Source organism: Carassius auratus, unplaced genomic scaffold (genome assembly GCF_003368295.1).
Source record: "Carassius auratus strain Wakin unplaced genomic scaffold, ASM336829v1 scaf_tig00021055, whole genome shotgun sequence".
Classification (NCBI taxonomy): domain Eukaryota; kingdom Metazoa; phylum Chordata; class Actinopteri; order Cypriniformes; family Cyprinidae; genus Carassius; species Carassius auratus.
In genome coordinates this window covers 51,327-339,684 of record NW_020525080.1, presented here as the reverse complement: position 1 = coordinate 339,684, position 288,358 = coordinate 51,327, and the positions used below count along the sequence as shown (strand labels likewise).

General features: G+C 37.1%; 3 protein-coding genes across 9 annotated transcripts; all 3 read left to right on the top strand.

Moving 5' to 3' along the window:
- Positions 1-60,405: 60,405 nt before the first annotated feature.
- On the top strand, positions 60,406-241,521 carry LOC113076735 (thrombospondin type-1 domain-containing protein 7B-like). Of its 2 annotated transcripts, XM_026249425.1 has the most exons (30): positions 60,406-61,094; positions 97,596-97,925; positions 104,917-105,093; positions 146,024-146,864; positions 151,632-151,880; positions 152,322-152,491; positions 155,703-155,858; positions 159,323-159,520; positions 176,430-176,621; positions 178,410-178,638; positions 184,720-184,835; positions 186,625-186,757; positions 188,551-188,654; positions 198,053-198,244; positions 203,804-204,070; positions 204,321-204,499; positions 214,622-214,627; positions 216,702-216,835; positions 216,961-217,114; positions 220,458-220,599; positions 222,331-222,446; positions 222,720-222,837; positions 228,392-228,537; positions 229,853-230,027; positions 231,575-231,748; positions 234,074-234,169; positions 237,758-237,840; positions 238,620-238,812; positions 240,597-240,684; positions 240,954-241,521. In XM_026249425.1, exons 3-30 carry the CDS (start codon positions 104,940-104,942, stop codon positions 241,033-241,035), a joined length of 4,887 nt encoding a protein of 1,628 aa, XP_026105210.1. In that variant the 5' UTR covers positions 60,406-61,094; positions 97,596-97,925; positions 104,917-104,939; the 3' UTR covers positions 241,036-241,521. The 2 variants fall into 2 exon arrangements, with proteins under 2 accessions (XP_026105210.1, XP_026105211.1); XM_026249426.1 differs by lacking the exon at positions 214,622-214,627 and having other exon boundaries at positions 60,407-61,094.
- On the top strand, positions 110,547-115,432 carry LOC113076736 (uncharacterized). 6 transcript variants are annotated; one of them, XM_026249432.1, is made up of 7 exons: positions 110,547-111,013; positions 111,477-111,526; positions 112,032-112,093; positions 112,267-112,508; positions 112,967-113,134; positions 113,608-113,703; positions 114,756-115,432. In XM_026249432.1, the coding sequence occupies exons 4-7, from the start codon at positions 112,335-112,337 to the stop codon at positions 115,071-115,073; spliced, it is 756 nt and encodes a 251-aa protein (XP_026105217.1). In that variant the 5' UTR covers positions 110,547-111,013; positions 111,477-111,526; positions 112,032-112,093; positions 112,267-112,334; the 3' UTR covers positions 115,074-115,432. The 6 variants fall into 6 exon arrangements, with proteins under 6 accessions (XP_026105217.1, XP_026105213.1, XP_026105216.1 ...); XM_026249428.1 differs by having other exon boundaries at positions 112,263-112,508; XM_026249431.1 differs by lacking the exon at positions 110,547-111,013 and adding an exon at positions 111,190-111,311.
- Positions 241,522-247,448: 5,927 nt separating the features above from the next.
- On the top strand, positions 247,449-251,734 carry hnmt (histamine N-methyltransferase). The gene is made up of 7 exons (XM_026249424.1): positions 247,449-247,549; positions 248,267-248,415; positions 248,573-248,625; positions 248,744-248,851; positions 248,955-249,085; positions 249,441-249,534; positions 249,813-251,734. The coding sequence occupies exons 2-7, from the start codon at positions 248,279-248,281 to the stop codon at positions 250,166-250,168; spliced, it is 879 nt and encodes a 292-aa protein (XP_026105209.1). The 5' UTR covers positions 247,449-247,549; positions 248,267-248,278; the 3' UTR covers positions 250,169-251,734.
- Positions 251,735-288,358: the final 36,624 nt, after the last annotated feature.

Below are 288,358 nucleotides of genomic sequence, written 5' to 3'. Positions count from 1 at the left end.
AATTAAAAATCTCCTGTTTACACCAAGTGTGTCCACACCAATGGACGATATTGTTCTGTTTATTATAGTGCCAGCTGTCTGTTGTTTTACATGCTCAAACGATTTAAAGTCTTTTGAAATCTGATTGGCTTTCCATGTTTTTATCATTCAGCTGAAAAAAAAAAGAAAAAAAAAAAAGAAACTTCCCTTTTTTTAACAGATACTGTATTTTAATGATAAGTTTGTAAAATCCAAATCAGCTTTTCAAGTCTTTATTAGAAAGGGGTGTTTCCCATGCTTATTCAATGAATCACAAACAATTATTGGACATGTACCTGTAGGACAGTCCTTAAGGCACTTACAGTTTACAGGTGGTAGGCTATGAATGTCACAGTTACAGTAGCTTAGGACATAAAAGAGACCTTTCTACTGACTCGAGAGAAGAAAGATGTCCAGGGTTCCTGATCATCTGCGTGAACATGCCATAGTCCTGCTGCAGGGAGGCATGACTGCAGATGTGGCCTCAGCAGTAATCTGCAATGTCTGTTAAGACGCCTAAGACAGTGCTATTGGGAGGAAGGATAGACAGCTGATTGTCTTTGCAGTGACAAACCACATGTAATGTGTCCCTCCAGTAATGTCTAGGAATTCCATGGTGGTGGAGTGGAGTTACATCTCACAGCAAGAACTCTGATTCAGCCAATGAGGATGAGATGCAATGCAGTACTTAAAGCAGCTGCTGGCCGCATCACACATTCTGACTGCTACTTTTGATATTGACCCCACCTTTGTTCGTGGACTATTTTTGTTTGTCAAAAGTCTGTGGAACTTATTCAGTTTATGTCTCAACTGTTACACCTTTTTATGCTCATAATGATATTTACACATATTTGCTGCAAATAAATGAAATTGAGAGAATGCTTTTTTTTATTGCTGAATTTAGTCCTGAAAGTGATTCAGATGATTCAGTCATTATAATTATAGTTGTTGCATCAAGTCAAGTCTCCTTTATTTATAAAGTGCTTTATACAAAACTGTTTGTGTCAGAGCAGCTTTACAGTGTCAAACAGGAAAATAGTTTGACAATAATGCAAGAGGACAACAACAAAGAGTCATTTTTTTGTCAGTTCATTGATGATTCGGTGATGTCATCATCTAATTCAGCTCTCTTACAATAATGTCTGTGCAATCAGTCAAGTGTCCCTAACTAAGCAAGGCAAAGGCAACAGTGGCAAGAAACCAAAACTCCACTGGTGACAGAAATGGAGAAAAATACCTTGTGAGAAACCAGGGTCAGTTTGGGGACCAGTTCTCTTCAGGCCAGACAAAACCAGCATGGCATGGTTTAATTCCAGGCTGCAACACACATTAGATTGTTTAGAGGACTTGTCTGGTTGCCGTGGTCTTGTGCCGATGGTCGTCAAGGTGATGAGGACAACCAGGTGATGTGGACTTTCTATTCTCATAGAATTAAAATGATCATTAAAGGTGCTGTAGGGAACTTTTGTAAAAAAATATTTTTTACATATTTATTAAACCTGTCATTATGTCCTGACAGTAGAATATGAGACAGATAATCTGTGAAAAAAAATCAAGCTCCTCCCAGTGGTCCTATTGCCATTTGCAGAAAGTCATGCGCTCCCGGTAAAAAACAACCAGTCAGAGCTGCGGTCCGTAACTTTGTTTGTGTTCAAAATGTAGAAAAATGAACATAATAAGCGAGTACACCATGAATACATTTTCCAAACCGTGTTTTTAGCCTGTCCTGAATCACTAGGGTGCACCCATAATAAGTGTTTATATTCGGACTATTTTAGATTGCTTCGGGGGTACCGCGGCGGAGTAACCCAGTGCCTTTGTGATTCTTCATAGACATAAACAGAGAGAAGTAGTTCCGGCTACGATGTTCGTCCGCAAGACGCAAGCAGTTCTGTTTATTAACCGCTAGAGCGTCAAAAGTTCCTTACTGCAGCTTTAAGACTTTAAAGTTATAGTTAACGTCTTTGTGAACAGGAAATTATTGAATGAGGCACAGTTACATCACTTTTACATTTGTAAATGGGGTTGCACACTGGATGAGAATTGCAGCACAACATATGCTACATCTTTAAAATTCGAACACATTGTTTTTTATGAGTGTGCACCACTCTTTGTCTGTCAACGGCTACAGCTCAGGAGGCTGTTCAAAATCTTGCCGAACCACACAGCCCCACTCATTTAGTTTTCCATTAAATCACAAATCATTAAATAAAAATAGAAAAATAAATTTAAAAACCCCACAAACTTCAAACCCATCAGCACTACTTTTGAACTTTTGCCTGTTTGTTAATTAGATTAAAGGTTTTGGACTGCTGTCTTGAACTAAACGTGATGCTCCAGTGTGTGATACCTGTGAGTTGTCCATGATGCTGCTGCCATTCTCATCTGGAGTACAACCGCCTTAAATGTATAGAATCTGATTAAACCTAATTTTGGGGACATCCTAATTTGTAAAACTAGATAAAATATATAAACCTATAAAAAAAAAAAGAAAAAAAAAAAGAAAGGCAATTTAATTAAAAAAATGTAGAAAGTTTTGCCAAGGTAAGAGTGTGGGTATTTATTACTAGCTGAATGCTATGTAAAAGCAAAAGATGTCTATTGAAATATCCCCATTTAGAAAGCTAAGTAAATGTGTGTGTCTGTGTGTGTGGGCGTGCGAGTGTGAGTGGAAGAGAGTGTAGCTTTGGTGTGTCACCACCTTCCAAGTGTTAAATCAGTGAATCAGCCCCTCCTTATGTGGCGCTGAACCTCACACAATTCACAAGATAAATGAGGTTACAAAGTTAAATGTTGGCATTGTGTCTGAGTGAATAATTATTTTTATTTTTTTTAACCTGTCCCCTTTTTTTCCTCTCTAAGCATTGCTAGGCAAGTAGAAATACACTTAGCAGAGAATATATTTGTTATTTAGAGTGTATGCTCCATTAGGCCTACTGGATTGTTGTCAAGGTCCATAGTACATTTTTGCCTCTACTTTGCCTTGCCTGTGGGGAATTTAAAAGACTGCTGAAGCATTGTCTTTTATTGTAACTTTTTTAGATTGTAAAGTGTCTGTCTCTAATGAACAACCAAGTTTAGTGCAGTGATCATATCCTAAACCGCTCTGATTCTCCATTCACGAGAAGCCTACAGCTTTCATGTGTCTGTGGATCACTATAATGTGCCTGTATAATTTTTACAGAGTGGAATGTTGATGATACCTGCTAGTTTGTCTGTTTGAGTGATTTCCAATAACTGCCCTTGGAATGAAGCTTGTTCTCTTGTTCTCTGCAAGTCCATTATCGCTGTAACTATTGATAGAGATAAATGGAGACAGCACTGGTCTGTGCTATATGCAGCAGGAGCATTTTCTCTGAGGTGTCAAGGGAAGCAGTGACTCCAAAAATGTTTAAAGAGAAAAAATTGACAGGACAAACACAAAACAAATATTGTGAGATATGAGAAAAGTTAGTGTGTAAAGACACAGTTCAGAAGCTAGAATGTTTCTGCATAAGACTGGTTGTTCTGTCTTTTGACCAGTTTCCCTTTGGCCATTATGATCCCTTTTGTCTTTTTAAATTTATATTTGTAGTATAGACAATTTATGATTTATGCCTAAAGGAAACTCGCAATCTTTCTGAAGTGTTCAGAATCTTGACTTTGACTGTTTTTAGAGAAGTGTTTCTCAATTTATTTATTTATTATTCTAGAAACCACCTAGCGAGGTAGAATCAATCTTGAGATCGACCAAAAGTTTATATATATATATATATATATATATATATATATATATATATATATATATATATATATATATATATATATATATATATATATTTTTTTTTTTTTTTTATTGTGAAATATGAGTGTGAAAACAAACTTTGTTTTCTTTTATTTATTTAATTTATTTTATTTTTATTGTCATATTGTTACATTGGGTAGGCCATTGTGGATTCAGTTAGTTTCGAGTTAATTCAAAAGGATTCATCAGGCTGATTTAAACCAATGACTCTTGAATTTGAGTTTTTTTTATTTTAATTTTTTTACTTCTAATAGTACTAATAGAGTTGGTGTTGACAGGCCATTTTGTTTGTTTTAGTATGTAGTATCACCAGTATAGGGATGCCATGGTGAGGAAATGTTCCCACTGATTAATAAACAGTGTTATCACACATTTTACAATATATTTGTAAATAACACTCAGGATCTGTAGTGCTTACTTTGGTCTGTGAAGTGCCCCTATTATGGACTTTTGAAAATTACATTTCATGCAGTGTATGATGTAGCTGTATGTGAATGTAAACAGTCTGCAAAGTTGTAAAGCTGAAAGTGCAACATAAATAAAGTTGTAAATGCTGTAACTCATTCATTTGGATAACTTAATCTTGAGAAGACACTGTGCTCTTCACTGTGGAAGTAAATTTGGTTTATTTTCACTACCAAAGGATGAGTCTGTGAAGAATCAGTGGTTAAAATTAATCTTTACTAAGATACTACAGCTGTATAATGACAACATTTTGCTGTGTCTTTCTCATCATTTCATTGACAACGGCTTATCCAATCTCTGAGAGTTCAATGCACCATGCAGGATTCATAATGGTACATTCACACGGGGCGTCTTCATCAACGCTTGATGAAGGGCGTGTCTGAAGCTTGGCGTTGACGCGATCATCATAGTGACAACCATAGATATGTATAGGTAGATGCCCCATTCGTCTGCACCAATCATGTAGACACATCTGCCATCTTTAACGGTCAACTTGACTTCATATGGTGAATAATCAATGAAGATTCAAAGATTCTGCTGCAATCCTTTGCAGCCGATGGTTGTAAAAACAAAAAAACGGGATAACCTTTCACAGGTGAGAATGTGTTGGTTTGTGTTTTAAAATTTATTATCTCAGTATTACAAGTTTTGAAACATTGGTATCTGTACTAACATTAGTAAGTCAGAACAGCTCTCCGGTGTAGCAGCCGATTCAGTTTCCCTCAGAATGTCTGTTTCTCTGTATGCAATCATACAACATGTCTTGTGTAGTTGCTGAGTTACCATATGTAATATTAGAACTAATATATTCATGAAGCACAACTGGATGTACGGGAAGCAAAATGGTTAAAAATGTATCATCTTTTCTCCGAAACATGAAAATGGATCTGAGCAGCGAGGTTTCCCCAACTTACAACTGATAACAGCACAATATTTGAGGCTTTGGTTTCTATGCATAAGTCTCTAGCCCAGGCCTATTTGAAATACAATGTCTATCATGATGTTTTTAAATGTCACTTAATTTTATGAGTGCAATAAACCTAACACTTGTTTTCAGAGACACATTATCCAGCAGTTATAATAATTTACAAAAAAAAAAATAAATAAAAATAAATAAGACTACAAAGACAATGGCTTCAAAATTCAATTTGACTTATTGCAAGAAAAACATTTGTATTATTTTTCTGTGGATGGATTATTAACACAACCCACATGGAATCACTGCCAACAGTCGTCACAGGAAATCTGTAAAAATAATAATAATGAGAAAATAAACTAATCAATAAATTATATATATATATATATATATATATATATATATATATATATATATATATATATATATATACACACATACACACTGTATTAGCAACATTATCAACAGTTATGCGATTCTACACAAGTTTGAATAAATATATAAATAAATAAAGTTTACTATACAGGGATAGGGTATTATTTTTATTTTTTAAGGTCAAATCTTCTAAACACTAATGAATGTGATGCACAGCAAAAAGCATGTCAGTAACATTCATGGTTTTAAAATGTCTTGTGGCGCACTGGAGAAGTCAATGTTGGTATTTTGCAGAATATGTTCTGCAAACTGTAAATCGTTTAAAGAAAATCAAATTAAACCCAAATGCTCCTATTTCAATGGACATTTCATATGCGCTATGCTAATCACCTTCAAAGCGAACACACCACATGGTGTAGTATCCATCTGAAGTGTGTGAGGCTGACTTTCACACACCCAGTGTGAAACTGGAATTTCCTTTCTAAACCATCATACACAACGATCATACACAACTTCCCAAAAACACTACATCAGATTGTGGTGAATTAAATACCTTGCTGTTTCCAAACACTTTTTCTTCTTGATCTCAGACTCTCCAAGTGGGTCAAGCTGAATATTTTTATTTTTATTTTTTATTTGGGGCGTATAAAGTCTAGGTCCTAATGTGGTTCTCAATTCCATAAGGACTGCAATTGAGAACCGCTGGTTTAGGTAATATGCAAAAATTCCCAGAAATCACAACAAGGGAATATAAGTGCAAAAAAAATCTACAGTTTAAGGGGATAAGGGAAAGCTCAAAGGAAACTGCTCTCCATCAAATGCACTTACAACTAAAAAACAATGGTGACACTAAATAACAGTACCATGACCTCATAATTTGCTAGCAAAGATGTTTTAAATTCCCAATGCAAGAAATAAGCCCATTTAAAATGACTTGAACTGGTAATTTTTACCATTTTAATTTCTGAAATGAATATCACTTAAAGCCCCATTCAAACTGGCAGCGACTTTTGTGTGAATCCGGTTTCTTGCTGCCAAGTACAATAATTTTGAATGCAAAAGACAAAATATAATATAAATCTAAATTAAATGCATACAAACAAATATGAATGAGAAACAGAGCCTTTTTTCTTCCATTGCATATGTTTATCCACGGTGCTGAAAGGAGAATGATCAAATGAGCTCTACCATCTTCTTTCCTATTAGTTGTCGCTCCAGAAAGTTGCTCCTCGTTTGCTCTTCATTTGCATATTCTGAACTTTGTTGTGTTGCTGGACACACCATAACATCCGGTCACCAACGACAGCTGTCGCTAACTATTGCTGGCTGTCGCCAGAAATTGTCAGCTCTCCATTGAAATAAATGAAATACATTTCAATGGAGAGCTGGCAATTTCTGACTAACAGTGCGACAGTAGCCGTTGGTGATGGATGGGGCATGTCCAGCAATGCGACAAAGTTCAGAAACCTTCAATTTATGCAAATGAATAACAAAGCAGAGACTTTGCAAAAACAACGTCGCTGCAAGTGTAAAAGCAGCTTAAGAGTAGTTTGCTTACCATCAACTTTGAAGTTGGAAGAACATCTGCCAATGACATATTAATGCTCTATTTTTAAAAAGTTGAACGGGTAAATGCCTCGAGTTTTATAATTAAATTATTCCTCATTTCAAAATTTTTGGATCCATTGTTCAGACTGCATGAAAATGTCAGCAAGAATAGAAATTCAAGTGACAATGTGGTATGGTCATGTCCCCAATTCATGGCTCTATTGATTAACTTGAATTATTTGTTTTATAGTGCCCTCTGAAATTAGGCTATGTGTAACAGCTGTATGTTTACTCTTGCATCTTGCATTGAGACCTTCTTGTGAAAACAATAATGTTTTGTAAAGTGTTTCAGTATATGCCATGAAAATTTACAGTTAGAGGATTGATAGGATTGATAATTTAGAAGCATTAAGTGCTCTAAAACTTCCTGGTATACGGCTGTGTTGACCTTGGACCTCAGAAAACACAGTGAACCAACACCCCCTTACGAAACAAAAATATATTGCAGTATATTGGAAAATATCATGTAATATATTAGGCATATATTCTTATATATATATTTATTTTTTCCAATATATTTCAATATATTGAAAGCGGCAATCATTTGCATATTTTACAATATATTATATAATATATTTGTCATCAGTATATTATTAAATGACGCTGTCTGACGCTGTCTGATGCTGTCTGACGCTGTCTGACGCTGTCTGTTGTTCAAGAGTGGCTTGACACAAGGATTTTGACAGCTGAAACCCATGTCTTGCATTCGTCTGTGTGTAGTGGTTCTTGAAGCACTGACTCCAGCTGCAGTCCACTCTTTGTGGATCTCCCCCACATTTTTAACCCTCTCAGACTCAAATTAAGTTTTAGTAACTTAGTAACTTTAGTAACCTTTAGTAAAGTTTTTAGTAATAAGGTTTTCAGTTACTTTACTGTTGCAAATCTGCAACGCCTGCCTTGAGAGGGTTAAAAGGGTATTATTTCACAATCATCTCCTGGGTGCAATTACCCCTATTGCTTGTAAACATTTTTCTACCACATCTTTTCCTTTCCCTTCGCCTCTCTATTAATGTGCTTGGACACAGAGCTCTGTGAACAGCCAGCCTATTTTTGGACAACTGTCAAGTCAGCAATCTTCCCCATGATTGTGTAGCCTACAGAACTAGACAGAGAGACCATTTAAAGCTCTTTGCAGGTGTTTTGAATTTGTTATCTAATTAGAGTGTGGCACCAGGTGTCTTCACTTGTGAACCTTTTCACAATATTCTAATTTTCTGAGATACTGAATTTGGGATTATCCTTAGTTGTCAGTTATAATCATCAAAATGAAAAGAAATAAACATTTGAAATATATCAGTATGTTTGTAATGAATGAATATAATATACAAGTTTCACTTTTTGAATGGACTTTGAATCAACATTTTGATGATATTCTAATTATATGACCAGCACCTGTATAGAATGTCTGTTGTATTTGAAGTCATGATAAAGGATGGATTGACTGATCAAATTATCTGTGTTTTCTCTGCATTAGTGCTGGTTTGAACATATTACTACGCATTCACTTAATGGATCCTTGAACTTTCCAGAAGTATACCAGTTTAAAATGATCTAATTTCTTTCTTTTATTTATTGTCTTTTATTTATTTATTATCATTTATTTATTTTATTTACTTTCATGACTTTGTATTAAAGAACATTTAATTATGTGAAAAGAGCATTAAACTATGTGGAAAAGCTGCTGTGCACTGAAATAGACACTGAATTATATTTATTTAATATGTCAGATGCTTCTAAAGTCATGTAGCCTACACTCATGAACCTTTTGTGCTAAAAGCTTTACCTTGATTGAATTATGTTTTTATACTTTATGTTTAGCTGCTTTTTTCTTTTGCCTGTAGGATACCATGAAAATTAATAGTACTTCAATAATTTACCATTCTGCCACTTTTTATCTTTGATATTATAACATTGATTTAGAATTAAAGTTAAATATTGACTCTGAAGTATGCAGAAGTATTTTTGTCGGGTGCTGTTACCATGGTGAATCATAATTTCAGGGCTCCATTGATCATAATGTTTGAGACGATTGAACTAACTCAGTTCAGCTCTTCTGAAACTGGAATTTCCCATTTCAGGGTTAGTCAACTCAGATTTTGTTGAACCTTCTTATTGAAACTGGTCCTGGTACTGTCTGTCTCTGTTCGGCAAAATTATGAACATTTCAAATAGCATAATAAGGCCACTTTAATGTTAGATATTTACACACACACACACACACACACACACACACACACACATATATATATATATATTAGGGGTGTAACGGTTCACAAAATTCACGGTTCGGTTCGATACGATACACTGATGTCACGGTTAGGTTCGGTACGTTTTAGATACAGCAAAATTTAAAAACATCTCAACTTTTCAGAATGCTGCAAGCGCACCGCGGGTCATGTGACAAGAACTAACCAATCAGCTTCATCCTTTCCCGTAACAACGTTGAAAGCTCAGCCAAGATGAAGGAACAGCTGATCATAGTTGTATATGGATTGCAATTTTGAAATAAATTTAGTAGCAGAGCAACTGCAAGCGATTTTTAGAGCTGCAAATCCGTTTATCCTTTGCTGAAATTTCCGCGTCTCATGGAGAGAGCATGTCATTGTTGCTTAGCAAAGACAGACACCTCATGAGCACTTTGGAAAGGAGGAGAAAGCGGCGTGACTAGCGTTTTCCACACGTTTTTAGGCACGATATGTGAACGGCCCCTAAGGCGCTCGCTCATTCAGTATACGATGAAGGCTCGTTGCAAAATGTCTAATGCATTTAACAGACCAGAAATAGAAGATCCTCCAATAACCAACAGGTCTGGTATTTGAGTGCACTTTGGATTCCCTGTAGGCTATAATGGCGATGACAGAATGAATGGTAAATAGTAAGGTCTCATATCCGCGGCTATAACGTAAATGAAGCCTACCGATCGCCGCGGTGATGTCTTTTACCCTGTTTGAATCAGTTGGAAATGTCGGTCTAAATGCTGCGGGGATAGTTTGTTGCGTGTATGTTTCTCCTTTTTTTCGTCTTTTCCCAGATACTGACACACTAAGGTGATGTCGGCGTAAATGAGTTGAATGAATTTCAAGTATTCCCGCTGGTGTTTTTTTTTTTTTTTTTTTGTATTCCCGCTGGTGTACCCTATTGTCATGTAGCGGATGCGACATACCGATGTTTTTTTATCCACCACTCTCTTGCCATCACCATTATAGCTTACAGGGAATCCAAAGTGCACCCAAACACCAGACCTGTTGGTTATTGGAGGATCTTCTATTTCTGGTTTGTTAAACGCATTGGCCATTTTGCAACGAGCCTTCAGCGCGTACTGAGTGAGCGAGCGCCTGACTGAGTAGCCTAACATAAACATAAGTTGGTGTTTTTTCTTCTTCGGGGGTGTCAGGGGTGTTGCCTGTTACGTCGTTTGGGTTATTGGACTACCTTGTTGAACGCATATCATTATATTTATCTTTTTTTTTCAAATTTAATTAATTAGTTCAACGAACCGTTTGGTATACATAATGCGTACCGCGTACCAAACCGAAAGCCTCGTACCAAACGGTTCAATACGAATACGCGTTTCGTTACACCCCTAATATATATATATATATATATATATATATATATATATATATATATATATATATATATATATATATATATATATTCAGTGACATTAAAAATGACATATTTCACTTTCTTTGAATTAAATGAATGCTTAAAAATAATTGTGGGATGATTATTATTCTCAATGAAAAACAATAAAGTAGGGCTATTACAAACTTGCTTATGTTAAACATAGCAATATTGCCAAATAGGCACTGATACGCTTCGCTTTGACACAAACCCAACCCCCCCCTCCCCCCCTATTGTCGACTTGTCAGCCATCTTTCACACATCATATCACACTTCTGTTTTCCAAATTAAATTTGAAGTGTTAAGAAAAAAAACGTCTCAGCAAATAAAGTTTCTCAAAACAACAGGACTGCCAATACAATACATAATTGAATTGAAGAGACGACCCTTTCCAATTTTAGTGGGAGATTTTATACCATGAGATATAAGAACAACCTGAACTATGTTAATATTTTAAAATAGCACAGAGAATTACCTCCTCATGAGAGGTGAGAACACATCTCTGATGCCTGTTGTTCCAGTTTATTTCTAGTCATTCTTATAGTCAGCGTAATGTGTGGCAGGTGTTAAATAAATCACTGTTCAGTGTCTAATTAACAGGGCTCTTGCGACCTTGTGATAACATGCATTATATTCTGATTATATAGACAGATAGAGGTGTGTGAAAAACATTTCACATTTCATATGTGTGAACAGTTTTAGTTCAGTTATGTGACTTTAAGATGTTGTGAAAATAAAAATAAAATTAGTATGTTTAAGTTGGCTGAATTGCTAATTTTATCACCCCCCCCCCCCCCCCCCCCCACACACACACACAAAAAAGGTTCATGTATATCAAATTAATCAAAATGTAAAGTGGCTCAACAGGGTTTTTCTCAGTAGTGCCTTTATGTTTCTCCTACAGGAGAACCGTCGGTGGGGCCCTTCCAGTCCCTGCACGCAGAGTAAAGAGGGTAAGTAATTCTGATGAATTGGGTAAGGTGTGTACCTGACGCCGTTCGCCACGAGATTCTGGGTCCGCGGTTGGAAACGCCTGAAAGGTCCACAGGTAAGTATGCAGGTGAATATATTGGGGTCTTGGCCTTCGGTGTATAGGTAAGTATGCAAGAAAGATACACAATCCTTAACTTAACTTCTTAACCCTACGGATGGAGTTTGCAGGTGAGTATGCAAGGGCGATACAATGGTATTTCACTCGGGGCGTACAGGTAGGTATGCAGATGGACAACTGGGTCTTTACTTTGGACGTACAGGTGAGTATACAAGGGCAACTAGAGCTTGACTCTGGGCATACAGGTAAGTATACAAGGGCAATACGCTGGCTCTTAGCTTTAGGCATACAGAGGGGTATACAGGGGCAACTGGAGCTTTGCTCTGGGCATGCAGGTGGGTATACAATGACAATACTGAATGGATACAACTCACAGACCCTCGAAGAGGTGGACGTCAGGCTTTAGCCCTTTTCAGCTCTGGAGTCTAGAGAAGGTGTATAGGTCACGACAACTGTGGTCTTATTCACAGGGGCAGACTTCCCAGACCAACACTCAACACGGTCACCTCCAACCGTGGAAACTCTCCCACGACGACTCAGAGCCTCAAGCTCAGACCTGTAGGACTGGTAACAGACAGACAGAGTTCCTTCACGAATTTACTTAGCTTCAGTGAATATATGGAGAAAGACACACCACCTCTCGAATTTGACCAAGAGTGGATAGAAGTACAGATTGAAGTTGCTGCACGTTGGGCCTTCCACGGCCTCAGCTGGTGCCACCACACTGGGTGACTTCAGGTAGATTTGTGCCACCGGGTATGTACCTCAGGAATGACTCGAACGCTTCCCTCTCCTCTCTTCCAGACAACGGACCAGAGATCTAGACAGGGGCGAACCTCTGAAAGCGCTCCACAAACAGGTATTCATACACAAGGGCTACACAGCTGGATGTTCATATAGCAGCCAACACTTCTCTCAGTCATCGTCCCCCACAATATGCACACTGTTCCTTACTTGCTATTGTTGACACGTCACCACTCGGCGGAGTAGGAGTCCAAAGCCACGAGCGGGCATGTATATAAAAGACGGTCGCCCCACAACACCGGTGCACGTTCTTCTCCACAGGGTTTTCTCTCCCAGCCTAGAGGGTGATTACTGACGACATGACACAGCACGACACTGCAGACTTCAAGTGTACACACAGCAAAGAAAATGACTCACCCACTGCACTCCACACACTCACAGTGAATTAGGGTCAAAACCACATAGGACCGGGGATTAGTTCCTGGACGTTGGGGGCACCGATACAGCAGACGGCCAGAGGAAACGTCACAGCCACGACAAGGCACCAGACTCCTTTTTCGCTAGTTCCGGCTCACCCACCAATCCTATTACGGTGGGGCCGCTCACACTGGTCGCAACTCACAAGAGGTATATGGATATTCCACACTTGCAAAATTACTGTTGACTCAATGAATATTTCAGTGTACTCACACTTTCATTAACACTGGATCTTTCCACTTCTCTTCCAGATAACCGACATCCGACACAACTGGCAGCACGATCTGCTTCCTGCAATCCTAGCAGATCTTCAATGTGTGTTAACTTCACATCACACAATGCATCTGAAAACAATGCTCCAATAAAGATATTCGTATACTCAGCCCTGTGTGTGTATCTCTCTTTGCCCAAGCTCAACAGTACACATACACTCTCTCTCTCCCTCCAACTCTCTCCTCCGCTCCGTTGCACCCACAATAACTACTGGGAATCACCAACACTTCCTGTGTTTCTGATGCCCTATTTATGTGTCTCCTCTTCCCCGAATTGCCCAATCAGTGATCGTCACGCTCACAAGACACCTGTTCCCAATAACTCGCCGATTTGGGTTCGTCGGCGTTCCCGGAAGCGGCAGTGTTTGCGACATATGGTTTGCGGAACTAATCTTCCTCATTTTTGGTTCCGCCCCGTCACAGTCACTCCGTCACATCATGTCACTTTCACATGGAATGGCTTGGTATTGCTAGGGGAGGGATATGTGCAGAACAATACTCGCAGTGTGTTAAAGGAAGTCCAATGCTTATAAAGCATATCTGATGATTGTGTTGTGTGTGTGCGTTTGTGATTGTTTTCAGGTGAATGTGATTGGTGCAATGGAGCATGGGAAATATAGTCCAGGGTGTACTGTGAGAGTCTGTGTTGTGGATGATGACCTCTGGTGGTGAATTAACAGAAGTTCAGTGACTGGATCATGCCAGTGACAATGATACATCGTAGTTTAATGTTATTATTGATAAGTTTGTATTCAGAGACACACAAAATATTCTATTCAATTTTAAATGGAAAACACACAAAATGCATTTTCATTGATAACTGCTTTACACACATGTAGATATGTTCCTTCAAAATATTGCATTATAGTTGATCAGTCGAACAAACAAATGAACAGCAACAGAAATCAATGTAATGTTTAATCAGTTAATTTTGTTTGACATTACGGTCGTTATTCATTTTGAAGTCATTGGTTTTGAAAAATGCTGTGTTCTATGCCTATGCTTCACATTAGCCAAATAAAACCAAATGCTAATATCATCCAGATTTGGGTTTGCACCAAAAACATCTTTAGTTTAATATTGTAAAAGAGTTTTCTATTGAAGAACTTCCATTGAAGATCAGTGCTGTGGCAGAGCTCAGAGCCTTTGCTTTGTGATTTTCAAATGACTCTGGAGTAGAATAATCCTGAGCCATGCTGTGGTAGGTGACAAGGTAGGATTTGCTCCAGCAGAGGTATTTGTCTTCATTGCCTAACCCTCGTGAAGTGTCCCAGTGTCTCGGGCATCATGCTCCACCTCAAGCTCATCTTGAGCTCTGTCCGGCCATGTGTTCTGACAGCTCCCTGTCTCATCTTTCGCCTGTAGCGACTTCACTGCTTTCTAGGGGCATACCGTCACACCACTCACTAAATATTTACCTCATACTGGTTAAATATAGACAGTTTGCAAAACAGCCCATCCAAGACAGGTTTCTTCAACGTGCTGCTGAGAAGAATGATGGATGGCCCTGCCTGAGAATTTATGACTGTCGAAACACGAAACGAAACACGGAGGAATCGAGGAAATGACTCCTGACAGAAACAGTGTGAAATGCTACAATTTTACCACAAATGTCTGATGTGGTCCTGAATGCCTCTTTAGTGTCATATAAATGCCAAAATGATGAGACAGGACCATGGGGTGTTTTTCACAGCAGGTGGCCTTCCAAACAAAACTAATTTAACTTTGGGCGACGTTTTGTTTATGCACTCTTATGGCAAGGGTAAAAACATACAGAACTAGAGGAATTACAAATTTATGACAAATGTATTACATCATTCTAATATGCTGATTTGCTGCTCAAGAAACATCAACAACATACAAGACAATATAATTGTAAATACAGTATTGTTCAAAATAATAGCAGTACAATGTGACTAACCAGAATAATCAAGGTTTTTCGTATATTTTTTTATTGCTACGTGGCAAACAAGTTACCAGTAGGTTCAGTAGATTCTCAGAAAACAAATGAGACCCAGCATTCATGATATGCACGCTCTTAAGGCTGTGCAATTGGGCAATTAGTTGAATTAGTTGAAAGGGGTGTGTTCAAAAAAATAGCAGTGTGGCATTCAATCACTGAGGTCATCAATTTTGTGAAGAAACAGGTGTGAATCAGGTGGCCCCTATTTAAGGATGAAGCCAACACTTGTTGAACATGCATTTGAAAGCTGAGGAAAATGGGTCGTTCAAGACATTGTTCAGAAGAACAGCGTACTTTGATTAAAAAGTTGATTAGAGAGGGGAAAACCTATAAAGAGGTGCAAAAAATGATAGGCTGTTCAGCTAAAATGATCTCCAATGCCTTAAAATGGAGAGCAAAACCAGAGAGACGTGGAAGAAAACGGAAGACAACCATCAAAATGGATAGAAGAATAACCAGAATGGCAAAGGCTCAGCCAATGATCACCTCCAGGATGATCAAAGACAGTCTGGAGTTACCTGTAAGTACTGTGACAGTTAGAAGACGTCTGTGTGAAGCTAATCTATTTTCAAGAATCCCCCGCAAAGTCCCTCTGTTAAAAAAAAGGCATGTGCAGAAGAGGTTACAATTTGCCAAAGAACACATCAACTGGCCTAAAGAGAAATGGAGGAACATTTTGTGGACTGATGAGAGTAAAATTGTTCTTTTTGGGTCCAAGGGCCACAGGCAGTTTGTGAGACGACCCCCAAACTCTGAATTCAAGCCACAGTACACAGTGAAGACAGTGAAGCATGGAGGTGCAAGCATCATGATATGGGCATGTTTCTCCTACTATGGTGTTGGGCCTATTTATCGCATACCAGGGATCATGGATCAGTTTGCATATGTTAAAATACTTGAAGAGGTCATGTTGCCCTATGCTGAAGAGGACATGCCCTTGAAATGGTTGTTTCAACAAGACAATGACCCAAAACACACTAGTAAACGGGCAAAGTCTTGGTTCCAAACCAACAAAATTAATGTTATGGAGTGGCCAGCCCAATCTCCAGACCTTAATCCAATTGAGAACTTGTGGGGTGATATCAAAAATGCTTTTCTGAAGCAAAACCAAGAAATGTGAATGAATTGTGGCATGTTGTTAAAGAATCATGGAGTGGAATAACAGCTGAGAGGTGCCACAAGTTGGTTGACTCCATGCCACACAGATGTCAAGCAGTTTTAAAAAACTGTGGTCATACAACTAAATATTAGTTTAGTGATTCACAGGATTGCTAAATCCCAGAAAAAAAAACATGTTTGTACAAAATAGTTTTGAGTTTGTACAGTCAAAGGTAGACACTGCTATTTTTTTGAACACACCCCTTTCAACTAATTGCCCAATTGCACAGCCTTAAGAGCGTGCATATCATGAATGCTGGGTCTCATTTGTTTTCTGACAATCTACTGAACCTACTGGTAACTTGTTTGCCATGTAGCAATAAAAAATATACTAAAAACCTTGATTATTCTGGTTAGTCACATTGTACTGCTATTATTTTGAACAATACTGTACTTTTTACAAAGTGCTATGAATTTTTTTTTTTTAACAATTAAGAATCACATATATTTAAGATGTAAGGATTATTATTATTATTATTATTATTATTATTACTGTTTTCTTCAGATAAGTTGGGACATTTTGTACAAGAATCAATGATTTGCCATCAAATCAGCATGTTTATATTTACAAAATACAATTACATTGGTCAATGAAAATATAATAAATATTAATTTTCAATTTAATTAGATAAAGGTTAAAGATAATTAAAATTCTAGTTTATAAATTGCATTTTAGAAAATATTGTTGTTGTACATGGCTGCATGTACACCTGGTTGTTGTACACCAGTTGTTGGTTTAATGTACACCACTTTGCATTTTTAGAGTCACTAAATTTAAACTTTTATTGACAGTAGCTAAAAGTCTTTTGAAACCATATGAATACAGAGAGCAGATTTCTGAGAACTAGCCTTGTGTTCTTTATTAGTGGACACTTCTATGTCATTGACCTGTTAATTTAAACTGTTTTTGCAAGTTTCTATTCACCCAGCTTTGAAATGCATAATGTTCCGATGGAAAATATAACCACTTTCTTTGTTCTTTTCAGTTGATCTTAGTCAAAAACACAAGCTTTGAAGAGCCAGCTGTCAGTGTGTTGTTCAATTTCTGACCTTTAGATTAAACTGTGTCCCTGTGCTGGCCTTCAGTAAAGTAATTCTTACAAGTGATATTATAGAACTGTTCTCGAAATATCCACAAAGCATAAAGCCATTTAGTTTGTTTAGATGCATCCTTTTTCACCCGAGATTTTGAGATCCACCTATCAGGAGACTCTACATTTTAAAGGTTGCATTAAAGGGCAGAGAATACTGTTACTGGCCAGTCTTTGTGTGTTTGGGGGAGATGGGGGTTGGTATCGACAGATCCTCAATGAATAATTAATTTTGTGTGCAGGGGACAAGATCCCTCGGCTGAGCCTTCATCTCCAAGACTCCAGAGTGACCTATGTCACACTCCTGTAGAGTTCATTTCTCCTGTGTACCCAAAGTTATCGGTGTCACCTCCACACTAAAATGTTCAGATATGACTCATCTGAAATATTCATGCCATCCAACTAACGCTGCTCCATTTTTTGATGAGACAATGAGTTATTGATGTTTTAAGCAGTGTAAACAGCACGCTTTGTAATGTAATAAGATTGATTCCACATTAAATGTGATGTGACAACATCACAGCTCTTCATACGCAGCTCACTAATTTTCAGCTAATTCAGCTCATTTTAAATAATAATGTTTTTGCTCCTGGCTGACTCTTGTTAATTTATTCTAAAAGCTCTGTTTTGGATATCATTTTCTTTATTGAGAGATAAGAGGTGTGGGCTTCACTGCAGGGACTTACAGCATGTGAACATGGCCTGTCTAAGGTCATGTTTTATTTCCCTTGTAGTTTTTAGTCTGTGCTCATTTTCGACCTTTCACGGTTGGTACAATTGTTTATTTATCTTAACAACAAGAGAGACTGATGTGTTTGACCTTTTGCTTTGATGAAATGGTATTTGTGCGGCTACAACTAAAAGCCCCTTTGGAGGTTATCGTGTTTGTATATTGCTGGATAATTGACAGCTTCTCTTTGGCTAGCTAACGGATACATTTGACTTCTGCCTCTGGATTTCACCTCTGGTTTATCGTGATAAATGATGCATTTTGTGTATGCGTGAAATGTGGAAGGATGCCACCTGTGTGTGTTTGAACAAGTCGTTGCTAATGCTAGGCAAATGATGCAGAGGGTTCGACATTAACGATTGTTCACTTGCCAGTGTGACACACAAAAAAGGCAGCTATGTTCCCAATCACGTTAAATGCGGATTAAAAACTGAATTGTTTGTCATGTTATGTGACCAGACATCTTACTTTTTGAGGTTTGTGTCACCATATTTGATGTTGTCTGTGTGCATTGATCGATGTTTTGATTTAATTTATGAGTGAATAAAGTGTTTGATTTAGATATACTTATAATACAAAGTTAGCATAATTTCAGAACACCTAGACCACACCTGTTGAGTAGTAAAGTGGCATTTAGTGATTTTTTGGCTAGCATTAGTATTGCTGTTCTTTGTGTATTTTCAGTACTTATACCACAATGATGTTAGACGTTGCACTGGCATTTATGCCAGTTTTCCACTACATGGTACAGTACGACATGGCTCACTTTTAGGGTGTTTTCTACTATGTACAGTACCTGATTCCTGGTACTTTTTTTCAGTACCACCTCAGCTGAGGTTCCAAGTAAGCCATACTATTACCAAAATGTGTAAACCTGCTGATCACTGATTGGCCGGAGAGAATTTTTACTACCTGCATCATTGAACTTGCGACACGAGACACTAGACCTGCTGGATTAAATCAGCACAGAAAGATCGGACAAAAAGGATCGAACACAACTATTTTTTGAACAAATCCAACAGTTTTGAACGAGCACACCTTTTTTTGTAAAAAACAAAATAATGGGTTTCATGGTTTGTTGAGAAAGTACAGATGTTCCTCTCGTTGATAGACAAGATACTATTCCATCGATAGGTTCCATTGTTGTGTGTTTGTTTATGTTGTGTTTACGATGATGTCATGGCAGTAGAGGTGGCGCAATTATAACAGCACGTCTCTAATCTAATCTACAGGTACTGGTTCTCCCCTTTTCTCTGCTGGCAAAGCATGCTAATATGTTCCAGTGTCTGATTTACACTCTTCAAATGTCCAAACTAAAGTTTCGCCATTAGAGTTTCTACAGAAGTGATAGCCAATGAGCATACGGATTCACTTAAAATCTTAGTGAAGCACTGCAGGTTATGTCATTTCAACATGGAGAAATACATTTTTATCAGTGCAGTATACATCTCTTGTGAGCGAAGACTGTTCAGTCAACACTTCACAAAAACATATACAATTTTGAACATAAATTTGATTTCACCCTATACACTTAAACCTAAAACTTAGAGGTTTGAGTCAAATGGACTTTTCAGAACATTTAAGGTTGAAATATATTACATGACTTTTGCCCTGATTTTCCACAGATTAGAGCTGACAGCTTCCATAGAAAATCCCATAGTGTATTTTTAGTAGTGTATGTGGTGTGTTTTTTAGCATCAGACTATGATTCCATCTAGTCGGGGGCTATCAAAAATGTTTGATATTTTCAACCAGTTTTATAAAACATTGTTCATTTGTCATGTATCTCCAAGCAACAAGGCACACGTTTCTGCGTGAGTTTGTTGTGATCAGAATGACTTTAAAGTCTGGTAGTGTGTGATCCTCAGTCATGTAGTGTATTCCTGCCTTTAGTACACACTTTGTTTCTTACTTTGTTGTGCTGAAGTTATAAAGTAAGCCATATAGATTTGGAACGACATGACGACATGACAGTACATAACATAAGTTTTATTTTCAGGTGAACTATACCTTTAATTCAAATCTATTGCTGAAAAAACCTTAATGTTGAGCCTTGGTTATACAATATATCCTCTACTTTGAATGCAAATGAAATCACTGATATGCTATCAAATTTTATTCAGAAATGCATTAAAGGCAGTGATATTAAAACACATCCCAGATTCAAGACATGACAGAGTCTCTTAACACGGGGCCATTAGCTGTATTGTGTCATGTAGATCTTCGGTTATAAGATTAACTATTATTATTTTTTTAATGATATTCTGCAGGAGAGCAATGGATCACCTCTGTTCGTGTATCACTGTGGTTATGCTTGAGTGCTTTGCTCATTCCATGCTTGAGGAGCTCCATGCAGCTGTGAGTAACAGAGACTCACACGTTTACTGCTAGCCGGTGTCTCATCTGGGATTCGATTCATGCGTCTTTGTGATAATCTCATTATATCTCCTCTGGAGTATCTGGGGTAATGTAATGTGGCAGACACAATCACAGACAGGGGGCGTACATTGAGGCCTAATCCTCCCTGCCCCACCGGCACCACTTTCCGCTTCATTGGGAAATTGTAATCCAACTTTTGCCGCTCCCTGATTTTACTGCAAAATTGCACAGCTGTGCAATATATTTCCTTCTTTTGAACCAACAGCATAAATACTAATCATTGTTGTCACTTTCCTAATTGCTATTCATCGAGAAACATGGGGAGCTGAACTGAACGTGGCAAGGAGGCAATCATCAAACAGGATGGCGTCTGAAGGGGCAGTGAAACATTCATAATATAAAGGTCAATTTTGTGTGTTGTCGAGGCCGCTGCACAATAACTCATAAATATGTCTCTAGGGGAGGATTGTCATGCTTCAGTCAGACCCCAGGTCACTTCTCAGTCTGACAGAGTCTCTCCATGTGCCCTCTTGGAGGTGAGGGTGTGATGAATGCGGGGTGTTGGGACTGTAAAGTTTTTTGTGGCAACTCTGATAATGTGATAATGGAGTGGCTGTCACTTATGAGGGTAACAGTGAAACAGTGCTTAGTGTAGCACGATGTCTGACAGTCATGAGATGTCAGTTATAGTGTGAAGGTAAGAGACCTTCATAAGATCCTTGATGGATTTTGGTGTGTATGTGTGCGTTTATTGTTTCAACAGTAGAGGATATGCTATTTGCATGGAGTAAAACATATTTAAAGCGCTTTTCAATACACATTTGTAAGACGGTAATTAGTATTAGACTGAATTATTATTATTATTATTTTTTTTTTTTTGATGGACAATATAATGCCGATATATATGATAGATACATGCATACGAAATGCTGAAATTAAGTATCATTTTATGTATTTACTACATTACAAACAAAATTATTGATATAACTTGAAGATAGAAAAAAAATAGTTTAATATATTTATTTAGAGGGCAACTACTTGACTTTCATCCTATATAGAATTTTCTGGAATAAATAAATAAATAAATAAATACAAATAACAATGTGAATTTTAATTAAAAGGATGTTGTAAACACTTTAACCAAATGTGCATTACAAGTGCATTTTGAAATCCTGAACATTTCTGTTTCTTGAGTTTGGGACAAACATTTAGGGCAATAATATGTTTGCATTAAATAATCCTCAAAAGGCCACAGTTTCAGTTAACAGCACCCAATTACAGGGTAAAATGTACCTTTTGCTTTTTGGAACAGAGCATGGGCTTTTGGAGGGGTTGAGGATATAAGACATTAGAGATATTAAACCATGATAAAGCTCCTAAATCTGCCATTTTCATCAGCAGCACATAAGAGAATGGGAGGTGTGAGCAGCATCTGTTCTTAATCAAAAGCTTGCCGGTCTCGCCTGAATGAAATGGTATTACGTAGACTGCATGATAATGCCCCCTCTTGGCATGGACCAGCTCTCAATCAATAACCGCTGCTGCAGTGAGGCATAAACCCGTATTCTCTATGCATTGATTCTTAATGGATTATCATTGCTGATAGTTTACTGCTGGGGATTTAGTGTTTACCTCAGTAACATGTCCTGTTCCCCTACCATTTTTTTTTTTCTTTTCCCATACTCTTTTCTTCTCTCGTACAGGGTCTGTCGGTTTTAGTCTCTGCTGCTCAGCTGTTTGTGTTTAAAATGTTGCCATCCTCCAGGGACGACTATTCCTGTGCATTAGATTTCTCTTCTAAACTGTCTTTCTTTAGCGATCACTGGGGAACCTGGAATTTATCTCTCAGAGATAGAGACGAAAAGAGAATGAGGAACTTGGCACAAGAGAGAAAAAGAGATGCAAGCAGTCTCAAACCCTATTGAGCTGCTTTGCTGCATGCTGCCTATATAGGTAGCTGTCTTCTAAGGAAGTGTATTGTAACAGTCATGAAACCTTATCAATTGACGATTTGGAATTATTTACTTGGGTAGCTCCTAAACAGCACATTTCTGATGAGAAAGATAGTAGCATGTGCTCTAAATAAGCCTAAAAAATAAACATCACGCATGCAAGACACATGTAAGAAAAGCAATATATTTTATAGCTATATTTGTTCTTCTTGATATTTTTTCAGTAGTGAATAAACCTATAAATGACATTCCCTTGTCAGCCATCTTGGATTTATTATTCTTATTCTTATTCTTATTCTTCTTATTCTTCTTATTCGTATTATTATTGTTATTATTATTATTATTATTATTATTATTATTATTATTATTATTATTAATCTCCACTTGGCACAATCCAGTCTGGGTTGCTTTTGCTGCAATACAAAGAATTTGGCAAAAATGAAATCTCTATCATCCTGCTAAATTAATAGCACTTAACTGTAAGCATTAAAAGCACAACAAAGAAATATCGAGTAAAACGACCCATTTTAATTACTATGAGCTTTTTATTTATATTTTCAGCACTGGAAAAAAATGACATTCTATTGTCAACATGATTATACTTGGTACTAGGGCTGTCAACATGTTCACTACATTATTATCGCGGTCAACAACTTCACAATAATTACTGTGATATCTATAAAAAATAGTTTAGGGGAAAAATCGGGAGGGATTAGTGGTCTTTAAATGTACATTTTCACAATTGTTGATCACGCCACTCAGTTCTTACCCCATGAAAGTAGTAGACCACTGATTTGATTAAACACATAAAAATAAAAAGATGTCTCACACTTCAGGCAATACTTTAAGATGTTCAAAATATGTCACAAAGGGCTACCATTTTAAGCAAAATTTCTGGACTGACTCTTTCAACGTGAACTTAACTTTTTCTAGTTTAAGAAAAAATAAAACATCCCTTTACCTTTTGGCCACCGCTGATGGAGTAGCGGATGTCCAAACTAATAAGAGGTAACACTTTAGTATAGGGTCCAATTCACACTAATAACAAGTTGCTTATTAGCATGTCTATTATTAACATATTGTCTGTTTATTAGTGCTTATAAAGTACATATAATGCATAACATTCATAATCCTACCCAATACCCTAAACTTAACAACTACCTTATAAACTATTAAAAAGCAGCAAATAAGGAGTTAATTGAGGCAAAAGTCATAGTTAATGGTTAGTTAATAGTGTGAATTGGACCCTAAAATAAAGTGTGACCCTCATTTCGAATACCAAATATTGCAATCAGTTCATTTGAATTTTTATGACTTCAGATAAAGTTTGAAAATCAGATGACCAGTATTGATTTAGACGGGGGCACAACCAAAAAGTGTGTGTTAAATCAGCTGGAGAGAGGGAGCATCTATTACAACTCCCGTACGTTCCTGGATATATATCTGCTAACCTTGCCCTACTGAAATGAGCCCTATGCACTACTTTAAACTGAATGAGCCCCAAGCGTGCACAGGATGAGGATGTGTTAATCCTTTGTGGTGCATAATCCCAGTGTCTCTCTGACAACTCAACCATCAACTAGCCTTAACAACCGTTCTTAATTTTTGAAAGGTCATGATTTTCAAGGGACATTAGTTGAGAATATAACCGTGACATCAGTACTTTTTTCGGACAGAGGACGGACATTTCCTCCCATGCTGCCTGAATAGGGAGCACCGGGAAAGAGGGAACAGTGCTTTAACACAGTGGCATATTTGGAGATATCTAAAAAAGTTACTGTGTGAAAGATCATATTTCTTGCATGTCAGATCATATCAAACCTTTCTTTACAGTACAAGATTTTAAAACAGGAAAGCTGCTTCCTGTCTCACTGAGTGAATGTTAAGTCCAGAGAGGAGGCTGAAAAAAAAAAAAATGATTCTTACAAATATGGCCTAGGGGGGAGGAAGAGGTGAATTTGTAATGATTTCGGAACTGGGCCCAGATTTTAAGGGTGGACCGTACTACGGGATTAGAGGTAAACCTGGACCACTTTGTGAGCAGGGAGGAGTACACTAAAGCGGGGAGGGATGACGAGTGGCAGGAATGCGCCTTAAGCATATACCAGTCAGTGTCTGGGACATGGAGCCAGAATAAATATAAGCCCAATAGTAGTGAATAAAACTGGGGAGAGCTAGTCCCCCCACATCGCGACCCCTCTGAAGTAAGCCTTTGTTAACTTTTGGAACTTTATTCTTCCAGATGAAAGAGGTAATGGATGTATTAACTGATTGTAAAAATTATTTTGTCAGGAATAACGGTAGACATTGAAACAAATACAGATACTTTGGGAGTACGTTCATCTTCACTGATTGTACCCTCCCTGCAATAGCCAGAGGCAGACTGCTCCACCTTTGAAAGTCAGCTTTCATTTGGTTAACTAGAGATGTAAAATTAGCCCCCAGAAGAGTGGTGAAGGAATGCATAATGTTTATACCAAGATATTTAAACCAGAGTGTGTTAAGTGTAAGGGGACTGCATCTTGTTTCATTTGTCAGCAGCCATATCACCCTGGAGCCCAAGACCGGTTTCCCACTGAAGCTAAGCAGGGCTGAGCCTGGTCAATACATGGATGGGAGACCTCCTGAGAAAACTAGGTTGCTGCTGGAAGAGGTGCTAGTGAGGCCAGCAGGGGGTGAATTATTATTATTATTATTATAATTTGCATTGCAAAATCATTAATGGGGAAGCATTCACTTTTCTGATAATTAAGTTTGTAGCCAGAAAAAGACCCAAAATTGTTCAATAGTGATACAATTACGTGGACGCTGGTTTTTAGATTGTTTAAATAGATCAAGAGATCATATGCATACCGAGAGACGCGATGTTCCTCACTCCCACGCCTAACCCCCCGTAACCCCAATGACGAATTCAATGCAAGTGAAAGAGGCTCAATTGCCATTGCAAATAGGAGCAGGTATAAAGGACATCCACATGGTCAAAGGCCTTCTCCTCGTCCAGAGAAATTACAGCTTCTGCAGTCGAAGAGGGACCGGGGGAGTAGATCATGTTAGCAAGCCGGCAAATATTTTAAAAAGAGTGACGACTCTTTATAAAACCAGTCTGGTCCTCAAAGATTACTTTAGGGAGAACGGATTCTTAGCGATGTGCCATCACCTTGGCTAAAATTTTTATATCAGGATTTAGGAGGGAAATAGGCTGGTAAGAGCCACAGTTGGTAGTGTCCTTATCCTTTTTGAGAAGTAGTGTAATCTTAGCTTTTGTGAGGGTTGGGGGCAAGTAACCATTTCCCAAGGATTGTTAACTTGGGGTTAACAATCCTTCCTTCTTGTTTACTTACAGATAAGTATCTATATTAGTAGACACATGTTCGCAAAATTGCTATTTCAAAATGCTATTTCATGCATACTGAGTTTTTTACACTGTTAAAGAGTTGGATTCCCATGCTAAACATGGACAAAGTTTCAAAAATTAATTTGTACGTTTGAAGGAGTATTTCTGTTCCAAAAATACTCCTTCCGGTTTGTCACAAGTTTCGGAAAGTTTTTTTTTCGAGTATGGCTCTGTGTGACGTTAGATGGAGCGGAATTTCCTTATATGGGTCCTAAGGCACTTCTGCCGGAAGAGCGCGCGCTCCCGTATAGCAGAGCACTGAGAGCACAACAGACATTCACTGATCAGAGCGAGATCGTCGCAAAATGTTTTTGGTTGCCAGGGCAAGACAACCCTGCACAGATTACCAAAAAAAAAAAAAAAAAACAGCATTAAGGGACCAGTGGGTGGAGTTTATTTTTACAGAGCATCAACGGAGTTGTGCAAGTGTTTTTGTTTGTTCCCTGCATTTCGAAGATGCTTGTTTTACAAACAAGGCCCAGTTTGACGCTGGATTTGCCCATCGTTTATTTCTTAAGGATAATGCAGTCCCAACGGAAAAGGGTCACGATCGTGTGTTGAAACCGCATGCGGTGAGTAAAACGGCTTCAAATATTTCTGTGTTGTTAACCTAGCTATCGGCGTGTAAGCACATCAAGTAAACAACATGCGATGTTGTCATCAAACTGCACTTTCCACATGTACAGCTTAAAAAAAAAAAAAAAAAAAATATAAAAATAAACGACATAAAGTGGACCTTAGTCATTTTCCAAGACCGCTAAGGAAATATATACAGTTCTAGTACATACCACATAGAGACGTCATTTGCTGATGCTGCTCTTGTTAAATTTCAGCCTCTGGATCTGTGTCACAGCTTCCAGACGCTCGCAACGCAAAAGCCTATTCGCGCTCGTGATTCTTTAGCTCCGCCCACACGTCACACCTCCAGCGTGTCGTGTTTTTCCGAGAAAAATCGGTACAGACTGTCTTTCTCTTATGAATATAATAAAACTAAAGACTTTTTGGAGTTATGAAGGATGCAGTACTACTCTATAGGTACTCAAGATTAACAGGATATTGAGTGAAAACGAGCATTTCACCCCCCCTTTAAAGGAAGGTCTAAGATGAGTGGTGCATGATCTGAAATGATTATGGCCAAGTATTCAACCGATTTCACTGCAGGGATGATTTTATGTCATGATTTTCAAGGGACATTAGTTGAGAATATAACCGTGACATCAGTACTTTTTTCGGACAGAGGACGGACATTTCCTCCCATGCTGCCTGAATAGGGAGCACCGGGAAAGAGGGAACAGTGCTTTAACACAGTGGCATATTTGGAGATATCTAAAAAAGTTACTGTGTGAAAGATCATATTTCTTAGAGCATCAACGGAGTTGTGCAAGTGTTTTTGTTTGTTCCCTGCATTTCGAAGATGCTTGTTTTACAAACAAGGCCCAGTTTGACGCTGGATTTGCCCATCGTTTATTTCTTAAGGATAATGCAGTCCCAACGGAAAAGGGTCACGATCGTGTGTTGAAACCGCATGCGGTGAGTAAAACGGCTTCAAATATTTCTGTGTTGTTAACCTAGCTATCGGCGTGTAAGCACATCAAGTAAACAACATGCGATGTTGTCATCAAACTGCACTTTCCACATGTACAGCTTAAAAAAAAAAAAAAAAAAAATATAAAAATAAACGACATAAAGTGGACCTTAGTCATTTTCCAAGACCGCTAAGGAAATATATACAGTTCTAGTACATACCACATAGAGACGTCATTTGCTGATGCTGCTCTTGTTAAATTTCAGCCTCTGGATCTGTGTCACAGCTTCCAGACGCTCGCAACGCAAAAGCCTATTCGCGCTCGTGATTCTTTAGCTCCGCCCACACGTCACACCTCCAGCGTGTCGTGTTTTTCCGAGAAAAATCGGTACAGACTGTCTTTCTCTTATGAATATAATAAAACTAAAGACTTTTTGGAGTTATGAAGGATGCAGTACTACTCTATAGGTACTCAAGATTAACAGGATATTGAGTGAAAACGAGCATTTCACCCCCCCTTTAAAGGAAGGTCTAAGATGAGTGGTGCATGATCTGAAATGATTATGGCCAAGTATTCAACCGATTTCACTGCAGGGATGAAAGAGCTACAGTATCTATAAAAAAGTCATTTATTCTTGAAAAAGAATGGGGACATGAGAAAATAAAGATAATTGTTTGGATTTTGAAAACTCCATGGGTCTAGGCAGCCATTTCATCTCATAAATCTGAGAAGACCCTTGACATTACAGATGGTGAGGTAGATTTAGGGCTAGATTTATCAAGCCAATTGTCAATTGTACAATAAAGATCCCCTGCAAGGATCAATCTATGTGTATCTAAATTAGGGAGAGATGACAGAAGCTTATTGGCAAATTCAATGTCGTCCCAGTTAGGGGCATACACATTTACCAAAAGAACTGGTGTTTGAAATAGGAGGCCCGAGACAATGACATATCGACCATTGGGGTCTGAAATTATTGCATTTAGAGAACTGAATTTGTTTATTAATCAAAATGCCACCCCTCGTGATCTATAATTAAATTTGGAATGGAAGATATGATTAACCCATGCTTTACGGAGTCTGGTGTGATCTTCTAACCGTAAATATGTCTCCTGCAAAAACAAAACATCAGTCTTCAATTGTTTAAGATGCGAAAAAATCCTAGTACGTTTTCCCCATTTCCCCTGACCTTAACATAGCTGTGTGCATCCTTAAAAGATATAAATAGATAAAAAGATATGAATAAAATATAAATGAATAAGATATAAATTAAATATTTTAAGATATAAATAAAATGTTCTCCAATTCTCATTAAACTTAAGTTAAAAACAAACAAACAAACAAACCCTGAACACCCCAAAGATTTTCTTCCCCAAACGAAGAAAACCGCAGGAATTCCCAAACAAATAAAATAATCTTCCAAGACATCCAGCGTTATCTATAACTCATATTCTAACCTGAGGGTGGCTCCTCTCCAGGAAGTGATTTGTGTTATACGTATATACGATTATCTATTTGGCCCGCCTTGAGAAAACAGAAAACAGGGATCAAACTAAGTCGACAAATAAAATTGAAAGTATAAACTATCACTGATTTGAATCTGAAAACCACATTAACACAAGTATTACCTGGTAGGCTTGACATTTACTTGGAAAAAGAAAAAAAAATGTTCTTGTTATTTTCCTTTATATATTAGTCAAGCAAACAAAAAGTCCAAATATCAAAGTGTCTAAGCCGAAGGCTAGGCTTACTTTCACCTTCTCGGGATAGATAAGATCAAACCTGACGTTCTTCTTGTACAGGAGGGATTTCACTTTAAAGGTGGCTTGTTTCTTGCCAAGTTCCGCGCTACCATCTTCATGGAAAAATACCTTATGTCCCCTAAAGAAGAGCTGTTCTCATTTCCTCATTATTATGCAGTGTTTGTTTTGGAAGGCCTCGCTGAGGTTTTTTTTTTTGTTTTGTTTTTTTTTAAGGAGGGAGTCCGTTTGCTGTGCGAGGTTGGACAGAAGCACCGCGTGTAACTTAGCAAGATCAGCAGGTAACTCAGAGCTAGCTTGTGTAACATTAACGTTAGCCATGTTGTCTTCACTTGTGGTATCTTCGTCCATTACAGTCGTTTTTTTTTTGCCCTTGGTCATATCTCTTTGGTCTCATTTAGTTGTACAAAGTAAAGTCTTAATGTACATGTAATAAACTCAAGGTGTGCCAAACTTTATGCCGAAAAAATGAGGTAGAAAATAAAAAGTAATTTGGGTGCCACTTCTCACATGTCTGCTCGCTACATGCTCAAACCAGAAAGTCCTCCCAGCACTTATTTTTTGAGTATCAACCAAATAAGTACCACCATTAGATTATTTACAATATATATTTTTTTTTCAATAGCCAAGTGCACTATTTAAAACATAATGATTAGTCAATTTTGGGTCACACCTGTGTCCTGTCCTGTGTACCTTTTGAAACATTCTTAGCATCTTGTACCTTAAAATGCCAAACAATCTTGTTAGATTTCATAACAAGTATAAACTATCACTGATTTGAATCTGAAAACCACATTAACACAAGTATTACCTGGTAGGCTTGACATTTACTTGGAAAAAGAAAAAAAAATGTTCTTGTTATTTTCCTTTATATATTAGTCAAGCAAACAAAAAGTCCAAATATCAAAGTGTCTAAGCCGAAGGCTAGGCTTACTTTCACCTTCTCGGGATAGATAAGATCAAACCTGACGTTCTTCTTGTACAGGAGGGATTTCACTTTAAAGGTGGCTTGTTTCTTGCCAAGTTCCGCGCTACCATCTTCATGGAAAAATACCTTATGTCCCCTAAAGAAGAGCTGTTCTCATTTCCTCATTATTATGCAGTGTTTGTTTTGGAAGGCCTCGCTGAGGTTTTTTTTTTTGTTTTGTTTTTTTTTAAGGAGGGAGTCCGTTTGCTGTGCGAGGTTGGACAGAAGCACCGCGTGTAACTTAGCAAGATCAGCAGGTAACTCAGAGCTAGCTTGTGTAACATTAACGTTAGCCATGTTGTCTTCACTTGTGGTATCTTCGTCCATTACAGTCGTTTTTTTTTTGCCCTTGGTCATATCTCTTTGGTCTCATTTAGTTGTACAAAGTAAAGTCTTAATGTACATGTAATAAACTCAAGGTGTGCCAAACTTTATGCCGAAAAAATGAGGTAGAAAATAAAAAGTAATTTGGGTGCCACTTCTCACATGTCTGCTCGCTACATGCTCAAACCAGAAAGTCCTCCCAGCACTTATTTTTTGAGTATCAACCAAATAAGTACCACCATTAGATTATTTACAATATATATTTTTTTTTCAATAGCCAAGTGCACTATTTAAAACATAATGATTAGTCAATTTTGGGTCACACCTGTGTCCTGTCCTGTGTACCTTTTGAAACATTCTTAGCATCTTGTACCTTAAAATGCCAAACAATCTTGTTAGATTTCATAACAGAGAAGCAAAGATAGAGGGGCATAGACTGAATAAGAGTTAAGGAGAATGTGATGCTGTTGACTGAATGTTAGCCAATGGGGTGTGTTTTCTCTGGGCTTTTCAGCCTCCCTGTTGCCCTTTTCTGCCCATCACTTCTTGCTAACATTCTCTCATTTGTCTCAGCCCTTGTCCCTCAGTCAGCTATTACAATAGTTATTATGGCCGACAGCTATTTTTTAGTTCCTTTTGTTGATGTGCAAGAACGTTGGTTTGCCCTTTGCTGTGAGAACATTAAATGGTGAGGAAAGTGCAGAGCAAGCAGTAATGGGCCGTACATTTTTTTTTTTTTTCCCACTATCTTTCATAAGGGGTTTGAGAAAAGCATATTATTTCCAGGCCATTAGTAGATACTTGTAGATGTTCTTTGCTCTATAAAGTATTAATGCAGGTAAAGCTGCAAGCTGATGGAGCAGAGAGCGCGGATTTGCAGCACAAGTTACAATTTATCGTAGATGTTATCGTAGAAGTGCTCCTTTGAGCACCTTTTTATTTTTAATTCTCTGATTCTGCTGGTGGGAAAATACAGTACAGAACTTGCCTACCCCTGACCTATACATTAGGGACACTGATGTCAACAAAAGCTTTAGCTGGGATGAATGTGTCATGGTCCATGAGGTGAGGACTCAAAGATGCAGTAAATGGGCTCTTTATTAATAATAATAATAATAATAATAATAAAACTACCTTGAGGGGAAAAAAATGCAGGAAGGCCATATCCAACATACAACAAATAACGTAACATAACAGGACTGCAAACACATGGAGACTAAAGCCATGTCCACACTAATACTTTTTCGTTTGTAAACACATCTTTTTCTCTTCATTTTGGCTTTCCATGAAAATTGAGCTTTTTGTAAATTCTCTCCAAAGTGGATAAATTTTATAACGCAGTCTTTCGCGTTGTAGTGTGGACTGTGAAAATGAAGGCTTTTGAAAACAATGAAGCAGGTTTAGTCATGTGACACATATTATACCAATAGATATCCATGTTTATACTGGTATTGTGTACGTTAACTTACGTGCTATGCACTTTCATACAATTGCTAATAGATGTGTTACTTTGTACACTCTTCATATCATAGTCCTGCAAAGATGAAAGCAAATTTACTCGCGATCGCCATTTGTGGCAAAACATGAGGGCAGTTGTGTTATAGATCAGACATACAATTGTAAGTGTGTGCGACCTGGATGCATCAGTGAATGGGGTGCGTAAATAAATAAAAATAAATTTTTAAATTTTAAATTTTTTTTGACTAGTCATTTGACTAGACATTTTGACTAGTCGACTAGAATTTCGAATGTTGAATAGTAGCTGCAGTTCTTTTTAGTTGACTAGTCTATCACATCGCTATTATATATGCAATTCACTACAGTTTTAATGTACAACAACATATATAACAGAATTGAAGTTAAATCTGAACACACTTACAGTATAGCACTGCTCACTTGACATTTCACTTTGAAAATGTTGCAAAATGTACAAGTTTTGGCTTACAGAAATGCAAGTTTAATACCACTCAGAAATCATTTTGTCTGGTGAAAAAAAGTGAATGGCTATTTCCTCCAGGCTAATTGCTGTAATGCTTCTTCATTGAGCCCATAACAAGCAGGGGTTTTTTTTGTCAACATTGAGATCATGGGATGTTGCTTCCTCTAAATTTCTGATTGCAAAATCAATCTCAAGTCTCAGATAACTAAAAACCGTTGATTGGTGTAATTATTTACTTGGTGAAATAAAAAAAAATGCCAAAGTGACAGAAATCCTTTTTGCATGTTTCGAGAAATAATCTTAATTGTGTTTGTTTCCATGTATGGCAAGTGATTTGAAACTCACTCAAAGACATGTTATTTTCTTTCTCTCGCTAACTCAAGCAACCTAAGGAACAGGTAAAGAATCTATTTACTGAATAAAATTGATACGCATGTTTAAGTGGAATGTGAATCAGAGCCAAATAGCCCTGATGATGAATTTCCTGTCAATATGTCCTCCTAATTCCTTATGTTTATGGTGTGTAGTGTGTGAGAAGGCAACCTACAGCTGGAATAAGAATCAATATTTGTGTGCACCGAAAGGTTTATTTGATCATGTACTCTATTCTAGTGCAGTTGTGTCCCATTCTTCTCCATTATTGCATTATCACTGTTTTGGATGTCATAATTGTGTGCAGCCATGTTTAGGATCAAGTGTTATTTATGACTGAATGAAGGATAATTGACGATAGAGCTTAGTGCTGAAGTGGTACAGTTCATTGATTCCACATCATGGTCGACCTGTGTCTGCCACCATCTACCAGCCAATGAATGATGAGCAGGTCAGCTATTGTAATTCTCATTCACTGAGGCTTGTCATTCCCATCATGCTTGGAGGCTTGATTGAAGTTCAGGCTTCTTATACTAATTAACACCACTTTGTCATATAAACAACATTGTCATACCGACAACTCATTCTGTTAATTATTTTTATGTATTTCATTGCTTAAGGAATACCTCTATGTCAATACCTTTTTCACTACGATAAAATAAATAATAATAATAATAATAATAATAATAATAATAATTAAGTCAAAACGTCAACCTAATATGTATTTTAAATAATTTTCTAATGAAAATACATTTCATTAAAATTAGTTTTAACCATAGGAAGTCTATAATATTTAATACCCATTTAGCATTCTAGTTATATCTATAAGTTGTATGATATTTAGTTAGAGACCCTTCTGTTTTGCATCATGATCCATATCTTGAATTCCTTCTGTGAGGGATGCTCCTGGTTAGTTTGTCCCTTCAGGGCAATTGTACATCATTCTACAATCTAGTTTACGACGAAGGGATTCATATCTCAGTTTTCACAAGAATCATACAGACAACTCATGTCAGCCTTCCTCAGCTCTCCGTGTAAGCGAAGTGCAGACACAGCACATTAACCATATTTACTGCTGACAATTTCCAAAGGGAATTGCCTCTGCAAAGGGAAAATGGCATTTAGAAAATCCAAACTCTAGATTTCAGTCAAGATACGTCAGTTTAAAATATGTTTTCCCTGTGTACATTCTGTTGTTTTTGATTCTGTCTATGAACTGTGACACTTTACAGAATGTTTTTTTTTTTATGTGGACAAAGGTGCAAATTGCTCAACGTCGGATTTAGGAAGAATAATATGTTTTTAATGTGAAAAGCAAATGGAAAACCCTTTTTTCTACATGCAGGGCATCTGTCACCACGGAGAAAACAATCTTTGCCAGAGAATGTCAGATTAAATAAGATCACATTAAATAAGAAATAAAGATGTTACATCATGAAATACGTTTTGTTCTGATGTGAGAAAAAAATTGCAGGACTAATTAGAGTCCCTTTAAAGAAACGGATTAGAACAGTGTTGTAGTCGAGACCAGCTCATTCGAGTGCGAGTCCAGATCGAGTCCAGACAGGGTTGAGTCCGAGTCAAGACCGAGTTCAGAAAGGGTCGAGTCCGAGTCAAGACCGAGTTCAGAAAGGGTCGAGTCCGAGTCAAGACCGAGTTCAGAAAGGATCGAGTCTGAGTCAAGACCGAGACCAGAGAGATTGGGTCTGAGACAAGACCTAAAGAAATCTTCAAGAATATGTAAAATGTTTGGTGGAAACAATAAAGGGTAAAAGGGCCACACAGTATGTGGTGTAAAGGTAATTTTATTAGAATTATGAATTGTTACTTGTCAGTATTAAGTGCTCGTTTTCACATAACACGGCCCGCTCTACACACTTTAGGCTTCAAAAACACACTTCAGGAGTCTATGGGTGACGTCACGGACACTACGTCCATGTTTTTATACAGTCTATGGTCTCACATCACAAGAAAATCACCAGTCATTGGATGTGTCAATCATACATCAATTTAAAGAAACATTAACCCCCTGGAGTCTAAGGCTATTTTTGGGGCCTGGAGAAGTTTTGTCATGCCCTGACATTTGTGCTTTTTTCAGTTTCTTATAAATATCTAATTGTCTAAATTCTAATCTCACTGTAATCAGCACAAACTGGGCTATAATAATATGTGAAATGCATGTATGTACATGATTGTATTTTTGAGAAAAAAATATTATGCGTGCTTAGTGAAAAACTAAAAATGTTAAATCACTTGAATAAGGCAAAAAAAAAAAAAACACATACATAACATTGGTTCCCGGGACTGTTGAGAACTGGAGCTTGTAGCCTAGAATTATTCTTTCTAAATTATGTGAAAATCATCTTGTTTACTCACTCACAGAAAACAATATATTTATTTAAATTTTCTAAGACACTTTTTGTTGGTAAAAGTCATATGCGAGTAGGCATCAACTACCATGAATATCATTGTGATTTACACCTGAAAAGACAAAGGCCCGCATAATGAGCTGCATAATGAGCTGCATAATGAGCCGTTCAGTCAGCTTGTGTCACTGAAAGGGAGGAGTTACAAGAAAGAATGTGAGGACAAAATAAATCTATATAATTTTATGTTTGTAGTTTATTTAGAATATATTTAATTATCTCACAACATAATTTAATATCCACTTGGGGGAGCAGTTAAACAGTTTATTAGGGAAAATCAAAGCTGACTTTCAAACTATTTTTTGCATCATTACTCCAGTCACACAATCCTTAAGAAATTATTTTAAAAATCATATATTTTCTACAAAAAACATTCATTATTTTTATTATCATTATTATTATTATTAATGTTGAAAAGAGCTGAGAATAATTTTTCGGGTTTTTTAGGGGGGATAAATTGAAAGAACAGCATTGTGTTACATTTGTTACAGTTACATTTATTTGTTACATTTATATTATTTACATCAAGCTTTTGAATGGTATAGTATTGTGTATTGTTATTGAAACTTCATAATATTTCACTTGATTATACATTTAGTCAGGAATTTTGTTTGGAAAAAGTATTTGGAAAAAGTCTAACTAGTAAAATGTTTACACGTTATTTGAAAACTAGTACAAGTATAATAAATAAATAAATAAAAAGAGACTTACTCATGTTTATGATCTCTGCTGAATAAAGCTTCATTCTTTTTTTTTCGGAGGAAATCCAAATCTCAAATCCTCAACCACATCACATCTTTTCGGGGTGAATTATGTCTTATTCCTCTCATCGCGAAGCAAACAGTAAAATAAAAGAACATTAAGAACAGTCTCTGCTTTTTCTTCTGTGTGGGTGTATTCAAGCCGCGCGCTTCAGTTTGAATCTGACTAGCGCGTTCAGCGCGGGGGCGTGGTCACATTAGATATAATGGGTTGTGAAGGGAGACGTGAAAAACAGACATCACGTTGTTTTCATATGGATTACTTTATCACAGAATACTTGTTTTCGGTGGCACTTTTTAGTTTAAAAGCAGACATGTCAAGCTTTCTATAGATATCTCTCTCATGTCTTTTCGTTGAATATTCACTGAGATACAGTTCATTTTAATGACGTGTTTGTAAATGAAGAAGTGCACAAAGTTTTGTTGTTATTATGTCTGTATCCAAAAAAAAGACCCTTTACAGATACGATTGATTTATTGCTCTTATCTGTACGATTAAAACTGAAAGTGTAATTTAAGTTCTTTTCGGGGTTATCAGGAGAAAATGACTCATAACGCGTATCCTGGGTTAAACGACTCCAGAGGGTTTTAACATTCAGTAATAATCATGAAATATTTTGATTGGGACTCGAGTGGACTCGGGCATAAGTCCGATTCCTAATATGTTCGAGTCCGAGTCAATACCGAGTCAAAATGCACACGAGTCCATGACAAGACCGAGACCATTAAAATACGGTTCTCGAGACCGAGTCCAAGACCGAGTCCGAGTCTCGAGTACTCAACACTGGATTAGAACCTAATTTGTTTCAGCGCCTAGTGACACTTTCCATGTGTTTTTTGACCATCCAGTCTAAAATCCTCTAAGCACTGATTACATTTTGAGTGTTCGTCTCCATCAGGCACCATTCCTTCCTTGTGTAGATGTCCTCATTCTTCAGATCTTTTGCCAGTTTTCATCTTAAAGATAAGCCTTTTTAACAGTCTGACTTTTAGCTTCATTCCTCAGTTTCATTAAAAAAAAATTATATATATGTTTTCCTTCTGCCGCAGCTTGGTGTCGTTCACACCTGCATGCAGCACGATTGCTCTGGGGCTCTCATCGCCCTTCAGGATTGTGTGTATGTGCACAGAAACATCAAGAACCCAAACACAAGGGAAACAGTGAAGGTACACATTACCTTCAGCTAACGTAACACAGACGTGCCGGACAGTGGAGTCTCTGACAATCACAGCACCACGTTCCATCTCGCGGAGGGGAGCGGAGCAGTTCTAGATTGAGAACTTGAAGACCGGAAGGGGAGAAGGCTCACGTCTTCTGCTGCTGGTGCACCCAGGGCTCGTGGTGTCCTGGTTCCAGAGTGAAGGATATCTGGGAAGATTGTGTCCTGGGTGCATGAGGCCTGTGCAGAGAAAGAGTAGAGGTGGTGGGAGTGTTAGTTTTCCACTTTATACTTACCCTGGACTTGTGAGTGTCAGCTTGGGATATTTCCAGTGCGGCTATCCACTCTCTCAGCTGGGCCTGCTTCTCCCATGGCCTCCAGCTAGAGCTGCACCGAATGGGCCGAGAGACATGGAAACAGGAGCGAGGCCTGGGTTTTAGTTGTGCTTGGTTTTTATTTGTGCTCGTCAGTCGTCCGCCGCGCTGTTTTGTCTTTATTTTGCCATTATTACATATCATTTGATTGTACGCCGGTTACCACCTCCTTCTTCCCGTAATTAGGAAGTTTTAATTTGTTACAGTAGTCCCGACGCCCGGGAGAAGGAGGGACGTGCTGCTGAAGTTCTCTCGCCACTGAGGTGAATCCGCGGTGCCATCGGGCAGGCGAGGAAGTGTGCCGCCATGGACGCTCGAGGCGGTGGGCTGGAGCGAGTTGCCGGGGATGGACGAGCTCGCTGCTGGCCGCTCGTGATGTGGAGGGACGGCTGCTATCCGTGAGGGAGCGGAGGAGTCGGCGTCGTTCACCAGGGGGCCGGAGCCGGCTGCCATCCGCCTGAACGGGGAGGTGCAGGGAACGGGGGACTCCTGCCGGCTGCCCAAAACCGGAGGAGCCGTCGCCGTCCACTGGGCAGCTGAGGAGTGTCGTACTATCCGCTGAAGCCGTCCAGTGCCACCACCAGGCACCGCAGAGGAGATCACCCAGCTGGTGGAGGGCCAAGCGGCCGTGCATCTGGGAACCCTTTCTCGTCTCTGTCACTCCTCATCCTTCCATCTCCTCTTCTCTCGCTTCGTCTGTAATACCCCCAAGTTCCTGCAGGTCCCCGTGAGCGGTGGAGCAGAGAAGCAATTACTGTTCAGGATTTCAAGTGCAGGTCAGTTTCATCTGTAAATATATTATTGTGGTTTTGTCTTTATTTATAAATTAATTTACTTAAAAATAAACAGAAATGGTAATCCATTTGCCAAAATAAATAAATAAATAAACCTTGATTACTGTGCTTCTATATATTAAAAGCATGGTTAATTTTTGCAAGGGAAAAACATGACTCATGTTCAGTATTGGTATTTTTCTATAAAAGTATTGTCGTGATGTACACATTTTGACATTTAGGCAACTCATAAGGTACAGTTTTGTTAAATTTTAAGCATTAAAGTCATGAGAGAGATGCATAACAGGGCAAAATAAAGAGAGACTGAAAAGAAAAATGGAAGTGAAGGTGCAGTTCAGGAGAGAACTTATAAATAATTTGCATGTCACCAACCTAAAGATTTAAACCTTTTTTTATGTGTGGTCCATACAAAAAATAGGATTGTCCATTTTTCAGAATTTGTTTGTGTGAGTGTGAGATTTCCCTTCTGATTTTTTTTTGCAGTCAAGCTTCTCATATTAAAACATCTAATTGCATATAAGACATTTGTATGTCTCTCATGATTGGATAGTCTAGTCAGGCAAAATAATGATTTTGCTTTCTGTTTTGTTTTATTTTATTTATTTATTTTTCCTGGAGAGAAACTTCTCTGAGATTAAAAATCTCTTTTACAGTAGTGTCTTGCTTAACAGAGATGGAAAAACACCACCACTAACAAAGCACTGACAAAGCAGCATACAAATTAATGGCAAAGACATGCAGTTTGATTACTACACACAGGCCTACTGAAGCCTGCAGTGTTTAAAAGTACATTTTTTTTTTTTTTTACCATTTTGTTTTCCAAATCACTGTTCAAAATTAATTAATCAAAAAGTAATCAAAATAATCAGTTACATTACTTTAATAAAGTCATTGAAATTCAGACTAATATTTTACATTTTAAGAAGGGTAACCTATAATCTGTAACCTATTATATTTCCAAAGTAACCTTCCCAACACTGGCTATAAGATAATAGCGGATTCCAGAAATCCAAATAAAACTAGTGATAACAAGGCGCTCTGATTGTTTTCATATATTCACACATTATAGAAACAAAAATGATGGTGTATAAAATTGATTTTAAGATTAAAATAGACTATAAACACAGTTTTATTAGCATTCATATCATAAATTCATTCGTCTCATTCAGAGGTCCAGCATGTATTTACTCGCTAGCATTGTGCTGAAGCAGTAACAGACATCAGGTTTGCACTGACACTTTCCACACTGCTTCTCATATTAAAACATATAATTGCATACAAGACATTTGTATGTCTCTCATGATAGGATAGTCTAGTCAGGCCAAATAATGATTTTGCTTTCTGTTTTGTTTTATTTTATTTATTTATTTTTCCTGGAGAGAAACCTCTCTGAGATTAAAAATCTCTTTTACAGTAATGTCTTGCTTAACAGAGACGGAAAAACAACACCACTAACAAAGCACTGACAAAGCAGCATACTTACTAACAGAGCAACATACATAATTAAACAACTTTTTCTGTTCGATAATTCATCCTCTGGTTGTTTTTGATGACATATCCTTTCTAAAGGCCTCTGATTGGTTTGGACAGCAGAGGAAGTGACTCTTGACTGATTCTTGACCGCTGACCTACACCAAGACATCAGAGATGGAGTGAGGGGATAAACGCCAACCATGCTCTGTTAAAAGTGGCTGGTGGAACTCTGCTGAGGTGGCTGAAGCTCTTGGTGCAATTGATTAAACTATATTTCTCCCTGCTTGATGTGAAGGAAAGGAATATATATTTGCTCTTTCAGTGAGATCTGAACGTGCCCTTGCTTCACTTGAGGTTTAAAATGATGTGTTATTTTAATTTACCAGACCAAGTTCATTTTTCTCTCTCATTTTCTTAAGCATCACCGATGCTTGTGGAAATCCTAGAATTAAAATGAGATGCAATTAGATGGATTTCAAGTTCATTTATTTGTCATGTATAATTTCCTTAATTAGTCTGTGAGAGACTGGTGCTCACTAGACAGTACAGGAGCTGATGTGAAGAAAAGCACAATATGAAAGTAAATTGCTCATTGTGCATTCTGATCTTTCTTTTGCACATGCAAGCAATCAAGAAAGGATTCCTTTCAGCACTCAAAGGGAGAAATGGGAGGGAAAAATGTCAGATGCACAGTGCTGTCTCAGACCCTCTCACATTCCTGAAAAAAATTGCTATGAATGACACAATGCTGAATCTCTCTCTCATCTGTTTCTCTGCATAGAATACTGAAATTTAATAAGTCCATAATAGTAAAGCTCTGGTGCTTGGGATATATTTTACTATTTTAATCAAGTACACTTTTATTTGGTTGTGAAATGCATTGAGTTGTGGCACTAGACTGGCTCACTCCTGCACAACCTATTGAGCTATTGGTTTTCATGCAGTTATGAATCGCAGAGAGGTGTGGAGAACATGGGTCTCAAACTCAGTGAGCTATTGCATCTTGAGATTTAATAAATATAAATAATATCTGGTATACCATAATATCAGGTAAGAATCTAACTCCTTCATATATGAAAACCAATGCTATGGTATATTACGCTACTCAAGCTGAAAGAAAAAAGCTTGTTTTGTCTTATTTTAAATCATTGTTTTAAGTCATCTTGTGGTCCCCTTGAAAGAATGCTGAGGCTCCCTGGTGGTCCCCGGACCCCTGGATAAGAAGCACTACTCTAAAATCAGCGAAGGCTGGCCACACACTAGACGTTTTTAAGGCCAGATTTAAGCCTGATTCACGGCTTATCACACGCAGTTTTTTGTCAAAAATAATCCTCTACTGAGTGGTTTCATTCCAATAACTGTCTTTATCTGCTCCCGATCAAGACTCAGTATTTTGTTCTTGATATTAATACGACTTATTATTACGACTCTTGATCGGGCTGCCTCTGATGTGATACCCACGATTACCAATAAGAGCCTACTGGACGTTGCAAGCTCTTATAGCTGAAACTTGGCAGCCACAAACATGCCATGAAAGCAGAGAAAATCACCCATATTCTTTATACTTTGTTTTTCACTGTGAAACCGAACGCATGCCAGGAGAGTCATCTAAAAATGTAGATTGTCTTCTATTTGTTTTTCTTCTCTGTCCGTGAGGTCATGTGTCACTGTGAAATCATTCCTACTGTGTGGTCTCGTGGTCTGGTGGAATCATCTAGTGTGTGCATTCAGAGGAGTGCAAGGCTAAAAATTTGTTGAACTGTCTTTATGTCTGTGTTCTCCCATGCTTTTAACATTGTTTAAGATTTGAAAATCTTCTAGTGTGTGGCCAGCCTAACAGACCATTTTGGTCTGGCTGGAGACTAGGGTTGCAACAGACAATTATTTTGATAATCAATAAATATAACGATTATTAGAATGATTAATCGACTAATCGTTTGATTGGTTTATGAAGTGTTGTTTAATATAGTAATTACAATAACTATGTAATAACTAGGTACTAACCCTGAAGCTACCCCTAAACCTAACCCTACCCCATGTAGTTACTGTGTATTACCAGAACCTTTCTTAGATAAATACACTGTAAGTACACTATAAGTACTTTTTAATTTTTGTCAGTGTTGTCAATAATTTCTACTAATTGTTTCAGCACTACTGGAGACCAGCAGGGACTAGTAGCATATAGCTTTTTCAATAACAATATTTTTATTTTTTAAGCACGTTTTAAATAGTCTATGCAGTATGTGTGTGCTGTAATCCTAATGTGTTCAGTGTATGACTCTACATAATACTTTGTTTTAAGTGTACTCATAGGGATTTGCAGGGCTCTATCGTACCACCCACACACAGATCTTTAAAAGCCTGCCCCATATTACACTCCTGCTGACCCACTTAAGGTGTTTCACAAACTATGGGCCTCATTGCTAGTGCTGTTTACAGCCATCTTGACAATCCATCTGGACCTCTAAAAGAAAAGTCAGTTTACAATTTGATTGCAGGGGACTCTGATGTCCCTTCCACAAAAGATGTGTGAATGACAGAACAAGATCCTGCCCCGTGATTACTACCATCTTGAAATATCCATGCCTGAGGCGCATCTGTTTGGCTAGCAAACACATCTGTGAAAAGCACTTGGTAAAATATAATATATTTAAATCAAAGGAATATTAAACAGGCTGTATCCTTTGGAGTGTTTTCTTTAAATATGTATTTTTCGTTCATGCCCCATAATGAAAACAATTCAGCGTGATTTGGTCAAATATATTTGGATTAAAGATGGAAAATCCTTTTCTGTTCAAAGGAAAGACTCATTCTACACTATTTTTGCATTAAGTCTTAAAAATATTGGTATCTTGCATTTGAAGTAGCCCGTCTTCTCTCTTACAGGCAGGTTTCATTCTCTGCTTAATCTAAGAAATTGATTTCAAAGCAAAGCTATGAAAATTCTAATGCTGTGAAACCTAAAGGAGATGAATCCTTAAAATCATTCCAATAATACAACCAACCTCTTGTTCTGTTCAGAACTATTGATGCTGTTTTGAATACTCCCCAATCTACCTGCCTTCAGTTCTCAGTCGAAATGTGTGAAAACTTTCTAAAAAAAAAAATATTGACAAGATTGAGGCTGTTAGAGCAAACATTTATTTTCTTCCAGCTGATCCATCTATTTCTACTGTCCTGCTGTCTTTGATCAGTTTGAGTTTGTATCTCTTGCATCTTTGTGAGAGATTATTGGTAAGATGAAACTATCTTCTTGTAGCCTGGACATTATTCCTCCTCAAATTGAAATTATTGGATCCAAAATTCAATCTATTTTAAATAGCACTCTTGCCTCGGGAGTGGTACCTTAGTTGTTTAAACATGCAGCTCTGGAACCAGTGATCAAAAAACATAATTTGGATTCATCTGTCCATGTAAATTTTAGTCCCATTTCAAAACCCCTGTTTCTTTCCAAGATACTGGAGAAACTTGTATTCATCTGTACTCATTTTTAAATTTGCAAGGTCTCCATGAGGTATTTCATTCTGGTTTTAAATCTTTGCACAGCACAGAGACAGGCCTATTGAAAGTTTTAATGATCTGCTTCTTGCCACTGATTCAGGTGACTATGTGGTTCTTAGATCTCACGGCTGCATTTGACACTGTAGACCATAACATCTTGATCTCTCATATGGAGCACTGTGTCAGCATTAAGGGTACTGTGTTGGAGTGGTTTCTATCATATTTGTCTGGCAGAAGCTTTTCTGTTCGCCTTGGGGATTTTACGTCCTCCTCATTTGTGAAGCCCTCTGTAAAATATATTGGGGGTTTTAATTGATCGTGATTTTAAACTGGATAAACAGATTATTTTGGTAATTAAATCGATTTTTTTTTTTTCTAGCTGAGGCAACTTTCTAAGATTACATTTTTTCTGAATTTCAAAGATTTTGAAAGAATTATACATATTTTTATTACATCCCATCTCGACTACTATAACAGAGTTTATGTAGGCATTTATCAGGCCTCTCTCACCAGACTGCAGATGGTTCAGAATGCTGCATGGAAACAAGAAAGCGGTAACCTATTTCTCCCATTTTGGTCTCTATTCATTAGCTTCCTCTCTGTTTAAGAATTGATTTTAAAATCATTGAATGCTCTGGCATATCACTCATATCGTGTAAGGCTAAAGAGGAGGTGACTGTGCGTTTGCCCAAGACTTTGGAATAATTTGCCTTTACATGTTGGAAATGTCCAAACACCTTCTGTTTTTAAGTCTAGCTTAAAAACCTATTTTTATAGTATGACGTTTAACACCGTGTGAGAGCTACTATTTTATTTTACATTAAATATGTCATTGTATTTTTTACTTTGTTATTCTATTTGTCATAATCTCTGAGAGCAGGTTGTGAATTTGAGCACCCATGCTGCTGAAATTGCGTATCCCATGAATGTGTCATCTTTGCAGGAGCTTTCGTCATCACTGTTGTGTAAATTAAATGCATTATTTTCCTGGAATTGGGATGTTTAGGGCTGACTGTAGTATATTTAAAAATGGCAAAAAAAAGACAAAAAATGTTCTATTTTATCAGTGAACGCTGATTTACATGACGGTGAAAGTGTGTGCAATCTAGAAATGACATTTTTAATTAAATTAATTATATAATATTACAATTAATTACTCCATTTAGTCACATACATCAATATTTACTGTAAGACGACCCCTCCTGAAGATAATTCAAAGGTATTAAACTATTGTGGCAAAAGAAAAACTGAAGACAAAATACAAATACTTTAGAATAATCTTTTTATTGTTGTTATTATTATTTTATTAATAATCACTGAATTGTGTTTTATTGCCAGCCCTAGTGATGGGGATAACAAACTGCTCCCCTGCTTTGCTCATGTAGAAAAATACTTCAAAAGGGAAATGTATAAATAATTTCAATTAATTATAATTAATTACAATTATTTATATCAGCTGCCAGTAGAAACTGTAGCAGAATTAATATTTCAAATAAACTAATCTGTTTGTCCAGCGAACATTCAGTGGAATTGTATATAAACTCTAAGAAAACACATTTTCATGGCCACAGAAAATACTTTCTTACAGTACTAGTGTATTAGAGCATGTAACAAGATTAGATCATAAAAGGACATTATATGCAAGCCGGTACAGAATCAGAAACTCACGTACTTTGTGCACAAAAGCTTTCGAAATTAATCACTAACTCAAAACTATTCTAACAAACATACACACACATACATACAAAGAGGAGTTAAAGTTGATGTATGAAATCAGAGAATGCAGCTATGGAAAATTAGTCAGTTAACCACCTGAGTGAAACCTTCAGTACCGTTTTACAATGGGATCCACAGCTTATACTTAACCTCTGTTTTGTTTAGTATATGTACGATACTTGCATTGCGTTTGCCGCTGAACGAGCATCCGGATGCATTCTCAGATGAAAGTCTTGATGGTTTGAAGGTTTGGTGGTGTTGGAATTGTGATCACGTTCTTCCGGGTTTTGAAGTGTGACGGTCGGTAGAGTTCTCGCCCGAGTGAAATGTTGCAACATGGCTTGCTGCAACTTTGAAATCCTACAAGCGGGGAGGTCACGTGGGTCAGAGTTGGACTGGATGTCCGAGAGGCAAGGAGGTGAGAGAGCCAAAGAAGAGAAAAGCGAGAGGTGGGTCACTGATGTGGGCCATCTAACTTCTATGGAGGTCACACCTCCAGGGAGTCAGTGAGCCAGGAAAAGTTTACGACTCTCTCTCTTCGAACATGGATTTTGCATACATAACTGGATTGGGTGCTGATGCAAAAACTATTAAAGATGCTTAGAATGCTTATGTTGCATAAGTATCAACATGTAAGATACACTCTCATTTAGATAATCAAAATATTAATACATAGATACAAAACATGGTATAGGTAAGGTTTTATTCTATCATGGTTCCATCATAAGCATGCATGAAACACTATACAATACAAAAGACAGTATACAACGAAGTAATAATCATACACACAATGTTCTAGAGGTGTTCATTCATAGAAGGTTTTCCATGAATGAATAGGGAAGAGTCCATTTTTATGGGCATTATGTGGCTTTCATAATGATAAATGGAGTGAGAGTTGATCTCCCCACATTCCTTTGAGCAATAAAACAGTATTATCAGATGATTTGTCATTGATTGCCAGGGTGTTAGTTGCTCTTTGGTGGTTGTCCAAATAAAGAATTGTTTGCTGTTTTTGGATGAGGGGGTTTGCTGGATTATTCATTAAATATAATTAATAATTGTGTATCTCATTGGTCCAAATGCTAAACTCATCAGGGAAGAGGATTTCTCCATTTTAGTGATCAAACTAAATCTGTGTCACAAAATGTTTAGCTTTCTCCCCCAAGTGTACATTCAGAGAGAGCGAGAGAAAAATAAATAAAGGAGAGCTGGGGTTCTGATGAGAGGAGAGAGAGGTTTGTCATCACGTTTTCTAAGACAATTCAGATTTCAAATAGTCTTTTCAACGACTCTTCAAAACAATCAAACAATGGAGCCCATCTGTCTTGCGTATTTCACCCGGGCTCTGCCGTACTCTGCACACCATCTCATCCAGTGGGAAATGAAAGCCCATGCTGCTCTGTGTTGTAATCATCCGACAAACGTTCGCAGAAATACATAAAGTGTGTGTACGGAATTGTGAAAATTCCTGAAGAGAATATAAAACACCTTCATTTCTCATTAAACTGCAGTTTAATGAGAAGCATACTTGAAAACTTTATGACACACTGACATGAAGAGGTACATTTACTGAGGTGAATATATTCATCGTCATTTACTAAATTATTTCTTATGTGGAAAACCAGAGAGCCGATAAATGATTTCAGCCTTGTTTTGATACTGAGTTCATGGACTAGTGATGTATAGAAATGTGTTTTCTTAAAAAAAAAAAGACAAAATGACTGCAGTACTGCTGCTGATCATTCTCACGTCTCTTCTTTATTGATGAATTTATTGTTTAGCAAGAGTTAAGAAGCAAACAGTATGGCAAATGTGCAGTGGATTTGAAGCGTAAGAGTTTAAAAAATGGAGCTTTTGTGGTTCATGCTTAAATTGTGGTGCTAATACGGGTAAAGCGGGTTTGAATCTTGTCTGTTTCCTCAGGAATTTTATTTTATTTTGCCACTATAACTATAGAACAAAGATGCAATAAGCTGCCAACAAGCAGTCTGTTTTTAGATAGACTTGAAAGAAAAGCACTTCATCTAGCTTTAAACCTCGATATGTCTGCTTGCACCATCTTCTGATTAATGAACCTGTCGTCAAATTACAGTCTGTTTTCAACTGTGTTGTACTAAAACAAGTACCTGTTGACCTCTGTCTACACAGGTGGTAGTATGTTAGTGAACATCATGTTAACCAAGATGACCAACTTCACCACAGACAAAACTACCTTCACCAAACATCTCTAGTGGTGGCAAGGTGATTTTAAGGATTGTCTAACTGTAAATAAGTGAAGCGTCTCAGAACAGGTTTCCCTGAAGCTCAGCTGTAATGAATAACTGAACCTGGTCAGTAATTACTCACTGTCTCTCCTCCATGGTGTTTCCATTACTCCCCTTATTATCTGTCAGTGCTGACATGAAGAGTCTTTGGATAACTAGTTTTTTTTTTGTTCTCGACAGAGCAGCCTTGTAAATTTCCGCAAACTTTACAACACCTCATTCTGTTCCCTCAGTGACTGGCCCAGTAACTGATTGAAGTTCAGGAAATCGTTTTATAATTTGAATGAATGAGCTGGTGTAACGCTCCTATCTGTCCTCTTTGCACATAACACTCTGCCAAATTCAGCCATGAATGTCTTTGCCATTCATCAAATTTACATTTTATTACAAAATGATTTTATTTATTTATGGATTTATTTGATTGCACATTTTTCCCTCAATATTCCTATGTTCCTGCACATTCTTAAAATCAGCTAGATGTATTTGTTTGAGTTGTCATGGAAGTACAATTATTGAGATTTTTTGACGTATTTGTTTCATTGACAGTTGTATTGAGAGTCTTAGGTGTTTTCAAGATTTGCTGGTCAACAACAGCTAGCAGCATCAAACCATCATAAACCAGCCTGGATCAGCAATCAATTCATATTGCTCTTAGATGGTGTTTGTGGTGGCATTCTAATAATTGATGTGTGCAGTTAAATACAGATATGACTGTTGATATAATTGTATGCTGTCAATGGTACAGTATTTATGAGACAAATCACTTAACAATGAGCGAATCAGGTAAACATTTGCATTAGCCTTGAAGCATTTGTTAGCCCTGACGTATAATCCAAATAATTTCTCTATCTTTGTTACAACTCAGGCCTCCGTGGCACTCTCTGACGTCCACCGGAGGGCACCTTCACTGGAATAATAGACTCTTTCACGAACTACATTACCCAGCAGTCCCGTACCTTGGACTAGTCACCAGCTGGTGTTCCTACAGGGCTTGAGCGCCGAGTTGCATTCTGGGGTGTGGCGGCCCTGTTGCTAGCCTCGCGAATGTAAACATACATCAAGTTGAACGAGAAGATATGAGTAGAGAGAAAGAAAAAAAGATGTTAAAATCGCGAAAATGTTGTGGGATTTATAGGGATACGCTAAATATGGATGCCAGGGACCGGTATGTGGACAAAATCAGCACTATTAACGGTTTGGATCCATATGAAATTCCCAACAAATAGTGGAGTACCGACGGAGACTTGCTGCCGCACTTTTGCATATACAGATATTACAGAGCGCCTACACTTCAGGATAGTACCGAAGCTACAAGTCATTGAAGTCTCATGTACAGTTCACAAATGGATGGGTATTTTCCTGTAAAATATCCCGTTAGCTCTTCAATCGGACCTGTCAAGTCTCTGTGTTGTTGTCCTGTTTCTACTCCTTGCCCTTCCAGCGAAACAGCTGTTTTCGAAACATCGTTTTGCTTACTTGAAAGCAACCTTAGCGTGATGTTGGGCTTTTTAAGATAGCGTGGTTGTTGTGAGAGCACGATTTCACGCCAATCTGTAAATAAAGTCACGTTAGACCTAGCTTCACAAATCGCTTAATGTTAGTTAATGCAGCAGTTTTGTAGTTCGAATTTTTTATGTCAGCAGACGGATAGCAACAAAAAGATGAATGTTGAAATTTCCCGTATTTTGGATGAGTAACCCAAGAAATTGCCCTTATTTTCAATGTTGACTTAAGCTATAATGAATATTCAGATGTTATGGTCTCCATGGTTGCGCCTTCAAGCAGGAAAGCGGTGTAAAGTTAATCCATTCTCATTTTATTTTTGTGGCGATTATATGTTGCACTATTACACCCCACAATACAGCAACGGTTTACCATGGTTGAAATAGATTTTTAATTAATCAAATTAAGACACACGGATGAGAGGGAGTATGTCTAAACACTGCGCAGTAGCACGAGTAGCAGTAAAGGAGTCTACCAACGTGGCGGCCACGCCAAGTAATGACATCACGATGCCCAAGCCCTATTACCTGCCCTACAGCCAAACTCACACTCATTGTGAAGTCTTGTTTGGCCTGTCTGGCAATTCTGAGCGTTATTTACTGCCTGCCTTTCTTTGTATTGTTCTGACATGTTCTGATTCTGCCGATCCTCTGCCACCTGCCTTACTGACCCCTTGCTTTGTCCACGACTCTTCAACTGTCTGCCGCCTGCCCTGATTCAAGCCTGGTAATCGACCTTGTTTATGTCTCTCTCAGATATTCCTGACGCTGTTGTTCGAACCCAGCCTGTTAACAGTTCTTATTAAACATTGCACATGGATCCGAATGTCTCTGACTCCTTGTTACAGACTTCTGTGTACAGGAGTTAAACTTTGTCATAAATGTTCAGAATTAATTACAAAGATGGACTTCTTTAAGCTGTGCTTCATTCATCACTCCATCATGTACTGTTATTGAAAAGTAGGCAAGAAGAAAACCGAGCGAATCACACATGTAAACAGCAGTGAAATGTGTTTAAATACAAATCTCTGTGGAGTCAGATTTACATATGACAAATACCAATGAGGTCTTATTTCCTAGTACTCACCCCACCCCACCGCTCTTCACTTTCTCCACTATGCGAGAGTGCCGTTAAGTGTTTGGTTTGCGTGCAGGTGCTAAAATCCCACAAAATCCCACTCCCTGTTTTCTTGGAGACCAATTAATGGTACTTTGAGAGCTGCATCTAATAATTCAAGGTTAGCAAATGACCAAGGATAATGATTTAATGAGAACGTCTTGGGTACAACAATGATTTGCCACCACTGTGTGTGGAAGCCACCGATGAATTAACGAAGTTGTCATACTTTACAGGAACTTTGGGAATTAATAGTTGCTATCTCACCATCAACTGGCATCTATTTATGTGTTGAATATTTCCATTTAATTATATTTTCACAGATTTGTGTTTACACAGATTAGAATTGTTTGTATTCTGGGTCTTTCTTTTAGATTAATTCGTTTATTTAAATGCCTGTTGGGCATTATGTGCATTTAATTTCTGACGGTTTTTTTTTTTTTTATCACGGGTGAAGCTTCCATGATTTACAGTCTCATTACATGATGCCACATAAAATGAGACAGGATGCTCAGTCATATGTATGAAGCAAATTAATGGCCAAATTAAATAGTGTCCTGTAACTTGCATTTCAATTTTTTATTAGAAGCAACTGCCTTTCTCAGCCCTAATCCTAAACTGGACTTTCTTTTTATCCTGTAAAATACACCCCCCGTCCATGGTAAAATGAATTTATGGCTATTATATATCCTTCAATTTTTAGCCCCTTGGGCTCCCTCCATAAAATATCATGGGGTGGAAATGTGTGAATAGCACCAGAAGGAGCCATTTAACCATAGATTCTATGGAAATTAAGCCATAAAGTCATACATATTGTTAATTAAAACCTGAGAAATTGAGAAGTGTAAATGTTAAAATATGGCATGCTACAAGCCGCTGCAGATGCGGTGTTAGTGTATTTTTAGGCACATTTCTGCATGCAAACATACTTCAGCAAAACATTATAAATATATTATTTTAAAAATAATGCATTTATTAAATGTAAAAAAAAAATCTTTGTTGAATAATATAAACTAACATTCAAAAGTTTGGGGTCAGTCAGTTTTTAATTTTTAATAGTGAAAACAGTTATTTTTATTAAGCAACTGTCAGACTCTGTTCCATATTTTGTGTGTGTTTCTGTCCCCATTGTGTTCTTTCCAGGCGTTTAATTTGATTTCAGGTGTGTCTCGTCTTCCCATTGTCTTTATCCTGTTTATAAATAGTGTTCCAGTTAAGAGTTCTTTTGTTGGCTGTAATGTCTTCATGAGATCCTGTGTTTCTCTGTTGTAATTGAAATAAAATTCCATGTTCAAGAAATCTCCAGCGTCTCCTTGCTCCCCGTATAGAGTGGCAGATACATTACATTCATTGTGACAATTTTTAACATTAAGTCTTTACTCTTTCAAATAAATGCCTTTTTTCTCTAATCATTATGGTTTTACATGTATCAAATAATCTTAAACAATGTATAACATCACAATATTTCTTGAGCACCAAATCAGAATATTCAAATTATCTCCGGAGGATCATATTACACCGAAGGCTGGAGTTAAAAAAGGCTGACATTTCAACTTTGCTGTCACATGAATAAATTACATAAAACATATTTTCAGATAGAAAACAGTTATTTCACAATATTGATTTATTTTAATGTATTTAGGTAATATGAATGCAGTTTTGGTACGTGTGGTAACCACATGTACTTAAGCTGGTCACAGCGGTACTTAGAAATATTTTGATTTGCTTTGGTAGCCTGCAAGTCTTGTAAATTAACATTAAATTTGTACAAATGATGGTGTAATCAATCTTGGGTAATATTTTGAAACTTGTTGAGCTTCAGTGCTTTTTAAATTCCACCCTACAGAGACTACAAATGACTTCACTTCTGTTAAATGTCCCATCTGGATCTGTTTTATGAATAAATTAACTCATAATTCTTTCTCAGAGAGTGTTTCTCTTATAGACAAAACAGCTACATGAGCTCAGATGTTTTATCAAAGGGACTTGCAAAGTCTATTTCTTACCCACAGTGTATTTTTTCATTGTGATGGTGGCCAGTTTAATTATATAACATTTAATTAAATTATATAATGATAAATAATTGTATGTCTTTAAAAGGAGCACATTTCAGGCTTGGCATCAATGTAGAATACTTTTAAATATTTTTTTACACTTCACAACTTTTTCCAGCCTTTGCTGTCTTACCAGCTTGCATCCTCTGTTTAAATGTCTTCATCTTCATGTAGGTGTGTCAAACCCAGAAGCAGGGAGTCGTTATGACTCACAAATGGAGGAAGGAGCAATATGAGGCACAGCCAGAGGTCTATGGATTGCTGCATCTGCTTAAAACACAGAGACGTGAAGAAACAGACGCTATTAAGTGTTTGCAGGGAAGAGGTGTCTTTAGTCAGCATTACAGAAAAATGGTTTCCCTGGCCATTGTGCTGTTATTACAAATGCTTTTACTCTCAGAAAACGTGAGGCTGACTATAAAGTGAGTGCAGAGGTGAACATTACTGTGGTTAATGTCACACATTAACTGGATTAATTGAGTGTGATTAGTTCTCTTTATTGGTTGGTCAAAGTTTAATCAGGTTTTTGTGTTAATCTTGATGTATTTAAGCTAAATCATGTGAAATCTGCACCTCTGCTCCTGCCCCAATGATTATTAAAATAGTGATCCACGAGAGTCTTCCTGATCTTTAAAGTGAGTGACATTCATAAACTCTTTAAGATGAAGTTATACAGTACATATGTGTTAACTGACTGCATACGAAGTTTGCACTACCAATGGTTTGATTATATGAGGTGTTTGAATATTGCTTCCTTGTTCACAATGCAGTGCTAATTTGTTAATGAATAATTGTAAAACATTTTCACCAAATGAAAATTAAAACAAATTAAAATTCAACTCGGAATGACAAAAAACATGATGATCATCTCCAGGTTACTTATGCAACCATGGTTCAAAAAAAGGAATGAGGTGCTGCATGGGAGAACACTTTGGGAATGTTTCCAGTGTGACCACACTCTGAATCACGTGTGTAATCAGTCCAATGGAAGGGCGAGGCATTATAGCTGGGTGATGCAGCAACCAGGAAGCCATAAAAGCACATGAGGTGGAAATGGCATCAGCTTCTAGAAATGAAGCAAGCGCTTACAGGAATGCTAGAAGTATGGCCCTGAGATGCAGCATCTCGTTCCCTTCAGGGAAACATGGTTACATACATAACCTGGAGGCGTTCCCCTTTAGGAGCTTAAGCTGCATCTCAGAACACTTTGGGAATGAGAATGCCCACACCACCAGACTTGCAAATCCCTATCTAGTTTGGAAGAGCACAGCTAGGACGAGAGAACAGAAGAGCTAGAAGTGGCTCGCATATCTAGGCCATAGAACCTGACAAAAATGAGGGGAGAGGACCATCCCGCTGCATTGCAGATGTCTAGCATGGACACACCTGCCTGGAGGTTGCCATACCTTGGGTTGAGAGAGCTTTTACCCCAATGAGGTGAAGGGAGATCAAATAATTTGTAGGCAATAGTAATGGCATCAACAATCCACTGACCGGTGGTCTGCTCCATAGCAGGAAGACCCCTATTCGGGGGACCATAACACACAAGCAATTGGTCCACCCTTTTCCACAGGGCAGTTCTGTGGATGTACATGCAGTTAAGATTCTGCTTGTCAGACTCCCTGAAGGGAGGATGACAGAAGGCCTGTAGCATGATAAGCTGCGGTATAACATTCTTGAGCCACCACTGTAGGGGTCTCATGTACAGCAGTTAAAAAGGTATCACGTTGGACGCAGCTGCCATTAAATCTAATAGTTTCTGAAACTGGTTGACAGTGAGTGACTGGCCTTCTCTGACTCTCGTGACTGCAGTGAAGATCGACTTGATCCGAGCAGGGAATAATCGTGCCTGCATCTTGGTCGAATCCCACACCACACCCAGATAAGTGTTCCTCTTTAATGGAGAAAGCACACTTTTCTTATTGTTTAGTGTTAACACCAAATTTTTCACATGGGCAAGAATGACATCTCAATGTTGAACCACTGTCTGCTCTGACATACCCAAAATCAACCAATCATTATAATTTAGTATGCTGATGCCCTGGAGTTGCAGTGGAGCTAGAGCTGCATTCACACACTTCGTAAAAGTGTGGAATGAGAGTGCTAGTACAAAAGGAAGAACTCGATAGTGGTAAACTTTGGTCTTGAAAGCAAACCTCAGGAATGCCCTGTGAGTGGGAAGGATGGAGAAGGGGTGGCGAGCATCTCAGCTCCACTACGTTTCCGGGTGTAAGACACCGAGATCTGTGCTCTCTGGAGATTGCTGCACCCTGGAACTATGGCAGGGTTAGCAAACTGATCTCCTGAGGGGTCTGAGGACAGACGGACAATTTGTATTGCTGTGCACCCGACTCTTCCCAAGTTGGGGCCGCCCTCAGCGGTCCTGGGCCATGACTGTCAGGACTGCTTTGTCAAGGGCTTCCTCACCTAAGACATGGCCCTCAGATTGGACCTTGACTTGGAAGCCCTGGCTTAGAGCACTGCCTACCTCGGTCATATTGCAGGGGAGAGCGCGAGGAGATGCTCAACTTTTGAACCTCCTGTGTGAGGAGCTGGTACACGGTTGGGGCTGCTCCCGCCCAGCAGCCCCAGAAGTAGAGAACGGCGAGTGAGAAACTGCTTGAATGCCGCCGCCTGTTTATGAGCCACCTGGTATCTGTTGACAACAAAATTGACAGCGTAGCCAAACAGACCAGAAGGGACAAGCGGGGAGTCCATGAGGAAGACCCTGTCTTTCTCCTTTATGTCTGACATGGTCAACCACATATGTCTCTCCACTGCCACCAGATCTGCCATGGACCGCCCAATGGCAGGTCTTCTTGGTGGTGCGGAGATAAATCAATGATTCTCCTCAGTTCTGAAATATCATCTGTTTTAACTTCTTCACTTTCATGTAGCTCTTTAAACAAGTTGGCTCGGTATGCCTGCAAAACAGCTATTGTGTGCATACATGCTGCTGCTGTGTACCCCTTGCCTGCCAGCACTGAAGTGGTTTGCAGCAGATTGGAAGGCAGGACTGGAGACTGTAGAGATGATGCTATGTTGGAAGACGGATAGTATGAGAGCATCTGTTCTATCCAGTGCATCGATCTATAGCTGTGTTTATCCAACTCCGCCACATTTCTGTAATAAGAAGAATAGGATGAATAAGCGGGCCAAGAATAGTTTCAACCGCGACCTCGAAACCTCGATATGAAGGTCGGGGAAATAAGGCAGGCTCTGGCATTGAGGTGGTGGCTTAGTTCACAGAAACCGCTCATATAATTTAATCTTTTGCCATTCAGCCTGTTTCTTGCCGTATCCTCAATGCTCTCCACATCAACCTCCTTGGAGGAAGATAGGCGGAGCGCAGAGCCCACTCCCCAGGTGGAAGAAACTGCAGAAAAATGGTTTCCGAGAGCAGGCAGAATCTGGAGGGTGATGAAGAAGATAGGTACTCGCCAGTCTCCATTCCCTCCACTAGATCAATCTATGAACTCCACGAGTGCAGCTGCCACTCCGCCTCCTTGAAGAGAGCCTTCTGGGAGTGAAGCCTATGCAGGGAAAGCTGCCCACAGTGCGAGCAGTTAGCTCCCTCAAGGGCAGTCTCGGCGTGCTTCTCTCCCGAGCAGACAACGCACAGTCTGTGTGTATACCCATGATGTAGCATGGGCAGGGAGAAAAACACAGTCTATAACATGATCTGCTTTCACCCAGATGCTTAGTTTTACCCTTAGCTTTTGACATATTGTAGCTTATATGTGCTGATTTGTGCTACTTTGACAAACAAGAGTAAATTAGATTTACAGAACATATGGGACTGACACACACAGAGCTTCGCTGAATGACAGAAAGCTGATGCTGGTTCCACCTAACATGCAGTTTCCTGGTCGCTACGTCACCCGCCTATGAAATCTTCCCCTTCCATTGGACTGATTATATATGTGATTCATGTGTAGACACAAAACTGTCCCAAAGCATTATCTGAAGCAGCTTGAATACCGGAATGAGAACTATTGACATTTTCTTTAACTAATAAAAGCAATTTGGGATGAGATCCAGTCAGAACTAACCTGAGTTGTATGGAGGGTAGATGAGATAATTTGTGCAGTAATGCTGTGATCTACCCGGCGAGATATAAGTTTGCATACACTTTTTTCACATCTCACACTCAAAAATGTCAAAGTCTGGGAGTAAGAAAAGAGCAGACATATGATAAATTATAAAAAGTGAGATGCGAAAGAAAACACCTGTCAGTGCACAAGTAATGAATTCAGTTCTCTTCTGCATCTTATTGCACTTGAACTGACATATGTCCATACATATGTCAAATTGTCTGTTTTGGTGAGTATTCATGTATACACACTTGGGAAAATATTGCATATTTATTCAGTAAGTTTATTGGATCCATCCTTTTGGTTGTAAAGGGAAAGCAGCCTATTTATTTAGTTGTCTGTGACATTAATGTTAATCAAACAGAAAAAAAGACAAAGAGAAAATCACTCACTGCTCTCGACTGAATCACTTAAGTAGCCCTAATAAGGATTAATCTAAATTTTATTTATATAGATATATATGTCTGCTAAATCTATAATTTTTTTTATTTATTTTTTTTTATTTTATTTTTTTATACATAACACATGAAGTTTGAGAGTTTGGTAAATGTATAAACAGCTGAGTGTTGTTTACCCATTACCCCATTTTTAATCCAGTCCCATTTTGTTTACTATAGTATTACTTTTGTTTTTTGTTTTTTCTGTCATGCCAGAAAGACTGGAATTTTGTTCTCCCTCTTGAAAGTGATTGCTCATACTTATTAATAAATGTGATTTCATATGTACATATAAGTATGTACATTTTATATTTTATTGTTGCACAATAAAATGTATCATTTATATTGTTTTCCCTGCTATGTACAGCCAACCAGTTGAGGTTAATTTATCTAAATTTTAGTTTCCTTAAAGAGAGAGAAAGATATTATAAGTTATTTGAAGAACTTAAATAGGTTCTGAGTGAATAAATTTATAATGTTACAAAAGATTTATATTTCAAATAAATTTTGTTCTTTTGAACTTTCTATTCATCAAATAATCCTGTAAAAATGTATAATGGTTTCCACATAAATAGCACAACTGCTTTCAATATGGATGATAATAATAAAATGTCTTTTGAGGGGTTATAATTTTTTTACACTGTTCATTACAGTATGTGAGGTTAAGAGGTCACTGTAGTTTCTGTGCTAAAACTTAGTTTCTTATTGCACATAACACAACACGCTCTGGTAATGGAGCATGTTTTATGTGGTCTTGTTAATTTGCTGAGTCGGAGTCTAAACCAAGGCTGAGCAATACCCAGCATGTCTGTTCGCCTCTGCGTTTTATCTCTTGGCTTTTGTCAAATAGGCACCAGGACATGTCCTACTTGCAAATGGCAATGTTGAAAGCATGTGAGAAGGTTCCCAATTATAGTACAGCATATTTTTCTTTGGCAATAAAGGCTGAAAGAGCAGATGGGTATCAAAAAACAGTGACAGGAGTTCAAGGCGGTAATCACAAACCTTGCCAATTACCGCGTTACCCAAGAAACAAGAAACAATGGGCAGATCAAAGGGCCTCTTATGACTCATAGCAGTTGTTGTTTGAACGGCAAAACTCTGAACTGGAAACTACTGCTGCTTTAATGTACATTACTTTTCTTCCGGACTAGATGCATCATGGGTAAACTGAAAAGATTTGACCACAAAGAGACGTCAAATGCTTTGTCTTCTGAACCCTTTTCCTCTTTCAATGGCTCACTTTAAATTGTCCAAAATATTTCCTGTAGAGGTCATTAATGCATGCAGTGTTTGTGTGTTATGGAGCAGTTTTGGACTCTTCAGAGACATTGTGCTTTTCTCTCTGCTGGTGCTCTGCTAAATTTAGAAGCCTTTAGTTTTCTTTACTAGCACAGATGGCCTTTGTCCCACTCGGCATTATGCTTGAAATTAGTCTGCCAGGAAATACTATTGTAAAGATATTTCCAAATTATATTAGGAAGCCCTTAAGTGGTTGTGATGCCAGTGATGCATTCTCATTTTTTTAGGTATCCGGTATCTCTTTAATTCTCTCCAATAAGATGGCACAGTGACCCCAAACGTTATAATTCTATCATCATTTACTTGTTCTCATGCCATTTCAGACTTGTTTGGTGAACGGAAACGATCCTAGGATAAACGGATGGTGAGTTGCACTATTGCTATAAAATCTTTGAGCATCTGGTTTCAGTTGGAGGCTTTTGAAACTGTTTTTTTGAATGATATATTCAAATATTCCGTGATTTCTGCCGAGGGTAGGATATAAAATGTTTTGATTGTAGATGATAAAATGTCTCCATGATCTGCTTTTGAAGAAATGTTGTATTGTTCTACAGCACACATTCTAAAAGCAGCAGTTCTGGCGCCGCAGAATTAATATACTGCGACATACGTTAACATCAGTGTTAAATCAGTGGTAGAGTTACTCTCACTGAACACTGCACTTATTCAGATCTGCTTTAAAGCATTTCTGGTTACTTAAACATTTCATTCGTGTGCTTTTCTGACATGCAGTTTTTTTGAGGACAAAGTGCGGCATGAAAACGAAAAAGTCCGTCAAACTGTACCTGATTGCTGAACTAAGTTATGTTTTGTGTTAATACTTTCAAAACACACAAGGTTTATGTATAGACTCAGTTGGATATGTCTAAAATGGATATGTCTAAAAGTGATCAACTGAAAGAAACGGATGCATATCTTTATATTAGATGCGTGCAGTTCCTAAAGGGACAGTAGGATACATGCTTCCGACTGTAATTAAAGGGATAGTTCTTCCTAAAATTTTATTTCTGTCATTGTTTATTCATTCACATGTTGTCCCAAACCTATATTAACTTATTTCTTTTGCTGAACACAAAATAGTGTATTTTGAAGAATCTGTGGATGTCACTGTGGACCAGCAACTGTTGGGTTTTCCACCTTCTTTAAAAATAGAGTTTATGTTTAGCAGAAAAAGGAAACTCATTAAGGTCTAAAACTACTTTTGAGTGAATACATTAAGTTATAAAAAAATAAAACACAATTTAAATTTTGGGAAAATTATTAATTTAATGTTAATAAAACACAAAGAGAGAAAAATCACTCAATACTCTTGACTGAAAATCTGTAATACAGTTGCTTTAATAGGAATCAATGTATATAGTGTTTCATTTTTGTATTTGTTCATAAAAAAAATCATTTTTTTTTTTTTTTTTTTTTGGCTAAATACACCTATTGTACCTGAAAATAAAACACATTATTTTATTTGTATAATATCTGTATTTAGAATGTGTATCTTTTTTCTAATTTTTTAATAACAAAGATAAAATAATGACAAAGATGTTTTTTATCTTCACCCATGGACCTTGGCTTAAATATCTGCCATACTTTTTCATATTGTGCATAAGGCTTTGTATTTATAGCCTAATAGGGAAATTAGTTTGGCTATGATGCTCAGCTAGCAAAATAGAAAAACCAACATGACAAAAAATCGTGATAAACTCATGATATTTCATATTGCCCACACCTATCCGAGGGGGAACAAACCGATACAGACTGCAAACCCCTGCCCCCAGTCGATGATTGTGCCCTCATAACACCATTTCGCCCCTGCCCCTCGGGATGTCTGTTCATGCAACTGCTTTCCACGTTTAATCACCAGATGAATGTGGAAGCAACATAAAGAACTTCATAGGCTATTTTAAATGTTTGTAAAATGCCATCTTTTTACTAATGTATTTTTATTTAATTTTTTTACATTTCTATTATTAAATAATTCATTATAACAGCTCATTATACATTCAGCTTTACAGTATAATTAAAAGCCAGGCATAAAATGCTAATTGTTTTTATTTTATTTTATTATTATAAATTATTTTATCTTTAGTATTTAGTATAGTATTTATTTATTTTATTTTTTAATGTGAAGATCGATCCTCTAGATAAAACAACAGTATCACAAATATTGATATTTATTGCAAGTATAGCTGCAGAAATTAACACATTTTTCCAAACTCTGGTAGTAACTCAATTCGTTTTTAATGCATTAAGTCAGAATTAATCATCAATCGAATCAATCTGCAGCACCGAAACTGAAAATGCTTCTCAGTGGCTTATACAGTTTATAGAGCTTATTGCACATCTAATGTACAATGAATTAAATGCACGTCCTGTTGAGCTAATGGACTACAGTGCTGCTCATCGAAAAATCTTTTGTTGTGTCAGTTCCATGAAAAATAATATGGTCTACCTCATATGCAAATGTAACCCTTTGCGCAATTGCAACTTTATAAACATTCCAGTAAGTTGTGTAATTTATGTAACAAAAATACATCAGAGTGCTTAAAAAAGACACCTGAAAGATGTTTCCAGTGCACTAAAATTGGACATTTTGAAACCATTAAATCCAGATTCGTTTTGTCATTTCCACTTTTTGAAAAGACAGAGCTGATTCCCTAACAATCAAAAATGAAGAAAACAAACCTCCGTTCTGAAGTCAGTGTTGAAAGCATCTCAACGCATTGTGGAGGAACTGTCTAGAAGCATAAAAAGAGATTGTGACAGCGAAAAGACACTTATGGATGCAGACAGGCAGTGAAAAGGGACCTAAACAATAGTGTTGCACTTCAATGAATGGCTACAGAGCGTGTGCCACGGCTTCTGACAGCAGCGAGGAACCAGGATTGAGATGAAAATGAGGAAAAGAACATGAAGGAAAAAGAAAAGATGCATGCGTGCGTGCGTGCAGAGAAAGAGAGAGAGCGATTGACTGGAAGGAGGGGGTTACTTGAGGGGAGCAGGGCTGGCTAAATAGGAATCATCTCTCTTAGCCAATGAGTTTAAAGAGAGAAGCAGATGTCACAGGAGTGAGAGGGACCACCTCCGCAAGCTCAAGCACCCTCAGTGAAAAGAGCGCAATGAGCAGTGCACTGTCACACCGGCAGTTGCTATCTCCTTTCTCTCTACAGAACGCACACATTCTCACGCTCCTGCTTGATTTTGCAGGCTGTCAGCTGGAAGCCTCAGCGTAGGTAAGACTTGCATGTTAAGTCTATGCATGCACATTAGCAAAGGATGGTCATTAAAGTATGTCTGGTCTGCCTTTTTTGGGGGAGTTATATGTGAGTTTCTCCTGATAGAGGTGCAGTCAGAGAAACTGGGGAGGTTCTTATGTAAGTGTCGTGGCTCAGAACTGATTTTACGAAAACTTTGAAATGAGACGAGAGGAGAGAGTCACAGCGGAAGCTATGAGATCGGCTGTTCCTGAGTGCAGGAATTCTTAATAAAGGAGAGCTTTAAATGATTGGAGTCACTTTGTGTGGTCTCCCAAACATTCCAGTTCATGTGGTCCGATCCACAGGCAGGTAAATTGCCATTCAGATGCTGCAAACCTTAAGTTAAAACAATGGCTGTGTTTGTTTTCCTTTTTTTTTCTGGCTTTCACTGCATTCAGCATGTTTTATTTTTCTCCTGACTATAATAAATGATGTTTAGCACCCATCAGCTCTCGCTCAATCCAGGGTGCCAACACCAAATCTTTTTGTTCGAGGGGGGTATGCTCCATAAAGTGTTAAGCAGACAACAATGTGGGAATGTGTATGTCTGCAGGGTTATTAAAGCTGACTGTGGTTGTCAATAGTTGTTACTATCAGTGCCAGAAGTATTCATGCTGAATATGTGGGGGATCAGCAGATATTTTGTTGGCTGTTGTTATTGATATTTTTATCCCAGGAGTTGGATGTTGAAGCATGTCTTTGAACTTCCATGACTCATTGACGCTCACCTGCCCTACTTTGAGAAAAGGATGATAAAGTATTTTCCATACTTCATGTAGGAATTCAGATGAAAGCCTCACAATCTATTACCTGCATTGCTTTTGCCCCATTTTCTCAAGAGTACAACACTTGAAAGTTTTATCAAAATATCAGAAGGGAAAAATGCTTTGTGTTATTTAGTCAAAGCGACACATGGAGACAGCTGTGTGCGGCCCACATTTTGGTCCATTTTGAGAGAGTTTGATTCCCTTTAGAAAATATGAAAGATCCTGCAAACTTCTGGATTTGTTATTTCGTTTTATTTTTCATATGCAAATGAGTTTTGTGGTGGAATAACTGCAAGTCTGATGCAAATTTGCAGCTCTGACAACGAATACATGCTAAAGTCGATAATTTTGTCATCTTTTTCACATCGTCTCCTTCGCTGATGAATAAGTAAATTCAACTCGCCGCTGAAAATAGTTTGGTCCACATACTCCATAAGTAATGTACCTGTGTCTTATATTTCATTTATACTCTTGATGCCATGTGGAGAAAGAGCACTGTTCTGCGGCAGCATTTCATCAGCATCAACCATCAGACATTTGATCATCGTCTCTATCTCAATGACTTTCACCCAACCAGGACATAGACATACCTCCCCTCTTCAGAGTCACCTCTACCTGTGATCAACCAAGCACAGCTGTGCCCTCCCGTCTCTTAGAGTTAGTGTATATACATCCTCTCGAGCCATTTGTTTTCTGTTGCAGGTCAGAGCTGTGAATTAAAGCTGAAAATGAGAAACTGTAGCTTATGCTTGTGCTCATTGCCGCTTGCTCTGTTTGTGCAGTCGTTTCTGGAGGCGTCTCAAGTGTGACGATCAGGCAGAGTAATGGCAGGTGTGGACTGATGCGTATACGCAGGCTTGAATCATTCATATAAATAAGATGGAGAGCTCAGGGGCCGACTGTGCCGAGGCACAGAGGCTGGCTGTGAATCACTCTAACACCCCGTCAACTCCAAGAGCCAGCATCAGTATAAAACTAGAGCGCTTCCCTTATAGTCAACAGAGTTGTCTACTATGCTAGAGTGTGATTTGCAGTGTAGAACGCTTCGGTGATTATATTGAGAATGGTCTAGTGGCATTGTGTCATGTATCTTGCTTACAGTGTAAAGAGTTTATTGAGAACAGTCTGTATAAAAGGAAATTAATCATCTTTCATTTCAATGATGTCTTCTTATATTCTCAAGATTTTCTCTTCTATAGTTTCAGATTTATGGACACGTACTGCACTCAAATTTGTCAAGTTAATAAAGTCTGCTATTACAAGCCAGATATTTCAATACAAGCCTGGTTTGAATTAAATTAAAGATTGGTAAATAAAGTTCCCTTTTTTTAATGATTTAATTGATTCATTCAGCAAAGATGCATTGATCAAAAGTGACAACAAATACATTTATAAATTACAAAAAAAAAATCTAAATCTTTTGAACTTTATATTTTTTAAAGAATCCTGAAAAGATGTGTTACAGTTTTCACAAAAAATAAGGAGCAGTGGTTTTCAATACAGGTGTTAGTGAGAAATATGTTTTAAGCAGCAAATCAGCATACTAGAATGATTTCTGAAGGATTATGTAACAATGACGACTCGAGTAATGATGCTGAAAATTCAGCTTTGCAATTCAAAAATGACATTTTAATTTACAGTGTATTTATATATATATATATATATATATATATATATATATATATATATATATATATATATATATATATATATATATATACAATATGTATTGTATGATTTTGACTTATGGAATTTTTTGAGAAGCATCAGAAAATGTATTTCTTTTGTCTTTGACTGTTTAATGAATGTCACTTCTTCAGTTAAATGTGCAACTTTAACTTTTGGAGCAAATAGGAGTTTTTTTTAAGCTTATTGACCCATATCAAGTTGATTTCCACCTTTTGAGGCAGCACAAACAGTTTGATTGAAGTTACAACAAAGCATGAAACAATGAAACAAGACAGTGTTCAGTCAAGCGTTCTCTGTTAATACAAAACAATGCTGTAATTTCATTGAAATACATCTCACGTGGAAACCAGTTGTTGGCATTTTTCTGCCATTGCTTGTTCATGACACCCAAAGACTCATTCATCTGTTGATGAAAGCGATTGATTAATACTTGAATTAAGTACTGAAAACATCTCAGCACGCATATTCGCTGAGATGTATTGGAGCGTTTAAGGTCTTGGCAGACAGGTTCTTCTGTGAGTCGGTAATGTACTTGAAATGCCAGGAATGCCCATGCAGATAAAAATGATGTCCCTGGTGGCCTGGAACATGATTTCAGCCTGTATGAGGTTTCAACAGCTTTCTCCATCTTGCTTCTGTGCAAACAGTGTTGCACCCCTTCTCCAGTGTTTATCGATTGAACCATTCACTCTATCAGTCATCTGATCAAGCTCTCCTTTCTTAGTTGCTTCTCTTAAACATCCCAATTCTGCTTCTGAAAATCACTGCATTCAGCTGAGGACCAAGAGAGAAACATAGAAAGAACTACAGCAATTATCTGTAAATATGTCCTTTAGCAGAACTACTGTCAAATCCATCAATGTCTTTCTGAAGTTCCTCCTCCTGGAACCGTCCTTGAAAAAGCATGCAATATTATTAAAATTACGGTGATTTACATGGCTCACTTAGTTTGAGTATTTCTACTCCTTGCATATCTGCCTAACTTCATATGACCTTTAAAATCTGAGCATGCTAAAATATAAGTACCCATAAGTGCGCCCTCATCAGAAACCAGGAAATTACACTTGTGTCATCCTCCTGCTGTTTCTTGATGCAGTTCGAGTGCACTGTAGGTCTTCAGGGAGCATGTTTATGGCTCTGAAGTAACATTCGAAACTGAAATACAGCAACCAAAATGAATATGGTGATTAATTGTGTCTCTGAAGGATGATGTTGACCAGTAGAGGACATTTGAATGTCTCTTTGAACTGAAAGGCTTGATTTTTTTTTTTTAAACCAAACTAAAAAGGCAGCTCATAAGGTCTTTTTTATCTTGTGTGTGTGTGTCTGTATCTGTGAATCATCAGAGCTTTGCTTGTTACCCTATGAGGATGAAAGGAAGACGAAGCTTTCATACATAAATATTCAGGTCTCTCTGTAATGGATCTGTGCATGGATGCTTTAGCTGACACAAAAGCAAGAAATAGGCACGTGAAAAGCTATTTGTCAACGACAGCTGAACTGACCAGCATGATTCCTGTGCATTTTAATAGCCTCCTCTCCACGTGCTGCTGCCTCTGTAGTGCGTACAAGGTACAGATTGCTTTATCATTTTAAATGAAACCTACTGATGTGAAGATATATTGCCCACAGCTGTCTCATAAATCTGAGATGGGATAATTTCTCTGAGGCTTGAAGAGTTTTATGAAGAAAATCTGAATGGCATATTCTTGTGCAGAAATCAATGGCATAATACCTAGGGTGTTTTTTTTTTTTTTTTCTTTTCTTCTTCTTTTTAAAGTACATGATCTAAGTTTCAATAAACTTTTAACATTTAATCTTTAGCAACTCTAGAAATGATTGTCAATTTTTAATGTAACGTACATTATAATGTGACATTCACTGTCAGCATTTAAACTATTTTTTTCCTTTCTTTTTTTTTTTACTTTGTTTATTTATCACTCAATCAATCAAACACTCAATCATGGATATTTTACATATTAAGCTAATCTCAAAATTAATTTCCATTTTCATGCTGTACATTCTAATATTGTTGTGCCTAAATTCACTTTTAGGATTGATTTATTTTGATTTGCTGTTGTCTAAAAATCATTTGACATTAATCTTAACCTTAAGATGAATAAGTTAATAAGTTAAATGTAATCTTTAACAAATATATGAAAAATGTTGTATAACTTTTAATACATTACAATATTATGCCCAATTTCTATTGTAGCATTTGAAACAATATCACTGATTAATTTGTTTTATGAATTTGAGATGAACTAGTATAGCATTATAATGTTGGCCATACATTTTTTAAACCGTCTTTCTGGAACAGTGTAAAGTCCCAGTGCTCTGCAACCGTACATCAGCAATTTTGGGATGCTGCTCAACCAATCAAATTTAAGGACTGGAACTAATTGTTATATTGAATGCTGCCATTGAATACTGGTTCTGCCCATACATCAACAATTCCCTATTTTATTTGTTTATCAAAGACAATTACACAGGACAGCAGAATCTCCCTCTCTTTATAGTAAATGCATGAGGTTGCATTTGAATGCAGTTCCACTCTGTCCTTTTGGAGGTGTCACTTTTGCCCGATATATAGATCATGTTTGTCCAGCGTGCTGTCGGCCAGTTGGTGGCACGCTGTCGCCAGCTCTGGATAATTAATAGCAGAGGGAGCTTGAGGCATTGGGTGATTTCACTCAGGCTGTATTGTAGGTGTGTGTCAATCTAGGCTGATGTGTGCTGCCTGCAGCAACATTAAGATTGCAGGCATGGGGACCAGAGATACCCATTTACCATCATGCCCTCTGACAAACAGATCAGAAGAGTCCCAGACACACAAAACGAAGGTCAGCCTCTTTTAAATGATAGATTTGTGACACACAGCCTCCAGGCACTGTCTGTGTGTATGGCCTTGTTTATGCATGCACATAACAGTTCAGCTTTAAAACCTAGTAAGCAGCCTACAGCGGCAGCGTTTTAAGGTATCAGAATTATATATATCTCTATATATCTATATATATATATATATATATATATATATATATAGATATATAGATATATATATATATCTATATCTATATATATATATATATATATATATATATATATATATATATATATATATATATATATATATATATAAATCCAAACTATAGGCCAGCATCACAGAAGTCCTAAAATGAGAATTCAGCCCTAGAAAAAAAGTCAGTTCCAAACAGACTGTTATTTGATATTTGATTCATACAAAGAGACACTAAAACATATTAATGTCTAATAAAAAATGTGCTTGTTTGGAAAAATATGTTTTACTGATCAGGTTTTTAATACCAGTAATCCCCTTTATAAAATGTAAAGGCTGTTATGTATGTTCATGTAGAAAGAAGTCATTATACTTTGTACAGAAAAATTTAGAATATTTCAGAAAAAATGTTATTTTTGTATTAAATATATTCATGTATAATATAAATAATATAAATATAGATGATGTGTACAATTATATTTATTTATTATTGATATTTTACAATAATTATTAATTCTGTAAAAAAAAAAAATGTTTAATAAATATTGTAAATTAACATTCCTATTCTCTTTAATAATCTCTGTTTCTGCCTATGTAGTGTTTCCAAATTGGCCATTTTAGGTTATTAGGTTCCATTTAGGTTAGCATGCTGCCTTAGAAGGTAGTTGCCTGTATAGGCAGTAGTCAACAAGGTGGCACACTAGACTTTGGAACAGAACTGTAGTGTGTGTTTGCATTTGTGCAGGTCTATGTCTGTTCTAGGAGTCTTGGTAGCAATTACCCTGGAGAGCAGAGACTTCATGGCTGGATCTGCAGTCTGCTCCACATTTTTCATTTACATCACTCCCCCCACCACCACCACTAGACGTCGACATGCTAATTACTGTGGCGGGTGGTGACGTGATCTCATGGGGTCTTGTGTAGTTGCTGTCTTATTGGTTCAGGGATATCCTGGCCAGAGCAACAGGCCCTACAGTCCATCCACTGACACTAAATTCAGCAGGCAAGTCACTGGGAGAAGTCACCTTTATGCACTCAGCACTGCGTAAAGCCCTGCGTGTCCATAACCTCTATTAGTTCAGGATCATAGACACTCAACTGAGCTCCCTGATGCTCAGAGAATAATCATTTTGAGTGACTGCATTCTACCACATTCTCATTTATTGTCTAATTGCTTTTCATCCCTGAGCACTTGATCTCATTGGGTGCAGCAAGTGATGTTAGTGTCAAAATGCTTTCAGCAGGATGAAAACATTTTCAAGCTTGTCAGTATTGCAAGTATGTGTCTGTTCAAACGTTATTGCATAAGATTTCTGGAGACTAAATTGTCTTTTGCACAGGTGATACAACAAATTTGCATTTTTTTCTACTATGATATTCAGAATAAAATTAGTTTGTATAACTTAGACATATTATTATTGGAAGATTCATGCAGCTGACAAGATAAATGAACCAAAATTGATATCTGAAGGTCCTGTTGGAATAATACTAATTTGCAAATTACTTTGAATAGATATATTACATTTGATTTATGTAACTTTTGATCAATTTAATGCATGCTTGCTGAATAAAAGTATGAATGTTCCAAAAAGAAATCTTGCAGACCCCAAACTTTTGAAAGTTAGTTAGTTTGCTCATTCATTATATTTTTCTTTCTTTTTAGAACTACTAGATCATTTTAATATGAGCCATTTATCAGTTTTTACTTAACATTTCATGTTTTGTTTCTTTGAAGCAGGCTTTGGTGATGTTTTTGTGGATTCAGAAATGAAACTGTAATCTTTGTATTCAGGCAATAGCTAAAGCAGTTAGTCTTTTTAATGTCTGTCCGCCTGCTGTATATCTTAGCATCTGTTAATTACCCTTATTATTAACTGCCAGTTTTGGCACTCCATAATTATGTGTAAACAGAAGAACACCCACATGCAGATGCATATATTACCATTTTCAACAACCAGTTTCCATTTTTTCCCATCATGTAATCACGATGTTATGTGTGATTTTGGCCAATTTCTTTTTGCCTTTTCCACAACAGTTAATATGTGTATACTGTAATGTGCATGTATAGGTGTATACCGGATGCTTTGTGTGAAGAAAATTTGGTTCGAAATGGCTAAATTACAAACAAATACAAAGAAACAGCAAGTAACACATTGAATTAAACATGAAACTTTAAAATCTGAAATAATATTCTCTTGTAAAATGTCCTGCGATAATATTTTCACGTACAACTTCAAATTTAAAGAATTAAAAGTATTTCCTGTATGTAGGTGTTTTTTTTTTTTTTTTTTTTGCACAAGCCTGTCAGCTAAATGATTAGTGTTTTCAACAAGATTTATTGCCATTCTTCATCAATACTACACAAATTATTTGCAAAATAAATTGGCAAGTCAGCATTCACAGCGTACCCTTACGAAACAAAAATATATTGCAATATATTGGAAAATATCATGTTATATATAGGCATATATTCTTATATATATTTATATTTTTCCAATATATTGCAATATATTAAAAGCTGCAATCATTTGTATATTTTGCAATATATTATATAATATATGTATCATCAATATATTATTAAATGTATTCAAATATATTAAATATTAGAAAATAAAAAGGGAAAATAATATATTACAATATATCACAATATATTTTAAGAAATATATTGGTAAATATATTTTCCTTTCGTAAGGGATACAACATATTATGATCAATAACATTTGCTTCTGACTTTATTCTTTACTGACACAGCCCAAAGTTTTTCCACTGGTAATATCATGTATATTCAAGCATTCTAACAGTACATGATGGTGATTTTTTTTTCCCCCACTCCTATTGTTTCTTAATGTTGATCTAATGACATTTTCTGTGTCCTAAAACTAAAACTCACAGAAACAGTTTTGCAATTTTACTAGGACATTATTTAGTTTAGTTTTTAAACTGGTCGTAGAGAGTACTGGTCTGGCTAATTTCAGATTTTAATGTTCTTGTGAGGACATTTAGTCCCCACAAAGTAGTCAAAACCTGACACACACACACACACACACACAATTAGTGCTCCGTTCTTTGTCTCCATCATGGTTCCTCCATTAGCCCCATTCCTCTGAAGTTCCTAATCCCTGTCAGGTTTGGAGGGGTTTGTGTTCTCCTTCACATCTTCACCCCTCCTCCCTCAGTGCAGAAATGACAGACAACCATTCACTTTAAGAACTTAAAGAGATAAGTCCTATGGGAATAAGAGGACGCCTTTGTGCCCAATGTGAATTTTTCCTTGCAGTGAACTGAATCCTTAGGGAGCAGTGCTGACCAGAAACACATCAGGCATGACAACTATCTTTATAGTGACCAAATCTCACCACTCCACCGTTCATATCCTCACCTACGTAGACAAATACAGGCACTATTTGTATTTGATTTGAAGCACAGTATGTTTAAGATACTCGTTTCAGTTTAGCGGATGGCTTTGAAGCCCTTGTCAAATCCAGATAGCAGTCTGTCCGCTGAGGGTCTCGAGTTATATTTGCAAAACGAGAAAATGACTGCCAATTTTTTTAGGCTTGCGGGCATAAAGCTACTTCTCCAGAGATGCGTGGCCTCTTGTACGCTTTCTGGCGTTGGGACTGTTGCTCATACCTTCGCTATGTGCCTTTTTAAGATACTGTTTTTCCCACTTTACCCTGGAAATTCTCCCATGGCAGATCAATACTTCTGGCAGCTTGTTCCCAATGATGGCTCTTAACATATTCTCCATAACATTTGCTGTGCCTTGCATCTAATTAACACATAGCCTACCCACAAATAATGAAATAATGACGAGAGCTGCCTGCACTCTCTCATTTCCCAGCCAAATACCTTGTGCCAAAAAAATCCAGGAACTTGTGTCATTTCCAAGATCTTGGGTGTGTATGAAAAAAAAAAAAAAAAAAACTTTTAAATGTGTGACACTGTGGCCATTAGCAACTACACATTGAACTATGCATCCCAAATTTTATACTTCCAGGGATAGTGCTAAAAGTGAGAGGCTATCATAAAACCACCTGGGAATACTGGCAGTGTTGCTCTGTATAAATAGCAACAGACTGGAATAGTAAAATATTGGTAGCTACAGAACAGAGCAAAGACTGTTTTTGCAAGTGTAAAGCCCTTGGCATTAGTTCTAGAGATCAAAGGCAGCCTCTTCATAATATTGCAAAAGCAGGATCCATTGCTAGAACATGTTTCCACGGCTAATAGAACCATCCCTCTGCATCTGCCTGATTTGTTGTTTATGAGGGAGACTTAGAAGCTAGTGGACAACATGCAAACGCTTTGACACGTCCCCTCCGTTTTTGAGAAAATTGCATCTTTGGAACAATGCACAAATCAATAGCTAGCTATGTTATATTGATTGTTTTCTCTTTGGAGTGGCGGGATGCATTTTGACTGCAAGCATGGGGAGATGCATTACAAACTATTTCTGTATGAAATGGCTCCGTGGTCCCCAGCCGTTCACAGGTTCCTCTCTATGTGCTCAGATTAGGTGGGAATAGAGAGAATTTAGCTTTCTGAGTGAATAATGGCGATCTGGTCTTGGCTTAACTGCTGAGCCAACAATTTAAGGTGTAATTTTGTATGGGGTTTTTAATACAGGAGGGAATATAACCAGCTGCCTGCAAGTCCAAACTCTATTCATTCTCTCATAGTTAAGTAGTTTGCTCTGCGGTCCAGAGTATTATATGATATTGGAAAATTACCAGATTGGATTTCATTATGTAACTGAGATGTTTACTGTCGGAAGACATGAGTGCATAGGGATTTTTTCCAGTTGTTATAACCTCAAAAAATCCAGGCATTCTTTGACTCATGCTGTTTTAATTTACCTTCTTTTAGTTTATCAGTGATTTGCAAGTACAAGAGTACAAGAGCAAATCCAGCTCTTTTATTCTCTCATAATTAAATGTGACTTTTTCTTGTTCCTATCAAATATACTATCATTTCAGAGAAAAATACAGCAATACTGTCAAATTTATATATATATATATATATATATATATATATATATATATATATATAATCAACACTAATTTAGTCCAAATTTGGTCATGATTCAGTTATTACACGATTAACTAGAGGAGCAGAGGAAACTACTGGTGTAATTATTCTCAGACACAAAGCATCATAAGCTTCAAATTACCGGTATAATGTATTTTATTATGTAATCAAGAAACTTACAGCTAGAAGATACATTGTGTTTTTTTTAGGTTAAACAAATGTTGGGCTACATCAAAAATTTGTGATTGATATACTACATGGTTTTCCAAGATGTGCTCGTGTTTCATTGAATCGATGATTGAGAGAGAAGAGGACAGCAGGCCGGCTTCACAGGTTCATGTCAAGCTGCGCTGTGCTGTTAAAAGTTCTGCTTGAGTTGTTTTCACTTGTGCTGTAATTGAATGAGTTACTTCTGAAATCTCCCATGATGCTGCAGATCCATGTATAAGCAGCTTAGATGAAATAAAACAGCCTTTAAATAAATAATTGAATGAAAATACCTGGTTTAATTTGAAGGTTGTAAATGACAGAACAGAAACGCGTCTTGACCTGTGCTTTCTAATTTATTTAATGATAGCTTGCCTTTGAGCTTAAATGAAAAACACAGAATCTGCAAGATAAAGAGCACACAAAGCAAATCAGCGGAGCCCATTTGAACATGGTTATGCTTATACTACTTGCTTATTCTTCCTGCACACACCTGCATGTGAAATGGGCCTTGACTTGGTTTCATTTGTTGGTCAACATATAATGACTCAGCATAAGCAAAAACTACTGGATCTGTATTATTTTAATTTTGCTTATTTAAGCAGTTACTTTCTGGAGTCATCTGACTGAAAATAAATATGATGTCTACTGATGTTTGAGGTAGATAGGAATGATCTTGGCTTTATGGTGGATATTTGGTATCTCCTAATTCACACTGAGCCAACATGTCTGGTTGTGGTTGTCTGGTCAGTGTTTTTAAATATATTTTTCTTCAAGTTAAAAGTTTAATAATCCCCTATGGAGCATACTAACAGTGACCGTCCATTTTTCCAGCTGCCTTGATTTTCTTTTCTTTTTTCTTTTTTCTTTTTTTTCAGATTTATTTCCTGCACTGAAGTATCCAAATATATTTTAATGAAGAGGTTGTGAACCAAAAAAGAAAAGAAGGAGAAGTGCTAGTATTAGGTTAAATAGGACAGCTAGGCACAGTCTAGGAAAAGGTCTGTGAGAGTGATTTTGAATTTCTTTGAGATGGCACTACAAGGCATCGTTCACTTGCAGAGCGCAAACTTCTGGAGGGCACATAAGATTTAACCAATGAGTTTAGGTATGTTGGTGCTGTGTCAGTGGTTGTCTTGTAGGCAAGCATCAGTACCTTGAATTTGATGTGAGCGGCTACTGGTAGCCAGTGTAACCTGATGAGGAGAGGAGTAACGTGAGCTTTTTTTGGCTCATTGAAGACAACCCTCGCTGCTGCATTCTGGAACAATTGCAGAGGCTTGACAGTACATGCAGGAAGGCCCACCAGGAGAGCATTACAGTAGTCCAGTCTGGAGAGAACAAGAGCTTGGACAAGAAGTTGGGTTGCTTGCTCTGACAGGAAGGGTCTAATCTTCCTAATGTTGTATAAGGCAAACCTGCAGGACCGGGTCGTTGTAGCAGTGTGGTCTGAGAACCTTAACTGATGATCAATCACAACTCCTAGGTTTCTGGCTGTCCTCGAAGGAGTAATGGTTGACGAACTCAGCTGTATAGAGAAGTTGTGATGAAGCAATGGGTTAGCTGGAATCACCAGGAGTTCTGAAGTTGTGATGAAGCAATGGGTTAGCTGGAATCACCAGGAGTTCTATCTTCGTAAGGTTAAGCTGAAGGTGATGGTCATTCATTCAGCTAGAAATGTCACTCAGACAGGCTGAAATGCGAGCAGCTACCGTCGGGTCATCTGGTTGGAATGAGAAGTAGAGTTGGGTGTCATCAGCGTAGCAGTGATGCTTCTAGATGACAGATCCTAATGACGTAATGTAGATGGAGAAGAGAAGTGGTCCAAGTACTGGGCCTTGAAGAACCCCAGTAGCAAGGTGTTGTGACTTAGAAACATCACCCCTCCAAGACACACTGAAGGATCTGTCAGAGAGGTAGGAAGAATCTGGTGAGAAATCTGAGAAATGAGAAATATGTTTCTACAGTAAAGACAACTGATTGGTCTATGAATAGTGTTAACTGTGAATGTGGCTGCTATGTAGTTAAAAAAAAAAGATTTATTTTTAAAGAAATGGCTTGTACAGAAGCATATATCATTGCTTAACAATCGTGGAGCTCATGGTAGGTCTCTCTTGAAAGATTTATACAGAATCGTTACAACTCAATTTCTCTGGAAAAGATCAATGTGATGTTTCCAAAACCAGACTGTTGTGCTCTATTAGGAGGATTCTCATTAGAAGCACCTTAAAATGATTTGTGAAATGAAATAATATGTGACATTTTGATTTATTGATACAAATTTCATAACCAAATAAGCAAATTATATCAAATATGAAGCTAATTGTCTAACCATCCTTGTAATGCCAGTGTGTTGTATGTGTCTTCCCTTCCAGTCCTGACAGCGAGTTCACTGTTTTATAGTGGTATCTTCTGAACTGTCAGTTGCAGTGTTCCGGGTAACAGTGTGTTTATGCTATATATTTTAGATCTCTGAAAAGGGAACACACAATTCCTATCTATCATACTTCCTCTATCTTAACATGCATCACACAGACTGAAGCATATTTTGTGTAATCCTGTCAGTTGCCTTGTGGTTTCATTCATCAAAGCCATTGATGGTCATTCTTAAGGAGTATTATTTCTTTATAAAACGTCAATACCCTGTGAACTCCCAGTTGCGGCATAAAACCAGTAGATTCACATTAGAAATAAAAGAGCTTAAATCTATATAGCTGAATTGGATATAAAGATTTCCACAATGCACCTGGCAGTGATGAACCAGAGATGAATTGCACAATCGTATGGATTTTGTGAAACCACCTCCATCAAATCTGCTTTAAAGTGGAGTTGTTTGAAGCTAGAGTGCTTTGGTAAAGTAGATTAACTCTGACAGATCAACAATGAGGATGGTTAGTATTTATCTCAAAGGCAGAAAGAAATGTTGATTCATAAATTTGAACTGCTCAAGAAGAAAAATAAATAAATAAATGACGCAGTGTAAGCAATCATTCAGTGGAAATATTTCTTTTTATTTGCTATTGGGCTTTCGAGAAATTGCCACTTGGAGTTTTAGAGACCTAACAGCAATGCTTCAGAAACAAATTACTGTGTTATTTTTCATCTCACCTCCAGACCTCAATCTAAGAAAAGGCACAATCAGGTGACTGATTGAACCTGTCACCTAACCCTCCTCCGATTGAATTTACCCCACGGTTACTTCGCTGCACCGCTACAGGGTCGTTGGCAGCAGGCGACCCAAAGAATTAAAGGAAGCTTGATAATGTCTCCTCCTGTCTCGTCTAGGTGGCTGTCCACAGCAATCACATAAAAGAGTCACTCATGGTAGAAGGATGACACCATGTTGTGTCTGGTGTCTGTCATAAACGCAGCCACACTGAGTCATCTGCGTGACATGTTTGTGACTGTGTCACGTTCACTTTTAGGGGGTTATTTTTAAAATGTTCTATTCTGGTCAAAAATGAGTCAGTCAATATTTTGCATTTAGTTAAGATGAGTGTTGATTCGATTTTGCGCTGTGAGTGGAATCAGAGCCTAATTAGAACATTGGTGGATACTAGGATGAATATAAATCGGCATCTATTATAAAACTTGAGTTGAACATTACATTGTTTCCTGATCTTCAGTACTCTAGCAGTTGTCCTGCTTTTTAGATATACTGTTATACTCTCATGCCATATTTCTACTCTTTATATGAAAATTTTCATTCTCTCTTTTCAAGTATTATTTATTTATTAAGGATTTAAAGTATTTCTTTAGGTTATTTTCAGTCTTGTCAACAGTTCTTTGAGTTTGTCTTACTGACACAATATTTTTTTATTATCATTTTATTGGGGTATTAATTGTATTCCATTTTCTTTTTAAATTTAGTTGACAAAGACTTTTTAAAGAGTAAGACTAAATTTAATCCCGACAACTAACTATTACCGCAGATAATACATATTGCACATATATACTACTGTTCAAACGATTTGGTCTCCAAATATTTTAATGTTATTGAAAACAGTCTCTTATGCTCATCAAAGCTGCATATTTTCCATTTTAATATAGTTTTGAATGTAATTTAATTATGTGATGGCAAAGTTGAATATTCAGCAACCATTATTCTTCAGTCTGCAGTCTCACATGATCCTTCAAAAATCATTCTAACATGCTCATTTGCTTCTTAAGAAACATTTCTTATTATTATCAATGTTGAAAACCATTGTGCTGCCTAATATTTTTGTGGATTCTTTAGAATTTATTTTCAGCAATCAAAAAAACAGCATTTATTTGAAAGCGAAATCTTTTGTAGCCATATGTCTTAGTGCAATTTTTAATCAATACAATACATCCTTGATGAATAAAAGTGTGTAAAGTGTGTACAATTTCTTACATAGTAAAATCCTATTATCTGGCTCGTCTGTTCATCTTCAGCTTTCTCTTCACAGCAGTTCAGTCAGTGTACTGTTTGAGTAAATGAATTACTCCGGGATATTGGTTTGTTTTAACTCAGAGGGAGTGTCAGCCACATTAAAAAAGTGAACAGCTTAAGTCATTTGTGGATTAATGGTTATTGGAGACGCGAAACATTTCAAATGATTCAGTTCGATTTGGTGAACTGGTTCAAGAAGATCCGGTTACATCGAATGATTCGTTCGCGAACCGGATTATACACTGCAGTGAACGCGCTCACAACAGTCCTGGAAAAGATGACAATTCTGAATAAAGTCACAGTTTTTGCTATTTTTGGACCAAAATGTATTTTTGATGCTTCAAAATATTCTAACTGACCCTCTGATGTCACATGGACTACTTTGATGATGTTTTTATTAACTTTCTGGACATGGACAGTATACCGTATGCACAGTTTCATTGGAGGGACTGAGAGGTCTCGGACTAAATCTAAAATATCTTAAACTGTGTTCCGAGGATGAACGGAGGTCTCACGGGTTTGAAACGACATAAGGGTGAGTTATTAATGACATAATTTAGATTTTTGGGTGAACTAACTCTTTAAGTCCGGTTGAACAGCATTAGAAATGGTTGCTTCAGGTCTGAATAAAGTATATATGTATAAATTAAATGTTCTGACCCTGCTTCTTGCATTTTATCTTTTAGGTCTTTACAGGTCAATAGGCTGGAGGAGAGCAGGGGTTGTGTGTTATGTGAAAAAGTTCAACTGTTTAAGCGGTCTAAAGTGCTCTTTTATTCAAGTGTAAGCATTCAGCGTGAGTCATTTAATCCAGAGCAGCTTGTAGTCAACATACAGCAAAATAACTAAAGAGCAGATTAAACTAGCCCTTTCTGTTCCTCTTGCTCTTCATTATGGCATCACTTGTTGGCTTTTCAATTACTATTCCGATCCCAGCGTCCTGTATATTCCCTCAGTACATTAAGCACTGATTGCATTATTTATTAACAACAGCCATCAGTTCATTGCTGTTGATCCAAGTTCGCCTCATTTCTGACGTTATCCTCAATTACTAAGAGATAATGCCAGACGAGATGATATCTAACAGTGAAAGAAGCAGGTATGTACATCTTGCTGCCTTGCTGTGGTGCTTTTCAACACTTACACATAGTTGCTGTGCCGTAACAAATACGAAATGATCAGACAATAGGGTTAGATGTCGTTCTGGTAAAGGAGATAGCACTACTGTTGTTCCTATCATTAAATTTAGCATTCATGCTCATTAAAATGGTCTCCCAGAGGTCAAAAGTATGGACAACACTCACCTGTGTTTATTTGTCTTGTGTTACATCTAAAGCTATTTGTGAGACTATCAAAAAATGCCCGTAATAACACTAGTGCTCCCACTCTCGTTGTCCAAATGTGCTGACACATCTAACAGAAGACCTCATTAAGTGCTCAGTCCCTCCCTTCTAGACCCTGCAAATATATCTCCGCTAACTCAAAGATACAAACAAGAACTTGGAGAGTTATTTTGGTCCCTAATAGAATTGGGACCTTATCTAGCTTTGTTATCAGTTGATTAAGTGATGTACTGCTGCTGTGGAGATGCTTGGTGTCTGAGTTTATCTAAGTTCCTTAGGTGAAGTCAAGGTTAGATGTAATCCAAACTCCCGAATACTTTTAGCCTGACGAGCTTCTCTAAGTTATGCTTACTGGCCAAATGTAATTAGAATTTTTTTTTTTTTTTTTTTTTTTTAAGACAAATCAAAATATAAATGTTGAGTGCACTAAAGCTGGTGTATGCTTTTAGAAATGTAAATATTTGTTTCCTTTTATTGAAAACTTCATTCTAAAAGTTTATTTCTAAATAATAGTAGTGTGGGTGGTAAAACTTTTATTACTTTGTTTTAGTAAATATTTGTCTTTTTCCCCCTCCATACAGTGGATACCAGTGGCCATTATTTTTTCACATAATTTACCTTTATTCCACACCAATCTGTCCCTTCTCTGAGAAACGCGCTGATCATTTCCTGCTTTTATGAAGCCCCTCCCTCAGAAATAGACGATGGGCTCTGATTGGTTAGCTAGACCAGTGTGTTGTGGTTAGCTAAACCGCCTCTAGTGCGCATCTAAACTAGGGGTTAAATTACTTCAGATTTTTTTCAAGTCAACTTTTATGTGATGAAAGTGAAGTCAACGTCTACTAGTCACTGATGATGTCATTAACAAACAAATAAGCCTGTAAAGTAAAGTAAAGTAAAGATTATAGTGAGAGAGAGTTTGTGTGTGTGTGTGAATGAATTCTACCTGGCAGCGTCTCTCTACTAGTAGTGAAGCTGTGGGATTTAGTTAAGAAATAAATACTATAACTTTTCAGTTTCTAAGCTATTTTATGGAGAATTCACAGAAGAGTGCTGGCAATACAAAATGCGACATCGTACATGGAATCTTATTGGTTGATATTGAACCGCACATGGAACACATGGAATAAGTTCACTGAAGTTCAATCAAGATGATACATTTGACATATTTAACATCAAAATAAAATAAAACTGGTTACCTGAGATCGTCGATTCGGTTGATCCATCTCAACTCGTCTTGATTGAACTTCAGTGAACTTATTCCACGTGTCCCACGTGCAGTTCAATATCAACCAACAAGATTCCATGTACAATGTCAAGTTTTCACTGGTCAGTCATTGAAGCCTATTTCTGATTGGTTGTTGCGGTTTTGACCGTGTTTATGCCAAGAGCAAATAGAAAGAAATCGAAGAGAAGAGTTCGCAGGCAATGCGCAAATGCACAGGACACAGTCTAAGCACATACACGTTTACTTTAAGCGAAGAGGAGAGATTTGTGATTGCACTGAACACGTTTTAAGAGCAGGCATACTCTCTGAGCGAGCCAAGAGAATATTCTTACAAGAGCAACGTGTATCTGAAAGCGCGCGAGCAGAGAGATTCGCGCTCCGCACATTATATTCCGAGCGCGAGCAGAGAGATTCACGCTCACTCATTATATAAATGTGTTTTCGCGCTACAATAATGCGCTCTCGACATTTGACCGGGAAATAATGCCATAATTAATATACAGTTTTATTCTGATTAAAGCTTTAATACAGTACGGCAACTGCATGCGCATCCATGTTCAACGCTTCTCATAGCTATGTGAAAATAATTGTATAATGGGAACAGTTCATTGTTGGAGCTGAGTTGAATGAGAGAAGGAGAGAGACAGAGAGAGAGAGAGAGAAAGAGATATGCAGAGTGTGTACAGAGCAGGGGTACATGAGGAACAGTATTAAGAACCGCAGCTTTAGAACATTAATTTTGAAACCTGTGAATCCATTAGTATAACTAGAAGACAGAATCCTGATTCATACTGTATATGAATATATTTGTATGTGCACCTCTAGTTTTCTCTTTCTCTACTCCAAAGCAGCTCAGTTTTACTTTGCCCCCTTTACTGCATTTCCAGAGTGTGGGATTTATCTGCGTTTGTTACGTCACAAACTCAGGAATATCTTGTTTTAGTTCCTATCAGCCGATTTTGTAGGCATTAAACTGCCAGAATTTTAAAAGACCAAAGGATAGCTCCGTTTGCTTGAACTTTCAGCTTCGTAACTTTGCAGATATTGTTTATGCTCAAACAGCAAAATTACACACTAACTAACATTAAAAATGTGAAATCGAAATCAACCAACCCTTTAACATATTTGAACCACTGGGGCAAATATATATTATGTAACAAATAACATAATTAAATGTGCGGTGTTACTATATGTAAACTATTTCTTTCCTCTTTTTTTCTGTTGCCTGAAATTAAGAGATTCATTGTAGGTCCCTCAAATTTGTTGACAACTCTTGCACATTGTGCACTACATGGCCAGAAGTATGTTGACCCATAAACAAAACACATACTAAGTATGTTGTATTTTAATATTTAATTTCTATACCTTAGGTATTTTATGGAGTATTGGTCAACCCTTTTCTCTGAGGTTTTCCATTAGATGTTTGAACATGGATGCATTGATTTCCGCCCATTCAAACCAGTAACTGAATGTAACTGAAATTGGTAGTCCTGTTAATTATCATGTTCACATACTTTTCAGTCATGTGGTGCGTCTATTAGCATTATGATTTTAGAACATCAGTCATTCCCATGACTTGAGAAAAAAAAAAGATTAATTTACATCCATTGTGCAGCGTAAATATTCAAATACTTTTTATACTCCTCTTTAAGAGGTCAAAGCATATTTTTGCATTTATTGAAGTGATCTATTTTCATACATTACCCCATCCCTGATTCATCAATCAAACAGAGATAAATATTCTTGATTCATCAATCAAACAGAGATAAAAGTTTTGCCTATCTGTTTTCCACATGCTTGATTTGCAGTTTATTATTTTTTTCTTTCCCTTTCACATTCACATTCACTCTGCACACTTGATCCTTCACATGCATGCACACAAACACAAACACACACACGCATACACACACACACAGAGAGACAGAGACAGATGCACACACACACACATTCGCACACACACAGAGAGAAAGACACTGCATAGGTAAAACCAAGCTCAAGGCTTGCATGTCATCACTTCATGTATCATGCAGAAGACAAAAAGATTTTATGCTCGTCTCCTGCATTTTTTAACATTTACATTGAAAGTGAGCCATCAAATGGAAGTTGTCGGAGTGTTGTGAGGAGTTCTGTGTTTGATGGAGATACTCCTCACTGAAGGAGCCCTCATATTTACTGATGAAAAGGCTGCCGAGATGACACATCATAAGCTTTGCCTCCAGCTCTGAAGGAGGGAGGTGATTTATTGAGCAATTTCTTGAGTTTGTTTACCCAGATGCACTATTGCCGGGGTTGCTCTAGTGTTTCAGTTTCTTTTGTTTTGCTTTTTCATTGCACAAGTGCTATTAGTAGTCATTAATGCATTTTTTCGTCAATAATCACCCTGGATTACGGTTGAAGCTCCCAGTGGAATAATTACAATCTTTTAAAGAGGATTTTAGAGCCCATTTATGACACGAGATGTGTCTTATCAGCACTCGTTGAAAACGCTCAAATCCTTTTACATCTGTTTATATTATGTAGATGCTCAGAACATTGTCACCTATTATTTTGCCAATAATCCTTCTCCTTGGAAACCATTCCTGCACTGATCTTACACTGCCAAATGACAAAAAGGTGTCTCGTGTAACCGTAAATTTGTGTGCTACAGCCTTCATCACCATAATGAACTTGTGAATAATGCAATTATGACAGAACTCCTCTCCCCCGATTGATGGTCATCATCATACTAAAGAGTTTGCATAATTTCTGACGAGCCTTTAATTCAATTCACCCAAAACTAAATCCAATTAGCCATATGGCAAAGCTCAGCAATATTTCCTGCTGCCTCCACATATCTGAGAGATCTCCCTCTAGAAGGTGTGAGAGAGAGAGGTGCACTCATGTTTCCTCACGCCCTGCAGGGAGCTCTTATCGAATTACTGCCATGTGGGTGCAGCAGCTGTCCTCCCAGCCACAGCGGGGCCACAACTGCTAATTGGTGCATAATAGGCCCAGCAGCAGGGAAGTTCAGAGGGGCATCCAGCAGCCATGCCCGTCACCTTTGATAAGGGACTGAAGCATTGTTTAGATCATCATATCCTGCGGCGGTATGAAAACAAACAGCAGCCTTCTAAAATCAGCTCACCCCGGGAGAGATGACTGGAAGTCTCTGAGTATATAGCCTCATCTGATGGTAGTGCAAAATTCTCTTGGTTCTTACATGATGGTTTGTATTCACTTGCAACCCTTGCAAGTCTCATACAGTATTAGTAAGTCATTGTTAGCAGAGGTCCTCATCTTGGGTGTCTTGTCAACAAATCGCTCTAGAGCCATTTGTTTAAAGGAATAGTTCAACCAAAAAAGAAAATTTGCTGATCAATTTACAATTTACAGTGAATTAGTGCCGTCAGAATGAGAAGAGTCCAAATAGCTGATAAAAACATAATAATAATACACAAATAATCCACGACACATTTTGTGAAGCGAAAAACTATATGTTTTTAATAAGCCTTGTTAAGGCATTTCTTAACTTCAAACCATTTCTTCCTTTTTCTAAACAGCAGCTTTTCACTTCAAAATATGTTTTGATTTAATTAATCAACATAAGTCGTTTGCATTACTTATGTGATGTTTTTATCTGCTGTGTGAACTCTCATTCTAACGGCACCCATTTAAATCAAATCCAGATATGAAATCACTTTGAGCAAGATGATGATGACAAAATCAATAGATGTTTCCTCTGCATAGAGTTTCAGAGTGTGAAATGGCATATGAAGTGTAAAACTAGAGAATCTAGAAATTGCCATTTTCGATTCTACACCTCTGAAAGTTGCAAATTATAAGCATGGCTGTGTGAGTACATGGTCTCTGACTCCTCTGACTTCCTTCCAGGGTCACTGCTCAGTGAACAGCCCAGTAAAATTATAATCAGACCATCAGAGAATACACAAGGCATAGTCAGAACCCACCCAGAGGACAAAAGTAATCAACGCTATGACTTGGCCTTTCAGGAAACTGCATAACACTTGGCTTGTATTGATCATTCTGATTGCTGTGTATCATCTTGTTCCTAAGACTTGAGTGAATGGGGTATCAACCCGAGTTTCCTCAGAGATCTTCTTTTTCCTTTTCCATTTGTCTTTACATGTTTTTTTTTTTTTTTCATTCTGCGTTCTGCATCTAAAATGCAGATACAATGTTTTTTTCAGACATCTTGTCACTTATATTTTTAATTCCAATGTCATAAATCAGTTCATAATGCTCTAAAATAACACGTGATGTGATATACAAGTATTTTAAGTTTCATATTGACATGATAAATTTTCCCCCTTATTTCTCTCCCTCTGGTGTCACAAAGGAGGGGAAACACATTTCAATAGGGCTTTCATTTTTTTAAAGCGGCCGTGCTAGTGCGTGCCAGGGCCAGTCGCGTTTCCACTGTCACTTCCGGTGCCTCGTTGGGGCTTCCTCGGGGCAAATAGCCAGGGTTTTTTAGCCCGACGAAAACCTAGGGCCAAAGCGGCCAGCTGGGGCTAGAGGAGGGGTTATGAACAAAGGCGGAGTTTATCCGCGTCTGGAGAGCATCAGTGCCGTGGATCATTTCAGAAAGGAAACAGCTTTAACACCAGTATTAAAGACTTTTTAAAAATAAGTTTAGCTCAAAACTCACTCTTAGTCAGCAGCGAGTGTTTGAAATAACTTGATCCGATGTGGATTATGATCACCTTACAAGGCAGAAATATTTAAAAGCAATGTAAAAGACTATGCACGATAAACATTAACATTACCATAGTAAACATGGTAAATGCAACCACTTGGAGAAATCAGACATCAGCTTCTTATTCTCTATCAGAATAGTGTTTTTATTTAGTAACATATCTGTCATAAGTCTCAAGAGTTTAGCTCCGCGTAAAATATGTCATCAAAATAAAATAATGATTTTTGCTCGGGTGCTTTTATAAAAATAGAGAGTCAGCGCTGCGGATCATAACAAAAAGAAGCTATAACACCAGCATTAAAAACTTTTTTTAATAAGTTGAGCTCAAAACTCACTTTCAGTCAGCAGGTTGTGTTTGAAATAATTTGATCCGATGTGGATTATAATCATTCAAGGCAGAAATATTTATAACATTACCACAGTAAATATGACCGCTTGAAGAAATCAGACGTCAGCTTCTTTTTCTCTATCACAATCGTGCATTCATTTACTAACTTATATAATGTGTCATAAGTCTCGTTTCGAGAGTTTAGCTCCACGTTGCCTATCATAAAAATATAATAATGTTTTGGTTGTTGTTGTTGTTGTTCGGGAGTTTTATAAAAATAGAGAGATTATCATTCATTCTAAATGTGACGTATAGGCTACTGTGGCTACAAATAAACAGAAACGGACTTGACTGAATAAGCAGGCTATTTTTATAAGTTTTATTTATAGCAAAACATCGATGCTTTTGAATTTGAATATTTAACAAAGCATGCAAACAAATGGCCACTTTATCATGTTCGTTTTGTGATCGCGCTAATTACATTAGTTTTCTGATAACTTCTCTTTGTTGGTGAAATTATGGGGTTGCGTGACGTTGTTCATGAGAGGCGTGTACAGGGCGTGTTTTAGTGACGCGCAGCGGTGCTTCAGGCCGTGACTGTGGAAACCCTGCACTATTCTGGCCTCGGTGCTACTGGCCCGGGGCAATGAGCCCCGCCCGGCCCGTTTTAAGCCCTGGCTCGCACTGGCCCGACAGTGGAAATGCGGCTAATAACTAAAACAAAATGACTTTTTGACCTGAAGCAATCAATGCAAGTCCACAAGGAAACAAAAGAGTTGTTTTTGTTTTTTTGTTTTTGTTTTTTTAGACTAAACTCCTTATTTAGATTTAGCTATTTGGTTTTGTGGCTGTTGAATAGGGCTGTGAAAAATCCATAATGTTAGATAAATAAATTACATTTTGGTTGTGTACTCTATCCTCAATTTATCCTGTCGTGAAAAACTCTCCAAAAAGGATTAGGAAATGTGGATAAAGGGTTAATCCCCCATTCACTAATAAAGAAGTCAGATCAATGGGTGAAGTCATCCATTAAGAAACAGTATGTCTCCAGACACAGGCCGTATGCCAGCTGCTGTGAACTCTCTCGAGGTGCTGGATTCTCACCTGCTGCCCCTGCGGACCACTCTTATAGCTAACTTCCCGCACAGCAGCCAGGCATTGCCACTTTTATAGCTGCTAATTGGGCAGTTTGCATTTAAAATTACAATTTTGCCCAAAATAACTGAGAAGCAAGACAGAACTAGAGATATGGAGTTAAAACAAAAGTGTTGCAGTTTTGCAAAAGAAAATAAAGTTTTGAAAATATTTGAAAAATTAAATATTTCAAGAAGATTGCTCAATGACAAACAGCATCACAAGCTCAAACTTAACCGAAACGCAAAATAAAACCAGTGTTGCAAATAAATTAGTAAATATGGCCATGGAAAATATGTATTGCAATTTAATTAGTTTCTTTTATATTTCACAATTCTTTATTTTTGTTTTTCAAAACTTATTTTCTCACAATACTTCACTTTCTTTTGTCTCTTTGTTTTTGTTTGCAAAAAGAACATTTCTTTTTCTCAATACTTTCATTTTTGTTTGAAAACCGTTATTTTTGTCTTATTTGGTCCAGAAAAGCCATCTCACATCATATAAAGGTTAACTAAAATGATTAAAAATGCATATCAAAGTTTTATTCCAGAACAGAGGGAAAATGTACTCAGCATATGATGATATTCTCAAACTGTGTAATCAGCTCAGTCCCATAATGCCATAGTGTAAAGGTCACACATGCTCCTCTTAACATACTGATTATAAATAGAATGAAAATGAAGATTTAATTTTGACATATTAACACAAAATAAAACACATTCAGTGTTCCAGCGAGAAAAAAATATTTCTTTATAAATGTAATTCATCAAAAGTTGCATGCTAAACATTCAGCTTCAAAATATACTTTAAATTGTGCTTTTGAAAATATACTCTGAATATGAAAATGATACTCTGATGATTTTGAAACTATACATTTAAAACTTGTGTTTGTTTCATGTAGAGACAAACTATTGTTTAGATATCAGGATCTAAGAGCCTTTTCTTTTACTGTATATATATGAGTGTGAATATTTGGGTAGGAAGAGCTTAAATTCACAATTCATAGGTATTCAATCCGATTCAAGAACGATTTTGCAAATTTAGAATGATTCAATTCACAATCAAATTAGATTTGATTCGATTATAACGATTCGATTCTGCATTCTTTAAGTGCATTCACAGTATTATTTGAATTCTTCCCCTAAATTATTTAAATGTAGGAGAAAATTACACAGCAGCCTTTATGGTTAGGGAACCATAGGTTAGAAAAAAAAAAAAAAAAAAAAAAAACCTTTTGTCCATTGTTAGATGCTAGTTTAGCATAACATGGCATACGTAAAAATGTATGTTAGCCAAGATTTTAAAACAGAGCTTTAAAAGTATTATGTATAAGCTAACATTTTGTCACACCAGATGCATAGCCATCATTTCAGAAGTGACAGAGATGTCAACTACAATCATTTTGTTGTATTATGTATTATCATAATAACAATTATTTTTATTTTAGTTTTTTACAAGTTTATTATATTATAGAACTTATGAATAAAATGAGAAATAAAACTGAATTTGTGTTAATATCGTATATTACTAAATAACCCATATTTAAATTGTAATGCACACTTAACTAATATTTTGAAGCCAATGATGGCATTAAAAAACAACAACAACAACAACCACAAAATACACTATCTTTCCAGAAAAAGAAATGACCTCAGAAATGCCTCAGTATGTAAGAAATTTGCAATTGAGTCTTGGACAGTTTAAACTCAGTACACTAAAAGCTGTTTATTAGCTGAATCCGAGTGAAGTTTGTTGGACACAGATCCTTTAGGCTTTAATTGTCACATTTAATCTATAAAAACTAAATGAGAACTTCATTTTGACAGTTTAATTTCATACTTTAAAATGTGCTCAGAAAGCAAATATTCCACTGTGCCCTCATTCTAAGAACATTTAACGGGATTTAACTGAGAATACGTTGCGGCTGCTGATAGCATAATTTATTCACAGCCAGTGTCTGTGTTGTTTTAAGGCCCAAAATAATTATGCAAATTATTAATGGTGCAAACACGCAAATTTGAGCACGTTTGTGCAGTCTGAGCGAGATTTGCATGGGCCAGTTTGTTACGAGGCAAACATATAAGTGGGCAGAAGGCCACTTATACATAGACCTGCACATGTGTGTGCATATGTGGGAAATTAAAAAAAAAAAAAAAAAAACTAAAAGGGTGTAGTAAATTTTTCTGATAAAAGTGAATTTCATTGCATGCCAGGTGTAAACAGAGCCATGTACACACCGACTGGTTATGTAGTATCTGAATAAGATGCAATAAATACCACAATCTAATGTGATGCAACTGTTCACCTCTTAGTGGCTAATTTGCCAGGCCTTATTTTGATGATTTTTCAGGTGTATATAAGATTATCCTTTCACACAGACAGGCCGTCTGTCACCTCAAGAGCCAGGCTTTAATTTCACTCATGGCTCACCTCTCCTAGAACTCGTTCCTGACATAATTGACTCTTAACAGGTTTGAGCTCAGCTGTGGCCTTATTTGGGACTCAATTCTTACTGGCTATATCACTCCCTCTCTCTTTCTCGCTCTCTATAGCGCCTAATTAGTGGTCTGCTCTGGAGGAAAGGGCTGCTGGGATTTTTTGCAACCAGGTGTCTGTTCAGCCAGGGGGCCCAGTGTTATCAGGCAGCCATATGAAACAGACCCGCTTAAGAATAATCCTGCTCTCCCCCTGGACACACGATGGACAGCCATCAGCTTGTAGTCTTCTGTAAAACAAAGAGGGTGGGGTGAATGTTTTTGCCTGCGCTGTGGTAATTATAAATTGCTTAACAAGGCAAGGCAGTTAGGTGGAACAGCAGTGAGGAGGGCTTAATTACAATTTTCACTTCTTTCTCTCTGCTGTTAACTCAAACCTGTGATTTTTTTTTTCCTTTCACTTTTTTAAGAGGGGTTTCACACAAACACAAATTTAAATTCTCTTTCACACACTCTGTCTCTCTTGTCACACACCGACTCTCTCTTTTCCTCTCTACCTTCCTCTCACCAGATATCAGCATTCCGAGTCAACGGATCATTTATTTTTGGTTTCTGCTTCCTGTCTAGATGTTCTCTGCTCTCCCTCGCATGCACACAACCTTCACTGGCATTTGAAGGCAGGTGCTTTCTTCTTCCCCGATAAAACCAGCCCCCTCAAAAGCGGCCAATTAAAATCAGTGCTGACAATTATTATTATTATTTTTTTTTTTTATGTGCTGACAGGATAACTGTCCCTTCACCTGAGGGGGCTCCATGTGTTTGTTCTCACACGTCATACCTCTCTTTTTTATTTAAACTAGTTCTTTAAAAGACATCACACTTCTCTTTCCCTGCACCTGCTCCCAGACACTCATTATTTCAATCTGTTTTTGACTTTCACAGTTTAAAGCTTTTAATGGCAGCTAATGAAGACCACACATCACGTTAACTTCATAGCTGACGTATTCAACACCCTTATCAGTAGTTGTTACACTTGGCTACTTCTTGTCATCACACTGAGAATCCTTCATAGAAGTGTTAATAGAACGAGGAGAATATCAAATGAGGTGGAAGGGTTGTATTGTGATCCCAGAGGGATATTTAATGCCCTGGAGTTTCTGTTTCATAGTTTGGCAGATTTAATGGAGTCCTCAGTTATGATTTATTCAAGCAGCAACTGTGTTTTAGATGGTTCTCATAGAACTATTCTTATTATTATGAGGAATAAAAGCAGATTTAAATTGTTTTGTGTGCCACAAAGGAAAGTTGTATAGTTTTGAAACTAGTAAACAACAAAAATCAGTGTTATTGTTAAACTAAAATTATTAACAAACATATTTGTTAACTGAAATTAAGCTGAAATAATATTCATATTAGATGAAAAACTAATATATATATATATATATATATATATATATATATATATATATATATATATATATATATATATATATATATATATATAATTTAAAAATACTAGTCATTTTTGGTTAAACTATTCCTTGTAAATTGACAGATTATTTTTATCTAAAATGAGTTTAAAATGCTGTTACATATATATGGAACAGGTTGTATGTGTGAAAAAAAACAAAAACAAAACAGGATTATAAAGATTTAAAATGAATGTTCTTTGATGTGTACAGTGTAGCTCAGGAGTCTTGATAATTGTATGAGATCCTAGATGATATTAGATCTTGCTAAATATGTAGAGCACAGTTTGTTATAGTGCTACGGTCTTGTCTAATACTATACTGGAGACACTAGCATCTTTTAGGGTGTAGTATGAAAGATAAATTTTTCTACCCCTAATATGCAGATACAACTATAAGTAAGCGATTCAAGATTGATTCCCCTAAAATGTTAAAACTGTGACTTTCTTGTGCTATCAGGGCATTGCTTGGTTTGTGTAAGAAACAGATTAAATTTAAATTGTGTGTCCTTCCAGTGAACTGTTAATGGCTGCAGTGAGTTGAGTCTGTGAGTTGGCCCAATACATGAACAAATCGGTAGGAGTAACAAAACATTTTTAAACTTTGGGAAACAAAGAGACCAACAGTCTCTGTTTACCCTCAATGTAATCTCACTATTGTCTAGGAGAAAGATATGGTATTAAAGAGATCTCATTTGTGATTTTTCAACCCTCTATAGGAAATTGCACAGCTATATGCAGACAACGTGGAAAACAGACAATGTGTAATCAATGGCTTGCACCAGCTATTCTCTGTCCACTGAAATGAGTGAATGCATTTATTGGGATTAGCAGGCCTGCTTCAACCCAAATGACATTCTGAGATAAGCACACAGATTCGGGAATGCTTCTTTAAGCTGATGGAGATAAAGATCGACCTATAGATCTCATTGAAAATTTAATTGAAAGGCAAAGTGGTTTATTGTGGCTCTATCACTTCAGTACTGAATTCCAGCTGGTTTCTTAAGCACTGGGAACGTGCTGTCTGAAATCATTAAAGCCATTGTCCCTCTTTATCCTCAGACAAAATTGTACAATCTTCTGCTAAAAGAAAGGAGTTTAGTCAGGGGTGAAAAAATACAGAAGGACAGAGACAGAGGGAAGACCTTCAATTATAGCTGCATCTCAATAAATTGGAATGTTGTAGAGAAGTTCATTTCAGTAATTCAACTCAAATTGTGAAATCGTGTGTATTAAATCAATTCAGTGCACACAGACTGAAGTAGTTAAAGTTTTTGGTTCTTTTAATATTTCTATTCTTCAGAATAGAAATATCGATTGAATTTAAAACATTGGCCAATTTCAGACAGACTGTGGCACTTAAATGTCATCTTTGACTCTTATTTGAGTAGCCTAGTTAGAGTAAATGATTAAGCTTTCCATCTTCGCCGGTCTGTTGAACATAATTGCAGTCCAGGGGCTACTTGTTTATACCCTTGCATGTAATTGTTAGTGGTAGCTAGTTCACAAAGAGATTTTATCAAATTGATTGAAATAGCAGGCTATTTGGTTAAACTGTCTTAAAATTAATCTCCTTATCATATTTGGGTGAAACTGATTTCATGCAGTAAAGCTTCAAGTTTGCCTGTGTTTAATCTCTCTACTCCTGCTTTGTCTCTTTAAAGCTTTCCTGTCTGCACACATTTGCTTCACAATTAATCACTCCAATTTAAATTCTCGGAGCAGAGCATATGCTAGAAGACAAGCTAATTGTATCCATCAATTTTCGCAGCTTGTGTCAGATTTACATTTCAGACAACTTTAGCATGATGCTTCCATTGATACCAGGATAGCAACACGCGCTAAACACACGCTAAACTCCCGCTAAATGCTAAACCACAAGTCCACGGATGTGAAGGAATAAGATAATAATTGTTCATGTCATATTGATATTTAGGTTAATTTTAAGGAAAGATCTGCTTGAGTATAAATGATGATTTTGATCTCCATGTTGTGTAATGTGCTCTCCGCTACAAACACAGTGTTGGAGGAGTATTATTTTAAAGTGAAAGTGACGTGACATTCAGCCAAGTATGGTGACCTGTTTAACCCATAGCTGTCTGAGAATGAACATCTTCAAAATTTGTTTACTAATAGCTGAAATAACTGTTAACTACTCTGATTATTTAACTGTTCATCATCAGGATGTATGTAATCCTGCATGTTTTTTTAGACTATTATTAAATTATTACACTCTTTTTTGGTTGTTCTTATCATAAAATCAGATCTTTAATGTACTCAAAATGTATTTAAATAGTTTTAAATTACAAGTTTTAAAATGTTTTAAATGACTTAATTTGTAATCTTTTACTTGGTTTGCAAGTACAACTAAAGAAGGAGAATGAAAGCTTATTAAGATTACAGTTGTAACATGCTGGGGTTTGATGGGGTTATTTAGGTCTACTATTATGGGTGCCATTAGTGGTGTCCAGAAACCTGGTTGTAGGATTAATAGATGATGAACAATAAACGTCATAATTTCCCAATGCCTCAGAAGTGGGTATCCTGTCTGAGCTTAGGTGCAGGCCTGTAGTACTGTCCTCATATGAATTCCCTCCATGTTCCCTAGACCATCAATGTGCAACGTGACCTGTTGTACCTGCACTTGTTTAACCATCCATGTCTAAGCACCTGCAGCAGAGCCAGTTATGGCGACAGGATGACAGTGGCCCCTGGTTTTGAGGGTCTCACAATAACGAGCGAGTTGATTGAGTTCACAACCCTGACCCCTCCACTACTCTTCTCTCTTCCTCTCTTCTCCTGTGCAGACTTCACAGCAAACTCATGATCAAGTGTCATGGCCTTCTCCAATGACTGCTGGCCATTTAATTGATCTTTACACATGGGCGCAGGAGATTTGAATTATCTGAGAGATTTACAAGGATAGATTAACACGACTGAATGGTGAGTCTCACTGAGAGGGATTTGTTTGTATTATTGAAGGGCTGTGGAAGGGAAAAATAAATATTAATTTGTCCAAATATTATAGATTATAGATATGTTTTAGAGTTTTTTTTTTTTTGTTTTTTGGATCTACTATATATATATATATATTATACTGCATAAAAATGTGTATTCCTGTGAAGTAATGGCTGCTGAAAGTTAGCTTTGACATCATTCTTCAGTTTCACATGCTAAATTTTTACTCAGGAAACATTTCTTATTTCAATGTTCTCTTGATTCTAGTAATTTTAATAATTTTTGACTTATCTCAAATCTTCCGTTTATTACTAAAGCACTGGAGAAAACTGTGTTTATTCAGCTACAGCCTTTCCTTAGTTCAAACCATATTTTTGAAACTTTCCAGTATGGTTTTAAACCTCTGTATAGCACAGAGTCTGCTTAATTACTGGCGACTGACTCTGGTGACTCTGTTATCCTAATTCTATTAGACTTAACCTCGGCTTTTGATACAGTTGATCATAAAATTATTTTATCTTGACTAGAATATTTTGTGGGCATCCTGGGAACTGTTCTTAGCTGGTTCAAATTATATTTAACAAATAGAAGTTTCTCTGTCAGATTAGGTGATTTTTCTTCGTTGCCTGCTAAACTTTCCTGTGGAGTGCCGCAGGGTTCTATTCTTGCACTCATTCTTTTTTCTTTGTATTCACTTCCTTTGGGCTCTATTTTCAGAAAGCGTGGTGTATCATTTCACTGCTATGCAGATGATACCCAAATGTATCTACCTTTGAAAATAAATAAACATGCTGCTCTGGAATCTCTTTTTGCATACCTGGATGAAGTTAAAACATGGTTCTCTCAATTATTATTATTATAATTTTTTTTTTTTATTTCTGAATGAATCAAAAACTAAGGTTATAGTCTTTGGCCCTAGTGAAAATTAAGGGAGCAGAATTATCAACCTGGACTACCTTGCTCCTTTTACTTCTTCCTGTATTAAGAACCTAGGTGATTTCTGGGATCAGATTTTCTCAAATTTGATAAAGAAATGAAAATCAGTTGTAAGTTCGGGGTTTTTTTTTTTTTTTTTTTTTTTTTTTTTCTCAGCCACGCCTTCTCTCCAAAATCAAATATTTTCTCTTTATGAAAACTTTAGAGATTGCTATCCATGCGCTCATTACATCTCGCTTGGACTAGTGCAACTCTCTTTATCTTGGCATTTCAAAATACTCTATCGCTCGTCTCCAATTAGTACAAAACATTGCTGCTAAATTCCTCAAAGGACAACGTAACTTTTATCACGTTACTCCAATTTTGAAATTGTTGCATTGGTTACCTGTGCATCTTAGAATTGAGTTCAAAATTTTTCTATATGTTATTTAATCTATAAATAATCTGTCACCGAGCTATCAATCTTATCAACTTTATCCATACAATCCTACATGAAATCTGAGGTCTGGTGATCAAAGACTTCTCTCTGTCTGTAGATCACGGTTAAAGCATAGGGGGGATAGAGCCTTTGCAGTTGCCGGCCCTTAGCTGTGCAACAGCCTTTCAGCCTATATTAGCTCTTAAAACCTATTTCTTTTCTTTGGCTTTTAATTTATTGTGAGTTTATTATATAAATCTGTGGGTTGCCATGTATTCTATGTCTTTGTTTTTTCAGCACTTAGGTCAGCTGTGCTTGCTGTTTTTAAACGTGCTATATAAATAAATAAAAAAAACTTGACTTGAAACTTAAAACTCAATGTTAAAGTTGTTCTATAAGTTCAGAAGGACAGCATTTATTTGAAACATAATTTTGTAACAATGTAAAAGTCTTTACTGTCACATTTGATCAATTTAATGTGCATCTCATCTCCAACCCCAACCTTTTCATTTAGCGTGAATATATTTATTGCCACAGCATATCCATAATAGAGCAGTAATCAGTTTTAAATCTTCTGAATTAAGGACACTGTAATATCTTAAAATGACATTTTAACACTAAATCCACCAGTTACTAAAGCAGTATTGGCAGCAAAGGTTAAATACTTGAAATTATAGGCTGTTAGTCTGCATTTTTTTGCTTCACATTTCTGTAAAGTTCAACATTTTGCAACTTTTTGACACTCTTGCTCAGATCCACTGTTAATCTCACAATCTCCCACCCAAACCTGGCATTCAGCTCCATTAGGAAAGGATTTTGAAACCCCCATTCTCCTCTGCACAACTGTGCTTGTGCTTGAATATTGTAAAATATTATTTTCTTAAGATTGCAGAGTTCTCTCCACAGTTACTTTACACTTATGACATGAACAGTCTGCTTAGAATGACCCATCAGAGGAACAGTGGTTCATTCCTTGATGCTTGCAGGCTTGCTCTTGCTACTACTCCTCCTTATCCAACAGAGGAACTTTGTTTCATAGCAACCACTTTCATCATCAAATCAGTCATTCTATTTTTTTGTTGCATATAATACATCTCATATGTTTGCATTTAATAATGGCATGGAGTAAAATTAGAAATGATGGTACCTGCAAAATGGCCAAGATATTCCCATTGAAGAAAAAAAAAAAAAAAAAAAAAAAAAAAAAACTACCAGAACATTCTTATCCCAAATAAAAGATAAAATTGAGGATTGGGGAGCTTGTTGAAAATACATTTGTCAGCATATTAATAATCCAAGATGTAGTCAACAGAAAGTTGAACCTGCCACTCTCCTTTGAGAGTTTTATGGGAAGCAATATTCCTATCCCAATCACTTTATCCTCCCCACTGGAGTGTGACTGAAATCATATGAATCAATCAATCAATCAAGACTTTACTTCTTTATTTATTTTTAACACGTTTGAAGTTTGGAAATGCCATTTTGGACACAATGGTGGGCACTTAAAAGCCCTGGGAAATAAGACAGAGGTCAGAGTTGGTGGAGGGAGGTAGAGCGTAGCATTAGAAGTCAATATATGGCAGTGGGTTAGAGAGAAGGGAGATGGAAGGAGGGCAGGGGCTGTTAATAGAATGAAAGAATCAGCAGGATGAGTTAGCCAGTCCATGCAGTGTTGACAGATACTCGTTGAATGTCAACCATGAGAAGGGAACAGAAGCAGCAGAACTCAGTCTCTTTACTGTTTTTAGTGTCTCTGATGGTGGATGACAGCCAGAAAAGTGCCACAGTATTCCCAACGTGCTGACTGAAACTTGTGAAATGAGACAATGATATAAGATGTTATCATCTATAGACCCTTAGCATCTAAAAACCCATATGATATCATAAGAAGTTGGTCAGAGCTAATATACTCCAAAAAACATAAGACTTTTCCTCAGTTAGACTTGATGTTCTTGTGCAGTACTATAGAAAATGTTTGTCTTTTTGAGTAAAAAATATTTACATTTCTTTGAAAATAGGGGAAATTGTGTAAATAAGACTTGTTTTCATTTAGGGAAGTCGTGGCCTAATGGTTAGAGGGTTGGACTCCCAATCGAAGGGTTGTGGGTTCTAGTCTCGGGCCGGACGGAATTGTGGGTGGGGGGAGTGCATGTACAGTTCTCTCTCCACCTTCAATACCACGACTTAGGTGCCCTTGAGCAAGGCATCGAACCCCCAACTGCTCCCCGGGCGCCGCAGCATAAATGGCTGCCCACTGCTCCGGGTGTGTGCTCACAGTGTGTGTGTGTGTTCACTGCTCTGTGTGTGTGCATTTCGGATGGGTTAAATGCAGAGCACAAATTCTGAGTATGGGTCACCATACTTGGCTGAATGTCACTTCACTCACTTCACTCACTCACTCACTCACTTCACTTCACTCACTCACTCACTAATACCATTTTACCAAAAGTGTAGGTATGATAATATATAATAATAATAATAATAATAATAATAATAATAATAATAATAATAATAATTATTATTATTATTATTATTATTATTATTTATTTATTTATTTATTTATTTATTAAGGTCTCGTGATAACCGAGGCCTGCATTATTTTTGTCAAAAATACACTGTAAAATTGTCAGATATTACAACTGCAAAGTAACTGTTTTCTATTTTAATCTATTTTTAAAAATGTAATTTATTTCTGTAATGGCAAAGCTAAATTTTCAGCATTATTACTCCAGTCTTGGTGTCACATGATCCTTTAGAAATCATTCTAAAATGCTGATCTGATGCTCAAGAAAAAAATATTATTATTATTGTTATTATTATTATTATTACATATAATGCTAAAAACAATTGTGCTACTTGATATTTTTGTGGAAACTGTGATATTATTCTAATACACTAAACAAAAGTGGTGCTAAATAGCACTAAAAGTGGATTGTAATCATAGGGCAATCACTTTAAGTGCTAAACAGCTCCTTTGTCAGATGGTGCTATGTAGAACCATTAGAGATGCAATATAGCACTTTATTCCTTCAACAAAAATGGTGCTCAACAAGAAGGCCTAGGCAGCCACAAAACATTAAGACGTAACCTAATCATTTGACTACATAAATAGAACAAAGCAGTTTACATATGAATATATCCTTTTTTGTTTGTTTGTTTGTGACAGAATTTTTGTATATAACTGACTTCACAAACACCTTCTATTGTCAAGCCTCTGATCAGTTTACTTTCATTTAAAGACTACAGCCAATCAATATATCTTAGCTTTCTCTCATCCTCCAGTTCTATTCCTCTTTGCATAATTTAAACTGCAACTGACAGCTCTCAGCATCCGAACTATCTTGTTGTATCCTGCCACCACTCCATTCTCCTCCATAGATTTTATTATGCCAATCCACTCCCATATGTTTGATATGAATGGGAATTTACTACAATGGCAAAAGCTGTTTCAAATCACTTTTATGCTTTTCTGAGGTCAAAAAGTCTTGTGTGGGGGCCTCAGAATATTTCATTATGGGGGGCCTTGGGGGCAAAAAGGTTGAGAACCACATTTCCTCCAGGAAATACACCATATTTAATCTAATTTTTTTTTTTTTTTTTTTTTTTTTTTTTTACATCCAGGGTCTTAACGGTTCTTTGTATGGCAGTGGCGCTACAGTATACTGTATAGCACCTCAACCACCCCAAAGAAGTGCTGAAGAACCACTTTTTTTATATATACTTTGGTAAATAGAAAGTTATGGAAACAGAAATATAAAAAGTTATGGAAATATAAATCTTAAATGCTTTCTTTATTATCACTTTTAATCATTATAATGTATCCTTGCCGAATATTCATTTAATTTAAGAAAATATATATTACTAACCTCAAACATCTGAACGGTAGTGTACAGTATCTTTAATTACCCAGTCTAAATTGTTAAGTACAGTATGTACGTGTATTATATACACATACATACTGTTATATATATATATATATATATATATATATATATATATATATATATATATATATATATATATATGTATGTTTTATTTACCCTATTGTTTGTTTTATACCTGTTGCTTATTTTCATGCTTGACTATTCAACTTGTGTTAGCTATATGTTAACGCTATAGGGTCTGAAATAGTGAAGTTGATTCCCCTGTGCTGAATGCTGTTTCTGTGATGTCTGAGAGTTTTATCTGCTGTAAAGTGTTCCTGATTGATTGTTCATGAGTTTTTATGATATTTGGGTGAGACAGCAAGGCAGCTCACAAGGTTTCACAGCGAAACTAAAGCACATTTCATCTGACCACTCCAGGTCTCATCCATAAAGAATGTGCTAATTGTCTCGGGGCAGGTTTTCAACTGTTTCAGTTTTGTTTGTCCAACCCAAAACTCTCTCTTTCTCTCATCCCTTTTGCAGCCCTGCTGGCTTTAGGATACTTCCTGGGAGGAATTCCTGGCAGTGGATACTTCATCCAGCAATCGCCAAAGGGTTATCTGTTCTCACGGTCGGTGATGGTGTGACAGACGCATCTCTCATGCTCTGATCTTCCCGAGGGGGAGCCACTGAGGATTAGCTGGCGGATGATGCATCAGGGGGAGGAGGAAAGGCCGTGTTTATCTGCTGTCCCTGTGTCACAGAGAGCTTCTGAGGAGCATTCAGCTGCCAACGGCATCAGCGGGCCTCAGTCATCCAGCTGTTCACCTCACTGCCACAGCTAAAGTGATGAGTCCCAGCCTTCCTTTTCAGGTAGATAGCACAGTTTCCTCGCTCTAATTGCCCGCTAGCCCAATTCCCTAGTTTGGGCTAAACCTTCTTGGAGTCTGTAATAGGTGGAAGTACAGTGTTACGTGAGAGGTCTCTGCCAAGCTGCATTTCATCCTTTCCCTGTGCAGCTAGAACTAATGAAGAGAAATAGCTGCCATTGTTGGTCCCCGTGCTCACTGCATGTCACTTAGAGGAGAAATCTATTCATTCAATTATAAGAGCTGTCTGACAATGTGGCTCAGCAGAGGTTTCTCATTGTGTAAAGTATGATCAGTATTTTAAAAAGCATTTTACAAGTACAACTGAGGGTTTTACCAGTATAATATAGCTTCTTACCCATGTGCTGTAGTGCAATGTAGAGAGTCAGGGTTTGGCAGGGTAGCCTGGCTTTTTTTTTTTTTTTGGTGCCATCCACTGATCAGTCATAGTGTCATTTTAGTTTGGGACATATACCGTAATTAGGTGAAGAACCAAGCGCCTTCAAGCTGACATGACAGCTAGCCTTATTATTATTATTATTATTATTATTATTATTATTTACCAAAGCTATTTTCAGTGGTCAGTCATGAGTTCATTATTCTGTGAAGGAAATTGGAGGTCAATAAGATAAACTGTGTAGCATTCAGCTGGTTCTGAGATCTCAATAAACCCCCCATAGAAATGTTTTAATTAGGAAAAAAGGTACTGGGTTGTTTTTGGTTTTGTTTTGTTTAGTTTTTCTTCATTTTTTGATGCCAGCTTGCTAATACAGTTCAGGTAGAGACTTATTATCAAGTTGTATGCTTCTGTGATTTTATGGACAAATAAAGCAGGCAGAAATGACAGCTGGTGTTCAAAGGTTTGCTTGGCTTGTCAAATACAAGCCAATTGGACGCATTACTTTATGGAAATTCAAGCAAGGGGAAGGTGCCTGCGATACCATAAACAGGATTAGGAGCTTTTGTTTCCTTTGCTGTCAGAGCCAGTGGTGTCCTGTAGAGAGAGATCTAATTGAACGTGTCCGGCTGAGGCTGCATTAGACCTGTTACAGACTGTTCTTTAGTGTCTGTTGTGGGAGTTGTAATCAAACATTAATTAGTAGGCCCACCTGTTTACAGACAGATCAGCTAAGATGCCCTTTTACCATGTGAAGATTTGGGGATGATCAGTATTCCTTGCTGTGTTCAAGCTTTTCAGGCACAGTGGTCACTATTCTGTTCAAACATGAGCCAAATGTACCAAAGACAAAAATGTGACTGTGATACAACTGATGTTATATTAATAATAATAATAATAATAATAATAATAATAATAATAATAATAATAATAATAATAGCTTGAATAGAAAACCTTAAATAATTATGTGTAATCATATTAAAATGTTACTGTAAATATGTGAAATAAATAAATGTATAAACTTACGTATAAATGCAGAAAGCAACTTAAAACAGGAAATCACCGAAGGGGACTCATATGTTTCTTAATATCAGATGCCATTCTATTAAAGAAATTCTATTAAAAATTATTTTAAAAACATATTATGCAGAACAGTTCAATTATTATTAATAATTAAATATTATATAATTTGAAAATATTTAGCAGATATTGTTCATGAATTCCCATTTTGAGGTCAGTTAGTACTAGGTTTATACAGGTCCTTCTAAAAAAATTAGCGTATTGTGATAAAGTTCATTATTTTCCATAATGTAATGCTAAAAATTAAACTTTCATATATTTTAGATTCATTGCACCCAAACTAAAATATTTCAGGTCTTTTATTGTTTTAATACTGATGATTTTGGCATACAGTGTCACGTGGGGGGGGGGGGGGTGTAAGGGATGAACTCAATCGCAGACAGGATGCACAACACACAGGATTTATTATCAACAAAAAGGGGAAAACAATGACTAGGGCAAGGACAGATAATCTAACAAGACTAGGTAGACATGATAAACAAAAAGACTCTTAACACAAGAACTCTAACTACAAGTAAACAATCACAAGACTCACAACGTATCTTCAAACTGTCACAATAAGTAGCAAAGTGTAACAATAACAATGAACCGCCCAGGATAGTGAACACAAGGGGATATAAGTAGGGAGACTAATCATAACACAACAGGTGACACAGGTAAAGCAATAATGACCAAGATTAAGATAACAAGGGGGCTGGGCAAGGGAAACGAGACAACACAAGCACATGGCCCAAAGACAAGGCCATGTGCTTGTACACAAAACACGGGCCTGTCATGATCCTGCCTCAAGACTAGAGGAAAATCAGGACATGAAGGCAAAATCATGACATACAGCTCATGAAAACCCAAAAATCCTATCTCAAAAAATTTGCATATCATGAAAAGGTTCTCTAAACGAGCTATTAACCTAATCATCTGAATCAACTAATTAACTCTAAACACCTGCAAAAGATTCCTGAGGCTTTTAAAAACTCCCAGCCTGGTTCATTACTCAAAACCGGAATCATGCTTAAGACTGCCGACCTGACTGCTGTCCAGAAGGCCATCATTGACACCCTCAAGCGAGAGGGTAAGACACAGAAAGAAATTTCTGAACGAATAGGCTGTTCCCAGAGTGCTGTATCAAGGCACCTCAGTGGGAAGTCTGTGGGAAGGAAAAAGTGTGGCAAAAAAACGCTGCACAACGAGAAGAGGTGACTGGACCCTTAAGGAAGATTGTGGAGAAGGACCGATTCCAGACCTTGGGGGACCTGCGGAGGCAGTGGACTGAGTCTGGAGTAGAAACATCCAGAGCAACCGTGCACAGGCGTGTGCAGGAAAGGGGCTACAGAGAAGCAGCACTGGACTGTTGCTCAGTGGTCCAAAGTACTTTTTTCGGATTAAATCAAATTTTGCATGTCATTTGGGAATCAAGGTGCCAGAGTCTGGAGGAAGACTGGGGAGAAGGAAATGCCAAAATGCCTGAAGTCCAGTGTCAAGTACCCACAGTCAGTGATGGTCTGGGGTGCCATGTCAGCTGCTGGTGTTGGTCCACTGTGTTTTATCAAGGGCAGGGTCAATGCAGCTAGTTATCAGGAGATTTTGGAGCACTTCATGCTTCCATCTGCTGAAAAGCTTTATGGAGATGAAGATTTCGTTTTTCAGCACGACCTGGCACCTGCTCACAGTGCCAAAACCACTGGTAAATGGTTTACTGACCATGGTATTACTGTGCTCAATTGTTCTGCCAACTCTCCTGACCTGAACCCCATAGAGAATCTGTGGGATATTGTGAAGAGAAAGTTGAGAGACGCAAGACCCAACACTCTGGATGACCTTAAGGCTGCTATCGAAGCATCCTGGGCCTCCATAACACCTCAGCAGTGCCACAGGCTGATTCCCTCCATGCCACGCCGCACTGAAGCAGTCATTTCTGCAAAAGGATTCCCGACCAAGTATTGAGTGCATAACTGAACATAATTATTTGAAGGTTGACTTTTTTTTTTTGTATTAAAAACACTTTTCTTTTATTGGTCGGATGAAATATGCTAATTTTTTGAGATAGGAATTTTGGGTTTTCATCAGCTGTATGCCAAAATCATCAGTATTCAAACAATAAAAGACCTGAAATATTTCAGTTGGTGTGCAATGAATCTAAAATATATGAAAGTTAAATTTTTATCATTACATTATGGAAAATAATGAACTTTATCACAATATGCTAATTTTTTGAGAAGGACCTGTATAATATAATATGATATAATATAATATAATATAATATAATATAATATAATATAATATAATATAAGCATTTAAACTGATAGAATAGAATAGAATAGAATAGAATAGAATAGAATAGAATAGAATAGAATAGAATACCATCGGCAATGAACATAAATTAGCACTATATTCATTATAGTTTTATAAGTTTTATATATAGCTCTATGTAAAATTCTTATAGTTATCTAAAAATCCTTTTCCAGTAGAATATGCACACAACCACAATCCTGTGTGAGTGTAAATGTCTCAGAGTTTTGTTACCGTTCTGTGCCCATCCACTGCTATTTCCACCACTTAATCAAGTCACTCTTCTTTGACACATGATGTTGTCTTATTTCACATATCATTGCATTTGTGTTAGCTCTTGTGTTGAGGTATTTTGTCCGCAACCAATAAAATATTAGATTTCCGCATTCACCGTTCTACGTGACACCAACTCAATTTTTTTTTTATTGACTAGGATTCGATCAAATGGCTTGCCAGCTTATTTTTGCATGTGTCCTGTCAATATTATTTCTTCTGTGCAGTTGCAATGTAACAAGATAGATGGAACATTGTCAGTAACCACTATGCCTAAAAAGTGGCCAGTAACCACTATGCATAGACTTAAAAAAGGAGGTGTCAAACAAAGAAATTATACCGCATATAAACAAAACACTAGATCACATGGCAAGAATGAAATGTTGATGATGTGAAATTCACTGCTTACTCATAAATACTTAATACATACATAGGTTAATTCCCATGTGCTTCTTTGAAGATATATCTGAGCATGTGACTTTTCACACCAATCTAATTTGTAATCCACCCAAGCTGGAAAGATGTTATGCCTGCTGACAATATGTGTTTTTAACCAGTTCAGCCGAACTCTTGCATAGTAGTAACTAGGTGATATCTGCATGACCTTTGACCCAAAGCCTATGGAATTTAATCCAGTGCAGATTTAAATATAATGGTTTTCATTGTAGTATAAAAGAATATCTGAATGAGAGTCAGTTCCTCTGTCTGAAAGAGTCAACTTGTGTGCTGTTTGAGAAAATCTCGACTGAAGTGGATCCTGATGAATCCTGAAGCGCAGAAGCTCACTCAGGTTCTTAAGGCTGCACACTGTGTTCCAGTCTGAGCCCACAAGCTTTGTTTGACCTAGTTATTCTAAAAAGCAGCACAGGACTTTGACGGATTCGATTTCCAGGATGGCTGTGGCTTGTACGGCAGGTGACAGGCACATTGCAGGAACGCGTGTCAGTATTCACATCCTCCCTTTGGCTGACATGTCACTGGGATTTTTTTTTTTTTTCTTTTTTTTTTTTTTTTTTTTTTTTTAGCACAGTTTCCACAAAAAAATATTTAGCAGCACAGTTGTTTACATCATTAGTAATTATGCATAAGGAATGTTTCTTGAGCACCAAATCAGCATATTTAAATGATTTCTGAAGGATCGTATGACATTGAAGACTGTAGTAATGGCTGCTGAACTTCATTTATTTATTTATTTTATAATTATTGTAATAGCATTTTAAAATTGTACTGCTTTTACTGTGATTCGATCAAGTAAATGCAGCCTTTGTTAACTTTAAGAGACTTCTTTCACAAAAATGTTAACATTTACAGAGCCCAAACTTTTGAACAGTAGTGTACATAATTATGCAAAATGTTTCCACAAGTGAGCACTAAACATATTCATTTAAAGATCATAGTTCACATTTTTGTTAATCGGTTTCAATAACTGGTCATTTGACAATCTATTCAGAATTTATCCATGCATGTTTCTTCCATATTCTGTTATTCAGTATTGCAGTGCTTTGCTGAAGTACTACTCATCTAATTAATATTAAGTTCAGACATTATTTTGAAACAAGTGCTACTTGGCCTCTGAGGGAATTTTTGGCATGTTTTGAGAGACAGGTGTTGAATGTTGATTCTGAATGAGAGCTGACCTACAGTTCAACATCATTTATTTATTCACTTAGAAAGTTAAACTGAAATATGCTATAAAAAATTGAATGGACCAAGCTCCAGTGTCCCAAGCAACCAGCTAGCCTCTTTAAAAAGGTATCCGTGTATACCATTTTGAAAAGACCTAATTCTATAAAGACATTTACTTGTGGGAGCATTTAAAGGATAAGAGATCTTTTTTTCACTCAATCAAGGCCTCTCACCATATTTCCTCTCAAATCAGATTTCCCTGCAACACTGCTGAAGCAATGAAATAAGAATCTAATTTCCCCAAATGAAATCAACCAAAAACCAATTGGGAGCTGCAGGCTTTCCCTGAGAAATTCCATCAGAATAATTCCACATTCCAGACACATATTTTAGTCTGATAGCAATTCATCCATCAATACACCAATTCTGTCTAGCCACCTCGAACAGATCGTCCACAGGTAATGCATTGAATGCCACCTCCAGAAGAGGAAAATCAATCAAAAGTTTAATTCAGATAATACTGTAATACACTGGTCTATGCAGAGCTGTGTCCTGTATATGGAACAATGATGCTATAAAATATAGAGATCACCATTTCTCGCCGCAGGACTGGCGCAAATGAATAACCTTGGTTTGTGCTGCCGATGAGTTTAAATGAGTTACTTTCCCATTTCGGTTGTCAATGGAGAAGTTTATTACATGTGAGAGGCATAATGTGGATCCGGTCCATTGCATATTTGCCATTTGAATGGTGGTGCAGATTTCCATCAGACAGTGCGTGACATAAAACAAAGCTTGTGTGCGCACAGATACAGTAAAGGATGTTCATAGTTCAAGATCAGCTGTTTTAAAACGTGAATAGTGCAAATACAATAGCATACAACTGCTATCTCAAAATGTTTGCCAAAAAGTTTCTTGTAAATCAGATATGCATTGAAATTACCCCTCACCTATACACATGCTTAGAGAGTCAGTAATTTCAGAACTAATCCTTCACCCCAGTGATATGAATTACAGTAGCGGTGGACGTAATTAAATGAGTTGCAATAAAAAGGTGTTAATACCCTCAATTACTTCAGGGCTGAAAAACCCAGGGCTCTGCCTGTGTTGACCATGGTAGTTACCGCATCCTGATTATTCATTGATCATGAATAGTGCGTGTGCTCGATTTCATGTCCTTGAGGATTTAATGACTAGTCAAACGTATGCCCGTGATTAATGTAACAATTCCCTAGAGTTGTTTATCACACTTAGCTGTTGTATTCACTCCATAACAAGTGAGAGAGAGCATAATCACCATTGTATTTATTTATTTATTTTTATTTTTTTGCAGGATTAAAAGTGGACAAGACGTCAATGGGCTGGACTATGATTCTAAAAGATGACTCTGGTGTAACAGGCTGGACATGGCGTGTTGGGAACTACCTGCTGCTCTCTATGTCTCTAATTGGAATGCAAGTGAGATCAGACTTAGAGTTTCCGAAGGACAGAAACTATATGTGGAAAACCGGTAAGCAAGTTGTCTGTGATGTCTATTCCTGTGATATGGAGATTTATACGATAGATCTCTTTGTAATGGCTTTACTTTGATGTTTCTCCCTCCTGTTAGCATTACACACCATCCATCCATCCTTCCATTCGGGATTTTATCTCACTCTAGCCAAGTGATGCAGTGTTTATCAGGAGCTAGCGTAACAAATTCCTCAGTGCCATTTTAACGTTCCATCATGCTGCTTTCTTCCTTCTCATGCTTAATTATTACGTAATGTTTACTGTCTGAGGTGTTATTCTAATCCCATGTAGCACAAAAGGAACTGTTTCACAGAATGTTCAGGTTGTTTTTATTTTATTTTATTTTTTCAAACTAGGCTTATTGTAAAAAAAAATAACCCTTGACTGTACCAACATTTTGACAAACCTCATTGCAATTCATTGCAGTTTGCAGCTGCAATGATCACTACTGCAGTAAAACACCAACAACTTTTATTCATTTTCATACAAATGATAACTTTTTTACCTGCAGTTCTTTACATAATACTATGTTATGACCATAGTGCATGATTTGTAAAGTATTACATTCTGACATTTGGATCACATAACCAACTAGGTGTGTATTGCTTTTCAGACAGTAAACTTGCTCTGTAGCTCACCTGGGACAGCATTGAACTTGTGATGTGGAGCACTTGTGTAGAAATCCTGTGAAACACGCATTACAATAAAAAACTCAAATTTGACTTGTGTCAAAGCAAGCTGAAATGGCGTGGTTGCTTCAACAAATTGTCCCCTTGGAATTATAAGGTTCTATCTGACATTTTTGTCAAAATTGAGTTATTCAAATATTCATATTCTGTGACAATTTATTTACATTATGTGATGTTTTATTTTAAGTTGTGTACATTTTGGGATTTTTTATTGCATAAACAAAAAGGTTCTATCTAAAGAAGTCTATGGAGCACAAAAACTTTAAAGCTCAATATCTCAAAACTACTCAGAACGCAGATAGAACCTTATAATTCCAAGGGGACGAAATGTGTTTTCCCTTATGTTTGTTTTTGTAAACACTATTGGTTAGGTTTAGAGTAGTATTTAGTATAGGAGATACAAATTTAAATGATAAAATAAACACAAATTTTAAAATAGCGTGACAGCCCCTCACGGGAACTGCCATGCACAAATACAAACAAAACAAAAATAAAGTCCAGGTCTGGTCATTCCTCCTTTTATCCTTTCCGGAGCTCCTCCGAGGGACTCAAGACCAGTGAGTGGCACATTTGTCGCACATTATCATTTACTCCACTGGCCTTGTTCTGTTCGCACGGCTCTCGGCCCTGCCCCACTCTTCACATTCACCACAGGCTTGTTTTTCCAGTGTATTTTCTGTCTTTTCAGTCAAAGTGAAATCACAGCTGTCATTGTTTGCCTCCACCTTCATTGTAAGCAAGTTTGGTAATTCTTCTAATTTTCTTCTTTTGTTTCACACTGATGAATGGAAGTTAGACTGATTTATATCAACATTGGGTTGAATAGATAATGACAGAATTTTCACTTTTGGGTGAAATATTCCTTTAATTGGATTGCGCTCTGTTTGCTTGTGTCTTCGTGGAAAACGAAGTCTTTCATCTGTTTCTTTTTTTCCCCACTGAGAATCCCTCATTCAAACAGCTCCCAACATCACAACGACACTGACATCTTATGCTGGAATGAAAAACTTTGCTGAGTTTGATCAGGGGATCCTGTGTGGATGTGGGTCTGTTAGCATAATATATGCTCTGAGAAAGATTATCCATCTCTTGCTGAACAATGACAGGTCCTACTGCAGAGAACGTAATCACATATAATGATATATATAGTAATCTATTCCTGGTCCTCAAAGCTGGAGTAATTACCTACCATTATGCCTAGCTTGAGATTCATGGGCTTTGCCAATTCATTCTGAAGTAAGGCAGGATTTTCTACATGGTGTGCTCAGTTTCACAAACAAGAAAATCTGATTCTGACCCTTAATCTCAGATTTTTTTCCCTCGCTGCGAAGATTGATTCCATTTAAGGACTTTTACCCTTGGAGCGCATGACTTTCTGCACCTATTTACTTCAAAATATTTGATGAATGAAACGCAAAACCATTCGCATGCTGTGAATGATTTAAAACACCCAAAGGTGATTCAATTTGAGCCTGATTGTTGTCCTAGCTTTGCCTCCAAGAAGCAGACCTGCAGAATGAAGCAAAAAGCCCTTGGAGTAACACACAGTGCATCACTCTCAGATAAGCAGTGTGGGAATGAAGTAATGAATTTAAAATCACTGCCTTAGATGTTTTCTCTGTCCCTGTGAGTGCAGTTTCAACCTTTTTTTTTTTTTTTTTTGTATACAAAGGCCTCATTGGCTTTATGATCAGCATTTTCATGGTCTTTCCTTCAGTGTGACGATGACACTGCTCAAAAGATAGAGATTGATGAACTACACTAGGAAAAGCCCTTACGCAGAAAGAATCTAATCAGATCATCACGAGAGAAGCTCTGACATCTCTACCGAGCACTAACGGCTGATTTATATCACTTGGAAAAATTAGAAATAATATCACTGAATACAAACTAATGCTTTCTTGTGTAAGTATGATTGATGTCATGAATTGTACATGCATCTGATACATCTATGGCTGATAGGATTAACATAACTTTTTTATGGAAATGATTATCATATGGTTGAATCAATTAGCAATGCCTTACAGGGCATGAGAGATTGCTGGTGTAAATGATTAATGACTTGATTATAAAGTCATCTCAGTTCCACTTGGAATTTTTAGGTTTAGTGATGGTTACTTTCTGAGGTGCTGGATGTTATCATGTGGTTGGTGACTACTTTTCTAGCGCAAATCCTCAGCTAGTCAGCATCTATTTAAATGTGTCTGGGAAAGTCTGGGAAACATGTCATTGCCTCTTTGATGGTTCTGAATGGCTTTATACTTGTTAGGGTTATGTGGTCTCCTATAATTCTTCTAGGCATTTAACCACAGGCAGAGCTGAGTTCAAATGAGTGTTCAACTGCTACAGGTGAAACCATTTCCTCGGAGTTGGCAGAACAGTGTGACTCTTCACGTTATGGAGAGCTGATGTGTGCTGTAGGCTTGACCTTCATCACTGTCTGAGAGACAGGGGCTACCCAAGGCTCTGGGTAATGGGATGATCATTTAACTCTTTAAACAAAGCACTCTCAGTAGGGGCTGTGAGGAACAATCCCTTCTGCTCTAATTTGCAACACTGAGGGAGAATGAGAGTGATCTGTGTTCTGACTGTATGTAGGGTTTCTACATGTGATTTTCACCTAAAACCAAAGGAGCCTGCTGAACATGTGAGCATTACGTATATTATATATATATATATATATATATATATATATATATATATTATTGTTGTCCTCTTGGTGAAATGAATGCTCACTTTATGTGTGGATTTTTACGTTAAAATATTTTACCAGACAATAGAATTGTGCCCTTTGCAAATCAGTGAATGCAACTACATTTAAAATTATGCATTTGCAGATGATTTTATCTTAAGTGACTAGCATTGCATTCAGTGTACATGTATCATTTGTTGTCTTTGATACCCCACAATCCTGGCCATTTATTTCCGTGGCAGTGGAGCTAAAAGCAGAACTGTCTTCTGAGTTGCAGTTGGTGGATAGTTTGTGTATAAATGTTTGTTTTGACCAGCTTTTTAGTATTGTAGTTATTAAATATTTGCTTAGTTATTACCGAAGCACTCTTTGTTTTGTTCAGTGAAATGTTCTGTTACATAAGAAGTCTGTCCAAAGTCAGTTTGATCAGGTATTTTTGAGCGCAGCTGCTGTCTGTGAAGTCAAGGCATAAATTCAGCTAGCTTACATTTACAGTATTTGGTAGTCAAAAAAGTCAACGGATGACCATTACTTGCGAAGCAAAGTTCTGTGAACATTTTACTATCCCGTGAGGTCATGGGAGACGGTTTATAAATGTTACTCTGGAGCACAAAACCAGTCATAAGGGTAAATTTCTTGAAATTGAGATCTGAAAGCTGAATTAATAAGATGTTTTATCATTTTATGATAATACTTTATAACAAATATTTTTTTTAATAGTCACCAAGTAATTACTTAACTACTTAAGCGCAATACTGTATATACAGTATAAAGGTGCATCTCAGTTAATTAGAATGTTGTGGAAAAGTTCATTTATTTCAGTAATTCAACTCAAATTGTAAAATTGTGATGATTTTGGCTCACATTTAACTAAAACCCCAAGATCTCAACATGCCAATCTCAACAAATTAGAATATGGTGACACTCTTCACAAGGAGGGTAAACCACAAACATTCATTTCCAAAGAAGCTGGCTGTTCCCAGAGTGCTCTATCCAAGGATGTTAACAGAAAGTTGAGTGGAAGAAAAAAAACATGTGGAAGGATATGATGCACAACCTACCGAGAACACCGCAGCCTTATGAGGATTGTCATGCAAAATCGATTCAAGAATTTGTATTTGAACTTCACAAGGAATGGACTGAGGCTGGGTTCAAGGCATACAGACTTGTCAAGGAATTTGGCTACAGTTGTCGTATATCTCTTGTTAAGCCACTCCTGAACCACAGACAACATCAGAGGTGTCTTAACTGGGCTAAGGATAAGAACTGGATCTGTTGTCCAGTCCTGTTTTCAGATGAGAGCAAGTTTTTTTATTTCATTTGGAAACCAAGGTCCTAGAGTCTGGAGGAAGGGCGGAGAAGCTCATAGCCTAAGTTGCTTGAAGTCCAGTGTTAAGTTTCCACAGTCTGTGATGCTTTGGGGTGCAATGTCATATGGTGGTGTTGGTCCATTGTGAGTATGGCTCTGTGTGACGTTAGATGGAGCAGAATTTCCTTATATGGGTCCTAAGGCACTTCTGCCGGAAGAGCGCGCGCTCCCGTATAGCAGAGCACTGAGAGCACAACAGACATTCATTCACTGATCAGAGCGAGAGCGTCGCGAAATGTCACAAAAGGAGTGTGTTTTTGGTTGCCAGGGCAAGACAACCCTGCACAGATTACAAAAAAAAAAAAAAAAACAGCATTAACACTAGAAGCGCCAGAATTCCAAAACTACTAGAACAGCCGTGAGCGGTCATTTTGACCGCTATATTATAAACGCTATAATCTCTAAATAAATTGCCCAAATGAGAGATTAATGTATTAACTGTGTTAGGATATCTTTTAAAAAAACAAATAACACCAACATTTACATTTTTTATTTAGTTAAAAATGATAATTATAAATTTAGAAATATTCGCATCATTTCATAGTAAAATGTAATTATTGCATATTCAGTATTTCTCTGTATTTATTTTACATAACTCAGAACAACAAAATAACATTTAAAATGATCTATTTGATTATGAAAAAAAAATGTTACAACATTTATGATACATTATAACACAGAACATAAGCTGGAAACAAGCACACTGTAATCCCAAACAGTTGTACTAGCTCATAACTAATAAGGTCATAACAGTCAAATGTCGTTATGCAGTTGACCAAACTATAAAGTTTTGAGCTCTGTTGAGATTTGTGTCACTTTAATTGAATAGGGCTCAGTATTTTAGAGTTAATTTGTGTGGAACGCTCAAAAAGTTTAGGAACCATGTATTAGCGTCATGACGTTATCGACGTCATGACGTATTGGTGGGTGGGTCTTATCGCTCCCTCAGGAAAGCTGAGTCAGCCATCTTGAATTTGCCTTGATGCGGGTGAAGTTTTGGCAAGCTCATGTGGATGTGGAACACAGTTTAATTTGTTTTTAATTGTTTATATCTGTTTGGAATGCGTACTTTTATACCCCCGCTTCAAACCACCACCACCTCAGTTATTTTCATTAGTCTTATTGCTCTCATTTTCTTAAGCGCTGTCTTATCATCAGCCCTGATTTGGTAAGTAACTCTAACATTTTTTTATATATATATTATATATAAAATAATTACAAATCCAAGTAATGGTAATTTAGAAGTTGTTGAATGTGACAAATGCGTTAACGTTAAGTTACCTTACTTAGTTCATCTTACAGCAGTGTAACGTTATCAGCGGGTTTCCTGGATGAACTACATTACCCATAATGCATATTTGCCTGGGACATTGACGGTTGAGGAGAGTTTTGAATTCTCTGGCGGAGTCCGAAAGCATAACGTTATCCCTGATTCCCGCCGTTTTCGCTGTTCGTCGTTAATGCATGTGCGTACTTTGAGTATAACGTTACATATTTAAATAAATGTCTGCGTTATGCAGTAAATATTTTACTTTGGGTTAGGTCGAGCTGTGTGTGATCGCGTGTAACTAAACAACATAATGTGAGTGTGTTATCATGATGCTAACCAGCCCTGTGTTTGTATTTCGTAGGCTCAAGTGTGTGGTTGTGAGATCTTCTCGAAATAATTTTAACAGTTCAGGTAGGATGCATTATGAAAGAGTGTTATTAACAATTGGTTTATTTTGTGTTTCCACAGTTATTATTTTGCTATTTATTTCAATCTTTTTATTTCAATTGATCACTTGAACCCTTTATCAATACTTTGTTAAAAACAACAACATAAATAGCATATCTATAAGCACACAACTTTATTTTTTTAATTTTTTTTTGTTAATAACTAACTTGCTCATCTTTTAACATTTTCATTTTTACTATAATGAGTGAGTGAGTGAAGTGACATTCAGCCAAGTATGGTGACCCATACTCAGAATTTGTGCTCTGCATTTAACCCATCCAAAACGCACACACACACACACACACACACTGTGAGCACACACCCGGAGCAGTGTACAATAAATGTATTTGATAGATTTGGAGACTTTTTTATCTGTGTATTCCCTTTTTCAAATTTCATTTATCTATGTATTATTTAAAAAATTTTTTTGAACATTAACAAATCATCTTTGTGCGCATGTTGTGTACAGATATCGGACTACAAAGAGTGCTACAGAGAGTCAGTGTTTCACTATCAGACAGGTGCCAATAGGTGAGTTTTGTAAATTGTGTACTAATTTGAATTTTAAATGATTCGCAAGGTTTAGATTTTTTTCAGAAGAACAGAATTTAATTACTGATGTGTTGTCGGCTGGTTGGCATAATCATTTCCCCCCTTGTTCACAATTGTTCACAATGATCACCCCCATCAAAATATAAAGAAAGCTCGAAAAGCTGAGGTCAACTACATCATCAACCTATCAAAGGATCAAACCCCAGCCACTCTGGAAACAATGAGAGAAGAAATCATACATGAAGTCGAAAAGACTGAGAGAAACCATTTAGTCATAGGCAAGCTAATGACCGCAACCTATGCCCTTCGTCGCCAAGAAATCGTTGGAGCTCTTGTAGCTCCACGGGTGAGAGACGTCGTGGATAGATGGCCAGCCCTACTTATGGAGTCACAGGTAAAAAAAAAAAAAAAGAATCTTTCTACATCATTTTACGGTTCTCCCTGTTGAGAGCAATTAATCAACATGACTCTTTAGCATGTCCACTTTGAACATGATTGATTTTTCCAATATTTAAATGACTGTTTTTAAAAATCTAAATTTTCAATAAATTCCCCGAAAAGCAAATGGCAGATGTAAAAGTTGACAACACATCACGCTGTGACAAATTTTTGCCATTCACAGTAAACCAAGTATACAGAGGTTAATTAGATTAATTTCCTTTAGATAACATTGTACTGCCTGTTTTAAATGAAGGACAATTAACTTTCTATTTTGACCTTGGTTCTGACTCATCTCTAATAGAATTGCCCTTGGTTTTGCTACCTGTCAACAGAAAACTTCTTTAAAATACATTCACAATTCTGTTCCTAATTTATCTTTGTGCATTTCTGTGTAATTCTGTCCGTGTACAGGTGTTTGCAGAGTTCCACCGAATCAACAATGTTAACCTGCGCAATCAATTCTACAAGGAGCTGGACAGACACACGCCTAAACTCATTACCTTGTTCAGAGACAAGGCCACCAAGACTGGCAAGATAGCGGAGGAGCTAGCCAGGCTCATGATGATTTATGACCTTCAGGTGAATTTTTAACTTTGCATGATTCAGAAACAGATTATTAACAGATTGTTTGCAGACAACTGTAAGAAGCCATCGTGTTAATTGCCCCGACTCAAATTGTGAGGTTAAGTGATTATGCCATGAACACAACATTGTCATCTCATAGGAGATAGATGTCTTGACAAGATGTTTTCTATCAGAAAGAGGAACCTTAAAAAGATACCTTTTCAGCTTCAATTTGAAGAAGTCCAAATAACTACTGTTTATGTGAAATTTGATTTACAATTTGACGGTTTTTCCTTTGAGTTAAATTATTTACAATAGAAAGTTTTAATTTTAAAAATGTTTAACTGAAGAAATGATGACTCAAATACTCAATCTACCATCTATAACAATGACCACCACCAGAATATGGAGCTATTTAACACTTTGATAAAGTGTTTGCTCTGTATTTGTGTAATTACTATTGTAATGGATATTTTTTGTACATCTAGGAACAACGTAATGTAAATATAAGACGGGCACTCGTCCTTCGTGCTCTTCCTGTGTACCTGCGTGAAGATGCCTTCAAGTTCTTCAGGACCTGTAATGTAAGTGTACTGGCCTAACTATCGATCCCTTTGCTTAGCTATTCAATCAGCTTGAACTGAAGCACTAAAGATATATACATATTGAAGCTTAAACACATGACATCACTCAAAGAACTCTAGGAGAACCAGGGGGGTATTCCAGAAAGCAAGTGAAAACTCAGAGTGAACTCTGATATGAGGGAAACCCTAACCCAGGAACAGCTGCTCTGCCTCTGTTGCATGTGGTGGAGGTGAGCACCACTTCATGTTCATCTACTCAGGAGGATGTTAGGACACAGATGTGTTAAACAGCATCTGTTGGTGGTAAAAGCTACAAGTTAAATTATCCACTAAATAAACTTTTACTTTAATATGTGAAATAAAAACAAAGTGAGGAGCCATTGTGAGACTGTTTTTATATTTCATTTTCAACTGATTTGAATGAAATAAAATAGCCTTAAATAAAACATTGAACAACATTCAACCACTTCCTCAAAGGCTAATATAAAATAAAGTGATGTTAAATTCAAAATATAAAGACGAGCGCATCTAAAACTCTGTCAGTGATTTTTATTATGGCCGCAGTCAGAAAATGTCACCGTATGGGAGCTCCATTGATGATGAGTTTTTACTAGTCGTCAGGCACGAGCTCAACTCTGAGTTAACATACTCCGAGTCGACTTACCTAACTCAGATCAGCTGTTCTGGAACTGAAAACTCAGTTTCACTTCACAGGGTAAGTTAACTCAAGAGTTCAAGGTTAGGCTCAGTTTGTTGAACGTCCTTTCTGGAATATCCCCCAGGACCTGTTTTACTTGAGTTGTTATCCTGCAAACTGATGTGTAGAAATTACATAAATGAAAAGGTAAGTGTAAATCATTCCACTAAACAAAAAGTATGCTAACAGATAGGTGTGAAACTAACATAAGATATAAGCCTATGTAAAGAAAATAGTTTAAACATGTAGCTTAGTTGCAGTCTAAGTGCAAAGTGACAGTAATGTCTAGACATCATTACCATGATTTGTATCCTTGAGGAGCTGAACTCATTCATGTATTATTTGTGTTTTATAGTCAGCAGATTGTCCAGACCTCACTGACACTCCGGTGGCTCTCCTGACAGTCGTCACGGATGACACTATTAATGCGGCCCTCTTCAGCCCTGAGAGCATCTGTATCGTCGTGGAGGATGAAATACTTGTGAGTGGTCCCACGACTCTGGCTGACTCATTTCTCCTGCTCTTTGGGTATGTCTATGCACTAGACCTACAGTACCCAAAGAATCTTGAACTTACATTCACATTTATCCAAAAAGTTGTGATGTGTCTTGAGGACAACAAACCACTGAAAGGGCGTCTACTGATGCTGAAGAATGATTTGTTTAATGAGTGAATCACTCAGGATGGATTATTTGAGTTGAGTTGAGTATTGAGAAAGTCCCTCCCTTTTTACAAATGTAATAATTTGCCTGTTCTACCTCAGATTTAAGATCTGACACTGTTTGCCTCTTCTACCTCAGATTTAATACATTGATTAGGACATTGAACTTGATGTTGCCAGTTGAAGTACAACCAGTACTTTATTTGAATGTTTTATTATTGACACATATTGTACTTTAAAAAACATTTTGTTTTTATGCGGTCATTTTCTTTTTTTTTTTAATTTCACAAGCACTTTTTGACTCCTGCTCCTTTGATTTATGCCTTTTAAAAAGTGCATTGTATTAAATAAAAAAAGTTGTTAAATTGCCACTGTGGTGTCACTTTCATGGTTTCTAACATTATTAGCTGATTGTGTAGTGGGCCGACATCAGTATTTCAGTTTAGAATTAATTTTGAGTGCATCACCCACATTAAGAGTTAAAATTTATTGAAAATTTTGAATGTATTTCCCAAATTATATGAGTTGGAAAATATTGAAAATTGAGTGTATTTCCCACATTATATGAGTCGGAAAATTTAAGTGTATTTCACACATTATATGAGTTGAAAAATAGTGAAAAATTTGAGTGTATTTCCCACATTATATGAGTTGAAAAATATTGAAAAATTTGAGTGTATTTCCCACATTATATGAGTTGAAAAATATTGAAAAATTTGAGTGTATTTCCCACATTATATGAGTTGAAAAATATTGAAAAATTTGAGTGTATTTCCCACATTATATGAGTTGAAAAATAGTGAAAAATTTGAGTGTATTTCCCACATTATATGAGTTGAAAAATAGTGAAATTTTTTAGTGAATTACTCCCTAATTATAAGTTGAGAAATATCAATATTTATAAGATAACATTGAGATAATTTAAGGCAACTGGAAATGTAATTTTTATTTTATGTAAACTTAAAACATTTAAAAACATCACTTAAATGTTTTTGTGTAATCTGTTACAAAATAATTTTTGAGTTCTGTGAACTTATTAGGGTTTACAGTGCAGTTCTAAAGTTAAAAAGAGTCACGAACGAAGTTTGGAACCATAAAACAATTATGCTACAAATTCTATATTAAATAAATCTATATCGTGCTCGGCTATTTAAGATTCACAGTCAACACAAGTTACTTCTGTTCTTCTCGCACAATTTCCACACACGGGTTTGTGGCATTTGCAGCAGGTGTCGTGCGTTTTATTTTGTTTGCAGATTCTCCGCACCTGGCACTGTCTCCGTTTTGGTGTCAGTTGCGGGGGTTGATTTTTTTTGGTTGGGACCTTGTGTCAACTGCGATGCTGCCCTTTTTCCCTCCATGAACTCCGCTCTCAGCTCCTCTGGCAGTCGCAGCAGGAACTTCCTCCGGGCAATTTTGCTGCTGGTGCAGTCCTTGAAGAGGATGTGGGCATTGATTCCAGCAAGGTCGAGGATGTTGTAAAATACAGCCACTGGCCATCTACGCGTACCGCCTTTCACAGAGTATGCCCGTGCCATCTGATCTAGGACATCCACCCCATACTTGTAATAGGTCACAGACTCCGGCTTTGCTTTCGGCCCATCGGTGATGCCCACGCTTGTGTGCACGGAGCTCAAAATGCACACATTCTTCCTCGGCTTTCCCTGGTATATCGTGAGCGTCGCATCCGCACATTTTAGCACTTTTGTGTTATACAACTCCGCTTGCTCTTTTGCGGAGGGGGGCAACTCGCGCTTACTTTTTCCCATCTGGTTCCCTAATCTCCGAGGAAGGTAACCGCCTCTTTTTCCTTTTTACGGACTCTGACTCACTCTCTGATGAGGATGAACTGTTGTCTTGCACCCAGGAAAGGTCGCTGTCACTTTCCACCTCAGACAGCGCCCCTGCATCAGAGTCATCACTGTCCAGATTGTGAAGCATTTCCAAGGCCATGGCAAAAGTCATATTTCTCTTCATTCTATTATTTGTATAAGACATTTTCTAAACGCTCCCTATAAACTCTTTATAAATTTATTTTTTAAAAGGCAATAATAATTTGTAGTCCAAGAATTTGTATTTATAATCAAATGAGCATATGCTAATAGTACTGGTGAAGCTGACAGAGACAATAAACCGCGGGGAAGAACAATAGAATCGTGCGAGATTTAGAGCGGTCAATATGACCGTTATGGCTTTAATAGGTAGAAATGCTCATATTTTTTTTGCCTTTTATGTAATTTATATAAAATCTATTGTAAGTAAAAATAGAAACACTTTTAGGAAAAGTCACAAACCAGCAAGATTGTATTTTTTTATTCAACAAAGTTATTGTACATATACATTTCAAAACGGTCATTTAGACCGTCATGGCAGTTCTAGTGTTAAGGGACCTGTGGATGGAGTTTATTTTTACAGAGCATCAACGGAGTTGTGCAAGTGTTTTTGTTTGTTCCCTGCATTTCGAAAGATGCTTGTTTTACAAACAAGGCCCAGTTTGACGACGGATTTGCGTATCGTTTATTTCTTAAGGATGATGCAATCCCAACGAAAAAGGGTCATGATCGTGAGTTGGAACCGCAGGCAGTGAGTAAAACTGCTTAAAATATCACTGCCTCCTTGTTAGTGCGTCCCCTCCCATGCCGGAGTTATGAAGGATGCAGTGCTACTCTATAGGTACTCAAGATTAACAGGATATTGAGTGAAAACGAGCATTTCACCCCCCATTTAACATACTTTCCAGAAGGTCAACAATTTACTTTTTTTTTTTTTTTTTTTTTATTGGTCATATGAAATATTCTAATTTTAAATTACTTCAGTCTGTGTGCACTGAATTGGTTTAATACACGAGTTTAACAATTTGAGTTGAATTACTGAAATAAATTAACTTTTCCATGACATTCTAATTTATTGAGAAGCACCTGTAGATAGATGCTTTAGAATTTACACTTAATAAATAACTGACTCATCTTACCAAGATTTATTTGTCCAAAAATGCCTGGTTTTATTTGTTACACCATTATAATCTTCCAGTTTCTGATTTAGGTAGAATATGGAATCAGCCATAAAGGGCTGTTAGAAAGTGGATACACATTTTCATATTAATATGGAAGTCTAATATGGAAGAAATGTGTTCAAGGTTCATTGAATCATTCAATGCTGAGTTTCCCAAAAGCTTCGTAAGACTAAGAAGTTTGTAAAAACGATTGTACAACTGATTTTAATATTACGGTCTGTTTCTAAAAAGCATCGTAACTTAAGTAGCACTTAAAAATCATCGTAGATCTACAGGTGCTCTGGAGTAGTCGTAAAGCCCTAAGTGCATCGTAAGAAGAAAGATTTATGAAGTTACCTGCAGGACAATCGGATTACACTTTTAACTTGATTCAAGTGCAATGTGATTATAATATAAGGATTTTACTGTGCTTTATTGTACATTTTATGACTTGTTTTCTTTATTTTTTTATTAATTAAATTATTATTTTTAAAATAATAAATATAGAAATACACATCTAAATTAAACGAAAGCACAAAAAAAATAAATAAATAAATAAACGGGTGAAATAAATAATGTTGGAAATTCTTCAAAGCCTGGGGGAAAAAAAATGTAAATTACTTACTGAAGTGCAAAAACACTATATATTGGACCCGGAAATAATGTCTCTCTCTCTCTCTATACTTTATACAAAGTATATTATATATTACCATGTAAAGTATAATATTATACAATTTAATATAATATAATATTGTATTTTATTATAGTTATTATATCCAAGTTGTCTGTCTGGAACACAGCATTAGGTTAATGTCAATAAACAATTGTATACTAGAATTAAAAGCCATTCTATAAGGTGACATTTCAGCACTTGCAAACTTCTAAGTAGCACTTAAAGCACAGCTTTTTGGGAAACATACGTGAAACAATAACGAACGATCGTAAAATTACTAGAAAACATTCTTAAGTGCTAAGATGAATTGTTATCAGGGAACCCGGCCAAGGTTAGTATCAAGTTAACAAGATGACATAAAAAATGTAAAGCTGCTTTTTATGTATCTGGTTGGTGGTAAGGTTCACGACCCTCAATGTGGGAGACGGTACTTTAAAATCCAATCCTATTTGCAAATATCTCCACATCGCCAGATCTTGTCCATTTTTTTTTTTTTTTTTTTTAAGTCTTATCTTCAAAAACAGAGCATCCTGTTGGGCTAACGAGAATAAGCAATTAAACACACGTGGCAGTTCACTGTCTATTAGCATATCAGTTATATCCTCCTCATGGATGTTAACGGATTTCCCTGAGGTCTGGATTTACATTATTAGGAAATGTCTCATCTCATTCCCACTTGCTTATCTCAAAGATGGGGGCTCAAATTTGTTCTAGATTTTATTTATTTATATATTTATTTATTTATTTATTTTGCAAAGAAAAAATATTTCTCCATGCTTTAGTCATAACTTAGTAGGCGCAAATTAAAGCTCTGCTTCAAAGCATTTTATTTTCATAAAGACTTTTATAGCTATTTTTGAAACAATTTTCTTATACATTAGGTCATTTCATTCCAATTTTTACATGGCAGATTGACATTTTGAATATTTCCCTCTGACGAATACCAGGAACAGCACAGAAAGGCATTGTGTTATTTTTCTTTGAGAAATGGACTGGCATTTGAACAGGCTGAATAATGCTGTGGGTCTCTTTCTTTGTGGCCAGCAGCTTTATTCCCTCCTCTCAGAACACAACTACAGTCAGCTCTAGTGTAAATCACTGCAAGTCACACTCACACTCACATCAGTTACCACTTCCTTTCTTTTTAGCACGTTTATCCAAACGATTCTCAAATCTAGACATTGTTTTGAACATGCTAATCTAATTATATTTGTCTATCTCTAACCCCTAAACACATCTATACAGTATGTGTGGGATTTAAATATAAAAATTATTATTTAGTAATAATAATAAAAATAAGAAGTATCTTATGTTCATCAAGGCTGCATTTATTTGATTAAAATACAGTAAAAGAGCAATGTTGTGAAATATTATTACAATTTAAATTATTTGTTGTTTGTAAATATATTTTAAAATGTAGTTTATTCCTGTGATTGTACAGCTCAATTCATAGCATCATTAACCCAGTCTTCAGTGTCACATGATCCTTCAGAAACCTTTGTAATTTTCTGGTTTGTGGCTTAATATTTTGGAGGAAAAAATAAGACATTTTTAATAAACTGATATGAAAATTTATAGAAAGTTCAAAAGAACATCAAACATCAAAACTTTTGTAACATATCTTTACTGTCACTTTTGATCTATTTAATAATGATCAACCTTGATGAATAAAAGTGTTAAATCTTACTAGCCATACATTTTTCAGCTGTACTGTATTTAATTAAATATTCAGTGGATTTTTATGCATATATATATTCCATATGGGATGAATGGAAATTCATAGACGCATTTCCACCCAGGAACTAGGGAATTTGGGCTGGTACTCGGTGGGTTTCCACCGCAGGAACCAGGAACTAAATAAAGTTCCGGGGAAAACAAATGCCCCTTAGAAAGTCCCTGCTGGCGAGGTTGTACTTTTCCAAACTTCCGTAACTATCAGGGACAGGACTTGGGCGCTTAACATGCTGATTGGTTGAGTTCACGCAGCATTGTGATTTCAACCACCATTTATCTGGATCATTTTCAAAATATTACTGTAATTGTGTCATGAAATGTAATTTTAAAAGTATTTCAGGCAAGAATGTAGTTGTTTAAAACTCAAATCGGCGGTTTATTTATAAAGACAGTGCCTTTTAAAAAAATGTGTATCGATTTATGAGACAATCAGCTCCACGTGATTAGCTGGAACTCAGTACTCATGTATTCGCCGAGAGCAGTCTCGACTTGTCCTTCTGACATTTGTCGCTGACTCTGATATCTCTTTAGTGGTTAAACATAAAATATATTTCGTTTTGGGACAATCTAACCGGTAATCTTTGGTCTGTATTCAATTTATCTATATGTTAAAATTAAAATAAAAAGAGGCAATTGATATAATATTTAGTTTCATTGTAATGGCTGTATATATACACATATCCCTGAACTAAGTACATTTCTGTGGCTATTATTATGTTTAAATGAAAACTAAAGGAGGCAGTGGTGTTTGATATCTATCCTATTTCATTTTATTGCAAATATAAAGAGAGGAAAATTGCAGTAGCCAAGGCGAGCTGACTGATGTCATCAAGTACGCTGCTGTTTTCAGAATTACCAGATTTGTCCAATCTACCAAGGAAGCTAATCCAAAATTTGCTTAGTTTATATTGAGAAACTTACACAGTCCTATGTTTTTTTTTTTTTACATGCCAACTTCTGTCTGTCAGTGGATTAACAGCTTCCTGACAGACAGGCAGCAGCTAGTGAGGCTGCTAATACTCCCATGCAGCACCTGTACGATCAGCACTGGAGCCCCCCAGGGTTGAGTCCTCTCCCCACTGCTCTTCTCCATCTACACCAACGACTGCACATCTAAAGACTGCTCTGTCAAGCCTTTCTCTTTTTTTTTTTCTTTTTTTTGAAGTTGTTCACTGATTTTCTACCTATTTAACACCGTACAAGTTTACAATTAAAATTTGCACACATCATACCTATGCATCATAATTGTCTATATTATATTTAGTTTTGTTAATTTTTATATTATTCTTATTATCAGTGTCCTGTCTTGTCAGTGTCATTCTGTTGCACTGTGGAGCTTCTGTCACTGAAACAAATTCCTTGTATGTGTAAACATACCTGGCAATAAAGCTCATTCTGATTCTGATTCTTATAAGAGCAGAGACAATGATTCCCTGCAATGAGAAACCAATAGGGTTTCATTAAGGAGGGGAGGGTTCATCTCTGCCTTTTGTTATGTATCATTCAGCATTTAATGGCTGCTGTCGATCACAAAGATAAATAAATTAAAATGAAAGAAAAGGGGAGAGGTGTTACAGTATTACGAGCAGACTCACGGAAATGTCATGCAACTCACTCTTAATGAGCACCTTAAGTATATGAACTGGATGTGAGAAGTCTCTTGGCTTTAATAGCCAAAGCTGAAATTAATACATTTATATTTTCAACTATAAAGACAGATTACTTTTCCTTTATTCCAACAATCTTAGTTTTTGAATGTCTCTTAAATTTCAATGGTTTCATGCTCAGGGCAGCCAGTAATTGACTGCACATAATAAATTGTGGTTGGCACAGATTTATCCTCACTGCTAGTGAACCCATATTTAATGCAGTCTGGGTTGTATTTTACCATGCAGTGGATTGTTCATGGCTTTTGAGGATGAGTAAAAAAAAAAGGGGGGGGGGGGGGTAGGAGCAAAAGTAGAATGCTTAAGAACGTGTTTACCCTTTTCATGCAGTTGGCCTAAAAAAATATATTTTGGCTAAGAGATGACAAACACACGTTTTTAACAGACACTTTCTTACCAAAACAACTTCAGCAAATCACATTACTTGCATTATTTTTTGCTGTAACTGTCAAGTGTTGTTTATTAAACTGACCTTGGAACACAGTGTAAATGCATTGTTCACAGCTCATTATGTTGTAGCCGGTGTGTACTATCTTCATGAGCAGGGGGAGCTGATTGAGGTTGTCTTAAAAGCTTTACATTCAGCTTCCCCGGACCCATAAGACAGGAATTTTCCAAGCCATTTTCATTCCCAACAGAACATTCCTTGCCAAGATACAGATTTCAGAAAGTCTTCTGCCTCTGATGTTCTTTAACGCTGTGAAAGTTATTTCATCAACCTCATGCAAAGTTCCTTTTTCCCATTTTATTTTATTTTTTTACTTTTCTAAGATATTTATTAATATATATATATATATATATATATATATATATATATATATATATATATATATATATATATATAATATTTAATTATTTATTTGTGTTTGTATATTTAATTGTATGTAGATGCATAATCTTAATGCATGTAATCTATCATAAATATACAGTACTGTATGTTAAATGTTTTATTTTACTTTTTTGTTTAAATATATTACATAGTTTGTGTAACTACAGACTATATTATAAACAAAGTGTTAATAAAAACAGAATGTAATGATGTGGAAGTTTCCTATTTCAATATTTTATTCAGAATACAACATATCAAATGTTTAAACTGAGAAAATGTTTCATTTAAAGGGAAAAATAAGTTGATTTTAAATTTCATGGCATCAACACATCTTAAAAAAAGTTAGGACAAGGCAATGCTTACCACTGTGTGGCATCCCCTCTTCTTTTAATAACAGTCTACAAATGTCTGGGGACTGAGGAGACAAGCTGCTCAAGTTTAGGAATAGGAACGTTGTCCCGTTTTTGTCTAATACAGGCTATAGTTGATCAACTGCCTTAGGTCTTCTTTGTCACATGTTCCTCTTTATGATGCGCCAAATGTTTTCTATGGGTGAAAGAACTGGACTGCAGGCTGGCCATTTCAGTACCCGGATCCTTCTTCTATGCAGCCATGATGTTGTAATTGATGCAGAATGTGGTCTGGCATTGTCATGTTGGAAAATGCAAGGTCTTGCCTGAAAGAGATGATGTCTGGACTGGGGCATATGTTGTTCTAGAGATGCAGGCTTCTGAACTAAGCACTGATAACAACTTGGGTTGTCCTTGTCCTTTTTAGTCTGGATGACATGGCGTCCCAGTACCTCAGAACAATATTCTACTTTGCCACAGTCCATTTTAAATGAGCCTTGGCCCAGAGAAAATGCCTGCACTTCTGGATCATGTTTAGATGTGGCTTCTCTTTTTACCTATAGAGTTTTAGCCGGCAACAGTGAATGGCATGATGAATTGTGTTCACCAACAATGTTTTCTGGAAGTATTCCTGAGCCCATATTGTGATTTTTCACTGCGATGCAGTGCCGTCTAATGGCCCGAAGATCACGGGCATCCAGTATGGTTTTCCGGCCTTGACCCTTACGCACATTCACACTGGAGATTGTTCCAGATTCTCTGAATCTTTTGATGATATTATGCACTGTAGATGATGATAATTTCAAACTCTTTGCAATTTTTCTCTGAGAAACTCCTTTCTGATATCGCTCCACTATTTTTCTCCGCAGCATTGGGGGAATTGGTGATCCTCTGCCCATCTTGACTTCTGAGAAACACTGCCACTTTGAAAGGCTCTTTTTATACCCAATAATGTTGCCAATTGACCTAAAAGTTGCAAGTCCTCCAGCTGTTCTTTATATGTACATTTAACTTTTCCGGCCTCTTAATGCTACCTGTCCCAACTTTTTTGGAATGTGTAGCTCTCATGAAATCCGAAATGAGCCAATATTTGGTATGACATTTCAAAATGTCTCACTTTCAACATTTGATATTTTATCTATATTATATTGTGAATAAAATATAAGTTTATGAGATTTGTAAATTATTCAGTTACTTTTTTACTCACAATTTGTACAGTGTCCCAACTTTTTTGGAATCAGGTCTGTATGTGTGTGTGGCAAAATTAGAAATTGTGGCCCTGTGGAGCTCATATTCTCACATATGATAAATCACCATTTGTTGTCTGTGACAAAAAGCCATTATACTCATAATGCTGGTATATCCAAGTAGGAAAACATTTGCATAAACTGTACACACTGCACAAATAGCTTGTTTTGATAACAACAACAACAAAAAAATAATAAGAAGAAAAATAATAATTTAACTATAATAATAATAAGTAGAACATTTCTACTTTGCAGAGAAAATCCATCCACCTCACAGGTGTGGCATATCAAGATGCTGATTAGACAGCATGATTATTGCACACGTGTGACTTAGGCTGTAAAGTTTTATCACACAGCACAATGCCACAGATGTCGGACGTTTTGAGGGAGTGTGCATTTTGAATGCTGACTCCAGGAATGTCCACCAGAAATGTTTTCTGTGAATTGAATGTTCATTTCTCTACCATAAGCCATCTCCAAAGGCGTTTCAGAGAATTTGGCAGTACATCCAACTGGCCACACTACCACAGACCACCAGCCCAGGATATCCACATCCAGCATCTTCACCTCGAAAGATCGTCTGAGACCAACCACCGTACAGCTGCTGCAACAATCGGTTTGCATAACCAAAGAATTTCTGCACAAACTGTCAGAAACCATCTCAGGGAAGCTCATCTGCATACTCGTCGTCCTCACCGGGGTCTCGACCTGACTGCAGTTTATCATCATAACCGACTTGAGTGAGCAAATGCTCACATCCGATGGCATCTGGCACTTTGGAGAGGTGTTCTCTTCATAGATGAATCCTGGTTTTCACTGTACAGGGCAGATGGCAGGCAGCGTGTATGGCATTGTTTGGGTGAGCGGTTTGCTGATGTCAGCGTTGTGGATCAAGTGGCCCTTGGTGGGGGTGGGGTTATAGTATGGGCAGGCGTATGTTATGAACAATGAACACAGGTGCATTTTATTGATGGCATTTTGAATGCACAGAGAGACCGTGACGAGATCCTGAGGCCCATTGTTGTGCCATTCATTCACAACCATCACCTCATGTTGCAGCATAGTAATGCACGTCCCCATGTTGCAAGGATCTGTAAACAATTCCTGGAAGCTGAAAACTTCCCAGTTCTTGCATGGCCAACATACTCACTGGACATGTCACCCATTGAGCATGTTTGGGATGCTCTGGATCAGTTTATACGACATCGTGGTCCAGTTCCTGCCAATATCCAGCAGATTTGCACAGCCATTGAAGAATAGTGGACCAACATTCCACAGGCCACAATCAACAACCTGATCAACTCTATGTGAAGGAGCTGTGTTGCACTGCGTGAGACAAATTGTGGTCTCACCAAATACTGACTGGTTTTCAGACCCCAATACAGTAAAATTGCATTTTAGAGTGGGCTTTTATTGAGGCCAGCCTAAGACACATTGGTGTAATAATATATATATATATATATATATATATATATATATATATATATATATATATATATATATATATATATATATATATATATATATATATAGCTGTGTGCTGGAAGGAACAGGAGGATGTGCCTATATGCTATTAGTGGAAACAGTATGTTATATTTGTATACAGCACAGCAGTCATTCTCAACTTTCACTTCAGGACCCAGATTGTATTGTACACCTTTCTAAAATCATTCCTGTAATTATTTCAGTAATCATTTTTATAGTAGTATCATTAAAGATTTTTGATCACAAACACATTATGAAATATTTATATAATTTATCTAATAAATTAATATTTATATAATCTTACTCTTCAGTCTTCACGGTCACACGATCCTTTAGAAATCATTCTAATATGCTGATTTGTTGCTGAAGAAACATGTTTTATTTTACAGTTGAAAATAGTTGAAAATGGCAATGAATTGTGAAATTCGCAATACAAAGTTTGAAGAACAGCCTTTGTTAGGAGCACTAATCTTTTGTATCATTAAAAGTAATATATTCACTTTATAATGAAAAGTGTTGACCTTCATGAAAAATTTTATGATGGTCCTTGCTTTAAAATGTAATGATATAAAAAAAAATAATAATAAATAAACATATCCTTAAAATCACACATGGAAAGGTGCTAATATTAAAGAGGTCATATGATGCGATTTCAATTTTTCCTTTCTCTTTTGAGTGTTACAAGCTCTTGATGCATGAAGGAGATCCGTAAAGTTGCAAAGACTAAAGTATCAAATCAAAGAGATATTCTTTATCAAAGTTAAAGGAGTCCTATGGTGCTTTTTTAAAGTTCATTATATTGTGTATTTTTTGTAACATAATTAAAAAAAAATAATAATAATAATAAAATATATATATATATATATATATATATATATATATATATATATATATATATATAAATACTGTACATCATTAAAGGTTCTCTATGCCCCGCCTCTCTTAAACACTTGGGCCCGGTTTCCCGATAACGCTCACTCTTAGCGCGCTAAGAAGACCTCAAAAGATATATCTTACCAAAGTTGTTTATGTTTCTACGTGTGTTCCCCGAAATGTCCCTTAGGAAATTTCTTAGCACGCTGCCTCTTGCGTCCGACGTAACAAGAGCGCTGTCCAAAGTGAGGGTGCTGAATTAGTTGGCATCGATTGCTCATGAATCAATTTTCCACTTCACGCGATGGTGCAATACAGCGTTAAGAAAGACAACACGTTCTATGCAAATGAAATATTTCTCAAATTATTATAGTAACATTTATTTGAACATATTTTAAGTTATCAGTAGAATATAGACTATAAATTTAATTATCAAATGGTCAGTAATATGTTCACACCATATGTTGTGACGGTTAGACGAACGGGGTATCCCTCGCTAATCATCCACCCTCATTATCCCGTTGTGCCACTTGTGCCGCCTCTTCACATGGGTTTAATGACTTATAAAAATGATATAATACACTTTTATATTAATGGTAAGGTACTTTACAATCAGAATTGATTGGCAAGCAGCTGCAGTTACTTCTGTTTAATGCGGTATTGATTGCAATTGGTTTATGTTTTTAATAAAAAGCAACCTATCTACAATGAACAGAGAGAGAGAGTTGGATACAAAATATGCTGGGGAAGCAGCGTAAAAAAGGGCACCAAGCCTCTCGTCAGAGGAAGTTGAAGTTTTGCTGGACCTTGCCATGAGGTCAGATATCACACCCCTATGGTCCACTATAACCTGCACATTTATGGCCGCGTATCTCTTTCACGATATGTACGCCTGATCAATCACTGATGGATTGGCAATAGGGACGAGTGTGCCATCCACCAGGATGCAATCCCCGGCATGGCGCAGAAGGGCGTTGGTGACAGTGTGGACGCACCTCCACACAAAGGTCTTGATTAGGCCGTAGCCCTCTCCCACGACCTCGATGAATCTCTCTGTAGCAAAAAAAAAAAAAAAAAGAAAGAAAGAAGAAAAAAAATAAAGTAGCGCTAGGCTTCAGGGCTTAAAGCAAAATTCCGCCACGTTTGCCTGGCAAGTGCAGGTCTGAGAAGGTCCAGCAGCTCCATAATGAGCTGTCTTGGGAGGCGATTTTTTTTTTTAATATAGCCACGTCAGGAAAAATGTCAAAAGGGCTTCAGTTTTGCCGAATAAAAAAATTGACATGGACTAAACGGCTCCACGTCCGGCTCCGTCTTTGATTCAATACAAGGACACGTTGGATCGCTGCTATAGTTGGTCGCTTACTGGACACCACCATGCTTACCCATTTATAGATCTTAGCCATTTAGAGCCAAATTGTTTGCCAGATTTTAATTATCAAAAAATTGATTGCCAATTCGCTTTAATTAGTACATTACGAAAAAGCCTAGGCTAATTACCACCATATTAGTTCTGATACCACATAAAGTCACCTTCATAAATAGGCCTGTATCCATTGCGAACATAATTTATTATGAGTCTTAAAAAATAACATAAAATCATTGTTGAGCCTCAACATTGTCAACATACCATAGTTTGACTTGTACTTCGCTGCGCTGATTTCTACAGACTGCTGTACAGTAGCGTCTTGAGCTCAAACAACGCTAAGAGAGAGCTTACGAATGGTCCAGACCAACCTTGCGAAAGTGTGACTTACAGAAGATATACTTAGCGTACGAATGTGTCGGGAATCGTGCCATGAGGTTAAGAGAGAGGTTAAGGAATAGGTCAAGAACTACTTAGCGATAAGAAAGTTTTGGGGAACCGGGCCCAGTTTTCTACAAAGTCCCTCCTTCCAACAAGCACAGTCTGCTCTGATTGGCCAACTGACCCAGTGCATTTTGATTGGCCTAACACCACAAGAACTTGTTGGAAATATAACACCCTTTCCATAATTACGAGCTTCATCTTTCAAAATAAATGTAAAGAAAGTTATTATTGTCCTTAGTTTTACCATCAGTTCAAGCCCGGAAAGGGAACAGAGTCGCGTGACAGACAGTGTTGAAGCTCGTATGCGTTTTTATAGTAGATGCGCAAAACTCTGCATCTGAACATTCAATAGCAAATACTTAAACTAATAACAAAACACACTTACAGTAGCTGATTCAGAAGTGTCAGACTGTTTGTAGCAAATTCAGAATTACATCCTCTCCTAGGTTCACGAAATGGTCATCCATAGAATGCGTTGCTGTTCTGTTGTAAGCAATCTTAAAGATTCCTAAATGCATCTACTTTCAGAAGGCCAAAAAAGTGCTTTCACCGATATACACACAGCATCTCCCTGAAATGGCTGCTTCAATACAAATTGCGGCAACTGAAACAACGCCTTCTTTCTTTGGGTGGCATTACGCAAATATTTCCACATAGTGATGTAGACATGTGGGGCGTGTTTGAACAAGCCGTGTTTTATTTTTTTTGGGGGGGGGGGGGGGGCATAGCAGAGTCTTAAAATAATATTATTCTAAACCACCAATAAAAAAACCACACACACACACACATTGTAGCTAGCACATTTTTTTTTCTTTTTTTTCTATTCTTTGTTGAACATGTATGTAGTTTTGTCAGTGTTGTATATCGCACTTTGCCCAATTTTGTTAATGGTTTTGGTTATTAGGCTGCTCTACCAAGTGACCAATTGACCATAATACATTTGAAATTGATTGGACTGTTTTTTTCTTGTCTTTTTAAAATTCTCTTTTTAAAAGACCCTTTGGTATTACAAATGGCACTGATAAAGTGAATGTGATGATAATAACCAGCAATGACATACTGATGGTTTAAGGAACTTGACAACATTTGCTGGAAATTAATATGACAGTCAATGTAACTGTGACAGCATAGGAAAAAAACCTGCCTAAGTTAGGGGACTGACACAAAAACATTGTCAAAAACCCATCACTTTGGAATTTACAGCTCAGCAACTGTTGTGGCAGTAATGTTTCCTCTGTGTCATCACAAATTACCCAACCATCCAGTTCAGCGACAGATTCAGTGAAATTGGTTCCCATGTGATTAGATTTTCTCATCTCCCACACACAGTCCTGTTTAAAACTCTGCTCTTTGTGTGAGGTAATTAACATGGTATTACATGGCCTCAGGGCCACTCCAGGGGCCCTTGCGAGAGCCGTAGCTAAGCTGCAGTGGATGTCATTGTCCACCTGTCACACTGCTGTCTGAGGCTCGAGACTATGATGTTCATTGTTCTGTATTTTACTCCACATTTAACAGTGTACTTATATGGAATTCTGTCAGAAGGGCTGTAGCAGATTCGCTGCCCTAGATATATGGCATATTTTCCTAGTAACTAGGGATTTTACGTCACTTGTAAATGTCATTTGCATTAATTAAGACTTGATAGTGACTGTGCATGAGGAGGCTTGAGTCATCATACTAGTAGTACAGAGTCATTTGTGTAAAGGGACAGGCAATTCATTAGAAGGAAAGACAAAGTTATTGTGTGAAATCAAAGGGTTCTCACACTGCAGAGTAAGATAATGTGAAGTTGTTGTTTTAAAATATTAGATAGTGTAAAAATTATATCACTACTTTTCCTCATGTTGATCCAAATCCTGTATGACTTTTTATTCTTCTGCTGAACACAAAATAAGGTATTTTTTTTTATACAATGAAAAATACTTGAATTTAATTTTGTTGTATAATATGTATATATATAAGGTGTAATTATGCCTGTCTACACCTGATATGTAGGGCAACAAAACTAGATTCCTCTCACATTACAATCAACAGAGCTGTCTATACTGGAAGCACCCCTTTTTGCCTTCAGCTCATTGACATCTTTCTATTTTAACGTACTGCACAGCTGGTCTAGCCACTTATTCTTTACTGCAATAAAATGTCTTTATTTGCACATCTCAAATGTGTTATTTGATGGCTGTGTATTTTAGTCTTTATTAAATAACTTCACAGTTTGTGATGTTTCTGGCCTCTTAATGAGACTGCTAACTGCCTGATGTGCAGTTGCTCTTTTTCAAGAAACAGAATTTCAGGCATCATTAGTTCACTGAACATGTAGAGTAGTGTGCTGCTGTAGATAATAACTAAACTAAACTAGAAAACTAAACTAACAAATGTGCACTGTGATTCATTCTACATGTTAAATCGTTCTATCAGTAGGTGGCGCCAATTGACTGTCTTTATGAGTGAGTCAAAGAATCATTCACTGTACTGATTTGTTTAAATACACTGGTTTATTCAGCATCAATTCAAGTGTCTTCTTTATTTGTGAGTCATTGAATCATGCATTCAAATGATTCATTTGAATACACAGATTCATTCAGGAGCAAAAAATTACTGCCGTGTGTTGTTCGTCATACAGAACATATTTTTTGGATGAGAAACATGGACTGTGGAATGGGAAAAGATCCCAGGAAGACTGTAACAGAAACGCAGCTGTAACAGACTACAGGCCTGTGGCTCTAATGTCTGTGGTCATGAAGTCTTTTGAAAAAAGGATACTGGACCCTTCAGTTTACCTAAAAAGCAAAAAGGTATGTGGATGATGCAGTAAACATGGGACTGCATTATGTTCTGTAACATCTAGACAGACCAGGGACTTACGTGAGGATCCTGTTTGTGGACTTCAGCTCGGCCTTCAATACTATCATACCAAATCCTCCTCCTGCCCAAACTAACTCAGCTCTCCGTGCCCACCTCCATCTGTCAGTGGACCAACAGCTTCCTGACAGACAGGCAGCAGCTAGTGAGGCTGGGAAAATACATATCCAACACCCGTACAATCAGCACTGGAGCTCCTCAGGGCTTTGTTCTCTCCCCACTGCTCTTCTCCATCTACACCAATGACTTCAAATGTAAAAACCCCTCTGTCAAGCTCCTGAAGTTTGCAGACGACACCACACTCATTGGCCTCATTCAGGATGGTGACGAGTCTGCTTACAGACAGGAGGTTAAAGAGATGGCTGTCTGGTGCAGTCTTAACCACCTGGAGCTCAACACACTCAAAACAGTGGAAATGATAGTGGACTTCAGGAGAAACCCCCCTGCTCTCCCCACACTCACCGTCAAGGAGAGCACTTTGACTGAAGTGGAGTCATTCAGGTCCCTGGCCACCACCATCTCCTGGGACCTAAAGTGGGACACTCACATTGACTCCATTTTTAAAAAGGCCCAACAGAGATTTTTAGTTCCTTCTCCAGATGAGGAAGTTCAACCTGCCACAGGAGCTGCTGAACAGACTCTGCCATCACTGAATCCATCCTCTGCACTTCAAAAACTGTCTGGTTCAGCTCAGCTACCAAATCTGACCTCAGAAGACTACAGAGGGAAGTCCGGACTGCTGAGCGAATCATCGGTACAACCCTCCCTTATATACAAGAACTTTACTTATCCAGAGTGAGCAAAAGGACCCCAAAGACCCAGCACACTTCCTCTTTGAACTGTTGCCATCTGGTTGACCCTACAGAGCTCTGAGCACCAGAATGACCACCGGAACAGTTTCTTCCCTCGGGCAATCCATCTCATGAACTCGTGACAATAACTGTGGAACACACAACACTATTTATACACTCATACACTTATGTATCTAACACAAACACTTAGTCTACACTTCAAATTTGCACATAATATACATGTATACAAAACTGTCTCTTGTAATGTACCTGCACATACAATTGTCAATTTATATATTGTTAATCCTTATTTACTTGTTCTATTTATTTTTTTATTTTTTATTTTTTTATTATTATCTGTGTTTTTGTTCTGTCACTGTCATTCTGATGTACTGTGGAAGCTTCTGTCATGAAAACAAATTCCTGTGAAAACATACCTGTCAATAAAGCTCATTCTAAATCTGATTCTGATGAATATTGGACCCCGCTGACTTACATTGTTTGGACAAATATACATATTTTCAAAGCATTATTTTTGTTGTCTACAGTAGTCAGTGACATGAGAGTGAGTAGATGGCCTGCATTTGTGCCTAAAATGTAGAAAAAAAAAGTTACTAAATATCTAAGGGGGCATGAAGTGGACATTCAAATAGTCTTTATTATTTACACAGATAAGAGTTAACTCCAATAAACACATACTTGAAGTTTCATTACTCAAAGTAACTCCCCAGTTTAATATATGAGTTTTTAGTTGCTATCCTTCTAAAACGGCAGGATATGAAATTGCTCCAGTCACGATGACACGATTTTACACTACACATCTCTTAACATGAATTTCAGGATGGTGTGCTCTTAACCATTTATGTCAGCCCATCAATCATAAAAGCACTACTGCCGTGAGGGTACGATTTCGAGTCAGACCATCCGTCATCGTTCTGTCCCTGAATGTAGACAAACTGCATGGTGCAGCACAGCTGTGATTACCTGAGGCAAGGTGGATTTAGACATATTTAACAATATCTTTGTCTTCAATTAAACTATTGTAGTTAAAGCTGCAGTAGGGAACTTTTATAAAAATATTTGTTAAACCTGTCATTATGTCCTGGCAGTAGAATATGAGACAGAAAATCTGTGAAAAAAATCAAGCTCCTCTGGCTCCTCCCAGTGGTCCTATTGCCATTTGCAGAAAGCCATCCGCTCCCGGTAAAAAATAACCAATCAGAGGTCCGGTAACTTTGTTTGTGTTCAAAATTTAGAAAAATGTATATAATAAGCGGGTACACCATGAATCCGTTTTCCAAACCGTGGTTTTAGCTTGTCCTGAATCACTAGGGTACATCTATAAAAAGTGTTTATATTCGGACTATTTTAGATTGCTTCGGGGGTACCTCGCCAGAGTAACCCAGTACCTTTGTGATTCTTCATAGACATAAACAGAGAGAAGTAGTTCCGGCTACAATGTTCTTCCGCAAGACGCAAGCAGTTCTGTTTATTAACCACTAGAGCGTCAAAAGTTCCCTACCGCAGCTTTAATTCAGATGTTACAGCATAAAGGACATTTTTAGCTTACCTGACAAAACTGTTTGTGCTGTATCAGTTGCCAGCATTTCTTAAATTTCACTCGCCAATTCTGTTCAAACCATCTGAAATAGAATACACATTTCCGCCTTTATCTTAACCAGTCGCAGATCCATAAAATTGCATGTTTCTTTCAGCTGTGTGTGCTGTTCTGCTGGGAATGCAGATCTCAGGTGGAGGCGAGGGGCGCCTAAACGAGACGCTCCTGAGGTTGCATCTCAATGAGCTGAGAGAGAGCACACAGCTGTAATGATAAACAGAGCCGAACCTGCTGCAGGGCTTTTGCTTTTATACTTAGGGAATTTCTCTTTCAACCAGAACTGGTTTGTTTTCAGAAATGGAAGGGTCATGTTCTCGGTGTGTTTAGATATTGAAGGAAGTGCCTCGTGCTGAGGGAGTGGTGTGGAAAGATACATGCAGATATAAAATTCGGTTGTTTTCTCACTAGCAAGTTGTTTATATACTGTATTTTTTTTTTTTTTTTACTGGTTATTACTGTATTTTGCCTTTGGAATCTGAAGATGTAAAAAGACAGAAACAAATTTCTGAGTTTGTATATGCATGCATGCACACTCACACACATCTCTGGAGAAATACTGATATCTGTACACATTTACTTGATATTTCTTTAGACATAATCATAATTTCTATTCATTTTCCACTGAATAACTTAATCTGATGAGCATTTGAAGCATCTAGTGCTGTCTGCCTGTGTTTTCTCTTCTGTGAACCCTGTTCTGACTCAGAGGAAGGACTCCAATGATGTGCTCCCCTTACACTTCCATGTTCTGTTCCATTCATAAGAAACCCAGCAAAATGTTTCTATAAACAAGAAGCTAATAAACATGATAGCATATGATTTGTATGTGGTTTTCATGAGATTTGGGGTTATAAGTTATTACGACTGTGAAAAAGCATATATATATATATATATATATATATATATATATATATATATATATATATATATATATGTGTGTGTGTGTGTGTGTGTGTGTGTGTGTGTAGGACATAGGACTGCTGGGCTACAGTCATGTAAGTCATTTCACAAGTTTTAGAACGGATTCCATGTGGGTCTGAATATATCATGTCTGACACATGACGTGAAATAATTCACACCGTGTTTTTCTCACTCAATATGTAAGTGTAACACATCTGTGGAAGTTACTCTCTCTATCTGTCTCTCACACACACAACCACTCTCTCTCTCAGATGTTAGTCCAGGGAGACTCGTCCTCTAAAACTGCCTCATTAGTACCCAATACCCAATCATAGTAGCTGCACAGATTTGTTTGCTTGGTTTACACATTTTTACATGTAGGTTTTGATCACAAGCAGATGGCAACTGTAGAGAAACACTTTGTGTGAAGCTATATCTGAAAGACATTTCTTTTGCTGCTCAGTTTGCCGTTAGTTTGCTTTATTTGCTAAAATGACTTTGGTTTTCACAGTGTGAACAATCAGATAATCTTAGTTCGTGAAAATCCATTGCATTTGCAAGATATGTATTTTTTTTTTTTAGAATATTTTCAGCATTATTCATAGTTAGTTTTTTATTAAATTAGGAAAAGACATGAAGTATCCAGCTGAAAATGTATTGTTAAGCATTTTTAGCTGCAATATCACTGGGGTCTTTCAGTCCCTTTACAAAACATGAGGGTTAAAGCGTATGAACCTCCCACCTTAATGTTTTTTTTTTCTGCACTTTTGTTTACATTCTAACATTATGCATTTGCCAGACACATTTATTCAAAGCAACTTGTTTATTTTGTGTCATACAAATCAGACCCACAGTCTTGATGCTGAACAGTTGAGCTTCAGGAAGTCTAGAAAAGATATATCATAAGAAAGGATATGTAGTAAACAATCCCAATCTGTAGAAAGCATGAACAATCTACTGAGCTAATTTAGATTATAAGTAGTAGTAGTAGTAGTTAGTATTGTTAATATAAAAAAAATTGTCAAGGGTTTCCTTTAGAATACAAGGATATTTGAAATATTTTTTATAACGTTGTCAGCTGTGGTAAAGAAAAGGGACAGATACTCTTGCAGATACAAGGGACACTGCAACATAAACGGCAGAATAATTTATTCCTCCCTTTTGCTTTCGATTCCCCGAGATGGCATGAAGAAAGATAGCAGCTCCTTTTTTATCGCTCTAATGACCTTAAAGTGCCATCATACGTGGCTCCATTACTAGTGACAAGTGTAAATTACACTGTCAGTCTTCTCATTGTTAAAGATCATGTTATCCATTTTAAAGGCATCACCTACCAGCCATTTCAGAAGCAACTGAAAACATTAGCATTTTGATGTCTTCACATCTGTCCAACTCTGCAAGTACTGCACGCTCTTTTTCAAATACTAAAGTTCAGGAACCACAAGCACAAGACATTTTTTGCTCCCATAATAACCCATGATTCTTACTATTTTCTGCTGCTTCTATTTTGTTTGTCTTTTGTTTATTTTGCTCCTTCGTGTTCTGAGAATACAGAGAATCTTTGAATGCGGTGTCATAAATGTTTTACATCAAGAGTTGACCCTGTCTCCCACTGCGTAATTGTATTTGTCTCAAGCTTCAAATCCAAGTAGATGAGGAATGAGTGATGAAAGATCTCAGAGCTTTCAGGGCTCTGGATCTTGTCTCGAGTTGTCAGATGATTCTGTGCTGACAAGAGTTTGCTGTAAATAAACAGGTTTGTCTGTGTGATTCTTATAGACTTGCTGCATCCGCACTATTAAGAATGCAGCACATTTCCCTCGGCGCGCAGCTGGTGCCACCGAGGCGCCATCTGTCCCAAATTATGGAGTATATTTCTGAATGTCTTGTCTCAGCTTTTGTCATGTATCTGAGGTTGACTTCATAGAGTCGAGGCTCTTTCTCCTCAAAACAGGCTTCAGCTTAACACATGCACATCTTTCAAATACAAATGTCATATAAGATGCTCTAATATGCACGGCTCCATAAATAACACCATTTCCCAGAGCTATGGTTTAGTCATATATAAACTGTAAATATATATTTACAGCTTACAGAGCTTTTCTACTTTATCTGACACTCCAGAATGACTCTCATTTGTGAATCCAGGGGTTAAATTGGGCCACAGAGATCTGGAACGGCCTTGTGGCACTTTTCTTGGAATAAGAGAATAAAAACTTTATTTTATTTTATGTTTTTCAGTAAGAAAAGCATTGAATAGACATTACAGAAAGTAGCTTTTGAAAGAACTATTTTGATTTATCTTAGACTTTATTACAAAAACTTTAAAGGCTACAACATAGCAAGAACATTGTTTTTCAGAAGCTGATCTGGCATTTAGGTATATTTGCAGACTGTTTGATGGAGCTTAGAGGTGGTGTGAATACATTTGCACTGTCGTTTGAATTGCATAAATTATAATAAATGGGTCTATTTAAAAATAAATATTGTAATATGACAAAAAAAAAGATAATTGATAATTATGACTTTTTGGCAGCAAGTCTTAATGAGTGAGTTGTTCAGTCATTCATTCAACCGATTCGCACCAACAGTTGATTGTTTGATTCATTTATTCAAGTTTTTATGAATGGGTCACTGATTCATTAAAAACCATGGGCTCATTCAGCGAAAGAAATGACACTTTTTTTAGAACGGTATGTGAAAACTATCATGTTCAACTTTTAAATCAAGGCCTTGCCTTTTTCCCCCCACTCCCCTGCTTACATGTGTCTTAAGCAAATACATATTCTGTATGAACAGTCTCTAATGCAGTCAGACATTGTCCTCTATCATGTTTGTTAACTGCATGCAGCGTATGGGCTTTGGGCTCTGGGTGCAATAAATGTGCAATTTCTCCACATTACAAATAGAATCACTGAAATGTATATCTCAAATAGCAGAGAAAGGCATGACTTTATGCATTTGTTATGATTGGATTGTGTGATCTGTTTATGAACAAATCAATTGCAAAATCCCTCCAAGGCAATTGTGGGATTTGAGCAATGTGACCAACTCAAGAGATGCTTTAAGGGAATTTTCTTCACTCTGTCTGTGTGTAGTTTTTGTTCTTTCCATGACATAACATTCTCTCTTGCTTTCCTTAAGACGTACCGTTTTATCTCCTCTGGACTATATATGTCTCCTGCTGCACTTTTGTTGTTGTGGTGCCACAAATCTTATTTAGAGTAATATGAAGGTGCACGTCCTACCTGATACATGGTATCTGTGAAGAACTCTGTTTATCTTCTTCCCCGGACCACTGAAGAGCACCAGTGCAGAGTCTGTCTCTGTCTAATGCCTCTGGAGATAATGCCTGGCTCCAGCAGTGGCTGACACTTCTGCTTTTCCTCACAAGAAAGATGAAATGGGAAAGATTCAATCAGAGTGATTATCACATGCTGTTGTTGTAGGTAGCACTATTGACGGTTCAATCATCATATTTATCAGTCTGTGTGATCACCTGGAAACCATTCAGTTCTGCATTCAGCATGGAATTGTGTGAGTTTGTAATTTTTATAAATAGAAAAAAGGACAGATTTAAGAGTGAATTCAATAAACTGTTTTTCAGCACAAATAACCACTTAGCTCCCACAATCCAGCACGACTGAGTGTGTTTAAATGAAAGTGTTGTTCATGCAACTTGAGCTGATTTTATTCAATTACTAATTTATTTATTTTTCTTTTATATTTATTTATTTTTCTTTTCTTCTCATTATTATGGTTTTCTTCCAAATCTGCTTTGTTTACAGTTTAAAAAAATAAATAAAAAAAAATGTGATGAATCATTCTGCACTGTCATTGAAAATGCTAATAAAAAGATTTGAAATAATAAGGAAACGAGCTGTATTTCTGTTTAAAAATTTACACTAATATTCAGAGGTCTGTGGTGGGAGATTTTTTTTTATTATTTTATTCAGCAAGGATGCATTAAATTTAACTGACAGTAAATACCTTTACAACTCTCTATTTATCAAGGAATTCTAAAAAAAAAAGAAAAAAAAAAGTTTCTTCAGCATAGTGACGCTTAAGACTGGAGTAATGATGATGCTGAAAATTCTTTGCAATCACAGGAATAAATATTTCTGATCAAATAAAGGCAGGCAGTGCATATAAAATATTTTTCCCTTAGTGTTGAAATGCAGTAAAAGTCTGGTCCTTGCAGTGTCAGTTTAAACAAGGTCACTGTAGGATCTCTTGAATTCACAGTGTTGTCACAGTTACTTCTCGCTGTCTGACAGATATTTAGATTGTGAGTATTTAGAGGAACACATCAGCGTGACAGACGGTCTTCATCTTAATCTCACTGCTGTCATGGAAAATTTGCCCTCTTACATTTCTGTCTGATGAAGTTCTTTCTTTCGTACAAAACACACTTGCAGTTTTTCACATTTAGCAGCTGACAGATGCTCACCATCTCTGGATGCACTGTCTGAACTGAAGAGGCTCAGGGGCAGTTAATTCGTTTGTATCTGTTTCTTTATTGTTGTCTTTTCATTGCTTTTTTTTTTTTACATTTGTTTTATTGCATTGCCTCTTCATCCTTCAGTAGCATGTGATACTGGTATTTCTGATAGCCTTAGAGAGGTGAGAGTGTATCCACACTCAATTAGCCCTTAGCTCTCTTGTGTCAAGAGTCGTTTACACTACAGAAGACATGCAATTATTCCTGAGGGATAATATGAGTTTGACTGAGCCTGTCAGTCCCTACAGCAGCAAGCACGTATCTCTCTGTTCTCAGTGCGAATGCAAAACTTAAGAATTGTATTTATTTTTGTTTGTTTTAATGCAAGATTAGTGAATGCACACAAAATGACAGAAAATAAGTTCATGAGTATATATATATATATATATATATATATATATATATATATATATATATATATATATATATATATATATATATATATATATGCGCAAGTTAATGTGTTTTTATCGCAGTTTTATTTTATTATTATGAAAGTCCATTGCTCACTGGCTCTCTGAAAACACATACAGACAAACCATGGGTCACAGGAGGGAATGCTCCCAATCAAATTATTTAGGCTAAGCATCAGCATTAACAAACCACTGTCCATTGTTATTTTTAACAGAAAAGTATGCAGCGGGCTCATAATCACAATATAATTTATGGGAAATAGGAAGATTCCGATAGCATGTGAAGACAGCAGAGAGTGCATTGTTTTGTTAACTTTGTGGTTTATTATTCTGAGTTGTATGCTCAAAATATATTGCTTTACACATCTATCACTTTTGCCGCTCAGAAATATTCACACAATCATGCACCACATATCAGAAGATCTGCGCTCTGGTGTTGTTAGCGATCACACTCACAATGTATAACTGAACCGCGCTCTCTGGCCCACCTCTTCCAACCGAACCAGGGTCTGCTAAACAGAGCGATCACACTAGTCAAACAAACCAGGCTTTGGGGGTTAAAATTGCATAGTGTGAGCACACCCTAATTGTTCTCCCGCATCCTGCACACACGATTCTCTACCCGTGCCACACTCTGCTGCGATGGAAGGTGCCTGTTATAATGTTATGATCGAGGCTTATTATGTTATTGCACTTGTGTTCATATAGTAATACTTTTAAATGAACAAAGTGCACAATACACTACTTTTGAATGTATTTTTAGTTTTGTGCATAACAATGTGCTTAATTGCAAATAATCACAGACAATAATGCGATTAATCACGATTAAAAATTGTTTAGTGTTACCCAGTGTGTATACACACACACACACACACACACACGCAGACACACGCACACACACACACACACACACACACGCACACACGCACAAACACGCACACACACACACACACACATGCACACACTATATACACACAGAAGCACAAAAAATAAAAATAATTATATTATATTATAACTAATGATTATATCCAAATGTCCACTGATTGGAGAAAATAAACAGTAACTCTCCAGGGGCTCTGGGGAGGAATAAGTAGGAAGCTTTATCGTTTGACTGCATATCAAAAAGGGTCTGATGCAACAGCTGGTATCGCTCTCCATTTCAAAAGAAACAACTCTGTCAATACTGAGATTAATATTCATCATCCATGCAAACTGTCCAATCTTTTTAGCAGCGTGGCAGACTGAAATGAAACAGACATTCAAAAATGCTTTCATATTTGCATCGAATCTTAAAGTTTTCTGAGAGTGGATACAGAATTTGACTCCCTCAAGATTATGAAGACTGAAAAGAAACATATTAAATGGGTCAGCAATAACTGTTCGAGGTCAACCTGATTTTCATTCACCTCGTGAACTGGCGGTGTTCAAGTTGTTTTATGAGATTACTCATTAAATAGTGTAAATATGCCCAAATGCTGAAAATACTGAATAATCAAAAGAAACATTTGGCTTCATGTGCTAATTGTTGCAAACATGGCTTTAATAATGGATATATTTCAGAAAAACCAACCTGTCCTATAATCAATACGCTCATATAGGTCATTTGTCCAAATCCCTGAAATACGACCCATCAGAGTGTATGTTACAATTGCACGCCTATCGGCAATAGGTCGTTTTCAGAGTAATGTTTTGTACTCTTTTATTTGCACTCTGATTTGCGTTTCGTGTAGCTCAGTTGGTAGGTTATTGCGTTATATCTTGATATGTAGTCATGCTATCATGGGTTCGATCCCAAAGAAGCGACATGCACGTAAAAAGTATATATGCTCAATAAACCATAATTTAGCTTGATTTCTGTGAGGGTTAGGTTTAGGGGTGGGGTTAGATGCGTTTATTCGAATGAATAAGCCACTTAGTTAAATATATGCAAATTACTGTGAGATCGGTGTAAATAGTCCAGACATTGCGTTTAAATAAACGTGTGTTTTGATTGGTAATGACATTATACATCATTTCATGACGACAGATGCAACGCGATACTGTCATTATTTTTAACTTTAAAACGTAAATATATCATAATAAGGTGCTTGCACAAACGACCTATATGGTCGTTTTTTGTTGGAGGACAGGCTCCTGTAAAAACAGGATTCAAGCAATGGCCAGCTATAAATGTAACTGCATAGTGGCACAGAGAATATCTACTTATTTTAATGTATTTTTTTAATTGAATTATATTATTAATAATTAAGATATGTTATGTACTTAAGTCTGTTTCCGTTAAAAAGAAATGGTCTAAAATCCGATCTTATTTTAATGCTGTCATAAAATTTTAATTTATTATTGTATATGGTTTATTCATGCCTCAGATACTGTGAATGAAATCTTGTAAACCACCTGTGTGATTGTAATACAATGCCTAAATCGTTTGAATATCATGATTCTGGATGTGACCTTTCCTTAGATTTGATTTTAGCATTGCAGTTTTGTGTGATATTCACAAGCTGGCACTCAGATGGGAGCCTGCTGACTTTGTGAACAAACATTTACACCAGAGCTACTTTTTGACACTTTATACTTTAACTTACTGACAGGCCTGTCGGGTGGGGGGTGGGGGGTGAAGTGCAATTTAAGAGTTGTTACTGTTAACAATTCTTATGTGCACCTAACCTCCAACATCTGGAGTGTTAACTGTAGCTCCATCTGGCTGGATGAGCCTGAGATGTTTGTGTTCAGCAGATGAGAGCATCCCTGAGTGCAGCTGACTGAACTCCACTCAATAATTAAGTAATTAAACATCAGTCATCAATACTTCTCATCAGTCCAAACAGACACCTGGATGAAATTAAGAGCACTAAAAGATGGATGGACTACAAATTTATAACCACATGAAGTGCCGTATATACAAATTCAATAATTAAGCACTCGCTAGACTGAATAAATTAAATGTGACATGATTCAGCATGGAGATATAGTTATAAATAATTTAGTACCTTGCATAACAGTTAATTTCAAGCTTCAAAATCATTTGCATATTGATGGAATTTTTTCAAACTTTTCTGTTTATTTTAGCCATACGAGAATAGTGGGGGGAATCGTTCTAAACAGCTGGTAATAAAAATCAAGGCATAGTGAACACATTTAAATAAACATAGAATAAAGTCCTTATCAAATGCAATGTTCCTGCAGCTCTACTGGTAGAGCATGGTGTTAGCAACACTAGGGTCATAGGTTTAATTCCCAGAGAATGCATGCATGTTTATCTCAACGAACATCGTGTCCCTCAAATGCATAAATGTAAATGCAACAAACAAGGTGATAAACTGACAATCCAAAAGCCAACACATTTAGAACAGTGCTAAAAAACACTGAATATCTTATGCAATAATATCTGTTAAATTTATTTTATTTACTCACCCTCATGTCATTTTTAAGGTCTTTATTTTGTTTAGAGGGACCTTTTTAAAATGTATTTTAAATATTATTTAATGATTAAAATTAGCTAACAAAATACATATGTTTGAAAGATAAAAAAAAAAAAAAGAAGAAGAAATTAAATCTTTTTCGGGTTAGTTATTATTTGTAAATGGAATATTAGTTTATATTAGTTAATTATATTAATATTAGTTTAGTAATACATTTTCAAAAACGATCATCACACTTGTCTTCAATCAGGCTGTGAGTGATAGGAATATGCCGCGCTCTTGATGTTGTGACAAAAGCTGTAATGAATGGGGCCAGGCCACAAGCTGTACGTGTGACCAAAAGAGGGGCAGTGAGGGACAGTGTGATTATTCAGCCCTGCAGGTGTTAGATCTCTGGAAAGGAAAGGTTTGTTGTGTTTGCTGCTGCTCTGTCAGTGTAATCTCTCTGAATCACGCTGCTATAAATCACCCACACGGCACAGCTGGTGCTAGAATGGCCGCAGTGGATGGGATGAGTAGTGCAGAAACACCTTGTGCTGACCAGGTGAAGTGGATTGAGAGGAGAGAGTGACTTGTTAGAGGTCAGTGATTCACTGATTTTATGAGCTGACTGGATCATCAACGATCAGCAGCTGTGTGTGTATGTGTGTGTTCAGGTGTGTACACATGTTGTGGATATTTCATGTCAGTTCTGCAAACTGAATTCTTTAACCAAAAGAAGGTGCATTAGTTTGGCATAGCCAGATATTTGATCCACACAGTGTCTGATCCATTTTGATCCTTATTCTGGCTATGAACAGACAAATGCTTACGTATATACTGTGCATATTCAAAATTCAAGACATGTGGCCAATAGATAGGATAGATAGGCCATATATAGGATATATTCACTTCTCACCACATTGAGTGGGTTTATAGTGTCTTTATTGTAGATATTTGCTCCGCTCTTGATCCTTTACTTTAAAATAGGTGCTCAGCATTTCAAACAACCGTACTGAGTCTCATTTCTGTACAGCCCCACAAACTGTAGTTCACATTCTAATATCTAAGAATATGAATTTGAGGTTGAGAGTAACTATACTGAGTGGGTTATTAATTTGTGGTCTGTGCAATATAATACTTGCCTTCTGAATTTGTGGTAATATTTGGCCTCTAATTATTTAATGTACAAAAGGGGTTTATTGCCTTGCTGTGAGAAAACTAGACAAGGTTTTTTTTTTTTTTTTTTTTTTTTTATACATCTTGACTAGTTTAATAGAGCAACATTGACTTAACCAGCAGCATGTCTTGGGGGCGAAACTATCACTTGTAAATATTTTTTTGAGGCTACCGACCCAGAAATTACACACTTCAGCTTCAAGTGTGAATTTAAAAGAACACAACAGCTGCATTCACTAACTGAATCTTGTGGGGTTTTAGCTCAAAGCTTTATATACAGGTACAATAACAGAGGAAAAATCAATCTTGGCCCATTGTGCATGTGTAGTCAGACTGTAGACTCAGGGGAAGGGTTCTGTGGGAGGCATTGAAATGCCTTTAAATGTTAATATTAGCTTGGGTTCTTTAGGGGAATGAACGTGAAATTATGGTGTTTACATGTTATTAGCTATTTTGCACATTTTGGCATAGGTGAGTGTGTGTGAGACGTGTAATTCCTTCAGTTAAATAAATAAACATGGTGATGTGTTAAACCTCTGGCAGTGTTGCATTCTCATGAAAAAAAAAAACTTAATGATGTGCTCCAGTGAGTTACATTACTGTTCAGCATTGTAGGATGTTGTAGCTGATTATGCTGGTTTCAGGCTAGCATGGATTAAAAAAAAAAAAAAAAAAAAAAAAAAAATTACTATTTACCTTTCATTTCATTCATTCACCTGTTTGTATAGATGAGCTTTTAATGAGGCAATCAATTTAGTAATAAAGAAAAAAGTAAAAGTAATAAAATATTTATAATGCGTAGTCCCTGATAACGCACATGCAGTACAGTACATTGCCAAAATGTCTGTTCAGTGTGTTTGTTCATTATTGGATATTACATTAAACATCTACTGTGCAATATGTTAATAAAATATGTCCTGTTTGGTGTTGAAATAACACTCAATAAATGTATAAATGCTTATGCTAACAATACATGCTTTAGCAATGTATTTTTAATGCACTATTTATTTATTTATTTATTTATTCAGATATTTGTGGCATTTAAATTGATGCTTCGCCTAAAAATGTAAATTTTGTCATTATTTACTCACCCACATGTCAGTCTAACCTTTGTGACTTTTTATTCTGTGAAACACAAAAGGAAAAGTTTAGCAGAATGTTGACACTGCTTTTTCCATACATTGTGGATGTAGTCCAGTGTCTGGTTGGCTCCACAATTTTTTTTTTATTATTATTATTATTTTTTTAAATCAAATAAATACAGCTTTTATGAGCATAATAGACTTATTTTAAAAAATCTCAGTCCAGGGTGTGTCAGGCTTCAAAAATTATGAAAGTCTAAAGCTTTATAAAAGCATTGTGATAAACCAAGTTTATAGTGTTATTGTCTGAAATTGTTGGGATTTCTTTAAAGAAAGCAACATGGGTTTGGAAAGTAATGATGACAAAAAAATATTTTTTATGTGAACTAATCCTTTGAAATGTAACACTTTCCAGACAATGCACTCTATCACAGATATCCTGCTGATTTATGTGTGCTCTCTGGGTAAAGCTCATGGTCATGAGTGCTGAGAAGTTACTTAATTACCCTTAAATTTAAAGAGCTAATGTTTATTCTTACATCTCCCATTTTCCAGGTCAGTGGGGCAGGTGCATGGGAGAAGAATGTGGAACTGATGGGTTTCAATCCAGGACGGTGTGGTGCATCCACTCAGAAGGCTGGACCACGCACCACTCAAACTGCCGGCACTCAGATAAACCTGAGAGCAAGAGGCCTTGCTTTAAAGTGTGCGAGTGGCACCAGGACCTCTTCGAATGGGAGGTTTCAGAATGGGGGCCATGCGTTTTAACACCATTCCAGTCCAACGTGCTCAAACCAAGGACAATTAAGTGCGTCACGGCCCAGCACGGCATCCAGAGACGGAAGGTCCATTGTGTGCGCACCTCAAACCACACAGCCGTTACGGAGAGGATATGTGAGTTCTTTTCCCCACGGCCGGTGCTTGAACAGGCCTGCCTGATCCCCTGCCCTCACAACTGCATCATATCCGATTTCTCCTCCTGGTCCAGCTGCAGTCGAACATGCGGCACGGGTCTCCAGCATCAGACCCGACACGTTTTAGCGGCACCGATGTATGGAGGAGCTAATTGCCCCAATCTCACCCAAACAAGGACATGTACAAACCTTCTGCCCTGTCCGGTTGGAGAAAGCGAGCATCGCTACAGCCTTAAAGTCGGCCCCTGGAGCGAGTGCAGGCAGTCGCAACACAAGGGGCTCTGGATGAGTGGAAGGACCATGCTGGACTTCACCATGGGAGATACAGAGAGGAACACCGTAAAACGACATATCCAGAGCTCCCGGCACCAGCATCACCACCTCCACCACCACCATAGCCTCAAGGGCTTGGATGTGGAGATTGGCTACCAGACACGCCAAGTACGTTGTGTGCGCAGCGACGGCAAGAACGCCATGCTGAGGTAAGAACCCCTGAAGGTATGCAGACACATCTGACGTGTCTATTCAATTGGCAATAATCTGTGTACAAGCAATGCATGCCTGAGAACATAAACCCTTTTAAGGTCTAAATCTCAGATTATGCTCTTGGAAGCAAGGTACTGCTTTCTGCTTGTGTGAAAGGAATTGCTGTGCAGCTGGATTTTTGAAGTGGCTCTGTGAAGTGGGCCTAGCTAAATCGGTTAGTCCACCATTAATCTCCTTCCCCCTGCAGTACTATACAAGGTGAGCAGAGAGACATGCCTCTGGCAGCTGCAAAGGCAGCATGGGAGAGCCGGGCCCCTGAGCAGAACACGCTATGGCGTGATGGAAAGTATTACATTTACTCTTTAGCTGCAATCTCGGCATCCATAGCATGAGTTTGGAAAGACGGTCAATCACTGTTACGCTGTAGTCTGAGCTTTATTCTCATTTTGCTCTCGCTCATGGTAGAATTAAAAGTCACTGAGATGTAGCTCATCTTCCTCTCAAAAAGAGTATGGATTTCATGAAAACTGAGGATAATGAATACTGAAGAACTAAGGCAGGCTTTGAACATGACTTTAAAGATGCCTCCTTTGCAAAATATTGATTTGTAGGCAGGTACTCATGATAAAGGTTTTAAGTCTCAAATGTAGACTCCATTTTACCTGTGTCATGGTGCTGCCTTCTGCCGCTTGCTATCCAAGGTAGTTTATGTCCACTAATATGAAATTCAAAGGCTTCATTAATATCTACAAGCACAGTGAAGTCTATTATTAAGAAGTAGAAGGTATTTGGTTCAATACAGAGCCAGGACGTCACTCCAAACTGGAAGAAAGAGCCAGGAGGAAACTGGTGACCAAGAGGCTCTGAAGTAGTTGCAATTTATGACAAAGAGTGTCCATTGTGTGCATGTCCATGGACAACAATATCACAAATTCTCCACATACAGTGTGTGGCTTGTATGGGAGAATTGCAAAAAAGCCACTCCACAAGAAAGGCCACATGCAGTCATGACTGAGCTTTGCTAAAATGCACCTTGAAGATTCTGTGGCAGATAATACTAAAATGTAATTATTTGGCCTCAACACCAAACAATATGTCTGGCAGAAATCCAATACAGCTCACCATTGAAATAACAGCATTCCTCCAGTAAAGCATGGAGGTGATAGTATCCTGCTATGTTAACAGTCTGACTTATAACTCAAAGGTAGCAGGTTTGAGTCTCAGGTCCGGCAGGGATTGTAGGTGGGGGGTGGGGGGTGGGGGGGTGGATGTCCCGTGATCTCTCCACCCTTAATACCAAGACGGCGGTGAGATCCTTGAGCAAGGCATTGAACCACCAACTGTTCCCCTGGGCGCTGCAGCATTGGCTGCCCATTGCTCCAGGTGTGTGTTCAGGGTGTGTATGTGTGTATGTGTGAATATTAGTTCACTACTCACTGCTGTGTGTGTGCACTTGGATAGGTTAAATGCAGAGCACAAAGTACTAAGTATAAATTCCACCATGTCCTTTCCTTATGTGGTATTTATCTGCAGCAGAGACTGGAGCACTTGTCAGGATAGAGGGAAAAAAGTTGCCCTCTGCCTGAAAGTTGTCAATTGAAAGAAAGTTTACCTTTCAACATGACAATGACCCAAAGCACACGGCAAAACTGAGCACACAGTCATTTGAAGGAGAAAAGTTGAATATCCTTGCATGGCCTATATTCAGTGCTCAGACTTAAACACAGTTGAAGGTCTATGCAATGACTTGGAGACTGCAGTCCACAAGCGTTCAAAATCAAATTTAACCAAACCTGAGCAGTTCTGCAAAGAAGAGTGGGCAAGGTCTAGATGTGCAAAGTTAGTAGAGACAGAGAGATATCCCAAAAGACTAAAGGTTGAAATTGAAGCAAAAGGTGGTTCAACAAAATACTGATATAAATAAATAAATAATACTGGGGGTGGTCCTTTTTCCAACTCAGAGATTCTGTTTTTTATTTTTATTTTATTTTTCTGAAATGTTGGAGTTATAACTTTCACTTGGATGTCATAAATAAGTAATAGTTAATACAGCTGGATAAAACAAAAACTGTGTCCATCATTATTTCAGACTGCATGCAACAAAATGTGATTAATGTTAAAAGAGCTGCACAATTAATCAAATTTCTAAAAGCAAATACAGTTAAGGTAACCTTAAAAAATTTTTTTTAAAGTAGAAATTAATCGTTCCACTTATGTTATTGTTTTACTTATGTTTAGTCCACTTACTGTAAGCTATCTTAAGGGGTTCTCCATTGTTTTAATCAAAATGATAGTATAACATTATAATACCATGCATTTTTTTACTTTATTTATTATAATGGTCATGTGATTTTGCTAAAAAGAACATTATTTTATGTATTTGGTGTAATGAAATGTGTTGGTTCAGTTTAAGGTTCAAGAAGCAGATTATTTTCCACATAATGTACATTATTGTTTCTCCTCTATGTCCCGCCTTTCTGAAACGAGTCGTTTTTTACAAAGCTCATCGGTCTGAAAAGCGAGGTGTGCTCTGATTGGCCAGCTATCCAATGTGTTGTGATTGGCTGAATGCCTCAACCATGTGACGGAAATGCTACGTCCCTTACCCTACTATGATGCTTGTCCCAGTCAGAACTCTGCTCTGCACATTTTATATGTCTTTCTATGTTAAAACACCTGATTTATATAATCAGCTCATTAGAATTGAGCTCTGTGCATGAACTGTGTTCAGACTGAAATGGTCCCTACACAGTGCTCATTGCTTCCTACTCCCTGAGCAGGGGAAATCTGTTGAAGTTTACTTCATTTGAGACTTTAGTCTTTGCAACTTTAACGATCTTACAGTATCTATTCACAAACAGCTTGTAACACTCCAAAGAGAAAGGAAAACTTGAAACTGCATCGTATGACCCTTTAAAAGAAGAAACCAGTCCAATGTATAGTTTGAGGCTTAACTTAATACTATAGAAAATCAAAGTTTTTCAGTTAGTGTTTTCATCTTGTTCATTTTCATATAAAAATATTCCATGCAGTTGCTTCAAACTGGTATAAACATCATTCAGTGTAAATTGTGATAATTGTAATTAAAAATCGCAATTAAAATTTTCAAGGGAATAATCAACAATTATTTTTTTTCACAACCGTGCAGCCCTAATTGTAAAGGGGGGTGATTATTTTCTGTACCCACTGCATGTCTGACAACAAGAGCTGACTGTATTCTGTCAGTAAATGTATCTTTTATAGATGAATCTTAGTTTGTTCAGTGACTGAAATGTCTATGGAAAAAGGTGTTCTTGCAGTTTTTTGTTCTCCTGTCTGGGTTTTCTCATTTCATATTTGTTTAATATGAATTTACAAGCATCCTCATTCTCAGTTCAAAGTGGAGGAGTGTGTCGTGGTGGTATGTAGAGCAGAATGGGGTCTGACAGGTTTACTACAGGTGTAGCATAACAAGAGAGAGGCCGGGTTGTTATTTTACAGTGAGACGAGCATTCGCTCTAATTAACATATTTATTTATGAATCCTATGTGCATGCTTAATGAAATGTAGTGATTTGCATATTTCCCTCCTGAGTTCAGTTTCTGCAGTTTTTCCAATTATAGTTTAATTATCATTTAAAATGAAGTGAAAATGAATACTACACAAATGGATTATGATATACACAAGTAAATTAATCAGATGACTTAAATGGATGAATCGCTAATTAGATATGCAATTTGCTGTGCATTTATTCATATTTCATATTGCAGTCATTGCTTCATAGGACACAGAGGTGAATAAATCATTTAAATATCATTCACTTTACATTCATTACACTGTCTGGAGTCTGCTATGCAAAAACCATTTGCTGTACCATCACTCAAGCATTGCAGTATATTAAGAAAATTTTAACATCTCTGACAAATTATAAATCTAGTCGTCTCTTGCCACGGATACTCTACTCATATTATTAAATATGCAAATTATGCACTGAAAAGTTGGCTAAGGATTCAGAATCTTATGTTTTGTAGGGGTTTTGTAAGTTTGTTTTAAAGCTGCAGTAGGTAACTTTTGGAAAATTGTATTTTTTTATATATTTTTTAAATCTGTCATTATGCCCTGACAGTAGAATCAAGCTCCTCTGGCTCCTCCCATTGGTCCTATTGCCATTTGCAGAAATACACTGCTCCCGATAAGAAACATCCAATCAGAGCTGCTGTCAGTAACTTTTTTTGTGTTCAAAATTTACAAAATGTATATAATAAGCGAGTACACCATTTTCCAAACCGTGTTTTTAGCCTGTCCTGAATCACTAGGGTGCACCTATAATAAGTGTTTATACTCTGACTATTTTAAATTGCTTCAGGGGTACCACGGCGGAGTAACCCAGTACCTTTGTGATTCTTCATAGACATAAACAGAGAGAAGTAGCTCCAGCTACAGTGTTCTTCCGCAAGACGCAAGCAGTTCTGTTTATTAACCGCTAGAGCGTCAAAAGTTACCGACTGCAGCTTTAACTGAATCACAAATTTGTCACAACAAAACGTGCACACACACGCGCACACACAATCACACACACACACAAAAGGTTCTTCATTACACCCTATTAAATACTAACAATAGAGGAACAACTGATGGCATTTATCTCATAAAACATATTGTCACTATGTGCTTTCAACTCTAAATCACAGTGACTTCCTTCATCTCTTTTTGGCAGCATTAAAATGTTTGAATATGTTTTTGTGTGCATGTCATCCCTAATTTATTTGTTTTCTTGTTCTCAGTCTTTGTACCCTTGACAAAGGTCCTGGAACATTCCAGTCATGCATTATGCCCAGAGACTGTGAGACCTCTGACTGGTCCGTTTGGAGTCCATGTTCAAAGACATGTAGGGCATCAGATATGTCACCTGGTTTTCGGGTCAGGACTCGAAGCATAACGCAGACTCCTATTGGACTAGGCAAAGAATGCGCCACTCTTGAAGAAAAGGAAGCCTGCAACATCATTGGAGATTTACTTCCTAACTGCCCTAGGTTTGTATTTCAGCCTCCCAATAATAATTAAATTCATACTGTACATGAAAGTGGAAAAATAAAATTGACTAAATGGTTTTTCGAGAGTTTTTGTTTAAGTACTGTATCTATTTACTGAACCCCTGTTGCATCCGTGCATAGCAAAGATTAGAGGAAGCTAATTAGTGAGATTAGGTATTTGATCAATAGCAGCAGACACTTATTTCATTAAAACCACTGCTTTATGCATCATAACACTTTGCTTAGTCAATGCATTTTCATTAGTAGATGGTTTCCTGCCGGAAAACAGGAAGCTAAGCCTATTAGTATCTTTCAGCAGCAGCTCACTGTGCCCATTTATCTAGTGCAACCTTTGAGAGGAACCCCGCATGATATTATGAGAAATGGCCAAAACAAAAGAAGTGTGTTTCACCACAGCGGGTGTGTGCTTTTGTTCTCCAGGTATGTGTGGAAGAGCACGGACTGGGGGGACTGTCAAGTGGCATCTCTTCTCAGCCAGCAGGACAGAAGGCTTAACAATATAAGCGTTCTCTGTGGTGGAGGGATTCAGACCAGGCAGCTGTACTGCATCCAGGTCCTTGACAACTCCACCCCTCATCACAGAAAAGAGGGTACGGAACCATGTCTAAATGACAATGAACAGTAGTATGGCTTAACTATGTTCTGTGCATTCAGTGCGTCTCTTCAGCTGCAGATGTGTTGGTTTTCACATTGCAAAGGCTAATTCAATTGAATTTGAATTTCAAAGTTCCTCTTTAGGAACTCGAGCTGTGTCAGATGATGCTTTGAGAACACCCTTCAGCGTGACTGGCTCTGAACCATGTGTGTAATCCGTCCAATGGATGGACGAGACATCATAGGCGGGTGGTTTCAGAGACCAGGAAGCTTAAAAGCACGAGGGGCGAAGCCGGCATTTGGCCTTCTGTCATTCAGCAGTGCTCTGTGTGTGTGTCAGTCATGTTTCCCCCTGCCAGCAAAAGAAAAAGGTATTGGGGTAGGGAAACACCCAGTAGTTTTGTCTGCTTGAGAGTGAAGCACAGAATCAGTTCTCGAGGGAGTTGACGGGCCGCGATGCGAGTGTTTTCTTTCGCGGGCAGGGGAAACACACAGCCTGAACGCGGCCTGCTTTCACCCAAAACTTCTCTTGACTGAAGCTTTGACTTAATGGAGCTTATCAGTGGACAAACAACACTAAATAAGACTCACAAACAGATAGTGACTGACACACACACACACACACACACACAGAGAGCACTGCTGAATGACAGAAGGCTAATTGCCGGCTTCGCCGCACATGCTTTTAAGCTTCCTGGCCTCTGACGTCACCCGCCTGTGATGTCTCGCCCATCCACTAAACCTAGACCCGGTCACGCTGAAGGGTGTTCCCAAAGCGTCCTCCGACGCAGCTCGAGGTCCCTTTAGGAATCATGGTTACATGTGTAACCTGAGACGTTTTTGCATTCCCTTTGACTGTGTAGATAGAACTTTTTTTTTTTTTTTATAAAAAATCCCAAGGTGTACACAACATAAAAAAAGCTATCACATACTGTAAAAAAGTTGTCACAGAATAAGAATATGTGAATAACTCAATTTTGACAATAATGTCAGACAGAACCTTATAATTCCAAAGGGACATAATGTTAACAGAACACAGTCAAAGTAAGAAACTTTAAAGACGTTTGCATAAACCTTTGAACACTTGTTTGATAAAGGTCACATTGAGAATCAATGTGAGTCGAAATCAGTGCAAAATCATTTTACTTTCTTACTGCATGTTCCTGGCTATATTGGGAACTATTCATCCAGTACATGCTACTCTATAATAGGAACAGATTTGATTAATTTTCCTGTCCTCTGAAACTACTTTCCTTTTTTGATGATGTCTCGTAGGCCATGTCTCGTAGGCTATTGGCTAAAGTTAATCAATAGCCAAAATATAGTATTATTAATTATATAGTAATTATATAATAAGTATTATTACCAAATTCACATTTCAGTTTGCCTCCATTCTGGTATGTAATACTTTCAATTCACAATCTAACTAATTTCTGATTGATAAAATTATGTCCCACAATCAAAGTTTTCACCTTGAATATTGTGTTTCACTTGAAGATACATGAAATTTCAGAATTAAAATGTTTGGAAACCACAATTCATGTTATTTCTTTAAGTTGACATGCTACGCAAATTTGCCCTCTCTATTTCCTGAATGAATACTATCAATTTTATTGTGAACATTATATCCATGCATGTTTCTTTCTTTCTTTCTTTTTTTTTTTTTTTTACTTTGTAATGTTCAATCAAAAACTCTGTTCTCCCTGTCAAAGATAGACTTCTCTCTAGTGATGTATGTCAGATTTCAGTCATTTAGACTGTTTAAGTCTGTCACTTAGAATGAACTTTAGAAAGTTTGCATTTAGAAAGTTTGCATTAAGATCTGCCTCCATCCAATCAACAACCGATGGAGAAAACGGTGGGTTACTTAAATTAAACCTGGGTTCTTTGGTAACAGAGTGAGCTGTTTGAATATGGGAATCGCTTTGGGCATGACCAACTGCGGGAGCTCTTATGACACCACATCTGTCTTTGACAGACAGGCTGACCTGTGACCAGGCTCCGCCCCACCTATATTAACCAGCCACCTATATTATGCCATTAGCCCAAGTCATTATAGAGAAATTACTTCCCGTACCTGTGCAAGGAGGCAAGTGCAGATGAAACACCTAACTCTGTTTTTAAAGAACCTGGGTTTATGTTAAGTAACCCTCGTTCTAACCGCCGTTTTCTAAAAAAAAAACCTTTTCCTAACTTTGCTCTGTTTCACTATGGGAGATATAGCCCACTCCCAGAGTGTTCCGATATCACTGCTATCATAACAATTAAATGGGCAATTAATTAACAATTCATTATTTTTATTTTTTTATTATTCTTTTATTTTTTTTTATTTTTTTATTAAACCTACCTGCTCCCAGCACTGCATGTGCTGAGGATGTCTCAGACACATCCAGTCTATGGAACTGCACAAAGGTATATGGCATAGCCCAACTTGCTGCTAAACAAATATCTTGAACAGAAACTCCCCTGATTGAGGCCCACAAAGTAGCCATACCCCGTGTGGAGTGGGCTCTCAAGCCCTTAAGGAGTTGAAGATCCTTGCAAGCATATGCTAAAGATATAACCTTTATGATCCAATGAGACAACGAAATGAGACAATGGCTTTCCAAGGAGGAGCAGCCCAAGGTACAAACAGCTTGTCATGAGTCCTGAAACCTGTTATTACTTTACATACAAGAGCCTGCACCAGACATAATGAATTCAACTTTTGCTGCTCTTGAGAAAAGAACAGAGGAGGGTGAAAAGCTGCCAGTTCAATAGATGGGCACCATATACGCTGAGTCAACTACCTTAGGCACAAAAGCTGGGTTAGGGCTAGCTGTCTGGTGTCTTTGGCATGGGTCGTACTAGCTGATATAGGTCACAGGTCAACCTGTCCATCATAGTGTCATAAGAGCTTCCAAAATTGGTCACGCCCAATTCCCATAGCGAAACACTGAGTAAAATTAGAAAAAGAACCAAGTCCTGTCCCTATATTTTTTTCTTATCATATAATCTGTTTCACTTGAATGTATGTCACAATCCAGAAACAGAGATATGTCAAGACTTTAAGCTAAATGCTTGAAATTCGTTTTATTCTGTGTGGGAGTTAGTGCTCAGCAGGAAAGATCAGAAAATTATACTTATTAAACTGAATTATATTTTGCCAAGAAAAGTTCTGGCTAAATTTCCCTGACATATGTATTCTTCCTTCCTATACTTCTGTAGTGTCTAGGCCAGTAAGTCGGCATCTGTGTGCAGGAGAATTGCCTTCTGCAGTGCAGCCCTGCTCCATACCATGCCCACAGCTATGCCTGCTCTCCTCCTGGTCCTCCTGGGGGGCCTGTCTCCACGACAACTGCATGGAAACACATGGACGAAAAGGTGGGACAACATGGGAATGAAATGTTATTAGTGGGAAAAAAAATCAGCTCTATTATTAATAGAAGCAATAAAATCCACTTTTAAATATGTTTTTTAAATTGATGATTGGTACACCTCTCCACTGAGCTGAACCCAGAGGTAACAGAGTATCTAAAACTGACATCATTTCTGCTGAGAGGTGATACCATCTGTCACTGAAGCGAGCTGCCAGAGTACTGCCCTATAATGAAAGAATATAGCAGAGGGCAGACTGATGTCACACAAATCAGTCATACATAAGTGGGGCTTTCAGTCAGAAATGACTCATTCTGGATAAGAATGATAAGAATAATCCCAGCTTTAAAACAGTGCTGCACTTTTATCATTCACCTGCCTTACTGAAACAAGATGAATATTCTAGAGCTATGAAAATCTAAATTATGATGTTAAATGTGAAAATAATATGATATAATATGTTGCATTTATTTGATCAAGTGGCATTTATAATAGTACAAAAGGTTTCTATTTCAAATAAATGTGGTCCTTTTGAACTTTATATTCATAATATAATCCTGAAAAAAAAAAATATTTCAGTTTCAACATATTAGAATCCACATGTTAGAATGATATCTGAAGGATAATTTGACACTGAGGACTGGAGTAATGATGCTAAAAGTTCAGCCTTACCACCAGAGGAATAAATGACATTTTAAAATATATTGCAAAATCAGAACACAGTTATTTTGAATTGTAATGATTTTTCACACTGTTTTTGTGTGTGTGTGTGTTTGTGTGTGTGTGTGTGTGTGTGTGTGTGTGTGTGTTTGAAATTATTTATTTATTAAGTAATAAACATAATTCAGACTATAGAACTACAAAAAAGTAAAAAGTATCAAGATCATTAAGAAAAAAAAAAAACAATGTTCATGTTGAAATCTCTAACTTTGCACACTTGCTGATATTTTGGCAAAACAGTTTGAGACATTAAGCTTTCTTCTGAAATTATTGAGGAGAAATATCAGAAGAAACTCATCTGAGAAGGATTTGCTTTATGACTGATTGCTGTCTAGAAGATTTTGTGATGTGTTTTCCCAGTGGGAATGTCTAATAGGTAGGGTGTCTAGATTCGCTTTTATTCATTATTTAGACTGCACCTTGTTAGACAATAGTCTGTTTACTCTTTTCAAGCATTTCACCTCACTGCTGTTTCAGAGTATCGTTTGATCTTTGATACTGGATGAACTACGCAGAACTCCCAAGCCTAGAGCTTTCATAAAGAGAAAAATTAACTTCTTTCCTACACATTCAAACACAGATTTAGAGGAGTCTTGTGGATTGATTATTTTGTTGTTTTATTAAGATTTCTAGTGCATTACAAATCTACAATTGCCCACAGTCATTTTTTTTATCCTCTTTGTGTGATCTTGGGTGAATGTAAGCATGTGGGGGAATGAATTGAACACTGGTTTGGTAATGATTGTAAACAAATTCTACCCAGCATTAATATGAGTAGGGAGCATTGAAGTGGGACTGATAAGGTTCTGAATTATTGGAAGTGAAACTCTGCCTGCAGCCCACCAATCTTTCCAATGAATAAGTCCAACAGCTCCTGTGAACCTTTCAATTATTAATATCCGCAGGGATGTGTCTCCACCAAATTGTTTTGCACAGTTTGGAGGAGGGCATCGCCCATCCATGCATTCCTTTTGGGCCAGAAACAAGGCTTTTGGTGTGTAAACCGTGTCTGCATGCATGTTCTCCAAGGGAGTATGTCCTCCACTATGCTGCTCAGGTGTAGTTTCAGAATGATGTGTGGTTGTAATTTGTTCATTTATTTTCCTGGAGTCGGGCTGTTGTCACCTACAGAAGAATAATGCTGCTTCTGGGGCTCAGATGTGCAGGAAGTTGTTTGTTACACTTTCAGTCTGTCATGTTGCTTCTTCAATGAACAAAACTTGCATTTTTGTGCATGTACTAAAGTATATATTGAAATATAGTTAAATATTGTGTGTTTGTGTGTGTGTGTGTGTGTGTGTGTGTGTGTAAAATCTAATATTTTGTATTTTAGTGGAAATATAAGTATCTATATAACACATATGGCAATTTGTTTTGAACAAATTAATTTAATTCAGTTCTACCAGTGGGAAGGTTTTAACAAAAGTGCTTTTTGTACTTGACAGTAATTTATACAATTTAGAGATAAATTGTACATTTTTGCATCTGGGAATATTATGTCAATGTTGGAAATGGATATCTAAAAAATAAATTGGCCTATTATCTATGGAAACAAATGTAAGTTTCCAAAAAGTTATAAGACAGATTCATATAGACTGTCCCCAGAGTGAAATGGACAAGTTTTTGCAGAAGATGCCACTGTTGTGAATATGCATGAATATAAACCAGTTTTATAGAATCGTCATATAATGAATTCTGAAAAAAGAACAAATTATTCATAATGCAGTCTACAGAATATACATCTGTTCTAAGAAATAGAGTGTTAATCATGTCTTCTCAATTTGTGTGTGATAAGTGAAGCAAACTGGTAATACGCCAAAGTTTGAAATATATAGACAACATATTCAGAGCTCTTGTCACACAATATACTCATGACTTATAGGGTTTACCATTTTTTGTGTCAAAGCAGTGTTAAGAGCTGTAGGCTATTTTGATTATTTCAAAGGCTTGGCTGACACTATGATTTTCCAAGGACTGCCAAGTCAGGCCCCCTGCAGGGGTGTGTGACGAACCAAATCTCACTACTGGCATGCACATAGTCAAGGAGCAAAGATATGAGGAGATGGTATCTACTCATCACAGACCATAAACAGGATCAGATGGTATCCAGACAGCTAGCATCCTACCCTCATGTTAGTCATCAGATAATCTTGTTTGATAAATTATGCTTGGAGTAAAGCCTGATACATCTTTTTTTCTCTCGCATATGGACTGCACTGTAATGCAGCTGATATCGACGGGGGTTGGCTTTGAGAACGTTTGCCAATTTATGGAATATTAATTACAGTTGGCCTAAGGTTTTTTATTTATTTATTTATTTATTTTATTTTTTGCTCAAGAACTTGAATTAAAAGACATTGACAATCTTTCTAACAGCACAATGCATAGATTTAATTCATTTATTTTATTATAAAAAAGTGTTTTGCCTTCATGTTTAAACAGTATTTTTAGGTCTTAAATGTTCATATTCCAGTGCTATTTAATTTATGACTGGCTTCTCAGTTCGCAGTCATATCTCATAGTTTTACAAATGAGTAAATTAAAAGAAGGTATTCAGGCAAATTACAGCAGAGCAGGAGTAGGAATTTATTCTGCTAACAAAAGATGGCAGAAAGCCTTTTCAAATGAGTTTCTATTGCAAGCTTATTTAGCCACCACTTGAATTTCAGTTCCGAGCTCACTGGCCAGAAACTGGCACTCATTTTGCCTCAAAATAACCCTAATCCACCTGTCTCTCGCTTTATTCTCAGGCTACAGGCAGAGGAGGAGAGAGATGCTGGAGGAAGGATCAGGATCAGAAAGCTGTTCCCATCTCCTGGAGTCAATGCCCTGTGAGGATCCAGCATGCTTTCTGTGGCAGGTGCAATCTGAGGGTCCTTGTTTGACCAGTGAAGGGAACTGTGGAAATGGAACCAGGACTCAAACTGTCACTTGCGTCAACTCAAAAGGTATACAATCAAAATAATTGTAGTAAAACGTCTGTATGTGCATGTAGGTTATACACTAGTTTAAGGGTGTTGAATAAAGCATAAGAAACAAATATAGTGTTGTTTTAGCCAGCACCACAAATAAAGGGTCATATCTAAAGGATTCTAATATCCACCTGGATCCAAAAGGTCACATTATATTTACAAAAAAAAAAAAAAAAAAAAAAAAAAAATTGTAATAGTAATGGAAAGTTGTTTGGCTGAAGAGTACGGTGTTTGCGTATTCCATTAGAATTCTGGATGATTTGTATATCTATAAAGCATTCTGCTATTGAGAGTGATCCAATCAAGAAAAGGCTTTTAAGAGCAGCTGGTCACATTGGTCAGCGTCATGTCAGCGTCACAGTGTTTCAACAGTGCATTACACTAGCTGATAGCATTGCTTTGGAGATCAGTTAGTGTGACCCATTTTAATCTAGCTGTGTTATTTATGAGAGATGCCATGAAGATGAGGAATCCACCAACGTGAACTTGAGGAAGCCTTAGTGAGACCATAATAGCCCATCTTTACAACCCCAGAAACTAATTGGAGCCTTTTTGCATGTTTTATTATTGTGTCATAATAGATTATGGATGGATATATTAAGGAGGCAGGAAAGAATCCAGTGGAATTAACTAATTAATGTTCATGAGGAGAATTGACACACGGGTCTGAGAGGTGTGGGTGTTTAAAACGGGTGTAATTAGAACTAGAGATTTTTCTCATTATTCTTAATTCCAGTTCAAAAGACATCAGATGTGTGATCGTAAGTAACACCAGTGTCAAATACTCTATTTGATCTTCCCTGTACCTCGGTTGATTGATGCAATTTGACTCATTCAGGTGTTTTGGGGGATGAGAAAGGGTGTCTTATTATTTATTTTTATTTGTGAATTCATTATTTCAGACTTTGTTGAATATAAAGGGCATCTGTGTTACTATACAAATTACAATGCTGCTATGTAAAATTTAATTACCCGGTATTTATAGTTAAATTAATTTGTGTAGCAAAGAAGTGAGTAATCATATCTAACAGCATCAAAATAGCTCTCATGATTTTGATAATTATGTTGATGAGAAGTCTGGTTAAATTAAGCATGAAGTGTTTCCATTGCTCTATTGTTTAACCTTTCAGCCCAAACCTAAGAGACAAAATATTGAAGGATTTTTGGGCATGTGTTGTTTTCAATGCAGCTTTCTTAACTTCCTTTTGCCGGAGTTAATTGGGCTCTGGAGGGACAGGCATTTGCTCTGTTTCTGCTTTATTTCCCAAGAATGAGCATATTGAAGCATGTATGTCGGGGTTTGTTCGGATCTGACCGTGAGATGGAGCATTTTTCCTTGCACTGATGTTCAGACTGCTCCAGTTTACTGGCCAGTTAAAGCTCATTGCATAGTGATATATCCCTCTATTCTGTATTCAAGGGCAGGACTGAACTCTTATTACAGGCTGGTAGCACTCTTAAGAGACACCCGTCATGCCGTTTACAGTCTGATTGAAATCCTGATACAGCCTTGAGTGTCTTAGCACAATTCTAGAGTATGAACACTCTGGACTACTGGACTTTGACTATCTGCATAAAGTCTGGTCCACATTGCAGATCATTTTGCCCAAGAAATCCCTGCTTAGAAACAAAAAGACACCATATAATTGACATGTCAGTTTCATGCTTTATGTATGTGATGTTTAGGGGTGTTGGTGGTGCTTATAGATACTTAAAAAAAATAAATAAAATAAATAAAAACACTAAGAGCAAAACAGAATGTGCAGCTACTCAATGGTATCTTAATTTTTACATATTTTTTTTTAATTAGTTTTAGTCTTAGTCATAGTTTCAATAGTTTCGTAGTTCAGTTACATTGCTATATGTAGATCCTTTAGAGAGGTTTAATTAGCCCGCTGTAAACAGTGTTTGTTCCCTGTTCTGCTTTTAGCTCATGCAGCTGAAATGTCTGATTATTATTGATTTTGACTGGAAATCTGTATTTTATATATATATAGATTTGTCTTAAAAAAAAAAAAAAAAAAAAAAAATTATTGCATTATTTATAACTTACAGTGTTATTTGTCACATCATTTTCACTTTGTTTAATTATCATTATGAATTTTTTTTTTTTTTTTTTTTGTATTATTGACATAAAAAATTTTTTTGGCAGTAATTTCATTGATTACAATAAAGGCAGGGTAGGTGATTTGATTCAAAAAACTTATTCAAAGTGCACACATACAAACACACCGTGAACAGACACACCAAGAGCAGTGGGCAGCCATTTATGCTGCAGCGCCCGGGGAGCAGTTGGGGGTTCAGTGTCTTGCTCAAGGGCAGCTATGTCGTGTTATTGCTGCCCCGATACGCGAACCCACAGCCCTAGGGTTAGGAATCAAACTCTCTAACCACTAGGCCAAAACTTCCCCTTGTCCAATCATATTCCTCAGTCTGAGGGCTACGATAGGCTGTGTTACCTGCCTTTCAACATATGTATTTGCATACCTCCGTTCACCCTGTATGTGCAATGTTTCTCACCGGTGAATGAGAGATGAGGTAATCTGACTGTGTTGCATTCAACCCTCCTCCAGCACTGTCTCTCATCATGTCGCTGGTCAGCCTCTGGCCTGCCTCTGTGCGTTCATGTTTTTTGGAGGAAGCGTGGCTTTGGAGATTGATTTGCAGTGAGGGTGGGATCTATCTATCTATCTATCTATCTATCTCTCTTTCTCTCTCTCTCTCTATATATATATTTTTTTTTTTCTTTTTTTTTTTCCAAGTGAGTTTTATTTTGTGTGTATGCATGTATTTATGTATGTGTGTGTGTGTGTGTGTGTGTGTCTATCTATATACACACACATCGTGTGTGTGTACACAAACAAATATACTGATTAAGAAAATGATTTTCAGCAGTGTTTGTGCAAGCTTATACAGAAAATTGTGTTTACCGACATGGGGTTTTCAATTTGATGAGTGAACAGGTTGGATTGTCCAGGATGTCGATCTCCTAGATGCACAGTTGCATGGAATTACTCCAGGGAACAGAAGCATTCTATCAAAGTCAAAGAATGCCCTGTTTCGGTGTAATTAAATAATGTTTCTGATCCTGGTGTTTGAGTAACCTCCCAGTGTGAACCCCATATGGCCAGACCCTTAGTTCTCCAGCAGCTAACCCACACTGTGGGCAGTCTAATAAGGGCTCTTGTCAGTGAAGATCTCTGAATATCAACTCCAGGTGTTTCTGCTTGCCAGTTTCTCTTAAGTGTTCGACTCCGTTGGCCAAACGCGGATTGTCAGTTTCCATCTCTGGACTCTGTAGCAATTCCGCATTTCTTTAAAGGAATTCAAATAAACTAGCGAACTCCTCCAAGAAACAGAATTTGTTCTTTGTTTTCACAGCACTTCAGGTTCATTGTGAAGCCCTCATGTTCATTTACTCTGATAACAGAGGCTCTATTACACCTGGATGTGAAGTGAAAAAAGTCATAAATAAAGCAATTCCTCCGGCAGCTGGGAATGTTTTACCGTATCCTATTATAAATGCATTTTTCTTAATGTTTTCATACCTCCAAGCTTTGCAGTGCTTTGTCACTTAGCGGCGGTGCAGCTACATAACATCTTAAGTTCTGCAGCTTTATAGCTCATGTGTAAGTCAACACATTCTTCAGGCGAGGCCTATCTCTAAAGCAACATATTGAGGAAGTCAGTCATTTAACTTTTTGTCAGCAGCACATTACTCAAATTCATTGAATCCTGTAGTCGCAGTTGTAATTTTCTGCTGGTTTATGACCTCGTCGTTTTAGTTCTCCAGCACTGCCAGAAATTCACAGAACACACGAGAGGCAATATAATATGAGGACCAAGGTCACCTTTTTTTATATTTTTTCTTTCTTCTCCTCCCACCACCCCCCACTTAAATTTACAGCAGGCTAAAATCGTTGTGACCTCTAGCTAATCAACAGCAGAATCTCAGTGTAATTATAGCTAATGTCAAACCTGACACAGCTTTGATCGATACATATAGAGCTAGACTGGCGATTGGTAGATAGATGTGAGAAAATCAATTACAAAATGCATGCAAAATGTACAAGAAGTTGCCATTATCTTGCAGTTTTTCATTTGTGAAGCTTTCTAGCTGAGTTCTTAGTATTAATGAAATCTTTCATCTTTTCACCTGTTTGCTGATATCTTGACTGTACAGAGCAATGCCCATCCAAGGTTACATTTTAAGTCTACATAAGTTATTACTAGTGCTGTCGAAGTTAATATTGAATTGTCATAGGTTTGCATTTCTGTATTGGGGTTTAATGCTGAGAATTTTAATCTGTTTGTTGTGCAGTTGAGATAAGGAAAGAGCTGTTTTATAGTGTCATTATATATAGACATACTTCAATTTTTTTTTTACAAACTTAATTATTCAGATTATTTTGCTTTCCGTGAAAGGAACTGAATGTGTTAACTAAAAAAAAAAAAGTAATGAAAGAAAATATGTAATTTATTCCTGTGACGTCCAAGCTATATTTTACTCCAGTCTTCAGTGTCACATTATCCTTCAGAAATCATTTTAATATGCTGATTTGATGCTCAAGAAATATTTCATATCATCAATGTAGAAAACAGTTGTGCTGCTGAAGTGTAGAAATTGCGATACATCTTTTTCAGGATACTTTGATGAATGAAAGTTAAAACGAATAAGATTTATTTGAAATATAAATCTTGTTTTAATAGTATATATATATATATATATATATATATATATATATATATATATATATATATATATATATATATATATATATATATATATATATATATATATATATATATATATTTATAATGTTATTGACCCCAAATCTAATATTTTTAATTAAATTTAATTAATTTTAATTAAAATATATATTGATATTACATATTTTATTTGACAACACACATAGTATAGAACTAGTAGTGTTTTATTGGAGCCCACGGGATTGGTTCTTATTCTCTATCTGGCCCATCACACTGATGTGCGGATCAATGAGAACTGTAATCTATGCAGCAGATTAGAGGTTTGGCGCTGTGTGGTCTGTCCCAATAAGGCCATTTATCTCCCCTGAATGTGGTGGAATCAGGGATGCATTTGATGGATCTCACAACATCTTGCTCTTCTCTGTTCATAGCTGGAGGATAACATACATCACTTCATGGATGAGTGCCTCTTTCAGATAACTCTGCACTTAAGACCAGTTTAGACACATGCTGGTTTTGTGCTGGTCTGTTCACAAAACTTGCTTGGTGAAGGAATGTGTCATACATGGCCTTTCTGGTAAAATTGGCTAGCCCTCTTTGGACAGAGTTAGTTTTACTTGATACTGAGTCCTGATTATAATTTTGTGCTAATCGGCTTTGTCTGTAATATTTCAGACTGCACATTTCTATGCAGGTAAAAATTACAGCTTCTTTTATGTTCTATAAATCGACTGGAAAAAGTAAACAAAAATAATAGCAGTTGAAATGGTGAGCTAATAGGATCCTGTAAATCTGCTCTCAGCAGCCCATGTTTAGCATTTATGCACATCAAGTAGACAATGATCAGTGAAAAGTCATGTTCACTACTTTAGAGTTAACATTGTTCCAAATGGACTTAAGGATGCAAAGCATATAGTATTTTTTTTTTTGTCTGAGCTTTTATTGAAAAGATTGTAGACCATACAACTTGAGACTTTCATTTGTTATCCATGTAGAGAAATACGAAAGGATCCTGATTTCTTTTGTTTTGAAAAATTTGAAACGTAGCCTACAGTACATAAGTATGATTTTTGTTATTATGTGATCTGTGTGCAAAATGATGGTGAAAGTTGTAAGTGTTTTAGGTTTCTGTGTGTGTGTGTTTGTTCAGACTGTGCTACCTGCCTTGCTTTTCAGAACACATTTTGCAGAATAGTATAAAGCAAGAAAGGTGCATGGTACAACTCTGCTCGGCATGGCTCAGTAAGGTACGGCACGGCTCGGTTCAGCACGGTTTGCATTTCCACTGCAGTTAAGTATCGATTTAGAGTGGGCAGGATTATTCACATATCGTTATAGTTGCACCACCTCTACTGCCGGTGTTCTGTCGATTTGTCCTACGCTGTCAGATTTTCCTACCTCCCACTAAAACAGTGGGTAGTACAATTCCACAACGAAAAATGCTACTGTAAAGTTATGGTTTATTAACGTCTACACCTACCACAACCCTAATCATACCCTTACAGTACTGCAAATACAGTAATTATCTGTTATATTCGCGGTTGTAGCTAGAAGGGATACAGCTACAGGAAACCAACAATAAATATTATTTTCTACCAATTAGATTGCTTTTTTATTCAAGTCTACACCTACCCCAACCCTAAACCTACCCTTACAGTAATGCAGATGAGATACATTAAATATCGTTGTTTAGCATGAGACAAAGGATGCGATATTGATGTGCGCATGCGCAGTAAACCCGGGTAGGAAAATCTGACAGGGTAGGATAAAATGTCAGGATACAGGACTCTTAAAAAAACTTTTTCATTCCGCGTTGCACCATCAAGCTCTCACTGGATCCGTTCCTCAGCTATCAACAAGAGGAATATCTGTACAGTACTTCAGCAACAGATAACAAAACTTTTTGGTTGTTAAAAATAGGTGTTGCATTTGATCCTTGGCTGGCTGTGCTGATTTAAATCTAGCGGTCCACAGAGTTTACACGTCATGTTTTGGTACTAAAAAAGTACCAGGTACCAGATACTGTACGTACACAGTGGAAAAAAAACAAAAGTGAACCAAACCGAGTCATACCATGCAGTGGAAAAGAGCCAAAAGACTTACTGCATACAACATACATCCTGTTGTTTAGTTTGTTTTTTTTTTGTTTTTTTTTTTAATTAAAGGAAATTAATACAAAATCTTTACTAAACTTTATTTAGCAAGGAATCATTAAATTGATCAAAAATGACAGTTAAGACATTTCTAATTTTTATAATAGTTATAACTTCCTACTTATCAGACAATTCAGAAAAATCCATAATATTTTCCACAGAAATATTAAATAGCACAAATGATTTTGTCAAGAAACTCATTAAACGTTGATGATGAGAAATGTTTCTTGAGCAGCAAACCAAAATGACTTTTTAAGGATCATGTGACAATGATGACTTGAGTAATGATGCTGATTCAGCTTTGCATCATATAAATTACATTTTAAAATACAATAAAACAAAAAACAATTATTGTATTACTATTTACAATTAAAATAATTGTAATATTTACAATATTGTTGTGTTTTGATCAAATGAATGTGGCCTTGGTGAGCATAAGTCACTTATATAAAAATAATAATGACTTGAAAAACATTTTGAACAAAATTGAATATTTCCTCTCTGAAAAAAAGGAGGTACCAAAAAGGGAAAAAATTTAAAATATAAACATTTATACGTTATTCACACCTAAAGGGTGCAAAAAAGCACCTAAAGTTAGTGCCTTAATGACGTATTAATACTTTAATGGTACATGTCTGTACCTTTCAAAAAAGGTGCCGCACGAGTGACAGTGCTGCAGTGTAGATTGCATCACAGCTAAATGCATTTTCTCAAAGAGTACGGTAGTTATGTGTGGCTGTAACATACAAATGCTCACGAGTGCCATTCTGGGTGCTTTTTGCAGACATGGCTTATCCTGTGTGAAAACATTACAGACATCCAGGGTAAATTGCTTTACAGACATATCCTAAAAACAAATCCTACTTAAATTTGGATTAAGGATGTATTGTGAGTTGAAACACTTGATGGCGGACACCATCACCCAAAACACAACCCATTCCAGCGACTAGCCACAGTACGCTTTTCTTTTCAGCAGTAAACGCATTAGTTCGAATAATAGCTCAGTTTGACTTACTAGAGCACTGACCCTTGCAGCATCAGTAAGAGTCATCTGCATCACAGATTTCGACATGTGCCCGTGGGCAAGCCGCACTGATTTTTCTTTTAGCAGGGAAGACGGTGCACACAGTTTTACTTTGTACATCTTCTTGGCCGTCACTTAGTAAGTGATGTGTCAGGCCAGCATTGCACGACTCTAAATTATGAGTGTTATGAGTTAGTTGACATGATTGAGTGCATCAATGCAATTTCACTGCGGGTGACCAAAAAACACTGTATCACACCGACGGTTTTTGAGCTCTGACCTTAATTCCATCTCTAAACTGAACGTTCAAGCTTTCAAATAAAGGTTAAACTTAAAATATCAACTCTGAAAGGGCAATCCACACCCTATGATAACATCGGGCCGTCTAGAGGAGCAAGTTAGAAGGGAAACACAATGCTGTTTGGGCTCACATGCTATTGTGATGTTATTACTGAATATATTTGAGAGTGAGTTTCTAGCGATAAACACCCATATATTAATAATTCAAGAAGGACTTGGAGCTGGGATCCATTTACAGTTTCCCCACACATACTGTAGAAGGTGCTTTCTGCTTTTCAGGCATTCTTCACTCAGACTCTTCTAATGCAGGGTAGATGCACACGCCACATTTTTCCACTTTTTATGATACGAGTGTGACTGGCAGCTGTGTTTTGGGGGTTGAGCTGAGGAAATTACGGCTGCTGAAAGCAAAAATGTATAAGATCTTAAGACTTAAGACTACACACACACACACATATTTCTATGTGTGTCTTTATTATGTTAGAACGAGGCTGACAGCCGCCCAACTGTTCCGGTGTTGTTTCACGTCATGGACCGCAGACAGCCTTTAGGCAGTACAAGAGCTGGTCCCACACTAATGAAGAATGTTGTCAAGACTTACATTTCTTTCTGGAAATTCATGTTGCTGTCTCCAAGCATTTGAAGAAGTCTTTAAGAAATGAACCGTGGATCTTTGTGCTTAAAATAGTTGAATGACTTAACCTCACCTTAAAGGAGTCTTATGAAAGAATTATGATTTGAGAGATAATTGTCTTTAAATCCATATGAGACGACACGCCTGGATGACTCCAGACAGAGCATGTGCTGCTATTCAAAATGGATCAGGGAAGAGAGTTGGAGGGTTGGCTATCAGTTTTGTCTCTGATTGTGTGATCAGTCAAAGTGCCAGTTATCAGTGTGTCTGATCAATGCAGGTGACACTAATCTGGTAAATAACCTGTCAGAGTGTCAGGGCTGTCAATATCTGGACTGAGTTGAACTAATTCTGATCAATTCTCAAAATCACCTCTTGCCAACAGGTGAAGTCTTGGTTCTGACTTTGAACTTTAAGTAGTTTGATGGTTATAGAAATTGCAAATTGAGGTGTAGTGCCATTGGTATAAGAAGCACAGAACAATTTAGTGAATACTCCATTTTTCCATGTTCTAAGTGCATTTACTACTTATATCATCAAATATAAATGTTTTGAGAAGAAGGACTTGAGTAAGAGTTTATTGTACTGCCGATTTAACTTACTGTTACATTCATAACTCTTCTTCCAAAGCAGTTGAAAACAAAACACTGTTACCCATTTCATTTTCATGGGAGTTTTAAAAGCAGTAAAATATGGCACGTTTACTTCCATAGGTCAGAGAGAGACAGAGAGAGAGAGTGTGTAAAACATTATATTATATTATATTATATTATATTATATTATATTATATTATATTATATTATATTATATTATATTATATTATATTAAATAATGTTATATTATATTATATTATATTATATTATATTATATTATATTATATTATATTATATTATATTATATTATATTATATTATATTATTAATGAGATAAAAAAGTATTTGTTTTGTGTTACAGCTATGTGTATATATGAATATATTCACTCTAAAAAAAAAAAAGGTATAAAAGCTGTCACTGTGGCACTATTTATTTAAAAGGCATACCTTTGTACCTAAAGAGTCCATATTGCTACCTTAAATACACATAGAAGTACCTAGTGTACATTTTAATACGTAAAAGCCACAAAAGTGTACGTTTTGAAAAGGGACCGCCCCAGTGACAGGTTTAGTACAATGTTTTTTTTTTTTTTTCATTATTATTATTTTTGAGAGAGAGAGAGAGAGAGAGAGAGAGAGAGAGAGAGAGAGAGAGAGAGAGAGAGAGAGAGAGTTTAGTGGAGATCAAAATTACAGAAAAATTTAGAAACTTTTTTTTTTTTTTTTTTTCTGAAACAGTGTTAATCTTCATTGCTGAAATTTTTTTAAGGAATAATAGAGGGTATACAGTATACTATATGGGTATACCACTGTTCCGCTAGCATGTTTTACAAAGTAACCAAAGCACATGAGAAAAACCTTTATTTTGTGGAAAACATCAAAATAAGAGAACAGAAACCACTATACTTCCACAGTTTAGTAACTGTTTAGTAACTCCGGCCCCAATAATTTATCAGAGATTTTTCAATCGTTTTTATGTCAGGACTACTTTGTGTGACAGGGGGCATTGTCTTACATGAAAATTGTGAGCCGATTGGGGGATCCTCACAGGGAAGGTTGCAGAAGGAGGTTCTGATAAATTTGCATTCACCCTGCCATGTAGCTGCATGAATGGCCCAACTCCTGCTGCAGAAAACCTCCCTCAAACCATGAGACTTCTTCCTCCAGCATTCACTGGCTTATTTACACACTTTGGGTTCAGTATTTTCCCAGTTTGATGCTGAACTTAATGTTTCCCATCGGACCCAAATAAATTAAACTTGCTTGGTCACTGCATAGTGCACATTCAGTTTGAAATCTACAGCAAGACAGTAGGTGCGTTTCCATTACAGATTTGTGCAAAACTTTGGCAATATTTTATAAATGTTGATTAAAAAAAATATCGCGAAATGACATTTTAAATAACCATTAACCAATGTTATGCGACAAAAACGTAACCTTTTGCCTATCTTTTACATTTTTAGAAGTCATGGCAATGGATTTTAGTGGGATTTTGGCTATATTTATTTAAAGGAGTACATGTCTATCTTCACAGAAGCAACACAGAGAGCTGCTTCAGAAACGTGTGTGGCATGGCTGGAATAAACTCAAGCATTGACAAGAGTGGCCACAATCAGCTTCAGTGGCCATATCAGAGCCACATTGCACCGTGTGCAGACATGTGCAGTGTAAAATGTCTAAGCATTTATGGCAGGGAAAGCCCCTTATACCAGAGAGCGGCCACGTATGAAGTGTTTCTTGGATGTTATAGTACATTGAAGAATGGTCTTATGACATTTTACATATGCCATGTGACCTGTAAATGCGGAAAAAAATTCCATTGCAGTATTCCGAATAATTCCTTTTTCGCATTGACTGAAAAACCACCTCATTCGAACATAAAAACTTTTTGCGACATATGGGTGTTTTTGCGTAACTGACTCGATTCCATTAGGCGTATTTGAAATTGGACTTAGCACTGACCTTGAAATTTAGGAAATTGTAGATTGTTCTGTAATTTTCCTCCTTGGCCCTCATCATATTCAAGTGTTGAGGAAAAACTGACATGTGTCAATTTTCATTTCAGCCGTAGGTTGTTGAATGTATTTTAATGACAGCCGTCCTCTGTCTCCCTGACCTTTGTGCGGTGACTTTACTCAAAAGAAGGTTGTGTGAGGTGACACGTTCCACCAGTCTGATGTCTTCCAGGGTTGTTTTTTATTCCCATTCTCTAAAGGTCATAGTTGTGATTTCGCTAAAGGTAACATTTAATCTTCAGTCTGTTCTAGGGTGATGATCACATTTGACATTTCCTTGCTGCATGTCTGAACATTATTTCCTCTTTTTGTTTTTGTTTACTTCATTGATTTGCATTACACTGTCAATACACCATTCCTTTGTGAGTATCATTAGCTGTTGCAGATATCAATATTAATATAATGTGACAGATAGGATTCAGAGTAAGGTCTGTCCCATACGGAGGTCTGACAGGTGGGTTTCCCGTTCATTCCCGTTCTGAATCGATGATTCTCTCTGGTATGCTACACTGCATAAGCAGCCGCTGTTTGTACACACCTCTGTTGATAATGAGGATCCAGTGTTTACATGGACCCTTCAGCATTAATATTTGTGTTGTCTTGATGTGTCAATGAATACTAAGTGGTGAATACTGAATAGCTGCGCTGGGACAGAAAAGAAAATTGCTCATTTTTAACAGCATGGTCAGATCTTGTCACTTAATTTAAACAGCATAGGAACATAATGCCCTAAATCCCTCCACAAATGTGTTTAATCTTTGAAGGTAAGGTCATTTCTTTGATATTATAAAATTTCTGTGCAGAAGGGAACATTTCTTTATATTAGGATCCAGCAATAATTACAACAATAGCACAGAGACAGAGGAACTTCAAATTCCAACGCTTGCAGCTCATCAAGCTAAAACGCTTTAATGAAATGAAAACTGCTACTCAACAATTCCTTTGTATTCGATACATCTCTGCTGGAAGGATTTTTATTATTATTATTATTATTATTAACAGAAGAAAGACTCTGATTAAGTGGTGGTGACAAAATTGGCCATGACAAAAAAAGTGTTGTCCTCACCTTAAATGTGTTTGTCTCTTTATCTGTTTTTTTAACGGTAAGATTTCATTCAGTGAGAATAGGTATGCAAGCTATATTGCTAGTTGTTAAAACAACTGGCACAGACTGGCTCATTTGTCTGAAATTGCTCCGAGCCATGTTATGCTGCTCTGATTATTAAAGTTTCATTTCAGTAGCCAATTAGAGCCAATTTCTAATCTAAACTAAAAAAAATAATTATATTCATCTTCTATTATGTGGACAGCTTTAGCCACACCGCTGTTGGTGCCGCTAATTTAGAAATTACAGCACATTTCAGCCTCACTTTTGTTAGAGTTTAAATGTTTTAAAATTGTATTATTGTTACTCGATTCATAATTGTAGTAATTAATTTCAGCTCTTTTAGACTTTAAAAATAATATACAGCAATCCCCTATGAGCTGTTAAATGAACAAGTTTGTCCTTGAGTCTTGAATTAATGATGAATTAGTCTAACTTTAATCCAATTGGAGGAGGTGTTGACTGAGAACTGATCTGAGAACAGGTCTTGTGTTACTCTTGTTATCAGCTCCAGTTATGACTCAGTTCTGTTCAGAATTTTTCACAAACTAGTTTTGTGTCTGTGTTTGCAGGGAAATCAAGGGTTACTCTCTTGATCTTTCTCTCCCTCCTACTGTTTAATATTTGAATAGAGGATTTTGTATTTTGTGAACGGTGTTGCGTGAAATAATGCACAGATTAAGGGGTGCTCACAAGCAGTCTTATTTTATTTATTATTCTCTCCTTCTCAAAGAGATTTCAGCCAGGAAGATGTGGCTCTTCCAGTGCCTTTTGCTCTCTGTGTGGGCTGTTAAGGTTGATTTCCCCCATCTGTATGCACATTTTCATCCAGCTCTCCTGGGGCAAAGTGTTCCTTTCAAACTTTCACAATTATTTTTGATATATTGTATTACAAAGTGGAGTGATTTAGGGAGTTGGGAAGCTGGAATCATTTGATGCCTGCGATATGACCCTTAAGTCAGAGCTGTTATTTGGAACTCCGGCATTATTCTTTCTGCAATTTAACATATTATAGTTAGGTGTTCAAATTGCCAAGCAGCTGTTATGGTATTAGAGTTAGTGCATTATTCAGAAGAGGAGAGTAACAGCCCTGTGCAGTTGGTTAAAATGAAAACATTCGCTGCTTAGTTTTTATTTTTGACTCTTGTACTGTAATTTTTTGCAGTATGATTCCTGTTATTTTCTTTCTCTGGAGCTTTTTGTGAATTTACTGTAGCACATCATCATTTATTACTTCTGTGTGTGTTGGTGTACGAAACTCTGCAGTAAATATTATGGCTATCTTTATGGGAATATGACATCTGTAGCTGGTCATCACCATATTTTGTTTTGAATGCTGGTATGATTTGAATGACCATAACAGCATTGGTCAGCCGGCACCTGGTCCAGCATGGACTTTACAGTGGTGCATGATATGCACTAACAGCAGAATAATTGCACTTGACGCTTCATTGGACTTTTTCATAATATGTGATTCTTCAATTAGGGGCAGCTTTAACTGCTGTGATGAAAAATGATGCATCCTAAAACTGTAGGCCATTTCATTTGCCACGAGTGCCTCAGTAAAAATCTTGAATTTGGTGTATAAATATGCAAAATTTCATAATATATTGGTGCTATCGACTTTAGTTGAAAAGGTTCTTAAGCCTCAGATTTGGCATTTAGTAAGCTTTGAAACTCTAAAAAAATTGTGAATTATATTTATTTTATTTTAATGTTAATTTTAATTAACAGTTCAAAAGAAGGCCGATCGGGGCAATTTTACATTTCAAAACGACTAAAAATAAAGAAAAGTTCATTGCAAAGACCAAATGCTTGAACTATTGCAAATCTACTGTATTTATTTATTTATTTATTTATTTATTTTGTTGCCCAATTAGCTTATGCTTATGTCTGCTAATACTGTCAGTAAGGTTTTTTGTATTATTATTTTCTTCTTGGTAAGAAATTGATGCTGTTATTTAGTATGGATGTGATATATTGATTAAAAGTGGCGGTTAAGATATCTATAATGTAAAAAAATTATAATAATATTTATATTATTTATAAATAATAATATTTAAATTAAATGCTGTTCTTTTAAAAATATTCATCAAATAATCTTGAAAGAAAAGTATAATGGTTTCTACAAATGTGTAAATCGTTACAACTGTTTTCAACATGGATTAAAATAAACAAAATGTATCTTGAGCACCAAATCAGCATATTAGAATGATTTTTGAAAGATCATGTGACAATTCAGTTGTGCCATCACAGGAATAAATTACATTTTAAAATATATTCATATAGACTGGTTTTATAGAATTTTTATCAAATAAATGCACTCTCAAAAAACATTAGCAACCCCAAACTTTTGAAAGGTAGTTTATATAATGTCTCACAGTTGAATGCAGGTAGTCTGTCTTTCTTTTGATGATATTTCTCTGCATTGCAAGAGTCAGTAGAATTACTAATGCACTCATTTTAGGTGGTCAATAAATCTCCTTAATATCTTGGATCCCTGATGTCAGTGTCAAGAATAGAGCCAATACCTTCTTTTCAAAACCATCTTTTCATAATGTAGAGATCTCGATGTGGATGAATGGAGGTTTCTGGTTGAATTGCACTCAGGGGTCCTCCATCTCATGCACACAACAGTTCTCCTCAAACTCATTGATGTCCGGGTCACGTGGCCACCAGCAGTAGCAATTTGATTGCCAAGAACATGCCTACAGCCCCTCCTCACCATCCCCTTTGCTTTGATGACTCAAGAAGCCCGGTGCTAAAAGTTGGAGGCGGAGGCCTGGAGACTTGCCTCGGGGGATATCTTCCATCTCTGCCTTATTGGATCAAGATCATCACCCATCTCACATTCTTAGCCTCTTGACATGGATACAGTTACAGCAAGGGGAAAAATATGTAACAAATATGCCCCTGGGTTGTTATTGCTTAACTGTGTCTTTGAAAGTGAATGACAGGGTACAACCGAAATAATGATGCATCGTCATGAGCGCTGACGTTCTTTACTCATTCAGTTTTTAAACTTTTTCAGAAATTGATCCGTTGTGGTGGTGCATAAGAAGGGTGTGCGCCTGTTTGTTGGGGTTGTTTTTTAAGGGTTTAATCATTACAGGAGAGTTTTGTGTAATCCTAGAGAAGTGAATGGAAGGATTAATGTCTCTCTTTCATGCATGAAATGAGAGTTTCCCTCTCTCCAACCTCAGTAGACAGCCCAGCTCTCTTTCTCTTCTGTCTTTTGATAGCTCGCTGGCATCCAATAAATAAAATGTCCTTTGGTTCATCATCTCAAATACCATTTCCTGTTCAAATCTCCCTTCCTGTAGGCGAAAGTGTATCCATCTTATCGTGCAGTCATTAGTACAATCAGTGGCAGCACACAAAGCAAATATTTCCGTTGGTTAATTTGTTTGAAGATTGAAGAGCAGATCCTTTTTTCAGGGAAATTGATGGCATTATCGCTACAATGCGATGTGCAGCTGTAGCTTTGACAGACTTAATCTTAAGGCTTTGGAGCGTCTTTTGAATATTAGTGTTCAGGGCTTGGTTGTGTTCATCATAATGAAATCTAAATTGCCCCCTCTATTGTTGTTTCCCATTATACTGATTGAACACAAACCGGCTAATTAATCACAACTGTTGATCTCTTATTTGGAGATAAAAACCACTTTGTCTTCATCTGAGTTGCATTGAAAAGATGAAAGCACTGAATATGAGCACATTTATAATGGGGGCCTCACAATACGCATGATTTACTCTTGTAACGCTGAATTATGTGACTATTTCATTGAATGGCTAATTCCACCTCAATGCAAAAGCACATAGATTTTCTGTTTGTAAAGGTACCATGAGTTTGTGGTTGAATAATATGAGTTTTTCAAGGCCAGTGGCAATATCTAGCGAACATTCAGGCCATAAAAAGTGTGTGTGTGTGTGTGAACTCAGCTCTATGTTTTTTGTATTATTATATATTGTTTTTCATGTATACACTACTGTACAAAAATTTGGGTTTAGCAAAAAAATAAATATATGTTCTTTAAAAAAATATGATTACTAATGCTGTATTTATTTGCTAAAAATATATTGTTAAACATTATCAGAATTTATAACAACTGGATTTCTTATTTTAATAGATTTTAACATGTAAAATCTATAAACGTTGTATATTGTAATATTGAATGTAATATTGATAATGGCCAGTATAACTCTTTTTTTAGTTTATTTATTCTTATTCTTTTCAGTAAAGAAATAGGCAGATAAAAAAATGCTTTGAAGCAACATTAATGACCTCTTCTATCTATGAACCCCGAGTAAAGATGGTGACATTACAACTCGTGTCATGCTCCACTGAACAGGGCAGCTTGTTCCTGAGGAGCTGTGTGAAGATGAGCCGCCCCCTAAAGAGGTGTCCTGTGTGATGGCGTGTTCAGGTGACTGTGTGCTCAGCTCCTGGTCTGATTGGTCCTCCTGCTCCCACAGCTGCTCCAGTAAAAACTCAGAGGGCAGACAAAGCCGCACACGGACCATATTAGGCTTGCCGGGAGAAGGTCAGTTGACTTTCATCTTCCACAGAAATTGGATAATAATGTTTTTACAAATGTCCGGCCAATTCATTTTTAATTAAAGCGTGTGACATGGTGCTGATACAGCTTGCAGTCTGGCCTGCATGTGTCACTTCTTTTTACTGTCAGGAATTTGTCTTATCGTGCCACACCACATCCAGTGTTGACTCAATCACTGATTATAATGAGTTCAATAGTATTTTGTTGCGCCGCTTGCGCCCACTGTAGACACTGTGTTTTAGTGTGGAGACTGCTTCGGGCCACTTTGCTGCTGCACACACACACACACTCGAGTAACAGCACTGTGCATGCTCTTGCATTCATTTCTTTCCATGCATCTGGAAAATGGAAATGGAAGCCCCAGCCTCTACGCACCATCTACCAAGTGTCACAAGCACTTATTAATATTCAGTCTGTGTTACACTCATAATGAGTCCCTGTGTTATGGAGAAAGGCTGAATGTCAATACAATGTCATTAGCTTCAAGGGCAGATGGTGTAGGAATTACTTTTAATTATGAAAAGTGCAGAAGTAATTTTGGAGGCTGATCCCACAGAACTTGTCACAGGTGTTCCTGCTTCACGTGTGGAATACATATTCAGTTTCCTGATTCAGGTGTAGTATGTTGAGCTGATTTCAAGCACGAAGACGTTTTGATTATGACATTACATTTCTGACTGATAGAGATGAGCTGTTATTTATTTAGATTGTATGATTGATGGCAGACCCTATACTGTGCTGTGTGGTTAAATTATATAAAGGTATAGAAATTTTGTCATCATGCACTTTCCAAACTTTTATGAATTTTCTTCTGCAGAACACACAAAACCAAATCATTTTGGAGATAACTGACTTGCATTGTGCAGACAACCAAAAAAAAAGAAAAAAAAAAGAACTTATAATATAAACGTTTATGCTCTACAAAAGAAAGTCATACCTGTTTGTAACAACTTGTGGGTGAATAAATGATGACAGCATTTTCTCAGACAGTTCTTTATTGTTTGGAAAAAGAGGTAAACTCAAGCTATTCTTTGAGTTGTTGTTGCTGTTAAAATATCACATTCATTCTTTCTATATACCATAAAAGGCGATTTATTTTTTCCCAAAAAAAACTGTAAACACCAGTGTTATTTTAGTAGTGTTTAAATAATATTAAATGTATATATATATTTTTAAATATAATTTTGAATTAGCTTTTCCATTTTAATTTTAATTTAAATGTGGCATTTTTATGTGCTTTTTAAAATGATTTAAGTCTGTGTCATTTTTAAATAGTTTTCATTTATTTTAATTTCTGTTTTTAATTTTACTTCAGTGTTAGCACACATTTTTTTCACCTATTTCAGTTAAAACATTTCAAATTATATTTTCAAATTATGTAATTTTTAATCTAAAATTTAATTTAATTATGTATTTTTATTTCATTTAACAATTAAAATTTTAGCATTGATTTGAACAACAAGACAGCAACAGTAACTAAACCAATGGCTTGACCAAAGAGATAAGACATTATTGTTGTTGTTGTTGTTTTTAATTTAATTTGATGCTTCTAAATTATTTTTAAGCTTTTTTGTTTTGTTTTGTTTTTTGTTTTTTACAACATTACAAAGCTCAGCCTATGTCTCCTTTCATATATCTTCATGTCCCAGTAGATTTCTGTTTCATGCCTCTTGTGCTCATGTAGCTCGTTAACATTTTTTTATGGAGCATTAAAGCAAACTTGAGAGAGGCTTTTCCATCTGTAATGCAGTAAATGATCTTTCCCATTCCAAGCTAAGGCATGTCCAGCTGCTACTGCTCTGGAGGAGTGGAGAACTTGTAATGATCACCCATGCACCACGTTCTACTGGGAAGCTTCACCATGGGGACCATGCATTGAGGACTCCTCCATAAATCTAAATGGCAGTGGCTACTGGAACGGAACGGCCACCAATGCAGTCGGTGTGCAGATTCGTAAAGTGGTCTGCATGAAAATGGGCGTCGGGCCAGTTATTCCCAAAAGGTGACTTATTTTTATGTATGACATTTATAATCTTTGAATTTGTGTATTTCCACACACCACATTGAAAGTGTTTGCAGGGGCATTTTGGTGAGGTTAGCTTATTAAAGCACATAGATTTTCCACCACGGCTCAAAGCAGATGGAACTGTGTATTTTACTAGTCTTTATTGATCACTGCTTTTAATTTGAAACAACATGAACCACTTACTGTAGCTGTCAGATACTGGCTTTGTTCAAATAGGCAGCAAAAGAAGATAGTTGTCTTGTGCTTTTAAATCAGATTTAAATCAGATTTTGGAAATGCATTTTATTCAGTACAGTAAAATCATATCGAACATCGTTTAGTTTTTTCATAATTTGGGATGCAGTGTGACTAACATCATATATGCAGTTGCAGATATAGGCACTATTGCACTTTATTTCACTTGCATGCATGTAGCACTCACTATGTTCATCTAATTATCAAATAAGAGAATGGATTTGGACACGGTGTATGAATGAATGAATAAAATGTGGTAGTGCCTTTAATGCTTATGCTGTTTTTGGTCAATATAACAGCTTAACAAGCAACTTTTCAAATACATTCAGTTTCCTCAACAAATATGTGCTGGCATAAAAGTTTCACAGTGTTCCTGAATCCGGCCTATTTCCTTTATGGGCTCAACCATTTTTATAGCTTTATCTTTAAAACCTTTTCAGCATTTTGTCTCCCAGATATATATATATATTCAAATACAGGCAAAATAATATCACAAACACAAATTTAGTCAATGTACTTCTCACATGGAAAAATTACCCTTTGCTAGCTTCTGTGAATATACATTTTGCAAAACTAGGAATCAGTGTTTCATGTAATCTTACTACACAATCACGCAATCCTAAAACCCCACTTTGATAGTTTTCCATTCAAACAACTTCGCTCGAGCTGCAGAAGCTGAAATTCTAAAATATCTGTGCGGCTTGCTGCAGCTTGTGGTACTTTTACACAGCATGAATGAAATATACATTAAAAACTGAAAGCAGTTCTCAAGAGTTTTGCATTTCCCTGACCTCTTCTCAGGAGAAGATTGCTGGTTTACTTGTGCTGAAACCATATCTTTTACATTGAGTCTGTCAATATCCTCAGTCTTATGATGCGAGTGACTCTGAATGTAGACTCGACTGATTTTTCCGTATGAGAGGAGTGGAGGTTTGTGTTGCCCCAGGTCTTCTTTGATAAATGTTTCCTGTGGGAGTTTTGTAATGGCGCTTTGGGTAAGATAAAATTTTCTATTGCATTGCATTGAGAAGATATTGTGTTGCGCGTCAGGAAAAAGGACTCATAAATAATGCAGCCGTTATCCATTTCTTTTTTATATTAATGACAGCAACATAAAAGTGAGTTTATGGGCTGGTGTATTTCATTGGCCTGGTAATAGGTTTTGGCTTGACCTCAATTCTGAGAAATAAGAAAAAAAAAAAGAAAATAGCATTTTCCCATAATAAGATAGCAGCATAGTTAAGATTTACTTTAGGCAGCGCACATATTATATCTACAGTACATAGATTTTGGAAGAGAGCAGGTGTATCGTTTTTATTTTATTTTAATATTTAATTTTAAACATGCATCCAAGAACGGTTAAAATCTGGACATTTTAAACTTAAATGTTCTCTAATAACAAATATTAATTTCTGAAAAACAAGACAAATATACTAATTAATAACTATTTTTACTTTATTTGTTTATTTATTTACTCATTCTTTCATTCATTCATTTATTTTGCTACGGTATAAACCCTATTTTGAGTTCACAGTGGGTGAGTGAAAGGCATGTCGTTGTGTTAAGGAGAAAGAGGTGTTACAAATGAAAAGCCTTCTTTACAGTCAGGAGAGAACGAATCACACTCTGGTTTATAGTGATCTGACACACATACACACACCTGCTCTCACTCTCAGACGTACTGAGATATATCAGAGATGGATGTGCTGTATATGGCATGTATGTGTTTGAAGTTTATGTGTTTGTGTCACACATATCATATCCCCTGTGCCCTGCCGTGTGTGCTGGAGGCAAGAACAGTTATATAGCGCGTGTTCTGTCATCATGTGGAAGCAGCTGATGTTTGTGAAGTGTGTTCAGATCTCCACTTTATTTAAAACAGCAGGGCTGAGCTATTTAAACACCCTGATATATGAAATGACCCAGCAGGGAGATGTTTGTTTATCTTACTGCTGCTAGACCACTTCTTTATTAATACTCCTGGTATGCTGCTTGCATGAAGAAGAAAACAAACCAGGTTCTATAGGTGCAATGTGACACATTTGTTTGACAGCTATTTATCTGTCAAATGAAATGTGAAAGCGCTACATGATCTCAGCCAATCAGAAGATATTTAATGTTTAAATTACAGTTATATTGAACAGGATTCTTTTTATTTATTTATTTGTGTTTATTTTGGACAAATGAAATGTGGGGTGATGCAAGTTTAAGTTAGATTTTTCCGATGCTATTCCCCCCCTCATTCCACATCATTTCCTGTCTTCTCTCCACACTCTCTCTGCTGCCACATTATTTCCTTTTAATAAATGGAATCACTTTAATCCACGGCCTTGTGTGAATTATTGATTTTCTAAAACTATGGCAACAGCAAGATGATAAAACAGTGTTCAGTTTTTTATATAGATATTTTATGTATTATTAATAATTGTAATTTGCCTACAGATAGGATAATGAACTATTTGAATCAGAATAGTTTATTGTTGTTGTTTTTGTTTTGTTTTGTTTTTACAACTGATAGGGCAATGATCCATATCAATCAGAAAAGCTTTAATATTAGTATATTAACATCACTATTATTAAACAGAAATGTGTCATTTCTGCGTCACCCGCCTCACCAAATTGCAAAAATGTTTTTTGGCATTGATCTCACCAAACTTATGCCATTGGTTGAGTTGCTGTGTTGGGATGAAACAAAGAAAAAAGGTGTTAAATCAGCTTTAATTATGATTTTAACTAGTGTGTTTTATCATATTGCTTTTGTCATGTGACTTGATGTTTTCTTTTACAATGGTTACAAACATGCCTCATCCAATTATACTACATTTTATGCTAAAAAAAAGGAGAGGAAAAGACAGGGTCAACCTGTTGTCATTGCTGATGTCTCCTCTGCTCTGTCTTTCTTTCTGCTGATTTCTTGCATTTGTCCTCCACCCACTCTTGTGTTCCTTTCCTAAAGCTCTATAGCATCATTGTCTTTGGGTGATTGCCCTCTGTAATGACATTCTGCTCCACAGAGCACAAAAGTGAGAGAGAAGCCGATGATTCATGCCTCTGTTCTTTCTTGTCCCCTGCTTTGATGTGTCCTGTTTGCTGGAGTTCAAAGCCTGTAGTTGGTAGAGCCCTGCTACCTCTCGTTAGAGCTGCTGCATGCTGGGAACTGAACCAAGCCTGGAAATTAAATGTCCAGAATCCAGCTCGTAGGGGTAGACGTTCTCCAAGGGATAACATCCTCTCCAACAAAAGCATGCACATACTCACACTCACAAGAGCACACATGAGACAAACTTCTCAGCAGGATGTACGGTCTAATGCATATGAAAGGGATCATGAACAGACATCCAATCATTATTGCACAATAATGGCTCTTGTTTCACACTGAAGGGGGTTGTTTTGTGAAAATTACCATCTGGCTGTACATAATCTCTTATATATTCACCAGAGAGAGTTGTATTATCCCTCCCACGACTTAACTGTTTACCAAATAAATCAATGTGCATGAAATATTGATTTAAGTTACATTTCTTCGAAGAAACTGATACCGCAGAGTGCTAGAGGTTTGTTACAGGTATATACAGTATACAGGGCAGTCAGTTGTGGCATAATGGCTATATAGTCGGACTTGTAACCCGAAGGTTACAGGTTCGAGTCTCAGGTCCGGCAGGAATTGTCAGTGGGGGGAGTGAATAACCAGCGGTCTCTCCACCTTCAATACCACGACAAAGGTGAAACCCTTGAGCAAGGCACTGAACCCCTGACTGCTCTCTCTGGGTGTGTGTTCACAGTGTGCATGTTCACTTGTGTGTGTATGTGTGTGTGCACTTGAATGGGTTAAATGCAGAGCACAAATTCCAAGCATTGGTCACCATATTTGGCCACATTCCACTTCACTTTACTTATTTGACAAAATAAGTACATCCCATGGAAAGTACATGTTAGGGGAGTACATTTGTTTTACAAAGTAGACAATTAAAATTTTGTAGATAATTTTTGTTTGACAAATATATCAACTTTTTCAGTTATGTCACCCATTAATATTGTCAAGATAAAGTTGCAGTCTACCGTTCAAAAGTCTGCAGTCAGGAGAAAAGCGTAAAATAAAAAATTGGGGGGAAAGTTAAGACATTAATTATGTCACAAAACATTTCTATTTCTAGTAAATACTGTTGTTTTGAACTTTATATTGAAAGAATCTTGAATCACATTTCCATAAAAAATATTAAGCAGCCTGTAAGAAATGTTTCATGGGCAGCAAATCAGCATATTAGAATGATTTCTGAAGGATCATCATGTGGCACTGAAGACTGGAGAAATTATGCTGAAAATTCAGCTTTGCATTACAGGAATAAATTGCATTTAATTTACATAAAATGCATATAATAGAATATTTTAATACATTTCATTTATTTTAAATTGGGGGCATTTTTTTTCTATTTAAAAAAAAAATATACTAACCCCAAACTTTTGAATGGTACTGAACCACATATGTTGGGGGAAAATTTATTGGGTTCAATATTTTTTCACAGCATTGTATGTTCAAAATTGGTTGACATAAACACAGTCATTACACAAAAATGTGACCTTAGAGCACTAATCGACCATTCAGAATCAAGTATCGTAGAGAGCCAAATAATAAACACACTTTCCATTAGATAAGAGAGTACAGTCTAGAGAGCTCTGTGTGGGTGTTCTCTCTCATCTCTCTCTCTTAAGAAATATAAAGGCTCACATTACCTCTTGCTCTCTGTCAGTCATAACAAACTCACTTTTACCTATACTCACTCAGCTTCCTAGTAACCCTTGTCCAGGTGTGTTTGATTAGGGTTAAAGAAAAACTTTTGCAGGGTTGCGGCTCTCCAGGACCGATGATCGCCACCCCTGCTCTAGGCGGATCCAGGGTTTTTCAGTTCTACTATATAAATATGAATTATTATATGCAGTAAAATAAAACAACATGTACAACACTGTATGATTTCATACAGTCTCTTCAGACCTTAAAACTGTACATGAATTATGATTTTCTAGACCTTCTTCTGACCTCCTCCTGTGAACTCCTTTTCACAAATTGAACATAGAAATAAAAACAGTATAAATAACTAAACATAAACACCACAGTTCTTTCTTAGTTGTATTAAGAGCAAACAATAAGTGCAGCCATGATCAAATAGGCTATACTCTCTCAATATTCAATGTGGGGACACAATTTTCAAGCATGATACAGAGCTATAGACAACTACAACCTATTATAGCCTACTAATACCAGCCTAGATATGTCATGTAGCCTAATTAGCGCGCATCAGGGAGTCGCTCGGGTATTAAGATCACTTCCGGTTTCGATTTAACGATTGCATGAACTCTCATCAGTACTGGGCATGCATTCTACAGTACAAGACATTCATTCTTACAGACGCTCTGCAACAAATTCTTATGGACCAATGAGGGTCTTTTTTTGTTCACACTGAAGTAAATTTAAAATAATAAAGAAATAAAAAATAAACGTCTGGCCAATCCGATACCCCTACACACGTGGGGCCTCTAGGCTACAGCCTAGGCACGCCTGTGCATAAATCTAAATCTTATATCAACTTCCCCTACAATGTGGTCGTGATCTTCTGTTACTCAGATAGTGTCATTGTAACTGTGTTGTATCTGTACATGATAACGTCTGGGTTTGTGGGGTACAGTAAATCAGACAACATCAGCACAGATGATATCTGTGCCCATGCTAGAAGGTCAAGGACAGAGTGACTGCGGTGTGAATCAAGACTTATCATTGATCGTGAACATTTTTTCCTTCTCTCTGTTCTCCATATGTGTGTGTCATAGGTGTCCAGAATCTGTCCGACCTGAGACCATTCAGCCCTGTTTACTGCCCTGTAAGAAAGACTGCATTGTAACTCTTTTCAGTGAATGGACAGCCTGCCCTACCACATGCCTGCCAGGTATCGATACAATATCTCCACACAACCTTTAGCTGTGACATTTCAGTGGTACTTCACTTACAAGGATAGCTCACTTGAAAATAATAAGTGTTTATTTACTCACCCTCATACAACAATACACTCTTACCATACAACAATAATGGTCTACAAATCGGGGTGTGTTTTTTTTTTTTAAGGGATAGTCAACAATTTTTTTACATTTAATTCTGCCATCATGTGCTTAGTTGTTCCAAGCCTGTATCAGAAGACATTCATAGAGCAACTTGAGGGTGAGTAAATGATGACAAAAAATTCCTTTAATACATTAAAAACAGTAATAACCGAAATAATGCTACAATGTAAAATTACAGTGACACTATATGTTTGTATATATTTTAAAATGTAATTCATTTCTGTGAATTACAGAACTCATTACTCCAGTCTTTAGTGTCACTTGATCCTTCAGAAATGAATCTAATATGCTGTTCAAGAAACATTTCTTATTATTATCAATCTTGAAAGCAGTTGTACTGAATAATATCTTTGCAGAAACTTTGGTGAATAGAAAATTGAAAAGAGTTTAAGCACTTAATGGAAATAGCAATATTTTGTTCGATTATAAGTGTCTTCACTTTCACGAATGCCAAAAAAAGTGTTACTTAATCTAAAAAAAAAAAATCTTATTGACCTTAAACTTTTGAAGAGTAATGTACAGTATATCTAGCTCCGTAAAGGACCAAAAAAGCAACTCACATGTATTGTAGAGGTGGTCCATAAGTGCACAATGTCCCCTGTCTTCTAAAGCCATGTGATAACTTTTTGAAAAGACTGAAAAATAAGTTATTAATAGCTGAACATTTTGGTGACCTAAGCTCTTGAAAGGACATTATAAACTGTAGGGCTGAAAGGCCTGTGTTAACTTTCTTCAAAGTACTTCTTTTGTGATCCACATAAAAAAATAAAAAATAAAAATAAAAAAACCATTTGGCATGGTTGTTTGCACAAAATAGCCACTCAGAAGAGTTACAACTATGCCTGCAGAATGAACTGACTTTCTTAAAAAAAAAAATTAAAAAATAAATTTTTTAAATTTAAATTTACTGGAAATGCCTTTCTATAAACATGATTATAATAGGGCTATAAAAGGATTTCAACATTACACTGAAAACCACATATCCTATTATTTTGACTTCTACCAACTCTCTCTAATCTAATTTCCTAGGAGATAAAGCATAAAATATAGAGTTTGTTATTCTAAAGCAGAATTCCCCACCTCCATTAAGGACAGTGTTTTGTAAAATAAACAGGGATTTACACTTTCACACACTCGAGACTGCTAGGATGAGATGTCTCACACCTCTGCTGTAAACATGGTGAAAGCCAGACCACTCATTCTCAGAGTGGCTTTTCATACAGATTACTTCAGCTAAAGAAATGAGGAGTAAACAGGCATTTATTATGATTGTATCAAATGGTAACATTTGAAGAAATGTTTTAAATAACTGATATCCCCTGTGTAAATAGTGTGCTCTACTTCTGTTAATGAGAGCGCCTTCTTAATTGTGCTATTATCAGTCTTTTAGTAATTATCAATGTGCAATGAGCCTTACAACGTCAGTTAAATGAAGTCGTTACATCAGCTTAGGATCCATACAGGGAGCAGGAAGTGAACTCCACTAGAGAATCATATCATTACCTCTTATCTAAAGAGCTGTTTGAATTGTTCCTGCTGTGATAGTATCAGTATCAGAATGCTAATAAAGTGTAAGATGGGTGAAAGTAATGTTTTCTTTGTGTGTGTACTGTGCAGTGAACAGCAGCGTGCCCTCACAGTCACGATACAGGATCATCATCCAGCGGGCGGCCAATGGGGGTCAAGAGTGTCCAGATACTTTATATGAGGAGAGAGAATGTGAGGCTCTCCTGGTTTGTCCTATTTACAGGTGAATAAACTGTTTTTATTAAAAAAGTTTTAAAGTTTCAGTCGCGTGTGTTAATGTTTGAAAATGAAAAGGTGGCGCTATAAAACTAGTGCAGACTGCAGAGAAGTGGAAAAAGAAAAAAGAAAGTGAGCAAGATAAGGGTAAATGATGGCATCTTCTTGAGGTCAAAGGAAGCCAACAGTATTTACATGTTTTCAAACAGCCATTCAGATTTTTGTTATTCACTTTGGTGTTTATCAAATAACACTAAATATTTAAATATGCCATATCTTGATTCAAAATTCTGTTTACACTTATGCCTAAATTTTCATAAATTATTTCTGAAAGCAATGGTTAAACTTTTAAATAGTTTTAAAAATTGTAAATAATTGTTAAAAATTCTTAATTAGCAAATATATCTTCATATGTTTTTAATGAAAGATAAGTGATGAGTTTATTATTTTTTTTTACAAAAGGGGCATTAAAGTTAACAAAATCTGAAAAAATTAATAAATACTTAAACTATTTTATTTTAGCTATAGTTGACAAGGCAGTATTTCCGATTTAATGTAGTTCATCATGATGTTTTAAAAAAACTAACACTAGAACTGAAATAAAATGTAATAACTGTAAGGGACTCTTTTAGTATCTGTTTAGGGCACCTTAAATGCAAGGGACGGCCATATTGCCTGACTACTGAGAATATGACAAGTAGCTTTTAAGTTGCTAAAACCGTCAGAGTGGCGCTGACAGCAAGTATCTCTGTGCGTGTATGCTTCCATGTGTTTATGTGCGTGTCTGTACTCTATGTGTGTGCATTTGGAAGGAGAAATAGAATGCATAATAAAATGTAATTCTGAGACACAAACATGGAAATAATTTGGCATTTTTATCATGTTGCTTACTATATGTATTTGCTTGGTCAGTGTCATTGTGGGTTTTGGTTCTTTTGCTATTGTAAGTTGTAAGGACTTTTGAAATAACGGAATTTGGTTGGCGAAGTGATACGGACATCTACTTTAGCGGTGCATTTCCTGATGATAATTGCACACCTCAGAACGTTCATAAACCAATCAGATTCAAGCATTCAACAGCCCTGTAGTATAAATTGCAATCATTTTAAACACCATTTTTTTCAGTATATTTTTTATGCATATGCAGCTTTTAATGATCTAATATTAAATACCCTCAAATTCATTTAGAACCTGAACAGAATGTTTGCCCTTTTAAACATGTATTTGCAGTGAATTGGGAATGTATTAGTTCATATTAACCATTGACCGCTCTGATCTCTAGACATCGGCATTAGTATCTGCCATTGAAATCCCTTGTAATTAAAAGTATTGACAAGAAACTGTTTAGTATGCTGAAACAAAGTCATTCATTTAATGCAGCACTTCATTACCACTGGTTTATAGGATTTATTCAACAGTGACACATATTTTTTTTTTCTCATTTGCAAGGCTAGACCTGGGTCACATGGAGTGAATGTAATTTTCCTGTGCAAGCCCCTGAATAAAAAGACACTTAATTCCATGTGTCATTAAAGAGTGTGACAGCATCAGACTGGATAACAATGGTTTAAGCATTGTAACCATAAGACTATTGAAATGCAGTGTGATTATCCTGAAAGGTCTGCTTACATGTGTAGATCTTTGTATTATTATTATTATTATTTAATTTTTATAGTATATATACAGTAGTTTATTTATAAGTGCCTGTCTTAGACTATAAAAATGTATTTCATGATAGCAATGCAGAAAATTATTTTGTAACATCAACCCATCACTATAAATCTTCATCTCTTTTTTCAGATGGAAGACACACAGATGGCATCCATGTACTCTGGTCCCGGACTCTGTCCAGCAGGGAATGACGGGAGCCAGTGAATCGTGTGGTAAAGGATTAGAGATGAGAGGTAAAAGAAGTTTGCTTAATGTGAAATTCAGTGGATTCTTATGGTACACTAAATAATCACCTCTTTGTTACTCTCCGTCTGAGATATGTGCATCACTGTGGACATATATGGCTGTGTTCATTGCTTTGAGCTCTGGTTTGTTCATTGGCTCTGTACAGTGTGTGAAGTGTGAATGACATGCTTTGAAAACAAAAAAGCATGTGAAATAGGAATAGCACGATTACTGATTTCTGCTAGTTCATTTCTTATTTAAAAAATACTAAAGTTACTAGACTACTCATGGTTCATGCTACTGTAAATTAAAAGACATGAATCAATTCTTATCAATAAACGCTTATTATTTCAAAGCCTAATGCAAAAATTACATATGTAAATTGTCAAAACGTTATAATTATGACTGTAACAAACAAATCTCCATATTCATCGGGAAGAAGGAGGCGGGAACCGGCGCACAATCAAAAACTCATTTTAATATCCAAAATAAATACAAAACAGCGCGTCAGCCCCTCACGGCGACTGACGCGCACAAATAAAAGCCAAAACATAAAATAATATCCCAGGCCTGGTCCTCTCTCGTCCTTCACGGTCGTCACTCCAGTTTTATATCCTTCCATCTCCTACGTGGGACTCGATACTAGCGGTGGGGCTCAGGTGTAGCTCATCTCCAATCACTACACCTGGCCTCACTCCTCGTTCCCACGCCTCTCGGCCCCGCCCCACTCGCCACATACCCCCATCGCCCCTCGCAGGCCGGGGGGTACCCTCGAGACTGCGCTCTACTCCCCCCCCCCCCCCCTTCCCTCCGGGGGGGACCGCTCACGGGGACCTGCAGGAACCTGGGGGTAGGACAGACGAGGCGAGAGAAAAGGAGATGGAAGGAGGAGCGACAAGGAGGAGAGAGGGGAGAGAGGAAAAAAAAATAAAAAAATCCGGTTCCCAGACGCACTGCTGCTCGGCCCTCCACCAGCTGGGTGATCTCCTCCGCGGTGCCTGGCGGTGGCACTGGACGGCCCTCGGCGGACGGCGCGACACTCCTCCGCCGCCCGATGGACGGCGACGGCTCCTCCGATTTTGGGCAGCGGCAGGAGTCCCCCGTTCCCTGCCCCTCCGGATTCCGTCACGGAGGCGGCAGGCTCCGGCCCCCTGGCGAACGGCGCCGACTCCTCCGCTCCCTCACGGACGGCAGCCGCCCCTCCTTGTCGTGGGCGGTCGGCAGCGAGCTCGCCCGTCCCCGGCAACTCGCTCCAGCCCACCGCCTCGAGCGTCCCTGGCGGCACATACCTCGCCAGCTCGAGGGCACCGCGGATTCACCACAGCGGCGAGGGATCTTCAGCAGCGCGTCCCTCCTTCTCCCGGGCTTCGGCACCACTGTAACAAACAAATCTCCATATTCATCGGGAAGAAGGAGGCGGGAACCGGCGCACAATCAAAAACTCATTTTAATATCCAAAATAAATACAAAACAGCGCGTCAGCCCCTCACGGCGACTGACGCGCACAAATAAAAACCAAAACATAAAGTAATGTCCCAGGCCTGGTCCTCTCTCGTCCTTCACGGTCGTCACTCCAGTTTTATATCCTTCCATCTCCTACGTGGGACTCGATACTAGCGGTGGGGCTCAGGTGTAGCTCATCTCCAATCACTACACCTGGCCTCACTCCTCGTTCCCACGCCTCTCGGCCCCGCCCCACTCGCCACAATGACATTACATTTAAAATTTCATTTAACAGCCAGTAATTGTATCTGTATTTGTATCTGTAACAATCACAAAATATATATGTATCTAAGTTGATTATTAACCTATTCTTTAGAGTTTACTGGTTTGGTTCTGAGAGACTGAGACGTGCAACGTCTGTTTGATTGGTGAGCGCGCTGTGCTCAGGCTATTCCATTCATTCATATCATATCGTAGCCTATGGTTCAAATCATTGCATTGTAAATATGTACAAATAATAGAACGGGTATGATGTATTATTATAGGTAATATTCATCTTAAAAAGTTCTGATTTCACAGAGAGGCAACAGCAATGCAGTGTTTGATTTGCACTCTTTTCATTCATAAAATTCACATTCATTCACAGACTTAAGAGATCCATGTATAATATTGCTCTGATCCCCTGGTTCAACTGTTATCTAACAAACACCAGACTGTGCCAGCCTCAGCCAAATATTCAGGCAGAATTATTCCTTGTCTGTTATTTATTTTTGAAGCCATTATCCGTGCCATTCCAAATAAGGTATTCTGCTTCGGGTACACCTCTAATTATTGCATTACATATTTTAATTTTACATGCAACATAGATAAAGTCATAGAAAGTAACAGCTAGACGCAATATGGTAATCCTAAAATTCACATCATACTTGCAAACTCTGTGCATGCATTATGGTTAAAGAGCCAGTAAGATGAAAATTCTAAGCTTCCTATCACTGTTTATAAGTCCTGTACATTAGGTTTAAATCCATACAAGGTTAAAAAAAACATTATAATTTTGTCAAAATACCATTTTAAAATTACCTAAATTCTCAGAGATCCCCAAACGGTTCGCGATAAGCCGTTCAAAAGATTCAGTTTCCTTAAACCCCACCTTTAGGTAGCATACTGTGTTCTGATTGGTCAACTAACATATTTTTGATTGGTTGTTCCGCACACACCTCCACGGTAAACTATGCGTTAGCATCTGTTTGGGGTGAATTATGTCTTATTCCTCTCACCGCGAAGCAAACAGTAAAATGAAAAACTTGAACAGCCTCGCTGCTTTTTCTTCTGTGTGGGTGAATTCAAGCCGCGCGCTTCAGTTTGAATCTGAAAGACGGGGGTGTGGTCACATTAGATATAATGAAGGGAGACATGAAAAACAGACATTGCGTTGTTTTCATATGGATTACTTTATCACAGAATATCTTTTTTCGGCAGCACTTGTTTAGTTTTAAAGTAGACATGTCAAGCTTTCTATAGATATCTCTCTCATGTCTCTTCGTTGAGTATTCACGGAGTTACAATTCATTTTAATGACGTGTTTGTACATGACGATCAGCACAAACAAAGGCTGCAGACAGCACACATACTGATAAGACGCTCGGGAGAAAACAAACACATAACTTCATAATCATACTTTGCGTTGTGATTCAGAGATACTCGTTGGTCTAAATAAAGTTGGTAATGAACCCTCTTTTATGGCCAAACGCTTTGAAAATCCCGCCTTGTACTCACAGAGATTAGAAAAGCAGTCATCAGTGAAATGCTGTGAACACAACAAAAGGGATTTGTTGTACTGCTCTGGTATTGTGGTGAAAATGAATTTTAGCCATTGGTTCTTCTGATTTTCATTCTTTGGCAGTGAAAATAAAACAAACGGTCTCCTCGACATGATGCCCTCACACCAACCAGAGCGTCTGTGTGTGTGGGGGGGACGGGGTGGGGCAGCTCAGAGTTCAGTTTCTCTCAAGACTGTAGGCGGAGTTTATTATGCAAAGTGTTCCTAGTGACGTACATATAGATGGGCAAAAGATTTGAAATCTATAACGACTCGTTTCAACGATTCAGAGTCGACTCCTTATTTTAGAAGCCAATAACTTTATAAATCGTGTACTTTTTGGTTTAATTATTTTGCACATTGTTTACACTGATGGACAGCTACATCATACACTGTAATACAGCTAATTTTTGATTTCCCATCTGTGTGGCTCTTTAATCCATGCTCGAGTAGTCGACTGTTTCCAACAGCGCCAACTAGTGGTTGAAGTAGTCAATCACTCAACTACTCGACTAGTCTATGCAAGCTCTAGTGTGAAGTCACATTACCATACTTCTTGATTTACAGGGCTGTCTGTAATCTTCACTGAAGTTGTAAATAAAAGAAAGATTATCTGAATATGTTTTACAAAAAAAATATATATTTCAGTCTTTCTACTTTTTTAAAGTTTCATGTTTAATTGTTTTTTTTTCTCCTTTTTTGTGAAAACATATTCTGACATTTTTGTGCAAATGTTTTTGATGAACTATGTTTTTTTTATGTTTAAAACTACTCAAGTAATACTTGTAGTACTTTGAAATATAATGACTTTTTGATTTATATGAAAATATCTGTATTGCTGTGTCAATAATCATGTTAACCATTATATTTACATTTAAATTAATGCATTTAGCAGACTCTTTTATCCAAAGCGACTTACAGTGCATTCAGGCTAACATATTTTTACCTAACACCTTTTTTACTATTATACTTAATTATGTATATTTGATAATGGTGTATTAGTTATTAAAAAAAGTGTATATAAAAGAGAGAATTCTGAATTGGAAGCCTATCAAAATTATTTCGTAAATAGAATTTTCGAACATCTTCAATAATATTCAAACCTTTTCACAGAAACCTTGAATTTATTGAGATCAAATTAAACTAAATGAGTGTATCCAGAAGTTCTTACGTTTAGACACAATGTAGTGTGACATTTAACTGACCTTCCGCTGTTTATCAGAATATTATATTATTGGTAAAGTGGAAGAAAGCTGAAATTTTTGTGCCGAGTCAAAGGTCAGTATTATTCCAGATATTGAGTGCATTCATTAAAATTAATGAAACCATTTATTTGAAATAATAAGTCTGTGTAAATGTTATCTTACAATGGAAGATTCAAACAGCCAGCAGTAAGTAGCTGCTGTATGAGTGCCCCAGTAGCAAGGTTAGAATACGGGTTATGTGAAGAATGACTGCGGCGAGCACTTGCCTTTGTGCAGATTGAATTTTGTGGTTTATTTAAACCAGCACTTGACATACTGCTGACCTCCCCTTGGATCTCACTGCATGAGGGCATGAATTATAATAAACAATAAATCTCAGCTAATTTACAAATGTTCACCGATTCGTTCCTGCTTTTTATTCCACAAGCTCTTGTTTTAGCTTAGTGATTAAAAATTACGCAGGTTGTTTATATACCCGGATGATTTATTGTTGTATTTTAGGCAGGCATCCCCGGGTGGTGTAATTTGATTATGCTTGGTGTACTCAGGTGGAGTGGTGGCTTGAGACAGCATGCAGAGGCTCACAGCCATACAGATGCAAATAAGCCAGCAGCAGAGTCCTGCTGTGTTTGAGAACACTTGCTCTATCAGCATCCTCCAAAATAAATAACAGAGCTAGAAGGCAATGTAGTAAATTACACTAAATGAACTAGAAAGACAGACATCTCTGCAAAACTAATGCGAACCTCACACATATTGTGCTTTCACAGGCAGTTTTACAGCGACAGAGTTACCAGAAGTCATTCGTTTTCAGTGAGAGTTGGAGATGTGAGGTGATATGAGTGACTGCATCTGTTGGTGATCATGTAAGCACCAGTGCTGCTCTCTCATTGGTAGTCTGGTCTGATCTCATTACGCTTGGCGAATAATGTTAACAAGGAATGTTTATATATATATATATATATATATATATATATATATATATATATATATATATATATATATATATATATATATATATATATATATATATATATATAGTTACAGTTTACTATTATTTTTGGAGCCATTAACCCCATCCATACCCTAAACCCAACCACCATATAAGAAATAAGCACATTTGCACTAATCCAGGCTGATTTATTTGATCAAAATGCAGTAAAAAAAAAACACAAAAAAAAAAACATTGTGAAATATATTTACAATTGAAAATAATTGTTTCAGATTTTAAGATGTTAAAAAATATATGATGTATTCCTGTAATTGCAAAGCTGAATTCTCAAAAGCCATTACAGTCTTCATTGTCACATGACCTTTTAGAAATTATGATTATTTAAAATAGTCTCTTGCATTCTATTTACTTTTGTTTACTCTTATTTTTATTAATTTTATTAATTTTATGCATCCTTTTTGAATAAAAGTAATAATTTATATATATATATATATATATATATATATATATATATATATATATATATATATATATATATATATATATATATTTGACCCCAAACCTTTAAATGGTAGTGATTGAATGCAGCATTAGAAATCACAGAATATTATCAGTAATAATGTCAAATTAATCAAATATGTTACATTTGATGGCACTGAACATATTTAATAAATATTTCATTTAATTAATAAATACGTTAAACCAACTTAATAATTGCATGAAGTCAATATTCTATAAAAGAGGATGCATGTAATGCATTTCCACGTAAGGTGATTTATATAACTGAAGTTTTAGATGCTGATCTTGATCCATACTTTACATCTAAATCCCTGTGTTCACTAGTGAAATGGTGCTGGAGGGTGGAACTATGTCATTGCTTGTTTGTATAAAGTTAAACTCTACTCACCTCTGTCCCACCGCCAGTGGTCACTGTCATTCACATCGCTTCAAATCACCAACTCTCATTGAAAATGTTGTTACTGAATTTCAGTGTAGGCAGGAAAGCTCACGTTGACAGCGCATAACACTTTAGAGGTCACCAAGTCACTGTAGAGTTAGTTGCTAGTATGTGTTCTTGCACAATGAACCTCCTACTAGCAACCAACTGTTCAACGAACACTCCTGTCATAGTCTATAAATCCATCTGCACATGCAGAAATCTGTATTATCCGATGGGTTGTATTTACCATTATTTCATGTCAATGATGGAGTATTTTTGGATTTGCTCTGCTAAATTTTAGCTGACAGAAATTTTTGCTGCCAGTGTTCAACGCTTTGTCATTTTACTCTTGTTTTAAAAAGCTGCTTGAACTTTTTTTTTCCAGTTGGGGATCTTATTTTGCACATTTTGGATTGATCAACTCTTTGGTGTCCACTAAATCGTGTCAGAGTAATTTAAGAAGGCACATATATTGATTATACCACACATCCTAATCTTTGTCTCATATTATGGATTAAAATGTCTCAGTTAATCAGTTCCCATTATTATGGTGTGGCTATGGGAGAGTCTTTCACAGTGCTTGTTGGTGTCTTGAAGAGCTTCAGTAGTCATTTAATTGGGCTTAGATTCCCACATATCAAGACCTTAATTTGAGCAGCACATGAAAGGGTTACTCTAATGAGAAGAGCTATCTTCAGGGGGTACCGTTAATGAGTACTGAGGAGCTTAATTGGCAAGTCTGAAAATCTTTTTAAGGGCCAAAAAAGTTCTCTTCTGTGTCCTTTTGAGTAGTCAGTAAACACTGTCACCTTTTCTAAGTGGCTGCATTATTAAGCTGAACCCTGTCATGAGCTGAGATAAGAATAAAATGTTAACAATAGGTGGAGGAGATACATTGAAAGAGAGTGGGATAGGGATGGAGGAGAGAGGGGAAATAATTGTGCTAAAAATGGGCAGCCTGTGCGCTCCAATCAGAACGTCACAACTGTCAACCTTTCTGTCTCTGGGGCACAGCGGGAACCGGGAATGGATGTGAAGAAGAAAAGGAAGCTAGTAGACACAGAGTAGTAGGGAGAAACTGATGTCTATCCTGGCAGGCATGTGAAATTCTAAAGATTAGGGGAAAAAAGAATCTCATGTGAAAACTCAAATTTAACATTTGAATCTGAAGGGCAAAATGCTCCGAATCGATATTCAGTCTAGTGCACAATGTCATTTTAGAAGATAATGTGCTACACAGATCTGTTGATTCTAAATGGCCGGGGAAAAAAAACAGATAAAATGTCTTTGCAATCATAATCTGAATATGTCATTTTTATGACTGTAGAAACACAAAGGCAAACCGATGTTTTATTAAAACAACATCCCACGCCTATATACTATCTCCACCCACGTTACTCTGAAGTGGCGAGAGCAAACAGTTTGGTCAGAGAGCAACATTTGAAATTCAAATAGGAATCAATAAGATGTGTTAAAAGCATGTTTACATGTATGCCTCTTCAAAGACATCAGAGGGTCACTCTCTGAGATAACAGCATCACATTGCCCTAGGGAAGGTGGTGTCCATGTGGATGTTAGTCAAATGTGATTTCATGCACAGGGGCTTTGTTCTGTATTCTAAACTCTATATTGATCCTTCTCTTCTGAGTTCAGAGAATGTCTGGTACAAATTTGCAAGGGTTAGAATTTTATCTGAATCAATACATTATAAATTATCAATGTGGCACATGCAGTGGAGAGTGAACACCTACTAAACACTGGCAAAAAAAAAAAAAAAAAAAAAAAACTCTATAAAGTTTTACTTAGAAGAGATAAACTTTTTAATGAGCTCAAGAGCATGAGAAATCTTAACAACATACCATTGTGAGAGGTTAGAAATGTAAATGTGGCAGTTTATTGACACCGTTCACCTTCACTTGTTTCTTTGTCTGCTTCTGTCCACCACATTCCTTTCATCCTTTCTGGAAGGAGTGCTGGTATCCTCAGTTTACATATTTAAGGTATAAAGCATTTTTATAATTGAAAATCCAGGAAAAAGTGTTTTAACAGTATGGTTAAATGTATCTGTGTTCATCATTCTGTATGGATGATGTGTGTAGTTAATTTGAAATAAAACTACTAGACACCTTGTCAGTAGTCACTAGATCGCTGGTAAGGAATAAAAATACAGACAGCGTCTGAGGATCTCTTTGTATGTTTTTTTTTTTTTTTTTTTTTTTTTTTAATGAAGTTAATAATTTTATTAAGCAGGGATGCATTATATTAATCAAAAGTGACAGTAAAAAATTTTTTTTTGATGTTACAGAATTTTTTTTATTTTTTTTTTACATATACGTATTGCTATCGCCACAATGAAATCAACTTCTGTTTTTTTTCTATGTTACATTATGTGTAATGTCTTGGTCACTGGAGCAAGTAATGTTATTTTAGTTGTTCTTCATTGATATTCTGTGTAAACAATGTGAGCTCAACCAATAATAAGACCTGCTACAGTATTTAGTCTGAAAAGTTTCCTTCAAGTGCCAGCGTTACAGCTATGTGTTAACTGTACTCCCATGAAAAGCCTTTGCTGAATGGAAGCGAACCATGCTGTGGGGGACTCTGTCAAAACATGTCATCATGTGAGGCAGAGTGGCAAATTTAAGCCAGTGTGCGAAAAGTCCTCAGCACAATCTCTGCTCTCTGCAAGGAAAGCATCACATTGTGGGCGGAATGGATGCAGTGTGCTGAAAAGGTAAAAGGAGGATTCACATTTGCCGAGCATATAATTTATTGTTCCTCAGTGGCGGTGATGCAGTGAAGGACTATTTTCAAATCAGAGCAGACGAAGAAAGAGTTAAGGTGATAAGTTAGTTTTTTTGTGTCCATACCATGTGCAGTTCAGCTGTGTATACCTTTCAACATTAATGCCAAAGGAATTGTCATGTCACATATTTTCTGTTCAAAAAAATAGGCTGATTGGTGTTGACTGAAGTTTTTTAAGTAAACATTAATAACTGCAAATGTGCTGTTGTATTAAAGATGTGTTTGATTGTGTGTCCTCTCAGGAGTGAGCTGTGTGGATGAGTATGATGAGATGGCAGCCGTGTCAGAGTGTCTCCGGTGGGCCGGGCCGATACCGTCACGCTTCAGGAGCTGCTGGGTACCATGCAGGGATGACTGCACCTTCAGTTCCTGGTCTAAATTCTCTGAATGCTCTGGCTGTGGAAGTCGCCGTACCCGCAAACGCACACTAACAGGTGAGATCCATTGAGAAAACTCAAAGGTGATTCACAAAGTATTCACACGGTTGTGAATATGTAACGTGTATTATGATAGCTCCACATGTCTAATAACAAGCTGTGTAACTCCTAGTTGAGTCAAAAGCCCGCAACTTCAGCTTTATCTAGACTGAGTTCTCTTTTGCAGCTTATTTTGCTTGAACGGTCAAATACAAAAAAAAAAAAATGTGTCCGTCCTGGTGAGAATTCATATAAAGACAATCAGATATATCCTAAGTATGTGTAAACTGTTGAGGGAAAAATGGATATAATTTATCAATATATTGGATCTGTGCATTGGATCTTAAAGTGACAGCAGCGTAATACTCCTGCTGCAAAATAACTGAATTGTAATATCTATTTCTCTACCATGAAATGAAATTACTTGTGTCATGAAAAGATTTTGGTCATACTATCCACCCCTATTTATGGAGAACTAAACAAATAAATATTTTACAGATAGTTGTCATAAAGTACATCTTCTGTAGAGACATTTTCCAGTGACACTTTTTTTTAATCCATATTTCTTTATTTCCTCTATATTTTTTACACACTTGTTTCATTTATATTTTATGAATGTAATAAAACAAGTGAAAATGTATGTCGAAAATGATGTATAAAAAAGAAATACATGAATACATGAATAAGGAAGTAATAATATAAATGTAGAAATTAATAGTATAAATCAAAATTATAGTATTCTAATTTCAGTCAATACGTTTCTAGTGAACTGGTTGTGTAGTGCTAAAGATTTGATTCTGTTTATTTATTTATTTTTTCATAAATATACAGAAATATAGAATTTCATAGATGTACTAAAGAAGAAACAAGTTATTTAAATAATCATGTAGGTACTACGTATGTGTATGTGTATACGTGTATGTGTCGATGTGCTCTGGGATGTTTTATCAAATAGTTATCACTTCCCTCAGGAAATATATTAACAACAAGGTTAATTATATTCATTCCTTACAGTCAGCAGGGTGTGTCAGATAAACTTTCAAAGGCTTTCTTTGCCTCACACTTTCAGGAAATCCCACATCCAAGGCGTTCACGTGCTAAAATGTCAGATTTCAATCTAGAGATTCAAGAGCATCAAAAAATAAGACAGAAATTGCAAGCTAAGTGTGTGCTTCTAGCTTAATTTAATGCACGATCCAGTCTTGTTGGTTTCTGGAGGTGTCATCAATAATGAACTGTCGCTGTGGAAAGTGTGTGTGTGTTCGTTTTATATACATATGCACATACTCCCATGAATGTAGTGAAAGCTGATAGCAGATTGTCAGTGAGGCTGTAGTGTACTGACAGAGATTTCACACTGTTAGAGCTGTTTTCTATCACTGACTGCCTCTGTACACCAAAAACAGATGGAGGCTTGCAAACGCTTCCTATGAAGCTTCTGGACACCCATGAGAGTGTGCATTTCTCTTTGCCTTTACCTCTACTGTGTCCATCTCTCTCGCTCTCTCTCTCTTTCTCTCTGTATACTGTATATGAGGCCTGCTGTGAGACAAACAGATACAGACACTTAGATTGATAGAATGATTATTTGGGAGTCAAATAATTATTCACTCAACAGATTTATTTAAACTAGACTGATTCATTAAGGAATAAAATAATTATTTTGAGTGAGTCCGAATTATTTGTTCAAACGATTCATTCATGAACATGATTTATTCTATGCAGATTTATTCAGGTTCAGCTCTGTTGTGTGTTGCTCAGGGACCCTCAAGCAGTAGTGGATGAAGTACACATATCAAGTACTTGAGTAAAAGTGCAGATGCCCCAATGATATATTACTCCAGGAAAAGTATAAATCAGTGTTAATTTTGACAGCAAATTTTGATTTAGTTTTAGTCAAAGTTTTAGAATAGTGTTAGGTTTTTTATTTGTTGATGAAAATGTCAATATATTTTTAATGTAATAATTGTTGTCATTCAAAACATTTTTGTCTCATTGTTGTCAATGATAAAAATTATGTTGATGAAACGTTATGACGAAAATTATTTGTAAACAAAATTAACAATGGTATTAAGTACTCTAAAATTACAAATGTATTAGATTTTTAATGTACAACTATTAAAAGTAAAAAGTACTGATAGATCAATGAGTAGTGAGCCATTTTAACTTAGATACTTTAAACTGTGTGTGAAGTGTGAAAAGTCTGATATTATGCTTTGGAATGGAGTGAAGTAAAAGTTTCTCAAAATGAAAATACTCAGACAAAGTACAGATACGTCAAAAAATGTACTTCAGTACAGTAATGAAGTAAAACTACTGTGTTATTGTCAGAGACTGCAGTAGAACTGTTTTCAGTGGCAATAGTGTGTCTAAAATGCAATTCTGCTCATTAATTAAAGGATGAAATCACTACTGGCAACTTGGCTATGTAGTAAATTTAAATGTATGCATTTAGCAGACGCTTTTATACAAAGCAAGTTACACTGCATTCAGGATAACAATTTTCTCCTAACAAGTGTTCCTGAAATTCAAACCCCCAAGCTTGCGCTTGCTAACGCAATGCTCCACCACTTGAGCTACGGGAACTAGTAGAAACGCTTTTTTTTTTTAATTTTTTTTTTTATCAGTGCTATTTAGAGAAAATAGAAAAGGGCTGTGGCCTTCCATTTGCCAAAAATTTCAACATGCATAATATTCTTTTCGTTTCGGATCCAACTGTCAACAGGCGGGAATACAAAAATCCAGAACTTCAATTTTAACAAAACCCCCAGAGCTGTCAAAAGTCTGCCCGATAATGCAAAATCACACATATTTGCATCATCCCGCAAGCATTTGCTGAAAAATATACAGGGATATCTGAGGACAGATAACATGGAGAAAGAGTATACATTGTTTGTATACATGTACTGATGTATTAGCAATACAAAGTTGGCAGATAATTGGCATATGTTATGTTATTTATTGTACAAATTTTAAATACTTGAATCTGTATCCTTAGATATATATGAAAAATAAATCAATGTTGCATAAATGATGCATGTAAATCCCAAACAAGTACTCCAGATTTTCTTGGTTGACCCTCTGTGCAGCTAATTTGAAACACAAGAGCAAAGCTGTCTAATCATATATTCTCTGAAACAGTCTAATTTAGATCTTGACTCAACCAGAGACTGAGTGAATCCACTGAGTATTGCATCATGATCGAAGATGATCTTTCATCAGCATTATCTTAAAAGCTTTAGCTGTAAGCAAAACCACACCGATCTCATTGATGCAATCCAGAAGCATCATTCGATCAAACAACAAAACGCATAAGCTTCTGAATCCAGTACATCAAAGCATCATATTTCACAGCTCTTCAGCTTGACCATGCATAATTGTCTGGTGCGGCCCGCAGGTTTGACAGGCTGATGAAATTATGCTTGACAGGTTTGAGAAAACTGTTGAACGCTGTTCTGTAGTGTCAGTGTCAGCATGTCTAAAAAGGAGCATCTCCCCTCATGGACAGATCCTTTATTAATATAACCTAATAATATTCATCATGTCTAATGGACATGATGACTAATTTGAAATGTTCCAGGAAGTGAAGTGTGCAAAGAGGAACTAATAGCCTTTTAAACAGAAGCCTTTATGATGTGAAATCTATTCATTTCTCTCCTCATTAGGTAAATTAGATGTATATGGTCCACTGAACGTGAGTGCTACGGGTCTATGCTTGGATATTAAAAAATAAAGAATGTTGGAGAGAGAAAGGAACACATTTTTGGTTGTTTCAGTTCTCAGTCCCACATTCCTGTAGGACTCAAGGGACACCCCATACACCCCCCCACCCCCCACCCCACCCCCAAGCGGGAAAAATCAATGTGATTCAATGTTTTGCTAAAAATTCTGTCACGTTATTGCTCTTTCCAACTCTCAACAATCTTGTTTAGATGTAAAATTTTTACTTTATAATTTATGTATGTTTATTTTTCAACAGTGAAACACGCATGAGAATAGACAGGAGTGAGAGAGTGGGTGGGTTTGATTAGGACTTAACCCAGATCTGACCCGAATCAGGGTCTCCGTGAGCCAACAGCTCTTACATGTTTTGTAAGTTGCTTAGAATGAGACTGGCACCATTGTTTTCTTCACATTATAATATTGTTTTTATTGTAAAAAATTGTAATTGCTCATAATCTTAATTTATGCAGTATGTTACCCCGTGCTTACCTTTGTGCTAAACATTTAAAACATACTTGCGGGTAAGTTTGACACTTATTATAAAACAACATAAAAGTTAAAGGGTTATTTGTTCACCTAGAAATGAAAATGTTCCCGCTTTTACTCGCCCTTATGTTGTTCCAAACCCATGAGACTTTCTTTCATCTTCAAAACATAAATGAAGATGTTTTAATGAAACCTGAGAGATTTCTGTCCCTCCTCTAAAAGTGTCGTGCAAGCACATTTGAGCTTCAGTGAGGTCAAGTAATTAAGATTCAGCTTCTCTTTAACATATTCGATGAGTTTTATGTATGTGCCTTGATCTTGAAGTTCAAAATTCGATGGTCATAGTTTTTGGTGGATGGACTTTCAATGGAGAGACAGACATTTCTCAGGTTTCATTAAAATAGAATTGTTTTGAAGATGAACCAAAGTCTTGTGGATTTGGAAAGACTCATTACGGGTGAGGAATTCTAACTTCATTCCAAATCTATCTGCTATTAAAACTGCCGTTGTGTATTATGATTATTGTTGGCTTTTTGACATATCGCTTGTGTTCCTCTTTTGTTTGTTGTTTTGGATAAAAGTGACTGCCAAATGCAAACATTTAAATTAGTAATCGATGGCAGAATTTTCATTTTGGGGTTAAATAACCTTTTAAAATGAGAAGCATCTATCCAAAGCAACTTGCAGTACATTAAAGGTATGTGATTTTTATCAGATCATTCATATCCTATAAATATGGTGTATGACAGTACAGCACATGGTAAACATGGTAACATCATGTAGTAAATGTACAGCCTTTGAAGGTTTAATAAGCTTTAATGTTGAGCAGGGTTGGGTCCCCCCAAAAGTCCTAGCACAATTTGAACTCTGAATAGATATCTTTGAGGACGACATCCATGCCAAATGGACTTAAATAGCTCCAATACATGCTCAGAAGTTTCCAATACAAGACCTTGATTAGCTCCTTTAGGTGTGTTTAATTAAAGTTGGATCTCCACTCTGCTGGATTGGAAAACCCTACGCCCATCATATAAAATGTGCTGAAAGAACAGCATGTTTTCTTGAAGTTATTGTGTGCCTCCTGCTCTCGTCACTAAATGTTTCCATTTCAGTCTACTCACAACAGTTCTCTAATCGTTCCCTGGAGATATTTGCAGAGGCACTTAGCAGTCCACAGTTGACAGCAGAATGAATAATGGTCCGGTTATCCAGACATCGTTAATGTTTTAATAATTTTCAAAGACAGATAAGCATATTACACACATGGGCTCCCAGAATGCATTCTGAATATTTTATCCAAATGGCACCTAAGATTCTCTTCTTCCATCTTTCTTTCTGGTTCTCCATATATTTTCTCAACATTTTTAGGTCGGAGCCGGAAACAAGACCACTGTCTGCGGGAAGACTTGTACCCTCTGGTGGAGTCCGAGCCCTGTCCGTGTGAGGAGTTTGTTACTCAACCATATGGTAATTGGTCATCTTGTATCCTATCGGAAACCCCAGCACAAGGATCCCTCCAGGGATGGAGGGGTCGGCGAGAGGCAAGTGACTGCGGGCAGGGATTGCGTTATCGTGCTGTGGTCTGTCTGGACCATGAAGCCTACTTGGTTACCCCAGACCACTGCAGTGAATCAGGTTCGTCTACTCATTTCTATCTACCTTTTTCTCTCTTTCTCTCTCTCTCAGTAAAAGCCAAGTAATTTTTCCTCCTCTGGGAAAGCAAGCAGTCATTAGTCAAATAGGAAGCTGTGGGGTGCCCTGAACTGTCAGTGTAAATTAGATGGAGGTTTCAGCATTGGCACCAGGTGTTTCTGCTAATGTTATTAGAATGATGTTGAATAGCAGGGGCTCAGCCGCTCTGATTGCTCTACATGCTCTTTCGCAGGTCTGGTGGAGGAGATTTGCCACATACCTTGCCCTCTGGACTGCAAGCTGAGCGACTGGTCGCCCTGGTCGGCCTGCAGCGCCTCCTGTGGCAGTGGGCTGAAAATCAGGTCCAAATGGCTACGGGAGAAGCCATTCAACGGCGGGCGGCCATGCCCCAAACTAGACCTGAAGAATCAGGTGAGATATGCGGTCCCAGTTGGGAAATAGTATCTCTGTGGGCTTCCACCACCATATGGTGGAAAATCAGTGAGAAGCGAGTAATGAGAATCGTTAGGCTCTATGATCGCAGGCATCATGATTCAGATAATCGCTCATGTAAACTGTTTCATTTAGGGCCTTTAACACATCCGTTTTTATTGAATGCCTGAAATATCCCCAACAGAATATATATAAGCCTTCTAGAGAAACATTTAGCATTTTCAGCACGGTTAACATTCAGCTCATTACCATTTCATTGGTTAATGCATGCCTCTTCATTAAGTGCAGTTTACCGAATGTACTTCAGCCTCTAAGCTAAAATATGAACAAACACAATCTTTTAAATAGTTCATCTCTTACAGCAAGACAGCACAAAGGTGCTAACAAGTGTCCATGTAAATACTGTTCCCGGTTGCTGTAGATTTGTGCTCTTTGCAGAAAAACATGCCCATTAGTGCAGACTGTCTTTTTGTCTCTCCTCCTTTCACCGTCAGCTAGTTATGACAGTTTGTACAAGTGTGTTAAATGCTGTCTGCCAGACTTTATCTTGCTAGAGCACACATATGGGTCACATATTTTTCGATCTTGGTGATAGAAATGCTTATTTGGTCTTTAAAAATTGTTTGAGTCTGAGTTAGACATCACCGCATCTGAAAAGAAACTAAAGAATAACATAAGCAAGGTACAGGTGATTTATGATTCACAGATGGGTCTTGCTTTAAAGGGAAATCATCTTATAAATGTGCTGCAGAGAACACACTGGTTTCTAGAGGTCAGTATGCAGATGAGGCAGTGTGCGTGAAAAGTATTCAAATGCATTCTTTTGCTGGCCTTTATACAGATGGTTAAGTGTCTACTAACAACTTTTATGGACCCACTGTTTAACAGGACCCAAAACACCCCTTTGCTAAAGGCAGAGTTTGCCTTGGCTAATGCCCCCTCCAATCTTTTGGGGTGGTGAACTCTCACTGCATTTTGCAAACGGCCACTCTGTGGTCATGGCAGAAAGGCTGTGCAGCTGGCGGTTTTTGAAGCGGCCCACACTGCAAAGGTGTGGAGATTGAGATTTTTCATAAGTATAGTAGAAAGGCACCAGCAAAGCCACAGTGGATTTGTGTGTGTGAATGTGTTTGAGAGTGACCCTGAATGAAAACTGTATCGCTTTGAGGATGCCCAATTATAACTCAGAAGACTTAATGTAGTTCTCAGAAGAGTTTGATGGGAAATGTTGGAGTTCATATCGAAATCTCTGAATTTTGAATGCTGTCTGTGGTATCTTGATAAATCTGAGAACATTTATTGGTTTAAATGGTTCTGATTCTGAAATGTTAGAGAAGACATTTTTTTTATTATTCTTTACACTTTCATGAATTTGGCAGAGCATTCAGTATAACATTTCATCAGTTTATGCATTCCTTTTGAATTGAACCCATGACTTTGTTGTTGCAACACAACTCTCCATTTACTCTATATTTCATCTGAATAGTGATAAAATTTAATAGTGTTAAAAATTTAAACCACAAGACTCAGTGAAATGCATGTTTCAACAGCTGCATACAGTACATCACGTCTTTTGCACGCATATATCATCCATCAACACTCAATGTTTACATTAAATGTAATTAAATGACATGGTTTCATGTGTTTTTGTCCTTGTAAAAGAAATTATCTTGTTTTACTCTTTTTAGATGTTTTTAGTTTGTTCTTGATTCAACATTTATTATAATTTTATGTGTCATGCATTTATTTTATTTTCTGATTCCTAGGGATCTTTCTATTTCAAGGGCTGGAGAGTGTAAGTCAGGGAGTATAAGAAAAGGAGAGTGAATGTCTTTGTGTTGAAACTTCTGGTCCAAGAAGAATTGAAAAACCTTATTAGTGGACCTTATGGATCAGATCGACATGCTGATAGCATTCAAATGGGATTCAAGACTGATAAACATTTTCCTAAAAAAATCAGGTTGTGCACCTTTCAATTTCAGTATTGTCACATCAAATGCATTCTTTTGCAGCAGATCAGATCACATGTCTGGAGTTGGCTTTGATGTCGTTTTCTCTTTAGGTAAATTGATTGGAGTGGGACTAGGTAAAAAAAAAAAAAAAAAAACTTTGTTAACATGGCGTGTTCCCTGTGAGCTTTGGCTTGTTATGTGTCTTTGATAACCTATCTCTAGCTGTTTGGCCTCTACCTTTAACAAGCAATCCTCACTTTTTCCCCAGTGCAGCTTTCTGCCGTGAGTCAAAGAGCAGGGCAGCACTCTGCATTCATTGATTATTTAGACTTTCAGGCATTACAGGCTTGGAGAGGCCTGTCACAATCACTGAAGTTCCAGCTCCTTTTTGGACTAGTAAACAGCTGACCATGTTCTAGAACAGAGCTGTCTTTCCACCACTTATCTATCGATCAGCTGTCTGAGATGTTTGCCTTATAAGGACATAACACGGAAGTAGGGCTGCATCGCTTTCATCCCGTCGCTCACAGCTGTGAGTGAGAACCCAATGCTCTAGCCTTCTCTCATTTCCTTTCTCCTTCCTGAAAGGACAACTTATTTAAGCAGTAGTACAGCTTACCACGCGTCAATCAAGGCCATGCAGTGTTCCATCTAATTATGCCGATAAATGCTGATGATGCTAACCGTCTTTGCCCTGTGACTGTCTGCAGTCAGCGGCGCCGATGGGAGGCGGGATGATGCGCGACCTTCTCCAGCTGTTTTCTGTTGCACCATTGCCCACTGTGAGTCACTCAACAGTGATGAGATTGATATTCTTATCTCACCTCCTCATGCTGTACAGATGATCAGCCACTGTGACGGGAGTGGGAGGAGGTTGTGCGTGAGGGGATGTCATTCCTACGCTGTGTCTTACTACTGATCTAAAAATTTAAATGTATGGGAACTGGTCACATTAGTCCCACACGCTCCTGATTCTTGATAACCACCTTAAAAAAAAAGAATTTGATTGGTTTAGCAAATGTTTTATAGGGATGTCACCATGTGTTTACTCACATGTCACTCATTATTTTCATGCAAAATAAAAGGAGTTATTTAGCAGAATGTACAGGCTGCTCTTTTCCAAATAATGAAAGTAGATGTACTTTTGAACATAAGCTCATTGAAGGAAAGATAAAAGGATGGATGTTCACTTAACAAATTTATTGTAGAGCATCACATTATGTGGCAAAAGAAGCCTGACTGGGAGCCTTAGTACTCAAACAATCTCTGTTTAGTCATTGACTGACAATGGCAGACTGAATTTCTAGTGACATGTAATTTTCTGGCTCTCACTTTAATGTGTATCAAATGGTGATGTTTCTATCAGTTGCAACAGATGTAGTTCTCCTCGGGGCTGTTGCAGTCTCCACGGCAGTTTGAAGTCTGTTTTACCCGCAGTGGAGGGCTTTCTGCTAGATTCGCTGTGTAAAGAACATTCTTCTAGCCCACCTCCAGAGCTGGGTACCGTATGGTGGCCATCATGTGCACTGAGGCAGACTGTTCTGCTGATGAGATGAGCCTATGTTCACAAGGCTTGCATAATTTAACAACCTCTGTAAATCTGTGCTTAGAAACCAATCTCCCTATAAAACATATCTGCCTCTCCCACAGCTTCTGAATGAAGCACGGCTTTAGTTCAGAACTAGACTTTTAGAAACCATCTTGTCATGCTTTTTTATGATGTGAGTGCTCTGCAAGGTTATATGCACGACATCGTGGGGAAATATGATGAAAGTCTGTTGTTAAACCTCACAAGACATTATACTTCTGTGCATACAGATTTTTATCATATTACAGCATGTTACAATTATAATTAGATTAGTTTACAAAGCTACCTATTATTGGAAACATGTTGCATTGCTTAATACAGGTTCTTAATACTATTGCTTATGCAGATAATTATCTGTGTGTCCTGTGTTTTCCTTCTCTTCTATTTACAAAATAAATAGTAGTAAAATTATTAGTTAGTTCATGTTCATTCACAGTGCATTAACTAATGTTAACAAGCACAACTTTTGATTTTATTAATGCATTAGAAAAATGTTGAAATTAACATTAACTAAGATAAATAATGATAGAAGTATTGTTAATTCTTAGCTTATGTTAACTATAGCAATTAACTAACATTGTCTATTTAACCTTATTGTAAAGTGTAACCAAATATGCTTATGCTTAAATATGTATTTCATTGTATTTAATAAACTCATTTTTATTTTTTGGAAAATGAATACTACATTTACCAGAATTTAATGAAAGAGAGAGAGAAAAAAAAAATACAAACAGCCTTTGTAAAGAGCCTTTAAAACAAAAATTCTGAATGGTAGTGTAATTATTTAATATTAGTATATTATATATATTATTATGTGGTGGACATTTATTGATACTGTTAAATTCAGAGTTAAATCTTGTTTTGATAGCTTGTTTTTATCTTTGTTTTTTTTTTTTTTTTTTTTTTTTTGATTGGGGGTTCATATAAAGGAAGGCTCTTGAGACTGACCGGTTAAAAATGTATGACATTTTCTTTTGTTAACTGGAAACAAGACTGGAAATAAGCAGATGAAAGCTGCTCTCCCCCTCACTGTCGCCTCCATAATTGGCTCAGAGTTCAGCCACTTACAGATGATGATATGTGTCACAGTTTTCAAGTGCATTTCGGGCAAAATATGTTGCTGCTTGCTGCTTATGGCCATAACTGCATTGCTCTGCCCCCATGCTGAAACAATCACAGCTTCCTTTATTGAATACAACAAAAATCAATAAGTTTTTCTTCTTGGTCGTGTGTATATCTGGCATTTCCAACTGTGGGAAAATGTACTGCATTTGTGCCGAATGACTAGGCGAAAGAGATGTTATGCTTTGGTACTCCCTGTCAAATTGTTGACTTGGAGGTTTGTTTAGCAGAGAGGTCTTTGGAGATTGATGTTTTGATTTGGGCAAAAGCTGCTTCACTTCATTAATGAGTGGCCCACAGCGTTTCTCAGCATCCCTCACACACTCACTCAAAAGTGTTTGATGCCAGAGGAGCTGTGATTTATCTATGAGCTTGAATTGCATTTAGACTCATTTAGAATCAGAGAACCTTTCAACAAGAGGAGGCGCAAAAGGGTGAGAGATTCCTTGCTCGCAGTGACAATGCTAGCATTAGATTATCAAATATTTATTTTTTCGCCACACAACCATGGCAGGTGGAATTTGTTTCTGTGATATTTCACATTAAGGAGCTTTATAATATTTGTAGAGAGGGTTTAGCTTGCATTCCCTTCGTCTTAGCAGCACTGTAAAAGTAATCCAAGCAACTTCAAAGTCCTCTGAAGCAGTTTGATCAGTTTGGTGTGATGCACTCAGTAAAACTTAAGTAGTTATTCGCTCTTAAATCAAATATAATTATTAACCAACTCATGTATACAGAACCAAAATTCAAATGCAATGGCATCAATCTTCCAGACGTTAAATCACACAACCTGGGCGGAATTATTTCACATGGTTTAGAATGGTGTAAATTGAAAAAAAAATGAAAATATTTGCAAACAATCCATTAATAGACACCAAAAAGCATTCCAATCTACAGCACACGTGATTGAAACCTCGTAGTGGCAGGTGGAGAAGATGAGTAGTCTGTTGACAGCCTGCTAACTTTTAACTTCAGTTAAAAGTTGTAAAAACCCATGTGGTTGGTGTTCGCACTCTTGTTCCTCCTCTGATAATCTGCTGTATCACACAGTCGTTCTGAATATGCATATTGTTTGGTCCCCGGTGATGTGGTGCTCAATTTGCTCTTGGAGTCTTTCCAGCTTTGTGAAAGTCCTCCTGCAGTCCAGATGGCCTGGAGCATTTAGCTATGATACAAAGGTTAGCCATCACTTTTATCAACTAATTAGAATAACGAAATGAGAACTGTGTGATGATATAAATAATAAATGGTCACTTGTCATCTGATAGCTATGGAATTCCCCTGTTGGGAAAAAAGGTCAGAAATGTAACTCTTGAGTGTTAATCCAATGAAAGCTCTTGGTATTTAAATGAAAAGCTGCGTAGTGTTTGAATTTGCAATCAATGGAGGACTAATATAGAGAGTGTGTGTGTGTGTGTGTGTGTGTGTGTGTGTGTGTGTGTGTGTGTGTGTGTGTGTGTGTGTGTGTGTGTGTGTGTGTGTGTGAGAGAGAGAGTATTTTAAATTATCAAATTAGTAGTAAAATTGTACGTTTATAAAAAACTCCTCCACAGTTTTAGAGAATTTATTGCATTGACAACGGGAAAGAATTGAGATGCTGGTTGTGAATAATCTGCCACACTGAAATGATTCCTGTCAAGACAATTTTGTCTTTATCTGATCATTCAGTAGAGTTTAAAGGAATCGTTCATCATTACTCACCCTCATTTAGTTACAGACTCTTATGACTAAAAGATTACATGATTATGGATCATGTGGAGATTTATTTAAATAAGTGCCTGCCAGATGATCATGGCATTTCCTCATTCTACTTAAGCATATTAAAGAGTTTTTCATTTCCAAGTCCTGTCATTGACTGCCTGCTGGGGGGGGTTCTTGCCATCTGCCATTACTCTCAAGTCTCTCACGCTTCTACAAGAATCATTGAAAAAAATGGACTTTAAAATGAGTAAATATTGGTGCATTGGTAAAAAGTTTTCTCGGATATTTATTTTATTGGCAGCTGTCAACTAAAATCACATACAGTCTTGGGTTGTGCTAAAACATTGTTTTAGAGCTTCAGTAGCCCCTTCTCCACTGTTGGGCCAGTGCAAGCCAGTAAGTCAAACGGGCTTTGTTAAATTTTTAAATCCAAAAGAATCAATGTGATACAAGTGATACACTGATAATAATTAATTAATTTATCAGGATTGAAAATTTGTCACACAGAAATAAAGTGTTATGAACATAGCCTGCTTATTCTGTTTCTGTTAGCCTACACATCACAAATAGAAAGAATGATCATTTCTTTATTTTTATAAAAGCTTTTATGCAAACTGCTTTTAGCATTTTTATGATAGGCTACGCGGAACTAAACTCTCGAGACGAGGCTTATAACAGATAAAATATGTTACTAAATATATATATACGGTTTGTTATAGAGAATAAGAAGCTGACATCTGATTTCTTCAAGTGGTTGCATTTACCATGTTTATTATGGTAAAGTTAATGCCTAGCGTGTATAGTCTTTTGCATCACTTCTAAATATTTCTGCCTTGTATGATGATTATAATCCACATCGGATCAAGTTATTTCAAACACTCACTTCTGACTGAAAGGGAATTTTGAGCTCAACTCATTCTGGTGATATAGCTGTTAGCTTTCTGAAATTATCCGAGGTGCTGATGTGCTCCAGGCATGGATAAACTCTGCCTTTGTTCATAACCACTCCTTTAGCCCCAACTGGCCCACTTTGGCCCAAGGTCAGGTCAAAAAACCTGAGCTGTTGGCCCTGAGGAAGACCATGCACTAGCATGCCCTCTTTTGGTCTGACAGTGGAAACACTGGCAGTGTGAGCACACTAGGTCCACCCTTTAGGTCACAGCTACTTCCTGAAATCTCATCCTTTTATTATGTCTATTATGTTTTTACCTTATATCAGCACTTTAATATCAGAAGATCATCTTAAGTATATTAGAAACCATCACCGTGGTAGCATTTATCTACTTGTGTTTCAGTGTACCCCGATTGTTTTGTCTGATTCCAGGGGCCAGGAGACAGTAATGGCCCAATCTGTTTAACCCTTGTGCGGTCTTCGGTCATTTCTGACCGGAATATTTTACGTTTTGAAATGTTAAAAATCACAGCTTCATCGGAATGATATGAAAAAATAAAAAAAATAGTAACACTCAGGGTCTTCGGTCAAAAATGACCGTCCATAGGAAATGAATGGGAAATAGACAAAAATACAACAATTCAGAGAATATTTGTGTACACAATCTACAAATCGATCACAAAACTGAAAAAAAGTGCACAGCAGTGAAGGGATGACACTATAAAACATCAAGAGTGTGATATTGACACATCCAATCACACACAGATGCACACACACACACACAAACACACACACACACACACACACACATACTTACACATAGACACCTATGAACTACTGTGTCTGTAACACAGAGCAAAGTTTTGAGAATGTGAAATCCATTCAATAATTCAGTCATAATGCAGAGAAAATCTAACAGCAGTGAAGGTATGACACTCTAAATAATCACATACACACACACACGCGCGCGCACACACCTATGACCTGCTGTCTGTAAAACAGCGATGAGAAGCAAGCGCTGCCTCTTGGGTTTGTCAGTGCACTTAGAAACTCAGACTTGGTCCGTTGCACCATTCTGAGGATTCTTATTTTTTATTTTTTTGCAGGAGCTCTGTGCCACTGAACAATATGTTCAGGTTTGATTGCAATCATAATGCAAAAACTTTAATGCAAATAATGCATGAAATCATTATTTATAACAGAAGAAATATAAAAAAATATACAAAAAGTACTCTTTAGAATGTATTAATATATATTCAAGTCCACTACTTAATATGAGTAAGCAATTATGTCTAAAAACAATAAGGGAATTCACAAGCCTCTCTATAGATTCCTATACTGGTAATAAGTGGTTGCACCATGCACTTACATGTTTTTCTTTCTTTGCTCTGACCAGGTGGCGCTAAAAAATCTTCAAAAAAAATTTATTTGAAAGGCCTAGTCTCTGGTTTAATCTGAAATACAACATTAATTCGAAAACAATTTAGAAAAATTAGAAAAAAAAATTATGTACTATTTTCTATGAGAAAAATTGTTCATAATTATTGCATAAATATGAATTAATACCTTAAAATTTTCTCAAAATACAAAAGAAAAAAGAAAAAAATATTATTGAATAAAAATATATTCCACTGATTTTACTGGGGGGCAAAAAAGTTACATTTTAGGTGTCCGGTCACTTATGACCGTGAAGACCCTGAGTGTGACTCCCAAATGAGGGCCGCACAATTAAAGTTTCAGTCAGGCTGTGACACTTAAAGAGATTTATAGAGTCAAGAGTTGCCTGCTAGGCTTACCATTGCCATCTCTGCTGCTTGTGTAAACGCTGCTCTCGTGTTAGGGCTCTGTGTGTTGAATGGAGGTGTGCATATATTACATGCACTGTGGATGGCCTCAGTGTTTGCTTTGTGCTCTTTTAGTATTGCTTTGACCCATTATGCACAGCAATTATAGCTCTCTTTTATAAGTATCTTGTTGTTAGTCAGAATATGCTGTATGAATAATATGATATCAGGACTTGCAGAATACAATATCTTACAGTACTACATTAAAATATATATGCTGTCTGTACATTCTATAAAATATTTTTTTAAAAGAATAATATTGTTTAAATATAAAAGTTTTTCATTTTTGTATATCAAAATATAACTTAATATGAAAACTCTTGTAAGTGTATATACTTGAAAGTGTATTTCATGTTTACAGTGGCCTGAAACAACATTTTTACACTTGAAAAAAATTATGTTTTTGCATTAGATAAAAAATATCAAACTAAGAGTAGTCTACAAAATCAAATGTTCCTTTTCTCAAAAATATATTTTGCCTTTCTGAATCATTTTTGGTCATTGATTGGTCTTGAGGTTATCTGATTATAAATTTCACACAGGTGTCCTAGCAGAATAACCACTAATATCATTTATCACATAAACTATGCAAGTGTCCCAGTATATTTAATGTAATTTTAAACAGTATGTTAACTTTTAAGTTCAAAAACTTTAAAGTTTTAAGTTTTGGTCAGCTTTCCTCTAGTGTAAAACACTAATTATTTTCTAGGCTTTTGAATATTTATGCAATTTAGAAAGTTAATTACATTTTCAATCTAGCAGCTTGCCGTGGTCATTACTGTATTCATCTTCATCCTTCATAATTACACACACACACAAAGCCAGAAAATCTGCATTAAATTTCTTCTATACTTTTAAAATCTGTTGAAGGGAGCTTCTTAGTTAATCCAGACAGCAACAGGCTATTGCACAGGAGAAGTTAAAGCTCAAAACTAATATATATATCATTTCTCTTCTTTCTCCTTTGCCTGTCATGCACTGCTAATACGGACATCTTCAAAGGCTCAGGTCAGTGCCTCATTCTGTGTTTCTCCTGTGCATCTGTTAACCCCGCTGTCCCGCTGGCCTCCGTGGCCCCAGCCCTCCTCTGAATAAGAGGAGCACTAGTGTATTTTGATCACGGGCCGACTGAGATTTGAATTAGTATGAAGTACGTTTTCATGTCATCTGTGGCCCTTCGACTGACATTTGAGAAGGATCAGGGGACTTCATTATCCGGCCCAGAGTACCTACATCCTTCAAGAGGTCACAGGAGCTGACCTGTGAGCAGCATGGCTGGTTTATTTTTCTTCATATATTACCTCCGCTTGAGAGCTAGGCAGTGAAAGTTGCTTTAAATGGGTATAGAATCCTATGTTTGTGCTATTTAAAGAACAGACGGGGACCGTTCTTTAATATGCCATAACCAAATGCTGCTTTTGAATAGTAAAAGTCAGATGGCAGGTTGAATATTTATTGTAGCCTCATAGGAAAAACTGTCAAGCACTGTAAAACTGACTTTCCCCATTAAGGGCTTTTAAATCAAATTGAGTACTTCTGCATTAATGATTGTTTCTTAACGTGGCAATTTCATTTTTTTGATATTGTCATGTTTTAGAGCTTGGTATTTGTCTATGTTAATGAAATTTCCCTTTTTTTAATGCTTCAGTAGGTTCATTGACAATTCCATTCATCATCTTTTCACTCACTTCTCACATCGTCTTAACACTTGTTTGAGTATTGTAATTGGTAATTCAATGACACTCACTAAAGAAGATGAGAGGAGGAGAGACTAGAGGAGACAAGAGGAGAGCGCTGATGGGGCTTTAGCAGCTACAGGGCCAGATGGGATATTTTGAGAGCATGTCTTAGGGTCTGTATATCCCCTTGTGGAGGAAGCTATAATGTTCACTGTATTTTCATAAGCCACTTTCTTACAAGGTTTGTTGGTTTGATTGCCAAGTATTTCGTAACTGCAGTGTTTGGCTTCTGGACTCATTCATGAATGAAATCGTGTCTAGTGAAGTTAAGAAGCAGGAGAATACCCTACATGCATCACATCAAAAAGCCTGCTGGAAATCTCTGGCCATTGACCAGCCACACAAAACTGAGTATAATCAGAGCAGGCACACATCTGACACAAACCAAAAGAGTGCTGTAAGAAACTGACTAAGGACAGTAACACATGATGTTCGTCAACAGTTTTCTTCTGTAATGTGACATATAAAACAGAAACAGAATATGCAATGAGTATCATGTTTTCGGGGCTTGATTTTGTTGATCAGAAATTAGCCAGAAATTAGTTTTTCCTCCTAAAAACACAGGGCACCCGCTTTTGAGGAGTCTTTTTGTCCATGAAGGATCAAGGTCAGGATATTTGGCTACTGGATTAATGCTAATTCAACCAGTTGGCGCTTTATTAGCAGCAGTTTTGCATTTGTCTCATTTCTGCAATCTTAGTTTCTTCTGTAGCAATATATGTTAACCAAAATCCATAATTGTGAGCCCATACATATTGATCAATATGTGTTATACGTATGTTCATCCTCTGTGTTGCATGGCATTCCATTGTAAAATGAGTAGAGATGGATTGGCTGTACAAATCAGAGGGACAATGAGATTAAATGAAGACGTTATAAAAAGAAGAAAAGTTTAGATTCGAATACAACTGCTAACAATAATTTAAGAATTAAAAATAGAAAGCTGCAAAAATAACAGATGATATCCAGTAATCAAACAACACAGTTACAGGGAACTACTCTTACTGCCAGTAAGACTGATTATATACATTTTTTTTTTTTTTTTTTTTTTTTGATGTTTCAAAAAAATGATGTTTTTTCTGAAAAAAGTGGCTAAAGTTCTTACAAGAGAACCATTAAACAGACTTTATCTCTGTCTCTGACTAACTTCTCATCATTGGAAAAGAGATTGCAAAAGTTCTTGAATGCATTTCTTGTTAGACTTTTTGAATATGCTCAAGCTTTTCTGGTTCATGTTAACCATCCTAAAGCTTAAGATAAGTCATGCAAGCTTCAGTATCACATTATATTTAAATGGATTTTGTTGTAATCAGTTCTTTATTGCTGTCTCTGTGTGTCTGCAGGTGTATGAGGCTGTGCCCTGTCGCAGTGAGTGCGGTCAGTACGAGTGGGTAACAGACCCCTGGTCAGTCTGCACTATCAACACAGTGGACGAGCTGCCAGCCTGTGGTGAGGGTGTCCAAAGCCGCAAGATTCGGTAAGCAAGGACAGGATCTCACAGAGTAACCCCATCACAGATGCTTCTCTTAGGGGTTACGACCCTCTCCATTCTGCCACCCTCGTCCTCCACATCCTCATTCTGCTGTTCTTTGGCTGTGACAGGTGTGTGAGGCGTGACAGTGGGGATCAGGTTAGCAGTGTGAACGAGACCCTGTGTGACCTGGAAGAAATCCCTCTCCAAGCTCAGACCTGCGTCCTGCCATGCCCTAATGACTGTGTGATGTCCCAGTGGAGTCAATGGAGCACCTGTTCAATAGTAAGACATCCTTTTTGTCTGGTGCTATATCCTCAAGGCACAATTTAAAAATTCAGCAACATTCTGAGTCGACTGTGATGCAAGGTCCAGCATATAGAGACCCCAGAAAGTATTTGTGTAGTTTGGGGTTGGTAAGATTACCTAATATTTTTTTTAATAAGTTTTGTCTGCTCACCAACAATTGCTAAAACAATGAAAAGCTACACGTGAATTTAGATGATTTTTGGAATAGTAATACTTGCTCATAAATAAGTGTTAATGAGTGTTGGATGACGGCAAGTATTTTAGGATATTAATTAAAAGATATTAAGAAAATATATCTACCAGTACTAATGAAATTCCTAAAATTGTAACAATATACTGTGGGCATCTCTAGTCCCAAAGTGTTTTTACTCATGCATGTCAGTTATAAGTCAGAAGTAAGTTTAGGTATAGATCACTATAGTAACTATGGACATGTTCCACTAACTTTTGACCTGCAATCATACCGCTCTAAGCCATCTTTTAATTTTAACCTAAGCTTTTATAGGTTAAAACTATGCCTTGTTTATAAGCTCGTAAAAATTTGCCTCTAGAGAGATCATTTTAATCTTTGAATTAAGAACAGAAATGTTTTACGGTATATTTTTGCATGATTCTTTCTGAGCTCGGGCCATGAAATAGGAGTGTCGACATGTTTTGCATCTATTTGAATATTTCACATTAATTGTGTCTTGCAAGTCAAATCTTCATACTGTTCTCCAGAGTTCCTGCGGCAAAATTTCAAACGCTGAATACGGAGACAAATGAAATCAGTATGCAGATGAACCTCTAGTAGTAATGAAGCATTTGTTATTCTAATTAATGTTGTGCATAAAAAGTTACCCTAGATACAATTTGCCATTGGGCCGCTGACTCATTGAAGTGCAAACAGCTCTTCAATTCATACTCAACAAATCAGAAAAAAAAAACTGGATGAATTATCCTGGCTCGGCCCAACCTACACAAGACTGCCAAGCCATTTCAGCATAATTTGGTCTCTACACTAATCACATTAAATCGCAATTCTACCTTGTACGGTCTCAGCTCCACGCAATGTTTGTTCTCTTTGCTCTGTCAAAGCACTCAGCCAGCACTGCGAACATGTCAAACACCAGGGTTCGGTGACTGAGCTTGTTTAATTAGTTTCGGTTTTACATAATAATTAAATGTTCCCAAAAAAACCTGGGTGCCAGGGGCGATTCTAGGATTTTTTCAACTGGGGGCCACAAGAGGGGCCACGATTAATACAGAGGGGCCAATCTTGTGTTGTTTGAACTGTATATCCAAATCATTTCAAGAGTTTAGTAACCTTTAAAATGAGTAATAAACAGTGATACCCTATTATATTTTAATAGAAATTAGTCACTGCTCTAAATCAAAACAATCAAATACAATTTGTATTAACTTTTCACTTTACAAAAGCTAAAGAAAAACTGTAATAAATAAAAGAATCCAATGTATGAATACTGTACAACTCACAAATAATAATAATAATAATATAATTTATTTATAATAGCCTTATATAATATAAATATAATAGCCTTATTTATATAAATGCAGAATAACATTAATAATTCATAGAAATAAATACACAATTAAGGAATTAATATAACTAATATAAATTTAATATAATAATTTTTTTTTGTTTATTATCCACATCCCATTCAATTTGCATAGCAGCAGTTGCAGTAAATTTGCATTGATGATTAAACAAAATGTACTTATGTCAAGGCTAATTAATCTAGAGCATTGATTTTAAAATATCATATTCAATACTTTGTTAGATAGCTACTCGTTCAAAAAGGTAGCTTTAGTTTAACATGTAAAATATGTGGATCCTATAGAAACAGTTTAGAATAGCTTAATAAGTCCAGTGTTATTTTTAGTATTAGTTATTTATTTTGCTATTTAATCATGCATTAAATATTTATGTATGATTTTTTTTTTATTTGAGATTGTTTCTGGGTGTCATCAAATTACGTTTTGTCAATAACTTCTGTGAAAACATATTTGGATCTGAGAACATTGTACGGGAGAGAGAGCTAGTGAGAGAGCTTTCCAGGGTGCAGACAGCAATCACGGAGCACCATGGTGATTTAGAACGCCAACTGAATTTATGAGAAGTCTACAGACGCAAAAAGACTAAAGGTGTAGTAAAATAAAGAGCTATATTTTTTAGACTTTTTTTAGATTTTTTAGACTAGATTTTATAGACTTTTTTTTCACCACAAGTCTGAAAGAAGACATGTTATTGAAGACAAACAGCCCCAAATCTCAAAATTGACCAGTAAAAAAAAACAATGTTTTTGCATGTGTCTCACCCATAGACTGTAAAAAAAAGTCTCAAGTGTGGAGCGTTAGATAAACATCATACAATTTGTTTCGTCACCTCACTTAAGTGAAAAAAGTCGCCAATCGATTGCATGATTCAATAATGACTTTATTAGAATTGCAATTATACTTTTTTTAAACCATTGCTTTAAATTGCGTTGTTGCCTATATCTGCGCGTTCGGCCGAAAAATAAGTAAATCGTAACGCAGTAAACCCCTTTTACATTCAGCATCAGAGGAGCATAGTAAATATAATGATTAGCATTTGGTCTGCTCTAGGAGATAACATCGTCATCCAACCTGGTCTGTCTAACACCGAAATACGTTAACGTTAGTACCAAACACTTGTTGCACTGCAATAACTCGCTAATCAAAAAAATAAGCTATATAAAATATATCAACTTACCGTGTGCTTTTTTTTCATTGGAAAACAGCAGCTCGCTATTCTTGGTCCTCGTTGAGAAGCATCGTGACGCAATCATGATTTATTTACTAGGCTGAAAGATTATGATTTGAATTTGTGAGTGACAGACAAGTAGAAGGGTGGGGGCACACTGGGGGGCCAATCAGTTTTCAGGAGGGGCCAGCGCCCCCATGGCCCCTCCCCTGGCTACGCCACTGCTGGGTGCACAGATGTACGGCACTAGCCAAACAAAGCTCCTGCTGATGATTAGCCTCCCCAATAGTGAGATACATGCACATGGCCAGCTAGCTGTTTAAAGGGTCTCATTAGCGTCTAACAGTGATGGAGATGCAGATTAGTTGCTTCCTGCAGCCTGACAGCTTCTAACAGTGCACTTAGCATTGCAAGACCATGTGGCTGCCTGACTGCTGGTTTTTTTTTTATTTTTTTTTTACAATGCAGTATGACACCGCACAGCAGTTGTTGCTCAGCTTGCCTATGCATATGCACTTTTTTTAAAGACGTGTCTAGACTTTGATAAGTTTGGCACCAAAGCCCTCTTGACATTTTACCTGTGTTTATTTGTAGCCATGTAATGAAAGCACAGTGAGGATGAGGACGAGACACATGCTGCGCCCCCCAGTGGCCGACAGAGTGTGTCCAGACAGCACCCAGACAGAGCCCTGCAGCCTCAACAGCACCTGCTTCAGTTATCACTTCAATGTCTCCAGTGGGGTTCTCTCATTCTGCTTGACACGACACTAAATATAACATGATCATCTAATGACTGTTGCATGACTCACGTTTAGGCATCTCATTCTAAAGCAATGATTCTCAAGCTTTTTGATTCGAAGGTATCCACTGTCCAACACGATATTTGGATATTTCTGGTATTTCTGCTTTATGATAAAGCGGGGTTGTTTTCTTAGTTGTTTTTTTTTTTTTTTTTTTTCTTAACAGCAACTTTTATTTTTCATTATTTCAATAAATTAACATAAATCCATCTCTATGGGTCCATAAAATGCAAGTGAACATACTCTACATACTGAGATAATGTACACTGTATTAATAACGGGAACATGTTAGTCTAGTGCTTATCTTAACACTTCTGACTTCAGTCTGCCTCACATAGCAGGTTCTTGGGTATATGATAGATATGATATGATGTTCAGAGTCTGCACTTCAAGCAAGATCAAGGCTCAAACTCGTCCTCTCTCCTTCACGCTGTTCTCTCACATTAACATCTCCACTGAGAATGTGAATTCCACTGCTTTGGATTGTCCAGTCGCCTGCAGCCACCCCATGCCATATTAAGCTCGATAGGACATCGGCACATGTGAAGTATCGTCCTGTAGATAATAATTCTCCAGATAGTGCCTAATGAAGGAAATGGGTATGGAGATATGAATGAGATGATAAGCCCTTTACTGCACAGAGACCATGAAATTACTGATCATATCAATACTGATACTCCTCCTCAAAGCCATTTGACTGACTTAAAGCCAGATTAGTATTGTAAAGGCGGCCTAACTTCTGCCCTTAGATCACAATGCATCTTTCTCTATTCTACTTTGCTATTTCATAGGCATTAGCTTAATCATATATATATATATATATATATATATATATATATATATATATATATATTTTTTTTTTTTTTTTTTTTTTTTTATGTTTTATGGAAGTATATTATGCTTACCAAGGCTGAATTCATTTGAAAGAAATATAATATTTTTTATTCTAATATTATATTATACTAATGTAATATTATTACCATTTAAAAAAAATATAGAGAGATTTTTTTTATAATATAATTCATATAATTTATTCGTATGATAGTAAAGCTGTCTTCAGTGTCACATGATCCTTCAGAAATCATTCTAATATGCTGATTTGGTGCTCAGGAAACATATTATTATCTATGTTAAAAACAATTGTGCTGCTTAATATTTTTTCGTGGACAGAGTAATACTTTTTTTAAACTTTAAAGAATAGAATGTTCGAAAGAATAGCATTTATTTATTCGAAATGGAATTTAGTAAAATTATAAATGTCTTTACTGCAATATTAATGCAACCTTGCCGAATAAAAGTATTCATTTCTTTAAAAGAAAAAAAAACCTTACTGACCAGAAATCTTCGAATTTCATAGAACTGCATTTTCGAATAGCATCAGACAACATTATGGATTATGGACATTATAAGCCCAGAAACCATGCATGCATAGAATATCTAATGATACAATACAATATACAATAAACATAAAATATCTAATAAGTATGCAATCCAGGCTTCTATGAATCTATTGAGATTAGACACACTCTTGATTTTGCATTTAGTTGAAAGGCTATTTGAAAGGAATCTAAATTCTGATGACAAACACAGAATATGATATTTAAATGATACTCTGGTCTGACGTTTCCCATGTGTGTGTGCTTTTGTATCCTTCGGTTACGGGTCAGGCTGGAGCACCTGTCAGCTGAGCGAACATGCCATCTGCGGCCAGGGCACAAGGACACGACTCTTAGATTGCATCCGCAGCGATGGCAAAGTTGTGGATTTGAGCATGTGTGAGGAGGTAACCTTCATTTCCTGCCGCCCCACTCAGTACAAATGTTCTCTGAGGGGGAATTAAGCACTGTGGGATTGTATTATGTCCTTCAACTGCATGTACTGCAAATCAGCCATGACTGTCCATTAACTCCTCACAGTATTACTCCATATCCAGAAAATGATTCTTTCATTGAAGGCTTTTACAGTAATAGCCCCTCATTGGCTCACAGCTGGTTCATCAGACCGAGATTGTGTGTGGTGAGGGGAAGTGGGATTAATGGCTGTCCCGCTGTTTTAGCTGGGCCTGCCTCGACCGTGGAGACTGGCAATGAACTGTGTGGTGGACTGTCCCTTTAACTGCATCCTGTCTGACTGGGCGCCCTGGACCGGGTGTTCACACACCTGTGGTAGTAAAGGTGAGTCACAGTATGAAATTAATTACACATTTAATGAGGGCTGTTGCTCAGTAAGTACACTGTATAATTGAGCAAGGGTTCTAAAAGCTTCTGATGTCAGGAGTCCCTAAATATGATGAACCCCTTATGATGGAACCTCCTTTTAAAATATAAAGACTGCTAGATATTATAATGTGTTTCTTAAAGGGGTCATCGGATGCTGCAAGCACTTTTACAAGCAGTTTGAACTGAAATGTGTTTTAGCAGTGTGTGTACATAACCACCCTATAATGAAAAAAAACCCAGGTTTTTTTTTTTTTTTTTTTTTTTCTACTCAAATCTTTACCCTTTTCTCAAATCAAGCCGATCTCTGATGCCTGTCTTTGTGATGTCACACAGACAGGCCCCTCCCATGATAGTTTGACAGTAGAGTTTCAGCACAGACTGGACTGGTGTCTTATCTTAGACCCGTACTGAGTGAGCGGTCACCAGTCTCCCATTGTTTATCCGCGGAATCAGATGTAGACAAGAATTTCTCCTAAGCGAGATGTTCTGTTGTTGGATGTAATAATGAACATAGCATTAGTCATTTACTCCTGACATCTGAGAGGTTGAAGAATCAGTGGATTACATTTGTTTCTGAAGGGAATGCACCCCCAATCAACCTAAATGCGTCCATCTTCACGCTAATCATTCATGGTCCAGCTTCACCTATAGAAAAAGTGAGTATTAGGTTTTTTTAATGAACCTTTGCAAATCGCCTTTCCTAATAATGTGTTATTTAGCAAGTTGCACAATGAACAGTCATTCTGAGAGCAGCTCAGAAGTGAGGGGCGTGGTCAGCAAAGCTCATTAACATTTAAAGTGCAATGCTTTAAATTAAATGATCTGTTTTATGGAAACTTTGCATTAAGTCTTTTTTAAAGATGCTAAAATATTGTGAAGTGTGTAAACTTACATTTACAAATGTTTACTAACATTTAAAATTTTGGGGTCAGTTTGATTGATTTATTAATTTATTAATTGATGCTTAATATTTTATTTATTTTTTATTTTATTCAGCAAGTATTGAACTGATGAAAAAAGTAATTTATTATGTTAAAAAATATATATATTTATGTAAAAAAAACTATACATTTTGCGTAACTTTACACTTTAAAATATATGTTAAAAAAATATTTTTTTATTTGTAGTATTTTAAATATTATTCGTTTTACTGTGTTTTCTATAAAAATGCAGACGTTGTGAGCATAAAAACCTTTTTTCAAAAACCTTTTTAATTATTTTTAACTTTTGCACATTAATGTATGTGTATAGTGCTTTTCACAATAAATATTGTTTCCTTTCCATGACAGTAACTCAAAAAATGTAGAAACTGCTCATCCACAGTAAATTTCCAGGCGAATCCTACTAAAGCCCAAAATAGCAATCATTTTAGTTTTAAGAAACAATCAGCAGTATTTAGAAGAATCAGGAAGAAACATGCTTGCAAATTACAGTTTGCAATAACATTTAATGTTCTTGTGCTGCTGACACATTTTCATTTGCATTCAACCTAACCCACAAACCTTTGGTTCCATGGAGATAAACACTCTGCTTGCTCTAGGTTCACACTATCAGGTGGTTTGCATTTACTTTGCATTCATTAACATGCCCTGTCGGAATCCCTTTTTAAGTATGGATGTTATGTCATGAATCATTTTTAAGGATCAGCTTACAGGTTAATGACTCTGGATTATAAAACCCTTGGTTTCCTGAATATGCCAAATTATTTATCAGTCAAAGGGAAATATTTATTTTAGGAGTTCAGCTTGTTGACACGTTCAACATTATCTTCAATTATTTTCATTCAGCCATCAGCTTCCTATCTCGGTCAAGCAGTTTACTTTTAAATCCAAAGGGAGTTCTTCAGGCAATGCAAACAGGATGTTCTCAGCATGTTTTTGGTTACATGCACATGCATAGAAATAAACGCAAGACGTGCTGGCTGCAAAAAAGAAAATTTCTTGTCTGTGTCAAAGCAGTGTTGTCTCTTGTGCACCTCACTGGAGACCTAGATATTGGGGTTCATAATGTGTTTTATATATGCACAGAGTTTTAATACATCTGGAAGTGGAGCTCAGGAGACCCAAAGAACTCTTTGTTTTCCCTTTTTTTTCTTTTTTCATTCAAGCCCTCGTTTCTCTCTATTGCCCCCCATCCCTCCTACATTTTCCTACAGGATCAAGTAGAAATATTTCCTCTGTCATATCACGTCATTTTAAGGGCTTCCTCATCTGACCGGAGTGCTTCTTTTTTAATGAATGACGTGCTTGAAGCGGCTAGCTGTAGAGGCGGCTCTAGCAGGCAGCACAAAACATGAATTTGAAGAGCAGTTGTGTTGTGCTGTGAATGTAATTATTTTTTTTCTCTCTCTCTCTTCTTGTTAAATGTTTAATGTTTGACTGGAAGGATGGCTCTCTCCAATAAAACTCACTGGAGTGCAGTTCAGTTTAGATGTACAATTATGAAAGGTTTTTCCGTTTTTTTGTTTTTTTCTTCAGAATTTGAGTGAATGATTTCTCTCTGATTTCTGGCCGTGTTCTGAGGTCCTGTGCTGATCAGCTTGCTGGTTTGTTTACATCCATTTTAATGAGTCTCTTGCTATCTCAGTTGTTTCCACCTCATTCAAAAAAATCAGTCATCATCCCTGTGCTTAAGAACAATAAACACTCTTGTCTGAATTACTATCGTCCAGTTGCCCTCTCATCAATAGACATCAAGGTCTTTGAGCGACTGGTTAAAAACTACATCTGCTCTTTCATCCCGGATACTCTGGACCCTCTTCAGTTTGCTTATCGCCCCAACAGATCCACTGATGATGCCATCTCTCACATCCTGCACTCTTCCCTCACAATGACAGCAATAACAGGAACTATGTAAGGCTGCTATTTATCGACTATAGCGCAGCCTTCAATACTATAGTAGACCATAAAGCTAGCTTCTAAACTCATAGACCTCAGCCTGAATTCTTCACTCTGTGACTGGATTCAAGACTTCCTCACCGGCAGACCTCACGTGGCGAAAGTAGGCCAGTACACATCCAACTCCATCACCCTGAGCGTAGGAGCCCCACAGGGCTGTGTCCTGAGTCTTCTGCTCTACTATCTCTACACAAATGACTGTGTGTCTTCTTCACATCAATTATCAAATTTGCTGATGATCCTGTGGTTCTGGGCCTCATTTCCAACAATAATGAGACCGCATACTTGGATGCAGTAGAGAAACTCACATCATGGTGCCAGGACAATTGTCTCTCTCTGAATCTGAGTAAAACTAAAGAGCTAATGGTTGACTTCAGGAAGAGACAGCAGCAGCCCTATACTCCTCTTATGATCAGCCGGACCCCTGTGGAGAGGGTGAGCAGCTTCAAGTACCTTGGTGTTAACATCTCCGAAGACCTGAGTTGGAATACCCACATTCAAACACAGGTTAATAAAGCCAGGCAAAGACTGTACCATCTCCGACAGCTGAGGAAATTCAGGGTCTCACCAGCAATCCTGAAAACTCTATTCAGAGGCCATAGAAAATGTATTGACTCAGTGTATCTCAGTGTGGTACGGGAACAGCTCCAGTCAAGACTCATGCAAAGAGTTGTGTGCTTAGCTGAGCGCATCTCAGGGTCTGCCCTCCCCTCTCCGCAGAACATCTACACCAAACGCTGCAAAAGCAAAGCTGTTAAAATAATCAAGGACTCCATCCACCCCAGTAACCAGCTTTTCATTTTGCTGCCATCTGGTAAGCGCTTCCGCAGCCTGATGGAAAAAACCTAGAGACTCAGGAGGAGTTTCTTCCCCCCAGGCCATCAGGCTCCTAAACTCAAAACCAGCCTCTTAACATCTTAATGTCTCCACTTAACATTCACTTTATCAGTAAGATATTCATCATTGTCTACCTCACATTGACATACTAACAGTGTCAACCTGTTTTAAAATTTGCCTCTTGTACATTTCTGTGTATCTTAATATTTAAGACCACAGTATAATGCATGCACATTACCTCTTGTTACATCCCTGGGTATCTTAATATTTAAGACTACAGTTTACTTTCATGCACATTATTTTGCGTTCTATTTATAATTCTACAATATATATCTTTTTTATATTTTATGCTTATATTTTTATTGTTTACTTTTATTTCATTATTTCATAGCTATATTTATGTATATTTTCATCTGTGTTGTATTCTTTAATAATTGCACTGTCCATGGAGTGGACCTGAATCATATTTCACTGCTGGTTATATAGGCGCTATATAATAGTGTATGTGACGAATAAAATTCTTGAATCTTGAAAAGTAGGCATTTTGCAAAATACACTGAAATAAATGAAGACCAAGTGCTGACAAGCTCAGAAAAGAGCAAAAAGATTTTCATTGTGCACTGTGTAGATTACCAAGTCTTCTGAAATCATGTGATACATGTGTGTGAGGAACAGAAAGCAATTAAAGTCATTAATCTTTGTGTAACTCTCAAATTTAATTTGTGTTTACAGGTGTTTCTTCACCTATGGACAATTTTGGGCCTGTGGACTTACAGAAAAACACACCTTTCTGATTAGTTTAACTTGTTCATTAACAGTGTCTAACAGTGGGCATATATACATCACAGGAGGAGTCATTTGTTATTTTATTTATGAAAATGAAGAAAATTTCATTTCCACAATGTTTTTATTTTTGAATTGTGTTTAATATGATTATTTTGTGAAACTGTTTTATGCAGAACCTGCTTGTTGTACACCACCGAGAGCAATATGATAAGAAAAGCTTTTAGGTCTCCCAGTTCAGAATCAGTGTAAATGGTGCAATACCTTCATATATAATGAAAAAATTGAATTTATAGAACTATGGTTCACTTACAATATTTCCTGATTAAAAGTTTGCAAAGAAATGTGTGACCTTCAAAATTATTATACATTATTAAATGTTACATTAATGTTAATACATCCTAATGATAATGAAATCTAATTTGTAACATATAATCTGCACAATATTTTTTGCAATAAAATGGTTAATCTTTTGTCTTTATAAGCATAATTGCAAATATATTATTTTGTGTCACAAAAGTTTTTTATAATATTTTTCCAATTTGACAAAATAACATTTTGCCTGTGAATGACACACAATAATATTCAGTTTACAAGTTATATTTACTTGATAAGTAAATACACTGACATCTAACGAATACACTAAGATATTATAATACATACAATCTATTTTATGGAATACATTTTTTGTTTAAGATTATTATAGTTCTAAACATGCTTAATTTTGCCTTGACCAACATGAAATTCATACTGGTGTAAGATGATCTTGGGCCATCTCAGATGACTGTTTCTGTCTATTCCTGAATTGTATTATAAAGTTTATAAATTTTACAACTATACTTTTGAATAATACATTAATCCACAGTATTGTCCCTAGCTATTAGAGTACACTCTAATGCAGGCTTGATGTATTTTTAGCCCATCCTCTGCTGTTTGCCATATTTCCATACAGTGCATTCACAGATGTCTCTTCACATGCGTGTCTGTTGCAGGTGTTGTGATTCGCTCTCGCAGCATGCTTCAGCAAGCTCATGAGGAGGGACGCCCGTGTGCCTCTCAGCTTTCCCAGTCCAAACCGTGTCCCATAAGCCCCTGCTACTCGTGGCTTCTGAGTGATTGGTCTCCCTGCACAGTGGAGGTAGATCCTGGGCAAAAATAATTGGATCTGCATGTATTATGCAGTTACTGGTTATTGCATGTCACCTAACCTGAGGGCATTCAATCCATGTTTCATATGACCAAGCGGTGTTGATACCAGCCACCCGGCATGCCTATCTGGTACTGGCAAAATACTTGAGTTATTTAATTGAATTTTGTAGAAATTACACACATGCCGAGTTTGTGTGTGGGAGAGAGAGACTTTGTGTCATTGAGACGTGAGGTAACTGCTGATTAAAATCATGCTGGTATCCATGGTCTTATCATTAGAGGAGAACAGTGGCAGAGTTCAGATTTTCATCTCCTCTCTTCTGCTTTTCACTCCTCTCTCTTTTATATCTGCGAAGGATTTTAATTGTACGTCTTGGGGTTTTGCGCACGTCCCTGAGTCGTGCGTGCCCAGATCAAAAGCTGTCCTCCTCACAATATGAACAAAAGAAATGTTGCACACTTTTAACTTATATTTGTACTTTCTTTGGTGCTTGGTTTGATGGACACTTTTATATTCATAAACATTAACACAATTCTGTGAGTCAAACATTTTTTTGTTTTTTTCAGTACCAACTGGTTCTGACATCTGTACTTTTAACAACACTATGTGTGATGTCTGTTAAAACGCTGCTTTGCTTTTTAGTCGTAGTTTGTGTTATTACACACAATTCTAGAGACATGCTAAACCACATACATGTCTGAAAAGATGTGATTTTCATAGCTAACTTTTCCAAGGCAAATTATGTTTAATTGGAAGAGAAAATTTGTCACACATGCAATAACAACAGGAAGAAATGTGAGATTGAGGTAAGAAATTCCATGAACTTCATGGAAGAGTAAAGAAAAAGCATTATAAGTGAAAACAATATGGCAAAATCCGTATCTTCATTATTAAATGATGACAGAATTTTCATTTTTGGGTGAACTATCAGAACAGTTTGTTAGATTTATACTTACAACTAAACAAAAGCAACTTTAAAAATGTTAAATTATTAGTTAAAGTTCAAATTTAACAAAAGAAAATAGATATAATTACAAAAGGTCTCTGAAAACAAATATCTTATACAATAGAGTTCTGTTTTTTGCTATTTTTATTGGCAAACAGGACAAAAACCCTTTTTTGCTGCGATAGTAGAAACCTCAGCTGTGTGATCAGGTCACATACTCACATTCATGAGAAATGCCATAGCATGTTTCAATCCCAGCTGTCAGTCATTCAGAGAGAGGTGTCACTGTAATAAGCTCCTCTGCCTCGCTGCTCACATCTCGTCCAGATTAATGAGTCGGTGTGTGGTTTTGTGCAGGGGGCAGAATGTGGAGAGGGCAAGAGGGAGAGGAACCTGACGTGTGTGGTGCACTGGTCAGACTGGCCGGACAACCCCCACCCTTCGAAAACGGTACAGGACGAGAAATGTGGAGACCGAGTGAGAAAGGAAAGCGAGCAGGAGCTTCAGCAGCCGTGTTTCGTCCCCTGTCCAGGTACAACACTGAATTGTTGAAACAACATTTCTTTTACTCGTTGTTTACATTTGTGTGCACTGATGCTCATGATTCATTTAACACGATTTATTGTTTCATAATCAGTTGGAGGATGTTGATCAAGGAATATTTTTTACTACTATTCACTAAATCACAGTAGAACTATCCTAGGAATTAATATATCTCATGATCAGTGGAATGAAAGTTTGTCGACAAGCAATATCCCATTTTTTTTCACCTGTGAATACATTTCACCTTCAGGCTATCATCGACTTGTGTCTGCCTTACTTCTGTGTCCCTCTTCATTTTGTAAATGTGCTACATGCTCTCAGGGATAAGCATATGCTGTGAATAGAGGAGAAGAAAGATGTTAGAGTAAGAAAGGTAGAGACAAAAAAAGAGAGAGTCTAAGAAATGAATGGGTTAGAAAGGGTAGCATATGGTGTGCAGTGTGCGATGCTGTATTATATGTTTCGGCAGCTCCAGTGAGGGATGAAAATAGACTGGCTTCATGAAGATGATGGATAATGAGATGCCTGGGCACACAGATTGTCTTTAATGACATCCTGGCTGCAGAATCAAAAGGACGTCATGGCTGAAGAGCTAGTGCTAGTGTGCACAGGTGGGGGGTAGCTGTCGCTGTCAACCGGCCTCTGTTCTGACGCATTCCAAGGGTCAGTGATGTATGACCTTCAGCTAAGGAAGCGATAAATGCTATCTGAAGACTTTGTCATGCATTCAATTCTATGACAGAAGGATTAGATCAATCTTGCTGGCCTGCACAAATAAAAAAAATACAATTTGTTTTATTTTGTCTGTTTTTATTGTGCATACTTTATTCTTCTTATTATTATTATTATGAATAGTAGTGGTAGTTTGAGTTTGAAGTATTTGAAGTTTGAATCCACATTTGTAAGTTTAAATGTTTAATTTGATGAAAGCTGAAAGCTGAAAAGCAGGTGTGTTTGAAAGAAACTAGAGAGATCACAGCAGTGTGATATAAGAAATGTGAAAGATGCGCTGGCACAAAATAATTGTATGAGTTTGTTCAGCAGTATTTGTATTTTTATACTAAAAATATAATATAATATTTTTTATATTTTCAGTTGTCATTTTATTTTATTTAGTTTTAGTAATATATATTATTATTATATTATTATTTAGCTTTATTTGTATTTTATTTAATTCAAGGACAACACTTCTAGCGTAACTGTTCAATTTTTAATTTACTTTTAATCACAATTTATTTTTTTATTTTAATTAACAAAAATGATTTTTTTTTAATGGCATTAGTTTTAGTTGACAATAACAACACTGACTAGCAGTATGCTACAAAGAGGTCTGTTTTTATTTATGTTGCGGTCCAATATCCCAAGACTCTTGTACTGTACTTACTACATGCTTCAAAGAACATAGCAGTATTTAAATTTGGATTTATGGTATAGCATTCCTTCTTTCTTTGAACTTACGAGCTGGACCATTAAACTGTCTTGGTAGTCATTTAAACTGGAGAACTGAAGTTGTGATATGCGATTTGTCATCCACAGGAGACTGTCACCTTACAGAGTGGTCGCAGTGGAGCTCCTGTCAGCTGACGTGTCTGGAGGGGCGTAGTTTTGAGACGGTGGGCCGTCAGGCACGCTCACAGGCTGTGGTCATACAAGTGCTGGAGAATCAGGACAGCTGCCCTCACCAAATCTTTGAGACACGTCCATGTAAAGGTACAAGCAGTGAAATATGATAATATGATATAATATAATATTCAGTAATGTATGTACTTTGTATAGAAGCCCATTTCTGATAAATATATGACAGTCATAATTGACTGTTGAAATTAGTTGATACAATTTTTTATGGCATATTAATGACTTTGTATGTCCTAATTATCTCACAATTATTGTTTAACAAAATTAACAGAGTTGTTTTTTAGGGATATGACATGCATATACATCATTCAAGGTGTACAGTATTGTGTGTGCCTGAGTATACGAATTTTCATTTAGTTTACTGTGTGACTTCCAGAATGTACAGTAGTGAATGAATGAACAAGTCTGCTGTTTTGGACACAGTATATGCATAAATGCATAAAATGTCTCAGTCTCTCGTAATCTCATGCACCTTGTGAGTTCATCACTACAACAAAGATGCCCTCTCTTCCCACGACTCTCAGGTTTATATCAAAAGGTCTGTTGGAATCTTGTTGACGCCTACATTACTGTTGTAACAACCAATAAGATGCACTGTATACAATACACCAGAGATTTTCAGATAGCACTGTCTACACAAATAAATCGCAATTCATCATTTACCGAATGATGGTGCAAGCAGTCAGTCCCAAAGATCTGATTTTAAAAAAGGTAAATTGAATTTGAGTGTAGTGTGAACAAATCCTACATATTCAGTAGAGGTCTGTGAGGGAATTTTCTAACATTGATCAAACAAAAAAAAAATTGCACCCTTATCCAGACTGTCTACCTTGGGGTCAGTAAAAAAGATGTTAAAGGAAATAAAGACATTTATAATGTTACTAAAGATTTCTGATTTTCTGTTCATCAAAGAATCCTGAAAAAAAAATGTTTTCAACATTGACAATAATAAGAAATGTTTCTTGAGCAACAAATCAATATATTAGAATGACTGAAGAATCATGTGACACCGAAGACTGGAGTGATGATGCTGAACATTTAACTTTGCATCACAGGGATAAATAACATTTTTAAAAAAATTATATGAGAAAAGAAAAACTTTGTGTAAAAAAGTGTAAAAATATAGTATTTTCAAATATTTCACAATAATATTGTTTTTATTGTATATAAATGCAGGATTATTGAGCAGAAGAGAGTTTTTTTCCAGTGCATTAAAAACAATCTTTCCAACTCCAATATTATAATTATAATTCCAATATTCATACAGCGGGTATAGAAAATATTCCCCCTCCCCCTTTTAAAATAATAATATTTTGTTGCTTTGCAGCCTGAAATAAAGAAGAACACAGTTTTTGTTTTCTCCAGTTGCATTTATTCACTGCAACTTATAACATCCAATTAAAGATTTTTTCTTTATCCATATTTTCATATTTTTTTATATATTTACTGAAAGGTGATGTATGCAGTTTCTGCACTAATAAGTGTCACCTAGTGAAAAAATAACTTGTCAGAAACACCAACACCAACAAAATATGATTATTGTAAAGGGAGATTATTATTTTCTATACCCGCTGTATGTGCTCTTGTTTTTGTGACAGGACATAACTTTGTATAATGGCATGGGTACGACACAGGTATTACAAGGAGAGGGTGACTTATGAGGACATAACCCATGTCCCCCTTTTTCACAACACGTATAAACCATACAGAATGAGGGAATTTTTTTTTTTTTTTTTGAGAAAGTAAAAATGCACAATGTTTCCTTTGAGGGTTACGTGTAGTTATGGTGTAGGGCCATAGAATATAAATGCAGAGCACCAATTCTGAGTATGGGTTACAATACTTGGCAAAATGTCACGACTTTCACTTTTATGGACCTGTGATACCTTTTTTTTTATTATTAAGTATTATTTTTATTTTTATTTTTTTATTATTATTTGATGAATAAAAAAAAAAAAAAAAAGAAAGCATTTATTTAAAATGGAAATCTTTTCTAACTTTTATTCAGCAAGGATGTGTTAAATTGTTTAAAAGTGATAGCAAAAATTTATATTGCTAGCAAAGATTTATATTTTGAAGAAATGCTGTTATTTGTAACTTTTTATTCATCAAAGAATCCTGAAAAAAAGTTTGCAGTTTACAAAAAAAAATATTTGGCAGCACAGCTGTTGCCAACATTGATAATCCTAGTAATAAATCATCATATCAGAATGATTTCTTAAGGATCATGTGACACTTTATTCTGGAGTAATGGCTGATGGAAATTCAGCTTGGAATCACCAAAATAAATTATATTTTAAAGTATATTAAAATTGAAACCATTATTTTATATTGTAATATAAATAAATATAATTTTTGATCAAACCTAATGAGTGTCTCTCTAACTCTGTGGGGCCCCAGGAGGGAAATGTCACAGTTACGAGTGGAGGACCAGTGCCTGGAATGACAACGAAAGATCAGTGTGGTGCCAGCGGTCTGATGGGGTCAATGTGACAGGTAGCCCACAGCTTACATTGAGACTGAGACTGAATGACAAATATTCTGCACTGACTTTACTTGCAGAAACATAATGAAGAGACCCGTCAACTCCACATTACCAAAAGAATATTAACAATGAAAATCCTGCTACCCGCCCTCATGTCGTTCTAAACCTGTATACTGTTATTTTTTAAAGTGGAGCACAAAGGAGACTTTCTAACATCTTGTGAATTTTATGGTAACCAGAGGCTTTAGAGAGAATTCCAAAAAGAAGAAAAAAAAGAATAGAAAAGCACCGTAAAGGTAGTAATGCAAGTACTCTGAAGCCACATGATAGTTTAATGTGACAAACAGCCCCAAATTTGAGCCATTTTTCACTGATAATTCTCCCAATCTGCTACAACTCTCAAATCAACCTAGGACTGTCAAATTGATTAATCCTAATTAATCACATCCAAAATAAAAATGTGATATATATATATATATATATATATATATATATATATATATATATATATATATATATATATATATATAATCACATGACCCGGAGGGTGTTTTTATTGGTTACAAACTCATGAAATGGAAGTGCAGGAGTGCTTGTTGGCTGGTTCGCTGGTGTCCCAAGTGCGGCATGACAAAGTTCCCAGGTGTACCTCGTGTGTTTCCAGGGCAATGCTGACGCTGGAGCCATCTGGCTTCAGAACTAAGATGATGGGGCTGGACCACGGGCTCCGGGAAGGTTCAATTACCCCCTCAGCATCTCCTTGAATTCCTCCTCGATGCCGTGTCGCCGAGCTTCTGGGACACGATAGGGCCGCTGCCTTATGGTGAGCCGTGGTGGTGTTCGGATATCGGGTTCCACGACTTTGGACCGCCCAGGGAGGGGGGAGAACACATCAGAGAACTGACTGACCAGGCGCGGCAGCTCTGTCTTCTGGGTGGCCGACAGTTGGGGCTCCATTTCAACAACCACGGGAGAGGAGGTTGTGAGGGCGGAGAGTTGGGTCCTGAACCCAGTCTATTTTTTAAGCAGGTTGATGTGATACAGTTGACTTTCGCATCTTCATCTGGGTCACGACGTACAGCTCCTGCCAGGTGGCCAAGAACTTGCAGGCCGCATTTGGAACCAGGACCAAGACATGATCTCCAGTCTGTAACTCCCGTGGCTGGGAAGCCCAATTGTAGTGGAATTGTTGGGCCTGCTGAACCTGATTGAGGTGTTCCCAAACTAAGGGCATTTCTCTGTGGACCCTTTCCTGCATCAGACGGACATGCTCGATCGAAGACAGGTGGCCGGCTGGCTGCTGCTCCCATGCCTCTCGTGCGACATCTAAGAGATCTGCCATCAGCCAGGACATGAAGGGAGTTCCCTAGTTGGTTAGAATCTTAGTTGGGTTGCCGACTCGGCTGCAGAGGAGGAACAGCTCTTGGTCGATGGCCTTGGCAGTGGCTATGTGCAAAGGAACAGCCTCAGGATACCAGGTGGCATAATTGACAATCACCAGGATGTGCTCGTGTCCCCAGGCGGACTTTGGCAGCGGCCCCACTAGATCCATCCCAATTCACTCGAAGGGCACCTCAATGATGGGCAGAGGAATTGGCGGACTGGGGGGAGGTGTCCGTGGTGACATCCGTTGACAGGTCAGGCACACCTGGCAGAATCGCTTCACCTCGTGTCCAGGCTGTGCCAGTGGAAGCTATCACAGATTCGCTGTATGGTGTTCTGACCCCCGAGGTGGCCGACCATGGGATGTGAGTGGGTCACTTCCACCCACCTGGCTAGCGGTGGGATCCCCGGCCAGCAGCCAATGAGCAGAGAGAGTTCTTGCATTCCATCTCCCCCTGACGGCTAGCGAGGTGTTCGACAATTTGTTGCTGGCAGATGCTGACTTTGGTAAGTGGCAGTGTCCCAAGTGCAGCGTGTCCGTGCGTGGGGTGCGGGGGGTAGGATTGGTCACAGGCTTTCTGCAAGGAACAACCAAGAGATAACATTAGCGCCCAGTCTTCTGGAGTGATCACTCTCTTGTGTGTACCCTTGATTGCTGATGGTCGCGACCGATCAGCCCTTGATGAGGTTCCCAGGTGTTCCTCATGTGCTTCCAGGGGCAACGCTGATGAGGCCTCAGGACACGCATCACGATACATATCCACATACATGTATATATAAAAAAAAAAAAAATATATATATATATATATATATATATATATATATATATATATATATATATATATATATATATATATACAGTATATTGGATGCAATTAATTGCAATTAAATGATTGACAGCCCTAATTGCAATATTTGTGAAACAGGTTGTACATTACTGTTCAGAAATTTTGGGTCAGTAAGAATTATGGGAATTAGGAACAGACTTTTATAATGTTACAGAATATTTCTATTTCAAAATAATAGCGGTTCAGAGCCATTTTTAACTGAAAAGCTGTGCAAATCCACTTCATTTTCAGCATTTATTTGCGCATCTTCTCAGTTAACAATGGCTCTGTGTAGTAACAGCTGCTCTATGTGAAATCACGTACCTGATGGAATTTACCGCTGATTAGATAACCGGCTTTACTGACGAGATGCGCATTAACGATCGGCCGATCGTGATCGGAGCAGCCCTAAAAAATATAGATCATGTTTCATAATATTATGTTTTACTTTTGATCAAGCAAATGCAGCCTTGGTGAGCATAAGAGACTTCTTTCAAAGTCATTAAATATTGCCAGCAAAAAAACTTACAAGCCCCAAACTTTTGAATGGTATTGTACATCAGCAGGTTTTTTTTTTGTTTTTTTTTTTTCACACAAAGTCATCATATGGCCTTGAAGACTTGGAATAAAGTGCACAAGTCACATAGTCCACTTGTATTGTGCTTTTACGTTCCTCTATGGAGCTTGACAGCCACTATGAACTCTTGCTGAATGGAAAAGGTAAGATAGATTCTCCCTTTGTGTTCCAGTGAGAAAATATCAGAATACAGGTTTGGAATGATATGAGACTGTATAAACAATTACAAGATTTTCATTTTTGGGTGAATCATCCCTTTAACCCTAAACACAGCACGGCAGACTGAAAATGTGTGGTTTAAATTTAGCAGACCTTGTCTAGGACAGTTTAATAGCACATTCAACATTTTTCTACCACATTTCAACCCTTTTCTAACCCTCCATTTCCACAGACATTATCAATAAACTAGCTCTCGTCTGAAAGTAAACAATATAAATTATATAAAACATGGTTTGATTGTGACAAAATGAACACAATCCAGATGGCAAGCTTTCAATTGAGCGTTTAGAGCAAGAGCAAAGGCTTTCGGGTTGCACGCAGTGCTGTAAATAACAGAGAAAGGTGATCTTACGTGTGTATGGAATCATTTCAGGCAAATATAAGCTGTGAGTGGTAATCTCTTCTTCCTGAGAAAAACCCAAACCCAGTGTATTAGTAATGTAATTTTCTATTCCTAAATCACAATCTTCACTGATTGATCAGAAGCTGTGATGGGTCCTTTAAGCCATTAATCAGGTGTGACAGCACTTTTATATGGCCATCAATAGGGAAATGGCAATAATTACTGTACCTTTGTTGTTTCCTGTTGGAAGGGGGCTGCTTTCCACAGAACCGGCCGACCACTGTGCGGCACTGTCACCCTCCCTGCACCAAACCCTTCTCCCACTGCAAGCAGGTAAACACACTGAACCATATCTGTATTCACATTAAACCAGTGTTAAATAACAATACATAATAATAATAATAATAAAAAAAAATTGTCTTATATCCTGTAATTTGTATTTATTAGATTTCTATTTGTGAGATCTACATGCAAAAAATAAAATGTAGATTTCGTCTTAAAGGAAAATTACGGGTATATAAGTTTAATCGACAGCATTTGTGGCATAATGTTCATAACCACAAAAATAATTTCCACATCCCCTGTGGAGGTTACAGTGAGACACTTGCAATGGAAGTGAATGGGGCCCACTTTCGAAGCAGAAATGCGTTGCTTTTTATTTTACAGAAGCATCTATGTTAAACATCTGTGTATTATTTGAGCTGTAAAGTTGTTCTCATAGTTTTTGCGGTCGTTTTAGTGTTTTTATTATTACATTGTCATGGCAATTTGTAAAATTGAATATAATACAGGGTGAAAAAAGATGAATAAGGGTTTTTCACACTAAAATCATATCCCATATTGTTTGACTTGTGGCTATATAGTATTGAAACAGAATTTTAACATTTACAGAACTGGCCCTGTATACAGTGCCTCATTGAAACCCATATTTTTTTGCTTGCTTATGAAAAGGAGGGACAAACTGAAATGAGTTTTTGTGCTAATCAACGTTATGCCACAGGTACTGTTGTTTGATCTCAAGGTGCATTAAACGTAAAGTATTTCTTTAACCACAGCAGTGTCTTTATGCGCTGTCTGAGTGTGGCCCTCACAGCGATCTGTGTCTCCTTCAGAGCGGCGTGTGCGGCTGTGAGAAGGGCTATACTGAAGTGATGACCACACATGGATTCCTGGATTACTGCACCAAGACCCCAGGAGCTGACAATAAGAAGGCAGATGTGAAGACCAGCTCGGGAAGATTAAAGCCAGGCACCACTCAGATCCAGGACCTCTTCGGCGAGTGGTCCCTGCAGCCGCTCGGCCCAGGTATTTGAAATGCAGATGAAGACCAGGCTGATGGGAACCATGCATCGGAGTTTAGCTTTGAGTTATAGCGGAATTGCTGGACGTCTTTATGAGACTCCAGATACAGGCTGATGTAGAACTCTGTTTAATGCCTCAGTGTTTATGCCCTATTGGAGCTATGAGAAAAGGACAGAGTCTCATAACAGAGTGATTTGTATTGCCCATAACTTGACAGAGTTACTTTATTGCCGGCTGGAGGCCATTTCTGATTAGAAATGAATTTTTGGCCTGTGGTATAGCTGTGTGCCGTCAGGTTACCAGTAGGTGTTTCAGCCTCCAGATGGAGGGACAAAATTCAGAGAATTACCCGTTCTGTTATTTGCAAAACAAACTATGACTTCTCTACTCTACAAGAATATTATATTATATTATATTATATTATATTATATTATATTATATTATATTATATTATATTATATTATATTTACACTATTATTTTCTAAAAGTGTACATCATCTTTTGAGTTGAATTCTTACATTTAATCAGTCAGTCAGAATATTAAGACATATGGTTGTTAGCAAGCAAATTAAATCAGTATCAACAAAATTCATTTTTGCAATGCAGGGGAAACACAGAAGCTACATCTGAAGCGGCATTTAGATTTTATTGCACAGTTTAATGCAGCTCAAAGGGACATGAATGCAATAAACCTGCAGTTTAGCAAGTCACTGTTAATAAGTGAGTCATTGCAATTAAACTGAAACATTTAAACGGGTGAGTCATTCATGAACGAAATACTGTCATGTTGCTCAGAGACACAAAACAGCGCCGTGGCTTTGTTCAAAAGGATTTTTGTTGGCGAAATACAGCAACACAGGTAATGTGTTCTCTTAATATTAACTTCTTGTTTATTGAATGGTTGTATAAAATCAATATCTCAGTTGTAATCGTGCTGATAACTGTACAGTATTTTTGATCGAGTAAACGCAGCCATGATGAGCAAGAAACTTATTTCATCATTTCATAATTATATTGTGGATTATATTATAAACACATATTGAAATTCAGACCTGTGTTGTAATGTTTGCTTATTAAACAGGTGAACTCAGATACAGCTGTACCTCGAGTGATCCACCAAATATTATTTGAGCTCAAACTCAAAGTTTGTGCAAAAATGTAAATATACATTAAACAAAAGTGCTATATTAAGTTGATTTCAATAAAGCTAAAATAAGCGTTGCAGTATGTAACTGTAAAATATAATATAGAAGTATATGACACCATAAAGGTTTTGCAATGTGAGGATCATTACAAAATTATTATTATTACAGAGTTTTATAAGTCAGAGCTCAATTTTACAAAATAGAATGTTTTCATTCCAATTTTTCTATCCACTAGTGGGCTTCTTTTCTAAAATTGTTATAAAGTGTAAGAAAACTTAGCAGGATCTTCTTTTGCTAAGAGTAGTTTTTGCATCATCCATTCTGTGAGTCTCAAAGGATCCAGGAGAAGCTCTCTGTGTAGCTCATCAGACTGCTGTCTTTTGTCTTTTATCTGAGAAATATGTTCTGAGACCTTGTCGTATCGGTTATACAAGCATCTTAATGGCTCTATGACACACAGCTCATTCTTTGCTCTGAACTCCGAATGGAAGATGGTGAAACAGTTTCTACAGGTACATTGTCACCAGCGTGAATGTGCAATGTTACTCCTGCAACAGGCTCCTGTGCACAAACCACAAGCAATAAAAATGATGCTCCTGTATATTTCAGTGGAGATCACACTACTGTTTTCTGATCATACAGATGGAAGAATAAAGCTGTGGGTCTTCGGGTTAACAGCTGGAGGATTCATTCTCATATTATTCACAACTGCTGTGGCCTTTCTGTTTTGGTATGTATGCTATCAAATTTTAACACACTCACCACTGAATGGAAAGACAGTACATGTTTGAAAACAGTCAGTATTTTTTTTGTGATTTTGGTTGATGAGAGAAATTGCACTTCACTGACTATTTGTTGACTTGCAGCCTTTAGTCTGACATATAATAACATGTTGCTGCCATCTAGTGGTACAGTGTAAAAATACAATAGAGGGCAGGGTAGTATTTATATCTTGCATTTTAAATGCTCTTTCCTTTTCCCCTTTTCCTCTTATGCCAGCAAACCATCCAAACAGAGTAAAAGTGCATCTCCACCACAGAAGCCCCTGACTCTGGCATATGACGGGGATGTGGACATGTGATCAAGCTCTCTGTGACTGTACATTCAAAGCACAAGCTGGACTACGTGCAACATTTTAATATGTTCCTTTCTCCAAGATGCCCTTTGGATTTTTGGAAAAAGAAAAAGAGACGCAGACATCGAAGAACATTTCGATCTTGAAGTCTGAAGCGAACACAAAACATTGTGTGCATGACTGCAAGGATGAAGGTTTTGGATCAGTGGTCATCGTCATCGTGAAAATCGTGACATTTAAAGAGAGTACGAGACACAGCTGACATTCCATGGACCAGATGGAGGACTTCGACATTTTCTTGCCGTGATTTTTCTTACATCAAAAAAAAAGGAAAAAAAGAAAAAAAACAAGAGAGAGAGAAAGAAACATCACGAGTTTTGCTGAATCTATTGTATCAGTCACATTAAAAGCCTAGTTCACCCAAAAATGTAAAACTGTGTTATCCTTTACTCACCCTCAAACCTGTATGACTAGATCATGACCAGCTTATTGAGTCCATTTTTATATATATATATATATATATATATATATAAATCATTCAGACCACATCATTTTATAAATGATTCAGTCACTCAGTTTTGTTGACTGAATCAGCTAGGTGACTCAAAAGAACTTTGTTCATGTCAAGATTTTCAGTGAAAAATGACTTAAACTGCAATTTGAGTGTCTCACAAAGTTATTGTATGATTATGAAACTTGAAATATAATGCACAAATTGTATGTATAAATTGTACTTGTATTAATAATATGTTGGTTATGCTTTTACATTCTTTAAGATGCTTGGAATCTCCAGTCGCTCTTCATAATTGGATTGACAAAAACAACTAATACATTTTTAAGGTTTATACTTTTATGTTTTCCGCATTTGAAATAAAGTCATACAGGTTTGCAACATCTTGAGGTTTATTAAATGACAGAATTTTCATTTTTACGTGAACTATACCTTTAAGCTGATCTGAAAGTGACTTTTTAGCAGAGAACGAGAAAAGACTGATGTGTTATGCACTATATTAGTGCTTAGTCGTTTTTTATTTCCCTCTTGATTTATGTTCAAACTGATTTTCTAGTGGGTTTTTGTTTTTGTTTTTCATTGTCATGCAAGGACTTTTGCTGTAAATTGTTGATTTTGTGTAGAATGTCTCTGTGTGTGATCCGCACAGTAAACCAAACACAGCTAATTTAGACACCACGAGAGGTTAAGGAGATGCTCTGCCCGTGTGCTGCTTCCACATGCCTCAGTTTGTCCCTTAACCTCCGTCTAGCAGTTGGAAAATTGATGAGGTCTGCTTCAACACCAGCAGATAATGAACAGTGTTCCTGTGACGCGCAGAAGGGTTTTAGAAAGCAGCTTTTTGCAATATCCTGCGGTTAGAGGAACTCATTTAGCACAGAGACAGTGGACAAATGCATTTGTGTAGAGTCTGCATGAGCAGAACACCAGGAGAAAGTGCTTCAACACTATGAATGTTCATCATTTTCACTAAAGTACAGGTACTGGGTCTGTATTTTAATAATATCCCTGCTAGTGTTTTTTTTTTTTTTTTTGCTTTTGCTTTACTGACTGACTTCTTGCTGGCATATTTGTCTTGACTATCTGTTTCAAGACCCAGACTGTCAAGGTTCATTTCACTCCTTGTACTGCCACATGACAAAACGTTTCCTGAATCTCAACCATCCTCATTATAATGAGATAATTAAGCTTCGCAAGACCTCTTGTTCATTGGGTCTTACTCTACTGAAAGAATGTATTCTGTATGTGTTACATACATGCACATGTATTTTCTTATTATTTTATTCTTTTTGTCCCATCAGTATATCTGCTGATGTCCATGTTGGCTGGATAGTCTACATCAAGAGCAGAACCGTTCTAGTTCCTCTGTTTGAGACCCATCTGGAAGATCTGCTGCTCTTAGACTGAGTACATCAAAAGGCTTTGGTGTATTTCTAAATTAGTCCATCAATGTGAGAAGCTAAAATGTGTATAACTTATTTATTTATTTATTTATTTATTTCTCTCCAGGGGTTGCTGACAAACCCTGTAAAAAAGTGGCAATATTTTTTATATATATATATATATATATATATATATATATATATATATATATTAAAGCCCAATTGTGCGTGTGCATGCTGGATTGATTTTTTCATACATTGATTATTCCAAAAGTGGCCTTGCATTTGTATGGGAGTAGTAACAGAGTCAACAGTGTGTTTTGTTTGTATGATTTCCTTGATTTTTATTGGTTGCCCCTTAGAACGGACTTGTTTACATGGCTTCTTCTTCTTCTTCTAATATGTTCAGTATGCTCTCAGCACTATATACAGTTGCCTGTAAAACACTGATCTTTAGTTTACATGGTACTTTCTGTTTTAAATGTGTGTACTTGAAGAGTTGAACGAAAATGCTAATAAATTGTAATACTCTGTGGGAAATGGGGTTGCTCATTATTCATATGGTAATCTGCATCCAAGATGGATGGTGGTTTCAGCTTCAAGTTCATAGCTGTCAAGACATTTGTCTTTGAAATCATATTGTTAATTAAGAGCACATTCAGAGGAGTAGTTCATCCAAAAATGAAAATTAGCTGAAAATGTACTCACCCCCAGGCCATCCGAGATGAGTTTGTTTCTTCACTGGAACATATTTAGAGAAATTTAGCATTACATCACTTGCTCACCAATGGATCCCATCCAGTGAATGGGTGCCGTCAGAATGACAAAAAAAAAAAAAAAACTATGTATTTATTACAAACACAGCTTTTCACTTCACAAGATGGTAAACGATAGACAGAAGTTCTTTTGTAAATTATCATGACTCGCGTGACTCATTCTGACGGCACCCATTCACTTTGAGTTTCCAGAGTTTCCACTGGTGAGCAAATTATGTAACGCTAGATTTCTCCAGATCTGTTCAGATAAGGGTTCAGATCAGTGGTGGACGAAGTACACAAATCAAGTACTTGAGTAAAAGTACAGATACGTATAGTAAAATATTACTCCAGTAAAAGTAAAAGTACTCCTTTTTCAATCTTACTCAAGTGAAAGTACAAAAGTACTCCATTTTTTATGTACTTAAGTAAAAAAGTACTGAAAGATAAATGTTTGCAATTTTATATAGGCTACTTAATTTAATGTTATATTAGCACATATTTTTTTATAATCCTACTGCTCAAAATACCTGGGATTTTTTCCAAAATAACCACTATATGGAGTCAAGATATATTTTTGTTGTTGATATGGACTACGCTGATGAGAGTAATGTTCACTGTGAAGCTTACACTGTGATGTACCTGAGAGAAAACAGAGATGACCATCTGTTTTTCACCAATAAGAACAAAGTAATTTAAAGTTTGTTTTACAGAACATCAAAGTTACAGTACAGACCAAAAGTTTGGACACACCTCCTCATTGAAAGAGTTTTCTTTATTTTCATGACTATGAAGATTGTAGACACTGAAGGCATCAAGGGCTATCTGAACAAGAAGGAGAGTGATGGGGTGCTGCGCCAGATGACCTGGCCTCCACAGTCACCGAACCTGAACCCAATCGAGATGGTTACGGGGTGAGCTGGACAGCAGACAGAAGGCAAAAGGGCCAACAAGTGCTAAGCATCTCTCGGGGAACTCCTTCAAGACTGTTGGAAGACCATTTCAGGTGACTACATCTTGAAGCTCATCAAGAGAACGCCAAGAGTGTGCAAAGCAGTAATCAAAGCAAAAGGTGGCTACTTTGAAGAACCTAAAATATGACATATTCTCAGTTGTTTCAAGCTTTTTTGTTATTAATATAATTCCATATATAATTCCACATGTGTTAATTCCTAGTTTTGATGCCTTCAGTGTGAATCTACAATTTTCTTAGTCATAAAAATAAAGAAAACTCTTTGAATGAGAAAGTGTGTCCAAACTTTTGGTCTGTACTGTAACTTTATATATGACATGATAATAAGGCCTGAAGTTAGGAAGAACATTAAGGAAAATATAATTATATTTTCATAATGATTTTTTCCTTCTCAAACCTTGTCTATGGTTTAAAAACTACCCTGGCCAAACGGGGTGCATCTTTTCACCACTTTAATAATTACTGTAGTTACCATGTTCTGAACATCACATCCTTTCTTTTCTACCCAGATGTAATCTCTCTCTCTCTCTCTCTCTCTCTCTCTCTCTCTCTCTCTCTCTCTCTCTCTCTCTCTCTCTCTCTCTCTCTATATATATATATATATATATATATATATATAGGTGGTTGAATAAAAATATTTGGACATTATTTATAAAAGTTACCTCAACTTAGCACCAACACGCTTGTTAGCTAGACAGTTAGCATCAGCTAACAATATTTACTTATTTTCAGTACGGTTATGAATAAACATTCATGTCTGTCTACTCGTCTAGTTAATCCAAACAATATACATATGTATACCGTTACTGTTGATAAACAATATAAAAACAGACGTCACATAGGACATTTTTATAAAACTGTTAACATTATGGCAGCGGGGAATTTGAACGTGTATGAGTTATTGTATTTAATCTGTGTTATTTAAAGTTTTTTTTTTTTTTTTTTTTTTTACCTAAAATTGATGTGTCTGCACTCGAGCATTTCAGTGGTCTTAAATAGATCACTCTTTACAACGGATTTAGTTCCCAAACAACTGAAAATTTTGACCTAAATATGATTTTCAGTTACAATAATTAATCCAATATTTCGACATTAATAACTTACTTTTAGCAACGTCAGACGCACGCGCGCTCACAAGATCTCCCGGTTCTTACTTCTGGAGACTCGCACTAAACGGTTCATTTGAATCAGTGAGTGGTCGACTCCAGAACAGCTGCAATCGGATCATTCTAATTCCTAAACGAATCGTTTGGTGCGATTCGCGATCCGATTTAAAAGTTTATTTTGAAAAGACTCGGTTCGTTCATGATGAATCAGACACAGCTTCTGCGTGTCGGAGCACGTGATATATTATAGGGAGTAACGATACGTTTTATGAAATGTAGTGAAGTAAAAAGTACGATTTTATGCTTCGGAATGTAGTGAAGTAAAAGTAAAAGTTACTCAAAATAAAATTACTCAAGTAAAGTACAGATACTTGAAAAATGTACTTAAGTACAGTAACGAAGTAAAGCTACTCCGTTACTGTCCACCACTGGTTCAGATGAACAAAGTCAAACTCGTCTACATCTTGGGTGGCCTGAAAAAGAATACGTTTTCAGCAGATTTCCCTGTTTTGATGAACTACTCCTTTAATAAGTCTGTCCTTATAAAACAATTACTCATGTTCTTTTATAGAGGCTGCACTCATTCCATATTTCATTATTAATACCATCATAAACCAACAGATGGAGCAAGATGGAAACTAAAAGAAAAGATGGGAACGAGAGAGAAACAATAAACTGAGGGAACAAAACAGTCCTGATTTTTGTGTGAATAATGTGAGAGAGTGAAGTATAAGTATCTTAAGTAAAGTGAATTGTGTTAAATGTTCTGTAGTCTGGCCTTTGTCACACAGCACTGAATCTCTTTAATGTGCAGCCCATCAGATCCTTCCACCTCAGGATGTTGAATCATTTAAATCCTGTGTTTAATCAGTTTTTATTAATAAAGCCTGTCATTTATGCTCAAGGATGAGATGAATTTAAGCAGACTTGTCAGTGCCACCTAGGGGAGACACGTCTGGGTGGTGTGATTCTGTCAGGCTTAATTTTTCCATTAAGCCTTAATAATTCTGCAGAAGATTTCCCATGAATCTTTGTGGGTTCTCTCTTTTTAATCATGAATTTCTATTCACCAGGAGCAAATCTGTTTAACAAAGTTTGACATGATCAAACTGACTGAGGAGAGAAGTGGGAAAATTGCTTTATCTGTAAAGAGAAAATGGTAAGTGACAGAAAAAAGAACGATCGCTGAATTTTTACTTTCATATTTGGATCAAAACGATGAGGGCCAGACTAGTGCATAACATTTCCATCAGTGTTAAAGTACTTCTCAGGCATGAATTATTTAATATTGGCCTGTCTGTGATCATGTGGCCTAGTTTAATAACATTGGCTGGATGTAAGTTGAGTGTTTTGTGTTATGTTTTAGCATGTAATTTAAGGGAAATCATAGCGTGAAGTGAAATTCCACTGATGAACACATAAAGGAAGCAATAAGCAGAGCAAGTCCTTAAGTTATTATTTTCTGTTCCTGTTAAGTGACATGCTGATGGCTTCATGGCATGTGATACAGTCTAAAGGAAATTATCAAATATATTTAGACTACTTTTATGTTTTTACTAATTAAATTAATATTCGTGTGGCAAACAGCCTAATACTAAAATATTTCGTTATATTATATATATATTATGATATTATTGTTGTTATATTTCCCATCAATTAAAATTCTAAAAGGTCATTGCCTTGTCTTGTGTAGCACTGCGTCTTTAAGGATGTGGGCGTGGCTCGTCTCTGTCTGGATGTGCGGAGGCCCTCTGGCCGACAGTAAGTGATTGTGAAAACGGAGAAGAGAGAAGGTAAGCGGCGGCACACTTCTGCGTTCTCCGTGTTATTATTAATGCGCTGATATATAGAGGCGGTGGTGCACATCCAGTGACAGTCACCTAGAGTCAGAAATAATTAAACAATTCTACAAATGGAAGCGAGTGAATGTGAACATGAATATGATCTCATCATGTTGATCTGAATGTAACGGCAGGACATGGATGTTAAATTATATTGATGATGACTGTTAACTATGTGACTTTAAGTCGTCATTCGTAAATGCAACACGTTTTATAGAATAGCTTTTTTTATTTATGCCATCGATTTAAGAAAATATGCATGTTTTATTGCGAAATATATTGTAAGAATAATAATTTCGATTGAAATGCCATGGATTTTTTATTATGTCTTATTAGTTTGAATGTTTCCCTTTATTTAATCATTTCAGACTGAGTTCGACAGGTTTTTGTGACTGCAGATATTTTGCAGATAGTAAAAAGATTGTGTCCACGGCCCCAACCTAACTCCTAAAGTCCAAAGACAGTGATTGTGTCATTAAACTGTAATTCCATAGCCATATAGTAACTAAAAAACCCCTTGCTGCTCATCAGGTTGGTGACTGGTTAATAGAAAATGTACTTCTAGGCAAGGAACAACGTCTTATGTATGACTTATGAACTTTAATCTTAAAGTGACAGATCACCCCTAAATGAATTAATCATGTTATTGTTCTAAAACACCAATTTCAGCAGGAGAAAACCATGGCAGCTCCATTCAGATCACTTGTGGAAGATTATCCAAGATACCTCAAATCATTTGAGCTTTTTCTGGAGCGCTCTTCGGAGCACCAGTGCATGCAGGACTTCATTCATAATACTCTACCAGACATACTGGCAAGGTGCTTTATCATTCTTGATGAATATCATATTTTATTCATTTAGCCTGTGTTAGATTTGTAATACAGAGTGTTCTAGCAGATTTAACAATGACAAGATATTATAATATTATCTTGCCTTTATTATGTTCTCTCACGCTCTGTCTCTCTCTCTCTGCAGCATTGGAGGGGGGAGGTCTGTTTTCAATGTTATGGGAGTAGGGAGTGGAGCAGGTATACTTTTCATAGCGATTGAATTATTAACCTTCTGTTCATTTCATCATTTCATGCACTATATCAGATTTTAATGCCTAACTGAGTTCTCGCTGCTCCATATATATCTAATTTCCAGGTGAGATTGATCTAGAGATGCTCGCTCAGCTACGCCTGAAACATCCACATGTCAAAGTCGACAATGAAGTGGTGGAACCAAGCAATGACATGCTGTACAAATATAAAGGTACCAATCATTTTATTTAAACTAAACAAACGCTTTTACATATTCTACCAATAAATGGCTATTTATGTTTTGTTTTTTCTTTCTTTCTTTCTTTTCTGTTTAGCTCGGGTGTCAACAACTCCAGACCTTGATCAAATTAACTTTCAGTGGAATAAGATGACGGCATCTGAATTTGAAAAGCACTGGCAAGAGAAAAACCCTGGGAAAAGGATGGACTTCATTCACATGATACAGGTTTAGTGTTGCGATGTAATGGAAGTCGCGACAGAAGTTTTCTTCTGTTTTGTGACACTTTCGAGTGAACTGGATTATCAAAAAAGACATTATTGTTGGGCGGGGACTTGATTCTATTCATTGCTTGTTGATTGGATGGAGGCAGATCTTAATGCGAGTTTGCAGTCGATTGTAAGGAAGGGACGCAATAAGATCAATAACATGCATTTAGAAAAAAAGATTCATTTTAATTTCATGTGACTTTTTTATTCATCAAATTTATATTACTTAATTGCTTAAAGTGATATAATTGAGGTTTGTATATCAAATGCAGTTTGCTGTTTTTGTCTAATTTTAATATCAGTCTGTTTAACAGATGCTGTACTACGTCAAAGATCCAGAGGCCACACTCTCATTTTTTCGGAGTCTTCTACACAAAGATGGGAAACTCTTAATCATTCTGGTGTCAGGTACAGTAAATGCTCCGAGTTCAAAACTTCGCCAAAGTGTGTAAATTAAATATTGTGCCATTCAAGTAACTGTACCTTTTGCTGAAGTGGACTTTGGTTCACAGGTTTAGCTCGGTTATACTCAGGTTCAGAGTAAATGGAGTATAAAAGGTGCAATCAAATCAGTCAAAAAAAAAAAAAAGTGTTTTAACTTTGTAGGACAGTACAGTGGGTTCAAATAAATGTTTCTGTTCTGTTTAAGGAACAAATGACCTCAGTTCTGCTTCTACATATTGTAGGTGAGAGTGGATGGGGACGATTATGGACAACCTTTAAAGAACAACTGTGTAATACTGAGATCACCCAGTGTGTTACTACAGGAGATATAAAGACCTTCCTAGACGCTAAGGGAATCCCCTACCAGAACTATGAGCTTCTGTCCCAGATGGACATCACTGAGTGCTTCACTGAGGGAGACCAAGTGGGAGAACTGCTGCTGGATTTCCTTACCGAGGTCATAGAGTTCAGTAAGAATGCTCCTGAAGACCTGAAGAAAAGAGTACTGGACTTACTGAGACATCCTGACTGCAGTAAAGAGGTGGATGGCAGGATCATATTCAACAATAACCTGGGAGTCTTAGTGGTCGAGCCGTAGCTCCAAGACTCCTTCATATCTCACCTGCACAAGAATATAGCCTACAGTGGTTCTTCTGACTCCAACGCCCCTCATTGTCCAAATTGCCAATAATATTAAAAGGCCCATGACTTTCCCAGCTTTTTATGATTTACTGATAAGGATTAAGGATAATGATTTTATTAATTAACATGACATTTAGAAGTCTAGAAATCACACTTTCAAAATCAGACTACCTCTTTTTTTTTTTTTTTTTTTTCAAGACCACAGGGAGTCGGGAACCTTACTGTAGTTCTAAAATAATCAAATAAAACAGTTGCTGAGGTGGTGAATTGAACTAGGAAATCTATAGATTTATAGTTGTTTTGTCTTATTTTAAATCAAGTCATTTTGAGGCCCCTTTAGAGGGCACTGGCCTCCGGGTTCAGAAAAACTGGTCTAAGAAGCACATAATGTCTATATTTTCACATTTTTAGAAATGTTCTGTTTCTGTACAGCTGTCAACAGAAAGGGGAAGAAATGTGGCTTATCTTAACAATAGTGTAATGAATTTATAAAAGAGCTTTAAAGTGCCCCTATTATGCCACTTTAAAGGTTCCTAATATTGTTTTGGGGGTCTCCCACAAGATATTTACATACATGCAAGGTCAAAAAACCTCATTTTACCACAATTCTCAAACAATTCGTTCAGAGCAGTTCTAAGATTCAGTCTGTCTAAACCCCTCCTTGCTCATTTCAGCTGTTAAGAGATGATTCTTTCTTTTGGGAGACAATAACTGTCTTTATATATCGTGCACTATAGGCTTTACAACTTTAAAGATAGTTTACAATCTTATACATCTTATACATAATGGCATAATAGGAACACTTTAAACTATTGTCTGTACATTCAAGGTTTTTGCTGTTATAAAGAATGTAATATTGTAACATGATGTTGTTCTGGCTAAACAACCTAGAAAAGGAAGACCATAGAGAGCAATTTAAAGTTTAAATGGTGTCAACATCACATAAAAGTGTTTTAACAAAGGCCTGTGTAGATGACGTGTCATGAAGAAACTTTGTAGCACAAACTACAGTATGAGTATCTTGTTCTTTGTAAAACTTGTCCAAGCAGCGAAGTACTTATATTGACTTATTAACTCACAGGGACACAGAGTTCATGGTTTTTCTACAACAGTCGTTATGATGAAAGAGATGAGATTGTATTTTTTGGTGGCTAGTTGTGTTGTTGTAACCTTATACCTCATTTAGTTTTGGAGAGCTGTTTAATGCCTAACCAGACAGGACAAAGGTTGTATAGACATTTCAAGGTTGAAAACACATATACTTGAAACTACTACTAGTTTTATTTGATTAGTGTGTGTGTGTGTGTGTAGAGGGCTTGTTAAAATAGCACTGCCTTCCCTTTGTATTTGCTTATAGTATTATTGCAAAGTAACTTGAATATTGTCTTGTCCATCAACACTTCTGTATATCTGTCCCACACCACAAAAAAACATCACATTAAATTGACATGATCAACTTAAAAGGAAGCATGAGTGTCTTTTGAGCCATATATTGTAGCAAACATCTATTAAAAAAAAAAAACTTCTCTGTTTATTGAAATTAATTTGAGTCTCTTAAAGGACATTCAGTGTTTGCGTTGTATAATGTAACGGCTTGATGAAATTCAGCCATGCTGTAACACAAAATGAAAGACAAAGGTTAAGACAAGCCCTCTTGAAGACCTCAGAATCAGTGCAGCTCTGAATCTGAAGAACATTGACACAGAGGCCTTTGCTGACTGCAGAAAGACAGAAGTAAACCAACTTGACTGAGTTTATATTCCACACCACATCACAACTTTATCTGGGGCAGAGAATCCCTTTATATATATATATATATATATATATATATATATATATATATATATATATATATATATATATATATATATAGGATTAAAGTATTTTAACGCAAATTGGTATATCCTGGGTTGTTGGCTTACCATTCTGCGGACCACAAAGTTGAGTAAATTCATTAGTTCTCTGGTAATATGCATTTCTAATTAAGAAAGTGTACTGCACTGCAGCATCCATTATTATGCAGTTTTGATCATTTCTGCAGTTTGCACTCCTCTGAACAAGACTGCAGAAGGAAAGCTCTTTGAATTTTAAGTGACAGTGTCCTGTGGGCCACATCTCTTCTCCACCTACTGATAATTTAAGAAGCAATGTTTTATTATATATATATATATATATATATATATATATATATATATATATATATATATATATATATATATATATATATATAATAAAGTCCATTCTGATACAGTGCAAATTATAATACGTGCAATATCCGACAATGCCTCATCAGTGGAACCAAAAATCTCAAGACAAACTTTAAGTTGGCTTGAGAAAAAAGTTTTAAGTTTGATGTTTTTCAGTCTGAAATAGTTTGAAGTTGCTTTTAAAAGCTTACAGGTTGAATGTTTTGAAGGCAATACAGTCTGTCAGCGATAGATGTTGCTATGCGATTGCAATACATGTGTGAATCAGAAAAAAATATAGGCGTTTGATAGAAGTCAAACCAGTCTAAAAGCAGCTAAATAACGCTAAAATGTTCAGTAATAAACCATTATCTGGCTCTACTAGTGCTGCAGAAACCATGTAATATTGTACAGTCTAATGTGAATATACAAGTATAAAGAAAACAGACTTATTTTAGAGCATGTAATGTTCGATGACCTGTTTATTTATTTTTTTCCTTTGTCTTTAGTCTGGAAAGTTCTGCGGTGGTTTGTTTTCATATAGCAGCCGAATGTTGACAGTGATCAAGTCTTCACAGAAGTGCAGGGGTAATTCTGTCACCAGGGGCTAGACACTCCAGCTCTGAGCTATGGATGAATGGGCACAGTTGCTTCGGAACGAGTGGAGTAGAACTTGTCCATATGTTTGCATATGGCGGTGGTCTGGTAGACGTGTTTATAAGGTTAGCCAGCAGGTGGCGCTGCAGATTTTCGTTAAAACGACTTGATTTCTCCAAGTGAGGCCGAGCATTCATCCTGCGCTCGCTGTTCATGCTCCATTTGTTGTCGTTATACAAGAGTAAACATGGGAGGAGGCTCATTCAGATCTCATGCTTTCACTCAAACCCACAGACGCATTAGTAGAAATTATGTAAAGAATTAGATATTTTCCAATAAGAGCAACACCTGCCAGAAGTTTAGCCCAAGTTTTCCCAGTGCTGCACAGACTGAATCAGAGTAGTAATAAACACAATATCCTAACTGAAAACAACAGTAGACTAAATTATTAAGAAGTTTGCAGCTTATGATGCAGATTAAAAACTGTGCGCATGTGCACACTGGATCGATTAAGTAACCAAGAGCCAAGAATTTCAAAAGCTAGACTGCATTTATTGTCCCCTAACTTTGCAATACACTGTCCTCAGAAGGACAGTCATCCTAATTTGTATTTAACTCAGTGTCCATCCGACAGCATGTTGATAAAGCATTGCTGGGGAACATGATCTTCGTAGCAATTATGTGGTCTCCAATAACTTTGTTATTGGGGTCATTTACATTGACCCCAATTCTTTTTCACTTGTTTACTATAAGGGTGTGAATGCAGCTAAATATTTCGATTTCATTCACTGTAAAATAATTATACAATTATTTATATATATTTTAATTGTGATATTATATTAAACAGTGTAATTAATAATTATTATATTTTACAGGAAAACTCATCATGAAGTCAATGAAATGTAATATGTACACAATTTGTCGTCTCAGCATTGACCTAAAAATGCTTGAAGGTTCCTGTCGTAGACCATTGAGAGAGGCAGCTTTCATAAATATATATACTTTTTGATGACATCTTTTGAACTCACATTGAGTGTTAAATATTACACTTCATCGATTCAGCTGTTCTGTGACCAACACTTACATCCCAGCGATGCTAGAATCTCATTGCCATTAAAAAAGCTGATTGTCCATTAATCCACATTTAACTGGAACTCCTTCCCTCCTCCTCCTTTTTCCTTCGATCATTTCCATTCCTCCCTTTCCCTCCCCTCTTCCGCTTCTTTCATCACTCAGCGCTCTTTATATCAGCCATCGCGAGAGTGCATATACCTCAGCGAGAAGCCAGCGAGACATAAACTGCCCTTTTGATGTTTCAAACAGGTTTAATAGGCAAAAGCCGAAGAATGACCTTGAAATATGGCCTCCGATACAAATCCTGCAAATGGCCACAGCATCAGTCTTTGAAATTAGTGCTGTTTAGCAGCTGCGGTTATCTAGTGCCCATCCTGAGATGGCTATGAATAGTGACCTGCCTTTTGATTGATGATTTCTGCCTTCTCCTCTATTATCTATTGGAGGACACCAGTGAAATCACACACTGATTGGCTAGTGCTTCCAGACTCTCTTTGTAACTCCAGTGCGGTTGGGTTCATGAACCAGCCAGGCACTTGGAAATGATCCAGGAGATTGAAGAGTCGAAATAAGTTTTCCTGACTGTGAAAAGGGAAATCGAGGCAGGAATTCTGGGAGTTTGTGGTGCCATAATCAAGATTAGACTTGGTTAGGTCATTAATCTAGAAAAAGACTGTGGAAGCACAAAAGAGATTAACTCAGACTGCTGCGATTTATGATTTGTTAATAATACATCACGGTTATAAAATGTTATTAATCGGACAGCTTAAATGGAATCGTTATGCACATAATTAACTAATTAACCCAATTTATCTTTTGATTTCTGTCGGAGATAAATATCATTGAAAATCACTTCATGAATCCTGGAACAATTTATGCTCCTGACTTGTGTGAATGAGTGATACGCAGCAGAACTTTTGCAGGTTTTTGTGTGCGTTTAAGGGCTGAGCGATGGTGCATTGCCAAGGTTAATTAACAGGAGCCATAAGGCAGCTCTTAAGGCAGACCGGTGTGTGTTGGTTTAATTAAGACTCACTGTCAGATGTTCGTTTAGTCAATATAATGCTGCAGGCCTCCTTAACAATGCTCCATTGATCCTTTTCCCCCAAAAACAATGTCTTGCATAACAGGCCTTGTACTTATGATGCTTCAAAACAATGTTCACTGGATCGTTCTTACTTTGATATGGTATTTTAATTTTTGCTTCAGATTTCATTATACTGTAATTCACTGGCATCGCCTGTCTATCTAAACCAGAGTCTATTCAGGTGAACTTTGGGGCAAATCAGTTTAAAAGGAACTTAAATCCAGGAGCTCCATTCCTTCAGCGAAGTAATGGAAGATCTGTGTCATTTTTTAATCATATTGCATTTGAACTTTGGTAATATTAAAAAGCATTCCCATCATATATCCATTCTGTGGATCTTAAATCTTTTCTTCCTCTTGGGACTCCCTGTTCAATTGTGCATACAAAATTAAGTTTCAAACTTAATACATTATTTGAAGTCGGGGTCTCAGGAGTGGTTCCCTGCCTTAATAAGATCTAATAAAGTTCCACTGCTATTCATGTTTGATTCAACCCTCTGTGTTTCCTGGGGAAAATTAATGAAGATTTCCATTAAACTGTCAAATGAGCCTGTTTTGGATTTATATGACCTGTTTACAATGAGGTCTGAGATACAGCGAAGACAGTTTTACACAATCCACAAAGAAGTGATCCTTTACTGTCTTTTTTGCAAGGATTATTAAATGGTAATCTCATAATGACAAAGCACAAATAATTCATAATACTGTGAGTACACTGTAAAAAATGTACGTGATTTTAACGGTAAAAAAAACTGTGAAAATGCTACAGTATAAAGCTGTTAAATGATTACTAGGGTGCACCTATAATAAGTGTTTTTATTCTGACTATTTTAGATTGCTCCGGGGGTACCGCGGCGGAGTAACCCAGTACCTTTGTGATTTTTCATAGACATAAACAGAGAGAAGTAGTTCCAGCTACGATGTTCTTCCGCAAGACGCAAGCAGTTCTGTTTATTAACCGCCAGAGCGTCAAAAGTTACCTACCGCACCTTTAATGTTTATTGGATATTTCAATTGAATGAGTCTCACCATGATGGTGTTTACTGTTTGTGTTGTACTGTTTGTGTACTGTTGGTGTTTACTGGTGTTTACTCTGTGCACTTTCTATATTTTCTTGTTCTTCTTTAAAGTTACTTGTGATGGGCTTTGGTTCATCACATGACTTTCTCATCACCACCTGCATTTGGTGGTTATCAGTGTATTATAAAGGTACAAAACAGATTTCAGTACTTCAATAGGTTGGAATGATAACATTTTATCAGTTAATTAAATTACGGTATTTAACTGTAAATTTAAGGTAAAACCATAAAACTTAAAATGTTGTTACCCTATTTTTTACAGTAGAATTTGGCAACCACATCTGCCATTTTTTTTACCGTAAATTTTATAGAAGTTTTTTTTTTTTTTTACATTGTATTTATTAATATTTGTTGTTTATTACTATGTTTTAATATTTACTATTGTATTGCTGAAATTATTTAATTTTTCTTGACTAGCCTAATTCTTGCCATTAATCAAATTAGGTGTAATAAACAGTACAAAGATATTGTGGTGTTTGGAAAACAATGATTTAAATTGTATTTTTTCCTGATAACCTGGCTAGAGAGATTATTTCAACTACCAGTGTCTTTCCATGTTTTTATCTGTGTTTAATTTCATTGTGAACTGTCCATCTGCCACTCTGTTGAAGCGCGACTCAAAATATTTTCTATTCATCCACTCTATATGCATGTCGGTGGGTTGTCACACGAAGAGCACCCTTAATTCCTTTGTGGATCCATGTATCTTTTTGCAGAGCTGGTGCTGTTGTATATTTTACTGTAGCTCCCAGTGAAAAAAGACATTATTCATCACCAAACGATCTTGCCATCCTGAAACAGCCCTATAAAACACAGAGTAATGAGGCTTCTGTGGCTGCTGTCAACTCAACACCGCTTTGTAAAGGATGACACAATTATACTTTACTAGCTCTCCGAAAATGCTGACAAGCTCCAGTTCAGTAAAGCACAATTTATTTTGCTTTTCAGCAGCCGTAGCTCAAAACTGGACGTCTGTGTGGACAGGAATCCTCTGCCTTAAAAAAAAAAAAAAAAAAAAAAAAAAAAAAAATTGAAGAAATGCTGATATTTAAACCTCTGCAACACATTATGCAAATGTACTGTATAATTAATATTCAAAATGTGAATGCCAGCCAGCAGTACTGTAATGAAAGGTAAAGATGGCTAATATGCACTGTGTTGAGAACATGAAAAGCTTCTTTAACCAAATCCTTTCTCTCTCTTTTTTTTTACATGTGAAACATCACATTAGCCTAAAGCATGCATAATTCATCTCTCCTTCATTTATTGCAAGCCTTTACAGTAGATTATGTCTGAAAACTATGGTCTTTGTCTTAACTTGTGTTGAAATGTTCAGAGATTGGCTGACTGCACTTTTCCCAACCATGTAAATCATTCTGATCTTTACTCTAAATGGGTTTCTAAAGGAAATTACCTGAATCCAATTGAGAACAATGAATATTAAATAAATATAAAATAAGAAAGATAACAAAACTATATTATAATAGATGCACCACAGCATCACAGCACATAAGTCTCTTATGCTTAACAAGGTTGTATCAGTTGACTAGTACAAACAATACAATAAAAGCTAGTAATATACAGGTGCTTCTCAGTAAATTAGAATGTCAAGGAAAAGTTAATTTACTTTCAGTAATTCAACTCAAATTGTGAAACTCATGTATTAAACAAATTCAATGCACACAGACAGAAGTAGTCTAAGTCTTTGGTGTTTTTAATTGTGATGATTTTGGCTTATATTTAACAAAAACCCACAAATTCAAGATCTTAACAAATTGGAATATGGTGACATGCCAACCAGCTAATCAACTCAAAACACCTGCAAAGGTTTCCTGAGCCTTCAAAATGGTCTCTGACAATCATTGACACCCTTCACATGGAGTGTGAGTCACAAAAATGTATTGCAAATAAGATGGCTGTTCACAGAGTGCTGTGTCTAAGCATGTTAACAGAAAGTTGAGTGGAACGAAATACTGTTGAAAAAAAAAAGATGCACAACCAACCGAGAGAACTGCAGCCTGATGAGGATTGTCAAGCAAACTGGATTCAAGAATTTTAGAAAATTTCATAAGGAATGGACTGAGGCTACAGTTACAGCTACAGACTTGGCTACAGTTGTCATATTCCTCTTGTTAAGCCACTCCTGTACCACAGACAATGTCAGAGGTGTCTTATCTGGGTTAAGAAGAAGAATAACTGGACTGTTGCCATTGGTCCAAAGTCCTTTTTTCAGATAAGAGCAAGTTTTGTATTTCATCTGGAAACCAAGGTCCTAGAATCTGGAGGAAGGGTGTAGAAGCTCATAGCCCAAGTTGCTTGAAGTCCAGTTTTAAGTTTCCACAGTCTGTGATGATTTGGGGTGCAATGTCATCTGCTGCTGTTGGTCCATTGTTTCTTTGAAAACCAAAGTCACTGCACCCATTTACCAAGAAATTGTGGAGCACTTCATGCTTCCTTCTGCTGACCAGCTTTTTGAAGATACTGATTTCATTTTCCAGCAGGATTTGGCACCTGCTCACACTGTCAAAAGCACCAAAAGCTGGTTAAATGGCCATGGTGTTGGTGTGTCTGACTGGCCAGCAAACACCAGACCTGAACCCCAGAGAGAATCTATAGAGTATTGTCAAGAGGAAAATGAGAAACAAGAGACTAAAAAATGCAGATGAGCTAAAGGCCACTGTCAAAGAAACCTGGGCTTCCATACCAGCTCAGCAGTGCCACAAACTGATCACCTCCATGCCACGCTGAACTGAGGCAGTAATTAAAGCAAAAGGAGCCCCTACCAAGTACTGAGGACATGTACAGTAAATTAACATACTTTCCAGAAGGCCAACCATTCACTAAATGTTTTTTTTTTTTTATTGGTCTTATGAAGTATTCTAATTTTTTGATACATTGAATTGGTGGGTTTTTGTTAACTGTGAGCCAAAATCATCACAATTAAAAGAACCAAAGACTTAAACTACAGTCAGTCTGTGTGCATTGAATTTATTTGTTGAATTTTATAATGCTTGAGTTTCACAATTTGAACTGAATTACTGAAATAAATGAACTTTTCCTCGACATTCTAATTTATCGAGAAGCACCTGTATATATATATATATATATATATATATATATATATATATATATATATATATATTGTGATTCCTAAATTTTGGCAAAGCTGAATTTCCAGCATGCATTTCTCCAGTCTTCAATGTCACACAATTTAAAATTAATTAAATTGCTCAAAAAACATTTCTCATTATCATTCATTTGAAAAAAGTTATGCTGCATATTTTTGTGTCATTCATTGATGAATAGAAATTTCAAAAGAACAGCGTTTATTTGAAAGATAAATATTTTGCAGCAATGTGAAAGTTTTATTTTGTTGCTTTTGATAAATTTAATCCATCCTTACTGCAAATTAATGAAAGTAATAAATGAATGAATTAAAAAAAAATACTAAACCCCACATTTATCTGTGTAATCTAGTTTAAGAAATACAGTCAAACAAAAATGTATTTAGACATCTTCCACATTTCACACATTATCAGTTTATTCGCGATAGTAATAAAATTTCTCAAGAATGGTGTCAGAACAAATTAATCTTGATAATATCATATAACACTTAAACAAAACATGGTCAGGTCAAAGTGTCTGAATAATTTTAGAGTTTTCTAATAGCAGTTTACCAACATTATGATATTAGGCATTTTTCATAAATCTTAATTTGAAGCTCTAATTAGACTAGTCTATTTTAGGGTAAAATAATCATGAAATCAGTGGGGTGGCAGTAAAATTTATCGAACTACATCAAATTTTAATGCTAATGGAATATGTTGCCATGCACCGTGATGCCTGAAGCTCTTGGAGGTGAAAGTAAGTCTGCTAAATCTGTTTATTTATTAGAGGAATTGCTCGGTGCTCACTCTCCACTATCAGAGAGGCTTGTCAGCACCGGAGAGCAGGTGATGCATGAGCCAATATGTTCACTAGAGAGAACCCAACATCGCACATCAGCATGAAAATCGGTTTCTCTTTGAAGGAGCTTTGGGCTGTACATACTGTTCCAAAACAGCACTAATCAGAGGTAAAAAACCTGCAGAAAGCTTCTGGAGGATCCAGAGTCATATGATACTCTATACTAAAAGATGTTGGCAGAATTCTATATATAATTTTTTACTTTCAAAGAAACTCACAAAGTATCATTATTGAACAAATTCAACCAATAGTACAATTAGTGGTGACTTTAATTTCTACATTGCTACAAATATTTGGCCAGTAGTGATATGCAGAAGAGAGGAGAAATTTAGCAATATTTGTCAATAGTCTTTTATGTTCCATAATCTCAATTTACATTAAATTTTATTAAATTCTGTCAAGTGTTGACCTGACTTACAATGTGTCAACATTATGATATGAAGCATTTAAATCCTTAAATGATGGATAATATATATATATAATATATGAAAAAATAGATAAACCTTAATGTGATATTCTAATTAAATAAGTATTTAAAGTCTGACTCCCACAGAGCTAGAATTTTGACAGAAGGTATGAAATCTGAACCATTTTGCAGTATTTGTTTGGTCAAAAACCACACAGAACGGTGTAAAGTAAAACAGCCAGAGTTTGTGTAATTCTTAAGATGCACTTGGGACCATATAAACCTGACTTTTTTAGGAAAACTGAATTTGTTAAAATCCAACTCATCTTATTGGAGCTAGTTGTACGGACACTGAAGCAGGCCCCGGTCAAGAATCAATGAAAGGTGCTTCTTAAATTAGTGAGGGTGCTCTCTCTCTCTCTCTAATATATTGTCACGGGGTGAAGAAACACTCAACAAGAGGTGCGTGAATTAAATGCCCTGGAGGGTGGATTTATTGAAAAGTGAAGGGTGCCTGGTGAAGTGTCCTGATCCGCCTTCCACTGGTTGGTGCTTCCCGTGTGCTCTCCGTGCTCTTCTGTGACAATCAAGGGGAAAGTGGGTGTCCTGACGTGCTCCAAAGAAAGGGGGGTTAGACCAGCGTTGCATTCGGTTCGAGAACCTCTTCTGAGTGTAACATGTGCTCCTTTTAAATGTGCTGGCTGAGGGGGAGCAGCTGTGACCGATCAGCCAGTAACGAGGACGTGCAGTTGTTTTGCTTTGGTTTCCAGGGCGACGCTGATTCCTCTGGGAGTGCTCGTCACTATATATATATATATATATATATGTTACAGATCACTCTGGAAGCTGAGGAGTAACAGATAATGATGTTTATTGTAACAGACACAAGCAGAGGAGCAGGTAGTGAGGGATGAGTGAATGGATGGATCTGTGCAGGCTGGGTGAAGACGCCTTGGAGTGAAAGTGAAAATTCTTCGGAGAATCGCTGGACAGAAAAGTAGAGTAGTTAGTCCTTATAGTAAACATACAGGAATGACCTTGTTGTGAACGTGACCGGACAATGACTGGGTGCGTGTGTGTGTGTGTGTGGCTTTTATGGTGCTGCGGTGATTGAGTGGTGATGCAGATCAGGTGGATGTGATTTAGAAGGTGTGCATCGTGATTGCGGCAGGGTAGGCAGGGTAGACGCAGGCGGATGTCCCGGGTGGACAGCCTGACCTTCTGACCGGGTTGGCAATTCGGGGTCTCAGATTGGTGAACGTCGGCTGTCATTCTCAGTCTGCGCAGTGCCCGCTGAAGTTGATGATGTGCCGCTTCCCAGACCCTCTCGCTCTCCCGGAAACTGTAGTCGATGGCGTCTGCCCGTTTGACTGAGGATGGTACCCGGAAGACACCTAGGAGGGAGTGGAAGGCCTTCCATACCCGGGAGATGAACTGGGGGCCTCGATCCGATACGATATCTCCTGGGATGCCGAAGTACCTGAAGACATGGTTAAACAGTAATTCAGCCATTTCCATGGCTGTGGGTAGGCCCTTTAGAGGAAGAAGACGACAGGATTTAGAAAATCTATCCTCTATGACTAGAATACAGGTATTGTTTTCTGAAGGTGGGAGATCAGTGATGAAATCAACCCCTAGGTGTGAATTTAACTGATGTTATTGAGAGCCCGGTAATCTATACATGGCCTCAAGCCTCCATCCTTCTCCACGAAGAAAAAGCTCGAAGCAGCAGGGGAGGTCGATGGATGAATATTAGATTAAACTTTATTATAACCCTGGGCCAGCGCCTCCTTGATGTAATCCTCCGTGGCCTTCTCCTCAGGAATGGATAGGGGATATATCCTTCCCTTTGGCACTGGTTCACCCGGGAGCAGATCTATTGCACAGTCCCACGGCCAGTGTGGAGGCAGCTTGGAGGCCCGTTTGGGGTCACTGAAGGGGGGCATAGCAGTGAGGGATTGCGATGGACTGGTTTTCCACTGGGCTCTCTATGGATGTGGAATAGACTGGAAGAGGTTCAGGGGAAGGTGTGACTGGAACTGGACAACCGGAGATACATGACTTGAAACAGGCCTCGCCCCACTTCAGGATCTTGCCTGTTTTCCAGGAAATAACGGGGTTGTGCTGCTTCAGCCACGGACGGCCTAGTATCACGTCAGTGGTGGATTCCTCCAGAACCAGCAGATGGATTTCCTTGTGGTGGAGTAGTCCGGTTTGGAGGGATATGGAGCCCACACTATGGCACATGCACCTCCTGCTTAGCGGCTTGCCGGTGATAGTGTGGACCTGGTAGGCTGACAGCGTGGCCGTGGTAGGGAGCTTGAGCTGACGGCAGAGGGTGCCGGAGATGAAGTTGCCGGCTGACCCAGAATCGAGGAGGGCGGAAACTGGAAGAGATATGTCAGCGGCAGTAAGTGTCACAACAGTGGTGAGTGGTTTCATTTGGTATCTTGAAGGGAGAATGGCACTCACCATGGGACGAGGAGGACGGACTGGGCATACAGCTATGGCATGCCCCAGGGCTGCACAGCAGAGGCACAGATTCTGGAACAGCCGTCTTTGTCATTTCGCCATTGTAATGTGGTAGGAATCTAGGATCATGGGTTCGTTGGCTGGTTCTGGGGAGCTGACGGCCTCTGGTCGGCAGAGTGGTGTGGAGGAAAATGCCTGGCCCTGGTGCTTTTCTAAGCACAACTGCATACGAGTGGTAGGTAGGTAGGTAGTCAGTAAAGCCTGTTCGTTTCATCCACTGGAGACCGCTAGAGTCCTAAACTGAAGGGCATATTCATTGACAGACATTTTTCCCTATTTTAGATTATACAGCTTCTCACCAATGGTTTCCGAAAACTTCACGGAAATGGTTGATGAAGCTAGAATAAGACTGGATAACTGGGTTACCTTGAGTCCATATAGAATCTGCCCACAGTTGTGCTTTACCTTGCAGCTGGGAAACAACAAAGGCTACCATCGATCGCTCAGTGGGGTATAAGTCGGGTTGCATCTCCAGGACCAGTGAACATTGTAGGAGGAAACCGCTGCATTCCTCCGCCGAACCAGAGTAGGGCACCGGCTTGGCCATGGGACTGGTGTGAACGGCTGGTGAGGAAGTGTTGACATGGTCGGCGGAAGTGCTCGCTGGTGTTGGGGATGCAGGTGTAGCCATGAGAGAGTCAGAGTGCATCAACCAGATCTTGAAAGGAGACCATGAGGCTCATGCTTGTGCCTGGTGGTGCTGGTCCAGTCATCTGTTACGGATCACTCGGGAAGCTGAGGAGTAACAGATAATGATGTTTATTGTAACAGACACAAGCAGAGGAGCAGGTAATGAGGGATGAGTGAATGGATGGATCCGGGCAGGCTGGGTAAAGACGTCTTGGAGTGAAGGTGAACCACACATAACGCACACTGGGGATCTGGGTCTTCGGAGAGTCACTGGAGAGAGTAGAAGAGGCATTAGTCCTTATAGTAAGCATACAGGAATGACCTTGTAGCGAACGTGACCAGACAATGACTGGATGCGTGTGCTTGGCTTTTATGGTGCTGCGGTGATTGAGTGGTGATGCAGATCAGGTGGATGTGAATTAGAATTCCATTACTGCGTGGAGGTGGAACCTGGCGTGATTGTAACAATATATATATACACACACACACACATAATATAAATAATATATTTGTGCCATCCATTGCTGACGGCAGTTTCCTTTATAACCACCAAAAGCTGTCATTCATCTTAGTTCATTGCGATCTCACAAAGTTATGTTATAGCTAATCAATGAAGTTCTCTAAGCTTCACAATGAATCTCTTATTTACATCATGTCTACACTTTGTTATAATGAGATAATTTGTGCTGAACACCTGAACAAAAACTGCTGCGATTTGAGACGTGAGTGGATTCTAACTTAAAATCCTCTGAGTGGCTGTTCAAGAAATCAACAGATATGTCTCTTATTGGCTACACTGCTCAACGCTGCAAAAGATGTTGAAATACAAGCCAGTCTCCAGAGCAAACCATAAATTATTGGATAGTTTGCCAAATCTGCAATGAAATGCCATTATTACAGCATTAACTGAGGGTGCTATTGATTTCGTTTGAGGGTGCTTAGCAGCCTAATAGAATAGCAGCCCCATAGAACTGGGCCTGCACTGAAGTGAGATGTTACTTTTTGTAAATCCTAAGCAGGCTCTGTATCAGTGAGCTTATGAGCTCTTGTTTGTTGCTGGCATCAACAAGTGGAGTAATTATGACTAAATGACTTTAGTCCTTGACCCAGTTCAGATATGTTATCATATCAGCCAGCTTGGAGTCAAGCTTATGTTTAAACAAGGGAGAGAAACAAGTTAAAGCCATTTGACAAATTCATTGAGAACCCGTAGCCTGAAGCCATTTGGAAAGCAGTAACCCCTCTAAAAAAAAAACTTTTAAATTCCTGCTCTCCAGCCAGATGCCTAAAGAGCTGAACACTGTTAATCAAAACCATGAACCTCTTCTGGCTTGGGGAAGCCTTCTTGGAATTTCGATTCTGGATTTGCTGCTAAGTATGTGCTGCTAGCCTCATGGTTGGAAGTTTTGGGAATATAGTGTAAGAGGGCACACATAACATGTGCCTGGGATTTGTTCAAATGTAAAAGATGTCCTCATCATCTCTGAACTTTGCTTTGTCTGTCAACACACTGCATAATTCAACTCATTTTTTATTTTTTGTTATTTTTTGTACTGCATGTTACAAATACGGTCATCATCACTTGAATACAGGAGTGAATTCTCTGCTATTGTCACTTCCTTTAAAAAAAAACTAAGCTCTCAGAAGAGGAGTGACAGCTGTATTTGAAACGTTTATCTGGTGATGTTCTCAAATCAGTTAGCTCACTTAAATCCTGTTCAGATCTGCCTCCATCCAATCAACTACTGATGGATGGCACCAAGTCCCCATGTTACATTATTGTCTTTTTTAAAAATCTATTTCAATTGGATGTATCACAATGCATCACAATAAAGAAGAAAAAATCAGTTGCGATTTGTGTTTCAGCGTGATTTTAAATAGCTATTGGGCTTTTTGTTAACATTATCTAATAACCTGTGTGAAATAAGTGATATCAAAATAGAAAAGAAACTACATTTTGTCATTAGACTTTGACGAAATAACATTCATTATTCTTTGAAGGAGAATAGACTAACGCATCTTTCACAGTATGAGTAGAAGTACATTGTAATGCTTTGACTTAAGTTTAACAATTTATTATGAAGGAATGTTGTCACTTGTTGTGTCAACTAGCAATTTAAATATTGGACCATATCTGGGATTTCCAAAATGGAAGTAATGTGAAAAATTCTACAACAATCTAAAATACATGCCGTTATTTCCTAGACAGTTCTGAAAACACTTCCTTATTGGAAACTTTTGTTGATACTTCCAGTAACTGCTCTCGACAGAGAGCCTAGATCTAGTGTTAGATCAATACTTCTCTTTTTTTGGCTGTTTTGAAGGATGGTGCATTTGAGCTGAAACAGTGAACTCATCCAAACATCAACCCTCTCTGACCATCTCCAGCAAACATCCATTATCCAGAGCCATACGCTTCCGCAGGCTGATCTACGGAGGAAAACTGTGTTGTTTTCAGCTCTTGAACAACAGGACTGGACATCAAGTGTTGTTCTTGAGGTTAATTAGAAAAATTATCTCATCAGAAGAGCACCTCTCCTCCCTCCTCCTCCTGTCAGAGACATGCTAATCTCTGACAAGTCTGCTCGGGGTCCACTGGCAATCTCTCTCTGTCAGAGCCGCTCACCATGGGCCCCTGAAAAGGTCCACTTCGCTGAGCCACTGTGACTTGCTGCTAATAAAAAGACAGGAAAGAGTGTGACCTGTTTGGACTCACTGACAACCACTTTGTACGATGTATCCCACCTCTATCTGTCTCCTCATCTTCCTCTCTCTCTTTCTATTCCTCACTCAGTCACTTTATGTATACGTGGCTTTTGGTCTTCTCAGATTTTTTTTTTCTTTGGTGTCTGTTCCTTCTGTGCTGCTCAGCTAATGCTGGCACAAATAAAGCAGAACGGCTTGTTTTCTCTCTCCCGCATCACTCTGGCCTCTCTTGTTTGACCATATCTATTTTTTTTTCCTCTTTCTCTTTTAAACTTGTTTCCTTTCTTTCCAAAAACTCTTTTATCTTTTACTTATTCTGAGCCTCTCATTTTATTTCCCTTTCTTTTGCATCTCGCTACTTTTTCAGTCACACTCGTCTTTGCTCCCATTAATATAAGGGATAGATCGAGAAAAACAATTTAGTAATTATTTTTTTCACCCTCATGTCATTACAGATAAACCTGCTATTATTTTTCTCCTGATGTGATCTCATTAGTAAGTGTAGGTATGCGTACTTAAATTTGTTTCTACCACACATATGTTTTTGTACGATTGCTTAAACACTGAAATGAAAATTATATATAAATACACACAGTGTATTTACAGCATCTTCATGTAATTAATACATTTGATCAATGTGATAAATCTTGATTGCTATCACATTTATTTCATGCATTTATGTAATTTTACCTTATAACATTTTTACTCTGTGTGATTTCTGGTGTTTTATATCTATATCTGAATGAAAAAAAATATATATGAAATAATAAAATAATAAATAAAATTCCCCAATTTATGCTCAGAAAAAAATACCAGCATATAGTTTTGAAGTCAGGAGGGAATGATGGAAAGGATTATCATTTTTTGGTGAACTATCACTTTAAGCTGGCTGGATGATTTCTCTCATGCTTGAAATCCCAGTAATGGTCCAGCGGACAGGAGAGTGTGGTTTACATTCCTCGCTATAGGAGGAATAGGAGATATGAAAACCTATTATAGAGACAGGTGGGGGAATGATGGGTCCGAAACATTTTGTTTGTCTGCCTTCTTGGCTTTAAGAAATTGTTTATAAAATAACCCTCTACATATGACAGTTACATAATACATGCATCTTTCAAGGATGCATGAGTATTGATTTTATCCTTGACATGCAGGTATTTTCTCTTCTGACCTGCTGAACAAATCATTGAGCTATCCAATCATGAAAAGGCTGGCCAATAATGTCAACCCTGTTGTTCATGAGAACCTCCGGCTCATGTGTGGCCACAGAGTTACAGCTTAATTTACTTTCTCTGGTGGCATTGGAAATTTTATTGGTGAATATGCTTTTTGTACTTCCTATATCATTACTTAGTGCCACTTAAATGTCAGTCAGGAGTCATCTCATGAAGTGAGGCGGAAGGTAAGGTCACATGTGTCCAAACTAGAGGCTCTTTAAGTCACTCACACAATCACACACTCCTTCACAAGAACAGATTTTATATTCTCTGTAGACAAACTGAGTGGTGCCACAAAATAAGGTTGTCTGGGTGGTTGCCAGGATGTAGTTGTGGTTGTTAAGGTGTTTGGATAAGCTGTGTGTTATTGTGCAGTTACTGGGTTATTCTGGGTGGTTAGTAAAAATAGCAGAAATATAAGTCTATGGCATTTTGTGGGTTACACACCACACTAAAGTTTAAATATGGTTAGGGGTTTAGAATACAAGCAATTCTAATAATAAATGTATGATTTACCTTTAGAATTCAGACACAACAATTTATCATTCAAGGATGTATTTATTAGTATGATTAATTATACTACCTGATTTGTCAATTGAAATAAATTATTTTATGTGTGAACCTAAACTCAGGTTGTTCCAAGGGGAGCTTCTGCTCAAGAATAGTTTGATAACATTTAATAAATTGTTATATAGAATAAAAATTATAATTTAGTATTTAGTATTTTAGTATTGACAATCATTTAATATTAAATAAAAAATATTGAATAATTACATTTTAATATTTTAAAATGATAAATTAATATATTTAGGTATTTTTAAATCCATTCAGTTACGGTATACACAAACACAATCTGTGCTTAGAAAACTGCTGAAAGCTCCAGAATTAAAGTGCCTGTAATTCATAAAATACCTTCCACTTGCAATGCCTTTTTTCACTGGTAATTTGGCAGCTTTCAGTTTGCCAATTTAACCTTCCATGAATCCATACCATAGAAATGTGCAGACTTTCTTTCGACATCAGTTCAGAAAATGTAAAAATGTCTGCAGATCGCCCAGGCCTGCCTACACGTTCAACTACAAAAAGTGAACATGCTTTTGAAGTTCCTCTTGATCTAATCTAGACTTCCTGCCTGTAGTGACTTCCTTCCTGTCTTCTCCTCAGGTGAATCCTGCATCCCACTGCGTCCTGCTCACTGTTTATTAATGACGGAAGCTTTAACACAGCTCTCACTCCTATGGAAATTGGGTAATCTAAATGATTGAGTATGTGTCCACAGACAGCTACGATTCATTTATTACCCTGATGTTTGTCTGATAAAAAGCATTAATAGGACTTTGATGAGAGAGAATTGGGATATCTGCATCATCGATTGTCAGTAGTGCATTAAATAAATAAATAAATAAATAAATACATGAATAAATAACTAAAGTTTAGTTCTACCAGAAAGACTCGGGAGATAGAAGAATGTACGAAGCATATATTTATTGACAGCTCAGCGAGCACAATTATAAATTTCTTTGGCGGAAGGCCCCGTCCATGGTTCGTAATCCGAGGGTAGCGAATCTGCATTTCCTGCCTGAAGACGAAGGCAGGGGCGCAGCAGACCCCCAAAATTAGGTGGATTATGAGACCTCCAGACGGGGCCAGCCTTCCCCCCCAAAAAAAAAGTAGATGAAGTATACCCACCAGTTGAGAATCCTAAGGTTCCTGGAAGAAATAGAAAGAGAGTTAGCATGACCAGTATAATGACGTTAGATTAAACTACTTAAGTTTTACAGAAATAGGCCAGACACAGACAGCAACGATAGGCAGGACACAGACAGCCATGATAGGCAGACACAGACAGGCCTCGATAGACCAACAGAAATAGCCACGATAGGCAGACACAGACAGGCCTCGATAGACCAACAGAAATGCCACGATAGGCAGACAGGCCTCGATAGACCAGCAGAAATAGCCACGATAGGCAGACACAGACAGGCCTCGATAGACCAACAGAAATGCCACGATAGGCAGACACAGACAGGCCTCGATAGACCAACAGAAATAGCCACGATAGGCAGACACGGACAGGCCTTGATAGACCAACAGAAATAGCCACGATAGGCAGACACGGACAGGCCTCGATAGGCCGAACATAAATAGCCACGATAGGCCAGACGCAGACAGCCACGATAGGCAAACGCGGACAGGCCCCAATTGGCCGAACATAAATAGCCCGATAGGCCAGACGCAGACAGCCACGATAGGCAGACACAGACAGGCCCCAATAGACCGTACATAAATAGCCACGATAGGCCAGACGCAGACAGCCACGATAGGCAGACACAGACAGGCCCTGATAGACCAACATAAATAGCCACGATAGGCCAGACACAGACAGGCCTCGATAGACCATACAGAATAGCCACGATAGGCCAGACACAGACAGGCCTCGATAGACCGTACAGAAAAATAGCCATGATAGCCAGACACAGACAGGCCTCGATAGACCGTACAGAAAAATAGCCATGATAGCCAGACACAGACAGGCCTCGATAGACCAACATAAATAGCCACGATAGGCCAGACACAGACAGCCACGATAGGCAGACGCAGACAGGCCTCGATAGACCATACAGAATAGCCACGATAGGCCAGACACAGACAGGCCTCGATAGACCGTACAGAAAAATAGCCATGATAGCCAGACACAGACAGGCCTCGATAGACTATACATAAATAGCCACGATAGGCCAGACACAGACAGCCACAATAGGCAGACGCAGACAGGCCTTGATAGACCGTACAGAAATAGCCACGATAGGCCAGACGCAGACAGCCACGATAGGCAGACACAGACAGGCCCCGATAGACCAACATAAATAGCCACGATAGGCCAGACACAGACAGCCACGATAGGCAGACGCAGACAGGCCTCGATAGACCATACAGAATAGCCACGATAGGCCAGACACAGACAGGCCTCGATAGACCGTACAGAAAAATAGCCATGATAGCCAGACACGGACAGGCCTCGATAGACCAACGGAAATAGCCACAATAGGCCAGACGCAGACAGCCACGATAGGCAGACACGGACAGGCCTCGATAGACCGTACAGAAATAGCCATGATAGCCAACACAGACAGGCCTCGATAGACCATACATAAATAGCCACAATAGGCCAGACGCAGACAGCCACGATAGGCAGACGCAAGACAGGCCTCGATAGACCATGATTAGCCACGATAGGCAGACGCAGACAGACCTCGATAGGCCGTACATAAATAGCCACGATAGGCCAGACGCAGACAGCCACAATGGCAGACGCAGACAGGCCTCAATAGGCCGTACAGAAATAGCCACAATAGGCAGACACAGGACAGGCCTCAATAGACCATACAGAAAAATAGCCATGATGGCCGGACACGGACAGGCCTTGATAGGCCGTACAGAAATAGCCACGATAGGCCAGACACAGACAGCCACGATAGGCAGACACGGACAGGCCTCGATAGGCCGTACAGAAATAGCCATTATAGCCAGACACAGATAGGCCTCGATAGACCGTACAGAAATAGCCAGGATAGGCCAGACACAGATAGCCACAATAGGCAGACATGGGACAGGCCTTGATAGACCATACAGATAAATAGCCATGATAGCCGGACACGGACAGGTCTCGATAGACCGTACAGAAATAGCCACGATAGGCCAGACACAGATAGCCACAATAGGCAGACATGGGCAGACATGGGACAGGCCTTGATAGACCGTACAGAAAAATAGCCATGATAGCCGGACACGGACAGGTCTCGATAGACCGTACAGAAATAGTCACGATAGGCAGACACAGACAGGCCTTGAAAGACCATACAGATATAGTAACACCACCACCAGTAATTGCATGAATTTACCTGATTAGTTACAGGAGAGCTTGCTGAGCTTCAATAATGGTTTTGAATCAGGTCTGATGTATGATTCAAATGCTTAGGAAGACCATCTGCCCATGATCTTAACAGCTGATGTAGAGATCCCTCATTCAGCTGCTGAAGTAGCTGCCCCAATTCTGAATGAATGGCCAGTAGATAGACTGCAGCTTTGAGAACAGTGGTTAAGTGAGTTCTAACCAGCCTTGGAAAGGGGGCTCCGTTAGGAAAAATAGAGCTGGTGCGTTTTAGAAATTCTAGGTCGGATTTTTAAGAAATTTCACCATGCAGAGAAGGGACAGGATTATTGATTTTAGAATTGTTAAGGTGACACCAGAACCTTGCACATCGGTTTTGAGTGCTTGAGGAGAGTGTGAAGAATTTTTGGTCTGAATCATAGATCTGAAGGAAATGCCGCGAGCAGGATCAAATTGATTGGTTTGAAGTGAATTCCCCTGGAAGCATAACCTGTAGAAAGCAGATAAACACTGCCTCCAGAAGAATATTGAGGTACTTTGAAGGAAGGCCGTAGCAGATGGAAGTAATTCATTTTGCAATATGGGCAGGGTAATAGGCAGACATTTGTCTTTAATTTGTTGGAAGATTTAGCTAACCCCTCAAGTAGTAATAGAACTGAATAACCAAAAGGCTTGAAAATTTGATTTTAAAATTTAGCGTGGATCAGATGCTGGCAAAGAGTCTGCGAATAGAGAAATTAAGATTGCGATTTTTTTTTTTTTTTTTTTTTTGACAAGAAAGGAGCAACGGTCGAAATTAGAATAGGAACGCAAAAATTGGAAGGAAAAACATTAGAAGCGGACCATGCAAACGTGTAGGCTTGATTGTAGAGGGAGCGACGCCTTTTCCAGCTGACGTAGCACTTCGTTTAGTATTATGTCTGCTAACGGAGGGCAGACTGAAGAATCCGGGTTGGCTGAGGGCACAGCTGTCTGAAAGTTTAAAAGTGTAAAGTGAAAGCCGCAACAGCCGAGTAAGAGTGATGAACCAACACCAGTAGATGCGCGAATATAAACAAGCCTTGATTGTAGCTTAACCCCTTAACTGTCACTCCCCAATTTTTTTTTTTTTCTCTTATAATATTAAGTTGAGGTATCAGAGGTTAAGTTTAAAATACGCATAAATCGAATTGACTTACTAGCACACATTGCTAATCTTGATGTAAACAATTAAACATTGTTTGTCTTAGCAATTTTATCAAATTCTGAATATTTCCACCCTGTAACGAATAATTTTCTGATGACGTCAGTTTGATAGCATGAGCAGAACCTACTTAACGCGCCCCTCCGGCCGTTAGTTAGTTATGAGTGATGGGTGGTCACCCTGCACTTTTCTCTCCATTGACTTCCATTCATACGCATGTGAATGCGTCGGACCGGAAACGCAAGCTTATGCGAAAAATTTGCATTTCGCTGCGTTCCAAAGTTCAAGTTTGGTGAACTCTGACCAGGGAATTTGCATAACGTGAGGATGTGGACCAGTAGAAGAGCGATACATTGCTGCATGGCCTCTGTACAAAAATTCAAAAAGGAAGCGCTATATACTTTAGCTGTTGCACAGCGTCCTAGTTTATAATACATTAAAAGATTTATAAAAGAAAAGCTGCATGGTTTGTAGTGTTGACGGGAACAGGTGATACATTGGAATGACAACGTTTTATATATATATATATATATATATATATATATATATATTTTTTTTTTTTTCTCTCTCTCTCTCTTTCTTCTCCCCCTCCTCCCCTTAGGGTGTATATATTTATAGAGAGATACAGAGTAACGTTACAATATAATAAAACGCTTTCGACGCCGTTGCAAAAGACACAGTGCTAGCAAACATAATAATCCATCTTGTAATAATTGAGGGGAGACTGTTTTATCTTGCTCCCGCCCATATTCGCAGTGGCGTTCGAAATAATTTCGCATGTTTAAAGTCAAGTGCGACCGCGCCTTGAGACGGAGACCAGGAGTGCAAACAAACCATGCCTGCTAATTAATATTCGGTTTAAACTGGAGATATGTCACTACTCTGAAATAAGGTCAGCAGCAACTCGTGTCACGTGGAGTTATATGCCAGCTGACGGAGCATTGAGCCGAATCTTACCTACGACTCAAAAGAAGGGTCCATATACGCATCAGCTTGGTAGATCCGGTGTTAATGATTCACTAGCCCAAGAGTAAGCCATGTAAAGATGAGGTGAAAGCAGCGGTTCCCTGCATCTGCAACCATAGAATCCCATTAGAGTATGAACTTTCAGGAATAACGCAAATGAAAGACTGAATAAGCAAATATTAAAGCATAGGATTAAAACAGCGAATCTCAAGTGTGCTAGACAGAGTTTTTTTTTTTTTTATTAAGAAATGCGAAAAATCTTTATCAGTATAAAGATTGTAGCGTTTATGATGAGCCTTAAAGTGCCTCATTACGAAGAAATTCTGAAAATTGCATGCACTATGATCAACATCTTAATTATGCTGTGCAAGTCAATAAACAAGCACGAAACGCCCAGTGTTTTATTTGAACGTGCAAGTATAAATCCTTGCAGAGAATAAATTAATGCCCAGGCGCCGCAAGTGCATTGAACAAAATGATACTTATAATGCTGTAGAATTGTGAAGTGATGGAGGCGAGATGCCGAAGAGACTGGCAGCCTTAATTCTGTCTGCTGGTCCGGAGAAACTTCATTGCTGCAGGTTCACGTGAGCGTACAGATGAATATTTGTTGATTGAGACCAAAGTCTTTTCAGGTGTTGAGACCCAAGCAGCACTGACGCGACATCTCGGAAAGCACCAGCGTTGCCAAGACCGTATTTTTTTTTTTTTTTTTTTTTTTTTTTTTTTGGGTTGCCTTTTCTGTCCTGGGTTTGAGGTGACCCCAATAGTGTTATATATAGCCCCTAGAATGTGAATTCTACCGATAAATCCCTTTTTAACGCGATTGGGCTATTTTTTTTTTTTTTTTTTTTTTTTTTTTTAATAGTAGTAACTGGTGGTTTTGAGAAACTGGCAACCCTGGCCTGGAAGCACACGGAACTCCGCCAATGTTCACATCCTCTGCCGAGAAAAGCTTGTAAATCATCCAACACAAACGACTGCAGATAATCACCGCGACACAGCTAAGCCAACGATCCCGTGTGCATCTTAGAGGAACGTCGAACTCTAGATAGTTTGCGGGGCACGAACTTAATTACAGCAAGTAGATGAATAAACACAACAGCTTGAGCAAGTACAATCGCGTCGGAATCTGCGGTTGTTGTCGCGTTGGCATCTGCGAACTCAAACATGTGTAAGTACGATCTTTTATACAGGAGTATAAAGACGTGATTGGATAATGATGAAGGTAATTAGTGACGAACTGATTGAGTCTTCCTGGCAGAACTTAGGCTAAAGCTTCCATTTCTGCAAAGCAACAACAAGTTATTGGTAAGTTCTTGGTCCCCTTACCAGAGAGAATTATGATTCCTCAAACAGTGACAGTAATAAATATCTGACGCTGCAATTTTATCCGGTTTGCCGTGACCCCAAAATCATGTTCTCATCATTGATATGGGAGGACCAAATGAAAAATCCCAGCATGCTCCACTGGAGACTCCCAGCACTAATGTTGGCCTTGGCTCGTATATCACACCATGTTAAAACCACATCTACTGAGCCTAATATGTAACACCATATCAGTTATTTTTTATTTTTATGGAATATTCTTTTATTAATCTGCTACAAATAAAACATTTCTAAATTGTGTAAATTAGTGTCTAATCTTTTAAGGGGCTGCTGTTTCAACCTGCCCAATTACCTGGGCAAGTAGTAACACTTAAAAATAGCAGAACTAAAATTATTTTTCGTTTGGTAAGTCTTTATATTGCTCGTGTGATTGGATGATTTCACTCTCCAGCTCTTCTGATTGGTTAAAATAAACTGACTGACAGCTAATGATTATTTTACATGTAGTAATATTGATTGCCTTTTTTTTGTTGTTGTTGTTTTTTTATAGTAAATAAATGAAAGTCCTAAAATGTGATTTGTTGAAGTTATAGACTCCAGGTATCCACCATAATCTACATTTATTTATTTGAAAGCTGCTATTGCAAAGCTTAACATTTTAATTTTGCTCATGTTTGACTAATGATTTCACTTAGTATTCATAGTTCATTTGTGTCTGGTTAAACTAATGATTTTACAACTGTGTAGTCATTAAAACAAATTTAAATGAATAAATTTGAATACTTAATTTAAATAACTCTGACTTATCCACTCCACTTATCCACCGTGTATTTTGCAATCCCATCCTGTGAAGGAAGCAATTATTCTTTAAAGGGCCAGTGTTTCTTCTTCTTGAGTATGCGCTCACATCAACAGCCTTGTTAACTCATACATTGTCATCAGGTTTTTGCTTTAGATGTTTCCTCTGATTGTGATGCTTTATTCCTGGCAGCATAAAAAAAAAAAAAAATGTTGTACCAACAGCAACAACACATGCTTTTTTGTTAAACGCACTTGTTTTCTAGAGCACTTTTATCTCAAAGTGTTTTTTTTTCCCCTCATTCCAAAATGAAATGATTGTTCTGGTTAGACATAACTCAACTCCAACAGGTCTCTCTATCTCTCTTTCTTTCTTTCTCTCTCCAGCTCGACACATGCAGGTGTCAGGAGCCGTCTCGCTGGCTTGTCAGAGCTGCTCTGCACCATGTCTGGAGTGATTCATCTTGTTGCCAGGATCATTAACTTCCTGTTGGAAGGACTGACATACAGAAAGTCAAAGCAGACTCGGGAAGAGCCGATGTGCCTCCAAGCCTTCCATATTAATTAGACTGAAACTTTCTCTTATTAGCTTCTCTCCTCTATGAGTATGTTTTTATTATGCTGCAAAAACACATAGATATGAGAGATACGTAGACGAAATAAGAAAAAAGGAGAGCGAAAGACAGGACAGAGAATATATCAAAGATTAAAATGTCCTTTTTATGCATATATCATGAAGTGTATATTGTGATAATGTGATCACGGAGGTGCACGAAGTGAGCCTTTCTAATCAAACAGACTTATTGTGTTTTTAACTACGAGGAAATCATTTAGATTAAACGGACACTTGCGTCCATGGTTGTTCCATTATTAAACAGTCACTAGCGCCATGATTGTCCCATTAGAGTAATGAGTTGCTGTCACTGATGACTAATTGCATCATTTCAGTAATGTTGCTTTTGTTTATTTTTGTCCTGACATGCATTGCATTCAGCTATCAATATTGTTTTTCGTTCTTTTGGCCTTTTTTAACAATCATGCCCATCTAAAAACCTTTAGTTAATTACCAATAAAATGTGAAATCTAATCAAATTAACCTCCTTTCCAGTACATTACGCTTCCCATTGAACGTAATCATATAGCAAACAAAACATCCCTACCTAAGCATCATAGTTCTTTTCACATATTTTGTGAGCAGAAAGAAAAAGTGGGTATTGAGTCACTCTATATGTCCTAAGTACTGCTTTATTTGAAGTTTACACCAAAGATGCTGAGACTAATGGTAGAAAATGAGAGGTTGGTCACCTTGTGACCTTTCACTATACACCTATATTGTTGTTGCCTGGTAACAAGATAATGCTTAGCTGCCTCAGCCTGTGCAGAAGAAAACGCTCTTATTTTAAGATTTATGATTTGAAGGGAATCATACTGCTCCTGGACTTGAAACCACAGCAGACCTGCTTTTTTGGGCTGTGTTGTGTGCAGTGTGAGCATTGCTCTGGCTTCATGTGGTGTGTGCTTTCTCATATCCTGCAGAACGAATAATAAATCCCATAATATTGGAGAAAAGGGTATGCTTATTGAGATGCACAGAACCTGATATAAGGAGAATGGAGTGTTACCATAGCTGTTGGTACACTAATGTTAGTCAGAAGCCAAAACAAATGCATGAATCTGCAAAGAAAAAAAAAACATTGTTGAAATATTTGTTCAATCACAGTACACATAGTAAGTGTATAATAAGTATATCTGTAAATATCTAATGCCGAAAGTTCTCAAGAAATTAATCAAGACCATTGTATTTCTTTAAAAGTGTAACTGGTATTTGTTACTTTAAGTAATTAGGGTATCCAGTAATAAAAAATATTAAGTCTACACATTTTATTTTTTCTTTCTTTATTTCTTTTTTTTTTTTTTATCTATGTTTTGTTTTTGTTTTTTTACAATATATACCACTGAAAAATGTATAAATTACATTAAATAAAAATTATTACTTTTATTTTACTTGAATACAACCAGTTCTTTAGATGTTACCACATGAAGCATATTATTAAGTAAGACAAAAAAAAAAAAAAAACTCATGTTCTAATAAAGATCATTGGTTGTGAAATGTCACAGACTGAGCTCTGTGCACAGCAACTTAATAGACAAGACAACAGAGCATTATAACTATGCAGGAAAAGACAAAAAGAGGCACAGTTGAAGTCATATTTCCAGTGTCTCCCCTTGATTAGTTTAACAGATTGTTTGATCTTTCTCTGTGACTGAAGTGTTAGTAAAACCCGCAGACGGGGAGGGTACACTGGCTCCTCGCTCTGCCACATGCCCGTGGGGCACAAACATCTTAATGTCACATGGAAATTAAAACACTTTCCCATTACCCTGGCCCTGAATCTTAATTTGCTCTTCCACAAACTATACAAAGTAGGTGACAAGGTCAATACATTTTTATTGAATAGGAGGTGAATGTTGACCTTTGAAGGCAGGAGTTAAAATAAGTCTTTAATTCCTATATGTGTACACACAACAGGCGTATAGGATTGACTTTTAAGCTGAGCACATACAGATGCTTTGCACTTGAATTGTTTTTAAATTGCTTATTGATTATCACGGGAAACATTCTTCTTTACAAATCCTCATTTTGTACTTCTAATTAGTCACCGTTGTTTTATTTTTGATCTCTCCGCTGCATTTCTGCGTGTGTCACTTCTGAGCTGCACATTCGTCGTACGTCATTACCCCGGAACTGCTTCATTTACAATAGTGACCGCAAGCAAGATTCAAGTGATTACTACATTTTGAATATGGATTTTTTTTTATACACACTTTTTTTTTTTTAATGGATGCGCTTTTTATTAAACTTCTCAAGGACTGATGCAGTGCAACACCCACTGAGTGGCATCAAGCAGCTTGAAAGATCAAAGACAACTTTTTTAATAACTCTGACTAGATTTGTCTGAAAGAAGAGTCATATACACCTAGGATGACTTCAGGGTGAGTAATTTATGGCTTAATTTTCATTTTTGGGTGAACTAACCCTTTAAGACTCTCTATCAAGTGACAAAGTGACATGATATGAAGACATCCATCATCTTTTGTGCTTGATGCTCTGAGTCAAACATTAGTAGAGAAATGCACGGCAGTAACGGCGCCCTGTTAACTCATGATCTCTCCAGGACACACTTCACAACACAAAACAATTTGGCACCTGTAAGGCTATGTCAATACCTTCTGCCAGAAGACAAATGTTGTTATTGTTTTGTCATTTCAACATTAGCAAGAGATTTGGGATCCACGGTGCCCATCTCAGCAGCAAAAGAATGTCAGCTAATATGAGGACACTTAGAAAAGAGCACCATATTTCTTGTAACTGACAAACAGAGATGATGGATTTTTCTTGGACTCCTAAATCATCAACATCAGAGCCTCTGTAAAGCTAAGATGTAAGCTAGGACAGCGAGACAGTATTAACTTTTCAGAGCAGCTGAAGTGATAGAAACATAAATGTGCATAAATATTGAGCATGAGATATGAGCTTAATTGAACAGCTATTATTTTGATGCACTTTTTCTGTGGTGTGCTATTGATTTTCTTCACTGTGCACTATTGCATGTTGTGTAATTGACTAACTTAGCTAAGCAGAAAACACACACATTCTCAAGTTGCATAATCAGTTAAATGGTTCTTTGGTCCATTGTGAACAAAAAATTGAACAATTGGTTGTCAAACTGACGTATAAATTAATCATGGTGCTGATAATGAAAATTCAATTCATGAAGGGGCCGTTGAATGCATGAATCCGATTGGCTGAGGAATGTTGTAATGGGAAACGCACAGAGAACGTAGTTACAGGCAGCTCTGGATGCATTAGCTACATGTCCATATATAATCAATTCCCCAAATGATTTCCGTTATTTTAAAGATCTTACAACCTCACAATTACAAAATCCCAAACAGCATTGGACAGAAAAATAAATATAATAAGCACTATGATAAAAATGACAGATGATTTCCATGTGTTGCCACAAAATTACCTTTTATTAGATAAAACATATCTCTCTATCTCTCCCTCACACACATACAAAACTTACAGTCAGTTATTCCTTTCAGATATCTTGGGCAGATATTGGGACATCCCTATACTGACCACTAAGGAGTCAATAAAATAAAACAGAATCATGAAAGTTCTTCAGTGAAAATACAGAAATCATTCTGTGCAGTAAGTATAGGGTGAGTCTTGAGTCAATTTGGGGCAATCTCATTTAGTATTTCAATCTCAAATACCACATTGACCTGAATTCACCTTATCATTGTGGGTTTCCTGGTACAAAATATAGAAAAGGCAGTACTGTTTATCATCTGCAATGTCATATTTAACAAAGACCAGCAGGAATATTCAACTGAAAAGGTTTTAAATAAAACTGAGGTGTTCATCAGAGGAAATTATCACTGAAAATCAGTCAAAAATGTGCTCCAAAGTGACTTTCCCAGTCATCCATCCAGGGAATTCTGCTGTTATCAATTAGAATTGTCACTTCTAATCTGTGACAGCCTCACAGACACTGATCATTTCCCATTAGAGTCATTTTCCCCAAGATCCTGCAGGACGATAGACATCTGACACTCAATAGGGGGGACGTAGAGGAGACAATAATTAAGTAGGTGGCATTTACTCCCAGTCAGGCTCTCTCAGGGATCTGAATCTGCAATTACCTTTCAGGAAATAGCATTGTCAGGACAGCATTGTTAATAATGGCTCCCATCTCAGGCTGGGATACTGGCCACAATCATTTCTACTGAAGCTGCACTTTGATTGTTTATCGCTTTTCCCACCATATGCCACAGTACTGCACTAAAAGCTTAAAAAGAAGAAACAAAAAAGGTGAGGAGAACCTGGTTATTTCAGGTTGAATATTGCTAGTATTACATGCCATATTTCTTGGAGTAAATACAACAATGCTATTAGTGGAAATGTAAAAATAATAAAACTTGAGAGTTAGGGTTAGGGTTAGTTCCCCCCACACTTGATAAAATCCAAAAGAACCATTTGCACAGAAGGCAATTAAAAGCTTTAGTGCTTCCTGCAGGCAGAGCGGTACTTTTGGAGCCCCAGTTGACACATGAGCCAGTACCTTATTGGAAAGGGCTGCCTTGTGCACTGAAATGGCACCGGTAATTTTTGCCAAAATAGGCTCCAGGTAGTAAATATGGGCCGAAAAGAAGGCATCTGCATTAATCAATATGAAATTAGCCCACATTTAATTTGCAGAGGGCAGGCGTGCACCTGGCCATAAATGTAAATATATGAAAATAAGCTGGATATGGAGAATGGCTTTCAGGGCAGGGCAAGACTTCACCTGCTAAAACGTCTATGGAGCACTTAAGGATAAATTATCATTCCCATTTCATAAATGATATGCAAGAGATATTTTGCGTTCCTTGCATTAGTTTTGTCTAAAATTCTAAATGTTTTAAAAGTTCTCATATTTACTGTTGACAGTAATTCATTTTGATTTGAAGGTTAAAAATATTTTTGTTGGTGTTTTTTTTTTCTTTTATAGTTTACTTCTATTATGACCAGTTTGCTGCTGACCTTCAATGATCCAATTCAACGATACTAATAAGCAAAGATTGCACAAGATAAACTAACATTTTTTTCTTATTTTTTATTGCTGAAGAGTGTTGAACTTTCTTATTCTGTGTACTATACAGATGTGAATTTACATTTCCTTCAGCTTGTGGCTTTTGCTGTGACTTTTACATTTGCCAAAAATAAACTTTTTATATTAAAAGCAAACAAGCAAGCCCAGGCCAGATTTAAAAAGTAACACAAAAGTAACGTAACACATTACTTTCAATGAAAAGTAACTAAGTAACATAATTAGTTACTTTTTTAGGAAATAACCCAATATTGTAATCAATGCATTACATTTAAAAGTAACTTTCCCCAACACAGATTATGGTATATATATACGGTATATATATTATATATAATCCATTGTATTTCAAAGTATAAATTAGATTTGTTTCTTTAACTCTGTTATTTGATTTCTTTGTCACTATTCAGTTATCAAATTAAAATGCATACATTTACATGGAATATATATATTTGAGTATTTTTAGATGTAGTATTTTACACTAATGGCACCTTTAAAAAATGTAAAAAGCTAAATTGTTTAAAATGACAGCTGGAATACGTTTAATCCAGGGGGTTTGTTGTACGAAGTAGGGGTCACTTTGCCCTCAATTTAGTAGTAAATTAACAATGCTCTTGTCACAGAGTCACCATCAACTCCAGATTCTTCAGCAGCACCCATTCGTTCACAATTGCCAGAATTCTGATGCATTTCACCTGTCAGTACAAATCAAGTCACAATATAAAGCCCCTTTCCTATCAACACCTCAATGCCTGGTTACCTAGACGTATTAACTTACCTGTTCACTGGACCCATTCCAGTTTTCAGCAATCTATTCTGTCCTCAGCTAAGCACACCGGATCAGACACAACCTTCAATGGAAAGCCACAATGACTTTTTTTTAGTCACTGCTCAAGATTATCCACTCATAATCTTAAACTTTTAATAAAGCTCTGTGAGACTGTCATTGACCTGTGTTGTTTCCTTCTGTTTGCTGACAGATCTTAAGGGGAGCATTTCCTCTATATGTTGCCAAATGGTTTGTGACTTCTTTTTGCAAGTCCACCCTTGAAAAAAATGTTCTTGATACAGCAGGATGAGGCAAGCCTGCAATGAGAGAGGGTTATCCCTGCATGCATATACAGTATTGAAGCCACGTAATGAAGAAGTAGTCTGGATTAATTGATTTGCATGACTCTTAATCAATACAGTTATTTGTTCCTTTCATGTATGTGCTCAGCTTGGCTCATGCGAGGTTCATCCAATCTATTCTTGTACTTCACAACAAGACAAACAAGGCCGTTCTGTCCAGTCAGCAGGTTACCTTCTCAAAATAAACCTCAACTGGGTGATTAGGATCTCACTGCGAAGTGGAGGGGTCTTATGTCATCTTGAAGGGGATTATTTTGTGACAGTGCCAAGCTAAATGAAAGTTATCCCACCATATGGAATATTGTTTTGTACGGATTTAAATATTAAAATAAATAGTTTCCCAGCAAAGAAGTTTCAGAATCTCATGGTGGCTCAGTAAATGCTGCTTCACCTGTTCTCTATATCTTCAAGCATGTGAGTTTGAGTCACTTATAGTGTGAATTTGAAAATACACCATGCACCAACCATTTTCCCAAAATTGTAATGAGAATTTTCAGCAAAAGAGAAACTTTGGCAGTTTTCCACCAAAAGAAAAGCTATAATTTAAAGTTTGAAAATATATATTTATATATGTGTATTTACACCTTTATTAATTTCATTTGAAGTTTTTATTAATATTAATAAAATGTTAATAATGCAGTGATAAATGCCAACTCAAACTTATGTTCAGGATTGGACTGTTGTTGTTTCTATTTGCCCTCTGAATAACTTTGTTTGCCTTTAAATGGCACTGCTAGCTGTAACTCGCTATATCAGGAAAGGGTGCAGTGCCAGTGGAGACAGTCCCTGACCTCTCTGCAGACTGTGTCCTTCACATCTGTCTCCTGCGCTGCTCACCGGCTCCTCGTTATTCAGTTCTCCAGTCGGCTCCTGCTCTTTTATCACCCACCAGGATCAGCAATCGCTCACTGACCACTCTCACATTAATCCATCGAGTCTGAAGAGCTGTCCGCTGTCCTCCCAAAGTGCCAAAAATACAATTGGAAAAGTCCAATGCAGTAGCTGTTGTGAAGAGGGAAGAGGAATGTTTTATAAGGGACGGGCTCTCTGTGATAAGGCCAATGCATGAGCAAATTCACCAAAGAACATTCATTCACGAGAATCTGGAATGGAAGGGTAAATCTTGAAAGCTGGTGGTTGACAGCATTTTTAATGGATAGTTGCAGTTCTGAATGCCGACTGGTTCATACAACATCTCATGCATGCTAAAAACGTAATATATATAAATTGAATATATGTGATCACAAAACCTTAAGTTAGCCCAAAAAACCATTGAATGAGTCAAAATTATCGTTTTATGCCAAAAATCATTAGGATATTAAGTTAGGATCATGTTCCATGAAGATATTTTGTAAATTTACTACCATAAATATATCAATATTATATTTTTGATTAGTAATATGCATTGATAAGAATTCAAATGTTTGTTTACCAATGTTTACCAAGGTTGCATTTAAAAAAGTGTGGAATCAGGAATAATGTAAAACATTACAATTTATAATAATATTTTAAAATGTATTTTATTCCTGAGCAATTAATAGGACACATTTGGAATTAACAATGACATTATCAGAGCCAGAGAGAAAATAGCATTACATTCCCCTTCATCACATTATTGCATCTTTGTTTTTTTTTCCTCAAAGAACATTAAGGGGAGAAGTGATATTTACTCTTACCTGCTCAGTACTGAGCTGCAGAAAATGATAAACAGCATTGTGGCATATACAGTAAACTTTAAGATACCCCTGTTCGCCTCGCTCCTGGGTGGAAATACAGATTTAGACACAAATAAAATACAGTAAATGAACTGATGGATTTTATGATTTTATCCCTTTATTTAATCAACACATAATGGATGGTTTAATTAAACATCAAGGTTTCTTGTTTAAAAATTAGAATAGTTAATTTTCAAATCCCTTGGTGTTTAACCTAGTTCTCATGCTTAACCTACGTAATTAACAATCCTGTTATATAGTGACAAAAGTGAAAGTGACGTGACATACAGCCAAGTATGGTGACCCATACTCCAAATTCATGCTCTGCATTTAACCCATCCAAAATGCACACACACAAACACACACACACCATGAAACAAACACAGTCAGAACTCTACTCTACAAATGGTTTCATATTATAAGAATGGGTAAAACTAATTCAGAAGTACAGTAGTTTTCTCGTAATATCAACTAGGAAAAGAATTCTAGGTTTTTTTTCTGCATTCAAGTAAAATTAGTACCTAATTTACATATGAAGCAGCTCTATTAATAATAGGGAGCAATATGTGCAATTTCTCTCATCATTCTATGGGAAATGAGCTATGAAGAATGATTGTAATTGTCAGTGGACATCTCACCGTGATAGAGCATCTGCTCTGGTTCTTCATGCTACATAATCAGCCCTGTTATAGCCCAAAAGAGCTAAAGGTAGACAGGTGGAAACACAGAAGAAAAGGGTTTGTGAGACACCAGAGAACAACAGCATTTAAAATTAAACTTTCCTTAAATAAAAGTAACATTAACTTTCTCATAAATCTCCTTTTTAAAAAACGAAACGTTTTGAAAAATAATCTTGTTTCTGACAACCTTATATAGCCTCTTGTGTCAAAACCAGCAGATTTATTCAGATAAGGAAATCACATCTGAATGCACAATAAATTTTTGTTTACACTGAATTCCGATTCTTATTTAACACAGTGCAGAACTGCGATCATTTTCGAAGGGGCATTCTGCAAACAAATCTAATGAAGACAGCTCATCTTGAAGGAATAGCTCACCCAAATAATTTAAATTAGTGCACCCAAATAAATTAAAATTTAACATTAAGGCGTTTTAACTTTAAACCGTCAATTCTGGCCAAAACAATAGTCCATAATTCATAATATTTTTTTCTCTTTTGAAAAAGTCCATCCCCTAATGTCCTCTAAACATGTTTTAAGGTTTCAGGTCTATTTGCTAAAATCCGTTGGCATATTTGTTTTCATACTTCTCTCCTGATTCAGACAAGATTATTTTTCCACAAGACAAAGCAATATTATCAGGTTCAGGACTGGTTATGTGCACAGTCCTCTTGCAATAGTTTATGATTGCAGAAGTCTATGTTCATGCATCCATCCACATATTTTGTTTCATAGCACACCTTGTGTTTGTTCACTGCTTAAAATTGTCAAAATGATGCATAATATTTGGTCAGTGTCTTAAACCCCTGATTTGGTGTAATCTGTAAATGTTTCCAGTGCCGAGATGCCTGAGTTCAACTGAGGAGTGGATTAGGGAGAGAAGGAAGCCTCCGATGATCTGAGCACTGGGCCAGTCTCTGCCATGCTTCTCCACAGCCAACACAGTTGTTAAAGAGATTAAAGGGGCTGCATGCATGGACTCTGGGAATGATAGATTTAACAGGATCAAGCTCATTATACATGCAGAGAGCTGTCAGTATGTGTGTGCGCAGCTCTGCTAGCTTGGGTGTGAAATGCTCTGTGTGGCTCTGAGAGGCTGGAAGGCTCCCACTGATCCAGCTGTGCACATCACTGCCTGTCCACACTCAAAAAGAAACATATTGCTGCTTTATTTGCATATGAGGATGGATACATGAAGACCGCCATCTAAATTAGATATGTGTGTATTGGATAAATATATCAGCAGTTTCATTTTTAGATCTCACCCATAGACTGCAGGTTATTTGTTTTCCCTGACCAGGACTGAACTGCGTGTGTGTGTCCTTCATCTTTAGCCTTTTTAAACAGCATTTAAATGCACTTAAATTAAATTAGACTGAGACTTTCAAACGGACATTGCTGAAGTCAGGGACAATGAAATGTTCGATCTAATAAGCAGAATAATTTATTTTTCTAAATATAAGTCGCCTATCATGACATCTGCATCTGAGTTATAGATGCACATTTGCAATTAATCAGACTGTTTTAAACTGATTTAAGAGCTGTCAATATATAACACTTTTCATCCAATTAATTACATGAAATGCAGATTAATTAATCAAATATGCTGCATTTAGTTGACAAGATGATCCTTTCAAATACGTTATTGTGGCAGTTGTGTAAAGCAAATAATAGACAAAAAGTTACTTAGAACTGGTTAACTGTTACCGTATCATATAAAGTCCAAAACTTTAGATGATCAAACATCACATTATATATAAATTTACTGTAAAACTGTGCAATGTTTGTTTTTTTGGAAGTAAATAACTGTTGTCACCACCATAATTACCATATAATTCATGATGTCAAACAATATAAGGACATGCGTGACACATCACATATGATGATGTTTTATTTAAATATGTATACTAATATATTTATAATTTTTATTTTTTTTATTTTTACAATACATTTAGTTTTATTTCCATGTCATTTAACAACATTTAACACTGAAGTGCACAACATGTATTATTTACATTTTTTAGTACAGCAAGCTTAAATTGCTCTGAAAAATTCCTTACTATGGAATGTAGGTACAGGTCAGAGGGGCATGAATGACTAAATAAAAATAAAAAATTACAGTACATATTCTCTTTGTGGTAGCTTTTATGAATGTCAGGAATCTTTCCTCACTGTGACTCACAGACGGATTACAAATGTAAAAGATGGCAGAGGGAGAAAAGCATTCAGAATTCCTCAATGCTCATTCAGTTGGCATAAAAAAATAAAAATAAACAAAAATGAAAACACCCGTATTTTGCTGTTGTCTGACATCTGTCTGTAGCCTGCTGGTCACAGTACTCCTATTTTCCATGGTCATCATTGTCATTCAGCCTGAGGGAGGCTTTTTGCTACGCATCAAAACTAATAATAGCAGTGTCTTGATAGCACTGGCATCCAGTTTGAATGTGGCATAGATGTTTTGTACTTTTTATTTAGATTTAGATTTTTTATCATTCTGTATATCTTTCAGTAAATGTTTTTCTCAGTGTGACTGACTTGCCTGCGATACTGGTGAATTAATAATTTGCTTATTTCATTATGTAATTGTTCAATTATTGCCTCTTATTTAATATTATCAGCAGATGAGGAAAAACATTATACAACAAAAATATTTTTCATCAAGAGTCCTAAAAAAAAAAATCAGTTTCCATGCAAATATTGGTCAGCACAGCTGTTTTCAACACTGATGATAAGAATTGTTTCTTGAGCACAATATCAGGATATTAGAATGGTTTTTGGAGGATCATATGACACTGAAGACTGGAGCTGGGGGAAAAATAGTGAATAAACACAGGATTAAAGAATATTTTAAAATGTATTCAAATAGAACACTGTTTTTCTTTTATTTTTTTATTGTAATAATATGAGAGACTTCTTTCAAAATATATTTAAAAAATATATTTCTGATCCCAAACTTTTGAAGTAGTGTACTAGTGTAGTAGTGCATAATAGTAAATTATTAATATTTTTCAGTAAAGACCATTGAACAGCAAGGATGTACCAAGTGTAAATGTTTTAAAAACTTAGAAACCCATCTTGGATGACCACTAATCTGAATATTAGCTGAAAATGTCCACTCATAAACTCCGTTGACCGCATATTATTATTATTATTATTATTATTTATTTATTTATTTTTGTTAACTAGCAGCTCCAGTATACAGATTCCTTCCCTTCTCTTAGGCTGTACAGCACACGTTTAAAGCAACATCCAAGAATAAAACACACAATTACACTTTTTAGTGCCTGTCAAATTGTATAATGATAATTTAACT

Excerpts from the sequence above, each read along its gene's own strand:
- LOC113076736 (XM_026249432.1), top strand. The coding sequence starts at position 112,335 with ATGAGAGAAGAAATCATACATGAAGTCGAAAAGACTGAGAGAAACCAT. Across the intron at positions 112,509-112,966 it reads CCCTACTTATGGAGTCACAG|GTGTTTGCAGAGTTCCACCG; the intron begins GTAAAAAAAAAA and ends GTCCGTGTACAG. Across the intron at positions 113,704-114,755 it reads AGTTCTTCAGGACCTGTAAT|TCAGCAGATTGTCCAGACCT; the intron begins GTAAGTGTACTG and ends TGTGTTTTATAG.
- hnmt (XM_026249424.1), top strand. The coding sequence starts at position 248,279 with ATGGCAGCTCCATTCAGATCACTTGTGGAAGATTATCCAAGATACCTC. Across the intron at positions 248,416-248,572 it reads CTACCAGACATACTGGCAAG|CATTGGAGGGGGGAGGTCTG; the intron begins GTGCTTTATCAT and ends CTCTCTCTGCAG. Across the intron at positions 248,626-248,743 it reads GGGAGTAGGGAGTGGAGCAG|GTGAGATTGATCTAGAGATG; the intron begins GTATACTTTTCA and ends TCTAATTTCCAG.
- LOC113076735 (XM_026249425.1), top strand. The coding sequence starts at position 104,940 with ATGGGCTGGACTATGATTCTAAAAGATGACTCTGGTGTAACAGGCTGG. Across the intron at positions 178,639-184,719 it reads GGGCCAGTTATTCCCAAAAG|GTGTCCAGAATCTGTCCGAC; the intron begins GTGACTTATTTT and ends TGTGTGTCATAG. Across the intron at positions 228,538-229,852 it reads GGTCTCCCTGCACAGTGGAG|GGGGCAGAATGTGGAGAGGG; the intron begins GTAGATCCTGGG and ends GGTTTTGTGCAG.